Raw genomic sequence first — 209,341 nt, 5'->3', positions numbered from 1 at the left:
CAAAAAATGCCGCGGCAGACGAAAAGTAGCTGAGCACGAAAAAAAGTCGGACAAATGAATTTGTACATTCGTCTGTGTACTATCATTTTAATGTTATTTTCAAATACAGATATGTTTACTCAGAGAAACTGTTTGATGCAAACCAAGGTATTTTAGGCTATTTTGGGAATTCTTGGAAGCTTTTATCTATATTTCTGCTTTATATGACCAGACGTAAACGGTGGCGCGGCCCAAACGTGGTGCATTTTGAGTTTTTTCCTCTGGTGCCTTGTTAATGTTAGAGCAAAACCTGCTCCTCAGTTTTCACGATAAGCGAAGTTTATCAAGCTCTAATCATTTCTGTTCATAAACCAGGAGTTTATTCACCCACCACAAAGTTCCAGTGAAATTATACTCTGGCATGATTTTCCAAATTTTTGGAAACATGGCCTTGTGTTAACAAGGCCATATGAAGGTAATACCAGGCCTAGTATTGGACGAATTGGAAGTTTTTAACAAGGAAGTTTAGCAACACCGCATGAGGAAAGTCGCAAGAGACGCCGAAGTGTGTCCTTTTAGGGGACTCAACTGTAAAGTAGCAACAGTTGATGGAACAGGGTCGAAAAATGTCATGGAAAAAGGAATATTCTTTCGCGCTTTTATAAACATCCACCCAGTCAACGAACAGTCATCAAACAAACATGCACAATGTTGGTTTCTAGATGCGTCTCGATTGTTTGCTGTGTACAGCACAGTCCGCCAAGTTCAAGAAGAGGGCGCCCTTTAGAAAATAAGGACCGGGAAGTTGCCAGTGGAAAAGTGGTCGAGTTTCCGGGCGGTCTGTTCTTGACACGGGTTTCTTGTTCTCGCGCTCAAATGGCGGGAACACGACTCAAGAACATTGTTCTCGGAACAGGATCACACACCACCTCCTCGTCAGGGTTTTACAGGAAACACGGAAAAACTCGTGAGATTTTGATTTTTGGACAGCTGCAAAAGAGGAGAGGTGGCTTCCAAAGCCATAGACCATGTAGGGAATGGGAAGGTTTGCAACATTAACATTAATTATTTTCCCAAACACAGAAATGAATGTTCCTGTTTATATGGAAAAGAATTCAACCCATCCAAAACTTAACTCTTGAGTAACGTACGTGGACACCGCCATGTTGCATGTTGTTTGTTTCTTCCAGGCGTTCGAGCGGCCGACCCACAAATAACAAATCGAACTGTTCGTGAACATACGGGAACAAGCCGCCCGAACTCTTGAGTCAGCCACTAGTGAGTCCGAGTCCACAGCCTCGTCAAACAGAAATTGTGCATTGGGTCTGACGTAGACCTGACGATAACAAACTTTTTTAATTCTTGAATTCTTAAACACAAGTAGGACTAACTGTATTTGGCTTTTTAGGTGATTTTAATATCAGTTTCGAACAAACCCCGAAGCTGAGCTATATCGGTTTACAATGAATAAAAGTACCTTTCAAAGCTTTTATGTTTGAATTTAGTAATAATTAGATTGAAATGCATGAATTTAGTAATAATCAGATTGCAATTTATGCATTGCAATCTAATCATTACTAAATTCAAATGTAAAAGCTTTGAAAGGTAATTTTATTTATTGTAAACCGATACAGCTTAGCTTCGGGGTTTGTTTGAAACTGATATTAAAATAGCGGTCTATGACAAATTGAAAATTACGATTATCTTGACATTTTCTTTTTTTAATTGTTGGAAAATTTGTTTCGCTTGTGCAAAGTTGTTGATTTGTCTGTTTTCTTGGTTAGTTGGGGATGGGTGACTTGTAAAATACCCCTTGTCTCCTGTACCTTACATGACCTAATGAAGTAATACTGAGAAAAGTTAAGGGTATTTTGGGGAAGGGTGAATTGAAAAATGTCTCATGAATAACTCTCATGATATTAACAAGAAAACTAATCGCAAGAGTACAACCTTTTTTCCCAGTGAAACCCCTGAGCGAAACACGCGAGGCCAGAACGAATTAAATAGCGCCACCTGGAGACCCCCGTAAACATAAAGGCCTCTCGTGTTTCGTTGGAAATTCAACATTATTATGACTTCATGATTATGGAACCTCTTACTGCAAATACATGTACATGTAAGTCAAAAAGAAAAACCCACAACAAAAAAACAAAAAAAAAATCGTTTTTTGTTTGGTTTGAAAACGAAAACATAAACGGAACGCAAAAGTTTGTTCGTGTTTCCATTTAAAAACGCAAATAGATAAAACCTCTTTTCGTTTTTTCTTTGAAAACGAAACACAGTAAAACAGAAACATGTCCCTTTTTCATTTAAAAAAAGCGATAATCAATATTTGTTTCTCTATCTGTACGCTTGTGGAGAACGAGAAATGGTTCTGGTTCATTTTTTATTTGAAAATCGTCAAAGTTCTCTCTAAAGGCAAATGAGTGAACAAAAGTACTCTCAACTCGAAAAGAGTGAACAAAAATCTAAAACAGCGAAAATGCCTCTGAAAGACAAGCCATTCCTCTTTTACGAAGTGTCCTCCATACCGCTCCCCGGCAGGGTGGAAATTCTACTCTTTTGGAATGGGTTTCAGACGGGACTCACTCTTTTTTGAGAGTGATGAGTGTGCCTTTAGAGAGTTTTAGGCCGCCAAATTACGTGAATCAAGCATAGCTGAAAGAGAGGATCTTTCCAAATTGTTTGTTGTTAACACAGTAGCAAAAAGAGTAATCCACAAAGAAATTTCTCACAGTCAAGAAAGGAGCTTCCATCTCAAGAAGTGCGCTGGGCGTGTATAATTGCTTCTCTTTGGCGATTTCTCCGCATGCATCCCAATTCTTACACAGTCTCAATTTGGTATTATTTTGGTTTCATTTCTTTAATGCATTTTGCTTTCAACTTTTGCTAAAGTTTATTTTCGTTGACTGCATCAGAAAATAACGGACGTGGTTCGTGTTCACTGCACCTGGCAAATCAAATAGAATTTACATCGTAGACTTAAGGGGTTTTTATCTGAAGATGCCGTGGCTACTGACCAAACCTTAATTATAAATACGGTAGGGAACCTGCTTACCTCGTATTACGTGTCCTGTCAAACAAAATTCGGGTTAAGCCTAAAAGAGCCGGGTTATTTTGGCTTGTCTCACAGCCCGGGGAGCGGATTCCGCCCCCCACCCTCGGCTTTGCAATGCTCGATTTTTCTGAAACTTTGCATGCGTGTGAAGACACTTCTTATCATTACAAAGGTTTGAACTCAAACGTATGGTTTTTGTTGTTGCAGTCATGTGAAGTTACTACATACGAGCTAGCCCGCGTGAAGCTGAGCACCGTGCGCAGTGGAAAAAGTAGAAATGGGCTGATCTGCGTGTCCCGAAAAAAATGCGAGCTGGTTTCCAAACGACCGCAAAGAACTACTCCAAAACCTCCTAAAAATCCAACTCCTGAAAGAAATGCACTGCAGCGATATATCTGGAAAAATTTCGAGCGGTTGGATTCCGCCCCCCTCGCTCTTTTAGGGTTAAAAAATCACTTTCTTTTTTCGTTTTTAACATGCAAAAACGAGAAACGATTTCTTTCCCTTGGGCCACTTTTTCGCTTTCAAATAGAAAAAGAGAGAGAATATATGTACTTGTTTTCGATTTTAGTTTCCCCTTCCAATTGAAAAACAAAGAACCCTTTTTGAATTTGTATTTTTCGTTTTCTAATTCGTTCAAAAGAACGAACTAAAAGAGCACGGACCAATTAGACGTGTTAAAAGAAGGCCCCGTAAATTCGAACGTGCGCCCTCATAAACTTATCTTATCTGCCCTTTTTAAAACTTGGTTTCAATATAATCGGCTTCACCCCGAATTAGCGGGTCTCAAATGTCAAGGCTTGGTGAAAAAAGCTCTACGTATTTGGATTCCTAGTAGTACATGTACATGTATGCAGTTTGGATTTTTACAAAATTCTGAATACATTTTTCAAGTTGGCCAAAGTTGGAGTTTGAAGCCACTGTTGGAGAGTAAGCAGGAATTTGAGAAATGGTGATCCACATCAATGCATCGATCTCTTAGATCTTACGCGTTACACAGTCCAAGGCCAACTCCGTACTCGTAACTCATTGAGTATTTGTGCGTGCGGGATCGTAGCGTTGGACCGTTGACCTTATGTGCTGGTGAAGCCGATCTTGTCAGCCGTCCCTCCCTCGAAGAAGCAGACTCTCTCCTGGAAGGTCAGTTGAATCTCCTGTACTGCATGTACCAGGTAAGAAGTCCATATACGGACATCACTTATTTTCCCTTGCAGTGGTTTATTAGCCATCAGAAAGTGATGGAGTTTAAAAAGTGAAATTTAGCAGGGAAAATATTGAAATTTGAAGCATTTAGAAGGTAGCAATTGCATTCGTTCGTGATTTTCATCGTTCATCAAGCCATCTGCACTGTGCACAGAAGGATTGCCACAATTTTCTCTATTCCTAAGAACCTTCGCAGAATAGAATAAATTACCCTCTGAAATTGGTCAAGCACAAAGCACCAGTCTTTGCTTGGCCCAAGGTTAAGTCAATGCTTCAATTTCTAAATCTGGATGATATCATCGGAGCTCATTTCATGATGCATGATGTAGGCCTAGGCTAACGCCGCTCAGTCACCTTGCGCCAGACCAGTCTTGCACTAACTTGTCAGGTGTAGTTTGTGCACGGGATGTCTAGCCAGTCAAGTGATGTCTGGATATGGGGACTCTTTTTTTCTCTTGTGTTATCCCATGTGTATTTTACCACACATTTACCCATAATTATTCCATGGCATTTAAGCTGGAGAAATGTCAGTCATTACACTGATCTCTGGAGCAGCACACCTGGACCATGTCCATTTTGCGGAAAGAATTCCATATACGAAGTTCACTTTTTAGGAGAAATTTTTGCTCCAGGACAGATTTAAAAAGGGGCGACATTTATTTTTGGGGGATAGAGATGTGAAAGGGGGTTCAGTAACTTAGGGGGACAGGTTTAAAAAGAAGGGGCCCCACGCAATAAAACGGCAAAAAAGTGAGTCCTTTTGCCGTTCTTTTTTTCCCTACTATATCCTCTACCGTTTCCTCTTTCCTTCACTATCCCGTCCTATTATTTCTCCACAGTTTTCCTGTCATTAGTACAAGGATTATTACAGTTAGTATACACATTTAAGACATTTAATCCAAATTGTGTCGTAAAGGGGAAGCGAACCTGCAATGAAGAGAACTGTTAGGTATAGAAATACAGCAGTCTAACTGACCACGCCACACGAGCGCTTGTTGCCGGAGAAAGTCGATATGTTCCATATAAAGTTACGGTTGAATTAAGGAGAGGTCAAGATGAGGTCAAGATGAATATTTAAAAAAATTAAATATTTATGAAACTGAATATGTAATTATTCACGAATATTTGTATAAATTAGAATATTTAAATATTAATAAATGTGGCTATCCGTTGTTAATATAAGTAGGTTGTGCCAAAGGAAATCAACTAGGTAAGGTACATGTCTGAGCACAATTGACTGTATGACGTGAGTTATCTCCGTACGTCGTATTATGTAAACCAAGAGAGAAAGAACAAGTAGAAATGCAGTCGGCCGTACGAAAGAAGGAATTTCAGTCCAATGCTGTATAGAACTCAGGCTAGGTGGAGTGTTGCTTCATCCATTAGCAATACATGCACTATGAGCGAGAATTGGAGTCTTACGCGCAATTGGTGAGAGAGGTGACTATCCACACCATACAGTGGAAGCGACCAGTTTGGGTTCTACCTGGCCGAATACATGTGGCGCTGCCGACATGCAGGAGTAGACCACTTCAATCAAATCCTTAAGGATGTTCTTCTCCTGTACAAGCCTACCCTCACATTTTAGAGCGCAGATAGCCACACAATAATCTAAAGACAGGTTTCAGCTCCCTTTTCCCCTTCCCTCTGTATAAATATAGAAAAAAACTCCTCCAACTGACAAGTATTCTCTAAAAGACTGAAATTTGCCCCTTTTTTCCTTCTAAACAAATTGTCCAACTTACAAACTGTCTGTAAAAGAAATTGGGCCCATTTTTCCTTCTAACCAAATCCTCCAACTTAAAAATTGTCGCAAAACACGCACTATTTTCCCCCAAGTAAAAATTGTACATGTACAGTAGGGCACATTGCGCGGCACCTCGTGAACTGTGTAGATCCATCCAGACAGATGACGGCCCTCTGCACTCCTCGTGTTGCGGATTCATGCATAAAATTACCTCAATGCTTGTGGCAGCCCAACCCCTTCCGGATATGATTCGGTTCATGCGCACACGTCGTGCGCATTCGCCATGTTCTTCAGAAGCAAAGATGGCCGCCTGTCGATGTAAACCTGGTCCATGTGTAGCTCCAAAAGTGTGCCCAAAACTCCACATTTCTGTCCTATGATGTTCAGCTCTTCAATGCCTATTGGAATCGTCTTCATTCAGCGATCAAAGTAAGGATACTTTTGTAGTAATTACGCGATATTACAGTGGACTTCGTATATGGAATTCTTCCCACTTTTGCAAATGTTTGCAGATAATCGGATTAGGATCATCAGTTGTTACTTTGTTCCTCAGAATCCAAGACTTGAGTAAATAATAAAAAGACTTACCCTGCAAGAGCTACCATTTTTTTGGGTCAAAATCAATCATATTATTTTTTATTTTCTGTGTGCTTTTCAGTTTTGATTATTTTGTTTGCTTTATGTTGGAAATTGATGATGTTCATTTTTGATACCCACCAGAAAAATACTGAATAGATTCAGTTGAAATTTGAAGGAAATGAGTGGTTTGATGCCCCTTCCAGAATGCTTTCATTCATCAAGAGAAAGTTTTGTCTGACACATTCAAAGTAACAAATTGAAATCATTAATTTTAATGCAAGATTATCTGAGAACATGAAAAATTGTATAGAAATTCTTTTCTATTGTATGATTTTATAAATGTCCCTGGGGGCATTTTATCTGAAGTATTTTTTTCTGTCCCATGTTTTCCCCTAAATGATAATTGTTTTGAAAAAAAGTGTATTACAAATTTTTGCATCCATTACACAGTAACTGTGAACTTTGGATTACAAATTACACCATATGAAGGAGAAGGGTTATTAAAAACAAGCAACCACCACATACATGTGTACATACATTAACAGTGTATTACCATTCAAGAGAATGTTCCGTTTCCTCATCTACATGTACAGTGTGTACATGTACCTCCGGGAATTTATTCTTTTGTTTCCCATGGATGTACATGTACAGTTTTATCTGTAAAATGTGACCAAGTTGATTTCATGTGCCGTAGTTAGAGCGCATTCAGTTCTGTATCGCACATGTACTTTGAAATAATATTGCCACTGAAAAGGAGAGTTTATATCTGATCCTTACTTCAGAAATTATTCTAGGAGAGAAAGCCGCTTTATTTGTGGGTGTTTTAATATAGCTCCCACAGCCCAACTGACATGATGCATGTTACCATTTTTGTCGAACGGGATTGGTGGTTGAATTCATGTGTGGTGTGTTATTTGCTGGACACTGCTAATGCACTTGAGGCTTTTCCGGCGTACGTGCAGAATGTCAAAGGAAAGTTTAAAACCAATATTACCGGCGTAGTAGCACGTGTGGCTGAATTTAGGGTGAGTTGAATATTAAAATGCCAGCTCTTATCAGTGAATTGAAATACTGGAGAACAGTGCAAAGGTTGACTGTGCAAAGTCTGGTTTCGATTACAATATTGACCAACCATAAAATTATCATTGAGGAGTTTTTATCCATTTTTTGTTTCCATCATATCTGACCCCAAGTTTAAGTGTGAACTGGCGTTGTTTTCATGAATGTGCTGAAAAATTTATGTTTTGCAACTACATTTTAAATTTCACAATGATATACTTGTGCTGAGAATGTAATTAATTTACTGAGAGCAGTGTTTCTCATTAGAAATCAAAAGACTAGAAAAGACTCTTTGATTTGAATATTTATTGAAAGTTTTCATTGATTCGTTGAAATCATTCAAGTTGGTACCAGTCAGTTCTTCTATGTTACGGGACCAGTAGCTCTGAAAAAGTCTTTTCTAGGAAACTTTAACAATGAACCCTAAACCCCATTGATGCATGGTGATATTATACTGTGATCTGAAGCTTTGAAACTGTTAGAGTTGAGCATTTATGCAGTATCATCTGCATGCCAAAGAGTTTATTGGAGAAGAGGAACAGGATTTTATCATGTTGTGGTTGGGCTATGGATACGTTTTGGAACTCACAGGATATATGACGTAAAGTAATGTAACCACATTCCACAATTGTATTTTGTGCAACATTTTCAGAGGAACAGGATTTTATCATGTTGTTGTTGGGCTATGGATACGCTTTGGAACTCACAGGATATGTGACGTAAAGTAATGTAACCACATTCCACAATTGTATTTTGTGTGCAACATTTTCTTTAATCTGATTAGGCCATCGCTTGAAATTTACAAATCAGGGGTTTTGCTTTACCCCCCTTTTGGCTTCAAGCAAATTCCCCATATCGGTTCTTATAAAATAAACAGGCAGTTTCATTTATAGAGCAACCAAGTCTCAGATTTATGTTGGACAGAATGTCCACTACTGACAAATTCCCCAGCAGGATTGAATTGAACTGTCAAAACACACAGCATGCCCTCCACATCCATTCTGCCAGATAATTCATTCCAGTGAAGGACCACAGTTCATTTTTTAAATAATCTCTATGCATGAAGTCCCATTGAAATGGTACCATTTTAATTAAAAACAAGCTGTGAAAAGCTAGTATGAACTCCAAGGGGGAAAAAAGAATAAAACGAACCCCAATCCACATTGACCGGAATTACAAATTAATTTTTTTAAATTTTAATTTCTGCAGAATATATGTTGCTTGGAATTTAAACTCCTCTCTCTTGAAATACATGTTTACTGCCAAAGTAATGTACATTTGATGAACACAATTTTTCCTGTAATAAGACAGCTCCATGTGGAGGTGTGTGTGTACCGATATATTCAGTCATTAACAAAACTTTTAATTAGAAGTAATCATTATGGATTGCTACTGGTATGTACCGGACATGCCTATATGTGACCTGTCACCACACAACTCGCTGAAAGTCAGAATTTTCAAAAACTAAGAAATTGGTATTTTGGAATACAGCAGAAAGAGAGCTTTGCAGTGGTACATGGAACACTTACATGTACATGTAGGATAAAAGTATAAGGTGACAATGTCAACTTTATTCTGGCAGCTTTGCGTCTTTGTTCCTGATATTGTTTCAACATTTCAGACTAGGCAAGAATAATGCTATCATCAAAAATGCTGAAAAAATGACATTTTTTAGTTAAATATGTGATCCTGCGAAATATTTGGAATTACATGTAAATAAGAGACGAGTTACTCTTTTCCAATATTCCAAATCCCCAAATCCACTTCAATATGACTTTGAACCCTCAAAATAGAAAAAAAACGGAATGTGACTGTACTCTCATGTTGTTGTGATGGGTTACATGTATGCAAAAGTTTCAAAGCATTGCAAGAAAGCATGGGCAGGCAATGCCAGGCAGGAAATATGCAGCTACATGTACATGTACGGTACATGTACTGGTACATGTACCTTAGGTCTGCCACAGGTCTGTCCATTGTTTTGTTTGGCTTTTTAGTAGACAAGGTTGTCGATATTTATACCACCCAGGACCCCTGACCATGCACTGACTGCATGATCAGATATGAATTAGGTGGCTGTGTACTTTGTGCAGCCATGCACAGATGCTGGTCTGAGCATCCAGGCAATGGGTCAGTGGTATTGCTTATGTCATACAATTTGCATACACCTGTACTGTTCCTTTGTTTGGGGCCCTTTGTCCACAGATCACCTTGAAAGCCTACATTGTGTAATGTACATGTAGCAGTATGCATTTGTGTGGTCTCATCAATACAGAGTGGAAAACTTTCTGGCCTTCAACAATTAGCACCCTGCCATATGGCACATGTACACATGCAGTAAATTGGCTGGAATGTACATGTACATTAGATGGTATATATATGCATGAACATGTACATGCATGCATACATGTATTTGGTGCAGGTACTTGTGATGCAAAACACGCCCATTTGGTCCTTGGAGAAAATGATGATGCTGCCCAGAAGCATAGCGCAAAGAATGGCTGAACTACCCCATGATGCAGCCTGATACATGTACTTCCATCCTCGTGTGTTTCTTTATGGATGTATGCTGAAAATGTACATGTCACACTGAGGCCATGCACACTGTAACAATTCCCCTATACTGATACATGTACTTCCATCCTCGTGTGTTTCTTTATGGATGTATGCTGAAAATGTACATGTCACACTGAGGCCATGCACACTGTAACAATTCCCCTATACTGATACATGTACTTCCATCCTCACGTGTTTCTTTATGGATGTATGCTGAAAATGTACATGTCACACTGAGGCCATGCACACTGTAACAATTCCCCTATAGTATACTGATACATGTACCTGTTTGGCAGTTCAATGCATTTGTATGACATCATACAGTGCATGTACTTGTACATGTAGGCCTACATGTACATGTCCTTGTAGAATGATCTCAATGCACATGCCGTACAAGTATTACCGGTATGTTTGGAACATGTACATGTATGGTATGTACATGTATGCACATGTATGTATTCATGCACATGTATGCCAGGCCACTGTGTCAGTCTGATTGAATTACACGCATGTACAGTAGGCCTGAATTCCAATCATGATTGTTTGGGCTTGCTTCTATATAGAGGCATACATGTACTTGCACTGCATGTTTGCATTGTAACATTATGCCTGGTATGGACCTGAAGAATGAATATATTCCAAGTATGTAGTGTGCATGTCCTGATACCAACGTGCACAGTTGTACAAAATGTTCTCAAACAGTACATGAAACGTAACATGCTGTACACTTCAGAATTCATCACATTTATCGATACATGTACATGTACATGTAAGTTTTATGCTATGGTCATGCGCAGTATGTTCGCTTTCACTTGGATAAAAGTGAAATGCTGCATGCTACGGGTACATGTTTGGATACACATGTACGTTGAATAGTCTTGCAGGTACATGTACGTACAATGTACCACGTGCTTGAAATACATGTACATGTGTGGACGGGCTAAAAATGTTTACGTTACCCTAATAGTACTTACAGTGTTGGAGAAATGCGAGAAAGATGTTGGAAGATTTCTTTTCAGCCTGTTAGTAGCTGGTAGTCTAATTTCACACCTGACATGACCGTCAGTGCTTGCTTTGTTGTGTCGCCCGTAGAAAAGAATTCCAATCCAATCAAATTCATAACTTACATGGAGGGTATTAAAAATGGGTAGAGATAACGAAGTATGCCTTTTGAAATGCTCTTTTTCCAGGAAACTTCCTGGAAAAAAGACCTTACCGTAATATTTTTTTAGGGAAACTTTTTCAACCTTAACCAATTTCAACTGTAGCCAGTAACACATCATTGAGCCTGTTCCTGAAGTGAATAGTATTCCCCTGGGTCAAGTTTAGATGGCTTGTTCTTGACACAGGTTCCTTGTTGTTGCACTCAAATGGCTTGAATATGACCCAAGAACACAGTTCTGGGAACACCACCTCCCTGTTGGAGAAACTCCTGGGATTTTGATTTTTGAAGTGCTGCACAAATCCTGCGAGGTGACTGACAAAACTGGAGATGTTGGAAAAGTTTTGTAAAAGTAACATGTAACATAAATAATTTCCCATAACGCAGAAACAAATTTCCTTTTTTTAAATAGGAAATAAGGCAGCCTAGAATTCCAAACATTAACTCCTGAAACAGTACCGGTTCCTTGATGCTGCCATGTTGCATGTTGCTGGCCACTCGGACTAGCAACAGCCGATTGTACTCGTACGTTCTCAGCATTTGAGCCGCTGACCCATGAACAACAAATTACATGTGAGCTGTTCATGAAAGTATGAGAACAGCCCACCTAACTCGACCTGTTGTACATGTACATGGCTCCTTCATTCATTCACACCGGTAAATCACCCTTTTCCCTGTGGTGCCCCCAACCTCTCTCCCTCCCCCCAACTGACTGACATGTTCCTGCATTGTTTGTGTCTTTGCAGAGTCACAGTCATTGTCGACCTCCCCGGAGTTGACTGAGTGAGAAAGGTTGCCATCTGCATACACACACGCACCCCGTGTTGTGTCTCGCTGCTCCATCGATCGGCCAAATTCACAAGACCGCCCTGTCAAATTGTGGTCCTGCCCTGTTTCTTGTTTCTGCAGTGCTGGTTGCTTTACATTTAGGACAGACTGTCCTGCTTAAGAAGAGGAAAAATGAACCCTGAATATTTTGAGAAACTGCTGCAAGTCATCATCAAAATCTTGGACTAGCATTCCCTAGCTAAAGTTCCCTGACGAACTTGAAGAACATTTTGTAGACTACACTCCAGCAAAGAGCCGCCATCATAAGCCCCTCACAATTTGTCTTTGCATCTACTGTTGCAGCTCAGGTATGTACCAAATTTGTTGTCTTGAAAAGAAAATTGGAATGTATCGGCCCAGAGAACAAACCTCATTTTGTTTTAACTGACTTGTTGACAGTGGTACTGCGTTGTTTATTTCAAGTATTTGTCTCAGCGGAACCACATGAACCATAACACGTACATGTAGGTACCGAACATATGTGAACATGTGCAGTAAATTTGTGCATGGTACCATGTACATATTTGTATTGACCCAATGAGTGCAGAACAAATGTAGAGTAGGCCTCATTGCCATGCTTAAACAGAAAACAAAAACCAAAAAAAAAAAGAAAAGAAAAGAGTAGCTAGTGTTGAATTTAGTGTTTGTCTGAAAAACGTTAAATGTGCATTATTTACATGTACCATACATTTCAAGCTCATTTGAATTAGCCACCAACAGACACATGTACATGTACTTCAAAGATACCGGTAGGTGCATACACTGCTTGTATACATGTAATTCATTTTGCACATGTAGTAGTTTTAATTTATTCATACAAAATTGGAACTTCTATAACCTACATGTACACAACCTACTGGTACCGCGTCTTAAAAATTTGGTTAATATGTACATGGTATTTGTACCTGTAAGTTACTTGCACAAATTATTTGCATATTGTAGGTGCCACATACAGTAGGTACAGTCCAAGCATTTAGTTATAAATTGTCAAAAACCCGTGAAGAATGATAGTTTATCAAAACTCTTGACTAACTAAGTCTTTTTTATTTGCGATCATTTCATACCGATAGCTGTCAAAACCAAAGATCGTATAGCGCTGCATAGCTGCACAAGATGGCGAACTTCACCATGAATACACGTAAAATGTTGTAATCTCATAGGCGCCATTTGAGCCAACGATACGCCTGCGCAATGCACATTAATGCAAAGGCGCAGGCGCTGTAGCAGGCACGTGCACCTGGTGAGCAAGTGCCCAAGCATTACCGTAAACTGCGCAGGCATATCGCTTGCTCAAATGGTGCCCATGGTAATTACACCATTTGGGCAGAGTTATCCATCTTGCGCCTTCAGCGCTATACGATCTTTGGTCAAAACCAAATGATCCATTGCAATATCTGTAGCTACCGGTAGATTAACGGTACATGTAGTTTGTAGATGTAGTTTTTCTTTTATAAAAGTGCAGACAGGATCTGTAATACAATTCTTGCTAAATCTGTTGGGAAGGTCTGCTCTTCCCTATAATTTTTAAAATCTATTCGGACAGCTGTTAATAAAAGCTACATACATGTATAGGATACCGGTAGAACCTCAAGCTAGATTTAAGGGAGTAGGACACAACACAAAGTTAAAGAATGTTGGAACTTGCCCAGTTTACTGACCTCTGTCTGCTAGCCATTGTCTGCACATTTTAATGTAAGACCTGGACACAGGTACATGTAGATGTTGGTCTGGTTCGATAACACCGGTCAAATTCCATTGTTCTCTATATAAAAGACCATGAATATGTATGTGATCATGTATATATATTAATTAATAACAGAAGGAAAAACAAATTGATTGGCCTGAGTGGTCACTTTGACCAGTCAGGTGCCCCTACCGTCTGACTTGGTCAATTACAACTACATGTAGGGACCATTGGATGGAGTACCTGAGATTGCCTAGCAAGGTTGGCAGGCTCTGGAACCAAGCTGGGGGGGGGGAGTACCAGCACTACATGTAGCTTGGGACATAGCGGTACCGGTACCAGAGAACACAACAAATCTTAGAATGTCTATTATGCCATTTAGCAAGTGAAGACCATGTACATGTATACCGGTTTGCACCGGTACACATGTTTATGTAATTCTGTGTAGGATCTTGTTCTTATGAGGCCACTTTACTTTGCCTTGTGGATTCCAAGTACTGAGTGCTTTAGCAGAGAGGGTTGAAAATGCAGTCCAATTTCCTGTCATTGATGAAGCCGTATCTCGGTCAATCGATGTTAATAATATTGCGAGTGCATTCTTGGCGTTGGCATCCTTGGTGTTCGCATTAGGAAATGCGACTTCATGTACACTATACATGTACATGTATATTGGTCACTGTGCCCTTTGGGCACTCCTCCAGGGTAGTGCCTCAGGGTGTTACTCAAGATGCTATCCTGATGCCAACCAGGGCCTTGATATACCGGTAACATTTAGATCAGCTTTATGGGTAACAGGCAGAAACCTGATCGGTACAACAATAGGAACAGAACATTGGCGTGAGATCTTGTTGGTTACTGTTGAGCATTCCTGAATGGCATCTTATAAAAGGCCATGCCCACATTAGTCTTGCTCAAGGCAACATATCAGAGTGCTCTTATGAGTGCTGCAGTAGTTCATTCCCAGGCAGCGTTCTTGCACGTGATTTATTGTACATGTATGTGCTTGTCCAGTGTTGTCTTTCCGTGCTGTCTGGCTTTCTCTCTCGGTACGGTTCCATATGGTGGTGATGGTGCAGTGCCATTGCAGAGTAGCCAGAGACAGGACATAGTTTATTATGCCACACACACTCACACAACCATCAGCCTGATGTGTCACAGTTCTGACAGTCTTGTATAAAGACTATCTCTTTGTTCAATTACAAAAACAACTCCACACGTACATGTATTTGGTGAAAATGCCGTGGATGAACTGAATTGCAATTTTTTTTTTTTCTGAAGAAAAATCCCACTATCAGTGTGCCCTAGACTACCCAGGCCATGGATATTTACCCAAATGATTACTTGTAGTTAAGTGATAAGCAAGATCATTAATACAGAGCTTTGAATCACCACTGAGGAATAAAAAATCCTCCATGAGTACCATATAATGATCTTGCTTCCAACATTATTAACCTCACAATTTCTGAAGTAGTCTACATACAGTGTAAATGTATGGTAAGTGTAATCCTGAAGTTGGAGATAGCGGTACATGTACCGTACATACACAGCTAGTATTTTTTACAGGTTAAGGTCAGTTTTGTGTGATTTTTAACCTGTATTTACCAGTATGTACATGTACTTCAGTTATACAGGAACATGTATAAATTCCTGTATATTATTGACTTACATGTACAGAAAGTTTAATTTACAAAGACTATTTACAAGTAACCTGTTACCGGTATGTTGTGGGTGTTTTTTTCTTTCCAACTGGGAGTTCAAACTTGTGTGATACTTATTTCTAATGGCCTTGTCTTTGGCTTCTGGAAATTTCAGAAAGTTTTGCTTGCATACAATTCAGGCAGGATGATGAGTACCGGTGCTTACTGGTACTCTCCCCCTCTCCTATTGCCTCAAGGTCTTCATCTGTAGGTTTCCTTTTTCAGTACATGTTGAAACCTGACTTCACAATTGCATCAGTTTGGAGTTGTGTAGTCCAATTTCTCTAGTCCCCTTGGCCAGTTGATAGATGTACATGTACACATGAGTATGTATTTCCTTCAAAGTGGTGATGAAAACATTCAAGTGCTCTTGCATTGGAATAAATCATTTTGAGCCACACTTGTCTGGACTGAAGAAATTCTTCTGGACTTGAAGGCAGTCGAAAGTTGAAGGTAAGCCAGAAATGCTGATTGAAAAAGGTATGTATGGTCTGATTTACATCTACATGTATGCACTGGTTTGTGAGTAACTTCAGTTTTATGTAAAAGAAACCTTTTTTTGTTTGTTCAATCTCTATTCTAAAAAAGGAAAAGAGAGATATTTACATGTAACTTGTAATTACATGTAACTGTAGTTTGATATTTGTAGCAACTTTGCTCCTGTACTAGAAATATCGGTATACATGTAGCTGTTAATCTATTCTGACTTCAGTTTTTGTCTGTTGGTGTTTCCATGGTGATGACTGCATCTCACAGCATCGGACAAGAAAGAAAGTGGTCGCTCACCTCTCGCCGAGTGTGATTGAAGTAAATTAATAAAGGTGATGCAGAGAACATGAAATATTCATGAGTTCGTGCATTTGCAGGCAGTCTTGGTGTGGGGTCAGTCTGTCATGGTTTCATAAGAATAGGCTTCATTCACTGTGCATTCATGCTCCAGTATTTTTGTTTGTTACCAAGAAAACCATTACCACCAGCAGTGGTAGGTGACAATGGAGCATCACACATTTTCGTCTGGCTTTTGTGAGGGATTTCTGGGTGTTGCGGATTGGGGATTTTGAAGTTGGTGTTTACAAAAGGTTTTAGTTCCCATGCCGAGAATTCTAATCCCTTGTGAGATTTAGGAGAGGAAGTACTCATGTTCAAGTACATGTTCTTGTATGTGTGAAGTCATGCATCAGTTTAGCTGGATAATGAAAGTAAAAATTTGACCCCCAAATAATTGATTACTCTTCAAAAGTGAACTAAAGTGCATTTTCTCCCAGAATTGAAATTTGCAAACTCCTTTGTGAATTGAATTTGTAGAGTAAATCCTTCCAAACATACATGTAAGGTATAGATGCTATGGTGTATGACAGGTGCAGTGCTTGCTATTTTACAGTGGGTGATTTTTTTTCTCCTGCTTTTGCAATTCCCTGGTGTAAATAAATCGTGAAAGGAACATTTACACCTTGCCAATTTTCTGTTTATCCAGTTATGTCTTCACCATGATTCTGTGCATGATTCTGTTGTAATTCTAATCAACAATTTAAGGAACACGTCGGTCATTTGTTGCACCCTATAGACACATGAAGGTTTACTTAATTTCAGTTCAATGAAAGTTTGACTCGTTTGATTTTACCCTCAAATGTCTCATTGTTTCTAACTTCCCAAATCCTCCAAAGGACCCTTCCCAAATCCTCCAAAGGACCCTTCCCAAATCCTCCAAAGGACCCTTCCCAAATCCTCCAAAGGACCCTTCCCAAATCCTCCTTTCCACTGCACAGGAAACCAATGGCTTACTCTTTAGACAGTGTTTCAACTTGCAAGGAACGTTCCTACCTTCCCTGAATCCTACAAAACTAGCCAACACTGTACCTGCTGGTATATGTAGATTCTGATGGATTTGGGAAGGTAATTGTAGGTAATTGTGACATGTATGTATGACCATAATAATGATTGGTTTCTGACAAGGAATGTTTGCAGTATGGTGTGCTACATTCATGCACAATCATTTGTGATATGATACATGTACGTGTACATGTATGTGCTAATCTCTACTGTCTCTAGCTGACAGCATGGGATTTTTTTGGCCTCCTTGATAATAATATGTTCCGATATTATGTCATTTTGACTCACAGTGCACCTTATGAACTTTCCAACTCTCGTTGTGTGGATGATTTACCGGTACAACTTTGTATTGGATGTGGTCACGGATGTGAGGCCAGTTGGGAAGATATCCTTGTTTTTCTTTTTCTTTTTATGAAAAATTACTTTGGGATACTTTGTAGTGAAGCAATTTTGTAGCTCTGTACCCAGTACATGTATTTGAGCGATAAAAACTAACAGCCAGTTTCATTTTCAAATGAGAGAGAAGTTGGTTTCATTTGCAGGCTGGGACAAAGATATTCCTCATCACTGCAGGATGAAGTTAATGAAATTTCACTGCAGTATAGAAAGGAAAAAACCTTTGAAATGGAAGAGTTTTTGGTGCCTCACCCATGGAGGAAGCAGTTATGCAAGTCTGTTTGTGTTTAGTTTTTAAGGTCAGAGTTCAGAAGCTAAAGATCGAAAGGCATTGAGCCTTTGCCAGACATTACATGCCACTTCACCCACGTGAAGCTGGGAAAGAGAATTTTCCGACCTCTTAAAAATACAGGTAGGCCAAAGGCTGATGATATACAGAACATTTTTATGCTTTGGCCTTGAGAAGTGAAAGATACATGTATATGGGTTGTGTATTTTAGTTGACTGGTCACGTAGTCCGGTTTGGTACTGGAACTGACAGGTTGAAAATCCATAGTCCATCTAGAAACGTTGCGTAATGCACGTAGGCAATTTTGTGTCATGCACGTAGGCAATTTTGCTGAGGCTTGGCCATGCTGCACTGGTTCAGAATGTCACTACATGTACTTGTACATGTTTATTCTGATTTCTACATGGCAGTTTATTCTGATTGTTTCTTTTTCGATTGCAATTTTTGATGCATATATCAGGCATTTGTTTAGCCAGCTCCACATTGAGGGGACAGTTTTCTTTGTTAGGAAACTCAGGACCGAGCCACCAACTTTGTCCATTCAATGTTTGTGTGTAGTTCCCACAAGTAACAAAGGAGCAGTCGTTAAATTGGTTAATATGTCAAAGCAGTGTTGAGCACAAAAAATTGCTTGCCACATAAAGTGTTTGCTTATTCCACCGCGACATCCACACCGTATGTAAAATGCCATCCACACTGTGCTCCACAAATTCCCCTCTGTAGAGCATAGGCAGACCCTGCCCAATTATTGCGATTACTGTCAGTAGGTGCTGCATGTATCATTTCAAAAAGCCAGTCAGTGATAATGAGTAAATAAAATCATGGGGGGTCGTCATCAATGAATACCCAAAGTTTCATTATTGGCAGGGGACTGGGCAAATAGACGACACACAACCACCAATTCCATGTACTTTCAGAATATGTTTACTTTAGCAGAGGCTTTTCTGTAGCTGACTCAAATATATTCTGCATGTACACATGTTATGCACATGGATATATTTTGATTTTACCAAGTCCAGCTAGTTCTCATTATGGTGGTGGTGTTATTTTTTCATTCATTTCCGCAGCCGCTAAAGGGCTGAATTAGGCATGATCTTACAAAATAAAATAACAAAAACTGATAAAGGAAACATATTCATTGACATGAACGTGTTCGTACCATTTGGACGTACATGTACAGATAAAAACAAACTTATATGTTTCCTGTATAAGAACCCACATTTCCTGAATAAAGCCTTGATATCAACTTAATTACAAGGTACCGGTAGCTATCATTCAAAAGCATATTGAGAGATGGAGTAGGACTAGATTTATACTGGCACCTCTCTGTTCTGCATACATTTACATGTAATTTGTTTGCATGCAGGCACTGATCCAAGGTGGGTTTATGGGATGAGTTCCCCCCCCTCACTCCGAGACAAAAAATGGGGAAAAGAGGCAAAAATGGAGAAGATACTAAAATTAACTAAAGTAAGCACACCAATAGCATTGTCAACAATGTTTAGCATGTATAATAATGTTTCTGGACCATTTTGCTTGTCCACAAAAATGACTCATTAAAAAAATTGCCTGCCTAACCCCCTACCCTGGAAAACTTTCTGGATCTGCCCCCGATGTGGATTAGAAATCTCACAGATGAAAAAATCGGGGAGATTTAATGAATGATTGAGCCAATTTAAAGCAAATTCCCTTCCTTCTATCACAGAGTGTGTCAAATTGGGTAACATTTAAGGCAGCTTCATACAATTGGTATTGATATCCTAAAATTAAATCTAACAACCGTTAACTGCCGTTTCTTAATCCTCTCAGTTTGATTTATCTAAGCATGAGTGAGGGCTGAATGCCATACAGGTGCAGGGGCATCAGTATTGAAATTAAAGGAATTAAAGTAATTCCAGAAATTAGGGGTCCAGAAGTGTGACATTTTCGTGTCCCTGTTACACCTGACCTTTGTTATTTGGCATGAAAATATCACCAAAATTGATTTCAAACTATTACTATTTGTTTGGCAAGTACTTTGCATTAATTCATCACTCTTGGAAATTAGATAATGTGTTCTGAACTTACAAAATCATGTGTCAGATGTGACAGGAACACAAAATAACTGGACGCCTAATTTCTGGAATCACCCATAACCTCTCATAATATAGTTTTGGTAATTGCCTTGTAGCCGACTGTAGGTCCCTGGTTAGAACTTGAACAGTTTAAGGTATTATACGAAGTGCTCATGCCTAATTAATGGAGTCTTCCTCCAAAACAGACGTGGCAGCTGCTTTGCCCTGAGTGTTATGCCCGACCGCGTCTTCCGCTGGTTAACTGCTCTCGCTGTGTTGGGTACATGTCGGCCAATTTTTACAATAATATGGAGTGTTGTTAGTCAGTGCCTCTGAGTTTAATATAAATGTACTACCATATTTTTTAAAATAACCTAAGTCCTGTAAAATAGGCAGAGGCAATCAAAAGTCAGCTGGTTGCAAAGAGTTGGCAAACTCCAAAATGGTGTGACTGCTTGCAAACTACGGTTTGACTTTTTTAGACAAGCTCCCTGAAAAGTTGAGTCTCATTCATGGTCATTTTGTGGGATTCGGTGCAAATAACGAACATGTAGATTGATTCTTAAGGAGTTCCTGTTCTGCTTATAGTGTTAGTACTAACAGGGGGTAAGAGGTCCACATAACGATGCCACTTGACAACCTGTACTCAAACCCTAGGAGACTGGTCTAAAAACTTCTGTTATTTACAATGGAAGTGAATATGGTACCTCAATAATTTCGCTGCTGAATATGACTTTTTAGGACAGTGTATTGCTTTTAGGTGGCTAATAAGTCGCTGCAGGGGAAACTAGTGGCATCTGACTTGGGCATTTTTCCCTTATACTGTACATGTAGGTTTATGAAGCATTTCTGTAGCCAAGGATTTCAAAAGCACTGTAGGCACTGTAGGCACTGTAGCTCCTAAACCTGTGAAGAAGAAGTTATATGAAGAGTTTCAGAAGTGGTTCGGGAACCTCCTTGAAGATATTCTTGGTAAATCCCATGGAATCAGGTAGGGACTTCAACCCATTCCACATGTGGATTGGGCTAGGAATGAAATCCGAGCTGTAGAGGTGAAAGGTCAAGAAAGAAGTTGCCACTTGGCCAACGGCTTTGCAGCTCCATAATGTTGGTCCTTATTTGCATCTAAGAATAGCAGGTTTCCAGGAACTGATTTAGAGTTGTAGTGACTCATGTCAATGATTGACTGGAGTTTTGGCAACTTGACTGAAGCCCTGACTGGTAAATGACTAGACTCAGTCGCTGCAAGCTATTCGACTTGAGTCCCTCATCAGAAGACTCAATTTAAATGAAAGCAAATAAGAATCGAATCCTCAAAATAAAAGCAAACTTCTTTGTGAAACGGTAATTGCAATGACTTATTTTGCTGCTTTATCATGTTTGTAACATGTCATCCTCAAGAGTAAGTTGTGATGTGACCGCATGTAGTAACCTAGAGGTACATGTAAATTTAAAAATGCCCAAAATGACTTGTTTTATCTACTGTAGTGTTCAAATATTTGTGACTTGAATTGACTCCAATTAAATACTTGACTCATTCTTTTTTCCTAATGACTTGATTCAAGTCACTACATTACAATGATATGACTCTAGTCACAAAAATTGGTGGCTTGTTACAACTCTAAACTGAACTGTACTCACTAAACTCCTGTCCATGTCCTTCTCTGTCCCACAGGCTAGGCACCTCTTTTTTGCTCCCTGTCTCTGACCTCCGTTCTCCTCACAGTAGACTTGGACATCTCCTCCATACGTCATCATGTCGACTATACCTGGCGGTTGCTTTGTGGCTCCCGACAGCCTGCGCCGATACCAGCAGTTACAGAGACAGCATGCCCGCGAGGCCAAGATGCAGGAGGGTGGCAAGCCCCCAGCCCCAACTGCCCCAGAGTCGCCCCCCGAATCACCCCCCGTTTTGTCCTTCTCTTTGCCACCTGCAGACCACAGCAGATCAACCTCACTCACTCAATTGATCTCAAGTAAGAGCATCTTGGAATATTTACCCTAACAGCCCTATAGTTGATCCAACATACTTCCTGTACAACCTAAAACAACCGCACCAGCTCCTGGACTGTTGAGGGTGTCGCGTGGACTACGTTTGCACTCCAGTTTCACTTGAAACCTCATTGCTAATGCTTGAGATCCTTTTTCACCATGATGTGCACGAAACTGGGATGCTTATTCATATTACACAAATTCACACAACTCAGCAAAACATCAGTGCTGGTATTTTCTTCTCTTTTTTTGAGGATAATTGTAGGCAGAGACATTTTCTTTTTTGCTTTTTGAAGACAATTGTAGGCAGAGACCATGTATGAAGTATGCCAGCATTTGCAGTTGTGAACAAAAGGAGAAATATTGGAAGGGTTACCTTCTTTCAAGATTGTAATAAATAAAATAAACATTTTGTAAACTGAGAACCTTTTTCTTGGAAAGGTCCTCAGTTATACACCCTTAGTACCATCTACTAGTAGTATTTTCATCTCTGGACTACCACTTTCTTTGATGCAGCAGGAGCAAGTTTTCACGTCTTGTGTCTCTTTCCTCTTCCCCAATGTGTCCTCTTTCCTTTGCTCTTTTTAAAAACAGGACCCCCTCATTGGAAGACCAAGGACATCCAGTAAGGGGTTCAGCGGGAAAGCATCTTGTAGGACCTCTTCACTTGTGACATTGTAACTTTTTCCTGAATTGGACCTTGCTGAATTCTTCCTTTTCGTCTTTGTATTTTTTATTTGCAGCAGTTCCTATGAGACTGAGTGAAATGCTAGGCCGTACCAGGAGCATGTCCAGCCCACAGTCCAGCCCACCAGCAACCCCACCCATGTCCCCAAATATGCCACGGTCGCCCCTGCAAAGTAGCGGTCCGATGACCATCCCTAAGCTCAAAGAGGACGATTGCACCAAGAACCTGGACCAATCCCAACTGTCAGAGTCCATTTAAGTAGCATCCAGACCACTTTAATAAGATGACAAGATTGTGGCATTTCTGAAGTGATCAGCCCAAAAAGAAAGCAACATTCACGTAAAATGTGAGAGCTCAGAGATATTTCTTTTCTTCCAACTCCGCTCAAGTATTGAGGGATAATGTTGATGTTTCTTCTCAAATGAAGAAACAATAAATTTAATAAGTGAGGAAGAAAAAGGGTATTTCTGGAAATGTGCTGACAATTTGTAATTTCCAGAAATATGCTGACAATTTTCAGAAATTACCCAGTCTTCAACTGTTCATAGTGTGTATGTACCTTCCACCTAACCAACTATCTCAGCTCACCTTTGCACTTCTACATTTAAATTTTCCACTCCCTGTCCGTTTACCTGTTCTATTGGACTGCTGAAAGTTGAACAAAATAGCTCCATATTTCGACCAATTGCTGATTCTCATCTCAAGCAGTCTCCAAAATGTTCTTCAAGGCCTCATGTAAGTATTGTAGCATAAGAAATGATTATCTCCTCATTACTGTAAATAAAAGTGTACGTGTGTATAATATCCAACCTGAAATGGTTGTTTTCGTGTTTGTTTTCTTATTCAGTTATCTTAGTGTGGTGTAGCACTGTTTGATCATAGTGTCGATGCTGTAATGGCATTTCCTTGGTTCAGTCAATGACAGAGAATGAAATGAAATTCAAAGATAAGTAATTTCTGTTACGAAAAACAGTTTGATGAAGCAACTGGAATTTTATTGTACAAAATCGTGAGACGTGTTCAGTTTGCAGTGTCAGCTGAATGTTGAAAAATGATATGATTAGATCCTTTGTGCAGATGTAATTGTATGATTCAACTTTTTTTAACATGGGACATTTTAATTTTTAGGCAAAATAGATTTTGAGGTTATTCAACCTGTTGTACATTGTTGCCCAATAATGAACAGTTTTTAATGGATGGAAATATTCGGACACAGGTGCTGCAATGTGTAAATGTTTTTTAAGGATTGTGAAAAGAACCAACGATTTCAAATTGTTTTCTCTCTTAAAAGAAATTTGTGACACAAAGCAAGTAAAAAAATCATGTGTTTATGAAAAGATAATTTTTGTCTTGCTTTTTTTCATCTTGGTGAAGCTAAATCAGTAACTTCTTTGCTTAATTTAAATCCTGGGAAGTGATTGGTCAGTGCCATGGCAACTAGTAAAATGTTGATATACATGTAAGGCAATAATGTTGAAAGTTAAAGTCAAGCAATATCCCAAGGAAAAGAAGTTACACACATGGCGTTGTTAGAACTTGAAGACATTGTTTAAATTCATCAATTTGGGGAATTCTGTTACTCTTTAACAAATAAGCATTTAAAAAAAATACTTTGAGAGTTTATCTTGTTTTGGTGTTTTTAGATTAATTTTGTTCTTTTGCCTTGCAATTTGTGCAGGATCAAACCAGGTGATCTGCTCAAATGTGTGCTGTGGTTGTTTGATCGAGCGAATTTGGAGATTTGCTTTTTTTTTCAATGTTGATGTAGGAAGAAGTTGGTGTTGGCAGCATTTGCAGAGGTCCTGGTTATTTGAACAAATGTAACGGGCTGCATTTTAATTTCTGTATTGACAAGTGCATGACACTCTAGATTCCTGCACGGAAAATTTGTTTTTCAGTTTTCAGTAAAGTTCATTATGTTACCAGTTTCCTTTTTCCCTCAATCGCTGTTTACGGTCTCCACACATACCAGTCTTTTTTTATCACATGCACAGCAACAAAGCCCTAGGAATTGCTGAAACTTGCCTGGCATAAAGAAGCTTTTATAGATTTTTAAAATGTCTAGTCGGTTTTGGAGGACTGTGCGGGATTTATTGTCACCCTGTAATACATTATAAACCATCGCCAGGACTGTGGAGGCTTAAGTCTCTCCACAATGACTTCACATGGGGCTGAATGTCTAATGTATTTGGTGAAATATCAGATATGATCCATTGGTTTCTAGTACGGTGGAGGTTTTCTTAACAAATCAGGAAAGGTGTTAGCAGACATATCTGGAGAGTTACTTGTGAAGTAAATACATGACAGCCACCGTTACTGCTGTCAAAAAGAAACAGTATCCACACTCAGTGTGATGTATTCCATATGTGGTGCACCAAGCTAAGATCTTAAACATATATAATAACTGTAGAAGTCTGTAAAAGCAAACACCTGATGTCTGGCACTGCTACTTGCCCAGTACATAAATAATTCAAGGTCATTTCATTATTCTGAAGCAAAATAACACCTGTTCTTTTCCTTTCACTCTAACACCTGTTTAGCTTTTAGATGAAATGTATTTTATGTGGAAACCATTGCAGACTACATGTAATGATTCATTTTTGTAGTGCCAAAGCTAAAAAAAAGTCGAGATACAAGTAATTAAGCAATATCTGTGCACATATCAATCCATGTATGTGAAAGGTACAAGTTTATTATGCTTGGTTTGTGTTACCTGCTGTGACAGTCAAGCTGAGTGACTTAGTAAAATCTAGCTTTTTAAACTACCTAAATAAATTCTGACACATGGCATCTATACATCAGATAATCTCCAGGTAATTGTACAGTAGCACTCTCCTCCAGTCTGAGATCAAGTCGCAAGATTTTAAGATGAATTGTGATAAACGCATTCCTTTCCTTTGCCACTCTTCTCTCTGTCACTTGTGACTGGTCTCAACTACAACACTGCCATTGTTGCAGCTACGGTACAAGACAGCTGGCTTTTTAAACGCATTTACTGATGACACCGCGCTGTGTATGTGTGCTTGCCTGTGGAATCAGTGGACTGTTGGGCCCTACTGGCTCCATACAGGTTATGCACTTTGCTCGTCGCCTGAATAGGGAAGGGCTGATGGCTTTGCACTGTGATTGGCTACATTGTGCACAACCTGTGATCGCGAGGTTATCACTTCCTGTGTAGCGAAGCGTTACTTTAATTTTTTTGGTTCACCAATGGCAATGCTTTGGTTTGGGCCAAGATTCGGCTATATGATAAAAGCATGGCCTTGGAATAATCACCGCGGTAATTTATCTTCTCACTAAGTATCACTGACCACGTGTCTTTTGGGGGGTATATTTCAAATCGTTAATTATCGTGATCAATTTCAGAGAAAGGAATAAAGTGTTGAGAATGATTTCAGCAATGAGAAAGAAAAAGAAAAAAAATCCAATGGATAACTGCTGTTTGTGTAAGGCATTGAGTGAACTTGCGCGCCTGGCAGGAATTACCTACAATGTTCTGTGTGTCATTAGCTATGACCCTGTGTGACGTATTTCCTTCACTAAAACCGGAGCAACGCCATCAGCCCTTCCCAGTGCCTATTGGGGCACTGGGCGACGAGCGAAGTCATGCATGGCAGCCATCTTCCTGGTCAGTGTTCGTGCTCCATAGAGATACACATGAGTAGACTTTTTGAGCATATCCCCCCCACAAAAAAGCACTGCCTGGGAAGATGGGCATAACCTCTGTAGGAAAGTGCACACACAGTGTGATGGCCTCATTTTTGTAAAGGATCTGTCAAGAAAAACTGGTAACATTCAGTCAATATATTAAAAAAAAATATTTGATTTACCTCATTTCTAAATTTTGTTCGAGGGCAACAGCCAATGCACTCTCTGCGGTGTTTGTTTGGCTCTTTTCTGTGATGGAAAAATGCCAAGTATATTTATTGATATTTTGTCTATACAAATTCCAAATTATAGATTGCTTGAATAAAAATGACTGATATTGGAAGTTAGCAGTCTGGAGTGGTTTGGTGTTAAATTGAGTGAAACGTTCCATGCCCTGTTCAATGAAATAAGTTTACAATTGCAGGCATTATTCATGGGAGTTACATCAGTGACCACTTCTGCCAAAGATTTTTAAACTATTGGAGAATTTGTATTATATCAAGTCTATGCTTTGTCTCAAGTTCGACTCTCACACGGGAACCGGGGGTGGGTGGGTTAAAATAAATGCAACTACATGTGTATTCCATCATAGCTTGGACCTACTGGATCTAATATTCTTGCAGCCAAACATGGACACAATATGCTGCGACCTTCAAAGTCAGGTGACGGGCCATAAAAGTTGATTCTGAGGCCAAAACTAGAATGAACTTGAAGCTTGCAAAACAACTTAATGACTGAAATTAGGCTCTCTGTAATGAAGCCTCAGGCTCTTGCTTCACTGCCAAACTGTTTGATGGAGACAAACACCAAGGCAGGACATGATGAACACCCCTGGAATACCTGTCCTATGTTACTATTCATCATTCACTGTGTTGCCACGGCAGTGGCCTCATCTTGCATAGCAACCTGATGCCTCTCCTCATCATCATCAGTCAAATGCAGGTCATCGAGCATCTCTTGCAAACTGATGCGGGGAGCATCATCATCGTCGCTTGACTCCACAACCACTTCCTTTTTACGGTCTAGAGAAGCAAACCAAAAGTTTGAACAAGCGGTAAACAAACGAGATGATACCTTTTCCGTGCTAAATCACAAGGCATGCTACCTTACAACTGGCATTTTTTCAGTGTCCCTATATTTTGATTAAGTTGACATAATTTTGAAAAAAGGGCTGGGCTTTGAGAAAAACTGTTGCGATGGCAATAGTCTCGTCATACCTTTATAGATGTTGACGTTCTTCCTATAGTCTGCATCTTCTTCGAGATCCTCAAGGAAACCAATGTAATCCCTGGAGAAAATAGATTCAAGGTTACATAAAAGGTAGCTCATCAGAATAAAAAAGAAAATAATTCTTCTACCCAGAATCTATAATTGAGGCTGAGGTTGAAGACAACTAAGAGAATGAGGTTGACATCACTGCTTCTGTAAGCAATGACCAGTCAGAGAGAGAACAAACCCAGTGTCTACCCAGGGGAATGAGGTTGAAAGAGGCCCTGGGATTAACCACTTGCTACCAGGTGGTTTGAAAAATGCAGTGCACATAATTGGGACCTTTTCAAGATTTTCAGTTTTCAAATTCATCATTTCATCATGTCTGGTGGCCACTTTAAGCCACTCTAGTCTGACAGACAAAATCTATTGACGCCCGAGTATTTCAACCAGGCATGCAGCCTTGTAAAAAGAGCCCAAAATGTGCGGTGTTATGTAACTTTCTTTTGTTCCTGAACATAGCACAGTGCACTGCTGACCTCTTTCAACAGGGGCCAGATTAGCGTGCAGCGGTGCTGTGTGGCTCATCGCTGCGGAGGTGGAGCCCTTTTGTCCCCGGTGGTAATCCGCTGGCACTAAATGCCCCAAACCGTGGTATACTGTTTCAAAACAAGGCTTAATTATCTCCACTATTGAGAGTGAAAAAATGTCAGTAATGCCCAGCAGCCTGGTTTTTTGTTCTGAGTACAGTCTTTCGTTACAAGGCTCAGATCCCCTTTGTCCGATTTCGGACACCCCGGCCATGCATATAAAAACAGGAGTCCCTGGCGGCAAGTGGTTAAGGTTAAACTTTCTAAAATTGAACTTAAAAATGGAGAGATAACATTTTTTTTTTCATTTTGGGTCAAGTCAACGACAGCATTTCCCAAAGAGTGGAGCTCTGAGGACATATCTCATGATAAGTCCTCGCTTACCTGTCTGCCTTGTCGGGGTCCAATCCCTCCTCATCCTTGCGTAATGTCCTCAGTTTCCAGTTACGTTTGCGGTGGCGCTTCTGTCGGTCCCCATAGTGTTTCTTAATGAGGACGACATCAGGAAGAACATCACTCCTCACCTGAAAGTGCATGAAATCATTTGCAGTTTGAGGAATGGAATCAAGCTGAGGTTTGCTTCTGCAGAAAATCATTTAAAGTACTGCATTGTTTGACTTTCATTTCAATGACCAGAAATCCCAAATTCAATTCAACGATCCCTTTCTGTAACTTGTCTAAATATTTGTAAATGTAATGAAAAGATTCTTGTGATGAAAGCTTTATGACTGTAATACAGAAAGTGATGGGTCTACCAACCTGATCTAGGTTTGCATCATTGACGTTGGTTCTAGTAAAGTCAAAACCCATAACCAAGTCACCTGCCGTTAACAGGTGGCCTAGGTGACTACGACAGTGGTACTGGGTGTCACATACGCCTAAGTCCTGGGTCCGCATCACCCACACATCTGCCAATAAATGCTGGAAGGAAAAAAATTAATTTTTTCAACCACTGCTCATGCCAAATTACTGTATGTGCCTTTCACAAGTGGCCATGAGGTGTCTCCTTATATAAAGATCAGCATGTGCATGGCACAGTGAGAATGCAAGGTGCCAGTGGGAATTTGGGACTCTTAAAATGAGCACTCATTGGTAGTGTTGTGCAAACCTCAAGTGATGATGGTGAATATCCAATCAAGACAACGGAAAAGGGACCAGATTTCACAGCAGTCTCAATTCCATAGACAATGCAAAAGTGGTTTTATCGGCCAGATGGTGCATTTTTAAGGGAATAAATACGTGTTTGGCTTGTCTTAAACGTGCATTAAAGACTGGCTCAGCAGGAGAACGGACTCAACTAATGCCCTCGCCTGCGACTCGAGCATTATCAGTGTTCATTCATTTATCCCCATTCATAAATATCTTTTTTTAGTTAGGGAGTCACATAGGAAGTCACTATATGATAGATTTCCAACAATTTTGTTCTAGAATTTGACTTGCACTTTCCTGGACACCCTGTCCATTTTATGGTATATTCCCTGTGCAATTTGTCTAACAGAATCTCCTTATATGGACTTGGCCTGCATGGTGAGCCGTGTGCACACAGAGTCTTGACCAATTAGAATCTATTAACTGTCTCTTATCTAAGTGCCAACAGGTGATTCACACAGCAGGCACTATCAAATGTTAATACACAGCCAGGTTGCACGTTGTTGAATAGGGAGACTGTCTGAGGTATTTATGAATAACACTTTATGAGTGATCATGTGAAAGGTTCTAAACCAACTGTAATGGCGACACTATCAAAGGTATTTATGAATGTATATTATATATTATACAGCAAGCTTTTTTTGAAATATTTTGTTTCTTTTGCCTGCCATACCTTGTTTGACCTGGATCCTTCCCCAGCAACATGACGTCTTTCTTTCTCTTCGATACGTTCCACTTGTAGCACAGTGTACTCCGTTAACTGCTTGGGCTCACAAAGGCTATTGAAAGGGCTTCGCCAGTATGTAGTGGCTGGAATCTCAGCCACTAGAAAAGAGTTGAAAGAAAGTAAATTTTGATCAGCTTCAAGAAAAGCACTTATGCGCCCGACTCACCTTCTAAAAGTATATCAAAAGCCTCCCTGAATCCTCAGAATTAAAAAAGTACTTAAGGGAGTATTTTACATGTTAGCAGCATTCCCATTCCGTTAGACCACTCCCACTGAAACATAAGCGTTTTATCAGAATGTTCATGCATCGCAGGAATGGTCTACTTTATGCACCTACATGGCAGCTTCCCGACGGGAATACCATGTTCTTAGTTTAACGACCTTCCATTACAGAATAAGAGCAAGGCATATCAAAGCTTGCTCAAACTGTTCCGAATTATGAGTTACTCCTTTTTTTTGGTTTAAAAAAGAAGCAATACTCAAGGAAAGTACTCATACTCGTGGAAAACTACTCAATAAATGTAGGATAAGATTTCACACTCTTGAAAGAATACTCCAAGTAGTGGCAAAAGTACTCATAATCAGGGATGAGTACTCACACTCAAAGAAGAGTATTTAAACTTATGGAAAAAGTTTTACTACTCATGAAAATGTACTTGACTACAGTAACTGCTTGACCCAAACGACTTACCTTGCAGTGAAAGTGGATCAATGAGCTGTATGGCAGCTGTGACACGGGTGCAGACACAAATCTGGCCAATGTTGCCAAGTGAGCGAGCCAGCTTCTTCGGAAGGCAAACAACGTTGTCCTACATGTAAGAACATTGTTCAAGAGATCGATCAATGGTCGCAGTTTTCACAATTCCAAAAAAGTGTACAAAGGCCGAAGTGATTTGCTGTATTCTGGCTCAAATGAATGGCATTCAACAGCAGTCAAAAGTGCCGTATTCAACTAAGGTAACAAGAAGCCTCAGCCATACAAGAAAACTAGATCAGTTTTAGCAGGAGAAATTGCATTTCTGAAAGGTGTGGAGAATAAAAGCTGCTATCAAGTGGCCAACAGACCTTACAAATAGGCACTATCTCAACTGAGAAGGTGTACTTGTAGTTGTAGGTGTTGTTGTGTACATCATGTGAGATAAGCTGTTGAGAAGTCTTGTACCTGGAAGATAAAAGAAGTCAATCATCAATTCAGGAACACAGCCAGCAATGTTTGGTGGGGAGGTGTATCCAGGACAATTTATCGAAGCCTGTTATGAAGATTTCTAGAAGTAGTTGAGAGGTTGGACTTTTATTAAAAACTAGAAGGCGCTGCTTATATCACAATCCACTGTAGCATTTAAGCCCTCTGGTCTACGATTATACGGGGAAATGTGAACAAAAAATACTGTGATTTTTGACATGTAACCAGTTGCTTACCTGCAGGGCACCACGCCCATGAGGAAGTCCACCATCTTGCTACCATGGTCCTTTGTGGCATAGTAAAAGTCCAGTCCTCCGTCATGTTGCTTAATGTTCAGTGTGTTGACGTGCACGTTGTGCCTCAAAATCAACTGCTCCAGGTACAAGAATGTTTTCTTGTGCGATGTCTGGGAGATGAGAAAAGACAAGCGCATTGAGAGTTTTGAGATGTCAGGAACTCACACTGTGAACTGTCTTCGCTTGGAGGTAGTTACACACAAGCAGTGTTGCAGTCCAGACCATCACAAGACAAGACACAACCCAGACACATGACAAGTCACAAGTAACAGGGTGAACCATGACAAAGGAATGCTTTTGTTGCAGTTTACTTGAACAGTCTGTGACCTGAATTCAGACTGGAGGTCTTGTGATGGTCTTAAAAGGACCTAGACTTCAACATTGTACACACATTCATGAACTGCCCAATAACCTCCTGTTAAGTCATGTGTCCCATCTAAGGGAATGTTCTTTTCAGCACCACACATGGAAATATTTTTGCATGGAGCTGCCGCAAACCTATTACTTAACTTGCCACCTTCACTCGGAAAAGTTTTAAATCCCATCAGATTTTACTTCCTCTTGACAAAAATTATCGAAACTGAAAATGTAATGTTCAGAAGAATCCTCAAATTTGCTTTCAACTGTCTACACTATTTAGATATGAAGTTCACACATTGATACAAATCCTGGTAAAATCAATTCTGATTCTATCTTCAATTACAGATCTGTGGATTTTCTGATAGCCTACCTTTTGTCTGAGCTGCACCACAGCTTTCCAGAAGTCTTTGGCCTCCACACGATGGCAGTCGGGACACATCTGGGTCTGGACGACAAACTCGACGACAAAGACTTGCTCCAGGACAGCTCCACCCATCACCTCCCGCTGAATGGACAGCTTCAGCTTGATGCGACGAGAGTGCGGCTCGGTCCAGATGAACCCGGCATCAACAAGTCTGACCTAGAGATGATGGAAATAGAAAAGAACAGAAAATGACCAGTGCTTCTCTCCATTTTTGTTGACACGAAACTGCAGAGAATATTTCAATTCCCTTAAAAAGGGGCTGGTTACTCTCTGTCTATGGCGGCATCCATTTATTCTCCTCAGTGGAAAGAGGCAAATTAGGGTAAAGTGGCTTGCCTGTGGACACAACATATGGCCAGTAGCTATATTCAAATTCCTAATCCTCTAAATCATGAATTGCAAATAGTCATACCAACAGAATAATTTTGCAAAATGCTCTCCCAGTAATTCTTTTGATTGTCTTTTTTCTCACTTTTTCCTTTGCAGGATATTCCAGATAGGGTCAGTGGCCTAAAAAAGGTTTTGCCTTGGTCAGGGTTTCTTCTATCAGTACCCTAGAAGTAACTACAGATGCCCTTACCTTGCTCAGTCCTTTAAGCTTCTTCAGGCAGATTGCCAGGAGTTCCCGTGACTCTAAGGCACACTTAATCCACTGGGCAGGTGGTTGTAGGTACCTGAGCCAAATGATCAGATATCTACATGTACATGTATGCCCATTAATTAATCAATTATGCGAACTGGGATCCATTAGTAAAGCAGATCCACCAGTAGCAACAAATATGCAAAGTAAAAACATGGAGGCCGACCATAATATGCATAGTGGAGTCCTCTAACATGGTGCACTTTGGCATTTCCCCTCGATATACACATGCAGTGTTGTCAAACTTGTTTATTGAAAATAACTGATACCATAACTGATACCTGATAGAGTTCTGTAAACAGTTCCAGTGTCATGACAAACAGTGGCATCTTGGATTCAGCTGGGAGGTCCCTATCGTGGAACACTTCAATCTCAGAAATACCAAACTTTACATATTTTTTTAAAATTTAATGAATTGAATTCTGATAAATTATGATCACCTCCACTCACGGACCCCATTAATGTTTGTAATTAAATCATTTTTTTATTTTGGGGCTCAAGTCAAAAGATTTCATTGTGTACTTTGATAAAAAAAAAGGGAAAATCAAGCAACATAGAATGTACGCGCAATTCAAACTTTGTAGCGGTTTTGTTGAGCCAAGATTTTTGAATAGAATGTTGACAGCTTGATAAAAATTTCAATTAAAGTGAAATTTGAGGATGCCACATCAATAGGGGCGTGCTACAGTTGAGCATAAAGGATACACTAACGTATTAATGACTAGACTGAGCATTTCAGGAACTTTCATCAAATTGAGCTTAAGGACATACCGTTCACATGATTTACAGAAATACAGCACAGCTTGTTTGGGGATGCCTTCGGTAATGTCAACCTGTGTGCGAAGGCATGCAACGCACATGTTTGCTGGGTTTGGCTGGATGGGAGTTCCACACTGGCAACACAAACTGTGACAGGATGGACAGAAGTGAAATGGAGGTAAGATATGAGAGGTAAAAAGGTCAATGGAACATATGACATTGTGTTCATGTGTCCAGATGTACTTCACAATGCCCACTGTCGGTGTGCAGAACGATGTTGCATGTGTGTGCTGACGGCTGTTTCCTGAGTAGCACAACTTTCAGTAGTTATGACCACAGAGTTGTACATTAGACGTGGCGCTCAGCAAACAGTCATCAGCATGCATGTGTAGACAACGCACATATTCTTATTGCGAATGGTCTGCCAGCGCAGCCAGCGCATCACAATGTCGTCTCCAGGTACATGAGCATACAGTTTGAATCACTGCATGAAACAGACGGCAATTTCAAGCTCGGCCAACAATAGCATTTTTGATGTGAACAGGAAATTCCTCTTTTCTTCCCACAAGTGAGTAACCCTTTCCACCTTCACTGGTATCTCTGATTCCCGCTGAATCCTAACGTGGGTACATTAGGGAGTTCAAGGACCAACTTGGTGAATTCTGAGGATTTTGATCTGGTATATGACAATGTACCAAGCTATTTTGAGTGAAAGTTTTCTGAAATCAGTTAATGGAAGGGAATGCCTATGGAGGGTACTTGGCATGCTTAGACTCAACTGTGCCTGACCATGTCCAAACGTTAAAAGAGGAGATTTGTAGAGTCCAAGTGATTTGGACTACGGAGACAGTCACTCTGTGACTTGTAAGCTGATATGAGGAAACACCATATGCGCTGTGTACATGTAGCTGTGATGTCGTCAACTCCCACAAGTGAGAGGGCTCATTTTTTTTCTATTGCTGGCATCATTATCTGGAGGCAAAGTGTATTTTTTATTACCGGGTATGAATTGTCCTACAGGTAGGCCTATGGAATGTCCCGGGTACGAGTTGACTCGGGTACGAGTTGTCCTGAGTGTGAAATTTTGGGTATGAGTTACTTCCCGAACGGTAAGGTACTACTCCACAGACCTTACCGAAATAATCTTTTTTATAGTTCCGCACGCTATGGCATTTTGAAAGCTGCTCCGTTAGCCTACCGGATAACACATCTGTTTGTGCTTGCTTAAGCAAAATTTCCCCTGAAGACCCTATTAATAATAGCTAACATAAGGAACTTCCGTCATTAAATTTTGTAGCACTTAACCCATTATATTATTAGCCAAAAAGTGAGGTTCTTTGTACAATCCTTACCTATCCCTCAACCATCCACACACATCCATAGTGCATTCTCTGCACATGGTCGCACCTCAAGTGACAAAAACAGGCGCGACATGTTCGCATAACGAACATGTATTTTGCTTTGGACACCAGTCCCCATAATTCCGACTACTCCCGCTACGATTATGTATAGAGACGTCTGGGAAATCTGTGGTCAGGGAACCCACACAAATTACAAATCAGCTCGACCATTTTGCAATAAACAAATCCCTGAATTGCGTGGAAATCAGAAACTTTAGTAGTCTCACAACTTCACAACCAAATCTTTGCAAAATATTATCACTCCATGAAGTACATATTTCTCAAACATTTTAAATGTGTGTAAACAGCTAGCTTGACAATGCAGCGTGTATCACATCGTGCCTCCCCGCTTGCAAAATGGTTGACCCGATATGTGATTAGTGTGGTTCCCTGACCACAGATTTATGGGGACTGGTATCCAAAGCAACATAAAGGCTCATTGTGCCTGTTTTTGTCACGTGACGTACGGGCCACAGAGAATGTGCTATGGATGTGTGCGGATCGTCGAGGGATGGGAGGTAAGGATTGTAGAAAGAACCTCACTTTTTGTCGTTCGGGAAGTAGGTACAATTTGTCCCGGGTATGAGATGTCCTGATACCGGTGTTCATTACCAATAGCACCCTATTCCTATAATAAGGAAATAAAGTCTACCTTTTCGAAACAACGTACCTAAATAAGTTGGTGATGATGTCCTTTTTCATATCAGAAAGAAAAGAGGGAAGGGATTTAGTTTTTAAGGAATATTATGGGGTAAAATGGCAGCATAAATGATGCGACGGAGAGCTGTGAATGACAACGAATCAGCGCATGTAGTCTGGCTCCTTCACCTGGAACCATAAAAGTTTCTTTTATGAAACTTAGTATAGGCCAACCCACAATGGCTGGGTCGGGTAACAAGATGTGAAACAAAATGGCATGATTCAGTCGTCTTTCACTGAACTCAGGTAAAATTTCTGGCATTCTTGCTTAAATATTGTCAAAATTTACCTAAACTAGAGCTACTTTAAGGAACAGGTCCTCAAGGTCTGAATGTCAGTTAATTTGAAAAAGTGAACTTTGCTTTCCTTATTGTAGAAACAGTAATGATAATGAACACCCTGATACCAGTACGCATCGTCATCATAATCATGACCAAAGATCGTATAGCGCTGCATAATGGCGCAAGATGGAGAACTTCACCGTGAATACGCGTAAAAGTTGTGATCGCATGGGCCCATTTGAGCAAGCGATACGACTGCACAGTGCACGTTAACGCCACAACAGGCACGCAAAGCTTGAGTGCCTGCGCCAGTGTATTACCGTGAACTGTGCAGGCGTATCGCTTGCTCAAATAGCGCCCATGGTAATTACACCTTTTGGACAGAGTTACCCATCTTGTGCCTGCGGCATTATACGTTCTTTGATCATGATCATGCAAAATCGGTAATATGGATGGTGAATATTTGATCCTCAAACCCCAATCATGTGCCAATGCCCAACATGCCCCAGCAATGTTAGGTAAATATCAATCATTGCAATAATGCAAATGCATTTCAGTATTTTCACCAATTTACTGAACTTACATGATGCCTTGGGTACTCGTCTGATTTTGCTCCAAATACTCCATGTTTATTATGACACTGCGATTTTCTTAACTTTTAATGCGGGGTTTGCGTTCCGACGAGCAAAAATAAGCAACCCACGCGGCCCATGTGTTGTGCAATACATGCGCTTGTGTACTGTGTCATGATATGATATATATGTGACCGTCACTTTTCGCTGGCATCTTGGTTGCTCTTATTTCTTCCACGTCAAGTGCACATCGCATTACTGCATACGTGTACCAGCGATAATATTTCGTACGTACGTAGAGAAATGAAAGTATGCTACCCTGCTCCTATACACATTAACGTAAGGTATTACGAAACCATAGTTTGGGTACCCGATGATAGTGTAAATTTTCAACGTTGGCGGCGCTCTACGTTGCAAGAACTCTGCAAAATCTGAAAATGGCAACAGCACAGGTACGCACTATTACTACTCAGTACTCAGTTACATGCTTTTTTCATTTTGTCCAAAAACGGAGAATTCAGCTTATATTAAAATCAGAAATATGTTAAACTTATGGAATTAGAACCTACTTGACTTACATGAATGTAGGCCTTATTTAATGTGCTAAGTTAATTCCATATCCTACTTTCCTAGAACCCCACACATATACTGGCAGTGGCCCAGACATGCCAGAGAGATACAGAACTGGGACCTGGTAGTGGGGTTTGTCGTTCACTGTGCTCCCTGAGAGCTGGCCTGGCCCAGGCATCATGCCATGTCATGAACAGAATTAGGAGCCACAACGCTTGTGGACAAGTGCTACATGTGTGTCCTACATACATGCCCCTAGTCTTACATGTACATGTATGCCAAATTAAATACCCTGGTACATGCCAAATGCATGCATCGTCATGCTGAATAATAATTGTGCATGTGAGTGTAGTGCTGTTATGGCCTCAAATTACCCCCATATCTGTGGGGTTCGTCATCTGCCGCTCTTCAGTGGAGCGTGGTGGCTGATGGACCCCACAGTTCTCTGGGTTGTGTCAACACGGTCAAGTTAATTAAGTCTAGTTCTACAGGCTAAAAGTTTTACTTAGCATGCTTAGCTTTAGGATATGGATGAGCCTTGTTATCATAGTAACCTTAGTTATGTTACATTTGTTAGTTATTGTTAGGAATACCGTGCTGGAGAAGTACTAACCTTTCTCCATGCCCAAGGATGCTTGGACATACACCAAATTTATCGACTAAGGAGTAAACGAAGGACCTGTAGGTCCAACCCAAAGTCTTTGCTGCATTTTGATTCCTTGAACTTCATACAAATAAGACACTGTCATCTTTTCAACTTTTGGCTGGGTACAAAATGACAGATCCTTTTAACCATGCCTTCAGTAAAATTGGTACTAGGCCTACTCTAGATAATTACAAATGTATTCTTCCAAATGTGTTTTTTTTTTTAATAGATGAGGCAGCTATTGAAATTAGCAGCACTGCCAATGGCTGGCTGTGTTAGCCTCGCCATTGGCATTCCAGTGCTGAAAGCAGAGGCTGTTCCAAATCCAAGGGAGCTGAGACGGAAAACAGTCTTGCCAAAGGAGTTGCCTATTTACGATGAGCCTGGCAGCAAAGCGGAGTACCGGTTAGAACCATTAGACACCACTGGCTATGTGTACCAGGCAGTTTCTATTGTTCGGCAGAATGTCTGGAGGTTTTCTGGGTCAATCCAGGTAATAGGGTTAGAAGAGTTTGCCCCCCAATTAACAATAAATACTGGAGATATTGGCACTTTGTAATCTATTTCCCCTATGACTAGATCCAAGTTTTGAATGTGGAACTAGACAATGAAGATTTGAATTTATAATGCCTTTCTGTGCATTTTAAAATTAGTTTTGATAATTAGTAACTTGAGTATTATTTTTACTAAAAGTAAAGGGCATATAAAAAACAAATACAGATAAACATAAATATATAATTCAGTAATTTTGGTGGTTTTTGCTTTGAATTTTCTAATAGGGTGCTGTTAACAAAACAAAACAAGCCTACAGATATGCTGAACAGGCAGAAAAGGGTGTGTATACAAGAAATGTACAAAAAAGTTGTCTTTTTTACATGTAGATATCAACCAGTCAGGTGCTTTGTAGCTGTCATGTCCGTTACCTAGAAAATGACTGTTGTGTCTGGCAGGAACTTAGCGCTTTAAAATTTGTTTGTATGACCTGCATTATAGTTCTGTTGATGTTTTGTTCACAAGTTTGCCCTTTCGTAGATAAATGAAGTCAGAGAGAGGTTACAAACATTTGATTTGAAAGGATAAGTTATCCCAAAATAATTCAGAGCTTTCAGAATTCATGAGAGATTTGGGAGGTTTGTAGAGGATTGATAACGGTAGAATCAAGCCATTCTTACTGTTACACGGAAGTGGATGAACTGTGGAAGTTCTGGCATGAAGGATGTTCCATTGGTTTCCTGTACAGTGGTGGATTTGGAGGATTCAGGAAAGTTTCTAACTAAAAGCTGGAGGGAGTTGCTGTTAGTGGGCCTGCAGTTTCATTTTTGTGTGGTCTGTTTTCCTAGACATCATTGCATACATCAAGACAGAGGAAGGGTTCTTCCCACGAGTGACTGCTATCGCTTTGGCTGGTCTGACTGGTGTGGTTCTAGCAAGGAAAGGTATGATTCAAATTTTCATTCACTGCCATTAGCATCACTGCTGGTGAGGTCGTCATTTACATTTGTTTGGAATTGTTCCAATGACAAAGCTAAAATTTTCATTCACTGCCATTAGCATCACTGCTGAGGAGGTCGTCATTTACATTTGTTTGGAATTTTCTCACGTGAAGTTTGTAACTGGTGACTTGAAAATTCAGTACAGTTGTTCCAATGACAAAGCTTTTGGGCTTAAAAGGGAGTGGTTCAAAATTAGGAAATAGAAAGTTGTGTGGTTTAAAAGCTCACTTGTCAAAGGTACTCCTGCAGCTGATTTCATGAAGCTTCATACGCAACGTTGTAACTTCATGTACACAACGTTTTATTGCGCAAGTTTTGCAACGAAGAATGGCATATTTCAAGGAATTTACCACTGCCTAAGTTTTGACTTCTACAACATATTATGACAAATTTTGTAGTCATTTTTAGGTTGTGGAAGCTGTGTTGAAGAAGTCGAAAATGAGCAATTTGACTAAGTACTCATGTTTGCTTAAGGCTCATAAATGCTACACTTAACATGGTTTATGTGAGAAACGTACACTTCATTTTTTTGGAGGTAATGAAAATCTCATTTCGCTTTGAGAGAACTTAAAATTTTCTTTCTAGTTCTGAGGAAAAACAGACAAAAACGTTTTACCGCCATTAGGATCATTGACTGTTCAATGATTGCTTTAATTTTGAAAAGAAAGACCAGTTGTAAAAGCTGAGGTCGTCTTTATCTGATTGAAATGCTCAAAATTGCAGAGTTATGGCCTGAATTCTTTGCTTCACCACTTTACGTTGGGGTGCCCAGTACCGGAGACATTAGGTTTGTACACACAGCCGGGCTGCCCGAAATCTGACAAAGGAGCTGGGCCTTGTGACAAAAGACCGTACTCGGAACGAAAGACTGGGCTGCTGGGATTTGCAAACATTTTTTCAGTATACCACTATTTGTGGCGTTCAGTGCGAGCAGATTACAACCGGGGACAAAAGCGCTCCAGCACTCCAATGATGAGCGATACAATACCGCTGCATACTAAACTAGCCGCATTTGAAAAGATGCCAGCAGTGCACTGGGCCAGTTTGGGGAACAAAAGAAAATTACGCAACACCGCACAATCTGGACTTTCTTTAAAAGGCGGCAGGCCTGGCTGAAATACTTGGGCGTCAATAAATGTTTCTTGTCAGATTAGAGTAGCCACCATACAGTCGTTCATGTGAGTTGTAAATGTCCAGTAAATGAAGTTATGAATTTTTGAAGAATTTTGGAAACGGAAAATCTTGAAAATCCTCTGGGAACTTGTCGTGCAACTTCAATTTAGACCCGACAGCATGCGGTTGAGGCTTAAACGTAAAGCAAAGTTACATCAAGTTTCATGAAATTGGCTGATGGATTACTGGCTAGTGACAAATCTCTCTTCACCACAACAGGGAAAGTGATTCATTTAAAGCTGAAATATTTCATGGATTTTCAAAGAGTGGTTGGTCTCGTGCATGCGTGTATCCTGCATCTAGGTATTCTGTCTCTATTGGGGTTTCTCTTTAAGTCTATTCACCACATAGTGATTGTCATGAAATGAGAATTTTGTAGATTGAACCCTGTTCGAATCCTGCTTCAGCCCATTTTTTCCTCTATACAACTTTCTTTAAATTCCGTGCCAGTCGATTTGTCCTCTAATTCTAGTAAATCAGTTTTTCACATTTTTGGATGGCATCCCAGGTGGAGTATTCCGTAAAGTTCTCTACTCTGGTGCTCTGATGTCGGCCACAGCGTCCATCTGCTATCCCTACCAGGCTGTAGAGATCACCAAGGCAGAGTACCAGGCACTACGGGGTTTCTGGAATGACAGCATAGGTGGTGGAATCACCGGTCGGGTCATGGAAAAAATGAGTCAAGGAGATAGCAAGGTTAGGGCTGTCAAGATAAACGATCAATCACCAGTTGTGGCATTTGGCCTCATCGCATGAAACTAAGGCATTTTTATCAGTTAAAGACTTCTTGCAAATTTTCATATTTATTAAACTAATAAAATGTATCAAAAAGGTTTATTCTTTGGAACTTACTTCTCAAGAGACATCAAGGAAAGTTGTGAGGATGTTCTTTACCTTCCTCAGTCCCACAAAATCCTCTAAATTCTTCTGATGGATTTGAGGGTTCTGCGAAAGTTAGATTTTCCATATCAGTGTTTTCATACAACCATTGGTACGTCTCAAACATTTTGGAGGAATATTACATGTAAACATTACATTTGAATATTTCAGTACAAGTGCTTTCTATATTTCCCTTTTTAATATATAGAAGAAAGATGCTGAATCAAATGGTCCAACTTCTGTGGAAGACGAGACACCCACATCTAAGGAAAGCATCATCGAATCATCGCCCTCTGGTGATCATGGAATGTCAAACCCAGAGGACAAGGATATGTACTCAACGCGATCATCATGATGATTTCAAGAGCTGGCAAATTACATACTCTGATGATATCAAAGCTGTCTCCCAAGGACAATCAGAGCTCCCTGAGATTACAAACTCTTGAAATCTCAAAGAGTATCCAATTAATTAAATCCTCCAGACATCTGAGGTTCATCTTGTGTCTGTTTGCAGTGATAAAATTTGCTTTTATTCATAGGAATACAAAGACAGGATGCATTGCTTATATGCAAAACATTATATGTTTCCGGTTCAAAGAGACTACTTGTCAAAGACACGGAAAGAATGTCACATCCTGCCTCCACTTTTTTCATTTTGATGTCGTTTCAGTAAAGGTCAGTCATCTCAGAAATGCTGAAGTGAAAAGACGTGAATCTCAGACAGAGAAATATTTCCAATTTGTTAGGAAATACTTTGAAATTTTCCTTGACCTCCCATAGACTTCATGTACAACCGTTGAAGTGGAGTCAGGCCGGAGAAACATTCTTTCTAAAAATATTAGTCACACTTTTATAAAGGAAACACTGGATTTTATTTTCAATTGCTGGATTTTATTGAGTTTAAGAATGACTGTATTAAAATTACAAAGGTAGATGATATCCAATGTATGAGTGGTTCTTTCATTGATTGTTACTAACTGGAGGTAAATGGTTTAAGTGGGAAATTTAGGCATTGACATTTTGTTGATGTGCAACTGTTCTCTTGAGACGGGAGTTTTATGTACCGTGTTTACATTATCCGTCTTCGTAATGATACCTCAAATTTAGGGTAGAAGAAATAGCAACTTTTAAAAGTCTGAATTATCGATAATGTCCCCCATTATATAGCAAACTATTTGTTTTTATTTGTGTAAAATTACTGCATAGTGGCTTCCTTCTTAAGTTTGGTTCTTCTTGTCCTTTGGAATAACTGGTTTATACAAGATATCTGTAGAGGTTTGGTCTTTCATTTAATTAAATAAAGATAGAAATAATTACCCCTAAAGGAAAAACGTCAGTCTCGGTCTTCTCCGGCCGCTTCTTGACTCGACGAAACAGTGAAGATTTAATATGTACAGTGATTAATACTTAGGAAATGTGTCCTTCCGCGGGAACAGTCACCGTAGGGAGAAAACACTGCCTAATCAGATCCTATCCCCGCATCTGGACACAAGTTGAACTAAGAAAAAAATGGCTGCTAGATGAAGTAGTGGACCAGTGACTTGTGGAAGCTCGGCTGCACAGCGAAGGAGTGAATGTTGCATTCTGCATGCACTAAGCTTTTATACTACTTTGCTGGAATGAAGAGCCCTACCCTGTCCATTGAATTCAATTATAAAAGCCGCAGCTCTGAACAAACAGGGGGATTAACCGACCTCTAAAAAAAAACCAGGGCAGGACTGCAGCGCTAAAGCTGTTCAGGAATTCACTACATATCTCATAAAACTGGAGTCACCATTACCCAGAAAAATATTGATTTCCCAGCAGGCAATGGTTGTTTTTTCCTTATTAAAAAGACCAATGTTCTGAAAGAAGAGAACAACAATGGACTGTTGAGGGGTTATTGTTTATCTGATCAGGGGTGTTGAGTTGGTGCTGTGGTACTTTCCTTGGCTTCTGCCTTTGCGGCCTGGGTTCAAATCCTGCCCAGGTCGACATGCGTATTGGGGGTCTCAGTCCACAGAGTTTCCCTAGAGTATTCGTCTCGTTTTCCTCCCTCATCTTATTTCTTGTCTTCTTCCTCGGGTCCCCAAGGAGAGCAATTTTTAATTGATAAGGTCTTTCCCTGAATAAATAATTGCTGAGCAACGGAAACTTTTTAACCTTTGACCATTATGCAAATAAGCCAGTCAAAACATGGCCGACGCTCACTTGTTTTTCACGTCCAAAGACTTTAGTTTTAGTTTTAAACGAGTTTAAAGGGTTTTCATCCTTTTTTCGCATTATTTTTGTATATTTATGAATCATCATGGCATCAAAATTAGTATTTGTTCTCTTCTCTTTGCTACTAGTCGCTGTCAGTGTGCTTAAAACAAATGGTAAGTCAGTTTTGGAAACCTGTCGTGCGTTAAATTGTACAGTCGAGTTGCAAGTTTGTTCCTATGAAGTACTTACCAGTTAGCGTGTAATCCCGACACTGCAGTTTGGGCAATAATTTAATTGCAAAGAAGGTTGCATCCTACTTCTACTTTGTTCATTAGTTATGGATCTCAATGAAGGTCAGTCATTGCTGGAATGGTCATGATGGTGAAATAGTGTGTATCTGGGACTGAAAAATACATGTAGGCCTACTGCCTAAGTAGGCTAGGCCCTAGGCCTATTTTCGAAATAAAATTTTCCTGTCTTGGATTCTAATTAGTAATTCTACATTGTAAAGGGGATCGTATACTTTAGGACCCCCCATTTTTTGTCATTTTAATCTTTCAAAATTGGTAAGTCCCCCCAAAACAAAGGTAACACTCTGTTTCCATGGTTTATTGCGCTGATCCTATTTTTTGGAAATTTTAAATTGTAAAGCCTAAAGGCATGAAAGGGGATTATAAATTTGGGGACCCAGTTCCTTTGATAGAAGAGTGAGCTACATTTTAACTTTTGAATTCACCTTGGTAGATGACTGTGACATCTTGCTCAATAACTGTTAATGTTGTCAAAAAAGGGCAGGGTTTTTGGGTTTTGAGGGAAAATATGAGGGAAAACTGTGAGTGTTTCAACACATGCCAGGTGGTGGATTCAACTTTGAATGGTTCGTTTATCAGTAAGAAAGTAGAATTTTCTCTCAATTTACAATTTGAAATTTCTAAAAAAAAATAGGGTCAGCACAACAAAGAGAGAGTTTCCTTTGTTTTTTTTTTAGGAGCGGACTCACCAGTTTTGCAAGAAATGTAAAAAACTGGGGGGGTCCCCTTCCCCCCATAATTTCCCTCAAAACTCCAAACCCTGCCCTGTTTTCACATCATCAACCGTATTTTATAGTTATTGAGCATGATGCCACAGTCATCTACCAAGGTAAATTCACAACTTAAAATGTACTGTAGCTCTCTCTTCTATTATTAGAACAGGGTTCCCAAATTTACAATCCCCACATTTAATGCTATGGTTTGAATTCAGTTTTTCTTTTTGCAATGTTCATCTGGTTATGCAAACTCTGCTTTTTAACCAAATTTTCTGCTTTTTATTTGACCATTTTCGGAGGCAGGGGGATGGTATATTGTTTTCATGAGGTCGGGAACTGAATCACAATCTAGCAACAATGCTAGACAATGTGCCACTTGATTGTGCAATGGTGACATAATTTTTGAGGTATTTTAGGTTATCGTTTGTAGATGACATTGATTTCTTTATCGGCTGAGCCAATTTACAGGAAATGTGCTACGAGTGCAACCCCATAATTAAATGAAACTTTCCTTTTATTTGGAATCTCTAAAACCAGATCGAGGGGATTTTTCGGTCAAATCTTGCATTGGAGGTGTTGAATTTGGTGGGTAGGCGAGTTCAGTTCTGCTGAGGAAAACATTAACGCGAAAAACCAGAGTTTTGCCAAAGTGTACCTTGTACATGAAAATGTTGCCAATAAAAATCTCCATCACTTCCCGTTAAAAATGTTATGATAATCATGGCAATTTTCCAAAATAGCCATCAGAAATAGATTTACCATAAACTCCAATGGTCATGGCGGCTATGTCGTGTGTATTGGCCACTGGGTGCGCATTACAAAAAGAATTACACTGGATATCCTGTCCATGCGAATTCAGTTGATGAAGAAAAGTTAACACAAAAAAAATGGAGTTTTGCCAAAATTACTTCATGCGTGAAAATATTGCCAATAAAAATTTCCTTTGCTGTGGCAAATCTTATAATTACCACAGCAATTTCCAAAATAATCATCAGAAATAGATCTACGATAGACTCCAACAGTATGGCAACGGCGACTGTGTCTTGTGTGTTGCCTCTGCGAAAAGCACAGTTTAGCTGATGAAAAAAGTTAACGCAAAAATAATAGAGCTTTGGTGAAGCTTACTTCGTGCATGAAAACATTGTCATTACAAATCACCATTGATTTACCTTGGCAAATTTTTATAATTACTGTGACGATTTTCTTTATGACTAAATTCTGTATGAATATAAAAGATGTTTAAAGTTTGACAGGAAGAGCAAAGCATTGTGGGGAATCTCAAATAGCACAGTTTACGACTGCCATTTCCATGATTGCAAGTAACAACCCTGCATGTAGGTTTTAGCCAAGAAATTACCAGCAAAAGTGCAAGACTTTAAAACAGTAAAATACCAGTTTTTCCCTTTGTCTGCCCTTCATTAGCAAGTTTACACCATGTGCTGACATACTGGGAAACGATTCACAAAGATGATGTCAAGCATCATGTCGTTAGGAGAAGTGTGGAAGAAGGTGGAAATCATGAGAGGAAAGTGTCCTTGTCAGTGATGGGAAGGTACGTTATAGGAGTGTGACAGTGCAATTTTTGGGGTTGAGATTATTTACTCTGAATTTCAACTTTTGTACACCTGCTCTGTAAAAAATGATGGGAACTTTAGAATTTTTAGCTTTTTGCTGGCTGTTTTCAGCTTTGTTTTTCATGTTCCAAGAGTGATGAATTAATGCAAATTAGCTGCCAAACAAATACTAGTAGTGTGAGATCAATTCTGGTGATATTTTCATGACAAATAACAAAGGTCAGATGTAACAGGGACACGAAAATGTCACACTTTTGGACCCCTAATTTCTGGAATTACCTGTATATAAACAGATGTGGATTGTCATCCCTTTTCCCATAGCACCCTACCCTTGTGATCAGGTCTCTACCCAAAGGGGAATCAGTGTCTCTCAGCCTGGATAAAAAGCAGAATATACATTATTGTGGGATATTGGGCATTGTCTGACCACTTTGGTATTTGTCTGGCCAAGATTCAGACATTGTTGGGCAAACTTAATGTCCGAAGGAAACATACATTTAAAAACACCAAAAGTATGCTGTACCAAAATAAAAATTAATGACTCAGTTGGGCCTCCAACAATCAAGCACAGTAATGTAGGTTGTTGCATGCAGATTGTGGTTTTAGTCACTGCACAGTAGGCCTACTGTGTCTATCACGAATGACTGCTATTTACCACAGCTCCCTTACTTCCTCACTAAGGATGTGAGCAAGTGTGTATAAAAATAACTCAAACATCAAATGGAATACTTCCTGTTATTGAGCATGCTATGAAGCAGGTGTATATGTACAGGTGGGAAGGTGTGTCTTTAAATTCAGGCTGGATTTTCATTTCTGTTGATGTAATGTGTGGCTCAACGCAAGGTTTCAGTCAGTATTTAAGACAACTAGATGTCTACATTTGTCTTTGTCAACAAAAGCAGAGCATTCATATTATTTCAGAGTGAAGATTATGCCTCTCGTGCCTTTCCACGGCAGTGTGGATCATCAGAAATTGCTTGCAGGACTTCCCAAAATCACCATGACACTTTGTCATGATGTGACACAAGATAAATGCGTCTTGGATCAATCAAGATCTGAGTGTTTTGCCATATGTTGATGAATTTGGAAATGTATAGTTCGACAGATTTCAATGTTATTTTTATGTAAATTGTTCGAAGAATATTCCACCAAGTTACTACACAGTGATAGATTTTTGGAAATTTTAAACAGTTTTCTACTCCTACTAAGGGTTAAAAATACAAAGATAATTTGTCCTATGTCCGGTGAATTACACCGTAGTCTGTATAGACTGGTTTTGAAAGATTTGATCATACTCATTTAGCTTTAAAACATTCTTCTGTTTGGAAGGCAATTTGACATGCGTCTTGCCCCGCAGACCAACCTATTCTCTCATGACTTCAAAGCCTTTGTGGTTGACGGCCAGGGAAATAAGAGAGAATCCCCTGTTGACACCGAGAGTTTCTACACAGGATATCTGGAAGGTAAAGTCAAATGTCATAAATAAGGCACTCGTCCTCACACCTCAGATCCTTCAAAACCTTTTACATACTTAAAGTAAGTTTGTATGATACAAAACCATATTTCCAAATATAGTAAGAGAGATATGAACAGACTTGCAATGGTTTGATCTTCTTAGATGAACCAGAGACTGTAGTGAAAGCTCACGTAGATGATGGATTGCTCACCGCAAAAATCTATGCAAAGAAAGAGCACTATAATATAGAGGTAAGCAAAACCAGACTGTAAACGACTTCAATTTTACTGTTTTTCTCCCGTTCTTGTTCTCTTTCTTCTTTTTGAAATTGAAATCCACTTCTCTGTTTTATTTTCTAGATAATTTTTCACGACAAGTACATATGTGATGTTGCCCAAAGGGACTCCCTGTGCCTTGGTTGTTTGTACCATGCACAACATTAACCCCCCCCCTACTTCCATTCTCTACTTGTACAAGTCCACAATACGTCCTGTCATGGAGTGACGTAGTCATGTCTTTGCTGGGACTCCAGCCTGTCATCCGTCCCTGGTAGACAGAATCCAGCAGCGTGTTGTTAATTCGGTGGGACACGATCTGACTGCATTCCTTGAACCTCTATCACTCTGTTGTTCTGTAGCATTTCTGTCCCCTGTTCTATCACGGAAGGTGCTCCTCTGGCGTTTCTGCTTTAATTCTACCAAATCGTCCCATTGGTCGCACTGCACGTTTTTATACTTGACTCATCCATATAAAGTAAATGTTCCTAAAACCGATACTGCGAGGTACTCCCCCGGTTTCTTTCCATGCTCTGCCTCGCTTTGGAACTCCTTACCTGCATCCTGTTTCCCTGCTAGTTATAAACCTGTCTCAGTTCAAACGAAACATCAACAGTTATCTTTCTTCCTTCTAAAAGTCCTAGGCTCTCAGTTCTCTGCTTTAACTTTGCTATTTAGCCCTCATCCTGAGTGGCCTCTTGGGGCCTTGTGTTGGCCGACTTCTTTACCAAAAAAAATGAGTATTTACTTTTTTCTTGACTTTGTATTTCTTGCTAAAATGTTGTCTTGATTGGATTGTGATTCGTGACTTTTTTCTTTGACTTTTGATCATGTTTTATGGTTAAATATATATAAATTTATCTGTCTTGCACAGCCATCATGGAGACACATCAGAGAGCCGCATGACTTTCACATGATCGCCTACCGCAGCTCTGATGTGAAACGCAATGAAACGTAAGCATCACATTTAAATACAAGATCAAAATCGTGTGTTGAAACGAGGTCAAAGTCTACGGGCTTTGTGTGTATCAGGTCAAATGGAGTTTTGCACTAAAAAAAAAAACTTGGAGGAGTTCCAGTAGGTTTTATCTGATCATCATGATGGATAAATGGAGTTCCTTAGTGGGAGGACTTCTTTGATACCATATTCATCTTTGGTAGAAACATCAAATTTCGGGAAGTGATGGGACTGGGTTTAAATATTGAAGGTTCCTCAGTCATTTTCCAGCTACATACGTGCACATAGCCTGACACAAATTGAAAAGAAAAATGGGGTTTTTGTTGACTGGTCACCCGGCCTAGTTATTTAGGACAGAGAACTGCTAGGACTGGACTTCATTGCCTTGTCTATTTCCTATATGTTGGCTTTATTCATCAAGCATTATTAATAATCTCCTCTTCCAGTTCTCCTTATCTAATGGCAAAGTCTCTGAATATTTTTCTTACCGGTTCCAGGTCTTCATTTTGTCCCTACGATCACCACCTACCAAAGGGAGTGAAGTATGAAAAGACAGCTGAACAAATGCCGAGGAAAACAGGCACAAGCCAATGTAAGTTACCTTCCTTAGGACTTCTGTTTATCAAAGCTTTAGTTTGCATCATGATCACTTGTTAGCCATTCATTAACCCTAACTGCCCAAAACCTGCCATACTCCAACAGCAGGTTTTGTGAGGTTTTGGCAGGTTTGGTACCGTACCTGAGGAACTTCTTGTTGAATTTTGTGAGACTTGGGATGAAAGGCCCAGGGAGACGGTGTTGGATTCTGTGTGAGTTGGGACACACAGGGTTCATTGTGTGCAGTGTCTGGCTTGCTGTACCAATTGTTGGACTATGCTTGATTTTGTCAGGTTTGGTACTGTTCAGTGCAAGTCATCCTATACTGCATAGACCCATCTATACCATATCACTCAAACTCCAACGGGCTCATTCTGTTGGAGTTTATCAGGTTTGGTACACTACCCTGCATGTACAAGTACATAGACAAGTACATGAACCTGTTGGATTTTGTGAGGTTCAGTATGCTTTCTAGTGCAGGAGCCTAGGGGGTTAGGGTTAATAATGGCTGGTTCTCAGGCTACATGTTGTGTATGACTGCTCAGTGGTTGACGAAAAGGTGGCCGATCAAACTCAGTTATAGGTGGTCTTTGGTTTCAAACCTCATTTTCACCTTCTCAAAATTAAAACTCAAATCACATCGTAAATGTTGAGGGTTCCCTGCTTTTTTTTTTAGATACATCTAGTCGCACGAAGAGAACGCCGCCACGTTATAACACCTGTCCATTACTGCTCACTGCTGACTACCATTTCCACGAGGTGATGGGACAGAGTAACACACCTCAGACTATTAGCTACTTGGTTAGTGGCTTTTCCTTAGCTGTCTGTTTGACAACACGATCTTGGTTTACTCCATGACCTATTTGGTGTTAGAATTTGGGAATATTTCAGTCAAGATAAAGAAGAATTAATGCTTTAACCCTAACCCTCCTCAGTCCTCCAACAGATGAAGGATTGAGGAGGGTTAGGGTTAATGGCCCTGTAATCCATTTTTGGTTTTGTATCAGCTATCACCCAGTAAATACCTAATTTTGCCAGTAAATACCTAGAAGTTTGGAATGATAAACTATGAACAGTAGATTATTGAATGGCCCTCAATCCGTAATGTAAAAAATGTCATTTTGTGGGGCTAGGGGGAGTTCAGGTTTGGGTAGCACTTATCCTGTGCAGGGTATGGATAACTTGTCCAAAATACCATAAAAGGTATTGACATGATGTGATTATCATTTGTCATTTGTTTCGTCATCAGATTTTGAATGAAGTCCTTTCACAAGTGGTAGGATGAGCAGTGATGAAGGATTGCTTTTGTCACGGTTCATTTGAATACTTTATACTTGGCTTCAGATTCGATGACTTGTGATAGACATACGGTGGACTTGCAGGAATGCAATTACCAGTGTTGTAGTTGGGTCCATAACAAGCCCTCCACTAGCCCTTCCACAAGTCACTTCACACGATCAATGATGAGTAATGGCAGCGAACAACGGCAAAGGAATGCTTTTGTCACCGTTCATTTGAATGGCTTGTGAGTTGGCTACAGACTGGATGACTTGGAGGAACTTGTGATGGACCTGACAAGAGATGTAACTATCACTGCAGTGCAACCAACCCCCTCAGCTTTGTTTATTTGAGTTCTTTTTGCTTACTTCAGATTAGCCTGATAGACCGAGTGGACCCAATCTATCGGGACACCGAGTGGGAGCCAGGCTATTATGGTTTTGGATTCGAAGTCAAGGAGGTTGGTATTTCTCAGGGGATTCCTCAGCAGACACACACCCCCTCCTGAAATGTGGCTGATGTTTCCTTACTTAAAAAAGAAATGGGTCTATAGTTCAATGGAAACAGAAATAATGTTGACAGGAATTTGTTGGCGTGTGAAATGAAGGGAGGACCTTGGTTGTTTATTCAATTGTCATGAGCAATTTCAAGACTTGCCATCCTTGGATGAACAGGTGTACTTGTCTACAATTGCGTGCATTGTAGAGGCTTTTGTTAACCCAAAAAACTTACCTAGTGCTGACGAAAATGCATACCAGGAATCTATAAACCGTTTAGTTTTGATGGTAGAGAGAATTTGATCTGAGTCATGGTACTTTCTTTATCTTTCATCAGCCTGAACTCGGGTTCGAACCCCACTCAGCGCACCATATGAAATGTGTTTAGCAGTTCTTGTCCTACCAGGGATTTCCACCCAAACATTTATTTGAGTGGTTTTAACCTTCTCATCTTTCATGATTTCAGATTACAGTCCACGATGCCCCTACTCAGAACGGACCGGACCATTACAACAGCTACAGACCCCCAGGCCAAGCATGGGACGTACAGAAACTGCTGGAGGTAAGTCCAAAATGCCCAAAATGGACTTTTTGAACATTTGGTTTCATCTTGTCCAACATGAAGAATTTCAAAAACAACACTTGCTGTCATAGTTTTATTCTCTTAGGCTCATAGCTGGTAGAAACCCTCAGGCCTTCTGTAAAGACTGTTAGTAACAAACCTTTTCTAAATGGCCATATAGTGTCTAATAGCATTGGTCTTGCAGTTGTGGGGACCACGGCACCTACTGTAAAGGCTGTTGAATAACAGAATTATTGACATAGCCGTCAATTCATTGACGTCCTGTAGTAGCAGTGCAGACCATGGGGTCTTCTGTTAATTTTCCATAACCAACGTTTTATTGACATGGCCATCAATTCATAGACCTCCCGTAGTAGCAGTAGGGACCATAGGGTCTTCTGTGAGTTTTCTGTTACCAACCTTTTTATTGACATGGCCATCAATTCATAGACCTCCCGAAGTAGCAGTAGGGACCATAGGGTCTTCTGTGAGTTTCCGTTACCAACCTTTTTATTGACATAGCCATCAATTCATTGACGTCCCGTAGTAGCAGTGCAGACCATGGGGTCTTCTGTTAATTTTCCATAACCAACGTTTTATTGACATGGCCATCAATTCATAGACCTCCCGTAGTAGCAGTAGGGACCATAGGGTCTTCTGTGAGTTTTCTGTTACCAACCTTTTTATTGACATGGCCATCAATTCATAGACCTCCCGTAGTAGCAGTAGGGACCATAGGGTCTTCTGTGAGTTTCCGTTACCAACCTTTTTATTGACATAGCCATCAATTCATAGACCTCCCGTAGTAGCAGTAGGGACCATAGGGTCTTCTGTGAGTTTTCCGTTACCAACCTTTTTATTGACATGGCCATCAATTCATAGACCTCCCGTAGTAGCAGTAGGGACCATAGGGTCTTCTGTGAGTTTTCCGTTACCAACCTATTTATTGACATGGCCATCAATTCATAGACCTCCCGTAGTAGCAGTAGGGACCATAGGGTCTTCTGTGAGTTTTCCGTTACCAACCTATTTATTGACATGGCCATCAATTCATTGACCTCCAGTAGTAGCAGTAGGGACCATAGGGTCTTCTGTGAGTTTCCGTTACCAACCTTTTTATTGACATAGCCATCAATTCATAGACCTCCTGTAGTAGCAGTAGGGACCATAGGGTCTTCTGTGAGTTTCCGTTACCAACCTTTTTATTGACATAGCCACCATGATCTTGTGGATACCATTAGTCCTACAGCCGGGAAGACCATAGCGCCTACTGCTTAGCTCACCTCTTCACCTACCAGGACTTTGAAAGTGGAGTGCTTGGTCTGGCCTATATTGGTACCCCAAGGAGCAATGCTGTTGGTGGCATCTGCACCACAGGTGAGTCTGGTTCCAGCCCCTGATTTTTAGAAGAGAAATAAGATTAAGGAATATAAACAGTCCTGGTGGTCAGGGTAGTATTAGGTAGCATTAGGTTTGTTCAGAAAAAGAGACATGACTTGAATGCTGAGGTTTATTTCATTATTGCTGTCCATTCTCAAATGGGGCATTTCCCCATTTTCAACTGCGAAAAAGTTGTTACCAAGAATTTTCACGTCTGCAGTAGTTTTGGTATTCTGGAATACTAAACAGACTGCTAATGTGAGCTTGAACTGTCTCGTTTTCCTCAGTCTACCACACAGACGGTAGGCAGTACCTCAACACTGGGCTGACGACAACAGTCAACTGGGGTCGTAACGTCCTGACGGATGAGGCAGATCTTGTGACTGCCCATGGTGAGCTACTTATTACATTCTAGTATCTTTCATGTCAGTGGCTTTGTGCATAAACAATTGAGGGCGCTGTGTAATGCTCGCACAGAACACTTTAAGGCTGAGTCAAGGGAAGAATTTGAGACGCTTGGTGGCGCAGAGAGGCTGGTCCTCTTTGCCCGTTTTGGGCATGCACATGTAATTCTTGGCATGCACAGGTAGATCTTGGCATGCACATGTAATTCTTGGCATGCACATGTAATTCTTGGCATGCACATGTAATTCTTGGCATGCACAGGTAGTTGTGAGCATGCACATGTAATTCTTGGCATGCACATGTAATTCTTGGCATGCACATGTAATTCTTGGCATGCACATGTAATTCTTGGCATGCACAGGTAGTTCTTGGCATGCACATGTAATTCTTGGCATGCACATGTAATTCTTGGCATGCACATGTAATTCTTGGCATGCACATGTAATTCTTGGCATGCACATGTAATTCTTGGCATGCACATGTAATTCTTGGCATGCACATGTAATTCTTGGCATGCACATGTAATTCTTGGCATGCACAGGTAGTTCTGAGCATGCATACAACTGTAAAAAAGGACCGGTTTGTCTGCTGCCACCAAGTGTATCAAAGTCTCCCGTTCGAATATTTGATTATTTAAGTATTCTGCCTTCCATCTGATCAAAGCAGAAAACTGGCAGTCTAACTGAAGTCTATTCCTGATGGTGATTTATTCCCTCAGTCCCACCAAGATCACACAAAAAGAAAAAAATAAAATTGGAAGGAAAATAACTTTCTGGCCTGATTGTTGGGCGTATGCATTTATGCGCGCAGTACACTCATGTGAAACAAACAATGAAATTTTTCCTGGTTTATTTTTTTCCATTTTCATCTCTGAATATAAGAATATCTAAGAATTGATCAGTTGTTTTATTACCTGAATATTCGGTGCAGCCTTCAAACTCTTTTAGGCTTGTAAACTCTTGAAAAGAAATCCTAACAAGAAATGGATGAACTGTGCGTTTCTTTTTCTTGTCCCGTCACCTTGACAGAGTTGGGCCACAATTTCGGCAGTGAACATGACCCCGGCACAGAAGGGAGTGCCTGCTCACCTGGTAGCCGGCAAAGCGGTGGTAACTACCTGATGTTTCCGGCTTCTGTTAGTGGCCGGGACCCCAACAACAGGGTAAAATTACCTTTTAGTGGTCTACATGGCAAATGATTTCATGCACTGCTTCTTTTGCCCTTCAAGAATTCCCTGCTCAGGATGTTCCAATGTTTAATTTGTCTGATTTTGTTATTGACCATAATTGTTTCATTTGACCTTGGTAAGGTGACTTTTGAAGATCCCTTGTAATAACTTCAACACATCTTCCATGAAGTAGTTTGTCTGACATTGGATTGATGAGTTTGCTTAGATGGTTGGACACAGTGTTCATTCACACTTTTTGTCTTGTTCTTTCTCTAGAAATTCTCCAATTGCAGTCTACGTCTCATTGCCCCAGTGCTCCGGGCCAAGTCTCCAAGATGTTTCCAAGGTAGGAATCCTTATCATCTGCTGGGACTGCAGTATGAAAGTCAGTATGTGCCCTTACTGAGCGGCTCATGTTGAAAACCCGCTCTTGCTAGGTCCTATCCTCAATCCTTCAAAATCTGCCAAACCTGGTGGATCTAAAAAAGATCGAGGAGGGTTTAGGGTGTATCCATGTGGAATGCTGGATCATACCAAACCCTTCAAACCTGGTGAAGGTTGAAGGATTTTGGAGGGTTTGGGTTCATCCATTTAAATCAGCTGGACCAAACTACACCCTTCATAACCTTTTGATAGATTTTGAAGGATAGGAGGAGTAGGGTATGTCCATCTGGAACACTTGGTCATTTGAAATCCCGTAAAACTTCCTGGTGGCTTGTGAAGAATGAGAGTGAGGGTTTATCCATCTAGAGCACTTTTCCATTGAAATCCTTCAAAACCTTGCGGTGGGTTTTGAAAGATCTAGCAGAGTGAGGGTTTATTTAGCTGTAGTTCTGAGCTTTTTGAAATCATTCAAAACCTGAGGGATTTTGATTGGTCTAAGAGGGTAAGGGTTAATTCATGAGAAAGATCAGGCTGGTCTTGACGAAGTCTGTTGAGATGTATTATTTTGTCGTTGCAGAACCCAAAGGTGATGCAGTGTGTGGGAATTATCGTGTGGACCCCCCTGAGGAATGCGATGTGGGTCATTTGGGCAATAACAACATGGACAAATGCTGTGGGTCCAACTGCCGACTGAAGAAAGGCGCTCGCTGCAGTGACAGAAACGCAGCCTGCTGCCTTGATTGCCAGTTTGCAGGCCCCAATGTAGAGTGTCGCAAGGCGGCAAAGATTGACAAGGATTGCCGGCAGAGCGCCAACTGTACAGGCCAGAGTGCGCTCTGCCCAGCGTCGCTGCCTAAACCAGAGAAGGCTGAATGTGTGGACGGGTAAGAAAAGCATGCAGTATGGGCAGTTCACAAAATTCTGTGCCACCAAGAGGCTGCAATAGAGGGACCATTGTTCAAGTTTGCAGTCACCAAAAATGTTGCTGACTTGCTGTAATTGGCATATGAATGAATGTCAGTAGACAATTGGTAGAGCTTGGCATTTGATTCACACCTCGCAAAACCATCATCTTGAGAACTTAACACGGATAGTCAAGAAAGGTACTTATTTTCTATGCAAACAATACAAACTTGGAAACATTCCAAGTTCTCCATATGTCCCGCAGCCAGCAAACGGAATTGCAGAGATGCCGACTTGTATGATTCAGGCATATTTTGGATAATTTGTTTAATCCGATCTAAGCGAAGATTTTTACAGTTTCCAACTCCAAGATTCAAAACCGTGCAGTTGTGTACAACTCTATATAAGCTAGCCCAGAGTTGGCCTTGTATGCGCTTCAGAAATATGTCGCTGGCATGCCGCAGTTTGTGCCTACAAGGTGCGTGAGCAGCGTTAGAAATCAGCAAGGTCATACCACACCCTCCCTCGCTCCATTTAATGCTGTGATGCACTGGGGTGAATAGGCCCGAATGCACTTCATGGCTACGTGATAGTACACAGAAATTCAAGGATAAATACACCAAGAAGGGGGCCTTTATTGGAAGGTCTCATTTAAAAAAATCTGGACTCGCAATGCCCTTAATCAGCTTATAGAGATCATTGAATCATCTAGCGGCCATTTTACCGAGCTGAATACAAAGCTTGCCCGGCTTTGCCTGCCTTTGTGTCTCCCTGGTGTCAATAGAAGCGAGCCAACCTGCGTATTTGAATTCGGCTTGGTAAAATGGCCGCTGGTTGGTTTCTATTTCATACAAAGGCATTGCAAGTCCAGGTTTTTTATATACGTCCTGGCCGCAGGAGGGGACGATTTCAACCCCCCTAAGGACTCGGCTGTGCCATGCCTGATTTTTTTTTTAACTTGGCATGCATGCATGCACAGACATTTCTTGTCATTGCAAATGTGAAGCTTGAACTCAATCGGACGTATGGTTTTGTTGTACAGTCATTTGAAGTTCATTTCTTCATGCGTGCCAGCCCACAGGCATTGAGCACTGCAGTTGAAAAGTATATTTTCCAAAAATGGTGTCAAAATTACCGCACAGAGTTACTCTAGAAATTCCTAAAGGCTCAACTACTGAAAAAATTAATTAACATAATTCTAACACAAAACTAACAATAAATCGGACGCCATAATCCTGTATCTTGTGTTGATATTTTAGAGCTGTTATTGATATGTTGGTCGGACAATTTGTCCAAGCATCTTTGATTTTGTTCGGACAAACACAATAAGTGCTTGGAAAATGTCCGATGTCTGACTGTAATTTCACGCTCTGTAATCAAGTCACCAAGTGCAAAACAGTCTCCGAGCTTCCAGCTGTCAAAGTTCCACTGTGCCGCGCGTGCAATAACCAATGAGGTTTGGTACCCAGACACAAGGGTATTTTACAGTTTATTTGTGTACGCATTTCCCCTGAGTGGAGAGGTGCCGTGCTTAATACGAGTTTGTTCAGTACGTACTTGTACATAATGGTGCAAAAAATCATTTTACACCACGTAGCTGTACACTTTTTACCACTTTTGTAAGTTTTTTTTGAAGTGGAAAAAAAATCAAAGGTAAGTTTGCTGACTGCTATTCTTGGCCACAAAAAAAAAATTCAGAAAAAGTGCCTGTCCATCGGGCAATTTGGCCTTGATTTTTACTTGCCCGAAAGAAGTAATTACTTGTCCCGAGCTTGGCACAGAAGTATATTTGTATCTTGTGTCTCTCATGTTGCTTCTCTCAACAGAGGTTTTGTTTCTCTTAGACTGGCTTCGCTGTATGTTCTATAGATGCCTTACATTGTCATTGTGAATCTGAAAAAATGTCTTCTTGTATTTTGTGTGTTTTTCCTTACAGTGGTGAATGCCAGGATGGGCATTGTGTGCCGTTCTGTGAAAAGCATGATCAAATATCCTGCATATGTCCCGGCAGTAAGTAGACTTTCAAAAATAATGACCTCTTTGCGGACATCTGAAGGACTAGCATGCGTATTACTATTCCTCTCTGTACTTGTCTCCTCGGGCGTTTCTTAGAATTGTACATTTCCAAATATGACACCATCTGAAACTGTAGAAAGCATCATTGCCCTCAAAATTGATAACTTGAAGTAACAAAAAAGAAAAAATTCATGTGTCACCTTGAGAGTTTTAATCAAGAACTGCTCCTGGCTCCTGGCTGTCATAGGAAATTTGATTTCCCAAGTTGAAGTGATGTAGAATTCATGTTAACTAGAAATATTAATGCTAACAAACAAAAAACTCCATTGCTTGCATGTGGAAAACACTTCCTTGTAAAAGTAAAAACTTTTTCTCTGCCCTACTTTCAGAAAGCCACTAAACCCAGTAGATACTTGATCAACCAAAGCTGGTTACCAGCTAAATATCACTCCATGAAAACTGCTTGAGAATCAATGTGCTAAGTGATATAAATTCTCTTCAACAATTCCTGAAAAGTGAGCCCACAAGTTCGAGATTTCCCTTGACCTCTAACCGTTTGACCCCTTGACCCTGTCCTAGTCGTTGAGTCCTGCTACCGATGTTGCCAGCAGACAGCGTCAGCACCGTGTGTACCTCAAATCAACAAGACGACGCAGGCCTACATCTTCCAGGCAGATGGTAGACCCTGTGAAGAAGGGGTTTGCATAAATGTAAGGGGAACAGATGGGAATCAAGACTACTTTCCATCCTTGAATCAAAACATTATTTAGTCATCCAAGACTGCTTTATCCATGAAACAAGACTGCCATCAGTCAATCATTTGTTCAATATGATCAGCGCTGTAATCCATACTTGAATTAACACTGTGCTCTATCCTTAGTAGTACCACACTGAATCCTGGAATCAAGACTGCATTGAGTTAAGACCAAATCCCTCATTATTCTTTTGTTTTACACAAAATGGTTTCAGCATTTTTGTACTGAGGTTGCCATTTTTCCTCTGACCTTTCCCAGGGTGTTTGTGAGAGCCAGACTCAAGACTTTATTGAGCGGCTGTTTGATGTCTTTGAAGGTATCACCATCAGTGCCATAGGTGGGTACCACAGCAACAGTAGGTGTCAGGAAAAATTCTTACCATGGCAACGGCAGCAAGGGCCGTTTTTGTTTACATCTTTCTTGCTTTATTAAACAGGGCGCATCATCAAGGATAACGTTGTCGCGGCAACCATCATCATCTCCCTCTTTATTTGGATTCCATGCAGCTGCCTCGTGCATTACATTGTGAGTAATCGCCAAGCTTCTTGTTTGATGTCAAAGGTTAGAGGTCAGAGGCATGCTTTCGGTCTCAGGTTTGAATCCCACTTCACCCAATTTTCCTTCCCTTTTATCCTAGGATGGTAAGAGAGCTACCGAAGTAAAGACGGCTGATGAGTGGTTCAGCCCAACAGTAAGTCCCCTAGTCCACACTGCACAATATTCCTCATTTGTTATATTGACCTGCAGTGAGGGCAGTAGCTTTGCCTATGTGCCCTGATCTACTGTTGAAGACGTCGATATAGTTTTGTATATCCCATGCGCAATTTAAGAAAGAAAGTTTAAATTACAGAAGCAGAAGGCAAAGAAATGAGTTTAGAGATCTCTGGTGGAATTCAGGTTTTAGCAGAAAAAGAAGCAAACACTTTGCCAGTATCTGTCCAAGGAATTTCAATTAGTTGTCTGTTTGAGATATTTTGGTGGTTTTTATTTCCTCCATGATCTTGCAGAATCAGGAACGCTATCTTCCCGAGGACCGCACCCGTGTTTACAGGTCAAACAAAAGTTACTTCCTGGAGAAAGAGACGGTGCTGTAGCATGTTGGCCTCTCACCAAATGCTGTGCATGTGTGATACTAATACGTTAGGGTCTGCTTTCACAGAACTCACAGAGAGAGAAATTTGGCACTTTGCCAAGAGCTCAGCCAGATGCGTAATGGCTCTGACTAGCCTCTGAGCATGGTTAGGCCTATGTACTGATGAATGATGATGTCACACTTTAATGACATGTGCATTTCCCTATGGAACCAATAGAGGCCCACAGTCCACTGAGCACCATAGGAAAGCACATAGAACAAACTGCAGCATCATCAGTACCGTGGTCTGTTGAAGAGGGCGCTGTACAACCCTGTTATGAGAGAGACAGTGAAGGGGCACTTTGTGTTTGAATCTACTGGCTATGGCTGGTTGTGACATGTGAGTCCATGTGAAGTGGCTTCAGATGCAAGATAGTGGCTTCCATAGGTTCACGTATTGTTTCTAGCCGCAGCCACAATTTTCTGACAGGGCTTTGCATTTAGTCATGGGGCAGGTACTCCTCATTCTGCATACGGAATAGGTAAATATAGGTAACAGGTTGAGATTGACTAGTTGCCTGTCTCTTCACTGTATTCTAAACCTCAAAAAGAACAGTGGAACCAGTCTCAGATCAAAAGCACCCTCTTTGCTAGTTTGCAATACGTTTCAGTAATATTGCCGAGCTGGGAGGGAAGTCAAACATTATCCTCTACTCCCGGCACGCGTCCCAAACTCTAGCGGGATGCAGAATCTTCTGGTTTGCAGGAGCAACCTGATTGATGCAGATACAGACAGATACTGTGACAATGGTATTCCACTGAGTTGGCCGTATTGCTTTGCTCACTGTCTTCATTGGTTGTGCTTTCCCAAGTTCCCATGCATTAGCTCTGTGGAAGCGGTCTCTATTGATAAGGCATTGATAGTTTTGCCTCATTCTCTAATACAACTTCCCAAGTTCCCATGCATTAGCTCTGTGGAAGCGGTCTCTATTGATAAGGCATTGATAGTTATGCCTCATTCTCTAATACAACTTTATCGTAATCACAGAAATCAACTGGTGATGGGGGGTCTGTAGAAATTTGAACCCCACTTTTAAGATATTTATAGTATTGTTCAATTGTGCTGGATTTCTGTTTGTAGAAGAAAGGACAGTTAAAAGAATTTTACTGATATGTCTACTTTTGAAAGAAAAATCTTGCCATAAATACTGAAGAAACAGAGTATCTGGGTGCTAGAGAATAAAATCATTGATTCTTGAAATAAACGGTATAACATGTGATTTGCTGATATAGTACATATCCTAACTGCATGTAAATACGCAATGAACTAACGCTATCTTAAAGCATGTTCCAAAAAGTCATGTTTAATGCATGTTTTCATTTCCATGATCTTTCCAGCTATCTTCTCGACTTATTATTAGGAAGAGAGAAACCCTAATCCCCCAAATCCATCAAAATCCACCAGGAGATCTCCATAGGATTTTTTAGGATTTAGAAGGATTTTGATCACAAGTTGTGAAAAATTCAAATACAGGGAATATACTGCTCTGGTGGATATTGGAGGATTCTGGAAGGAGCCTAGGTAGGAATTTGTCATTCTTTAAAAAGTACAACTAAGGTTAAGTATCAGAAATGTGTGTTTGTCTAAACTTTTCAATCTGGTCTTTGAAATGACCTATGGAAGCTGTTTGTTTGCCTATAAATATGTATGAGCTGCTATAAGTGCTTTTAACCAATGAGGACAGAGCTTCTGAGGACTCAGTGTCATGATTGCTGGAGTTGTAATGCAATGTCTGACCTTTTTGTAGCCGTTTAACTTAGACCCATTTGAATGTAGATGGCTGTCCAGTTTAACGTGTACTTAAAAACAAGTCCAAACATCAAATGTTAGAAATTCAGCATATTTTATGATACTGTGTTTTTTTTCAAGCACTGTATATTTGTAAATAATTGTATTTATTTCTGAACTAGAAAGTTGATTGTATTCAAATAGAGGACGGCTGAAATTGTAATAGTAATTTTTCATTTTTAAATGAAGGATTGAACCTAAACTTATACAGTACTCATTTATTGTAATTCTACATTATATTAAGTGTCAACTTGAAAGAACACATTAAACTTTCTGATATGCACAGTTTTATTACTAAATCTTTCATTAGACAATTTTCTTACAACACAGTTCAGCTCACAAAATAAGACTTACCAGAAAGGTTCGTAACAGAAAAAAAGGCATGTTTGGTTATAAACACTTCTGACCTTTTTAAGTTTTATTGATTTGATCCTTGAACTTACCTGGACAGTTGATTTGATTGTTTTTTCACCCACCCTTTTTAAGAACCCTGCCCTGTTGGTTTTGAAAACTCTACCCTGTTGGACTGCCCAGGTTCTGACCCAAACGTGATAACAACAGTTATGGATTTTGAGTTCAGGCTTTTGAGATCATGTTCTAACACATTAAGCCACTCACAGCAGCTTTGAAGGTACACAGAGTTGCTTTAAGCGGCTTGTGGAATGACTTCATGTGCATACTAATGCTGTCTGTGCTGCCACTCACGCTGTGTTAACTGCATGATAAAAAAACGGATACAAGAAGGTAATCAAATGTGTCTTTCCCTGAACACTTAAAAGTTAATCAGGATTTATAGATGATTTAGGACATGTGGCCCTGTGCTCAAATATTTAAATTAAATGATAGATGTGTCAAACAGGAATTTAGATCAGTCAGTCACTGTTCTAAATGTCAACATTACAGATTAGGATTGTTGACATTTAAAATTCTTTATTCTCTGCTGTTGGGGTCAAAGCATGTTCGAAATTTTGCGATTATGTAGTGCTTTTTTGGTTATGTCTGTGCTTTTTTTTTGTCTATGCTACCAGATTCCAGTTTGTTACTAATTTCTCGTACTGAATTGAAGTTGGCCCTTTGATGAAAAAGTCTTGCATATTTCCTGACTCATGTCGTCTTTGTCTTTGCTTAACTTATATCTCTCAGTTTCTTCTTTTACTGTTCACTTAAAAAGCCAATCATTTCATTTCTTTTCTGCAGTGCGCTTTATGAAAATTTTGATGAAAAAGCAGACACAGAGCAGTAAGTTTGATAGTTGTAGTTCCCTTTGCAGTATTTATTTTGCAAAATATGTAGAAAACTGTGACTATATGGACTTGGTTTTAACAATGACACTCTATTTAAACTCTCAGTATTCAAGGCAATCTGTCAAGTAGACTCGAGATTCCTAGTATGAAAATTACTTCCCTTCTCGCATGTTTCTCTTACTTTTTCCCCCTTGTTTCCTCGAACAGCCTCCTTCATTGGTGGGACTCCCAAGAACCTGGAGGTGAGGAAGCAGAAGCTTCTCTTTGACGGACTGTCGCCGTGGTAACCACATCCAGCAGGCAGTACCATGGAAACGGGATTAGACTTTTACTTCTTTATCATTCATCTTGAGTGTTGGAAACGATACAGAATAAACAGTTGAAGTGGATTTGCTTTGAGAACCGCTTTAATTCTCTGTAGTTTGTGCATTATGCAGAAAATTCTGGTTTTAATTTGTGATGTAATTTGAACATCTTTGTCAACAGAAAGTTACATCTCTGCTTTATCATATTGTTTCAAGTAAAATGACAAAATGTTTTGCTTCAGTAGTTGATTTTTTAACTCTTGAACGTTAACCATTTTTTCTTGGTACTTGTCATGCACAAAATGCGTATCAGTGTTGTGAAAATGTTTGAATTTTGTCTGCACTTTGCAAGTGAGTTATGTGGATCAATCTATAGAGGGTAGGTGTGGATGCATGTCTTCTCTGAATGCTCGTATAGTAGTTGACCATGGATTAACATGCCTTTTGAATAAAATATCCAACCCTTTCTTGCAGTTGTTCGTCTTGAGCAATAATCTGTCATTGCGAACAATTGAACAGCGCCCTCACCAGACATTGCACAGTTCCAAGATGGCGGCGCACATGAGCGGTTGCTTTGAATTTTGCCCCCAAATATTTGCGCCCTATCTCTGCTTTGGTTAGCTGCAGTTTTTTGTTGATTGCTACGCTGCAGGTAGGCCAGATATCAGGAAGCGATTCAGTCCATGTAAAAGCCCAGGCTTTTAAGAGTCTGGTTCGACCCTACCTTGAGTAATTTTATTCTGAGCCTCTGTATATGGGCTCCGCTAGCCCAGGTTGGACAAGTCTACATTGCATTGTGAGAAAACGCGACTAACTTTCAGGTTATGAAAGTCCTCCTACTATGCAAAATTTTTTTTAACAGTTTTTTTACAAAATATGTTGCCCGCGGGCGTATTTAGTAATTTCAACACAGCATTTATGGAATTCAAGGCACTTGTGAAAAACATTTTGAGCTGTCTTAATCAGGTAAAAATTTGAGAAAAACTATTGAAGAAAATTTTGCATAGTAGGAGGACTTTCATACCCTGGACATTGGTTGCAATGAATGTAGACGTCCAACCTGGGCTAGGGCTCCGCTAGCTCTACTGTTTAGACCTACTAAGTCAATATGTCTTGTGCCTGACTATTTGGCCTCTCGTTAGGTTTTGTTAGAGGACCATGTTGTCATGGTTGTAGCACTCCAACTGTCACGATCAAGAAGTCTTGTGCCCAAACCATGTATAGGCCACTCATCTGCTCATGTGTGTTTCTTGGAGTACCATGTTTCACCCATAGAGTTATTACGTATTCTAAATCTTGTTACACGCATTTGAAAGGTATAGGCGGTTCAAGTGCTGTGTGTGTGTCAAGCGAAAACAGTCGGATTTTGACAGATTTTGAAGTCAGAAATATCATTGAAGCCCCAATCATTTGACGTTGGCATTTACGGAAGCCAGTAGGTGGTAATAGAGGTATTTTTGGTTAGTCTTTGGAATTTTTGAGAACCGTTTTCACCTTACTATATGTACAGGCGTGGTGGGTTAGTATGACGATCCCGTCCAAAATCGAAAAAGAGGAATATGGTACTAACGCTCCACTTAGAGCTCAGGCTCTGCATACAAAGAAACACATGGACAAGATTGAGGCTGTCCAGTCATGCCAGTCGCAGGGCGGGACTGTCACTCAAGATTATAAGTAAGAGCAGCTCTGATACAATGCTAAAAACGGGCCAAACTTCCCCTCCTACAGCAGAGAAGATGGAACTTCCCCTCCTACAGCAGAGAAGATGGAACTTCCCCTCCTACAGCAGAGAAGATGGAACTTCCCCTCCTACAGCAGAGAAGATGGAACTTCCCCTCCTACAGCAGAGAAGATGGAACTTCCCCTCCTACAGCAGAGAAGATGGAACTTCCCCTCCTACAGCAGAGAAGATGGAACTTCCCCTCCTACAGCAGAGAAGATGGAACTTCCCCTCCTACAGCAGAGAAGATGGAACTTCCCCTCCTACAGCAGAGAAGATGGAACTTCCCCTCCTACAGCAGAGAAGATGGAACTTCCCCTCCTACAGCAGAGAAGATGGAACTTCCCCTCCTACAGCAGAGAAGATGGAACTTCCCCTCCTACAGCAGAGAAGATGGAACTTCCCCTCCTACAGCAGAGAAGATGGAACTTCCCCTCCTACAGCAGAGAAGATGGAACTTCCCCTCCTACAGCAGAGAAGATGGAACTTCCCCTCCTACAGCAGAGAAGATGGAACTTCCCCTCCTACAGCAGAGAAGATGGAACTTCCCCTCCTACAGCAGAGAAGATGGTACAGCAGCTTAGTCATGTTGCACAAAATCATCCATCACGGGGTTGACATGGACATAAGAGATTTCCTTGATTTGCAGGAACCTCCATCATCTTGTTGACAAATAAACACTAAGAGCTGCAAGACAAATCAACTTTTCATCCCACAGTCTGTGTCACAATCCCATCTTCATTTATTCTTTCCTAAGATGGCAAGAGATTTGAATAAGTTGCCAAAACGCAAGTTATCTAGCTTCAAAACAGCACTGCAAAACAATCTACAGCTGAAATGAACACCCTGGACGTTAGTCGCAATGCAAGCTGGGCTACCCTAGGCCTACTTCCTGAACAGTAAGGCACTACTACCACTGGCTCCTCCTGTCCAGCAGGTATGATCAACCTTGTCAGTCATACTGTTCTCATCTAGGGATATTCATCTTGTACCCACATAACCGCTGATTTTAGGGGTGTATTTTCAAGTGGTGTTTTATATTGGAATAAATAGGCCTACTCTGTGAAATATTACAGGGGCGTAAGCCTACATGTAGTTGGCAACCTGCCATGGTGCGACTACTGTGGCAGGCAGGACTGTGGGCAAAGTTCTACATCCCATGAGTATGGCGGAGGACAGTGAGCAAGGGGGCATTGCCTCCCCTAAAGAAAAAGAAAAGTATGGATGAAAAAGCAAAGAAACAGAGAATGATGAAAGGGGATAACAGTCATCAGTTAACCCTAACCCCCTAGGCCTTTTTACTAGGAACCATCCTGAATCCTCCAAAATCCTCCGATTTTCAGCAATAAAAAAATTGCCCAAATCCTTCAAAATCCTCTGGCAATTCCTGTCATTATGTTGAGGCAGTGCGAATGGCGCTCTTGAGCTGTGCAGTTGATTCAAAAGAAATATCGGGCTACATTTGTGCTTGACTAAGCACAGACAACTTAAGGTCTAATCCACGACCTTCATGTATGGCATCCTTTGAAAGCTGAAAAAAATTAATGATGCTGACTTTCAGAACATCCAGGAAATAGCTCAGTGTCATGCTGTATCCAAGTTTAATGAAATTATGTCTGATGTACATGTATTTTTAATGCAACTTTTACTAGATGAGTAGTTTTGGTTGTATTTTTCCCTTCCACATTTCATGTTTTTTCATTTCGCCTTGTTCAAGGTCTTTGCTGTTCCCCTTCTAAATTGTTAACTTTTTTATTACCAAATGACATGTCTGTAATGTAACATAATGTAATTGAATTTAATATTTTTGAAACTGGTTTTCATGAAATGCTTTTGAATTTGATAATTTTATTTTTATAGTAAAGATTGCGGTAACACCATGTATTTATCTCTTCTTTGAGTATGTGTGGTTCTGAGAAGAACCGGGGAATAACTCGACGTTTCGAACAGTGTACTCTGTCCGTCTTCAGTACAGTACACTGTTCGAAACGTCGAGTTATTCCCCGGTTCTTCTCAGAACCACACATACTCAAAGAAGAGATAAATACATGGTGTTACCGCAATCTTTACTATAGATCTAGTTTCTTTCACCATGAAAACCTTTAAGTCTTATAAATTTTATTTTTAACATACATTCAATATTCTGTAGTTTTATCTCCTGCAACACTGGGAGAGCAAATTTCATGTGAAAATGTTTTTTACTCAAGAAGCATCTTAAATCTTGAATGACAAGGGAAAGAATTCCATATACATGTACAGATGCCACTGATTTTTTCCCTAGTTACCCATTAGCCATTTAATGTCGAATTCAGCCACTAGAACTTTTCAGACCAGTCTCATAGGGTCCCGTTGGTGGTTGGTAGTGTTGTCTGGAGAAAAGTCCATCAGTGCCTAGGTGGAAAAATCCAGCATCATACTACTAGCCAATGACATACATGTAGGGAGATGCATCATGTATGGTACATTGTATAGGATGTAGAGATCATGTGCTCAATCAATTACTTAATCTTCTCCCCCTCCTGTCAAGGTTTCAAGTTAACACCTGGGCAGTGGAGCAAGGAAATGATCTCCTTTTATGGTATACATGAAAATATAATTCCGCTGAACTGGAAAATAAGAGGTATTTTCTGGGCAACTCATGGTGTCCCAACAAAATCCCAGAAGGACCTAGCAAATAAGTACAAAAAGCACGGTGTGAAGTATGATCAAGGATCAAGCCACTGAAATCAACAACTACAATATGAAACAACTGGCTGACTCACCTTGCTGCTTAAAGCTTTTTGGCGGCCTCATTTATTTCAAACAAGAAATCACAGGTATACTTACAAACGGATTCAATATTGCAATTGCTGCAGGATTTTAAAGAAAGTTAAATCACTAAAATGGTTGCTCCCTGTTTCTAGCAGGATTCAACAGGGCTACACAACCTATATATTTCTGTACATCTTGGCCAATTTCAAATGTACGTGCATGTACATGGGCATGGATTACTTTCACTCTTAAGTCTAAGAATTCTTTTTGTAAGCTTAGCACATACATGCTTGATTTCTACTGTTCCATTAGATTGAATAGTACAGCCCAAAATTTAGTACTCGGTAGAAATGATATGGAGAGCAGTCTACATACAGTATGTACACCAAAATTCTATTAAAGTAAAATATGGGGGGCAAAATGTACAAAAAATAAATTATGATAAAAGTTTTACTGGAATGTACACTCATCAAATTTCTCAAAATTTGCAACTGGTTGTACACATACATGTACCCTTCAAACATTTTCCTGGCTCAGTGTAAGCCGTGTGAGCGTGAGCATTCATTTCAAACTGCTATTTTTGACAGAGCAAAAATCCTAGCTGCAGATCCTGCAGCTTGCAGATAGCCTGCTGGCGCTGGATATTTCCAGCTACATGTATCAATACCTATGCAACACTTAAATGTCATTTGGTCCTGAAAGATCCAAATGAAACCTTTTTTTCACTGTAAAAAGCATTTTCCACAACTAGCCGTAAACAGATTGCTACATCCAGCTTCCACTGTTTTTAATCAGTTATGATCTCAGTGGAGGTCAGTCCTTGCTAAAATGCCATAATGGCAAGACATCTGGGACCCCAAAAAATTCAATTTTCCCCCAAAAATACTTTCAAAATGCACTAAACTCTTAATAGAATTTTAACACAAATCAGTAAAGTGTTGTCAAAATACTGCAGTCTTCTCATGACGAGAGTATTAAATTGATCTTCCATAACAGAATGATTGCATGGCCAAGCCACCAAGCGGTGAAGGTACATGTACCTCCTTACATCAGGGTAACCACTCGCCTGCGTGTTAATAAAGATTAATAAATAGTTTTGTCAGATCAGAAGAGGCACTGGTATTTGTGCCCCGGGATACATGTAAATAAACTGTCCCCCTTTTAGGTTACCTTTGCTAATCTGGGCTCTGTTCCCTACCACAGCATTGGGGCCAGAGTTACAGAAGTCAACCTATAACATATGGTATGTTGGCATGTGTACTAAGTGAATGCCATTCCAACTCCAACAAAACCTTTTTTGAGTTCAAAAGAGAAAAACTGATTATGTTTTGGAGAAGTTGGAAAGGAGAGCAATTAACTCTCATGGGCTAAAATGGTGGAGTTGGGCCTTTCTTTTAACGAAGTAGTCAGTTGAATTCATTGAATTCTTTTGAGTCTGAAACTCGGACCATCTGTGCTGGAATATTATTGGAATATTATTGAACAAAAATTCAAACGAGATTCAGATAGCAACTCAAATCTTCATATTTTGCCTGAGTAACCACTTGTTACTGTTCACAACACCAAGCTCCACATTTTCTTTAAAAGACTAGCTCATGTACTGGATTTAGGATGAAAGGAGTGTACATCATGCACCTCATTGTTTTTGCTTTCTCTGTGAAAAGAAGTGTTCAGTTGTACATGTAACTTTCTGCTTGTCCTGTGAACAGGCAGAGAATTTGAATTGATCACAACAAGACATGCTCAGAGTGATGATTGACCTGCCAACCTGTTATACTCCTTCCTTAGGTCAGGCAATACTACACAATAGATTAAAAGGTATTTATATGAGCTCTCAGTTCATTTAAAATTCTAATCTATTATGTGGTGATGCCTGACCTCAGGAAGGAGTACGACAGGTTGGCAGGTACATGTATGCATGTAGTTCATTGAACTAGTCTTTGTAAAAAACAGCTTATAAAATAAATGTACGATTTTTGTAGTTTCTGTGAGTTGCAGGAGTAAATAGTCTATTTTCAAGATTAAAAAAGTCAATTTAGAGAATGATAAATAAGTAGCAAGATTTTTTTCATCATGATTACCTTGGTTAGGGTGGAACTCCTGCCTTTTGATCTTGTTTGTTCATTGCTTGAATGTGGCACTTTCAGGTGTATATTTCTACAATTTGATTTGCTTCAAGGTTGCTGCCGGCTCTAGGATGTCTTACCATGGTTAGGTTTTTGCTGCTCAATCTGCTTTACCTGATCTGTTGGCTGCTGAGGGATGTCTTGGCTTTGTTTGATTTCTTGAAGGTCACTCGCAGTCTAGTTGGTGAGGGATGCCTTGGCTGTGGTGGATTTCCACCTCTACATGTACATGGTCTGCTTGCTGTTGTGGGACTTGTTGACCATCTTGGTGGATTATTTGCAGCTCAATCTCCTCTCGTTGATGTGGGCTATTTTGTCTTCTGTGGATGTGGACGTCTTCCTGGTCTGCTGTCTCCTGTGATACATCTTGGTCTTGGTGGATAACTTGTACCTTAATCTGCTGTTGTGACAACTTCATAGTGTCTCTGCCTTGTTGAGGATCTTGTAGCATCATCTGTTCTTGTGACTGCTTTTGAGTATCTCGGTGTCTCCTGAAACAGCGGCAACAGCATCTAGGATAGAGGTGAGAGAATGCCTCCCTGAAGGCTTTCTGGTATTCTGAATTAATGCCACCATACACCAGGGGATCCACTGAGCAATTGAGTAGCTGAAAGATAGCTACAGCAAATGACGCAATTCTCATTGAAGGTAACAATTCCATTTTACTTAGGACAGAGAAGTTGGACCAACAGTAGACTAAATATATGGTCATATATGCAAAGATTGTACCATGTAGGACAAAAAACTGTGTTTACAATGAGCATGAGAACCACTTGTCGCAGTCGGTGGTTGTCATCATGCGTGGATGTAATCTGTGGTTGCTGCCTCAGTTTCTTGACAACACAAGCATAGAGGAAGGTAACAGCAAACAGACAAACTGTATTTGTTAACATTAATGTTACACCAGCTACATACAGTCCTGCATCATTTCCCCATTTTTCTGTTGAATAGCGTGCAGACCCTATGATGGTAGCGATGATCCATATTTTGGCTAGTCGTTTGGCAGCCTGAGCTTTGCTGGATTCTGCTCTGTGCTTCAGTGGATGGCAGATAGCGTGAAACCTCTCATATGCTAATGCAGTCACGATTGAATATGAAGCCATTTCACTTGAATTTGAAATATATGCCACAATGCATGCAGCCAACCAGCTCTGTGAGAAAAAAATGTTACCTGTGAATTGACACATGAGGAATATGCTGTCAGCCACTGCTAAATTGCCTAAATAGACATTGACAACAGTACGCATGGATGGAACACGTACAACAACGTACAGGAATGTCACATTCAGCAAGAGACCAATTGGTACCGCACACAGGATAACGTAATAAATAATGTCCTTCAAGATGTCGTCAAGCCTGCCGAATTCTTCCCAGGCCTCAGTTATCTTTTCATTCTCATCCATTGCATTTAGCTTGCCAACAAACACAAACAGATGATAAACAACAAAGTTTGAGGGATTGAGTGTTGTAGTTGGATGTGATCTATGTCTCTGCTGGTAAACAGGTGGAAGTGTGTGACTGATTCGATCTTCAACTTGTACATAATTATGAAGATAAAAATTCCTGAAACTTTGAACGTTGAAACTGAAACTTTGAGTTCATGTTGCAGAAGCAAGACAAACACGTGTATGTAGATGAGGTGAGATGATCTTTCTGAAGAGGTCTTTACTTTGAAGAAATGATGTTCCTTTGATTACTTGTCTTTTTAAGAACTTTCTGTGGAGGTGTTGCACAGGAACGGGGCAAACACGTGTACATGTATGTTAAGGCGGTGAGATGGCAGACTTCTGAAGAGGTCTTCACTTTGAAGAGTAGACGTTCCTTTGATTACTTTGTCTTTTAACTTTCTGTGTAGATGTTGCACAGAAATGGGGCAAATGAAATCATTTTTGTAATTTTATGAAGTGATGCATAAAAGTAAAGAATTTATTCAAAGGATTCAATTGGCTCACAAAACCTGTGATTTATTTGCATAGAGCTTCAACTCTTCATTAGCAAACATTTATCGGTATCTTTAAAACAAATCAGCATGCTTGTACAGTGTAGTTAAACCAAGAGACTGTGATGCTGCTGTCACTTATAACATACTAAGCTCTTGAAGCCACTGATGGGCTCCTATGATTGGCTGATTTCCTTCATCAGTGTACCTCATTTGCATACTTTAAGATCACCATGTTTGGAGTTGAAACTCTATAGGTACCGCAGACCAGCTATCTGCTCACAAATATCAGTCAAGACATTCAAATCAGTGTCAGATTCATTGCGTAATTGGTAAGTGATCTTTTGTTATGATAAAGAAGTTGACTAAACTGAAACAAGGAAAATGTCTGTTTCATCCAGCCATGAAGGTGTCATGAGGAGACTTTTTTAGTTTTTCATTTTCAGTTTTGATATTTAGTCATTTTCATTACGTTATCTCAGACAGCATTGTTTCACCAATGTTCTGTTCTTTATCTCCTGTCAGGGTTTTTCTCAGGAGTTTTCACGACAAAGCTTTTGCATCAATGACCTTGTCAATGATCGTACAGACTTTGGATTCTGTCAACCTGAAGCAGTCTTCCTGAAAGTGAAATCCAATCACAGGAATACCAAACTGCATTGATTTACTTTACTTCTTTTGTTTACACGGATGAAAATGAAATCACATGACTGAGACTGAGTGTACTGTTTCAGTCCATCATGGAAATTGTCAAGCACTCTGTACAGATTTCCTTTTTGTGCAGACTAAATATTGTTTTAATGTAATACACTTTTTATAAAGTAACTTAGGAAAAAAAGATGAGTCATAAATTTTTTTGAAAATCTTAATTTTTAAAATGTCACTAAAACTTTTAGAGAACTTGGTCACTCACATGTACAATGTAGAGTACATGTTGAAATACACCTGCATTTGGATCACACTTCACCCACCTCCCTTGTTTGTAAATGCTGGATGTGCTGCTATGGTGTTTTTCTTCTATCATCGCAAGGTGCAGTCTGCATCATCTCTAAAGGTTTTTATCACCAAGCCATCCAAATGGCCTCCTGGATCAAACCCACCCTGTTTGCATGGTTAAACTCAACTGCCTGAGCAAGGAGTGGGCCGAGCTGCCTCAGTGTCATCATGAACACATGGGATCTGACAGCTAACCTCCATGTGTCTGTGGGATGACTGATCAAACAGCAGACCATTTCATAGGGCACTGCTCCCTCTGCTGTCCCCAAATGGCATGTGAGGATTGGTGCATTCTTTAGTTCAGTCTCTTTTCTGTATAATTCACATGGGTACTCCAGTCTAACACCTGTCATTAAACATAGCCCCAAGATACTGATGTTCAGCAACGCGTTAAATTTCACATCCTTCAATAAGTACGGGAACGTACCACCTTGTGAGCTTTATGGAAGCCAGCCATTTCTTTTATCTTTGACAAATTCGTAGGTGTTTTCACAAAGTGACAAAAACCCTGAAAATCGGTAATTTTTTGGTCTAGAGTTTTTCATACCATTTTACTTCCTTTGATCCAAAGAACAAATTAGCGGAGTTTCAAAGCAAAATGTTGCTTACTTATCTTGTTACCATAAACCATAAACAAACAACGAACAAAAAGCTTGGTCTCTGTTTTTCTCCGTTTTCATGAAGTGACAAGAAGTTACATCGTTAGTAGGGCAAAAGTAGAGACAGTATACACAATTCCTGCAAGAGTCAGTGTGTGTGTGCACATATGCCTGTGAACAATGTTGAACATGAACACCTGCGCTCGTGTAATGGAACAATTTTCTTAGCGCACATTTTTTCACGAAGTGACAAAAGTGTGTAATGCAATAGGAAAAAATAAAGACCTTTGGGTTTTTCTGTTCTCATGAAGTGAAAAAAAAATTATTAGTTTTTATTATGAATTATTTTTTAACTAAAACAATATGTCAGCAACTACAGTAAGTGTGGATTTGGACTTTCCAAGTCTTAAAATTCATGACTTTGAAAAAAATTCCTCAGTCAGTAACATAAAAGTGATCTAAAATGTGTATTGAAAGAGGCTGGTATTTCAAACACGTTTATCTTGGATTGTCCAGTTGGCAAGATTTTGAGGTTTTGTCACTTCGTAAAAACTGAAAACACCAATGAATTCAATTCCGAAAAAATTAGTCAACAGTTTGCTACAGGCTAGCTTATTTGATCCAGGTAGGCAGATTTGTCATTGTGTGTAAGACCAACGAGAGCACTATCATCTGATTTTTCTCTTTCTATGTTTTATTGATCATACAAATGCAAAACATACATTAGAAAGAAAAAGCACAAATTATACGCAATTAAGGAGACTGAGAAAACAGGAGAGATAAATGGAAAGTATAAAAGAAAAAAATTCAGAAAAAAAGTGGGGGCCATGAAGAGATGTAGAAAGATGGTCACTGTACATCTCCATTTGAAATAATTGCATAGGGTTTACAGAATTAGAATCGAAATTTCCATTTTTTATAATGAAGACTAAGGGTTTGATTTTTAATAGCAATCTTATATTCTATATGATATTGATTTTGTAAAAATAATCTTAACCCCAAAAAGGAAGGCATTTGAATGTGGAATTTGCACCTATATAAATAAAACTTAGTACAAAGAAAAACATACGTCAAAAATTTGTTATGGGGAACTCCAAAAAGAATTCAAATTTCCCAAACTGAAATGGGGGCTTTGAGATTTTAGTTGATAAAAGACGTGAGGTCTGACAAGATGGGTGAAACATGATCACACTCATAAAAAATATGAATCAAAGTTTCAGAACATCTATCACAAAGAGTACAGTTTGGAGAAACCTTTCTTCCAATTTTAAAAACAGTATCATCTGATTTGATGGGCAGAGATTCTGACACAGAAATCATCCAGATATGAACCTTCTGAGGCCACTGATGGGCTCCTCTGCATGGCTGATTTCATTCCTTTAGGCCCATTATGCATAAATCACTGCTTCATTTGCATCCCAAGCAGCAATTCAAGACATTCTCATCAGTGCCAGATTCATTATGTAATTGGAAATTGATCTCATAACATGATAAAAAGTTGACAAAACTAAGGGAATTGGACACAAACCAAGGAAATGGACCGTTTATGCAGCTGTGAATGTGTCAGAAATGTTTTTTCATTCCCTTTTCCTTTTTTTAAATTTCCCAAATTTATGACTTTCAGACAGCATTGTTTCACCACTGTTTTCTATCATTCCTAACTTCATCTCCTGTCAGGGCTGTCTCAGTAACTTTTCAGCATGAACTATGGTGTGAACATGTGCACGTACCTGTACTTGCAAATGGTTGTACAGACTTTGGACTCTGTCAATATGAATTAATTACTCTGAAACTGAAATCAAATTTAATACCTACACAGCTGAAACTAAAGACTCTTAAACAACTGAGACTGGCAGGCAATGTACAGCATGTGGTTTTCTTGTGTGGACTGTGTCAGAGTAAAACCTGTCATACACTCCACAGTTTTTGTACAGACTGTAGGAAAAAAAGGGCGTGAGAAAATATAATATAAAATGTAAATTTCCAAGATTTAGAACTCTACTTGTTTTACGTTTGTATCCTGAATGAAAAGCAGAATGAACTTCAATACTTGTACTTTCTCGTAGTTTCCATATTTTAAATTTCAAACCAGTTTTCTTTTTTATTTGAGGCCTCTGCTGACCATACATGTATGTACTACCTGACATTGTCCACATTACGAGGTACATCTTGGCCGGTACAGTGACATATGCAACGAAATCCCTTTACTTAGGACTCTGCCAGTAGTGGGAACACACACACAAATCAACTAAACAGAAAAGAATTAGTTTTAAATTCGCCACTGGCCAACTGGCCTCTGGCATTTAATTAATGAACAAAATTAATTGCATCATTTCAAATATTTACAATTTGACAGTATGGATTCAAATCATTGAATCAGCCCAACAAGTTTCTCGGCGGTAATTCACAATCTAATTAGCTCGTGGCTCTAGCCAGCAAGTAATCGAATCAAGTGCCATCTTTAAACAGTTGGATCAGTACTCCTTACTGCATCTACAATTATACAGCAAAAGCAGTAATTTATACAAAAATAACAGAACTACAGGAACTACAGGAATGGCTGAGATGGGGCACAGGGCACAAATGCATGAAGATAGAAAATAAACTTACAGAATTTGTCAGGATATCAATGTGTTTCAGAAGTGGCATTCATACATGTACATGCAACAGAAACAAATCAAAACAGCATGTTGCCTTTGCCAACACCCAGTCGCAAATCCTCGACAGGCAATAGTGGGCTCTAGTTTTTATACAGAGTGCCCAACCCAGTTTTCAAAAGAAGGAATGTACATGTAAGGGAGTGGCCCTCCATTCTCTGGTGATACAAAATAATTCAAATGTAAAGGACTGATCTACAGACTGCACACTGAGCTCTGCTCAAGCTTATCCAACTTAACAAAAGAGTCCTGGTTAAGAAAAGAACAAGCCAAATTTTCAGCATGCACTGAGCCATGAGCAAACACAAAAAAGGTATTCTAATTGGACGTCAAAAGGCTTTTTGTTACAATATCCAGAGAAGAACCTTCCCAGTGAGGGTATTCCTCAATATTTTTTTTATTCCTGTTCTTAATTTTGGTTGATGGTAACTTTTCCCTGCGTTCTATTTCCTTAGAGCTGATATTTAATTCTGGCACACATACATGTACATACAGACAGAGATGTACATGTAGTTCTGAACAATGAGTCACTCGTACAAGTTTTTCTCCAAAGATTTCTTACCACTCAGTCTGTTCATCTGGTACATGGTACCGTAGGACTGGGGTTTCTTTGTCCTGGTGGATGTGAACCTTTATACCTGGTCTGAAGGCTGTAGTATCTCAGCTTTGTTTGATTTCTTGAAGTTCACACTGCTTGTCTGGTTGTTGAGGGATGTCTTGGCTGTTGTGGATTTCCACCTCTACATCGTCTGCTTGCTGTTGTGGGACTTGTTGATCTTGGTGGATTACTTGCAGCTCAAACTCCTCTTGTTGATGTCGATTATCTTGGCTTCTCTGGATGTGGCTTTCTATCTGTACCTGTTCTGTTGGCTCCTGTGGGACATCTTGGTCTTGGTGGATTACTTGCAGCTCAAACTCCTCTTGTTGATGTCGATTATCTTGGCTTCTCTGGATGTGGCTTTCTATCTGTACCTGTTCTGTTGGCTCCTGTGGGACATCTTGGTCTTGGTGGAGCGCTTGCAGCTCAAACTCCTCTAGTTGAAGTGAAGTATCATGGCCTCTGCTCAGGTGGACTTGTACCTGGTCCATTGGCTCCTTTGTGACGTTGTGGTCTTGTTGAATTAGTTGCAGCTCAATCTGTTCATTTTTCTTCTTTGGAGTGTCTTGGCCCCTTTGGGTTTCTTCTAGTCTCATTTGTTCAGATGGCTGTTGGGTAGTATATTGGTTTCTCCTGAAACAGCAGCAACAGTGTCTAGGATGGAAGCAAGAGAATGCCTCCATGAAGGCTTCTCGATATTCTGAATTACTACCACTGTACACCAGAGGGTCCACCGTAGAATTGATCACTTCACAGATAGCAGCAACAAAGGCTACAGTGTTTGCTGAATATGTCTCTTCAATTCTGCTCAGGGTAGACAGATTGGACCATTTCTGGGCTAATTCCATTATCTCATGTGCAATATTGGTGCTATTAAGGGCAAAAAAGACAGCAGTATTTATAATGAGCATGGTAACCACTCGTCGCAGTCGGTGGTTGCCATCCCTTGTGGATGTAATCTGTAGTTGCTGCCTTAATTTCTTGACAATGCCAACATAAAGGAAGATAACAGTGAACAGACAACCAGCATTTATTAACAAGAACAGCAAATGAGTTACTGGTACAACCCTTGTTATTTTTCCTCCCCATTGGACTATTGAATAATATGTAGACCCTGTGACAGCTGCAATGATCCATATTTTGGCCAGTCTTTTGGCAGCCTGAGCTTTGCTGAATTCTGCTTTGTGCTCCAGTGGATGGTAGGCAGCATGGAACCTTTCAAAACCCAGTGCAGTCACTGTGAAATATGAAGCCAGTCGGCTTGGTATGGAAATAAATCCTATAATGTATACAAACACCAAGCTTTTGTTGTCAGGCCACACTAACCAAATGAACACACATGCGAGGTGGATGCTGTCAACTACTGCTAGATTGACCAAATAGATGTTGACGACAGTGTGCATGGATCGGACACGTGCCACAACAAAGAGAAATGTCATATTTAACAGGAGACCGATCGGTGTCATGCAAAAGTTAACTACATAACTGATGGCATCGAACAAGTCATTTTGCCTTTGGATTTCCTTCAAGGCCTCAGCTATCTCTGCATCCTTATCCATAGCTGTAACAGAAACTTGTCACCACAGATGGCAAATGGCACAGTTTCCAAGATTGAGAGTGTGGTCTTATTCTCTGCCAGTAAACAGGTATCCTTGAGTGTCTGATTGGATATTGAAGCCGTCTGACAACTACATGTACATTTCACTAAATGCCTGATATAAATATTTATCATTCCTCATAAAACTGAAACCTGCACAATTTCAATAAACACACAAGTACATGTATCAGATGATGTCAGATGGCCTTTTCGAAGAGGTCTGCAAATAAAAGAGTAAACGTTCCCCAATCCCTTTGTCTCCCAACATTCCATTGAAGTGGTGCTTAGGAATTGGGACAGATGAAATGATTTCATATTTTATGCTTTTGAATGAATTTGTACTTCTAAAAATGTACCAACTGTGTTGAATCTGCCCATAAATCCTTGGATTGAGTTTGCACCTCCTTATTTGCATTTCTTATGAAAGAATTTTGTAGCGTAAATGAAACCGAGACTACATGTACCATATACATGTACTGTTGTTGTCACTGATAACAACCTCCTGAGGTTGGACTTCATTGATTGGCTAGTTTCCTTTACTAATGCATGGTACATGTACACAAACAAATGCCTCATTTGCATAGTTTTAATCAGTAATGAGAGTCTAAAGGTACCCCAGTCTAGCTTTCTATTTTCAAGCATTGATCAAAGCATTTGAATTAATGCCAGATTCATTGCATAATTGGGAAGTGATCTCTTGTTACGATGTTGACAAAATAAAACTAACACAGGAATTTTGTTTATTCAGCCACGATGGTGTCATGGAGACTTCTTATTCGTCCGTTTTGTTTTTTGAAATTGTCCAATTGAATGACAGAATTGTTTCACCGGTGTTTTCTCTTTGTTCTGTCTTCATGTACTGGTACATGTACATGTACACCCGCTGTCAGAATTGAGCTTTCTGGTGAACATAAAGTATTCTTTCTCAATAAAATTCAATGAGAGAAGACCAAACCACGTTGAACTATTTTCTTTCTGATGTTGAATATCTGTATGTGCAGTATATTGTATCCCCAAAGTAAAAATGTTGAGCCATAGGTACGTGCACATCTGTACACATGTAGTACATCGTGTATTTTCTTATGTGGCGTGAAAAGTGTTTGAAATACAGTTTTTGTGTGGTGTAGAAAAAACATGAAACAAAGAATATTTGGCCATGAAGATACACTACTTCTTAACCTTTGTTTTCATTTTTTTAGTTCAATGAATGATATTCTCTCAGGAACAATTGTTCTGTTAGGTGCAGGGAGATTTTTTTAAACTTTTTGTTTGGGACATTTACCACACTGAACTATTTTCTTGCTTTTGCCTACACGTACATGTATGAGACTGAATCTAAAACCACATGACTGAGAGTGAATCTGTTATTGTATTTCTAAGCATCTGAGAACCAAACTGTCAAGTACATGTAGTTACAAAATAAACACGCCAACAACACTCTGAGTCCGGATCTCTACCAGTGGTATCATTACAGCCACTGTGAATTGGTGTGAAACAAGCCAACAGCGTAGTTATAACCCTGCAAGATTACGGACAGAGGGATACTTCCACCCCCACGTCAAAACCACACAGACACTCTAGAGTTGCTACCCAACACAGCCCCCCTGAATGTCTGTAAAGAATTGCTGAGATTCACAATGACTAACACAGGGGTTCTCGCCGTCCCATTTCTTGCTTCAAATTTGAGATGTCACCAGAAATAAAAGAAGAAAAAGCAAAAATATAAGTCAATTGTTCCCTGTAGATAAATAGGCAAGATTTACACCTGTACCCAGTACATGTACTATCTGAAGGTAACCATGGAAACTATCTCAAGCAAAATAATGACAAATATGGAAGTGTCAGGAACATTTATTCACCTGGTCAATCATCCTACTGGATTCATTTCAAGGAAACTAATTTACCCCATAGACTTTCTGTTGATTGAAATTGCAAAGAGTTCACCCTGTTATTACCTTCCAGTCTTAATGTGTACATTGGAATGAAGACTCTGAATTGATACGACGATATTCCCCGAGTACCTAATAGATCAATCTCTAATTACTGCGGTACCAGGAATAATGGAAAAGCACATAGGAACTTAATTGTAGTTAGGTGCTTATTAAGAAATGTAGTTATTTTTATTATCATTATTTACCTTAGAGATTAAATCTAATTCATTTAAAGTCCAACCACTCCAAACAATTGCACTAATAAATCAATAAAACATCTGTAAGTGGCAGGAGATCTGTTTACATGAAATAAGTTGGCCTACATGTGCATTCACCTCATGCACATGTGACAAGAACAATAGAAAAACTTCTTTTAGTAAAAACAGAATAAAACCTGATAGTCAATTCACTAGAGACCCTAAGATTACAACAGCTCTTAAACAATTATAACAACAAGAGATTTTGGTCGTTGCACCATGAATTTTAACCTGACATACAGAATAGTCTGAGTACACCGCAAGAGGGTCTCCATGGTTTTACCGATCAAAAAGTAACAAAACTATGTAATGTAATTTACCCTTTAAACTTTAAGCAGCTGTACGGTTACATGTGAAATCCCTTACACTGCACTGCACTAGTTTATTGTTAATTAGATGCCACATTCAATCAAAGCATTAATTATCTTTGGGTATTCAGGTCTGACTAGGATGTGTTTTGTTTGTTTTCGATATGCAGGTAGTTGCTGAGCCCTGCTTGTTCCTGGCGGATTACATCATGTCCATATTGCCTGGCACACCTCAGCTGGTAAGATGCTTTTCTTCTGTCATCACAGTGACTCAATGAGGGGGAATGAATCTATATCTGTCAGCTACTGCACAAATGCCTAAGGTGGCGCTATCACCCATGGTGGCGCTATCACTTGCAATGTTTTTACAGTTCCAAAATTCATGAAACAAATTATATAGGGAAATTGACTAGATGTTTATAAATGATTATAAAGATGAACAAAGAAATTGACTGGAGTGGGATTTGAACCTGCGACCTCCGGAATACCGTACCAACTGAGCTATCACTGTGCACAGTACCTAGTGACGCAGTTTGCCTGTTTTAACAGTTTTTGCTTAGTCCTGAGGCCTTCAAATGTATCTCAGTCAAATGGATGTTTTATAGTATAAAGACAAAGACTAGATAGTTGTGAAGGCACCGTGACAGTTCATTCCGCGTTGCTTAGGTTGATTTTCTGTATAAAATGCACAGAAAATCCATGTACTTTGCATTACTTTTTTCTAGATTGTGGCCACCCATTCAGTGACTAATATGCCATAATACAGGCTCCCATCTTATGGCTTTAGAGGGAAGGAAATGACCACCTGTTCCAATTGTTTAATGGCAATTACAAAACAATGCAATAATGATATTTTAATTACATGTACCTAGTCCTTAGCCTTTTTATTGCCAATGACTGTGAAGGGTTAAATTGAGCAGTTTTTCTCTACCGACAAGAAATGCTTCCGACAGCAAGTAATACATGTTGTTGTATTGGGATTGCTACACTATTTGTAGCACGAGTAGGTTTGTGTTTGGCACGGCTATTAAAGTTTGAGGTAAAAGAGCCAATTATTGCATTTTTGATGGAAAATCATTAAATGCAAACTGATAAACAATTGTACAAATCATGCCTGTATTTGTAAAGTTTGTTCGATGTACTACTTAAAATTAACAAAAGGATATTAATGAGGAAAAACCTGCAACTATAGCCATCTTCACAAAGTACATACTGTATATGTATATGTCTGATAAATGCATCTAAATAAATCTATCTATTCAATTTAGAACAGTTCTAAGTTTCTGTTGTCATTTTTCCTCCATCATGAAGGTCCTTTGAACCTCAAGGTCATGAAGATGGAATTGATGATGACAAACCTTTTCTAGCCTCAGTAGTTCTGAGCCACCTCATTCACCTGGAGTGTGAGTAGAATAAAAGACTTTCCAGCCACCCAAATAAAGGAATATAACCCAATACAGTACAATCAAAACATATTCAGTAGTTGCATGGTAATGTGAAGTCAACTGACATACTATCAAGAACTCACAAAGAGTGTTTAAAAAATTCTTGTGTTCAATGCCTGCATTTACTCCTTGATATTTCAAGCTTCCTTTAATTTGATGAGAGAAACCTTAACCCTGCGATATTGTGTACATGTACATTGTAGATCCAACAGAATCCCGCACCCAGAGGAGATTTCCATAGGATTTTGTAGGATTTAGCAGCGTTCATGCTCGCAAGCTGCAGAAAGTTCAGTTGTAAGGAATGTACATTGTAGCTTGCTGGTACGGTGGATTTGCAAGGACTCTAGAAGGGACTAGCTACTGGTATATAGGACTTTGTTGTACTTTAAAGTACATCATTTAAGTATCGGTCTGGTCTTTGAAATAGCCTGTAGAACTTTTAAAAGTGAGAGCTTCTAAGAAATAGCATTATCATGGCTTTTTCTAGAGTTCTAGTGCAATTTTTGGTTGTGTCATAGTTGCCTGAAAATGCACCATGTTTGCAAGTTTCTTTAACCTGCTAATGTTGAGTTTCTTGTGCCCGATACAGCCGCTGGGGGTGAGGTTCTTTTCACACGTTCTTCAACCTTGCAATTTCTTACTAGCCCCCATACAGTACTGGTGTGTTGGGAGGCACAACTCTTGACGTTAGGCATCAGCATATTTATTTCCCCTAAATTCGTCTGTTCAGCCATTAATAAAAACATTTGTGGCACAGGTGCAGACGTCAACCTGTTTACATACAAATTTAGCATCTATTGCATATACAGATATCACCTGTGGCCCATACATGTGTTTTTCCCAATTGTTTTGATACTAAGGAACTACTCTCATCTCTTTTGGAAGTGTGGTTTCATTAGCTAGCAAACCAGTTTACCCCAACAAGGGAGGTCTTTAATCCCCTTAGCTCTTTTGGAAGTGTGGTTTCATTAGCTAGCAAACCAGTTTACCCCAACAAGGGAGGTCTTTAATCCCCTTAGCTCTTTTGGAAGTGTGGCTTCACTAGCTAGCAAACCAGTTTACCCCAACAAGGGAGGTCTTTTCTCCCCTTAGCTCTTTTGTGTATGAGTGTAGGCTCCCCAATTCCAATTAGTCAAAAAAAAGGCATTTCCAGATCTGCAGTGTCTCACACTGATGTAGAATCATGTTTCGCACTTTGACCCAACCACATTCATTCCTCTTCACACCACTTGAAGCAAGATATGGGACGGAGAGCACCCCCCCACATACACACACCTTTGTGTTAGTCATTGTTTGATCTGAATCTCAGGAATTCTTTTCAGACATCTAGGGGGGATGTGTCAGGTAACGATAGTCTAGAGAATGTGCCTGTATAGGGATTGGACCTGTAGGGGGTACCCCTCCATCCCATATCTTTGCTGGGTATCATGCCAAAAAGGATTGTTACAAATACTCATTTATTCAACGTACTGTTAGAGTCCTTGAATGAAACCAACTCCCTCACTTTATTCTACCATCGACACTTTAAACTCAGTCCGGCTTGTTGACCCTGGATATTAAGGCCCTTTAAACCTTGCCCATCTTCTTGACTTAATTATTCGTTGCCTTCTGCCTGCACTACGCCTGCGCGTTTATTACCCTAGTATGAAAATCGCTTCTTACTCCTCACTCTTTCCCTTTTCCCTCCCTCCTTTCCTTCAATAGTCTTCCTCATTGGTGGGACTTCCAACAACCTGGAGGATGAGGAGGCAGAAGCTGTTCGTCAACAGCCTGTCGCCATGGCAACAACATCCAGCAGGCATCACTGTGAAAATGGGATTAGACTTTGCTTCACTGTCATCCATTTTAAATGTATGAAAAAGCAGCAGCTGAGGCAAATATTCTTCAGTTCTGTGGTTTGCACATTGTTCTAGAGCATTTGGTTTCATTGTGATGTAATTTTAACATCTTTTCATTACAAAAGCAGCTCTGCTTTGGTATAAGTGTGCAAGTGAACAAAGATAACAGAATGTTCTTGCTGCAGAAGATAATATTGTAATATTAGAATTCATATTTTGGTACTCATCAAGCACAAAATGTGTATTGGTGTTGTTAAGCACAGACGTATAAAAAAAACTTGGACTTGTAACGCCTTTGTATGAAATAGAAGCCAACCATTGGCCATTTTAATGAGCCAAATACAAATGCGTGGGTTGGCTCACTTCTATTGATGCCAGAAAGAAGAAAGGCGGGCATTGTTGGGAAAGCTTTGTATTCTCAGTAAAATGGCCGCTAGTGGATTCAATGATCTCTATAAGCTGATTAAGAGCATTACAAGTCCAGATTTTTTTATACATGTCCGTGTTGTTAAGCACAAAATGTGAATCATTGTCGTTAAAATGTGTGAGTTTTATCTTCAATTTGCAAGTGAGTTTCTTTTATCAATGAAAAGAGGGTAAGTGTGAATGCATGTGAGAAATAATTATGAAATATCTTATCTGAATGCTGGGGTAGTTCTTTTTGAAGGAATAAAATTGTCCAATTTATGAATTATTTCCCTCTTGCAATTGTAGCCCTGTGTTAATGTTTAAAAGTTCTTTCTTTTTTTTGGGGGGGGAGTCTTTTGTGTTCTGATGTTATTGTTTCAGTCTCTGTCATATCAAGCCTTTAGCTAAGGTGTGCATGGCACTGGTGCATCATGAATATTTGGCTGGTAACACAATATCAAATAAGAAGCACATGTGACTTAAAATAGTCTAAGCAGATGTGAGTAATTCTATGTTCTTATTGGTCGATACCCACAACACATAATGCCCTATGCATTACAGTTTCTCTACCAAATTGGTAGATAAATGCAAAGAAAAACATAAGTGCTTTCTACAAAATGGTAAAAGCAGCAGCTGAGTTGTATGTCGTGTGTCCAGGTAGCCATGTGTGCCTTGAGTGAAGGCTATGCCATAGTATGAAGGGTGCAGTCTGAGAGCAGAATGCCTGAGAAGCTTGAGGGTTGCCACTTGAAAAATGGTCTATAAGTAGACCAGTAAAAATGTAATTGTTTAACCGACAAAAAATTGTGAAAGAAATTGAAAGGTTAGGGACCAGACAAATTTCATTTTTGTTTAAGGAACCCCAGGGATGTTGGTATGCATGTTATTGGGCCCTGAACAGTGCCAATTTTACACTGATATAAATGGGGCTTGATTTAGTGGAGCAGTACCCTGAAGGGTGCAGACCACTAATTCAAGGGAGAATTTCTGGCAAGCTCATTATCATTAGAAGTGCCCTCCACTGTATCTTTTGAAAAAGGAGATTGTTTGGCACCCCAAAGGGTGATATTGTGTAAATTCTTGCCAGGATCAATTTCATGGGGGTTTGGGCTTCCATCTTAGAGCAGAATGGCTGAAAGACACGGTTGGAAATTGTCCTAGGTGCCCGAGAAAGTTGAGGATTGCCACTTGAAAAATGGCTAAATGTAGATTTCGCAACTTCTCCTTTTGGGGGTTGTTTTTTTGTGTGTGAATAATTAAAAATTTCATCGGTTAACCCCCCCAAAAATTGAAAAGAAATTGAAAGTTTAAGGACCAAAGGATAATTCCATTTTTGTTTAACAAACCTCGGAAATGTTGGCTTGCATGTTACTGAGCCCTGAAGAATGTTGATTTTTCACTTTTTAATGGGCTTGGAGTACACCCTGAAAAGATAAATGGACAACAGCGCCCTCAGTCGTGACAGTTCAAGATGGCGGCGTGCACAAGCGGCGTCTGCGTCGAGGTTTTGCGCCTTACAACTGCTGTTGTCAGCTGCGGTTTCTTGTTAATTGTTACGCTGCAAGTAGTCCAGATATCGGGCAGCGATTCAGATAGCGACGAATGGGAAGGTCAGTAATGTTAGGCCTCGTATCTGATCTTGCTGATGACTCCACGCTTGCCTTGGTCACTGTCTCAGTGCGCCCCGCTCCCACGTGCGGACGTCGGACCCTAGTAGTGCTGAGGGTATGTCTGAGGCACACCCCCCTGACCGTCATTGAAAACAGGCCGCGCCAAGGGAGGGCCTACATGCGTGACATGATTTAGTAACACGATGAAGTAGCTGTAGCTAAGAAAGCTTATGCAGAGTTTTACTTTAATAGTCATAAAAGTGCTACTGATTCTTTATATTTGTATTCTACCTGGGTGACACGGCTACCCACCTTTATAGTGATTTAATACTAATAGTGGGCGTAGTCAGCAACTTGCCACACTAGGTACATGTAGGTTGTGTGCAAGTTTCTCATCTTCACAGCTGCTGATTGCTTTGTCTCCCCCCACACTGTGAACTTGCAGAACTCAAACTCCAAGCACCATGGTCACTATGCCGTGTGACTTGGACGGCTTTGAGTTTGATTTCCCATGGGTTTGTAACGATATGGTATTTTATGCAGCCCTGTATGTCAAATCAGTGTAATTTTCATTTTAACAATTCACTTCTTCAATCAAATCTTCCCTGTTAAAACTGATGCATATGACCTATGGGTTTGGGACAATGCCACCAATTTTTTCTTGAAAAAACCACTCACCACTTGCTCATTCTGTTAACGAGAACATGCAGACACATCACACATTTACCCCATAAAAAGTCGAAGTCTTCCAAGTCACATGGAAAAAAATCTTTCAACACTTGAGATGTTATTTTACCAGCTCATCACATGGGGAAATTCGTCATATAGTGCTGGAGATCGTGCTCCATCAAAAATGACAGTTTACCCTTTTGGGGCATTTCACCAGCCTGTGCCATATGTACATCATTCATTCATTCATTGCTGGTTTATTAATGAAATCTCAATTGCAGCCAAAGGCTAAATTGCTGAGAGTTTTACAAATAAACATTTTAAAAATACAAGAATTACAATATTAATACAGGATTAAACCAGACAGACAAAGTATTTGAAGAAATAAACCTAAAACTATATGCATGTATGCTAAAAAAGAAATAAATAAGTAAATAGGATATTGATGGACAGATAAGATGTTAAGAATATTACAGGATATTCATCATCTGAGTTAGTAGGAAAAAAGTAGAGCACATAATTAAAAGTCATTCTGATAACAGAGGTGGGCACATGCACAATTGATCTGGGATTCATGTCGAAAAATGGTTAGTCTACAGACAGTAAAAACCCATTGAAAACATTGCAAAGTGGGTTAGATGAAGGCAAGAGCATAAAATGGAGTTACATGTTATTACAATTATTTAAAAGTTGAGTTAAATAAGGTATGAGGCTTTTCTTAAAACATTTTGCAAACGACTTTCACAGTTTTAGCCTGCGTTCCTACAATGTATCTAGTTCAAGTGTTTGGAAAGCATTTCTATAAGAGTCATATTCCAAGACAAGAATGATCCTGCATGCCCGTTTCTGTACCCGTTCTATGTCCTCAGAATGTTTACTAGTGATTCCACTTGTCCAAACCGGCACTGCGTATTCTACAACTGGGCGCACAAATGAAATGAAAACGGTAACCAAAGCTTTAGTGGTAAGGTGAAAATGCTTCAATTTACGCAGCATGAAGAGGCGTGAATTACCGCGTCTGTTCATTGAGTTAACTTGTGTATCCCATTTGAGATCTGATTGGATGAATACGCCTAAGAATTTAACTATGTTGCTGTGTTTAATAGTAACATTATTGAGGCATAATAAACTTGGAGCTGGTCTGACTCGTGAAAAACAGACGTCCAAAATCTGACACTTAGATGGGTTTAAATGCATCTTATTTCTGATAGACCAGTCATGTAAGTCAGCAAGGACCTCGGGGAGGTTAGATCTTACATACATGGCCAGTGTTTCTACCAAGGTCAGATCATCTACATATTAGAAATGTTGAACTCTGGTCCCGATATTGGTCTTATAAAGCTGATATTAACTGTGGCTAAAAAGACTATAGGTCCCAATTTGGTGCCCTGTAGAACACCAGCACAAACAGGTGACCACTCTGAAGAAGAATGACCACACCTCACACGATACACACAATCAGACAGAAAATCAACCACCCAAGCTACAACAGAGGAGGAAACCCCATATATTCAAAAGCTTGGTAAGGGCTGTGGTGTGATCAACTCGATCAAATGCCTTAGAATTCATGTAATTCAGCTGAACCAGAAAAAAGTCATTTTCTGTGCAGCTCATGGTATTGTAACAAAATCACAGAAGGGCCACGCCAGTACAAAAATTAGGATCTAGAGGACAATAAAGCTTAAGATGAGCCACTTAAATCAACAACTAAAATGTGAAACAACTGGCTGACTTGCCTTGCTGCTTGAGAATTTTGGCAGCCTCATTTATTTAAGAAAACAGATTTCATATAAATTGTCAAAAAAATTAAATACAGCAATTACATGTAAATTTTGTAGGATCACAGTATATTACTGAGATAGTGTAAGTTGCTACCTGTTTTGAACAGGATTCAACAAAGCTACACGACTTCTACATTTCTGCACATCATGGCCAATTTCAAATACATATGTGTACATGTACAGCATGCAGATTTTGAAATTGCCTAAACTCAGTCAATTTGGGCAACACCCCCCTCCTCCTAGAAATGGACCTAAAAGAACAACAGCCCAACTACTTTGACCTCATGCACAGAAAGAGAATCAAGAGCAAAAGGAATGGCTGGAACGGAGGGACCCAACTTGTAAAGAAAAATATTTACAAAGTTATATTCAAACCCAAAAGATGGACTAGAATGTCCCATTCCTGTGGGTGTCCTCTGGTGTGTCCCAGTCAGAACATTTCCTGCACTCTCTGGTTTTTACTGTAAGGGCTGCCAGATAATTTGTTGGAATGAAGCTACTGAGCACAGTAACACGCAAAACCCTAACACAGCCAGTTTATTTTTGTCCATCTCATGGGGGGGGATTCCCCCAAGAACTTAGCCGTGCCTTGCTTTATTTTTTTTTCAAACTTGGCACGCAAGTAAAGACACTCTTTATCTTTACAAAAGTAAAATTTGAACTCAATCAGACATACAATTTTGTTGATAAAGTCATTTAAATTTCAAGGCTACGTGCTTGCCAGCCCGCATGCATTGAGCACAGTGGAAAAAGTGCACATTGAAAAAATGCATGCTGCACAGGAATGGTAGAATGGTACTGTACATGTATGTCTGGTTTTCACAAACTTGGTGTCAAAATGACCACAAGGAGATACTCTCAAACCTCCTGAAGGCTCAACTCCTGAAAAAAATGTACTGCGGCAATATCAGGAAAAATGTTGAAGGGGCGTATCCTCCCCTCGACTCTTTTAAGGTTGATTCAGTAACAAAAGACCATTCAACATCAGTCTCATCAGTCTAAAGGATAAGAATTCTTTCAACAGTTGTGAGCTTAGCATAATGGATGCTTGATTTCTCTATGCCCAGTTGGACTGTTCTATTTTTATGGAACCAGAAAAACAATACTACAGCCCAAAAGTTTAGAACCAGGTCAAGTGGTATGGAGAGCAATCTACATGTATCTACATGTATACACACCCACATTCTGTGAAAGTGAAATAAAATATGGGGCACAAAATGCATAAAATATTGATAGAATTCAATTTTTGTTAAAGTAGGCACAGGTGTCCATTTTCTCAATACTAACCTGATGAACCTCTACCTTTCAAGCTTGCTACACCACAGCTGTTTCATGACTCAATGTGAGTCATGTGAGTGTGAGTGTAAGCATTTGTACAGTGTTTGTGCAAATCACCATTTTTGATAAAGCACGATGTCTTGTTCTAGATGACAATTCTCTCCATATAACTGGATACTTCCAGTTACATGTACATCAATGCCCATGCTTGTACCTCAATGTCATTTGGCCCTGAAAGATCCAAAAGAAACCTTTTTATTTTCACTTGAAAAAAGCATTGCCACAATTTTAATTAATTTATTAGATTTCTTGTGCGCCATCTCCATCTAGGAATGTTCAAAGGCAAAATTACAAAGTTACATAAAAATTATAATGAGAATTCATTAAAATTATGGTTAAATACAAATTCATAAGTCTCAAAAATATGAGAAAAATAAGACTTGCCAAATAAGTAAGTTCACACAATACACATGGAAGCTTAAAATCACAGCAAATCAAATTACGGACAAGAGCTAATTCCAACAAAGAGAACCCTACAACGGGACACCAAAGATACTAAATAAACTCAAAATACACACCAGCAAAATACTTTATTAAAAATACAAAGGGGGTAAGGCTGAGTATTTTAAGACCTAAATGCCTTTTTGAACAAGTGGGTCTTCAGTTGTTTTTTGAAAGTACCTGACAATTCAACCTCCCCTACTGCTGGCGGTACTGCATTCTACAACTTTGGGACAGCTGAAGCAAAGGCATGATCACTAAAAGAGTGTAGCCTTCTTTCCTGGGATACTCTAGTAGTATTTCACCTGTTGACTTCAGACTATAACGATGGTGGCTTCTAACAGTAAAAAGGTCACACAGATAATCAGGTGCTGAGGAGTGAGTGTAAACAAGGACATGAGATTTAACCGGCAACCAGTGCAATTCTCTAAGTATAGAGGTAATGCTACAACATCTGTTTACATTCGCAACCGGTCTAGCCACAGCATTTGGAACTTTTTGTAATTTGGCAACCATGGACAGATTGCTACATCCTGCCTGCACTGTTTTCCTCGGTCATAAATGATTTCAGTGAAAGTCCTTGCTAAAATGTTGAAATGACATGGAATCTGGGACAAAATATTTCCATTTTTTTTTAGAAATACTTTAAAACTGCACGAAACTCTTAATAGACTTTTAACGCAAATCAGTAAAGTGTTGTCAACAGACTGCAGTATTTTCGTGACAAGTATTAAATTGACCTTCCATAACAGAATGATTGCATGGCCAAGCCACCAAGCGGTGAAGGTACATGTACCTCCTTACATCAGGGTAACCACTCGCCTGTGAGTAAGGCTAATAAATGATTTTGTGGGATCATAATAGGCACTGGCAAGACTTGCCTCCTTCCCCTTTCAGGTTGCCTCTGTCCAGACTATACCACCCCCCACCACAGCATTAGGACTGACTGAGCTACACATAACATACATGGAGGTATTTAGCACTTTCCAAGTGATGTAAAAACATGTACAGTACATAAATGTTCAACAGATACTTTGCTTTGCAATAATCTGTCAGCCTGGTGGAAGAATATTCCACAAGCATAATTTTACCAGCTACATTTTGTGCTTTAACGGTCCGAAAATGTTCTAGACACTGGTATACGTGTCAATCAGTGGTTATACTTATCAGTGGTTATTAAGGGTCTTTAAAAATTAAATTCACTGAATTCTGTGAATTTTTAACTTGGACTTGAAACAATTTAAAATGTTAAATTGTCTATATATTTTGCTGCAGTGGTGCATACTCTCAGCATTTACTAATAAATTCAAATTTAGTTTTGTCCTAAAAAGTTGTCTACATTTCTCATAAAGTGCTGTTTTTATTAATTGTGATTTGTAATCATTTATATCCATATATAGCATTCTTTCTGTGCCGTCAGTGTGGTCATGAGGTTGCCAAGGCAACTGACTTTATCAGACAAACAAGTACTTTATCGCTGCATCAGCGGAATGATACCATTCTGGGAGTGGACAACGTTTTACTTCAACGCTTCAAAAACCCACAAGGTAAATTAACAAATATACATGTAGCATTGCAAATGTTTTGTCTATAAATTTCTACGTATGCCTACATGTACACATTTGAACATCTAAAGTTAAGATTAATGTAAGAAGATTGTTTTGCATAATAGAAGATGAATATTGTTTAATCAGTGAAGAAAAAAGTGCAATTAAGGCCCGGTATTTTTTTATAAAAGTACATACATGTGGTTTCTCATTCACATTTTTAAAATTTAGATGATGGTGGTGGTTTGTTTCTTATTCCTTTTGACATACGCAATTTTGATCCCAGATCAAGGATAGATCTCTCAAATCTTTCATTGATCTTTTTGTGTCTAAAGTGACAGAGTCAAATCTTGTTTTAAACAAGTCACAACTCGGGTATAGCTATTTTTTTTCAAGGAGATGAGGTGGTAAGGAAAAGAGTACTTAGGCAGAGAACACGACCCTACTAAAATTATTTTACTCAGCTTAATATGCAAAGTTGTTAGCACTATTGAAGCCACTATTTGACAACACACCTGAAAACTTTCCCTTATGAAATAGGCATGGACTGTCGGTACGAGAACAGCCAGATGGAACATTGTCAGCATATTTTTGAGCAAAGATTCCAACGAGATTCAGATAGCAAGGGAAATCTTCATGTTTCTCTATATAGTGACCACTTGTGACTGTTACTACAACAGTAAGCTGCACATCCGTAAAAGACTAGTTCACGTACTAGATTTAGAATTGGAGGTTTTTTTTATTATTTCAGTGAAAAGAATTGTTCAGTTATAATTGTAACTTTCTGCTTGTTCTGTGAACAGGTAGAGAATTTGAACTGATCACAACCAGACATGCTGATGTTAATAAAGCTGAACAGGTAAGTTGTTTGGAGTGATACTCACAGTTCATGGTAAGTGTAGAAAACAGCTGATATCTAGACTTTTGTGGATGTGGACTTCTACCGTGCATTCACAGTGCCACAGCACCGTATGGTACATTGTCTTCTCTGTTGCGTTTTATGGCTTCAGAGAATAATAATGTCATGTCCTCTTACAAGTGACAGGGCTGAGTACTACATTTTACTACTAAGTAGTACTTTGTAGCATTCGGGACTATTAGGGTTAACATGGTAATGTATCAGTGTACATGTACATCAACCGTGTACATGTCTACAAGTATATCTGTATTTTACTGAGATTAGAAATGTTAGTCATTATAGTGTTACAACTAATGCCACTAAATTCATGCCCGTGACAAAGCGATTTTTAATTCAAGCCTAAATCATTGCTCTGTGGAGCTGGATCACAAACAAAATGAGACTGCTTTTTGCACTTGGAGCAAGGTAAACTACCAGCATTTTGTACCTACATATAGCATGTAAAATAAATTCATGCACCTGTTGTTCATGGCATGTTTCTCACTCATTAGTCATTTGATGCATGTGTAAGTACCGTATTAACAAATTCTTGTGAACTCTACGTTTGTCAAAACTGAGAGTTTGGTTTATTACCTGGTATACATGTACTTTATCCTCAGTATATGTGTACGTATTTGTCTCTGAAGGAGGTGTCTTCTCTGAGGGTACATGTACATGTATGTAGGTTGCATTTCACCAAGGCTAAGACATGGTGGTTTGTGAATTTAATCATATTACTTATTTTAAGTCCAAATTTGTTTAATTTTGTCACAAAACAAACAGATAAAGGAAAACTTTTACACATGCAGCTACAGTAATTCGCTTGCTTTTGAATAGACATTTGAGCCACACAGAAGGGTGCTTGTTGTGCACTGTAAGGTTTCTTTGCCTCAAAGGATTTCTTGCTGTTCAGTCTGCTCATCTAGTTGGCCTGAGGTGTCTAGGCTCTGATGGATGTGGATTTCTACCTGGTCTGTGTCCTGACAACAGGCATCTTGGCCTTGTTTGATTTCTTGAAGTTCACTCTGGTCTTCTGGTTGGTGAGGTTTTTCTTGACGGTGATGGATGTGTACCTCTACTTGGTAAGTTTGTTGTGGTGGTATTTGTTGGCCATGATGGATTCCTTGCTGTTCAGTCTCTTCCTCTAGTTGCCAGGGAGCATCTTGACTTTGGTGGATGTGGACTTCTACTTGGTCTGTGGGCTCCTGTGGAACATGTTGATCTTGGTTGATAACTTCCTCTTCCTCTAGTTGATGTGGAGTGTCTTGGCTTCCATTGCTGGTGTCTTCTACCTGGTCTGTTGGCTGCAGGCAGACATCTTGATCTTGGTGGTTTAGCCGCAGCTTGATTTGCTCTTCTGGCAGCTCCCTTGTGTCTTGACTCCTTTGGGTTTCTTGTACATGTAGTCTCATTTGTTCAGGTGGTTGCTCTGGAGTATCTTGGTATCTTCTGAAACAGTGGCAACAGCGTCTTGGATGGAAGCAAGGGAATGCCTCCATGAAAGCTTCTCGATATTCTGAATTAATGCCACTGTACACCAGAGGATCCACTGAAGAACTGATTAATTGAAGGATAACTCCAACTACTCTAATAACATTTGATGAATGAAGCTGTTGAATTTTGCTCAGGGTAGACAGATTGGACCATCTGATGACTAATGTCATGATAACATGTGCAATTTGTGCAGTATTAAAAGTGAAAAAGAGAGCAGTGTTTACAATGAGCATGACAACCACTCGTCGTAGTCGATAGTTGTCATCATGTGTCGATGTAAGTTGTGGTTGCTGCCTTAGTTTCTTGATAACACAAGCATAAAGGAAGGCAATGATCAGCAGACAAGCTGTACTTACTGACAAAATCATAGCGCAACCAATGTTCAGTCCAATATCTCCTCCCCAGTGGACGACTGACCGATATGCAGATCCTGTGATGGCTGCAAGGGTCCATAGTTTTGCCAGTCTTTTGGCAGCCTGAGCTTTGCTGGATTCTGCTCTGTGTCTCAGTGGATGGCAGACAGCACAGAACCTCTCAAAAGCCAATGCCGTTATAATGAAAAATGAAGCCATGGTGCTCGAAATAGAAATGCTCTCCAGAACGAATTTACACACCGAGCTGTCGATGGGCCCCGTCGACCAAATGAAATTAACTGTGATGTATATGCTGTCAGCCACTACTAGATTGCCCAGATAGACATTGATGACAGTTCGCATGGATCGAACACGTACAACAACGTAGAGGAATGTTACATTTAACAAGAGACCAATTGGTGTCATGCACCAGTTAGCTTTATTGATGATGCCATTAATGATGTAATCTTTCTCTTTATATTCCTTCCAGGCCTCAGCTATCTCTGTATTCCCATCCATTGCTCCCACATTGAACTTGCCAATTCAAATAGATGGCAAATGACGAAATGTCCATGATCGAGTACTGAACTAATGGTACATGCATGTGGTCTAATTCTCTGCCAATAAACAGGCTTAAGTGTGTCTTCCATCTTGAAATGATCTGACGAAAACTTGTGCCAGTGTGTTGCCGTACATGTAAGTGCCCAACGTGAGCGTAATCATTTTGGCAAAACTGAAACTGTAAATTTCTGAGATCATATTGCACTTTGTAGTCACGTTAATGAGGTCAAATAGCCTTTCCAAAAAGGTCTGCACATTGAAAAGCAACCATTTCCTCAATCTGTTTGTCTTCTGACTTTCTGTTGAGGTTGTACTGTAGGAACTGGGCATGATGATTTCAGTGATATTTTGAATGATTTAATTGCAGGAAGCAGACTTTTCATGGGATAAAATAAGTTCTGCAAAATCTGTGAATAATTTGCGATGGACTTCCATTCCTGATTTTCATTTATCTTAAAGATTCATCATGCAAATAATTGAAACTGGAGACAATTTATTTGCTGCTGTCTGATTGGCTGTTTTCCTTCATTAATACGCATAAAGAACCACCTCATTTGAATACTTTTTCAGATCACTATATTTTGTGTGAAGCTTCTGAAGATATCCCAGCTCATCTGTCTGCTCACAAGTTTCAAGTCAAAGCATTCAAATTGCTCAGAGGCTTTTTGTAATGACGTTAACTAAAGAAATTTAAACATACAGAAAATTGTCCATTTATTCAGCCATGAAAGTGCCATGGGGACTATTGAAATCTTCCTTTAAGTTTGGTACTAAATTGGTAGCTTGCATTTATTGCCATTATTTCAGAGAGATTTGCTTCATATATGATTTCTATCACTTCAATCTTTGCTTTCTGTCAGGGTTTTCTTAGTAGTTTCAAGACAAAGCTTTGAGAATTGTACCTACCGGTACTTGGAATTTTGTCAGCGTGAATTAATCTTTTTGAAACTGAAACAGTGACAAGAAAACCAAGTCACATTGAACTTTTTTGATTGGAGAGGTTTTCATAACCAAAACTAAAAGCTCATGACTGAAACTAAGTGTGCCAGGGTACGGTATTCCTTTGTGCAAAGAAGCACTTTTATGGTGCTGTGCGCTTTCTTTATGGAGATGTGCGCTTTCTTTTCATCAGAACTAAAACAACATGTGCGTTGCTAACTTGCCAGATGTAGTAACATGTACATGTGCTGGAATGAATGCATGACATGTACATGTACCGGGTATGACCAAAAAATGGTCCCATATGTGACATCACGGACATGTTGCCAGATACTGATATTGTAACGGGACACCAGTACATAAATAATCACAAGCAAAATTGCCTTCTGGTTTCACATTTTTATTTACAGAAAATATTCCAACGGAAATGGCCCAGGCAAAGAAAAGGGACATGCAGGGTGCGAAACCAAATTAAGGGATAAACTAGACAGCTTCCAACAAACTTGTACAAAAATAACTCACAAATTATACATGATTGGTAGCAAGCCGTCCAGCAGGGTGTGTCTGCAGTCACAGTTGGCACAGAAAGGCCCTACTCATTCCTGGAGACACCAACTTAAGTAAGGAAACTGAAACAAAGAACATTCTTTTGCAATAGCTGGAGGCACTCCCAGACCCAAACCCAGTTAAACTACAAAAGCAACAAAGAGACTATATAAAGAAAGAATGGGTCTGGCCAGAGTGGCCAAGACCACTCTGGCACTCCCAGACCCACACATAGTTAAAGTACATTCAGACAATAGAAAAAGCAACCCTGGATGAGAGTTATTTCCATTACAACATTCCTGTCATTGCTTATTAACCCTGCTGTACATGGTGTTGGAAGAATGTGAAGTGTAAAACATAACGCTATAAATAACAAAGGCTTTAAGAGATTCATTCAATATCTAGCTATTTTCTAACATACCTTAGATGTGGAATGTATGCCAACAGAGATATGAACATTCTACATAGTAGCTTATTAAAATTTGCAGTGTCTTGATGGAGAAATTAAAGATTAAAAACACCTTCTTTTGTGAGATAAATGTAGGTGACTTGTGATCAACAGTATTCTTGCATTATTCAGAGCAATTACTATAAACCACTGGCAGCACTGATTTCCTCTAGCTTAGGGCGCTGTTTGTAGCTGCTACTTATTAAATTTTTGCTTTGTTTAATTCTGCGTGACTCCAACTGAAGTGTTATTCTTTGTCACCTCTATTCATCCGAATATCAGAGGCATTAGTTGTGTAAGATGACATGTACATGTACATTTGGGAATATTCCATGCACCCTTTGCAGTTCACTCAGGGCTTGAAGAAGCTGTCCCGAGCGGGACTTAATCCATCTAAGATGGCATTAGTTAAATGGTCCAAATATGGGTAAACTAGTCTGGTTACGTACCTGGTCATGACCCTCTGCAGGACATTACCATACATGTATTTATGGACGTTCCTCTCAATCCAGGCCGAACAGGTAGGCTGTGCACAAACAACAGTCATGACAGTTGTAGTTCTGTTAAGAATTGCTTGCTCTCAAATCATGAAAGTAAAACCTATACCTGCAGTCAGTTGTTCAGAATTCGAATGACTTGTAATGTCTCTGTTCCAACTGAATTGTTTCAGACCCTGAAGCAAATGGGATTCTTTGGTTCAGGGGGAGGCAATCAGGTCAGTGCGGGCACACATGTAAAAGTCCTGTTCCTTTTAGTTATGGACCAAATCATGTTTATGACCATGATCATGAAAAACCATGCCTCTGTCTTTACTCCAATTACAGTACAACCGATGGAGGTTTCTGAGAATCCTTTAAAACTTTGTGTCTTGAATGCCAGATCTCTGAAAAATAAATCGGCAGATTTTGTGGCCTTTGCAATAGCAAAGCCGATCTGTTTGCTGTCACTGAGACGTGGCTTACAGACGTGGATGTTGCCCATAAGGTTGAAGTTACTCCTGGTTTTAGATTATTGGATCATCCTCGGAAAAGACACGAGTTTGGGGAGGAACTGCTTTAGTTTTTAGAGAAGATCTTCATATTAAGAAAATGGAGGGGTAGTGGACACATTCAAGTATTCAGAATGGTCTGTTGCGATTAATTCCAACAAACCGTGATTGGTGATTATCTATAGACCACCTTACTCTGTAAATCATCCTTTTACAATCAACCAGTTTGTCAGTGAGTTTGCCAACTACATGTATTTGGAATTGATTGTTTTATCACCTGAACCAGTAGTAATATCCAGCGATTTCAATATTTAAGTGGACATTCCTGACGACCCCAACACCAATCAGTTTTTAGTGCTTCTCGAATCTATGGGTCTTCAGCAACATGTAAACAAGCCTACATACGAGATTGTTCGCATATTAGATCTTTTTATTACTGGATGCTGCATGATACGCTAATGATCAATGACGCTAAAGTGTGAATTCCTGATTATTGGAACTAGGCAACAGTTGCAGAAAATAAACATTTCCAATGTCACAGTGGGCGATTCTGTAATCCATCCATCCACGTGCGTCAGGAATTTGGGATCATGGTTTGATTTAGAAATGACAGTGAACACCCACATCACTAAGGCTTGTTGTGCAGCGTTTGTCCACCTTCACAATCTTAGTGCATCAGTAAATTCCTCTCTCCCGATTCGCTTTCAGTGTAAATTCATGCATTTGTGACGAGCCGTCTGGACTATTGTGATAGTCTTTTGTATGGTTTGTCAGCAGAACAGATAATGAGATTACAGCGAGTCTAGAATGCAGCTAGACTTCTTATGAATACACCCAAGTTTCAACACACAACACCATTACTTTGTCATTTTCACTGGTTACCTGTTTTGTACAGGATCAACTTCAAAATCATCCTGTTAACATACAAAGCCATCCACAGTCTTGCACCTTTATGTACATGTAGATACTTGGTGAATCTTGTCATCGTTATGAAGGAGTCTAGATATCGTCTCAGGTCAGCAAGCAAGGGTCCTTTGTTAAGTTACCCTAACGGTAAAATGCTACCCACGCTTAGTGACAGGGCATTTGCAATGGCTGCTCCTAATTTATGGAATGCCTTGCCAGGGCATATACATGTATGGTGCCAGCAGTGCCTTGCCATTTTCAAATGTAAAGTAAATACCTACCTTTTTAATATTGCATTTGCACGGTGATATTGCACTGCAAGATTCTTGATTTCATTAGTTTTATCTATAGGGTTATTATTATTTTTAATTTTAATGTAGGTTTAGTTGTGATTTGTAATATTAGTGTCACCGTGTCTGGTATAATTACTTTTCTTTTAGCTTACCGGTAGGTAGGGTTAGAGACATCTGTCCTAATGGTGTTTTTAAAGAGACATGCACTTTGAAGAGTAACCATTCTTTCAATGTAGTTTCTTCCAACTTCCTTATAGAATGAAAGCATTGACTTTATGATTTTGAATGTTTTGATTCTAAGAAGTGCCCTTTGATAATGTTGAGGGGTTCACAAGCCCTGTGATTAATTTGCATACTGCCTGACTTCCTCGTTTGCATTCCTCAAAAGAACAACTGTGTTTAACAGCAAGAGACTATCAAACTGCTATTACTAATATGAACCTCCTGAGACCACTGATTGGCTGGTATCCTTCCTTAATTTGCATGAATCACTGCCCCAGTTGTGTTTGTATCCTCTATCAAGCAGAAGTCAAGACATTGTAATAAGTCTTCAATTTAACGTGAATTGAAAAGCAATCCCATGCTATGATAAAGATGTCGACAACACAAAACAAACTGAAACCAGGAAATTGGCTGTTTATTCATCTGTGAAGATGTCTTGAGGAACTCATTAATCCTTTTTTTTAAGTTTGTTATTGCCCATGTTAATCACATTTTGTTTTTCCAACAGAATTGTTTCACTGACGTTTTCTATCACCTGTCAGCATTTTCTTAATAGTTTTCAGAAGTTCAGACCTAAGGTTTTTGGGGATACTTTTGAAATGGCATTATTTTCTTTTCTAATATCATAAATTTATCTTTCTGAAACTGAAATCCAATTACAGGAATACTGAGTCATTCTGGGCTTTTTTGAAATTTTGCAAAAAAAGCATTTTTTGTTCTGTTTTTTTGGGCTTCTTCTTCTCCTTTGTCTGCTCAAAAGCCTGTTTGTTTTGAACACGTTTTTTGCCGCCACTTTAGTGCTTTTACAAGTTTTGATCATCAAACTTATACCAATGAAGAACCCTTATGCATAGATGATCCTAGAAACATGACGTCATGATGACATCATCAGGTGATTTATTACTGATTTTTAACTATTTATTTTAGCCCAATGACTTTGTACAAGTTTACAAGGCACAGTTTGGGTTACTTCGCAATGCTCAATCGTCATCAAAGTTACAGCCGGCAAAGACCATAATTCAAAATCAATGCTTAATTTATTACGTCGTGATGACATCATCGCCTTATTTTATATTGATTTTTGAATATTTTAATTTTCCCCATACATGTATGTTTTGTACACGTTTTTCTAATTAACATGGGTGAATAAGTAGTCCTTAAGTTCGGCTCAAGATTACTATAAAAACGAAAGAGAAATCGGGTACTTTACGCTCTGTTATTTGACTTAAAATATGCCTAAGAGTCCGAATATGAAGTAATATTTCATAAAAATTGTTCAGGTTAAGCACAAATCACGTGACATGAACTTAAAAGGAGCAGTGTTTGTGTAGACGAGTTTATGGACCATTGAATTTGTACACGTTTTTTGGAGACAGTATAGTATTTTGGTAAGTTAGCAATATTCGATCGTCATCAAAGTTACACCAAGCCTTTCCCATAAAGTGAAGATAATATGTATATATTTACGTCATGATGACATCATCAAGTGATTTATTATTAAATTTTGAATATTAAAATATTCGATTGAATTCGATGGGGTACGGTATTCTTGAAATCATCTACTGATGTATTCACCGTTGACATCGTATTTTGTCCAATACTGTACCAATATATCATTTTTTTGACAACAGACATTATCAAAATGTGAAATGTTATTAATTTTGCCTGGATTCTACTCTTTCCTTGATTTAAACAGGGGCGTGACACCTGATCTGCGTGGGGATGTATTAAGTCCTGAACCCCAAACAGGACGGGTGATGAAGTCAATGACAACATCAGACCCTTAACTTGCAGATCACACGTGAAAAAAACACACACCTTCAAAGTTTGTACAATTGCAAGGGTTGGATTACTCAATTTTCCTATTTTTGGGTTACACACTTGATAAGATTGGCCTTCCAAGTAGGACAGCTCTTTGAAGAGTAAAAATTGCCTCAATCCTCTTTCTTCCAACTTGTCGTCAAGATGCTGCTTGATTTAATTTGATTCTAAAAAGTGCTCCTTGATAGTTTCAAATGAGTCCACAAACCTTGCAATTAATTTACATACAGCCTTGCCTCCTCACTTGAATATCCCAGAAGAGCCAATATATTTGAAAGTTAAAGACTATGACACTAATGTTACTAATACGACCCTCCTGAGGCCACTGATTGGCTTCACTGATTGGCTGATGATAAGTGCCCGAATCACTGTCTCATTTGCATAATTCAAGATCACCATATTTGGGATTTTCCAGCCATCTGCTCTTAAGCAGAAATCAAGACATTTCAATCAGTGCCAGATTTACATGTATTATGTAATTGAAAATCAATCTCTTTTGCTTAATTGATTTTTTGTTCTAAAGAAGTTAACAAAAGTAAGCAAACTTTTGCTGTGTCCGAATCACTTGGCTATGGCCTGAAATTATGCACAAGATGTGTGTAATTTCTAGCCATAGCCAAGTATCGGTAATTTGGACTTGACCTGACACAGGAAATAGTCCATTCATTCAGCCATTAAGGTGTCATGGGGAACATTTTTATAATCATTTTAAGTTTTATCTTGTTGAATTCAATGACATTGTTGCAAACAGAATTGTTTCACCGATGTTTTTTATCAGTTCTGTCCTCACCTACCGGGTACTGTGAGCTTTTCCCCTTAGTTTTCAGGACTAAGCTGAATCATACCCACTTAGATCTCTTTCAACATACATGTAAATCATTTCTAAAACTGAAATCCAATTACAATTCTTTTTCTTTCATGGCTTTATCTAAACACTCCACTTTGACTAAGCTATTGTATTCCTACATGTAGGGGTGTGCAAGTGAAAATTGTCAAGCGGTATGTACAATGGGAAACTGGGTGTGCGACCCTCCGTTAGTTTCAACTTTGGGGGGAGTGGAGGTCGAAGTTAAGTTTCCTTGTGGGAGTTTCGATTTTGCTCTAGAAATAACTTGTTATTGAATTGATACATTTTAAAGATGGCAATTATTATTTGAAAATGTGTATTAATTGTGGGATGCACATTATCTGCTGTTGTGGTAATCATAAGTGTCCTTTGTTTGTGGGACTTGTGAATCTTGTTGCATTACTTGCAGCTCAATCTCCTCTTGTTGATATGAAGGATCTTGGCTGCTGTTGATGCTGACTTCTAACTGGTCTGTTGGCTGCTGTGGGACTTGTTGATCTTGGTGGGTTACTTGTAGCTTCATCTCCTCTAGTTGATGTAGAGTATCTTGGCTTTTGTGGATGTACTCTTCTGCCTGGCCTGTTTGCTGCTGGGAGACGATTTCATCTTGGTAGATTAGTTTCAGCTGAATCTGCTGTTGTGGCAGCTTCAGAGTGTCTTGGCTTCTGTGGGTTTCTTGCAGTCCCGTATGTTCTTGCGGCTCCTCTAAAGTGTCTTGGTGTCTCCAGAAACAGCAGCAACAGTGTCTAGGATGGAGGCAAGACAATGCCTCCGTGAAGGCTTGCCGGTATTCTGAGTTAATGCCGCTGTACACCAGAGGATCCACTGAACAATTAAGCACTAGAAAAATATATCGAACGAACTCCAAAATATATACTGAACGTCTGTTCACGAGAGACGGGTGGCACCGACCGATGACTAACACCAAGATTAGTTGTGCAATGTGTGTGGTATTGAAAGCAGTAAAGACAGCAGTGTTTGTGATGAGCATGACAACCACTCGTCGTAGTCGATGGTTGTCATCAGTTGTGGATGTAATCTGTGGTTGCTGCCTTAGTTTCTTGACAACACAAGCGTAGAGGAAGGTAATAGCAAACAGACAAGCTGTACATAGTAACAAGTTCAGTGCACAACCTATCCTCAGTCCTACATCCCCTCCCCATTGAAGTGATGAAAAATATGCAGGCCCCATAATGGCTGCAGAGATCCATAGTTTGACCAATCTTTTGGCAGCCTGAGCTTTGCTGGATTCTGCTCTGTGCTTCAGTGGATGGCAAACAGCACGGAATCTCTCAAAAGCCAATGCAGTCACGATGAAATATGCAGCCATTTCACTTACAGTTGTAATGCATCGCAAAATAAGTCTAGATTCCAAGCTGGTTAAATGAGTGGTATTCATAATTCGCCAAATGACTTGACACAACAGAAGTATGCTGTCAGCCACTGCTAGATTGCCCAAATAGACATTGACAACAGTACGCATGGATCGGACACGTGCCACAACATACAGGAATGTTGCATTCAACAAGAGGCCGATTGGTGCTATGCACCAGAAAGCATCTTTAGTGATGACATTCAAGGTGTCCTGTAGCCTATCGTACTCTTCCTGGGCCTCAGCTACATGTATCTTTGCGTCCTCATCCATAGCACTGAGCTTGCCAACAAACAGATGACAGATGGCAAAGTTTGAAGGATTGAGTGTTGTAGTTGGATGTGGTCTATCTTTGCCAGTAAGCAGATGTGTGAGCCTGATTGGAACTTCAACTTGTCTGACAACTAAAATGCACTAAGTGTCCAACGTGAAGATAATCATTCCTGTGAAAACTGAAACTTTGAGTTCACATTTTATAAACTAAACCAACATACATATACATGTACTTGTATGTCATGTAAATTACGTTTGTAAATGATGTATGTAAATTAGGCCTTTCTCAAAAGTTTTTTCACTTTGAAGAAAAGGCATTTCCTTGATCACTTTGTCTTGTAACGTTCTGTAGATAATGTTGCCTTAACAAGATCATTTGAGTGATTTCATTTGTTCAAATGATCTGATGCGAAAAATTACAGAATTTATTGAAAGTATTGAATTGGCCGACAGAATCTGAGATATATTTGCATTGAGCTTTGACTCATTCATCTTCAATTCAGCTTCAAACAGGTATTATTTTCTAACAAATAGAAGTGCTACTAGTAGGAACATTCAGTCTTTTTAAAATCCACAGAGTCTTTTAATCAGAAATTATATTTTTTAAAAATCTGCTTTTGAGAGATGTCATTCATGTGATCTCCAGTATCCATTTATGTCTAATCATTACGAAGTATTAGAACAAAGTAAAAAAAATTCAATTTGATAAAAAGAGAAAAAAACACACCTTCAAAGTTTGTACAATTGCAAGGGTTGGATTACTCAATTTTCCCATTACACTTGATAAGATTGGCCTTCCAAGTAGGACAGCTCTTTGAAGAGTAAAAATTGCCTCAATCCTCTTTCTTCCAACTTGTCGTCAAGATCCTGCTTGATTTAATTTGACTCTAAACAGTGCCCCTTGATAGTGTCAAATGAGTCCACAAACCCTGCAATTAATTTACATACAGCCTTGCCTCCTCACTTGAATATCCCAGAAGAGCCAATACATTTAAAAGTTAAAGACTATGACACTAATATTACTAATACAACCCTCCTGAGGCCACTGATTGGCTGATGATAAGTGCCCGAATCACTGTCTCATTTGCATAATTCAAGATCACCATATTTGGGATTTTCCAGCCATCTGCTCTTAAGCAAAAATCAAGACATTTCAATCAGTGCCAGAGTTACATGTATTATGTAATTGAAAATCAATCTCTTTTGCTTAATTGATTTTTTGTAATAAAGAAGTTAACAAAAGTAAGCAAACTTTCACTCTGTCCGAATTACTTGGCTATGGCCTGAAATTATGCATGAGATGTGTGTAATTTCTAGCCATAGCCAAGTATCAGTAATTTGGACTTGGCCTGACACAGGAAATAGTCCATTCATTCAGCCATTAAGGTGTCATGGGGAACATTTTTATATTCATTTTAAGTTTTATCTTGTTGAATTCAATGACATTGTTGCAAACAGAATTGTTTCACCGATGTTTTCTATCAGTTCTGTCCTCACCTACTGTCAGCTTTTCCCCCTAGTTTTCAGGACTAAGCTGAATCATACCGACTTAAAACTCGTTCAACATATGCGTAAATCATTTCTGAAACTGAAATCCAATTACAAGAATTCCAAGCCACATAAACAACTCCTTCTTTTTCTTTCATGGCGTTATCTAAACACTCCACTTTGACAAAGCTATTGTATTCCTACATGTAGGGGTGTGCAAGTGAAAATTGTCAAGCAGTATGTACAATGGGAAACTGGGTGTGCGACCCTCCGTTAGTTTCAACTTTCGGGGGAGTGGAGGTCGAAGTTAAGTTTCCTGTGGAAGTTTTGATTTTGCTCTAGAAATAACTTGTTATTGAATTGATACATTTTAAAGATGGCAATTATTATTTGAAAATATGTATTAATTGTGGGATGCACATTATCTGCTGCTGTGGTCATTATAAGTGTCCTTTGTTTATATTGTCTTCTTGTTCTTCCTCAAAAATTTCTTACTGTTCATTCTGCTCATCTGATGTGGACTTCTATCAATTTTACTGTTGGCTGCTGGGAGACGTCTCGTCTTGGTTTGATTTCTTGAGGTTCACTCTGGTCTCCTGGTTGTTGAGAAGTGTCTTGACTGTGGACTTGCACCTTGACATGGTCTACTTGTGGAACTTGCAGCTCAATCTCCTCTTGTTGATATGAAGGATCTTGGCTCCTGTTGATGCTGACTTCTAACTGGTCTGTTGGCTGCTGTGGGACTTGTTGATCTTGGTGGGTTACTTGTAGCTTCATCTCCTCTAGTTGATGTAGAGTATCTTGGCTTCTGTGGATGTACTCTTCTGCCTGGCCTGTTTGCTGCTGGGAGACGATTTCATCTTGGTAGATTAGTTTCAGCTGAATCTGCTGTTGTGGCAGCTTCAGAGTGTCTTGGCTTCTGTGGGTTTCTTGCAGTCCCGTATGTTCTTGCGGCTCCTCTAAAGTGTCTTGGTGTCTCCAGAAACAGCAGCAACAGTGTCTAGGATGGAGGCAAGACAATGCCTCCGTGAAGGCTTGCCGGTATTCTGAGTTAATGCCGCTGTACACCAGAGGATCCACTGAACAATTAAGCAGTAGAAAAATATACCGAACTAACTCCAAAATATTCATTGAACGTACCAATTCAATTCTGCTCAAGAAAGTCAGGTTGGACCAACGTAAATGTATGACTAATGTCAAGACCAATTGTGCAATGTGTGTGGTATTGAAAGCAGTAAAGACAGCAGTGTTTGTGATGAGCATGAGAACCACTCGTCGCAGTCGATGGTTGTCATCAGTTGTTGATGTAATCTGCGGTTGCTGCCTTAGTTTCTTGACAACACAAGCGTAGAGGAAGGTAATAGCAAGCAGACAAGCTGTACATAGTAACAAGTTCAGTGCACAACCTATCTTCAGTCCTATATCCCCTCCCCATCGAAGTGATGAACAATATGCAGGCCCTGTAATGGCTGCAGAGATCCATAGTTTGGCCAGTCTTTTGGCAGCCTGAGCTTTGCTGGATTCTGCTCTGTGCTTCAGTGGATGGCAAACAGCACGGAATCTCTCAAAAGCCAATGCAGTCACGATGAAATATGCAGCCATTTCACTTAAGGTTGAAATAAATCGCAGAATGTATGTGGACACCAAGCTGTGGAGATGAATGGTAATTACCCTATCAATGCATTGACACAACAGGAGTATGCTGTCGGCCACTGCCAGATTGCCCAAATAGACATTGATAACAGTGCGCATGGATCGGACACGTGCCACAACATACAGGAATGTAACATTCAACAAGATGCCGATTGGTGCTATGCACCAGACAGCACCATTAGTGATGACACTCAAGATGTCCTGTAGCCTATCAAAGTCTTCCGTGGCCTCAGCTATCTTTGTATTCTCATCCATGGCATTGAGCTTGCCAACAAAGATTACAATGCAAAGTCTGAGGGATGAGTATTGTACGTAATTGGATGTGGTTAAAGTCTTTGCCGGTAAACAGCTGTACTGGTAAATGTGGCTGAGTGAAGCGTCAATCTGCCTGACACTTTGCACTAAGCGCCCAGTATGAAATCATCATGCCTTGGATAACCAAAACTTTGAGTTCATATTTCATTAGCTAAACCAACACACATGGGAGTGAGATCAGATAGCCTTTCTCTAGAGGTCTCACTTTGGAGGGAAGACATTTCCTCAATCACTTTGTCTTTTAACTTCCTGTGGAGATGTTACTTAGGAACTGAAATGAAAATAATTAATCCTGAGAAAACTGAAAGTTTGAGTTCATATTTCATAAGCAAAACCAACACACATATGCATGAGGTCAGATAGCGCTTTAAAAGAGATCTTCACTTTGGAGAGTAGGCATTTCGTCAATCTCTTTGTCTTTTAACTTCCTGTAGAAATGTTGCTACGGAATGTGGCAAATGAAATCCTTTGAGTGATTTCATGATTTCAAATGATTTGATGCATGAAACCACAGAATTTATTGAAAGTATTGAATTGGCCCACAAAATTTGTGATATATTTGCATTTAGCTTGAACTCGTAATTCTTCAGAAGGAATTTGAAATTACAGACAAAAAGTTTGAATTTCAAAACTTGAAATATTTAATATTTACATGTATGTGCTAAATATAAAGTAGCCTTATCCACTTGCCACCAGGGACTCCGGTTTTGGGCACAGTGTGTTTACACCTCATATCTAGGCACTCTCCTTTCCCTCGCCTTTAGTTGATTGTTGGACTCAGTTTGTAACTTTACCTCTTATCAGTTGATTTCTCATTTATTTACCTGTCGTGTTTGCCATTAAAAATTGAAAATACTAGTGGAAAGCTTGTGCAGTTTGTAATCTCATTATTTGCTTCATTCTCTTTTTTTTTGCTGGTGGATATTCTTCCGTTGTAGCCATCTTTTCTTTCAATCATCATTTGCTGCGTGTGGCTGTAACGTTTCTTTACCTCAAAGGATTTCTTACTGTTCAGTCTGCTCATCTAGTTAGGATGGATTTCCTTGGTTCTGGTGCATGTAGACTTCTACTCGGACTGCTGACTGCAGAGGGCATCTTTGACTATAAAGAATGGTGCCTAAAGTTAAATGAACATTGGTTTAAATCAATTGAATGACTCATACATACACATTTGCACACAGTTTAATGTGGATCTTTTAGTGGTAGATGATGGTTGGATTCTACTTGAGTTAGTTTGTTGATACTTTAGTCAGTCCTTCATTTTAAAGGAGCGTGATTGCACAGGCTCTCCTACTGCGCTCTTCAACACTCCTAACGGAGCATAAAAAGTCGCACCCCTAAAGAAATTTAAGAGCACTTTACAAATAACGAACGATATGACAAACACAGTGGATATCATCACCAAAAAAGGACTGTGATTCGTTTGTAACTTACGATTTCACATTTATCCCGCCCCGACTTTCATATGTAATATGTAGACCTATAATTATTGTGGGAAAATATTACGATCATTGCATCGCAAGCGCGGCCTGCTTCCAACTGCCAGCTGGCCCCGTAGGCCCTGGCATGTACATGTAGCATGCATACTGTACACTGTACATATGCTAGCATGTGCATGTGTGTCGCGCGTAGTTTCGCTGTACATGGTACAATCTGTTATGTGTTTTCGGAGAATGTTCTTTTTTTATGCCATGAGCTATGGAGCTTTAATGCATGCTGTTGTCAACAAATATCAAGTTGCTAGATTCTCTGATTAACTACATGCAGCTGCTTTGGCTAGCAGCTGGAACAGCTATTGCTTTCCTTATTTTTTTTTGCTTTTTGGCTTTTCGCAAGTTGCGGAAAAGGCATTCTTTTTGTAAAGAGTTTTTTTGAGGGGGGATTTTTTGCATTTTGCGAAAAGGAATTCTAATCATTCTGGTTTTTTTTAGCTGTTTCAGACATTGGCCAAAACAGCTTTTGTTTTAAAAAAAAAATGTTTTCCTTTGTTTTCGTTCTTTTTTCGCTTTTTGCCTATAGAAATAACACAGGGTCATTCCACACATGACTTTTGCCTCCTCCTTAGGGCTGATCCCTTTCAAACCTTGCACATAGTCTACCATCTGAAGACGTGTGCCGAATCATGACATTAACATGACGTCATCACCTGATTTATTATGGGATTTTGAATATTTAATTGTTCCCTCTTTGTTTTGTACACATTTTGAAAGCTCTTTTAGGCCACTTAGCAATCTTGCAACTTCAACCTACTTTCAACGGTGTTAGTTTTCAACACAATAGTATTCCTCTAAACATGCACCTGTGACGTCATACAACACTCGAGCACCCTCTGCCGATTGGTTGAAAAATTTGAAAAATCTCTCAAAGAGATGTCTGGGGTGAAGCTTGTCATAATTGCTTGAAAATTGATAAATACAATTACCCTAACGCCTGCAACCTTTTTGCAAAAAAATCGGGCTGATGATGTTATTGGACCGGAAGTTATAACGAAAAGACCTGAAAATCATTAAAAATTGTTTAAAAATCTATCAATACAGGGTGCACCCATGCAAATAGTCCAGAAATATGTCCGCCAAGCTCATTAATTAAAGTTCTACACTCAAAATATTCTATATCAGAGAGTCCTGAGAGCCATGGAATTGGGGAATTGAAGAAATATTGCACTGAACCCCTGGCCTGGACTCAGGGCTTCCAATTCTTCTGAGCAATTTGGATGCAGTCGGGTCAGACAGTGGCACTACCTGTATTTAGCCGTTTGCAGTGGGATGCATTTTCAAAATGGCTACTTTTCGGGGCAGTGAAATATCCTTCATTTTAGGGTTGGTCTGTTTTGGGTGAGAATTTCTCAAAAATTCACCGATCAACCCACTAAAAATTGAAAGGAAAATGAAAGAGGACATGTCAAACATTTTTTCTGTCCAGTTGGACACCTGTGAGAGTTGTTAGTATTTTTTAAAAAAATTTAAAATATAAGGATTTATTGATATTTTTGGTTTTTATAGGAATTTACTTAAAGGGGTGCACCCTACAGGCTGCTTGCTGATGATGTCAAGTACATTAGGATTTCTTGCTTTTCAGTTTGCTTATCTAGTTGAGATGGGTGTTTTGGTTCTACTGGATGTGAATTTCGACTTGGTCTGTGGGCTACTGGCAGACATCTTGGCTTTGTTTCATTTCTTGTTGTTCACTCTGCTTTTCTGGTTGATGAGGGTGTCTTGGCTGTGGTGAATTTGCACAATGACATCTTCTGCTTGCTGTTGTGGGACTTGATCTTGGTGGATTACTTGCAGTTCAAACTCCTCTTGTTGATGTCGATTATCTTGGCTTCTCTGGATGTGGCTTTCTATCTGTACCTGTTCTGTTGGCTCCTGTGGGACATCTTGGTCTTGGTGGAGTACTTGCAGCTCAAACTCCTCTCGTTGATATGAAATATCTTGTCTTCTGTGGACGTGGACCTCAAGCTGGTCTGTTGGCTGTTGTTGGATGTCTGGTTCTTGAGGGATTTCTTGATTAAGTTCATTCTGCTCTTCTGGGGGTTTTGGAGTGTCATGGCTTTTGTTGGTTTCTCGCAGTTCCATCTTTTCTTGTGTTTGCTGTGGAGTATTTTGCTGTTTCCGTAAATATTGACAAAGGCATTTAGGATGGAGGCAAGACAATGCCTCCGTGAAGGCTTGCCGGTATTCTGAATTAATTCCGCTGTACACCAGAGGGTCCACTGAACAATTAAGCAGTTGAAAAATATATTGCACCAAATTCAAAATAGTTGCTGAATGTACTTGTTCAATAAGGCTGAGGTCAGACAGGTTGGACCAACTGATGACTAACACCAAGATCAATTCTGCAATGTTTATGGCATTAAGAGCAGTGAAGACAACAGTGTTTACAATGAGCATGACAACCACTCGTCTCAGTCGACGGTTGTCATTATTTGTGGATGTAATCTGTGGTTGCTGCCTTAGTTTCTTGACAACACAAGCGTAGAGGAAGGTAACAGTGAACAGACAAGCTGTATGCATTACCAAGATCAGAACAGCAATAGTGACTGTTCCTGTATCCTTGCCCCATTTGGACACTGAAGAAAATGCAGATCCTATAATGGATACGATTATCCATAGTTTGACCAATCTTTTGGCAGCCTTAGCTTTGCTGGATTCTGCTCTGTGCTTCAGTGGATGGCAGACAGCACGGAATCTCTCAAAAGCCAATGCAGTCACTATGAAATATGAAGCCAGTTGGCTTATGTAGCTAATACATTGCAGAATGGATTCAGGCACTAAGCCTTTGATGGGCCAAATTGTTACAACTAACGTACACATGAGGAACATACTGTCAGCCACTGCTAGATTGCCCAAATAGACATTGATGACAGTTTGCATGGATCGGACGTGTGCCACTACGTAGAGGAATGTGACATTCAACAAGAGACCGATTGGTGTAATGCACAAAGCAACGTTGTCACCAATGGCTGTGAAGATGTCTCTCTGCCTTTTACACTGCGCCCAGGCCTCAGCTATCTCTGTATCCTCATCCATAGCTGTAACATTGGACATGTTGTAAACATAAATAATAAATGGCAATGAGTGTTGAACTACGTGTAGCTGGCATGTGATCAAATTCTATGCCAGTAACAAGCCTACCCATAGGCTGTACATCATGTATGTCTGATTGAACCTTCAAGCTGTCTGACAACTGCTATTGTATCAAGTTCACACTATGAACACAATTTGTCTCTACAAAACTGAAACTGTAATCTTTTGAGATCAGATTGCAAAAGCGTCAGGAAATGTATGTAAATGAGGTCAAATGGGCTTTCAAAAGAGGTGCACTTTGAAGATTAAACATTTCCCTCAGTGCCCTTGTCTTGCAGCTTGACATCTGCTTTCAAGAACCAGTTAAGACATTCAAATCAATTAATGTCATTCCTTGTACAATTGTGAGATAGACATGTTAAACCAAGAAAACTGGAGCATACTGAAAATTGGCTGTTTGTTTGTCCATGAAGGTGTCATGAATAACTTTTTCACACTCCTTTTCAAGTTTGTCATTGTCCATTTTAATTACATTACTTCCATCAGAGTTGTTTTAATTTATGTTTTTTATGATCTCCCGTTAGGGTTTTCTAGTTCTCAGGACTAAACTTTTGGGAGTACATACACGTATATCAGTTCTTTCAAATTGTTGTACTGACCGAGCAACATCTAAATATGCTCTTCCTTTGGACTTCACGTCCAACATGTCCAACTTCGATAGTGTTAGGCCTTTTTAATCCGTTATACATTCACCTTGGCCTACTGTATTTCCAACCTCATTTGATGGAGTGTCGTCTTGAGGCATGTGAGATAAGGGACTGCTTTGGTCGGTGAGTACAGCAAACTTGCGATCTTTTAATATTTGAAGTTAAATAGATTACCACGTTTGACGTATCATACAGACATGGCACTGAGTTAGCATTTGGGCAATTCCGTACGAGAAATGTAAACATTTGCAGTATTTGAAGTTTGCTCAGTCTTCTTGAAATACTACTTTTGCGGGGATATTCTGCAAGGCAACATCCACACAAGGTCATAGATATCAATCTTTTTCTGAAATACTTGTCAGACTTTTTTACATACTTTATCACCCAAGTTTGGGAATGATCACACTTAGCATACATGTACTTACAGTGTGTTAACCCTCCTTTGGTTTTACAGCACAAATATGCACAAGTGCCCAAGGTCACTCTCTTGCATGTAGGTGCAGTGCACAACACAACACAGCTGTGCTTCTTTGAGGTGTTTTCCAAGTGACCCAAAGAGTGACTTCAGCATAGGAGGGTTTTAACATCTTATTATAATGCTCGACATTTACTTGAGTTATGCATATTTTGAATAACGTGACCTTCGTATTGACCAGGTGTTTAGGTCTCATTCAATCCGGAGGTACATTAACACCCTGTAATGCTGAGTATATCGTCTGAACTTACGTACATATAGGGGTTGTACGTTGTTGGTGTCTTAGAAGGCTGTCTGTTGTCATTTTAATTTTGTTACAATGATTGCACAAAATTGGTTTACTCAAGCTTACCTTAGTGGAATAAGGAAATGCCCTCGAATGTAACGTCATGCGCATAAGGTCTATACATCAATCGGATAATTTATCTCTTGATTAGAGCTATTCTTGGTTAAATTGCAGATGGAAATATGACCCACTCTGCAAAAATTGGTAATAAGTTGCCAGAGCCACTCTTGAGTTACAGGCCTTTTAAAGAACCCTGCACTGTGGAAATTAATAGAAATCTTCAACACTCTTACTTGTACAATTTTTATTAAAATGGCTAAATAAACTCTTTGCATTGATGTATCATTTGAGTTACTCTTTCTAATTGAAGGTAAAATGAGATTACTGAAAAAATTACATTATACACCTTTTTTAACAGAGCCGGTTATAAATATAATTGGCCATGTATTGAGTATGATCAGTGTAACCCATTTAATACATGTACAAATATGTGCACTGACAGCTTAGTATTTATGAACTGTATGTATGCCAAGTTGTTAATCATGTACATTGTACATGAAGAGATACAGCTGAGAAACTAAAGTAGATTTTCAATCTTTTTATCTCTCACCGAGGTATATAACTAATAAGGCTGTCATTTATTTTTGATATACACATAGTCGCATCCAATTGTACAAAATGTGAACCTACATTAACCCTTGCGACAGGGAGAGAATAAATGTTTTATCTTTCGTAAGAAAGATTTGGGTCATTGACTCAATTTCTTTTGTAGCCTTCCCACTCTGGTTACAACTCTACAGTTTTTGAACAACATAATGTAGAAAACTTAGGAAATATATGTGTGACCGGCTCCACAAAAATGGGTGTTATGGGACTTTTTTTTTCAAAATGAGTTACATACATATACACATTTGAATTCGGTACATTAGATAGGTTTGAACCCTGTGGCATTTTGCAATCTGGAGATATACTGATTTTTGCGTAATCATATCGTACACATCAACAGAAGTACTTTCAGAGATAAAGCCCTTTAAACACAGGAAGTGGAATAAGAAATCAGCCAAGAAAGTCTCTTGAATGTCCATAGCAACAGTTTAGTTTCTTGTATGAATTATGAAAGTATTGAGATAATAGAAACCAATAAACCAAGAAGTAAAAAATCACCCTCTCCGCATAGAAAAGCCCTTTGCATGAAATAGCGCAGCATCCCTTAATACCCTTTTTGCAGAGCAGGTCACATATGTACACAAATATTTGGATATTTTAGACAACAGTGTCTATTTAGATTGGAACTCCACTTGTTCAGTTTGTGTACACGTATGCTAACTTTTAAAAACAGCATGAATTTGTCTGGCTTCATTGATCATACTCTTTGGGTTTTTAATTTTAAGGCCTTTGCTGAGGGTTGCTTGTTCCCTACCGAGACACCTTCACACTGAGAGAATCTGGAAGGTTGAATCCGGGTTGACCCAGGGTTTGAAACATCTTGGGTTTGATCCAGTTCACTGCCACAAATAAGATGTTCAATTCCTGAAATATCGTGGTTGTTTTCCCGGCCCTAACCTAAGTTTGAGGATCAAGTCTGAAACTGGTTGGGGTCTCGACTCTAGCCTCAACTCGGGTTCCTCCTCGGTCCAGAGATCACTCAAAGTGACCTAAAGGCCAAGGGAGCAGATCCGTTTTGGTGGAAATATACCACCGATTATGATGACTGTGATGCTCTCTGCTAATAAACAATACACAACAAGGACACCTGACAATTAGATTGCCGGTAACCTCAACAACAATGTGATTTATTCAGACATTCAACGAATAATTAATTGATATAGTGATTAGGGATAATTCGTATTGGGTATGCTTTATTACCTCTATTGCTTTGCGTGGTCTTGAGGAGAGGCTATTAGCAATACACAGCTAATATCGTACTGCGTCGCGCCAATCAGCAACGCACTGACTACTGTCGCCTCGCACAATTCCTACATGCAATGCACAAAACAATGTCGCACCACATGAACGCTATCAGCAATGCATGTCCAACGTTGCCAACACGAGACCAATTACCAACGCTGGACCCAGGTAGCACTGCACATCTCAATGTCGCACTGCCTAAACATCGCATTGCATGCACTGATCACCCCGGCACCATGGGCCCAGCCCAAATCTACTATAATTCACCCACAAGCGAACGGCTGGATCGTACAACCTGTGTAATGCTACACGGAGACAGTCTGCCCACGCCTAGCATATAGCAGCATTCGCAACGCCCTATAGCAGCACACGCCACAGCGAGAGCACCAAGAACTCACATCTATACAGCTTCGCTGAACTAGCAGAAAAGCAACAAAGAGCAAGCTCTGCCCACTTACGCGCAAACCACAGAGCTTACTACCTACGCATACACAAAGCGCCACGTTCCACCCATCCTGTTTACGTCACAGGACATGTACACACTACTACACTTGTCTAGTCCTTATCATTATGCACAACAAAAATTACCAAAGTTCGTACACTTTCTGCGACAATATCAAAGCCATGGGGTAAGTGTGATTAAGGACCGTAGTTAACAAGGTTGGATGCGTCGTTGGTTGCCATAAACCATTGCACAGTAAAGAGAGGACCAGTTATCAGGAAAATGACAGAAAAATAGTATGCCACTACTAAACGACAATTTTCACCATCATTTTTGCTATTTTGGCCTTTTCTCCTCTCCTTTTCTCCCCTTCAACCTAGAGACTTGGTTGACTAGATACAATGGTTGACTGTGGTCATTTGCACTTTCAACTTTACTGTTAACTTCACCATTCAACTAATGATCATTGATTGAACTTGACCATAGCTATTGTAATGAGCTGCCTTTATGTGTATCTCCATTATTAAATTACTTTTTGGGACGTTAGTGTCCAGTATTTCTATCTCAACCTCCAAGAAGGATTTCTCACTAGTTTTTGGAGTTGAGCTTTTGTGGGTTGAGCAAATTGTTATTTAGAAAGCACCTCTTTTGTATGATTCACCTTTAGGCCACTCTGCCCTTCTGTTTTTGTTTGATCATGGATGATCCACTTCTGTGGTAAGCATATTTGATTCTCTCATCATAGGCTGCTTGTGGCTCTAAGTTATCTTGAAGGGTTTTTTGCCTCTCAGTCTGCTTGTCTGGTTCTGATGGGAAGTCTTGGTTCTGGTGAATGTGAACTTCTGACTGGTCTGTTAGCTCCTGTGGGACATCTTGGACAGGGTGGATTACTGCACTTGCAGCTCAATCTCCTCTTGTTGATGTGGAGTATCTTGGCTTCTGTGGATGTGGACTTCTACATGGTCTGTTGGCTCTTGTGGGACATCTTGGACGGAATGGATTACTTTTAGTTCAATCTGCTCTTCTTGCAGTTTCTGAGTGTCTTGGCTCTGTTGGATTTCTTCTAGTCTTATTTGTTGAGGTGTTTGCTCTGGAGAATCTTGCTCTCTCCTGAAACAGGGGCAAGAGCATCGAGGATGAAGGCAAGGGAATGCCTCCATGAAAGCTTCCCGATATTCTGAATTAATGCCACTATACACCAGAGGATCCACTGAAGAACTGATTAATTGAAGGATAACTCCAACTGCTCTAATAACATTTGATGAATGAAGCTGTTGAATTTTGCTCAGAGTAGACAGATTGGACCATCTGATGACTAATATCAGGATGACGTAAGCAATTTGTGTGGTATTAGACACAAAAAACACAGCAGTGTTTACAATGAGCATGACAACCACTCGTCGTAGTCGATGGTTGTCATCATATGTCGATGTAATTTGTGGTTGCTGCCTTAGTTTCTTGATAACACAAGCATAAAGGAAGGCAACGGTCAGCAGACAAGCTGTACTTACTGACAAAATTATAGCGCCACCAATGTTCAGTCCAATATCTCCCCCCCATTGGATGACTGAATAATGTGCAGATCCTGTGATGGCTGCAAGGGTCCATAGTTTGGCCAGTCTTTTGGCAGCCTGAGCTTTGCTGGATTCTGCTCTGTGCTTCAGTGGATGGCAGACAGCACAGAACCTCTCAAAAGCCAATGCCGTTATTATGAAAAATGAAACCATGTTGCTTGAAATAGAAATGCTCTCCAGAAGGAATTTATACACCAAGCTGTTGATGGGCTGCACAGACCAAATTAATGGAACTGTGATAAATATACTGTCGGCCACTGCTAGATTGCCCAGATAGACATTGATGACAGTTCGCATGGATCGAACACGTACAACAACGTAGAGGAATGTTACATTTAACAAGAGACCAATTGGTGTCATGCACCAGTTAGCTTTGTCACTGATGTCGTTGATAATGTCATCTTTCTCGTTATATTCCTCCCAGGCCTCAGCTATCTTTGTATCCTCATCCATGGCTACTACATGTACATTGAAGTTGTCAACACAAATAGATGACGAATGGCAAACGTTCCGTGATTAAGTAGGCCTACTGAACTAATGGTACATGCATGTGGTCTAATTATCTGCCAATAAACAGGCTTAAGTGTGTCTTGATCTGACGAAAACTTGTGCCAGTGTGTTGCCGTACATGTAAGTGCCCAACGTGAGCATAATCATTTTGGCAAAACTGAAACTGTAAATTTCTGAGATCATATTGCACTTTGTAGTCACGTTAATGAGGTCAAATAGTGTACTCTGTCAGTCTCCTGAAGACTGACAGAGTACACTGTTCGAAACGTCGAGTTATTCCCCGGTTCTTCTCAGAACCACACATACTCAAAGAAGAGATAAATACATGGTGTTACCGCAATCTTTACTATAAATGAATTAATCTTTTTGAAACTGAAATCCAGTGACAAGAAAAGCATATCACATTAAATTTTTTGAGGAGAGAGGTTTACATAACCAAAACCAAAATGCACATGAGTGAAACTGAGTGTGCCAGGGTATTCCCTTGTGCAAAGAAGCATTTTTATGGTGATGTGCGCTTTCTTTATGGTGATGTGCACTATCTTTTCATCAGAGCTAAAACAACATGTACATCTTTTCAAACAAGATGTACATTGTTAGAAGTGGGTAGTTACGTGCACATATACAGAATGAATGCATGATGACTTGGAAGTGCCAAAGTTGTGCAAAAACTGATATGAGTGCCAAGTAACGTGTGTTCCTTTATCCTGTGAACAAGGTGGCACAAATTGCAGTTTCTTGCTCTTCAGATCTGGTTGGCTGGGGTGTCTTGGTTCTACACATACCAGTGGACATCTACATGTACATGTAGCTTGCCTCTTGTTGGCAGATGAGGGCATCAGATGCAGGCATCTGCATGTAGCTTGCCTCTTGTTGGCAGATGAGGGCATCAGATGCAGGCATCTACATGTAGCTTGCCTCTTGTTGGCAGATGAGGGCATCAGATGCAGGCATCTACATGTAGCTTGCCTCTTGTTGGCAGATGAGGGCATCAGATGCAGGCATCTACATGTAGCTTGCCTCCTCTTGGCAGATGAGGGCATCGGATGCAGGCATCTACATGTAGCTTTAAAGAATGTTGTCGAAAGTTAAAATGCGCATTTTTATCAATTTAATGACTCAGACCTGTACATGCTCATTTGCATATATTTTCATGTGGATCTTTTTGAAAAGAAGAAAGCTATTTACCTTATGCTAGACAATCATTGGATTCTACTGAAGTGTATTTTGTTAATACTTTGGTGCTCAGTGCTATAACATTCAACTAGCAAAATTTGTATTCATTTATATTGAACAAGATAGCAAGGAAAAAAAATTAATGGAGTTTAAACTTCACACTTGACCCAAACAATGAAAGTTCATTGCATGTAAACCACAGTTCTGGGAAATTTGTTATCCCACATGCTACACGTACCCAGTATATACATGTACATGTAGCTTTCATGCATCCTACTTGCTACAAAATTACGAGTTACTGAAGTTGTTTGATTAATTGTTGTTAAAATTATCAAGATGTCACATCCATTACCTACATAAGTGGTCACATGTATGACCAAAAGTGGTCCCACATGTGGGACATGTAGCCAGATACTAATATTCCTGCCATCGCTTATTAACCCTGCTGTAAATGGTGTTTGAAGAATGTGAAGTGTAAAACAAAACGCTATAAAGAACAAAGGCTTTCAGAGATTTATTCAATATCTAGCTACTGATATTTTCTAACAAATAGATATGAACATTCTCGCTTGTTTAAATTTTGCAGAGTCTTGAAGGAGAAATTAAAGACTAAAAACATCTACTTTCGTGAGATAGGTCACTCATGATCAACAGTATTCTTTCATGAACCAGAGCAACCACTATAAACACACGGGTTGCACTAGCAATTCCATTGGAGAAACTAAGAGTATACATTTAATTGTCTTGTAGTGGAAGAGAAAACGATTCACCTTTAAAGTTTACAGAATGACATGGGACAATTCAATTAATTTTCCAATTTTTTTGTCACGTAAAAAGAATGGCACATATCCATATGATATTGTAACGTGTCCTACAGATTGGGCTCTGATGCTAATATAGACAGACACACAGCTACAGATCGCTGTTCTGGTCAAGAAATCTCTGTTTTATTTCTCTTACATCAACAACACTGTGTTCTATCCCAAGCTCTAGACATGATGCGTCTCGGCGGGAAAACCGCGGGCCGTTCGCATACCAGCGGGGGCAGCCAGCCAACTCCATGCGGGTCCGAGCTGGCGCCCCCACCGGCCGGACCCGCCGGCGCTACAATATTACAGTAGACAGTCTTTCTAAGAGACATGCACTTTGAAGAGTAACCATTCATTCAATGTAGTTTCTTCCAACTTCCTTGAAGAATGAAAGCATTGACTTTATGATTTTGAATGTTTTGATTCTAAGAAGTGCCCTTTGATAATGTTGAGGGGTTCACAAGCCCTGTGATTAATTTGCATACTGCCTGACTTCCTCGTTTGCATTCCTCAAAAGAACAACTGTGTTTAACAGCAAGAGACTATCAAACTGCTATTACTAATATGAACCTCCTGAGACCACTGATTGGCTGGTATCCTTCCTTAATTTGCATGAATCACTGCCCCAGTTGTGTTTGTATCCTCTATCAAGCAGAAGTCAAGACATTGTAATGAGTCTTCAATTTAACGTGAATTCAAAAGCAACCCCCTGCTATGATAAAGATACCATAAAGATATAAAGATAAACATTAAACAAACTGAAACCAGGAAATTGGCCGTTCATTCATCTGTGAAGATGTCTTGAGGAACTTATTAATCCTTCTTTTTAAGTTTGTTATTGTCCATGTTAATCACTTTTTGTTTTTCAAACAGAATTGTTTCTCTGAAGTTTTCTATCACCTGTCAGCATTTTCTCAATAGTTTTCAGAAGTTTAGACCTAAGGTTTTGGGGATACTTTTGAAATGGCTTTATTTTCTTTGGTGTGTAACATCATAAATTTATCTTTCTGAAACTGGAATCAAATTACAGGAATACCGAGCCATTTTGTTTTGTTTTTGTTACACAGTTAAACCTGAGAACACACTACTGAGACTGAATTCTATTGTATTCCTAAATACGAATTGTTAAGCAACATGTACTTATACAGCCGGTATGTCTACCTTCTCTGGAGTAAAATTGTTCAAAGGTACAATTTTCCAAGATTTACCTGGTCTGTTGGCTCCTTTTGGACATTTAGGGCAGGATGGATTACTTTTAGTTCAATATGCTCTTCTTGCAGTTTCCGTGTGTCTTGGCCCCATCAGGTTTCTTCTAGTCTCATTTGATGAGGTGATTGCTTTGGTGAATCTTGCTTTCTCCAGAAACAGGGGCAACAGCATCTAGGATGGAAGCAAGAGAATGCCTCCAAGAAGGCTTCCCGGTATTCTGAGTTAATGCCGCTGTACACCAGAGGGTCCACTGAAGAATTGAGTAGTTGAAAGATAACGGCAACCAAGGCTATAACATTTACTGCATGTTTCTGTTTAGTAGTCCTCATGGTACATAAGTTGTGCCAATCCATGACTAACAACATAATCATATATGCAATGTTTGTGGAATTAAGGGCAAAGAAAACAGCAGTGGTTATTATGAGCATGACAACCACTCTGAGCGTGACAAGTTTGTCATGAAGGTTGTCGTCATTTGTTGATGTTATCTGTGGTCACTGCCAGAGTTTCTTGACAATACAGGCATAGAGGAAGGCAACAGTTAACGGACAAGCTGTATTTATTAACAACAACAGAGCACAAACAATGTCCAATCCTACACCCCCTCCCCATCTTACTAAAGAATGAAATGCAGGCCCCATAATGGCTGCAAAAATCCATATTTTGGCCAGTCTTTTGGCAGCCTGAGCTTTGCTGGATTCTGCTCTGTGTCTCAGTGGATGGGCTAGATGTTGCGAAGAATTCCAAAATTAATTCAGGTGCCAAGCTGTAGATGGGCACAACTTTCCCCATCAATACACACATGGGGAATACGCTGTCAGCTACTGCTAGGTTGCCCAGATAGACATTGATGACAGTTCGCATGGATCGAACACGTACAACAACGTAGAGGAATGTTGCATTCAACACGAGACTAATTGGTGCCATGCACCAGACAACCTGATCAGTGATGGTAGAAGCAGAGTCAATTTGCCTCTTCAACTTTGCACAAGCTCTAGCCTCATCCATGGTTACTATATTGAACTTGTCAGTACAATTGTTTGAATTGTTTGACAAATGGTAAGGTTCCTTGATTGAGTGATGAACTTACTGCTATGTGCCAGTAAACATATGTACATGTGTGTCTGATTGGATTTTGACGCTGCCTGATGACTACATGTACATTGCGTTGATACCAATAGCTTAGAGGCACTGCTGAATAAACATTACTCCTTGCAAAATTGAAACTAGTCCTTTAAGATTACATCACACAAGCTAGATGCACATATGTGCACACGTACATGTACCTGAGGTCAAATTGCCTTTCCAAAGAGGTCTTCACTTTGAAGTGTAAATGTTCCCAGGATCCTATGTCATCCAACTTTCTGTCAGGAGAGGGGGCAGATGAAATGATTTTATTTATGTGAATTTTATTGATTTGTTTTTAAGTGCTCATTCAGAGTCTTGAATCCCCTGAGGAAACCTGTGATTAGTTTGGACTGAGCTCCACTTCTGATTTCCATATATTAAGAAAGGATCAGCATATTGAAAGCTGTGAGACCACGACGCTGTTGTGACTTTCAACAATCCCTTTTATGCTACTGATGGGCTCCTTTGATTGGCTGATTTCCAATATTATGCACGTACAACACTACCTAATTTGCATGCCTTTAGTCCACCATGTTTGGAATGAAAGAGTCGAAAGGTACCGCACATGTAGTCCAGCTACTTGCTTACAAATATCAGTCAAGACATTCAAATCAGTGCCAGATTCATTATTATCCCTTAGATGAATCGACCCTGGCTAGTGAGGGTTATTATCCCGTGGATGAATCGACCCTGGCTAGTGAGGGTTATTATCCCGTGGATGAATCGCCCCTGGCTAGTGAGGGTTATTATCCCGTGGATGAATCGCCCCTGGGCAGTGAGGGTTATTATCCCGTGGATGAATCGCCCCTGGGCAGTGAGGGTTATTATCCCGTGGATGAATCGCCCCTGGGCAGTGAGGGTTATTATCCCTTGGATGAATCGCCCCTGGGTAGTGAGGGTTATTATCCCTTGGATGAATCGCCCCTGGGTAGTGAGGGTTATTATCCCGTGGATGAATCGCCCCTGGGTAGTGAGGGTTATTATCCCGTGGATGAATCGCCCCTGGCTAGTGAGGGTTGTTATCCCGTGGATGAATCGCCCCTGGCTAGTGAGGGTTGTTATCCCGTGGATGAATCGCCCCTGGCTAGTGAGGGTTGTTATCCCTAGCATTAATCGCCCCTGGCTAGTGAGGGTTATTGTCCCTTGCATTAATCGCCCCTGGGTAGTGAGGGTTATTGTCCCTTGCATTAATCGCCCCTGGGTAGTGAGGGTTATTGTCCCTTGCATTAATCGCCCCTGGGTAGTGAGGGTTATTGTCCCTTGCATTAATTGCCCCTGGGTAGTGAGGGTTATTGTCCCTTGCATTAATCGCCCCTGGGTAGTGAGGGTTATTGTCCCTTGCATTAATCGCCCCTGGGTAGTGAGGGTTATTGTCCCTTGCATTAATCGCCCCTGGGTAGTGAGGGTTATTGTCCCTTGCATTAATCGCCCCTGGGTAGTGAGGGTTATTGTCCCTTGCATTAATCGCCCCTGGGTAGTGAGGGTTATTGTCCCTTGCATTAATCGCCCCTGGGTAGTGAGGGTTATTGTCCCTTGCATTAATCGCCCCTGGGTAGTGAGGGTTATTGTCCCTTGCATTAATCGCCCCTGGGTAGTGAGGGTTATTGTCCCTTGCATTAATCACCACTGGGTAGTGAGGGTTATTGTCCCTTGCATTAATCACCACTGGGTAGTGAGGGTTATTGTCCCTTGGATTAATCACCCCTGGGTAGTGAGGATTATTATTCCTTGATTTGATAAACACTCCACGTAGATTATCACTGCTTGCAAGTAGTAATAGTCCAGCTCGTGTTAGAGTTTGCCAGGTGATTAGGTTTACCATGTGAGGCATATTGAGTTGCCTTGTGAGGTGGGCTGTACACATGTATAAATAAACCTTGTGTTTTGATATGCCTCGTTGATTTATATTTGTAATAAACCAATTACCTGATTATTGTCCTTGGAAATCCTGTGTCACTGTGAGGTTTATTAAAGGTTCCCCTGTATGTCCTTTCTCTGATACCAGTATTGATTTGTCTTTCCTAAGTGGTGGTACATTTCCACCCAACGAACTGCTCCTAGGCTTAGTCCGTTGTTTGTTAGCTGATATCCCCCCTTGTGTCAGGGTAGCCGCTCATCCTTGCGTAAGGTTAAATAAATATATTTGTGGGGTCAGACCAGGTCAATTCTATCTCCGATCAGGCCAGTCTGCTGAGTCCACCACAAAAAGGTGTCAGTTGTCGCGCCACACCCTCATCATTCACCTCATGGTGCCTCATTCCTCATGGTTTTCCTCACTTTCAGTGCGTCCTTGCCAATCCTCCACCAGCGTACATTGCTACTCTGCATATATAGTGACTGTTGGATAGGTTGAGCGTGGAGGACTCCTATTTGAAAAAACTCTACAATTTTCCATATTTTGTGTGATATTATATTTGTGCAATTAAAATATTTTGAAATTGCAGCCAATAAAGTGGGATTTTATTTTTATTAGTGCTGAATTAGAAGCAACATAAGTTTATTTAAATGCAAGGTTTTTTAAGTTGGCCTTTTTTCCTTTAAATTAAACTATTTGCATCTATTGGTTCGTTCTTTCTTTTTGAAACTTTTTTTTAAAATATGTTTGAGGATTTAATTTAAAGACTTTTTGGTAAAACAATTTTTCCACCAAGTACACTATTTTTGTATCAGTTCTGTCTTAACCTCCAGAAAGGCTATTTTAATATTTTCATGATTTGCACTTTCGGGGGACATGCAGATGTCTTGTGACCTTTGAACTCTGTAATCATAAATCAGATTCCTTGCAGTTAAAATCTAATGAAGGGAGATTCTTGCTGTTTTTTTAATGAAAACTATCATGGAGTGTTTTCATTTCCCTACAGGACAGAAACCAAAACACATGAAAGTGTAAGACACTTACATGTAAAATGTCATTGTACAATTCCAAGAGTCCAATTGTTAAGCAAAACAACTTGTATTTCATTGGGTTTCTCTTTGTAAGAAGGTAAAGAAAATAATGTGAAATTGTGCATTGTTTAAAACTTGGTTTATGGAATATGGGCACTGTTATGGAGGTGTTGAAGAATTTTCAGAGTGTTGGAAAAATAAAGAGTCTGGAGAAGTATTCAGAAATTGAAGACAACACTTGAAAAATCTAAAGGACTTGTTTGTTTGATGCTGCATTCAATCAAAGCATTGTTACTTATGCATATTCAAGTCCAAGTCTGACTTCAGTTTTTTGTTTGTTTTTTTCTATGTACATGTAGGCCTTTACTGAGCATAGCTGGTTCCCTGCCTACTCCTGGCGGATAGCAACATGTCCACATTGCAAGGCACACCTCGGCTGGTAAGCCACTTTTCTTTTTGTGTCATCATGAGAGGGAATGAAAAATTCTGACAGTCCACAATTTTGATGAACCCAAATGACAGGTACATGTACCAAACTGGTAATCTTAGCTTTATAAGCACACTTGGGTGTAGAATATACATGTAAGTCCACATCACACCACAACATCAGCTGTAATGAGATCCTGTGTGGAAGCATCTATGAACCTCAAAATTCCACAACTGAATTCTTGTGAAGTATTCACTGTCGTACCATTAATGCTTTTAATTGTGACTGGTCGATGCTTTCTACACCAATAGGTTTAATCATGCAGATATCAAGATTTGGGGATCTTATTTTGAGCCAGTATACATTGGTCATGATTATCAGGATAATTTGGGGGTTGGGATATGTCTGATGTTTGCCTGGCAACCTTGACTTGCTACCTTACTATTAATATTATTGAGTCTTTTTGGTATGAAACCAAATGATTCTTCAAAAGTGCTTGCAAGGTACTGTAGCTGGTAAGCCTGAAGAAACCTGAAGGGAGACAGTGAGAAAAAGTTACAGTTTTAGAGTATTCTGGGTGAAACCTATGGAATCAGGAAGGACATGTGGACTGAGCTGGGTATCTAACCTGGACCGTTGAGTTGGAAGGCAAGGATAGAACCACTACGCTAACCTGACTCCCCCCCCCAGTGCTGAAACAGGCAAGTTGAGGACTACATGTATATGCATGATATTAGGCATGCTAAAGAAGTCTAAAAACAAGGAATAAGTGTGCTGCAGTTTTCATGATTTTGTTGCTTTGCTGTGTAATTCCATCCCCAAAATCACAGCCAGATCGATGTCAATTTTGGGGGGGATTGTCTGTCCACCTTGAGGGCCTCTCAGGGGTAGCCTTTGTTACTTCTTCCAGTTTTGAGTGGTTCATTGCCAGAGACCAGTGCCACAAAAATGAGACAGCATTCTGGCCATGCTGCACTCCTTGGAAGAGAACACATTCCTTTGGAACCTATTCTGGCCATCAGTCCAAGTTGGATTGACTGGGAGGCCCTGGGTTGGATTGACTGGGATGCCCTGGGTTGGATTGACTGGGATGCCCTGGGTTGGATTGACTGGGATGGCCTGGGTTGGATTGACTGGGATGCCCTGGGTTGGATTGACTGGGATGCCCTGGGTTGGATTGACTGGGATGCCCTGGGTTGGATTGACTGGGATGCCCTGGGTTGGATTGACTGGAATGCCCTGGGTTGGATTGACTGGGATGCCCTGGGTTGGATTGACTGGGATGGCCTGGGTTGGATTGACTGGGATGCCCTGGGTTGGATTGACTGGGATGGCCTGGGTTGGATTGACTGGAATGCCCTGGGTTGGATTGACTGGGATGCCCTGGGTTGGATTGACTGGGATGGCCTGGGTTGGATTGACTGGGATGCCCTGGGTTGGATTGACTGGGATGCCCTGGGTTGGATTGACTGGGATGCCCTGGGTTGGATTGACTGGGATGCCCAGGGTTGGATTGACTGGGATGCCCTGGGGTGGATTGACTGAGATGGCCTGGGTTGAATTGACTGGGAGGCCCTGGGTTGGATTGACTGGGATGCCCTGGGTTGGATTGACTGGGATGCCCTGGGTTGGATTGACTGGGATGCCCTGGGTTGGATTGACTGGGATGCCCTGGGTTGGATTGACTGGGATGCCCAGGGTTGGATTGACTGGGATGCCCTGGGTTGGATTGACTGGGATGCCCTGGGTTGGATTGACTGGGATGTCCTGGGTTGGATTGACTGGGATGCCCTGACCATTAAGGATAGTTGGGAGTGCATGGATTCTGAAATCAGCCCAGTGGAGGTAAAGAGGATTGAATGGCCTTACTTGGCAAAAGGGATGGCACGATTTAACTGCACATATGTGTTCCCACAACCTGTAGGTAGCTTGTCGCTGTAAACTGCCACAGGGTTTCCAGTTTAATTTCAGGGGCAGCACCTAATGGGCCACTCTGGCTGAACAGGCATATTTTGCATTTGTAAGGTTAAGGGATCTTCCAGTAGAGCATCTAAGCCAGAAGCAAGCATCGCATCTGACTTCAGTGGATTACAATACATTTTTTGAAACTGTCATTTATGACTTGAATATACAGAGTAATTGCAACATTATCTGTTGGCAGGTCCTGTGAGCTTTCATGGTGGACACAAGATCAAGAACAGTCCTTTTTCCTTACAGGTTAATGAAGACATTTTTAAAAATCAGTTGTTTTTCCTTATTATTTCTTTAGTAATTAACTTTCCCACTGTTTTCTAAGTGTAGTTTTTTCCTCCAAATTCGTTCATGCTTTGTATGAAAAAGAAAAACGTTCTTACAATTATATTGAGTTTACAACTGTTGACTGCAGCATCCTTATGCCGACAGTGAAATCTGAGGACACTTCAGACCCAATTAGCTTCCACTCTGGTGAACACTCTAATTAAATCCAGCAATCAATATTTCTGTCCATCCATCTTTTGTTACAGGTCCTAGTTCACACACCACAAATGGTCATCTTGTCTCAGGTGTGTAGCGTCACTTAGCAATGCAAAGAAACGAGCTAACTTACCAATACACGTGATGCGTTACTAACCAATTTCTTGATCAAAACGTTTGCCCTTTTGTTCCAAGCCATCTTTCATTCATAGTCAACAAGTGAACTTGACTTGTCATTTTTTGAGTTAGCCGTACATGTATGGATTGGCTGTAACTGCTGTTACTTGTAGGTACCATTTTTAATTTACACGCATCTGGGGAGAGACACAAGTGAGATACATGTACCTTGCTGTCAACACCACTGTCTCGATAAGAAGCAACATGCATTCGTCACTTGTTACCGTTGCTATTTTGGCTAGTTGTTTTGTCCCCCAAGTCAAAGCCGGATGTCGACCATTGGGATCCCACTGTCCAGCAGGGTGGCATCTTTGGGGTGGCTCTTGCTACTTGTTGACAGAGTCCACCTTTGAGTGGTCCAGAGCTCGAGATGAGTGCAATAAGTTGGGTGGTATTCTGGTTGTCCCACGCTCTTTAGAAGAGAGTAATTTCGTCCAGGCATTGCTGCCAGGAGCTGGTGGGATTTGGATCGACTGCAGTGACCTGGCCAACGAGGGAATTTGGGAGTGTAATGAAGGAGGAGTGGAGGTCAGCTACAGGAATTGGAAGCCAGACCAGCCTAATGGAGTCACTGAGGGGTCTGATTGTGGTGCTATTCGTAACTACGTTTGGCATGATTTTGAATGCACATACATTTTCAATGCAGTCTGCAAGTACCCACCTCCTGCATAATCCAGAATCGATACTTGAGTCATGTGACTATACAGATAACTGACTCAGTCACCGAGAGCAAATGACTCAATCCCTCAGAACTTTCAACCCAACTCTCAACTCAACTCAGACTCTTGAGATTCTAGTTCTTAAGCTGTGAAATACGATGACTTTATGAAAGACAGTTAAAAACCAACCTGCGTTCTCCAAGTTGGGGCCACTTTATGCCATTTTTTATCTTGTGGTTTCAAAATAAAGGGCATGGCTACATGTAACTGATCCATTTTCAATTACAGTTTCAAATTCTGATGTGTGTAGTATCCAATTGTTCATTTCATAGACTGCATTAATGAAAAATCAACATTTTTTGGAACTCAGCTAACTTTTTTTCAGGATTGGCTTTAAAAGATAGATATTGCTGTATTTGTGTGTAAACAACTACAGGTTTGAATGTTCTACCATAATTAAGTGAATTGTCTTTGTCAAAAATATTTTGGTAGAATTTTTAGGTGATATATCGCAAGTTTTATTGTCACTGAATGTTATAGGTTAAAGTGAGCAGTTACATGTTTTCTTTACTGAAATGAAATTTTTCTGAAAGCACCTTAGACACGTTGGAGTATTTTTGATTTGTGCATTGTTTGTAGCACAGGTGTATGTGTGTGTTTGGCACCACTATTGAAGTTTGATGTAAGCGAGCCAATTATTGCATTTTAACAAATTGAAATTCATTGACTGCACAATGATAAATAGATTTTACAAATGCACACCTTTGTGAGATAATAGTTGCTTGATGTAGAATAAAATGAACTTCTACACAGTTTTGTTAAATCATTTCTGCTTGTATGCAGTGCTGGGCATATTTCACATCAAACCCAATTTGATGGCAGGAAATATTTTGAAATGAGGCCAGCAACATTTTTCTGTTGTCATATTAGTTCCCTTCTACATAATAACATTGGAGAAATAGTGATGAGTTGTGCTGGAAATGCATCAAACAGAAGTAGGAAGCAGGGTTATCATGACTGGGATCTTGAAATGAACCTGCACAACTCCACCCACCAAACCTAGGCTCCAACCCATCCTACCCTGCCTTACAAGTTGTCACAATATCCAAACCCCAACTCACCCAGTCCCCAACTCACCCCATCCAACCAAGAATCCCAACTCTTCTCAATCACCAACCTGATCAACTCCACCCACCAAACCTAGGCTCCAACCCATCCTACCCTGCCTTACAAGTTGTCACAATATCCAAACCCCAACTCACCCAGTCCCCAACTCACCCCATCCAACCAAGAATCCCAACTCTTCTCAATCACCAACCTGATCAACTCCACCCACCAAACCTAGGCTCCAACCCATCCTACCCTGCCTTACAAGTTGTCACAATATCCAAACCCCAACTCACCCAGTCCCCAACTCACTCCATCCAACCAAGAATCCCAACTCTTCTCAATCACCAACCTGATCAACTCCACCCACCAAACCTAGGCTCCAATCCATCTTACCCTGCCTTACAAGTTGTCCCAATATCCAAACCCCAACCCACCCAGTCCCCAACTCACTCCATCCAACCAAGTATCCCAACTCTTCTCCATCACCAACCTGATCAACTCCAACCACCTCAACTCACCCCATCCAACCCCAATTTATCTCACCCAAACCCAATTCACCTCGCCCAGCCCCTCAACTCACCCCACCCAATCCAATTGTACCTAATAAACCCTCAACGCATTACTCCCCTCCCAAGTCACCCCATGCATCCACCCGCCTGACTCCATCTCACCCACACATTACCCCTATACTATCCAACCTGAAGCTAACCCAACCCCCACAAATCTCACCCTGTTTCATCCTTCCTCACCCATCATCTACCTGTGTCCTCAGTCCTGCCCTGTCCCGCCCACTGCAACACTCTATCCCCTCCCCCAGCACCATGAGGATAGAACCATCTTTACAGAGTTTGATTACAACACTCATATGCCAAGATGCATTCTTGACAAATTTGTCTTATCGGTCTTGTCATGTGTCTGTGTACTGGGGTAAATCGTATGGAGATCAAATGGAAGGAATGTTTGACTGTTGGTGACTGCTGCAGCAGTTGATGCATCTTCTCTACATCTTCATCAACCGAACATTTAAATACGTTACCCCCCCCTGAAAAAAACAGAAGGGTTCAACATTTCTACTGTCATTTTTCCCCTCCTGAAGGTCCTTTGAACCTCAAGGTCACAAAGATGGTATTGAAGATGATGAAGAGATATTTTACGGCCTTATTCTGGCCCACTTGATTCACCAAGAGTGTGAGTAGATCAGTAAACTTTCATTGATTCTGTCTCCAACATAAAGGCATGTAAAGATTAGGGCAAACAAGAAATTCAAATTCCTTAGCGCTTTTGAAATGTTGAGAAATTGCTTTCGCTTTGAGATGCAAATTAATTCAGCGTTGTTTAAGTTGTAGGTTTTACGCTCGGTTGGGAGTGACAAAAATACCAAAATTAGGAGGGAAATCATATCTCACTGAAGGACTTCGTCAAAAATATAATGCATTTATTGGCATCTTATACCAAATATGGAACTGAATGCATTCAGAATATTCATACACAGTTTTTTTTGGTTTCAAGAGTATGTTGTGTTAGTTGAAATATTCCAAAAATGTAGTATCTATAAAGCTTGGTTGCTGCTTTTCAACTACATGTATTTTCGAAAGTCAGGTAAAACTTGTCAGCCTGCTAGGCCACCTGTATAATTTGGAGAACACTGTTTCTCTGAATGCTGAATGCCCCATTTTCAGTTGGAGGTTGAATGAGCAGATGCAATTTAATTGTGAAAAGCATCTACCATGAATGATATGTAACTTAGCTTTCCTGTAATGCAGTAATGATCATCAGGAAGTAGGTAGAGCTCCATCCTGTTTATCATCAAGAGATGAACTCCGGCTCTGCATTACTTTTTATGAGTTACCCAGACAGCTGTTACATTTTCTGAAATCAACTGCAGCTTTTCAAAACAAAAGTATCGGGGCAAGCGTGGCTCTGTGATGTGTACAAATTACTGAGAATGCTTTCCATGAGACCAGCCCTGTGAAGTAAATGATTGTTCCTGAGCTTTGTCTGCCCTTCCCCTGCCTATGAACATGCGTATCTCAAATTGTAGATCCGATCAAGATTTGTATATAGAGTATGTGTCTTTCTGTACCCCGGCTAGAACACCCAAATTAGTAGATAATCAGTGATATTTAGATTTCTACAAGTGGCAGATTTTTTCACAAATTTTTTAATATGCGGACTATGATGAATTTATTTTTGCCTAATCACTCGAGATTTCAGACGGGCAACTGGAAGTCAAATCATGTGACATGGTCCTGCCCGAGTTTTTCCTTTGGGATTTTTAAGACGTAAACAAACAGTCATGTTGTTTTACCCCCTCCCACCCAAAAACAAATTACAGATGCTGACTCTCTGCTCATGATGCCCAAAATGTACGGAAGGTGACTAAGTGGCAACCAAGGAAGCACAGAAGGTAAAAGTTGATCACACCTTTGAGATAGATTGTCTCCAAGATACATCACAGGCTCAGTGAGCAGGGGTAATACAGATGTAGTGCCTTGGGTACCAGTATGACTGGTAATGTATTATTGTCAGGGTTGGCCGATTTCAATCTCGTGTGTAAATCAATCATTTTTAAAGGGCAGGAAATGTTTCTATTTTTTCAGTAACTGTTGATTTGCTACTTTTTCCACATTCTACAACTGGTTTGCTTATTACAAATGGTAAAACTCCTATACTTCAGCAGTATTGATGAGATCTATGGGCTCTCGTACGTCAGCAGGAATTTTTGTTCAATTTGTACCATTTTCTTTGAAGGAAGTCAGCATGTTAAATTTCAGTGCATGATTCAGATAAGTTACCGGGTATAATTATGATTTAATTGAACTTGATTGAAAGTGTTAACATGGTGAATTATATTAGTGTAGATGTACATGCACATCTTTTCTCTTTTTTCATTGGAATTAGAAATGTTGGTCATTCGGCGGGGACAGTGACACAATTCTGTGAACTCTAGTTTTGACATAACCTATTACCCAGTTTAAAACTTGCCTCCACTTTTAATAAAAGCAAAAACTAAAATCTGATTATATTTTCAAAAAATTGAATTCAATAGTTAAAACTCCAGGTATTTTTTGTTGTTAAAATTGAAGTTCTGTGTACTTCAAATTTTTGTTTCTTCTGTGTATCATGTTTTGATTTGGCTGCCTTGTTTGGAATGTAATTTATGGTAAAGATTCTTTGTCAACTGTTCAAATTGGCATAAATCTTTGAACAAATGGCACAATTTGAAGGGATTCTGTGTATTTTGCTCCAGAATAACTTCAAAGGGGTTAATCTTGCATTGTTACATTTTCAGCTTAAAATAACTTCCAGTGGGGATAGTCTCGCTGTATTCATATTTCCCCTCAAATCTTGCATTTGTAATGCTTTTGGCCACAAAATAACTTTCCCTCAATTTACCACTTCAGTTTTCCTAATTTGGACCCCGAATGATTTCAAATTCATTGTTTTTCACAAAACCTTACTGAAAACAAAGTTTTGAAATGATTAAAAGATTGCGTCTTAAAAAAGGCAATTCAAGGGGGCTTGGAGTGTAAGAAACATTTAATAGGGAACAAACACCAAAATAATTCCACTTGCACAATCTTTGTGTTGCAAAACACTACAAAAATAGCTTTGTTAATTCTTACAAAAAAGGCTTTTACTCATGCTGAACAAAATATTTATAATAATGCTAGAAACAATGGAAGAGCGCTTATTGCAGGGAGAAATTTAAAGACATGATCTGTATCAACACACTCCAGTTAAACAGCAAGTTAATTACACATACACATGTACTTGTTCTGGTGTGCTACCAGACTCAACCTCTGTATGCATGATTTCATGCACAGAACAGGGACAACCTATGTGGCTGGAGGTCGACATGAAGATAGAAGACTTCTGGAGAGACTAAACAAGTGCTTTAGATATTCAATTTGACAGCTTGTTTGCAAGGCTAAGCCAGTTTATCTGAAAGTATTTCTGATCTGAAATGGCCCATTCAGTCAAATGGAATACATTGAAGTACTTCAGAATAAATTCCTGAATATTGAATTTTGAAATGAGGGACTTGTCCAACTCTCTGGTGGCGAGTTTTTGAAAGGTCAAAACGTAGTAATTTCAATTTCTCATTTTCAGAAGTTAAAATTGTACTCTCTAAAAGTGGACTGAAGGAGGATAGAATTTGAACAAATGAACACTGCTTTAAGCCTGAACACCAGTTTCATGTTGGTGAAAAGTAAGCATTTGCAGACTAACATTTTTAAGAAGTGACTTGTAATCACTCTCATTAAATCCACACGGTGATAGCCCCATTAAATAGGGACACTTTGTGACATGCCTTGTTTAACGGGAGTGTGTCCATTTCTGCACAGCATATTTCTTTGTGCAGGCTGTTAACAAAGACTACACCTACTGGCCAAACTTGCCGCAATTAATTACAGTCATTTTTTAACTTTCCATTTTCACCCACAGAAGACCTTTCCAAATTCGCGGCAAAAGTAAGCCCAAATATTTATTCACATTTGTACTCAGCAAGTACACGTATTCAAGACTCAAAACTTGCAAACAGTTTACTGCATTTGAAATTCCACCAATTATGCCGTGAACCTTTCTACAGGTCTTAATTTGCTCTGCTTCAGAATCAATTTTGTACAGGCCATTCACACAAGCAGACCTAAGCCTTTACAAAGGGCCCTGTAGCAGTCACCAAAAAACATTCATGTGACTGTACTGGTAAATACATGTACATGTCTAACATGGAGACACTGAGAATGTTTCAGAAATGCACAACTTGCCTACACCTTCAGGCATCCATGCCAGATTTAAACTTGCTTTCAACACCTGTATAACTGTCCAACTGGCAAAAAAAGGAAAATAGCAAAAATAGAGATAGACACTAACAATTCCACAGCATCTCATGGAAATTACCCATGATGCACTGGTTTCTAACAATGCGTAAAACAACTGCGTCTTCTAAAGCACTGGCTGATTCCTAGACAATGAAACATGAGAAATTGACATTTAACAATACATTATTTTCTTGATGAAAACAAAACTACATTTAATTTGTAAGCGATGAATGCAGTTTCTAAACACAAGTATTGATAATCTGCTAAGTTATCAAAACAAAAAAATACAAAAATTAATGTTAAGCTGTTTTCAGTAGATCAAGGAACAAAAAGAATCTAATGATATAAGCCATTAGAGTGATATATATTAGTTACTGCAGAAATGCAGTCAAACCTTGTTAAGAAGAGGTCCTTTGGATGTTCAGATTACATTGTTTTAACAGGAACTTTGTATTACAGGCATGCAACTTTTCCTCAGATCCCCAGATTTCCTTGTTTTCCACTTTGCTCTGTGCCACTGTAAATTTAAAAACACTGTACAAAGTTTTGTAAAGATTAGAATTTCCTCGTTTTTGTCAAAGTCCATACTCGGGAATGAAACAATGAAAAACAAAGGATTGGGACCTCGACATTTCCTTGTAATAAGCAGAATTCTGTATCGACAGTGCTCTTAATGAGGTTCGACCATATTCCATATCCCTTCATAGAAAGTTGATCCTTGGAGAAATTGTCTGGCTCAAGGATTTGTCACATTGGGTGTAAAAACAACATTGTTACTGTCCCCCTCAACATCCCACGCTCGCCCCAACAAAAACAAACGATTTCAGTCCTTACTTGAAAAGAAGACAAGATTTGATGTTGTATACTACTAATGAATGAGTGATAGTTCCTCTTTGGTTTTCTCCTTCCTATTGTTGGAAGAAATCTTTGGTGCAAATCATTTCAACTGCTACAAAAGATGCATATACATGTTCCTTTCTCAAAAGTCAACAATGCCACAGTTTCCCAGTTTTGTCATGCTATCCCTAAAGAACAGTAATTTCTATTTATTTTAAATATATTGAACACTGAAGGTAATTTTCAATATATGCTTTTGTGGATTTATGCACCATGTTACTGAATCCAAGCATCAAATAAGAAAAATACAGTTGACATGGCAACCAGTAGCCACAGCAACACGTTGAACCACAATATACATAAGCCACATCCAAATAACTTGGCTACAGTACAGCGGCTGATAACACTCACATTAATATAATTCACAGCTTAGTGTGGCTAAGTCTGATTCCCATATATACGTGTGCTGTAGGCAGTTGTAGCCAAGTTGCTTAGACACAGCATATACACTTTACAAACATTATTCATTAGGTCTTATCATACCCTGTTAATTATTTATTTCTCAGTAATTTTCCTTGGAAGCTAGCTTTGTTTTTGAGCACTTTTTTTGCTAAATATTTCCACTTCTTTTAACAAAAAGCTTAAAGTTTCGTGAAGCTACCTTGACACAGTCTGAACCAATCATGGTGTGGGATGTATAGAAAGTGTGCATGTAACTTGTTAATATACGAGACATTCTGTGCTCGCACTATAACATGATTGTCACCTAGGGAAAATTAATTAATTGCTCTATTAAACCTACAAATTGACAAAAACACACACCAAAAAAAATCCCCTTCATGTTGTATTCATCGTGTTTGTGCTATACTTTGAAAAAGGCAAATGCCACATTCCTTCCACAACTAAACGTAAATAAAATTGAAGGTTAAGTAGGAATTCAACTGCTAACTGGGAAATGTGATTTTTATAGAATCAAGAATATTACATTACAATGTAGGCTTGAACATAAATAATAAAACACCTTTACCTCTACACTATGCCCTAATTGTCATAATTTAGGTTTTTCCCCTATAATCCATGATTGGCTAAATAAACACAGAATAATCAAACAAGTAAAACACCCAACCATCAACAATTCGAGAAATTTCAAATTCAAGGCAAGAAACGTGTGCAGTTAGTGGCTTTATAGAAGGAACAATCCATTTTTGAAGAACATTTTGAAATTGGACAAGTTGCCTTTTCATCTTTGCTTTTGCCTGATACATCCAGTACCTGGGATGGATGCTTACTATGATCATGCACTGCTCTTCTTGAAACACTTCAAATACAGCAATAAGCAGTTTGTCTCTTTTTCCCCCCAGAAAAAAAAATAGAAAAGCATCCAAAAACCACTCTATTGGCCAAAGTAGCGAGAAACTGATTTGTCCTCACATTGTTAGACTTTCTTTAAAATTTACAGGGAAAGGGATAAAGTGTGAAAAATGCTTAAATTATGCAAATCTATTTATGATTACATCACTGAAACAGGGGAATGATGCACCTACACAGAATAAAGCTGACTAGCATGCTATAGAGCGCCCTCTGTGGAATGTGAGCAAATCCCAGTAAGAATTCACTATAGCATGGGTTGATCCTAGTCCTACATACTAAATGGCATAAGAAAAACACGTAGAGATGGTGTACTTTAAAATTTCATTTCACGGACCAAAAAAAAAAAAAGGAAACCAAAACGAGTGGTTCCATATTTCATACCATTTGCAGCATTGCAGACAATTTTTTTTTCTTTTTCATTCTTGAGCAGTGCTTTGTGGTTATGCATACTGGTAAGTCTTGACACTTAACCTTTGACACCCAAAACTTATTCGCAACTTAAGTACTTCCAAAGTGTTTGAAACACTCGGGAGGAGGTACATGCATTAACTACAACCACTGCCATTAACTAAGATAATTGATTACCTACTTTCACATACAAATTGTAAGTAGCAAAAACATGGTTGGTGTTCTTTGGTAAAACTATGCTAAAAATTTACAAAGACAAAAACAGAATGAAATCACTCCTACAATTCATTTAAAGAATTCAATGTAAGAAAACTGATTACGGAACAACATAAATCACAAATCCTTATGCATAAAACATTATGAAAGCTATGATTCGTGCTCTGCATATCAACAGCAAGCCTGAACTTTATGGAAATGTCAAGGGATGATATACTCCCTAACTTTGGCCGAATGACCACTAGTGATTGAAATACTTTATTTTATTTTATTTTGGAAGGGGGGCGATAAGGATATAATTGCATCAATAATCAATTCTCATCTAAAATCTTGAATCAATAATCAATTCTCATCTAAAATCTTGAATCAATCAATTCTCATCTAAAATCTTGAATCAATGATCAATTCTCATCTAAAATCTTGAATCAATGATCAATTCTCATCTAAAATCTCCACAAGCTTTGCATTCGGATTGTGACCAGGTGTGAACCCGACCATTTCATTGCCCTTGAAGTCCAAAGGATGAAACACAGCAGGCTCCTCCAAGACTTCGACATCCGATAACGGCTGATGCTTGGGCCAAGATGCACCCTGATCAGCTGTTGATGCTGAAGTGGCTTGGGCAACATCTGCAGCGCCCTCCCTTGACTTATCAGACACCCGAGTTCCTCTAGGGACCGATTCCAGGACGCTTCCACCGCCATCATGAAGTGTTGCCTGCACCCTTGAACCTTCACTTGCTGTTGACGTTGACACACTGGCTGCCGTCACTACTGAGATGAAATCTACGTCTGTCTCATCATGTGACTCTCCAGACCCCTCTGATGATGAGGTTGTATCAGGAGACACGGTGATTGCAGAGGGTTGAGTAGGATGCATCTTGTCTTGTTGGAGCTGATTATCAGTCGGTGTTTGTGTTGACAATGGGGACAAACCACTGATGTAATCTGGTGATGATATACCATCAGGTTCTCTGGTTCCCAGATCAGTTCCTTCTACAGTTTTAGAACTTATTGTTGAGATTCCAGGGTCCATTTTCAAACTGGTCACAGTCTCCATTTGGGATGCCGAGGAAACCAGCCAGGATACAGTGGTGAATGGAAATTGGGGGTTGTATTCCAAGTCCACTTGGCTGCCAGATGCTTCCAGCAGGTGGTTGGAATCAATCGACTCAGATGACTGTTCACTGGGTTCATTAGATTTATGTGCAGGTTCCGATGACGAAGCCAATTCTGGAGTTGAGGTCATCCACTGTGGTCTGTTGCCTTTCCTGCTCTGGTCTTTTTGATTGTGAGTTGTGCCAATGTCCTCTGTGGTCAGATTCTCATGTCCTCCTGCGGGATCATCTGACTGATGGACCTTTGAAGAGACGAGATTCGATGAGGGAATGCTGCTGCCACGGTGACTGGTAATCCCTAAAGTGAACACTGCCTCATCAACAGAATGCTGTGGTTTGTCTTGCTGGATTTCCTTGCTGAATGCTGTTGTAGTCCACTGCGATTTTGAAATACCTGAATCCTTTTGGCGATCAGACTTGTTCAGCGTGAACACGGCACCATCCGGGTTTTGAGGAGGTTCAGTGAACTCCTCATCTACAACAGGAATGCGAGTGGTTGTGACAAATGTGACACTTGCTGCTGAAACTTCTGAATGGCCACCAGTTGGTTCACTGAGCAATTCAAGAGCTGTTGGAATCTCATTTCCAGATCCTTCTGTGTCAAGACTAAGATCCTTCCCAGGAGAGGCTGTTATGGATGGAGTCACAGCAGATGGATCATTTGTTTCCAAAGATGTACGTCTTGTAGGTGTGGGCATGTATGTCTCACTAGTTTCCAGAACTTCAGGACTCACTAATGTTTCTTTGGTTGATGGATTCCTGCTTGTGGGGATTTCAGTCCCAGATCCTTCCAATTCTTCTTTCATGTTTTGCCCCTCTGAAGTTGGTAGACTTGTGGATGTTGTGTACAAGAAATTGTCAGGTGTTGATATGATTGCAGGTGTATTTGTTATAGCTGTCAAACCTTCACTTAAAGGTGTGCTAATTGAAGAAATTTCATTCCCAGATCCTTCAAATTCTTTGAGTTTCTCCAAGTTTGGAGTTGTAGATACGACAGAAGCCGCATGGGTTCTCAGAGGGGTGCTGGTGTGCGAGATGCTAGTTGTTTGTCTTTCAGAACTTGTGGACTTTCTTGCTGTTACAGGTAAGTTAAGTGTAGGAGCGGAAGTTTCAAACTGTTCCATTTCACTGGTTGGGTCAAAGGTTGACTGAACAGTGGGGTCAGAGGTCAAGGCAGGGAGCACCCACATAGGGGGGACAGTGGTGTGTAGGGTTTGGCTAGTGGGTGCTGCTTTAGTTGTCAGGTCAGAAGTTGCCGCGGTTGAAGTGGCGACCGACATAATTGGAGTGTCGCCGGGGCGATTTTCTTCGCTTGTTGAATTTCTTCCAGAGGTGGCTTGAGAGAAAAATGAGAGAGGTGAAAGGTTAAATGGATATATGCCTCAATGGTGGAGCAGATTGGAAAATGAGTGACAACAATCAAAAATGGGGGAACAAGCAGCCAGAAGTGAGTTCATGACGTTCATTTTATCCAACAGACACCTCTTTCCACTTCCCAAAAAGTTTACGTCGACAGGCCTTAAAAACCATACCCAAGATAACTGGCTTTCATTTTACTTGTGTGACACAAAACAGAAATAGTAGACTTCGCAAATTCAATTTTAACCTCATTTCTGGCTACCAGTAAACAAAGGTTGTGCTTCAGCTATTTGAATAATTAATATCTGGGTTGATCAATGGCAATGTCAGTTATCTGCTCTGTTCTGAGCGATTGCAATTGGATTTTTGTCTGTTACCACTTTTGACCCCTCCCCCCCAAAAAACCCAGAATCTTGAGGAAATTGGAATAAACAGTACATACATGTTCTTTCGTTTTGGTTCAAAAATGTTGCTGAATTTCTCTGGGCACATCAGATAAAAATGTGCATGGTGATGTCACCAAGTTTCTTTAATTTTTGGCATGAGAAATATCAAAATGGAAATAACTACATAAAGAGCTAAACGTAGCTCAGATGGTGAGTGAAGACAACTTACGTGAAAATTACCACGAAACTTCCCAGAAGCAACAAGCAATCAATGTGAAAGCCTTATCAAGCTTGTTAAAAACATTTGAAATTCTAAAATTTGGCAAAACGACTACAAAACTTGAAGCAAATTTCATGCAAACAGGGAAAAAACTGTGAGCAACTGCAAGATGCAAGCAGAGAAAACTCAAATCATAATTGCAACACAGAAGCTGTTAGCTAATTCTATGTGACTACATTTCTAATGCATTCTTAAAAAGCACAGTAACAAGCCAGCACACTTTCTAAATAATAGCAATTAAAATAGAGCGAATCAGTCTACGTTGTTTGTGAAATGCATCTGGTGTAGGAGGGAGGAAAGGTGAAGCAGTGAGCCTTATAAGAAAGGAGACCATATAAATACATGTACTCTACGTGGAGTAATACAATCTACAGTGGAAGGGCTAAAAGGTCAAAGATGCTGGTACTCAGAAAGCTGCTCAGCATATAAGCCAGATTACCAGCTAAAATGTTGTGCAGTGTGATACTGACAAACTGGCTCCCAGCTGATTTATGCTAAGCTTTATGTCTGCTGCTACCTGATGGTCAGTGGGTGTACATGGCAGGCAAAAAGTACCATAGGAAGGTGGGAAAAAAATGAAAAACTTTGTCATTGAATGAAGATTACAGAAAATGTGACCAAAAATACAAGATGACTGGAGGAAGTGGGCAGAAATGAAGATGGTATAAGAAAACCAAAGGCAGAAAGCAGAAAAGAACATTAGAGCTGGCAAAACATCGAAACATTTCTTCCTAGGAAAAACTGCAAAAGGTTTCAGCATTCACAGCAACCGCATCAGTCATACTGCAAAACCACGAAAACCTTAGCAACAAGCAGAAAAGAAACAAGATTTTTTCTTTTAAGCAATCAGCATGACAGTCGTTATTTGAATAAAATTGTACCTTTCAGATTTTGGGATTTTATCTTGTCTTCCTGCCGAGCCTAAAGAAACAAGGAGTGGGATAGGGGCAGGAAAAGGAATGAGAGAAACAGACAAACAAAACGTGGAACAAAATGATAGGTTTGGTAGTCGGGGTGAATTTGAAAAAGGAGGAATTTTGAGAAGAAAATAGCCAAACAGTGAGGTGACGGAAGGTGTTGAAGATTATTTTACAACATGCCCACAACATTCAGACACACAAACGAGTCGAGAAATCAAAACAATGGCCCCGAGTCAAACAACACAGGTTGCAGAATGTATTGTTTGGAAAAACAGAAAGGAAAGACAAATATGAGTAATCGCCATGGTGATGCAGAAAAGGTCAAAGCCAAATATGGGAAAAGTTAGAAAATTGGAGATCAATATTCATCAGAAATTGGATGAGGAAGACCATGTTGGAGGGTGTTGGAAGAAATGTGAAGAGAGCACAAGGCAGAAAGTGGAACGGAACATGTCAAAAGCATCAAGAAGAAAAAGGTAGGAAGAGAAGTTAAGAAAACAGCAAAAGGCGAGGAGAAAAAAAGGACAAAGAAAAACTGGTAACTAACTCAACAAACCACGGTGTATTAATATGCATGCAAATGTCCAGGCCACAAAAATAGCTTGTTAATATATTTTCTGTGCTTTTATGAAGGGATTTTTTTATAGTGAGGACATTAATCTAAAAATTAATTGGATGCATTTACACTTTAAGAAAGACTCCCCTTCACTAGGGAGTACATTAGTACATTAAGGCACATACAGAATATAGAAACAAGCTCAATTTCTGGAGCCTAGAAGTACTCAAACCCAGGGATGGGCAACTGCGATTAATTTTTATCTTTGCTTGGTTGTGCGGATATTTATTGTGGTTACTGCTGTGCAGTAGAAGCATCTTCAATAACACAATACTATGCATACATACATGTATGTGTACTGTCGACAATCAGGATGTACGAGGAATGTGAATACCGTTGTACGTATTGCACTATCAAATGTGCTCCCAATTTCAAAGAGAATTGAACGAAGCAGTCAATGGTAGTTTTTATCAGAATATTGGCCAATAAAAATTCTTGTCACTTTGATATATGCTGACCAGCACTTTCTGAGTAAGCACAGCTCTGATTGGTCAGGTTAACACCAGAGACTAACTGCTTTCTAGCCACCTGACAGAGAGAGATCCCTTCATTGTTAAAGACTCAAATCCATTTTTAAATACAGCAGCTGCAATGAAGAAAACCAACATTTTTCTGGGAAAAGTCTTGAATTTTGCCAACACGAATGAGATTTTATAGTACTTTCTTTCAGCTTCCAAAAGCAACAAATCCTGATCATTTTGTTTCTTTACAGTTCCGGCCAATCCCTGAGCTTGGTATGGTCACATGATGGTAACAACTTACGATGCAATTCTTTTATTGTGTGACATCAAAATGGCCTAAAATCATGTGCGAGTGAATGCTGTCAAGAAAAATGAGAAACAGAAAAATCATTCTTGGCTTGAGTCAGATAATCATGCAAACAAATGCACACAATCAACAGAAGTATTAGACACAACACACGCAAGGCAATGAAGTACCAGAACAAAACCAAGTTACAGACACCCTGTTCTTTGACATTCTTTACTTGATTTCTGTAGAATTTAGTTGCTTTTTTTTAACATGTTTATGCAAGCCACTCCCTGATGCTGCACTGAAGAGCTTCAAAGTTAAGGTTTATTCCCATTAAAACTACATGTAATCCTGTGACGCCACTACTTTGTTCAAAGGGTAGATTATATTTACAAACCTACGGCAAACTGTAGATTCGTAAGTTAAGTATCTACAGTTATTGTTACAAACCAATTACTGTAGATTCATTATGAATCTACAGCTGTAGTAGATTTGTATCCACAAGGAGGGTAGCCTTAAGTCCACCCCTCCCCTTGTTTCGATCATCAAAGTGTGACCAAAGGACCGGGTTGGGTAAGTAACTAACGCAGTGCTGCCATGACGCTGATTTTAATTGGGCCTCGTAATAGCCACAGTTAACAAATTTAAGAGATACCGGGAACGCCCACACTCTGGCCTGATTGTGTAAATTTGCCTTTCTCCGTAGAAAATCACATAGGTTGTTATCCCTCATGTTTTCAAGATCAATGCTTTGTAAAGCCAAATTTTCAACAAGGATTTGAAGTTTCTCTTCACCTTTCAATAAGGAATTAATTTGATGTGTTTGGGCTGCTTGTCTAGGTTTTGCCCATTCTTTTATCATAATGCTGGATTATAGCGTAATTGAAATGACACAAACTTGGGTACATCTTCTAGTTGTTCCAAGATCATAGCAGTCCTGAGGTGACAGATCTGTCAATATTGCTGCTCCCCGAGCACATATATATAATCTTGCTTGAAGAGTAAGCCCGTAAATTTTCTTATATCACTAATATTTGTAGTGCTATGAACAATTTTAGGTGGAAATGTGCACTTTGTAGAAATTCTTAAATGTTATTATTAACTCCAAAATTCACATCATAATTGGAATCCAAAGTTGCTCATTCTCCAAGTGAAATAATAACCTGTAGTGAGGGGATATTTCGGAATGATTCATATATAAGAACATGTATTAGTATCAGTGAAGCTCATTTTGAGTGGTTCGTAAAGTGGTTCTAAAAGCGCTAGCCATACTTTCACGAGGTTGATATACATGTAGCATTCCTCAATTTTTCATACAGTCCTGTGGTAGTTTTAGTCCGGAAGGTTTGGCTGCAATGACACCCGTATAATAATGAATCCAAGGCGCAAGGTGAAGAGAATACAGGTATATATCCAGCACTGAGTGTCGACTGCACAAATACTCTCAGGAAGTTGATATAGCAGTCCTCAATTTCATAGAGTCCTGTGGTGGTTAGACCGATAGGTTTGGCTGCAATGGCACACGTGTAATAATGACTCCAAGACGCAAGAGGAAGAGATGCGAGTATGTATCCAGCACTGACGGTGTTGACCACACAAATACTGTCGATGTTTCACGCGTGCATGTTAATGAATGGAACAAAGGTTCACTCAGGCGTACGGTAGCAGCAAGAGCGTCATAGACTCAGGACTCTATGTTCGTGTAACAATGGGAAATAGTTTAAGTCAGAGAACAGACTCGGAACTGTAGATTCGTGCAACAATGGGCTAAGCTTTGCTTCGTCCATTCTTAGCACAAATCTACAGTTCCTCGTCCATTCTCCTTGACAGAAAACTGGAGGAAATCTTCATCTCAAAATCAAAAATAATACATGTTCATGAGGCTACTCTTTTAAACTGAATGGTCAAAAGTTAAAGGGGATGTACAATTTCACTTCGACTTGTGCAACAAAACTTAATTGGAAAACTTATATTTTGCAAATGTCACCATCACAAACAATGCTTTTCAACAAAAAAGGTATTATCTCTTCATTTCCACAAAGGAAAAAACATTCATTATCACATCTCTTTCACTGTGCAAAAGAGCAGAGATATATGTTGACATTTCAACAAAGTCCGTTCTTCCTGACATTTTCTTTTTGCCTACTGCTCGACCTTGCCAAAGGTATTCAGTCAATACATGACAAGCCATCAAGGTGTGGGGGGGGGGATTTCTATACTGGCAACTTTGACATCTTTTCTCAGTCACTCGTGACCTTGGAGGTAGCAACGCGATGGCTGGGCTTTTTTCTGGAAGCATAGACAGTGTACTAGGTAGCCATGAAGGCTGAGTACTTGACCAACAAAGGGCACTCTGTTGCCTAGCAACAGCATAACTTGGAGCCCAATTTGTCAACCACTGGCTGCTTTTTCGTGGTACCCAGAAAATCTTTTATGCATGGGGCTACCTAGCAAAAGTCAACCTGTGGCTACAAATCGTCGTGACTTTACGGGGTACCCACAACATCTTTTATCCCTAGGTTACCAGGCAAATAGTGGCCAGAGCTTATTTCACACACTGCCGAATCGTCTCTCCTCAAAGGGCTCATTACTGGCACTACAAGAGTTTATTCAGGAGGGTATAAGTCACCAACAATACCTGTTTTCCCATGATGGTTTGGTGTCGGGTACAGTGCTGTACAATTGCTAGCCCCACTGCAATGTCTGTAATTTTCAAGCTCGTCTCTCATAAACCTTCGGTAGTTGTCTGTGATGTCATTGATGGCATTAACTTTCTGTTGTTGAGGCAAAAGATAAGAAAACACATTCATGTATTCATACTTTTGTCTCAGGTAATTTGGAAGAAATCAGTGTCTCTGACAAAATACTCCACAAACATCAAAATTTAAAATTTGTTGCTGCACTGTTGTTTAAAAGCTCAGAAATCTCACAACCTTTGGTTTCTTACAACATTCCACAGAATCAAAACTGAATAAAGCTAGGGACAACAACAAAGTCGGATCTATTGAAAACTGAATATTTAGAAAACCAAAATTGTAATTTTTTATGAGTTTCCACATATTAGGACCATATAGGATGTAACTTTGTGACCACAGTACATAAAAGCAAATTGCGTAAATTACATTTTTCTTAACACATACCTGGTATGGATCATGGCCAGGCCTCATGTCAAAGTATTCCAGGAAATTGGTGACATATTCACAATAAAGGAAGTTATGAGTTTCATTGAGATAGCGTAGACACTGATACGTGTTGTTGACTGCGTTCAAACACAGGCACATGTGACCCACTGTGGAGAGAAAGGGAAGACAGATGAAAAGTTTCTTGAACTGATCCTCAAAAGGGAAAAAAAAAACAGGTTTTAGGATAGGGTAAGGCTTTGCAGGTTTTACTGGATCAGGTCTACCAGTAACAGATGACCACGGAATTATTGAGCTGAAGCCAGATTTTCAAGTTTCTGATTTGAGGCCCTGCCTCGGCGTGACTCACATGTCCAATATGGCGGCACCCGCCAGTGATCGTTGTCGTGCGAGGTACACTTCATGCCCTGAACACTGCACATCTGCTTGGATTGGATCTTCCGCTGTCGCCGAGATAAGCCGTCGGTGTTCATGTCCAGGACGCTGTTCTGTTCTGTCGTCCTTTCAGTGGCCGAGGTACTCCTTGTGTAACGGGATGCAGTGGGACCTTCACTGATTTCATAGTCCCTGGTAAGAACATAAATGCAATCCCACATGGAAGCAGCTGTGTCAGTGAGTTCAAAGCTGCTGGCTGTTATATTTGGATGTTTAGAAGACGAGTAATTGTTTCTAAGAGTGTGGAACTATTCAACTGTTTCAGAATCCAAATATCTTCTACAAATTCCCCCAAAACAAGCATAGCATTTCTGCCATGAAATGTTGAAATTTCCTACTCATGGCCTTACTTTACTTTATCACAAGAAAATACCACAAAATCCAACCTCATCACAGGAATTTGTCAGCAACTAGACTCAAAGCAAAGTGTTACTTTGTGTTACTTTGATACAACCTTTTTCAAGGTAATCTTTGTCTAAAACTGCTCCATTAGAAGGTTTTAGGAACAAAGTTGTGTTAAAATATGAGTAAAGTTAAGAGTAATAAGACCATGAAATGGAACCTGAAATCCACCATTTTCAATCAGGAAGCAGACAGCTAGGTACTCATATCAACCCTAACCTGGTGCTGACATTTTTACATACCCTCTGTTCTCAACATAGACATCCCCTAGTCTCTCCAGCTCTCTGGCGGCTTTCTCTGACAGCTCCCCTTCGATGTTGTCACACCGGCAGACCTTTGCCGGCTTCTCCCGTCTGCTGTCCAGCCTTGCCGGGAGGGGCAATTCGACCCTGGGCTTCTCTGGGTAATATGGGTTGGTGTCCTTCAGGAATTCCTTGATCTCAATCAAGTCGTTGAGGTGCTTGCGGAGGAGACGGACACGGGCTGCGATCAGCTTGCGGTGGTTAACCCAGGCCTTGCGGGATTCAAAAATCTGAAGAAAGAAAAGCAAGACAACATCTCCTTCGGGTAACCAAATCTGAACAGGAAATCTATAAAGGAAACACTACCTTAGCATAATAGGGCTATTGCTCCATAGGACAAGCTGTAAGATGGTGCCTCATTGGGAAAAGACCATACCTCAACAGGACAAGACCATACCTCATAAAGGAAACAACCATATCTTAGCATAACAAATGTGTTACTCCATAGGACAAACTGTAAGATGGTGCCTTATTGGGAAAAGACCATACCTCAACTGGATAACACCATAAACTCAACAGGTTAAGATCATACCATATTAAGATAAGACCATAACATGTAAAACCATATCCCAACAGACCAGGGCCATACCTATGACCACGACTGGTAGGTTAAACCCATACATAACATGACTGGGAAAGGATAAGACCTATCTCATTAGATTATGACCACTTCCTTAGACTAAGCAGAAGACAAGACATACCTCATTATCACACATGACTGTGTCATTCTTGTACACTTCACACTTCGGATCAATCAAGATATTCTCCTCGTCTGGCTCGTCCAGATTGTCCAAAGTAAACACGGCTGGATCTTCCTTGGGTGTATGGTCACGTCTGTTCCGAATGAACCGGAATGGAGGGTTGGCTGCCCAAAAAATAATATAGTCATCATAAACTTAAATGAGTCTTGCAGCCACAATATCATCTGGGGAAGTCAGGTTGGCGAAGTGGTTCTTTCCTCGCCTTCCACATCTGCGATGCGGGTTCGATTCCTGGCCTGGTCCACATATGGATTGGGTTTTCAGTCCCTACCTGATTCTGTGGATTTTACCCAGAATATTCCTCTTGAGTTTCTCTCCCACCTCTAAAACTGTAACTGCTTCTCATTGTCTCCTCTCTACAGGTTTCTTCAGGCTTACGAGCTACAGTGCCTAGGGTGCTTTTGAGGAATCCTTAGTGTTATTGCCAGAAATGATTAATACTAATAATCTGAGTCTATGTGTTACCCCACAAACTCGTTGTGAGTTTCATAAAAAACTCAAGGTATACCTTAAGTTATCTCATCTGTCATTTTGCATTCTTCCGCAAGTGGACTACGACCCTCATCTGAAATTTCCAAATCACCAGCACTGTGACACACTTTTACCTTCCTTGACGTGTTCCTGGATGAAGTCCCTCTGTTGTCTCTTTTCCTCTCTGGTCAGCGCCGCGTCACTGACTGGGGGCCTATCCCTAAGTCGGAACCGTCTGCCGTTGGCGAGGCCTTCCTCGTTGGGGCTACTTGGAATCACCCGCATGCAACGACAGCGAATCTTAGGCGGACGCCGACACTTACGGATCTTGACCTCACCGGTGACTTCATCCAGTACGCATTCTTTATCCTACATGCCCATATGAAAAAGAACTTACGGATGATATTAACACTCTAGTAAAGCTACGGACCTGATTTTGGTTATGCAGGGTCTTATTGATATCATAGAGACTGTGATTTGGGCAAAACTTTCCCCAAATGAACTATGCTCTTTTTTGTAAGGTAAGAATGTAAAATGAAACCCCTGTGAAGCCCTGAGGTAAACCTCAAGTTACCTGCTGTTTGCTTTTCATTCTTTTCCAACCCTCTCAAGTTTTTGCAGAGGGGTGTATAAGAAATTTGATTGGTTGGTACCATGGCAACCTCACCTGGAATGGTTTGCATGGTGACTGGAACTCTGGTTCCTTGCACTGTTGCCGAAGTCGGTCCCCCTTCCTCCCACGTGCCTGAAACTGCCTTTTCTGCAAACGTGCCAAGTCTTCCGGGGAACGTCTGTGTGACAAAGATAAAAAACAATTTTAGGGAAAACGACCTAAGGTGTTACATAGCCTGGCATGTGAGTGTATGGCACTTGTACCTTTTCTCAAGTTTGGCTTTGGTGTAAATTCAGTCTCCTGAGTTAGTTCACCGATTTGAAAACCTCTAACTGAATGCAGAACTTTTTCTGCTTTATATTCCAACTGTCTGATGTTCAGCTTAACTCTGCACTGTTATCCTTTCATTCCCATAAGTGGTTTACAACTGACTTTGAAACCAACGACAGAGCAATACCAGGGACAAAGTCAGGATTTTGTGAAATATACTGGTACTTGGTAACCTGATTAAAAGGCTACAGAAGGTTATGATTATGTTGACATGTAAGAAATCATTACTCAATGGCAAAAAGCCCTAACTAACAGTTGAAGTCAGTCCAAGAAAGCACAGACCAAAACACAGACCAAGGCAGTCTGCCAAAAGATCAAAGGGTTGGACTTACGTTTTCTCAACTAGGAAACTGGTTCGCCAGGGGTCAACTCCAACGTAGCGCAATCTCCGGTTTCTGCTTCTGCCTTTTATCCGGTAGCTGTGTTGTTTTGCAGGAGAGAGAAATTCAGGTATCGCATCACAAGGAAAGGGAATTCTCTGGTTAGCTAAGAAAAGTCATGATTGGATCCAACAAAAACATCTTCAAATTCTGCATTAATGACAACGGATTTGAATAATTGATGGAGAAACAGACACAAACTTAAATTAGGCACAACCTGAGAATAGTTCTTAACAACTGCCGTGAATGGACATTGATAATTGAGAACTATAAATGCTTCAACTTACTCAGCCGGATTAAAAAGCTTCAGCAGTGACACCCCATCCATGTTTGGAGGGATGTTCAACCCCGCCATGTCCAGCATGGTTGGTGCTAGGTCAATGTTCAACACGATGTTCGGAACTCTACATTCGCCAAAGCAGGGAGAAATAAGCAAAACCTGGGGGGGTCAAGGCACAATTTATACGCATTGAAGAATGCAAGTGCTGTTTATAGAACACACGCTGGAAAATATCGGTTTTTAAGAATTATCCGAAAAAAAATCTGAGCCATCTCTTTAAATGATCTTCTGAAGTTTTCAACATCCAACAGCTGGAGTATGCTTAAAATGAACTGAGGTATCAGTCAACATATAAGAAGGTGGCTGGGTTCTTTAGTCTTGAACTAAACAAAATCCTACCAGAGCCAGAACTGAATTTCACAGAGCCACTCAGCTGAAAATCTTGCCCAGGAAACTTACTTCGTAAGCAAAAACTAGCAGGGCACCTTTTACTCACTGCGACTTTTGACTGGTAAACTTTTCTTCTAAGCCAATATTCTTCTATGCCTAGCACACTTTTACGCTTAGCAACTCTGCTCAATTGACCCCTCAAGCACTGGAGGTTAGGGGTTTTTAAAAGTGTTTTTGAGTATCAAGGGTCTTACTCGACACCGCGAGGGATCCTTGGACCCCTTATGTAGAAGGGAACACGGAGATCAAAGTCGTAGGGTAGTGATTTGCCCTTGGGAAGGGCATACTGGCCCAGGTGGTAGCCGTGATCCGAGGTGAAGATGATGTACGTGTTGTCCAATTCACCCATCTCGCTTAGCTCTGTGCAAAGCTGGACAAAGAGAGAGAAAGAAGATAAACGTGTCTGAAGCTACACGTAGCCCTGAAAGCCTGTTTCAAATAGGGCCTTAGCATGTACTGCCACCTCATGGAGTGGCTATACTTAAAACAGGCAACCAGATCTACATGTAATGTATCAAGGAAAGTTTTCTGCCTGACAAATTTAAGAACCCCCACATACCAAGAGTTTCACTCTTACGTTCACCATTAGCCTAATAGATAGGTGTGATTCCCAATTACTAATTAGAATAAACTGGCTTCAATCTTCTCTTACTTGTCAACCAGGTTAACCTGAGCTGACCTCTCACCGGGGGTCAAAGGAATACCAGTATGCTGACTGCTGTGTGACCCTATTAAGTCTGATTGAAATATTCAGGCAGTGTTTAGGACTATGAAAAGTGCTGCATAACAAACCTTTGCAATGGCATCATCCACGGACACCAATGTGATGAGTCGCTTGCGTTGAAGAAGATCCGTGAATGCCATCTCCTGTTCCGTCAGGGGATCAGGGTAACGCAGGAGCCAGTGTTTGTCATTATTGTTGCTATAATTCCATGTCTCTGTCCTACACATCAGAAAAAAATGGAGGCAGACAACTAATGAAGCGATTTGGGAGTAGGCATTTGGGAGATATTAGAAGGAGAGAGCACAAAGACACTAAAAACACAAATTATGCTGATAAATCTATGCTAAAAGCAACAGATTAAAGTGTTATGAAGATGATCCAGTGGCATAACAAGGCCACTGTTCCTCTGATATCATATAAGCTATTAAAAAGGCAGTTCAGTAAATATAATTTGGAGCAGTGAAGCTGGCATCAAAATATACATGTAGTGTCAGAAATGGGATTAAAAAAGGAAGTGCTTGTATAAATCCCTCATTTCAATTCCTCAATAAAACAGGACTGAAAATGATGCACCCTTGAAATGTACCGTACCTAGCCTAAACTACCAGTGTACAAGTACATGTGTACAAGTTGGACCCATTTCAATGTATGAAATGATATTCAGCTGCAATACGGTTGTGTATAAATGGAGTTCCAACTCCTCCCTGTAAAGCTCAAATAGTCATTAAAAAGTTGTTTTCACGTACCCGGTAAGTGTATCTGCAAAGCATGAACTAGAAATGTTCACTAAAAGTGCTCCACATAATCAGAGGCCTTAATAATAAAGGCAAGTGCATTGCATATGCAGAGGGAGGAAACATAACTCTACAGGTACATGTAGGTTTGCTATGTAAATTCTTGTCAGGAACCAACTTCAGCTTACTCTGTGGTTTCACCTTAAGCTTGATTACCTTGAGAGGGTCTGCACGATGCACTTTTAGGACTGAAGCCTCCTGTTTTTAGCATAAAATGATATTTTTAGGATATTTCCTCCTTAAGAAATGTTTAGCATCTAGAGTAAGCAATACATCTGTACTTTTATTCAAAAACAGTTTGAGTTTTCAATGGCTAATATTTTTAGATCAATTTGGTTTGGTTCTTATTCTGCTTGGTGGTTTATGTGAGTGTTTTATCTTCACTAATTATTTACATAGCCAGCCTGCTGAGACAAGCAAGACAGACATCTTGGCCCTTTTTTTCACTGGTCTGCTGCAATTTGCATACCACAAGAACTGACTGGTGCCCAGCTCTGCCAAAAATTTTCACTTACTGTGACCGATATTTTTAGAGGCTGAGAGACAAAAAACCTCAGAACAGCAGGGAGCTGTCTGTTGGAAAGTTGATCTCACTGAGAGTCAGAAAAAAAAAATAAAAATAATATTGAGTCATAATTATGGCAGAAACAGGCCAGGCTGATGACAGACCACACCGAATATGAAATCTTGCCCGGCCCAGAGGTAACTGAAATTTGAATCCATTTCAGGGGAAACCCAAACTCCAAGTTTCGCTGGAAACAGGAGCCAGCGTGACTCACAGACTGTCCTCTGCTACATCTCTCTCATCAGTACATATTCACAATACCCGATAGTATTAGAAAAAAAGGGGCGAAATCTGGGTCAATTTCTCAGCATATTTCTGCTACAGCACAAACAATAAGCCCTGCTCAGTGGGCAATGGACAGGGAGTTGTTTACCTTAGAGGGTGTTGCAGCAGCATTGTGGTACAAGGATGAGTCACTGAGTGTAAATACCAAAGGATTGAAGTGGTAGACAAAATGCTAAAAACCAGCCCTTGAAGATCTTGAATATGATGCTGGGGCAGGGTAGTTTGGAAGCCTTTATCCCCTTGGGCAAAGCTCTTTGCCATGCTATCCCTTTACAAATCCTAGGAGAATTGTGGTTGCTTCTGATGAAGCTTACAGTGATTGGCTTGGTGTAGCACATAGCGGGATCAGCTAACTTTCAACCCATGGAATCTTACTGTTTGAGAGACATTAAACTCTGTAAGATTCTCAAACCCAATGATTTTTTAAGAAATAGTCAAATATAACCCAGTTGTAAAAGGCTAATATCTAATATGCTCTATGCCGTAAGCACACAAACAAATTGGCCCCAAGTAATAAGCCTTTTGCGAGTTAACTTTGACCCAAATCTGGTACACTGAGTTCTTTAAATTCACGTGAACATAACAACTTGAATTCTCCTTACTAAAACCATAGTTGCTATGGTATACATCGTGATTCGGAGCAAGCTTTTGCTTAGTTACATAAGAGATGCCTTGGAAACAGTACACTGTTCTCAATGGATAAGGTGGGCACAAAGGAACCAGTCCATTCCAGAGATGGTGGTCGCTATGCAAAAGTTTGCCCTGAATCACAAGGTATAGCAACAGTGTCTTTAGTCTTCAATTTAACTAGCAAATGGCTTATTGGTGGTTACCAGGTGATGAAGCATACTCTTTCATTCACGCACACAGCCAACAGTCTGGCAACTTGAGTTACATGTACATGTACATGTATAATTCCAACTCTGTTCTTGTGGTTGCCAGACTGGTCTATACTGCATGCATTTTGAGGTACCAGTAGCACACAGACATACATGAACATCTCAATTGCAAACCTAACTAATGTTTGACATTCCAAGCCCTTTTTTTCTCCTCCAGGGAATCTACCCACACCCTGAAAGCCTTACTTCCCAATGGAGCTTGACAATGTGAAATGTTCTGAATGTCATTAAGACCAGTCTGGATTACAGACTCTTGGCAGGGTTTGAATGTGACCATGGCCAAGCGCTCTCATTCACCTGTCTAGCCTGGATTCCATTACATCTCTACACTTTCCAATCCCTGTAACCAGTCCCTGTAATAAATTACATGTGCATGTTTCTTGGGGAAAGAGTATCACTCAGCTCATTAACGGTCTGCACAAATTAACAGCAACATTAAAAACACTTGGCAATCAGTTGTACTTTAAGTATAAGCGATTCCAATCTTTTACAAAGCTGTGGCCTACATTATTTTTCAATTTATAAAGACTAGAACATACCGTACATGTATTTTTTTGCCATGGCAATATATACTTTGAGAAGATGGCAACACTTTTTTTGGCGGGACAATCAAGCATTACTGAACAAGCACCATCTTGACCCCATACTATTTTTTTCCAAAGAAAATGGTAACCCTCCATGCAGCAGGTACTCTAGACTGTCCGGTAGAAAATTTATGGGGGTCTAACAATGAAATTGTACTCCATCTGAGAGTGAAACAAAAGATAAATCTCTGGAGAACCTAATCTGAAGTCTTCACAGGTGACATGTACAGCATAGTTAAACGGGATCTTCCAAAACCTTTCAATAGCAACATCAATCAAAAAACTCAAGAATGTCAACAATTTTGTTTTCACCACCACAGAGTAAAAATAAGGAGAGACAAAGACTAGACTTCCACAGCCTGTCAAACAAATTTAATTGCAAAGGTGGAATGTCATCAAGAGGTGAAAAGTGTCTGGCAAGGCAGCCCCGATAAATCTATCCACACCTCGTGAGGTCTCCACTAACATTTACAAGGAAGTCATTTTGTCAAGGAACAAGCCTGACATAAATGGTTGCTACCGATATCAATCACAATACATCATGGACAAGCAAACGGTAATCCTCAGTGAGCTATGGAGCTTGAATGCTGGTATATATATACATGTACGTGACTGCTAAATCAAACGCACACAAGAAGAAGTCATCTTTAAAGTAAGGTACTGGTATGACTATTTTGGACACCTTTTCCTCATTTAGAGATTACACAAATCATTGTCAAGAGATTCAAGGTTACTTTATCTGATCTGAAGTTTTCAGGAAATATTTGCACATTGTTTCTTAAATTCTGGCCGGTCCAGTTTGGTTACAACATCACTCAATTGGGACCAATGATGGGTCACACAGAAAAATAAGTCCACAAGCCAAGGGTGCACCTGTGTGGTTGCCTGGGTCAGATCAGAGGTCATAAGTCTACACAACACTCATGGGATGGGCATCAGACAAAAATCCACTGGTTGATGGTCAGCGGACAGACCAGTGTTTACCTGTGAAGACGGTTCCCCTCAAACAGCCCCTGATACTGTGGTGCTCCATCCTCTGGCCCATGGGGTGATGGGAAGGACAATACCATGGCGATAGGGTTGTCTGGATATGTCCTCTTGGACATCTTAAAGAATGCCAGGCTGTCATTGGCTATCAGGTCAGGCAGATAGTCCCTGATAAAGAAAGACAGCAAACAGAATGAATACAAATACAATTTTACAATTCTGAGGTTCTGGGCTCAAGTCAAGCCCTTAGTCTTATTGGATTCAGGTTCTTCTGTTTAAGGCTACGGCTTATGGCAGTGGCCTTGCAATGACACAAAGCCCAAGCCACACACAAACTTGCCCTAGCAGGGTAAAACCCAATTCTACATTCATCAAGAAATAGCATCTTGGTCTTGTACCTGAAAGCACCACTTTTAGACAGTACAGTCTCCAATCACTCATCCAAGCAGTCAAAACCCATCAAAACCCAACTGCAAGAAATTCATGTGCTACTCTTAGAGGCTACAAAAACTGAAGTGTTGATTATGTTGGATACTCAGTGTTACTTCGACACTACACCGACCTGTAATAATTGAATCCATGATCATACAGCTGTCCATTGCGACTTAGGGTGTAGTTGTAGTACTTGGAATTCTGCAACAGTCCAACCCACTCTGTCCAGCCAGGTGGCACGTAAGTACCGTTGTAATTGTTTAAGTATTTACCAAAATACCCTGAGAAAAAAGAAGTAGTACATGTACTTGTAAATAAGTAATAGTCATGCACTGTAACGGCTCCTTGTTGAATGAACTACTTTGTACGGTACGTGTTGAAACTTTGTAGAGGTTATTCCTCAATGTATGTCTTATGTCAGATCAACAGCAATAGCGATGTGCATGTATCTGAGGCATCTTTGACCAGAGGACTACTTCTAGACAACATAATCGATGATAACGACATGTGCAAGTTTGGATCAATCTTCATAAAGGATTTGTGGTCATTACTAATATACTATTTACACTAGGGTCCATGAATGAATCCTAAGTTCCTGAGAACGGCCTACATGAACAATTTTCAATTTTACAACATGAGACAAAAGGTACATGTACAAATACCGGTGTGTCCAAGTGTCATGGAACTAGCATAGAAATGTGCCCAACTTTATCTTCAACATACTACAAAATACTACGTATTTGACAAATGTTCGGCACCAACGACAAAAACAGCTGAGCATTCCCTCATAACTCCAATGTTTGAGGGACTTTTAAAGCCCTGATTCTAATTTTGTCCAACATTTTCTTCCTTCGTTACAATGTCCCCCCCCCATCCCCTCTACCTCCAGTGCCTCCATACACACCCACGCAACCACCCAGCAACACATCACAGCGCAAGCACACCCATCCATGCAGGCAATCCAGGCAGTATTTACAAAGCCCCGATCAAGCAGACCTGAACAGTCTAAGGAAAACAATCAGCCAAGTCCTCAATCCTCACCTCCGACAGATCTGGGGCTGGCAAGATGGAAGCAAAACAACCCCCTCTAACCCCCATCTACCCTGATCGCCCAGTCCTGGAGTGCGACAAGACAACCCGTGCACTACCAAGGTTCTGCAAATAAACACAGCCTCTCCTGCAAGGGGGCAGTGCTCCGAGAAAGACGCCAACTTCTTAATTTTGGTGAGAAAGAAGATCAGCACAAGTCTGAGAAAACTAATCCAGCTTGGCTGGGATTTTTATGAAGCTCAGATTTCAGAGGCCTTTCTTCATTCACAGGAGCAAAAAAGGACAACAAAGGCACCGACTACAGTTTGATAAACAGCTGTTGGAAATTGACTGCAAAACTGAAATGAGTTTCCAGCACCTCTCCTGTCTTCACAAACAGGTGAAATTGGGCAAACCATTACAATTCATAAGCCACCACCTTCGGGTATCAATTTCAGACAGGTGTACAATTTCTGTTGCTTCATAATAATGGCTCCTGGAGCTGAATTGAGCATTCAACGTTGGGAGTAGAACATGTTTTGGGGGAAAAAAGCAACACTGAACATTCCTAAATACTGGTACCCATCCAAAGATTGCTTTGATTTTATTGTACGACAGAAAAAAAAGCAGGGTTTACATCTTGCTCTACAATTTCACAAAGCAAAAACTTCTTCTGTGAGCCAAGCTACAGCAGCCCCTCTTCAAAACTGCAAACTGAGCTTCTGGACTATCGCCCAGGGTGATTCCCAGGGCTACCCTTTGACAGACTCAAGCCCTTTCACGTGATGCAAAAAAAAACCCTTGTGGGGCTACAGAAATGTTCTCATGCTTAAAAAGAAAAGAGAAATCCTACGAAAAAGCTGCCAGGTGAAAGAACACTTCATACGTTTGAAAGTGTCCAACCAACAGGACAATAACAAGGAACTGAACAATGCTGCAACTCTCAAAACATGGACATATTCAATTACATACCAGCACACATAAATAAAGTCTTCTGGAGAATAATGTTAGATGCCTCACACTAGCAGCAAAACTTGCTGTGATTCTTAACACGGTTTTTGTGGATTTTGTTGCTCAATATCCAGATATTAATCACCCTTCTTCCTCCTTTTTTGAGGGAGGTAGTAATAAGTATAGCTGATCTTTATCTTGGATAAACAATGCCTGCTTCCACAGATCATCAAATACGGCCAGGCAGTAGCCACAACGTGTAATAAAACTCCACTGGAAGGTATTTTGATGGCAATATATTTGGGCTTCTTCATCATACTTGAGGTGTCACTGTCAGAAGGTCGGGAGCTTGGGGGAAATGGAGGCTGAGACCAGCTGAGAATCCCAATTAACGGGATAAATGACGAGAGGCAATTGCCACCAGCACGCAATTCCCCTCGGTAGCCTGCTCTTGGTAATAACGAGGCAGGCTTGAGGCTGGAAACCGACAAGGCAGACTTTGTTTGCCCCTCCAAGCAATGTACGTGTCCCCTTAACTGCTCAGCAAATGTCTAACCTTCAGGTGAACTCTTGCAATGCACGCACAGTAATCCATCAAAGATTTCTCTGAATTAAAACAGTTCCAAACCCACTTTTTATAGCAACACTGAAGAAGTCATTCATTGTACTTTATTTTTCAATCTATCTCCCCACACTTCACTGCTTGCCGGAAGCCTGACAAATTGAAATCTGCTATTTCACACAATGCACTTTAATCATCATTTAAGGCCAGAGACTTTAAAAGAGCCAAAATATTATGCCCTAGGGAAATTTGCTCTGCCCAAGGGAACAAAACAACACACATTTTGGACAATTTCAAGTAAAAAAAAAAAAATTGCTGACAGCTTTAACTGACAAATTGACACAAAAGATTTTCAAGTTGCAACAGCGAGTAGGAATGCAGTGCAAAAAGCGTGCCCTCACCCGTGTGAGTTGTAAAATGTACAGTAACTTGTTTTGGTGTGTGTTTTGCTGTAACCAACAGGTTTTCTTAAGCATCTTACATGCAAGCCTGAATTTTGAACGTAAGAAAATTGGATTTCCAAATTTGAAGTGTAAGAGTAAAAGCTTAATGCACAGATGTGCTGTGCACGTACCAGTACATCTGAAAAAAAAAAGCAAACTTTTAGTTGACCTGAAAGTTTTTCATGCTACATTACTGCTGTGGAGGTATCAACCAGCAGTTGTAAACCCCACAAGATAGTTTTCAAAATTAGACATGCAAAATTTTGGAGAGGTTCGATGAACCCAGCTGAAGATCCAACCAGTTTGTGTATCTCTACGGTAAACAATGTCGTTTCTCCTAATCCTCCCTTCACGGAAATGTTTTTTAACACTTGTTCAAATCACATTTGCCCTCTCTGATCTGCAGTCAATCAGAAAGTGCTGAACTTCTAAACCTCCAAGGAAATTGGATGCTATTTGTTTGACGTTGGTGCCAGCTGGCTCATCCGGTAAAAACAACATCATCTGTCTGGGTCTGGAAAGAAATGTTTCTGAAACCGCCAGCCCCAGGAACACCCAGGAAACATCACGTTCTGCAATTTGGTCCCCTACTGTTGATGGCCACCAAGAATATATCAGGTGCTCTTGACTTGCCAGTAAAATGTATCGACTTGTGACGTGATCAGACGCACTATATGCACAGTGACATTTTGTCTCAAGTTACTCCACTTCTCTGCAAATAATTGGCTTGATTGTAACCCTGTCGTGTTTCATCGTTCGACAAAAAACAACTGGCAAGAACATGCATCATCAAAGGTACTTGAATCTTTTTTTTTACTGTCACTATGTCTGGTTTCTCAGATGTCCTTTAAAAGATGTGCTGTTTTAGTTTTTTTTCTATCAGTTTTCCAGTGCACTCTCTGCAAGGGCAAACATTAATATTGTACATGTATGTAGTTATTTTTGGATTTTTTTTCCTGGGTAGTGTTTTGATCCTATGGACTTTATTCAGAGTACAAAAATTTTCTAGGTCTAGATTTTCCCTTGTTTCCTGTTCTTCAGGAAATAAATGAATGAATGAAAGAAAAAATGAGCTATTGTTGTCATTCAAAAGCATGTTCGGGGAAATCACTGTGGTGGTTTATTACCACACACCACATCCTTTTAACAGTATAAAGCATTCCTGAGATCACTGAACTCAAACTTCAACAGCAGGTTTTATCAAATGACAATAATCAGCCAAATCCATTCCTCCCAAATCCTTCCAATTCCAGCAGAAGTTCTGGAGGATTTGGTAGATTGAGGAAGGTAGAACCAAGTCACAATAATGCAAGTGGTAACTTGATACCCCTTGAAGGTTAATGCACTGGTACAAAGAATCTGCAATTAGTTTGTATACTGCTTTCATAATAACAGTTTATAATTTCCCAATTTTATTCAAAGAGAAAAGTCCATTTTTATTGAAGTTGTGAATCAAATAATGTAACAGTATACAATCAATTAATTGCCATTGTGAAACCTTAACTCAGCCCTCACCTGTTCTGTAGTCAACGCTCCTCAGATACGCAGCAAAGGTACGCCTCTCAGGTCCTCCTTGCCAGGCCAAGGAGCCGCAGTGCTCCGTGTTGGAGTAAACGTGGTGGTTGTGAACGTACTGGCCAGTCAAGATGCTACTGCGCGACGGACAGCAGATGGGTGTGGTCACAAAGGCATTGATGAAGTTAGCCCCACTGTCACCTAACACCATCTGGGTTTTGTTCATTGCACTCATAGAACCTATGAGGAACAGTTGGGGGGAAAAAAAGTAGTTTGAGGTTTGAGTAAACCTACACCCACTCATGTATCAACCAATCACAAGTTACAATACAATGCACAATGATGACACAAGGATGTGAGCCTCATGTATCAACCAATCACAAGTTACAATACAATGCACAATGATGACACAAGGATGTGAGCCTCGCACTACTGAAATGGAACTCTTGCTTTCTTCAAACTTAATGTACATGTAACTTTATCCTACCACATTAAACTAATGTGGGAGCTTAGGTTGGCTCATTATTCCACATATTCCTCTCATTCATGTGGATACATTTTTGCCAAGAACTGTCAAATATCCTCCAATGTGCAGTGAATCAAGGACAAACTTTGCAATCAACCTTTTAGGAACTTTCAAGCTCCATGTTAAGTAATCATGGCTGGGCGTTTATTACTTCATTCTTTCAAAAATCGTTCCGACTATCAACCAGATTTTGAAGGATCAAGGGGAGATCTCGGCGATTACCGGTAGTTTATTTCTCTGCTTTCCCAAACCACATATCATTCAGAATTGTCACTAACTATTGTAAGTTCTTCCTCAATGTTATGATGACTGTTTGTCCTTGTTTACTTTACATCTGATCCCTTCAGCTGCAATGTTTCCCATCCATAAACACCTTTTTAAGTTGTATACTCACCTAAAAGTAAATCTTGGTCATCTGTTATGACAAGTACTATGTTTGGTTTTCTGTTTCTCAAGTATCTGGGGCGGGATTGAGGTTGTGACCTCAGTGACCCTTGACCCCTGCGTCCAGTCCTTCCAGCACTGACCCAGGTACAGTTTGTGAGCCATAGTAACATCAGATATAGGAGCACGCACAGTGCGTGTCTGTGTTGGTGAAGCATGATTGCGGAGTGGGTTGGTTCTGGTCCCCACCTTGCCTAGAGCAGAAGCAGTAGGGTGTCCTTTTTTTCGTTTTGAGATGGGCAGAGTGCCATTAAGTTGAAGGCTGTTCACGGCAGCGTGCCTGTGGACGGCAGTGACGTCATCTACTCAACACCAACAAAACCCCTCAGGATGCAAGCATATGAAGGTTGAGTCAAACTACAACTCTGATTTCCCACAGCGCAAATATTCACCGCTGTCTACAGCTCAACTAAAAGTCGATCTCAGATTTCTTCGAGTCTGTGTAGAAATAAAAGGAAAAGTTTGGAGATTTTGGTTGAAGAGAAATGGCTTGGAGGAAAACTTGTCACCAGTTTGTTTTGCATATAGGAGCCAAGGAGAGTACTCCACTTGTGGGATTGGTGAAAACTTGGACTTCCCTGTTACAGCTGCATTGGCTTTGCACTGAACTCCATGCAAGAAACAGCCAAACTTTAAAAGTACATGTACCCTTGTGAGGCTACCAAACCCCTGTTTGTTCTGTCCTGGGGGGCAAAGGGCTTGCCAAGAAAACATTCAAATTGCCCAATCAAAGCTGAGCAAAATTTGTATGAGATTAACAGAAGGTTGAATTCACTGACACTAGCACAAACACATGTATTTACACCAGCTGAATAGAACGATCATGCTATTTAGCGTCATCAAGCCTCAACACATACAACTGGCATCAACAAAGCATCAACAACTTGAAAATACCCTCTAAGGATTTAAAAGTAGCTTTATCTTAATTTAGAGACTCTAAGACCTGCCACTGTGTAAAAGAAACACCGAATTCGCTTCCAGATTCATGCAGAAAAAGAAAATTTTTCGTGACGTACAGAGTCGCCATCTTTCTGTACTTTACCATCCAAACGAAAACAAGATGACGGCCGGTCAGGCTGCACAAGCAGGCCCAAATTTGTCACTCAAATTTCCACCTTCAAATACCATTTTGGATAATATGATATGTAGGAGCCGTACTAATATTGTAAATATAAAATATTTGTATAAAATGCTTGAATATTTAGTTGACACTTTGTTGACGCTAAATAGCATAACCCGAATAGACTGATTATGTCAGACAGAAAAATCCAAGAACCTAAATATAAAACTCTGACAAATCATCCAGCAGGCTGATAAAATAATTCAGACTGGGGCAATCTGCAATATACCAGCTAAAGGGAATGTTGAAGGAAACAATTCTATTGCAAGGCTTTTTTGGTATCCCTTGTAAAAACAGGCTTGAGGCCAGCTGGTCTTGACAACCTCAGCACAGGCACACTCACTTTACACATGGTAGACAGATGTATCACACACACAATATGCAGCAAGTTTAAAGTTAGTTCCTGCTCAGAGCAAGGGTTCATGGGCATGGTTTGATTAATAATAAATTACAACTGTTGAGCAACAACTCCGCACGTACAAAACACACATTGTACAATCATTAAAGTAGCTAATGTTACAAATTACATGTCCCTTCGTAAGCAAAAGTGCCCACCATTAATCTTTACATTGATAAAGCGCATACAATATGGCAGATCATATGCCAGTACAGTTTGTTTACACTGAATCTGTTAGGACACGCCAGACAGGACTACAAGATCTTATCAAAAGGTGAACATCACAAAATAAACTGGTACAATTATCCAAGGAATAAAAATCTATAATGTAAATCTCACCTACCGAATTTCTGTCTAGACGCTAACTCACAGAAAATAAAGGTGTGTCTGCAATGAACGGCAAGCAATCATGTTACTGGACTTGTGACCAATGGACCAGATCTGTGAACAGGTGATCTACATGTACCTGTGTCATCACCTTGACAGAATGTGGGAACAGGTAAGTCTAGGAATGTGGCCGATGCTGTGGTGTGAAGCAGTCTATGTAGTATGGTACAGTTGTGAGGCTGGCTATGCGGCTATCCCCATACAATACAACCACAGCTGCTTATGTCTATTATCTGCACCCCATGGGTGTAGATCAAATAAACAAACACTGAGAGGGCTTAGCAAAGGTGTGTGTGTGCTATTAGAATAGAAGAAAAAAAGCTGAACCGCAAGTATAAAATAGGAGGGTCCACCAAACAATGGGCAGGGGCCATTTCCTGTCTACACCACAATTCATGAATATTTATGATTAATCTCCAGAATGAGCAGACAATCTCATGAATGAGCAGATCAAAGACTGGGCCATTTTCAAGTTGAAATTATGTGTCTAATGATTATCTACAATTGAAGGGAACATTTATCAGCTTAGACTCTTTACAAGTTTTAACGTTTATTGAATAAACCGTTAAACTTTTTAAATTAGAGTTTAGAATGCTTCGAGGATGTTTCAAGGGAAGATATGGGAGCTAATCTCAACACCCATTCCTCCCAGATTTTCCCCCAATTAATAAATCATTCACTGAAGAGATTCTACGAACATTTTCACCCAATCCCCTCCCTGGATATTCATGTGTGCAGAAATATTTTGAAATTGGAGGATTGAGGACTGTTAGGGTTAATCTGAAGCAATGACTTCCCAAAGACACTTCCTCACTGCTCACACACATTCACTTAGAAAACTAATCCTAAAGATAAGTGCCACTGCTTGCTTAACAATTTCATGCAAATGTGCACACCACAAGGATAATTAACTTGAATATTTCTTGTTTGTTGTTTCAATTCTACCATCACAGTAAACAATACTTGTTACTTCCTGGTCTTTTACCGCACTATTTATACCATACAGTATCATTTACACAGGTGATGATACAGAGGACAATTTCTATGATTAATCATCCAAGAAGTTCTCGTCACTGCTACTCACATTGGAAGAAAATGATGGAAACATCTGTCAAATTATAAATTACATGTACCGGTATGTTGATTACAAGCGCTTGCACACCAGTACATGTAGGGCTCAGTCAGTTCCTTGTAAACACATCAATACAACTTCTGACTTTTCTCTAAACCATCAGCTGACACACATCAAAAAGTGAAAAGGACATGACTTTGGTTCAAAACACCAGCTACGCACAGACTGTCAAAAAATTGTAAAAACTGTCAAGTATTGAGTAATCATCCATCTAATTCCAGTACAGAAAATATGCATGCTTCAATGTGTGGATGGGAAAAGGTCCTTTTAACTTCAGTCAATTTTTTTGTTGATACACAGATTTTAATCCAAACCAAAATAAACACAAGATATTAACTCATGCAAAATAAATACACAAGCTTTAATCCTTGCAGCTTAAACACACCTGCAGAAAAAAACTGGAATTTTTATCCCCCCACTGAAAATTAATCTGAATTTTCCCCCTTAAAAAAAAATCTAAAAATTTGCCTGAGGCTGTTTCCGTTAGCAGCCAGTGGAACCTTAGATAGGAACCCAGGTGGCATTGTGGTTTTCGCTAGCAATTATGATCAGATTTAGTTCAACTCTGACAAGCAGAACCCGCTAGGCTGGTATATTTCTTGGCTCAGAGTGCAAGCACACCTGGTCCGACTTGTAAAGTCGACTGCTGGTGTATCATTTCCATGCCAACCTGCAGGAAGACAGTGGCCAAAAGAAGTCGCCCTGGAGAAACTCAACCACATAAGGGACAAAGACAAGAGGATAAAAACTGGCTAGCCCTTCAAAACATTCTCTTTTGTTCTTGCATCAAAAGTTGTCTGTGTGTAATAACCAAATTTTAAATCCTTTAATTTCATTTGAGCTTCAAGCGCCTTCAAAAAACAAATAACGAGTTTGCAAGAATCCATTGGTTTTTAAACCTCAAACTTTTCAAATCTCAGCTGTACTCTGGAAATCATTTAAACCACAATGTAAATTAACTAAAACTGGACAATGGCTCTCAATTTCCTTAATTCAATTTGCAAAGTTACTGCCAATTTTCCAATTTCCAGAGGCGCCGGTAACCGGAAATCGTTCCAATTGAGCTGTTGCCGCTACCTTATCTTGCCAGCGATCAAAAAGGATCACATTTTAGGAAGGTTTATTTTATTTTAATCTGGGCATGTGGTTTAAAGTGCATTTGCCCTTTTGTGGTTCGACCAAGAATGGGTTTTATTTGTCAATTTTTGATGCTTCAAACTACTGGTATATCAATCTCCTGAACCGTTTGAGCAAACTCACACATCTAGCATGCAAACAAAAAGTAGGTTTACATCAACGTGTAATGAAAGGAACAATACCTGTAAACTTAGCCAAGTTCTGGAAACACCGAATAAAACGGTGACATTTCACTAATTCAAAGAAAAGCGGGCATCTAGTGACAAAATATGACTCATTTTTTAGGAGAAAAGAGAACCGTCCTTTTTCAGTTGCAAAAAAGCTGAGTGATCACACATGTACTTTGACAAATTACTTTATGGCTCTCCACCAGCATGCTGCCTGAGACTATACATGTATCTTCTTGAATGGAGTCCAATGATCTGGTCTTGTAAAATTAAATTGAAATGTGATCCAAGCATGGTGTAAAAGGTGTTTCGAACTGTATTTCAAAGATACAGGACTCCAGACCTGAGGTGACCATGCTGGAATTTTAAGGCGCAGCTTTCAACAGTTGGATAAAGTTGTGAAGCGGAAATTCCTGAAATACAACCGTCTAAAATCGTCTGACTGGAGATAAGAACTGCTTAACAAACTATCAAATCATCAAATTGTAATTTACACTGAAGATTGTTTACGCGTATCACTGTTGACACATTTATGACCAGTGAAAGATTATATCACTATCTGGTGTTCTCATGGGGGAGAAAAAATGATTTATATATTGCCAGGCTGTTTTTGTGGAACTCTGCCACTCTAAACATATTCTTCAGTCACAGCTGTGTTGGTACCGGTAGTAAGCCATGCAGTACATGATTATTTGATGTTATTCCCAAAGGATGAGGGTCTTGTGTTAGCATGATGGATTTACCAGGGCTCTGTCTTGAACCCGCACTTCAATTAACTCTAATTGGTTGCTGATTAAGGCAAGGGGCACCGATACCTGATTTGAGTACCATTCTAGTCACGGAATATCAATACAGGCCATTTCTCAAAACTAGGTTTCCTCTTTGTGGCTTTGCCTCTTCAATATTCTCGTCTTTAGTTGCATAGTCCAAACTTTGCAATCTAACCAATTCTGGAATAGACAGTTGGTAATATTAATTCTGAGATTCTGAAGACTGAACCATTGGGCAGCCAAAGTGTGAAAAATGGCCAGAATTTACAATTACTGCACATGGGATGTGACATTCCAATGACACCCTTCACATAGGCACCATCGCTTCATCGTGTAACACTGAATCTTACTTGCAAAATGGTCAGTGAACATACATGTACATTTATCTGAAGGAAAAAATTTGAGGACTTCATGTTCCTATCAAGAATTTAGATGTCAAACTTTTCTTTAAAAGTACTCACTTGGATTTAATAAATATTCAATATGTTAACCTTCTCTACAAAGCTCTAACCACCACTATAACATGTTCCAAGTTTGGTAACATGACAGCTTATCTTTGTGCCTCACTAGAACAAGCAGGTGAATGTTGACTTGCAAAATGGTCATGCACTTAACATTCTCCAAGTAATGACACATGGACAGGGCTCCTGTTTTATAGATCCTAGTCAAGAGAATTGCTTTTTACACCTGATATGGCCTTCAATAGGCCTACTGGTAATGGATTGATAGGGCGCTGAGAGGGATTAGTGGAGGGCAGGGAGGGAATCTTTAATTACTCAAGGATGGATGAGTCATTGATTACAAAGTCAAACAATCATGCCTACAGATGGACATGCTCTCCACATCCTGTTGATAGCCTGTGCCAAGCAGAGTTCCTCCCACTACTGCATCAGTGACCCACAGTACCTATACCTGTTTGTGCCTGACAGGAAGAGGGGGCACGACAGAATATGACGGCATTTTATTTCAAACACCGCTAATAGGCTAAAACCTCAAACTTCAACCAAAATATACCAACATTTAAGCACCCTCCCCCCCTTCAGAAAAATTGTGTCTCTGCTCCTCTCCAGTCCAGGCGCCATAAACAAGGCTCCACCACTTCTCCAACACCAGGAGCATAGTATAATAAAGCTCAAGCATGGAGTGACTGGTAGTAATGCACATTGTAAACGTATTAGTTGACATTTGCCCTTTGACCTTTAACCTCAGCACGCCATTATACAGCCTTTGCGTATTTTATTCGCCGAGGTCATTCAACTCTTATGTAGTTTTAGATCAATAAAACATTCAATCGCATACTTTGATTAATATCTGGACACAATAGGTCACACAATGTACAGAAATTGACGGAGTAACTATATTTCAATTTCTTTAAATTTATTGATCCGGTTCACAAATGTCTCTCCGAAGCTGATAAATCTCTTACCACTTCAAGTGTCCAGCTGTACATGCATGTTCTCTGGACTGGATTTATATGGAAATTTGGGGCAGTAAATCTAGCAAATGGTGGGTTTATATAAACACAGACGGGCAGTTTCTTTTTTAGGATTTTTATGTTGCTTTGGCATCTCCAATGAAAACTGCACCAAAGCTGATGCAATCATTTGACTGGCGGATATTTTGGACAGCAGCATTCTTTGTTGACGGCTTTTTAAACAGGCATCTTTGTCCACCATTGGAAAGAAAGGAAAACCCTGCAATTTTGAAAAAGAAAAATAGACTGGCACTTGAAACCAACAGTCTGCTACTTCACTGAGAGCATGGTTTTTTGAGGGTGTACGGTAGTTTCAAATTCAACTTCAATCAATTTCAGCTTCATTAATCCATCAATTTTTTTCCCAGCAAATTCCAGTTCAACTTTTTCCCCGTACACTTTCTCATCACTCCTAAAACAAGCAAAATTGGGCACCATTCAGCAGATATCCTGTGAGAAAATAAGCATTTCGCATGAGAAAACTAATTTTTGGAGAGACTACCATATCACTAAGTCTTACGTAAAACTTCGACACATACATGTACTATCAGATGAGCCCTTGTGACTTTTCCAAGGATCATAAACTGTCTGAACAGCGTAAAGCCTGCACAGAAAACTCTGTGCCTGACTGAGTCAGGCGGGCACAAGGCTTTCACTTAATAAGATAAGCACATAGAGATTTCTTCCCCACTTTCAGCTTCCTTCTTACTTTCTACAAGAGCCCTTTTCTACAGTATCAGATTCTCATTCAACACTCAGTCCATTGATTCAGACTTGGACAACTCCCATTCAGAAATGTGTCTGTCTACTCAACAATAGCCACAAGACGCTGGTGAGGACTTCTTTTGATGGAGTGGTTTTAAGGGCCTGTCTTTTCTGATCAAAGAAGACAGGGGAGGCTTGAAGAGCCTGTGGAGATTATCCCTGAGCATTTAATGGATTAGGATTAAGCCATGATACTAAGTGTTTGCTTTGTGCTCAATAGGAGTTAGGGATCATCTTGGGAATAAAGCCGCTGAGCAAAAAAAAAAAAAATTGGTTGACCTGCTGTCATGGTCAGTAACCTTGTCTGTAGTGCATCATTTGAAGGTCTGTGTTACAATAATGGTTGCACTTATTCTTTTGTCTTTTTAAAAGTAAAGGACCAAAAACAGTATTTGTCTGAATGAAAACATACCAGTAGGCTTCTTGTCTGAAGAACTGCTCTCTATAAAAGTATGGGCAGTGCAGTTCTTGTTTCTAAAAGTCATTGATTTTTTTCAAATTAGAATCCAGTTTTGTGCACTAGCTATGTTGATTGTATGCACAAAAGGCTTGTGCTACATGTCTGTGAGTGTTGTAGAAATGACCCTGGATTAGGCCAATTACTATGGAGTGTGAGTCAATGTAAATTTGATGTCACTACATGCATGAACTCATCTACATTGAAATGTGCTGGATCTACCCAGTGGATATTTGCAGAGCCCGATATCGCAAATATGTCTTTGGGTTCCCTTTCATTGGGCCAAACATGAATTCAAATGTAAAGCTCTCTATTGGATACAGTAAATCAGGAACAGGTGTTGACAAAATGTCACCCCACGAACTTCCCACTCCCAGGAAACAACCAACTGATCTGGAACTCTCCCACAATGCATTGCTGCTAATCTTCTCACTGCTGTCTCCAAGAAAAGCCATCATCACCCAGAAAAAAAATCTGAAGGTCTGGAAGATAAGGGGTAAAACTCTTTGTCATCAGTGGGGATTATGGGTCCCTGCCAGACCCACACACAATACTCATCAGTACTGGTAGTTCACACTGCCAGTAAATGTCACAATCCGGGGTGGAGGATATCCACTGTGCCTGTCATTTCACAGATTTTGACACAACAAGACAAAGAAACACAAAGAAAAGAAAAGGAAAAATACTGGTCTTTTATCGATGTGTATTTTAGCTCAGGCTCTTTTACCCCCAATTGAAAACCTTTTCTTGTGTCAGTGTCAAGCTTAGAGAATTATTTTGTTCAATTGTACAAATTCTTGGCTGTTATTTCTGTCAGACTTTCTTCCTCTTGGAGAACTTTTCCTTCAGGCAACACAGTATTCAAAACCTCTGAATTAAAATTCAAATCAGTTTTCTTTTTTCCATTCAACAACCCCTCAGCGGTTTTTGATGGGAATTCCCTTCACTCCGAAAAAAAAAACACAAACATGTACATGCACATGTCTGTTAGTATCCATTGTGTCCAACTTTCCACAGCTGTCATTTGCACAGGAACATTTAAAGAAATTCTGGTATGAAGTTTCGAAAGGGAAAAACTGTAACTAGCTACATTTCATCACTTAACATTTGGTACTTTCGTGCACCTGCTGAACTGGGTACCTGCGAAGACTAACGACCAATGCAATAACAGGAAGAAATGTATTAACAACATGAGCCAACTGTGATTCAGGGTTTCTGTCAGCATTCATTGATAGATTGTACCTACTTTATACCTCACCCTGGGAATGTAAGCATGAGGACACTAACAATGCCCGTTGGACTTTTTTGGGGTCAGAGCAAGAGAAGTTGGCATCCAGCATAGTGTGGTGCACTTGTTTGGGGTTTTTGGACAAACCTCGTGGGAGCTGCAGGGTTCATGCTGAGCTTGTCTCGAGGTCGCTACAAACTTGTTCCTCCCACTGGTCTTGAGAAAATACCAGGTAGGCCTGCTGTGAGTCTTGATCTGGGTATTTGACTTTCCCAGTGTAAGGGTTGGTGTGATATGTCATAATTGGCTCATGAATAGTAGGTGCTCTGAAGTTAGAATCAGTACCACAGCATACTGATTTGATCCACACTGCTTGAGAATAACCAGTGACACAGTCCCAGGAGACAACTTGTGATGACTGTACCATCAACAGAGATGAAGAAATTAAAGCAGGAGGATGTAAATAATCATGGATATCAGTGGATGTGGGAATCTGGAAGTATCTTCGCTCTCAGGAGAATTAAGATCTGAGGACACTTCTAATATTAGATCAGGCCCCAAAAGTAAACCGATACAGGAGATTCATCCAAAACCACTTAAAGGAACATGTACATACACATATCAGTATCAGCCTTGTAATAATTTTTGACAGTCAAATTTATGACTCGTCAAATGACATGAGTATAGGAAACACATAGAAGTTTGATGTGGCAATAGTGTGGGTACATACAGTACATGTGCATATAATGTATGTTTAATTCACCCACTTGTACATGTATATTTGGAGTTCACTACCAATGCGTCATCACTTTGTCACTTATCTGTCAGTGCAGGCTATATACAGGTACTGTACATCACACAGACATGCTACTATGACATCAAACTGATCAGATCCAAGAGTTGGTGCCATATGAAGCAGAGAGGGAAGGCTATCTTGGAGGCACATGTACATGTAATCGGATTACTCACAAATCAGTCATTTTTAATAGTGCTGAAAACGGCATGCATCTTTCAAATGTTTACTGAAGTTTAATAGCCTTTACAATTCATCTGAAGACGTACACGCAAACATAGAAAGGTCTCAAAGATTTCAGTAACTACCACTGGAGACATTTAGGAACAGTAACTTTTTAAAATCTTAAAAACTGTACATGTATGCAGTGGTACCGTAGCAGGTACGGTATCTTCCAATTTCAAACTTTGTTTACATTAGTTTGGTGAGTCTCTACGCCACATGTGCATTGTACTAGTACTGGTACTGTACTTCTGTACCAGGTAGCAGGAATGGAAAGGTTTTCTAGGAGACAGGGGGAGATCTAGAACCAAATATTGGGGAGGCCAAACCCTTTCTTCAGAAGTTTGGAAATATTTTCACGTACATGTACAGTACATGTAACCCCTTTCTGAGGAGTGAGGCTCCAGTTTTAGGCTTTTTACAGGCTTTTGAAAGGAGGGAAATGAAACAGACCCAAAAAACTCACCTCTTGTTGTTTTTCAAAATTAGTTTGGCTTCTCTTTTTTTGGGGGGGCATGGCCCCTTGCCAAGAGAGACGCATTCATAGAGATTTCAGTAACAGGCATTTGGAGACATTAATGGATAAGCCCCTGGCCTTCATGATCTAGCAGAACCTAGAACCTTGGAAAAAGGACAGTAAAGCCTCCACAACTGTGCCACAACTTAGCTTGTAATTCAACTTTCCTTGAAAGTGCATATTCAGGAGATGAGCCACTGAGTTCCTCTTGGAAGGATTAAGGAGCGTACATCATAAAAAATGTCCGGGCTCAGCTACTCAAAAAATATTTCAAATGTGGAACACCAAATTCTTGCTTACAGCAAGGGCCAGGAAATTGAGCCAAAAGTGCAGCGTCGATATTCTTATCGGCTAATTCCAATTTCCAGGGATGGTTTACTCTGGAAGCATGTCTTATCAGAGCGGGTCATTAGTGCTGCTTCCTACTGATGTGAAGTGTAACATTAATGAGCGCACACGCATGCAAATGTTGAACACAATCTTGGCAAATGCGAGTAACGTAATCCACAGAGTCAAATGTTTGTCAGCACTTTTGCATGTAAGATTGTACCTCTAAGGGAACATGGGAAGGGGATTTTGTGATATTTGATACAGGATATTTTTACAGAAGCTCAAACCGTGGGAATGCATGTACATGTACCTTCCAACACCAACCTACATTGTACATGTAGCAAATCACTGACAAGCAAATATGCCGTGAATTTAAAACACGGCATTCTTCAACTGAACATATTTTGCAAACTTTGAGATTGCTACTGTAAGTTCAGAGCAAGGAACAGACAACTGTACGTGTACATGTGCCAAAAAGTTGTTTGTTCCTATTGATTAATTTGAAAACAGTTTGATAAAACTAATACAAGGGAACTGAAGCCTTAGGGGGAATGACATGTATATGTACTGGTGTTGATGCAGTCACAACCAGTCACAAGTGCATGCTTTTTTGTTATACATGTAAAAAATATGAAAACAGATAAATATCTTCAGATTTCTTTGGTTTTGAGACAAGCATTGAAGCACTTCTTGTTCCTATATTCTTGACAGTGCACTCCATAATCCATTTGTGTACTGAGCTTTATTTTAGGAAAAGTATGTGCACATGAAGAATGTAGCCACAAATATGCCGTGTACGTACGAGCACAGCCACAAAAAATAAGTATGCTTACAGGCAACAGACCGTTCATGCTACACAACAGGTGACATAGAGCATAGAGGTACATGTACACATGTGTATTGTAGAATACATGTACATAATGGTACCCTTTATGACCTCTTATTAATCCAACCTCACATCAACCATCCCCTCCCGCCTTAATTTGAACAATTTGAACAATGCTGGAAAGACGTTTTACAACTCAATAGAACCCAAAGGTTCAACTTCCTGAATTTATGACACAAAATCTAGACTCATTCCATCAATCATAAATGCACAGCCAGGTCTCCAAAAATCGTAGGTTTACAACCATGGAAAATTGATGGTAAAAAACCAAACTACTACTGTGCCAGACACAGGGCTATCAATATCACACACTGTGTAGACTATTGATAGACAATTGTCCTTGCAGGATTTCTGGTGACTCCCCTTGGTCACATTTCAGCAACAACTACTTCAAGATCTTTCCAGGAAATTCCTCCAGAGGATTTCTGCCAAGCTCTTGGGGTATTATATGTAAATGTTGTCAGCCTGGGTGTTTAATCTGGGCAAGACTGCTTCACTGTGGTTTAATTTTAAGGTACATGTAATGACCTTGCCGTATGATGAATGATGCAGTCAGGCAGAGTGAAGAGAGAACTCTGCTACACACTCAGGCAGGAAATGTTGGAAAAATGACAAGGGACTAGTTTCTGCTATCTAGAGCAAAATACGGGGTACCGGGAATGGTGCAATGTCTTGTTGAAGTACATGTACATGTGAGACTAGTTAATCAGCAACACATGTGAGGTGCATAGTTTGTCACTGTCTTTTCTATGAAAAATAAAAAACCTGCAGACAATTGGACAACTCACATGTATGGTATACACATGTATACAGTAACCATGCACATATACACGTGTAACCATGTACATGTACACGTGTAACCATGTACATGTACACGTGTAACCATGTACATGTACACGTGTAACCATGTACATGTACGCGTGTATAGTAAACATGTACAATACCAGCAGCGGTACATTGTGTGCCAATTTTGAACCTTAAGTTCCCAACAACATCATTTTTTTTATTCTTGTGGTTTTCAAAGGAACAAAAATACCCACTTTTTTCCCACTTCGTATTTACTTTCATCTGAATGGAAGGTTGATCCACGGAACGACGGAAGAAAGAGCCTGTTTTTCTACCGCAAGTGTAACTCTATCTTTGGGTAACCAACAAAGTCAACACTACTCATAGGTGGGTTTTTTTTTTTCATCCAACCGATTTTTTTAGATTGACATTTCAGTGTGTTTTCTTAGCCCAGATACCAACAAATGTGTTGATGCTTGAGTATTTTCAGCGGCAGAAAAGAGCAAAGGATCACAGTTTGTTTGTGTATTCCAAAGCTGATGTCTGGCAGCTTTCATGTTCTAAATCTATTGAAAATATGACAGGAATCTAGAATATTAGGGGAAGGAATTGGCACCAAATAATTTGTTGATGATACACTCACATTCTCCATTCTCAGTTCTAATATGTACATTTATAACCTAATATTAAGATCAAAATAATCACACCGAAACAAAATCACAGACCTACATGTACCAAGTTTCAGAAATTCCTGAAATTTGAGAGAAATCAGAGATTGTTTGTCCGATTGAAACCCACGTCTATTATAATGCATAATAATATCATAACATCATACATGCAATTTGAATAAAATATTCATGGTGACGTCATCAAAACCAAATGAAAGTTAATGCATGAAATGCTTGGGGCCTCTTCGGGGCTCGTTACAATTCTTTTTAAAAATCGCAAAACTAAATCACATCGATATGTTTTCAACTGTGTCGTGAAAATGATGTTTTTCAAGTTAACATTTATACAAAATATCAATGGAAACATTTGGAAAAAGTTTTGAGTGCATGGCCCATGTACTACATTCTACACCGCCCGTCCACGACAGAACGGAAAATTTAAAGCGCGGCAGTACAGCATGCGTTGCCTATCTATTTATGCTGCATCCGGATCTGTTGTTTAGCCCTAGGTCTAAGTCTTCGATCTACGTGGAGATGCTGAGAAAATAGACCTAGCCGAAGCTCTAGAAGCCGGTTTCGGAGACGGCTTATACGTGGCGTAAGTCATCAGTAGTGTATAGTCGTTAGTCAAGGCGCATGGTGACTAGCTCCACACGTGTACTCAGGACACACACAATTCACGAGCTTTGCCATGTGCGCCATGTGTCCAGATGAGCCTTGACTGAAGGCTAATACTGTAATACAGAGCAGTGCGTGTGTGCAGTGCATTATATAGAAAGCAAATTGATGCATGTGACCGACCTTGTTGTCCAATGTGTGATTTTGGTGAATTATCATCATTTGCAGAATGCGTGAGATTTTGAGCTTGATGTGTGTGAGGGTGAGATTTCGTCAAAATGCATGTGTCACACGCCTAATGTGTGAGACTTGGCAGGTATGAAATCATATGAATCTGAACATCCTCTCCTCTTTTTTCTCATTTGGAAAATAATTTGCTTTTACCTTAGAGCAGCACTGGGTCTCCACAACTGAGAACTCGGCAGCACACAAATTCTTTAAAGACCTCTTAATACACCCATAACCTCCACCCCCAAAGGACACAGACTTACAATCAGCCAACAGAAATGCAAGTTGTCAGAATTAATTACTGTCATCACAATGTTGGCTCAAACTCTCCCAACTGATTTTTAGCCAATTCGACATAACATGCTCCCCTTCAGCACCCTGCCAAGCACTGTGTGCCACATTCTTGACCCTAAAAATACCCTTCACATTTTGCCCAAATGAAACAGATTATGCTGTCAAGGTCGTACTCGTAGCATTTGGCATCCCTGTCTGGTCTCGTTTCTTGTTGGAAAAAAAAAAGGTCCACAAGCACTTTTAAAGTGTATTACAAATACTTGGTTGTGAATCGATCAGTGCTGCTTGAGCATACATGTACCGGTATATGTTGGAGGGCAAAAGCAGTTTACTGTGTGCAATGTTCCACTGAATATTTTAAGGAATTGTAATGTCACTGATGTCAGCAGCAACCCCACATGAATGGATAATGTGTGCTGTCCTTTTTTGGAGAATGTAATGGGCAAGCTTTTATGCAAGTAGTTGGTAATTCAGCAAAAAGCAAGAATACATGTTAATTTCAATTAAGTAACTAATTCTGGGACAAATTTCAGATATAATTTGAAACTCAAGACACAAGCAACAAACTCAGTTCCAGATTCAAAATTTTAGACTAGGCTTATATAAATTATTTGGTATTACACAATTCTTCAGCAACTGAGTTTGAAAAATTAAATCCAGTAACTTTTTTTTATTTCCAGGATTCCTAAAGAAATTTTGAACACATTTTCAGGAAATAATCAAAGCTTGACATTAGAACTACATATACCGGTACATGTACATGTCAATTTTAAAGTACATGTTCAGTAGAGACGGGTATCAGTGAATATGAGAGCAGTTTTAGGCGAGTGTTTCCACTCGCCCCTGAAGCAAGAAACAAAAGGTAAAACCTCACCTCCCTGAAAGCGCGTATCCCTTCCAAACAAGACCTACTGGAAAACCAGCAGCTGGAGACAACCAATGTGACAGTAAGAACATTAATGAAGAAGCATGCTCAGCTCCCCTCTCGCCTGGCTAGGTGTCAATGAACCGGCAAACTGGACCCAATTAATGCATGGGGGTGATTGACAGTGTCCCTGTCTAGTCACTTCTCATTTCCATAATTGATTTTCTTTCCTCCTTAGAAGATGCTACACAGTCACTCAGGTTTACTTACTGTAAGATAATCGATGCCAGTATCTCAGATTCTCAATTCCACCTATGAGATTTGTTGTTTGGCTCCTTGGTTCAAGGTGATGTCTAGTGTCCGTCTCCTCTGGAGAGAAGAACAAAATCAGTCCAGGATTGAGAACTCTACATTAGTCAAAGAAATTCCTGATTGGTTTGTACATGAAGTTCCTTGTATCAGCTGCTGGAAAATCTCACACTACCTTGAGGAAAAAAAATGCACAACGGCCAAAAAACTGATTAATACCAGTACCCGTACATGAGTAACCCAAATCCACCAGATTGTGTCATTCTTCAGCGGGAAGTTTAGAAGGATTTTGCAGGATTGAGGACGGTTGAACATGAACACTATTAGTTTAAATGGAGCTTGTGCCCATTGAAACAAAGACCAGAAACATACTGTACATGTACATTAACAAGTATTTACATTAACTGTGAGCCTACGTGTATCGGTATATTAACTGTACATGTACATTAACAAGTATTTACATTAACTGTGGGCCTACGTGTATCGGTATATTATCTGTACATGAACTTTATCCTTTTCCTTTATTCCTGTATCTTGCTCACTAGTTTCACAAATGTAAAGACTGATACATGCATGCACTTCAACATTATGGGGTAATCTTTAAAAAAATACAAAACTGCTCAATTATGATTTTAAAAAATGACCAAACACAGGAAAACATACAATTATCCTCCCTAAACAGACTCATTAGTAATAGAAAAGAGGCTAGAGGAGAAATAAAAACACATGCTCAACGGATACCGTTACTTTAGTTGCAGACATTATATGGGCAGTATGCAAGAGTGGCCACTGAGCACAGAATAGGCCCTAGTAGGTGACAGAATGCTACCGATATAATGTACTGCAGTAGAAGACTGATGCAATCCAATTAACAAGATGAAGAAACAAGCAAGCTATTCAAGACGCGACCATCTGGAAATCTCATAAACAGAAGTCTTTGCCCAAAGAACGTTCTAATTGTGCTTAGCATGAATCAGCTGGGAGCCAGCTGTAAGCAGCACACAAAGCAAGACATTTCCACTGGTAACCTGCAAGAACTAAAGAAATTCATATATACTTAGTGCCTCAGTGAAACAAGTCCTCCTGGTAAGAAAACAGTCCCATGAAAATCAGACAGTGGAGAATGTGTTCAGATCTGAAGCACAAAGCTTATCCAGTATCAACACAGTGGCTCTCTCATTTCCCACTTGTGAACACATCAAGGAGACATCTGAAAGATAACTTGAACCTTTTAATTCCACTAACCTGGGTTAGGGCAAGCACTTCACTCAGTACCTCACCCAGTGCGTGACTGGGTTGGATTCCACTTGGCAGGCACTGGAGGACTACAATGTACAATGTACGCTGTACTTTTCTAATGTATCAAAGAAGCTCGCTGCAAATGACTGTGCATTTGGCCAAATGTCTGAGAGAGGCAATAAATGGTCTGTGTGGTCTGAGTCTCCTGCAACATTCACCATGTTGTCATAGTGGGACGGTTCTTCAAGTGCCACCCTGGTGCAGTGATCAGTGACACCACTGGCTTCTGACTGGTCAGGAATTAAGACATCACGAACAGGGCTGTTCCTGATTGGGTAGGCCAAGTACAGTAGCGGCAGCCATGTGATCCATGATATTTTGGAATAGTTGGCAATGGCACGCCTTTTTGGAGTTCCAGACCCTTATGAGTAATTTCAAATTTGGCAAAGGAATTTCAAAAACAGACACACCATGCTTGAATTTATCATGGAAAGAACTATGAGTAGATGCACATGTACGTAGGCTAATTTAAATTTGAAAGAAAAGAAACAACTTGATCTTTTCCAGATACCATACATTTTATAATTACCATTTCGTCATTTTAATTAGAAATAAGAGCATGTCTCTTTTCAAATGAGGTACCGCATACATATACATGTACATGTAGTTAATTTTCTACATTATTGTCAAACAAAGATTGCACTACAATTGGATTTTAACACACTGTGTTAAAGATTGATGGTAGATTTTTGAACAAATTCCATCATGTACCATACGTGCAGAAGGTTTCATAGATAACATCATTATACATTTCTAAGGGACTGAGATAATTTCAGCAGAGGGGGACACGGTGGCTTGGAGGGTTGTAACCACACAATGGCATGATCAATGCATCCACACGTATTAACCTCAAGCATAGTGTGAATCACGCCAGTCATGAACCAAACGTCAAGTCACGTAATGCACTACTTCACGAGCTGGCATCAATCAACCTACATTGTCTTGTTATGGCTGTATCTTTAGATCCAGGGGCTCTTTTTAAACACTCGACTAAAAAGTTCCTGCTCAGTGGTTAAGTTTCACTTTTAAAGTGGTGCAGTCACACCCTACATGAAGGTGTGACGGTTAGGGAAGATGTGGTCAGGCAACTTTTGACCGGAGTCTGGACCCTGATTACCCAAAGTGATCTTGGGACAGAGTAACCAGGAGAAATTTGATGGGTTTTACTGCATTCATACATGCACCGGTACCAGTAGCATAGTATACATGTAGGTTATTTGATTTTGAAAAATTTCACACCTCCGGGTACCGTCTGCAAGAATAATAGCAAACTTAGCAGAAATATTAGTGACTTGTAATTACAGTATACATGTTGAGGTTATACACTTTTCTGCCCTTGACACTTCCAAAATTAGAAATGGGGAAGGACATTAAATAAGACAGAAATGTCAGGAACTAGGAATCCAAAACATCACAAGACTGAGAGAGTCTAAATTTGTTGAAAACGGATCCCCAAATGTCTGAACTTCTCACTTGTCCACATTTACTTCCATTCTTGATTGGAATCAGCATCCAAATTCACAACAGCCTTTTCAAAAGGTTGCCAGACGTGTTTCTGGCAAAATATCGTAACCACACCTAGGCTCACCCTACAGGTGTATACTCTATCCTTGTCTTGTCAGGAGAGCGTTCCAGGTGCTTTGGGTTAGCCCCACCCTCTCCCTTGGCCCTTCTCCCGAGGCAATTCCTCTCTAAGTAGCCAAACGGGAGACAGAGCTCAATCAAGTTGGAAAAAGACTTCTGGAAGTCCCTTGGCAACATTTCGTTTCTCGGGGCAGTCTAAATTACTATCATATTGTCTTGCTGAGACCAATGATTTTCCAATTCAAACTAATCTGAGTGTATTTCAGAAGAGATGGATTTCTTTGATTTTGCGACATTTAGATGCACAATGTACATGTCTAATGAAAGAGCACGATGAGTAGCATTGATCTGCCGACAGAGGGAACCAGCAACCTCCGACTCAGAGCTGCTGAATCTCCTGCCTTCTATTGATTTGTCAAGGAATAAAATGGAGGAAATCCATACCCAATGCACAAGGAGTTTCCTCCACCAAATACTTGTAGCAAAATACTAAGTAAGTAAAATGACACAAGCTTCATAGATGCTACTTCTTGGAGGACTTATTTTGAGAACCAACGAATCAGGCTTGTGGTTATTTTGAGAAATGAGACACCACTCTTTAAGAACTTCTTTGTGTTGTAAATGTACAATGTACATGTATGCAATTTCACAGTGGTATCTTTAGTTCTCTATACTGAGCAACAGAGACTTCTTGCAATTGAGTATAAGAGACAATCGTCTGAATCAGGATGCCATCAGTATAGCAGTGCTTTAAAGAAGGTGATGCAAAAATAAAACAGGCCAAAAATTCCAGGACAGACAAGCTTGCCAGAAATTACAACCAGGACGACAACAATTGGAGCAGGGCAGCCATCCTTTATTTCTCTTCAGGAATTATGGAATTTGGACAGGGAAAAAAGGGGTATTGGATAATCCAATAGACAGCTGTCTGTATACATGTTCATGTTTTACATGCACATCACAGTCTTATAACCCTCTTTTTCCTCTCCAAACAAACGGCAACCTTGGCATGCTCAGTCTTCTACAATTAAGATCAAAATTTGCCGAGCCATTGCTGAGGCATTGTCCAGTATCTGAATCCTTATACAGCCAAACTTCCTGTAACAAATCACGACAGATTTGTATCGCTTTAACACTTCATAATCTCACTCACTCAAAAAAAAACCCGCAAAGCAATCGAAGACAGCCATGTCATTGTTGTGCTAATTTAATACATCCCAAGCGCTACAGATGTTGAAAGCTCTCCCAAGATCAAAATAAATTTCCCAACTGGAAAAGAAAATGAATTGCCACAGGAAAGTGAGAACAAGGCACTGAAGATTAACGGATTCAGACTAGGGGGAGGAAAAAAAAGATCCCTAGAGGAAGATGCAATCAGTGGACGACCCAGCTTTGTTTGGCAATCCCAGCATGGGCGGCGAGATTGCCCGGCTCGAGTCAGTCAGCCTAAGACCCCCCTCCCAACAACGGGTAGAGGCAGGCGCAATTCTAATTCAGCCAATATTTTGCCACTTCGAATCCACCCTTCTTCGAATCCACAGGCTTCTATGGAGAACACAGAGAGACTGTCTCCAAGAAGGAACCAGGCAACAATAAGATCACGATACTTCACACCTTCAGTGAACTCACACCGAGCTGTGTTTCATTAAATCAAACCAAAATGCTCATATGCACACCAAGAACTTCATTGGAATTATAATTACTGTGTTAACCAAATATGACTTCTGACGGTAACCGTACAATGTACATGTACATGTATGTCCCATATGTAGGTACACCGTACATACGTGTACATGTATATACAAGTGCATTATTGTGCATACAGGTTTTTTTTACTCAAAGCAAAAATATAGCACATGAATGAAATTCACAATATGTACCAAGTCATTTGCCCACAAAGTACATGTACCTTACAACTATTAATATGTGCTTGTTTGTCAGAACCGGCACTACAGCATCATACATGTACATGTATGTATACGCATATGGGTGATTCTATAAATTAGGGGTCCAACTTGGGGACATTTTGGTGTCCTGTTACACGTGAAGCCAGTCAACTTTTCTTCATGAAAAATTGTAACCACATTATCAAACATTGTGCAGATTGAACTGTATATTGTACAGGTCATAAACAATGTAATCCTGTTTGATCTACAGAGTGTGAACAGTACTAATATTAGTTCCATCCAGAAAAGCTGAATGGTTTCACCCATAACAGAACATCAAAATGTCCCCAAGTTGGACCTCTAATTTATAGAATCACCCATGTAAATGTACTAAGCACTAATCTGATTAGCCAATACAATGCATAAATTTTCCGCATGCGCGAGTGTTTCAGATGTGAAGAGCACTCAGCGGAGTACTCAGACTACGGTATGTTACGTATTGTACCAATACTACGATACTGCCGAGCAAACTTGCATGTTTGTGCAAACAAACCAAAATTAGTCCATGTCAAGTTAGTGTTCTAGAGTTCTCATTTGATTTTGTCTGTGGAAGCGAGGCATGAGCTCCATGACAACCTGAAATCCCTCTACTTTTATATTAAAGCCTGTCACCTGTGCCAGGAAGCAGGCCAAGGGGGAAGGAGGGGTTGTTTCCCCAAAACTTCAGACCACCAACCACCTGTAAACTTCCACTACACTAAAGCCCCTGTCACTGACAGATCAGATTTCCACTGACTAAAGCCTGCAAAGCATGACTTGATCAAAAGACCATCTATGTCAGGGTCCTAAAATGTATTTACTGGATGCAACTTTGAAGCTCAGCAGCAATACCCAATGATTTTTTGCAAGTGATAATTGGAAGATTGGACTAACAAAACATGTTGTGACGGGGGGGGGCAAGGATTCAAATCCAGCTGCCCGACCTACACTGATGTGTCCTCAGGCAAGCCACTTTACCAGCACAGTGGGTATGGTTTGGCTCCCTCCACCCAGGAGTCTGAATGGTGGTGTAAAAGAAAAAAATCATACGAGAATTTCTGACTGGGAGTAAACAAGGAGGATATTGTAGCCTAGAGGTCCAGCCTTGATCCTGAAAATGTTGAGAGATTTGGGATGTTTCTTGTCTGCCTCCAAGGCTATCTTGGGGAAGTAATGCTTCCTATCACTTAAGAGCTGAGTGGTGACAGCTCTGTTCTCCTTCCCTTAGAGGAAATTTTGCCATGTTGATTATCATCTGCAATCCTTCCCACTCAAACAAACGGGAGGAAACTGCAAGTGGGCCTGTTGGCAAGCTGTGCCGGTCGTGACTCACTCCGCCCGACAATAGGGAGGCAGATTTCCAGGATTATCACATCACTCCTGGTGTCTCTCTGTCAATGTCTCATTGTTTAGATGCAAATAAACCATCCCTCATCCTTTAAGCAAAGTACATGTACCATAGAGTTAACCTTACCCCTCTGCCTTTTCTAGACGAGGAAAGAGCTTGCAGTATACATGTACACCATATTTACTGAAATATTCTGCAAGTTTGTCTCATGTGTCGATACATGTACAAACATGTACATGTATCAGCTTTTTCCAAATTAATGCCAAAAACTTGAATGTTTTCAGAAATGTTGCAAAGAACATCCAAAATAACCCTAATATCCAAAATTAACTGATGTGGCCCCCAAGTAAATGTACATTTGGAAGTGTTCAATTTTTGACAATGAGTCAATGCGGTATTTCAAAAAGCAAGGTCTTTCGGGAACAAAGCACACGCGTGAGTAGGCGTATGGCTGCACTGATATCCCAGAAAATCGCATGCCCATGCTGCTGTTCCTGAACGACCTCGGACACGCTTCAGTTTGGGCATGCTCTGTTGGAATACATGCACTGATCTGGCTCCTTCACAACTTAGGCCGTGTCCGAAACAGGCTTCCAGGGCTACAGCTAGGTCTATTGTTTACGCATTTCCATACATTTCCAATGGAGCGAAGACCTAGACGAAGCCCTCGACAACAGATTCGGATGCAGCCCTAGGCTCCAAATCTACATGTACTAATGGGTTTGATTTCATTACACTGGAAATTTCCTGGACTAGTTTCAGCACCAAAAGACTAAAAAATAACAGGCCTAAAACTGAGAGATTAGGAAAAGGACTTTGACTAAACCTGAGAATGAAAACACTGAGTAAGAAACTGGAACTGGTTGACAAGAAAATAGTCCCCATGTGTGTGAGTCTCTTCTCTCAGCAAGTCCACTGTTTACACAGCCCAGGCTTGGCATGATACAGTCGCCAAAATCCTCCACAAAACATTTCCCGACTTTTTTTTTTGGATTTCTCCCCAGCCAGAAAGGGCAGGAAGGTGTTACAGACGAGGTCCAGGGTAAACACACATTCTTCTGGTTGTTTGGCTGCAAACTCGCACCAGAAACCCCCAGCAAGAAAAAAAAACATATTCCCCATGATTGATATTTCTTCTCAAGTAGGCAATGATACGCTTCATTAAGTTCAGAGTCGGTTGGCTGCACTTTGCTGTTGCAAGGGGGTTGAACCAACCTGCTGAAAATAAAACCTAGATCTGTGTAAGTGCACAGACTATTAAGTACCTGTACTTTATTTATTTGGCAAGGTATGAGTTTGTTGACAAAGAGCCCCACGGCATGGATATTTCCTTCTCACCTTCTTTTACAAAACGGTTATCAAAGGCACATGTACCAGTAAAGTACCAGAACCTGTGCAAAAGGCAACAGGGGTTTAATTTTCCAGCTTAACTACACGTCCATGTACATGTCCATGTCCACGTGTGTTTGTCTAGACACAAGTTGAGTTGGTTACTGCTTGTTTATTGTGCTAGTTTCAACACACTTTTTGAATGCATTGATGTCTGTTGTACTGTACTTGTATATGTGGTCCTGTGCTGGGTTGTTGGGGTATGTATTGCAAGCCGGTGACTACTGCTTAAATTAGGGTTCCAAACATGTATGGAATAAGGGGTTGTGATCGAGTCCAACACAAAGACTTTCACAAGTCCAGTCACAAGTGGCAGGATGACCACTGACAGTCACCTGTTCATTTGTACATGTATGTATGACTTGGCTTCAAACTGGATGACAAGTGATGGACTTGTTGTAGGGACTTGAGACAGATTCGGCTACATGCTAATGGAATCATCATCCTAGTTAGTAGGCCAATCACAACTGTTGACATCTCCACAGAGAAAGAGTGAACCATGAGAAGGCTCTCCTATGAGGCAAGGTTTTCAACCAAAAGGAAATATCATGCAACAGCGTCACTGTTATACCCAGAAACTGGAACAGATGTGTCACTCAGCAATACGGCCAAATCATTGTAGATAAGTTTGGCTTCAAAATCTGCCATAAAACTATGTTTTGATAATACAACAAAAGATCCAAGGAATGAGATTTTCCAGAAAAAGCTTCAGAAGTAATGGACAGTCCCAGTGCGTTGCCTGTTTACTCAGCTTGTCTGATGCATGAGTTACTTTTTGTATACCATATGTGCTTAATCCCTTGCTGGAAACTTGCATTTGAATACTTACATATACATGTACAAGTTCATGTATAAAAACAAATCATGGAAAAGAAGATATATTTCCAATTTCAAATCAAAATGGAGCTGACAATCAGGCACATTTGTATTCTGACTTTTCCTATCACAATGATCAGAAAGACGATATTGTTTTCCTCTTTCATAATTACATGTAACTTAGCTTACAATCTCTCTTTGAAATTGGAACCCAGTCTCAGACTCATTGCATCCAATTCCTGGTCAGTTGTGTAAACAGTGCAGAGACCGTGCAAGGACTGATGCTGGTCTACAACCAGCCACATCAAGCTCAAAACCACTTTCAGCCCATCCTCTACCAGTAAACTGCTGCACTCGACCCATACAGCCCACAGTTCGGCACAAGTCTCCCAAAATTATTGACAAGCGGGCAATAGGGCACAGAGGTAGCCAGACACAAAGGGCCACGGTAACCGGGGATTCCAAGGTGTCAAACATCCCTCCAGCAATGGAGAGAAAAATCAGCAGACACAAAACAGCAAGGGGGGGGGAGGTTGCAGACTGCAAAACATGGGCCCTAAGCCCTTCACTGATTGCTCAGAAGCTTGGGGCAAGAGCAGGGGTACTGTGAATCCAGGAGAGAAAAGGTGAAGCAACAAGGGAGGAAAGTGCATGCTGGGGACTTGAGGGATAACTCCCGTGGAGGTTGTTAATTTGGCATTATGGAGATCCAAGTTCAAGATCTCGGGCTAATTTCACAGCGACACTATTTAATCATCGTTGAGCCAAATATGACTGAGGTACATTGAACAGTCACAAGTGAGAGCCCTGTGGCTATCGGCGACAGTCAGAGATGTTTCTTAAAATATTAAGAAAGATCTACCGGTACTCGCAAAATTTTTGCATGACTCATCTGTAAAGACATAAATCAGGACTATATGTATTCATAACCCAGTCTGTTTCTACACACTTCGAAATGTGCCACTCAAGTTAATTTGACATTTCCATCTTATCTGAAGGCAGTCTTAAACTCATCAGGGTAAAAAAAGAAACCTAGATTTCGCTTTCAGACCAACACACAGAACACACTTGTAGTCATCCAAAGGAATCATCTTGACAGATCAATCAATCCACTTGTCGGTTAACCGATTCTATTGATTTGGGACTGGTAGACCTCCTGCCAAGAAACAAGGCTTCATCTCTTCTTGGCTGAGAGCCGTGAAATGGAGCATGCAATCAATAGAGAAAAACCAGAACTCTGATTGTATGGCTAATGACAACTTCCAGTCATGTAAGTGTCACTCGTTTATGCAAACAAAAAACTGAATACTGGTGAAATACGATCCCTTTTTATACATGTACATTGTACGGTAGTTATTTCTGCCAAGTACATACATACAGTGCTGACAACATGGAATTCACTTGAGCATGCCCTTCTACAGGTCTTGAATTTTCAGGGGAAAAAATCTGCAAGAAAATGGTGTTCAAGAATTGTACCAGACAAAAATTATTCCCTATGATCACTGCACGATAAATCAGATAACAAACGTGAAAATTGGAAACAAAACCAACTTTATTTCACTGGTCCCCCTACATGTATCCGTATGTTCATATCAGCAACTTGTCCAAATTCTCTGCATGATTGACAAGCTGATGCCAATGAAATCTGTCCTGTCTGGGGGCCAATCCAATCCCTTATGTTTACCTTCCTTGTTTAATTATTCATGTGCCACTGTACACATCTTTCAAGGGCTCAACTATCAAAGTACCTGTACATGAGTACTTGAGGATGATGGACAGTTCCCTGGACAAAAGGGAGATCACAGAATGACAGGGACAATTGAAAAAAAAAGTAAACTTCTGTCACAAATGTTTCCACCTGAGTTATAAGTACACGTGTCTCAGTTTTATTGGCAAGGGACTATTCTGTACCTTGTAAAACTGAAAAATGACTGATTTCTGACAACCCAGAGTAATAGACCTGTCTGTGATATGGACAATCTTAGCTTAACTTAAGGGCAACCTAGATTTCAACATTTTTAATGTGGAGTAAAATAAGTTGTTGTTCCTTATAAATGTTCACTGTACAAAAACATTTCTCTGTTGTGGTACACCAGCTGAACCAAGTAAAGAGCAGCAATGGATTGCGGTACACCAGCCGAAACTGGTAAAGAGGCAGCAATGGATTGCGGTACACCAGCTGAACCTAGTAAAGAGGCAGCAATGGATTGCGGTACACCAGCTGAACCTAGTAAAGAGGCAGCAATGGATTTTTTTTTTAATACACTTGTGTTGCAAACCTGATTTTTAAATATTTGTTGATCGTAAAATGTTTCCATAGCCTTCGCAATTTTCAAGACGGGGAAAAATGGGCAGTTGAAAGATTTTCAACAGCCTTAGGATAAACTGGCTCCAAAAAGACAAAGAGTTCTGTTTTTTGTAGGGCAATTCATTGGTAACCCTGTCCCCAAACACAGGGGTGAATGTCAGTCAAAATTGTTATCTCCATGGCATCGCATAACATTGCATAAATATTTCACCATGCTTATCAACCGAAAACAAATTCCAGTCTTAACTCCCCTTTTCTTGTGAAGTTCAACCCTCTTTGTCCCTCTTTGTTTTCTGCGTAATCCAGCCAATGATAACTGTTGCTGGGGCCAGCCTGAATTTTGGAGTTGAAGAGGGTGCACTTCAGTCCCACAAAGGCAGTAAAGCACACCTGTTGTTTGTCTTTTTTTTGGGGGGGGGGGACGTGCCTACGCAGGCAACTTCAACAGGGCAATAATGTGAAAAGAATGCAGGTTGGGCCAGTGTTATCTATCGGGTAGAATGATAACTACAGGACTTAGGAATTTGATTGTCAGTATTCCTGACCAGGAAGATTTAGCCACTGAACCTGAAACTACAATTGAAGTGGAAGAAGGTTTTTGAGGAATGTACATGTACATATTACTGTACATCACATGAACACAACAGCAGACTGGATGGGGTGTTGGAGGGGTGCAGGTATGGGGACCAGGGGTGTCCTTTCACATCATGCATTAAGTGCCTTAACTCTTTTGGGTGATTTCTGTACTAGTACATCTTATGAAAAGGGAACAGTTATCGCAAAGTGCAAGTTCATGTACAGTGAGCTTCACAGAGTTTGACTGCAGGACCAACCACCAACATCAGCAAAATCGAAAAAAAAAACAGCAAAGGGAAAAGTAATCTACGTATTCTTAGCTTCACAGGCATGAGAACAAATCAGCAATAAAACATACCCATTGTCAGATTTATTGCCACAAAACTCATTCATTTAACGGAACTCTGTTCACATTTTATCTCCAACTTTGGTGGTGATCACACATACACCAATGATAATGACTGTTTACCTTCTCAGTGAGAGCAAATCACGATATCAACTGTCACTAAACATCACAGATATACTGTGGTGTGATTAGGCGGGGCTGGTTTGTAATCTTTGTCAAATTATCTCATGTAATGACTGTACAAATGTCAAATTATATTTACACAGATCCTACTTCTTATCAGCTCCTTTTCTGCAAACCAAGACTTTAAACAAACGGGGAATGTTTTATTCTTAAACTGTTGATGAACCCGAACACTGAACACAAATGCAGTACAAGTCAGTTTTATAAATGAATCCACACAGAAAAGAATTTACGAAAAAACATATTTATAAATCCTGTGAATATAATAAAATGCAGCTAATATGTGGCACATGTAATGTACATGTGTGTGTGTAATACAAAGTAGTTGCAAATGAAACATTACTGAAACTGGCTAATAAACCGTATAAATCCATGTCATTCAGACTGCAGTACTGTTGACAAGACACAGGTACATCTACATTCGTACATGTACATCATGCCGGTATTCTGGTAGGTACATGTACCTATATTGAGCATGTAGGGTATATCCACAGGTTCTGTGGTCAATATTATACTGGTAGGTACCTATATTGAGCATGTAGGTATATCCACAGGTTCTGTGGTCAATATAACGGACCATGATAACCTGCTATTGCTATCTTTCTCACAATTGAACAGAATTCACTGGTTTACTCTGTGCACAGTTCAAATTGGAGTATAAATGTGTACTTAGGCAGACAAAAGCTGCTTTTGACGAGTATTTTTCCTCCTGAATAAACACCAAGGTCCCCTAGCATTTGTTCCGTGTGAATACCTGATCCCAACAAATAAGGTGCTATTACTAGTCTCGTCCACCAAGAGCAAAAAAATAACACTGAAAAAAAAGCAGTCTTTTGTCACATTTAGTTTGCTATTGCCACTGCCCGTTGCTATAAAGTCAAAGGACTTCTCAAAGTGAACCCTAATTTTTTTCTTTTCCCTAGGACCTTACGGACAGAAAAACTCCAGCCACTTAAATGAGAGGTTCGTACAGGTAAATGGCAGATCTCCATATCACAAATCTGTCGGGAGCTTGAGTCAGGCCCAACCTTTGGATTGAAATAACAAGGCTGAGACAACAAGCCCCAAAAGGTCCACACTGAGCAAACTCTGGGGAGGAAAGCAAAACAAATGAGGGCGATCACATAAAGAATGCAACACTTCTGAGACTAAGAATTCCAGCTTAATGGAGCAGAGCCAAGAGATGAGAAAACTGGGTTGCTCCCTGGGTTGGTGTGCACTGAGGACTGAGCCTCCCCCCCATTCCCAGATGCAAGACTGTAACAATTTTCACACCTACTCAGTGCATTCTGATGGAAAGCAGATTTAACTGGAGACCAAACCATCTGACCCACTAACCCCCCCCCCAAAGTACTACTGAAAATTTGTGGCCTGATCTAAAACAATGAGTCATAAGTCAACAGAGTTGCTTGTACATGTACAGGTATTTAGTACCCAGCATTTTGTATGACAATTGAAAATGTGTGAAAACAGATGTATTTACGCTAAGCCTCATTTGGTGAGATTCAGTCTTGCCCACAAAGCATGTCACTCAGTCAACCTCGTACTGGCAAGCCTATTCCCCAAACAGCAAAAATTACAGAAATCCTCCAGATCCATCCTCCCCAAGTAAAATGACTCAGATCCATTATGGTGATCCACTGCTGTCAGACGTGTATATAAAAACCGGGAGCAATTTACAAAGGGGGAGGGGTGCGAGAGAGAGAAAGACATGTAGAGCGTCAAGAGACTACCAGTGGCCAAAGGTCCACACTTTGGAATGTTCTTAGATGCCTCAACCTCCATCCCTGGGGAGCAATCGGTTTAATATTGACAAATTCAACACCAATTTTTCTCTTTCTTTTTCCTGTTTTCCCCTCCCATTTGGAATCAAAATGCTTCCTGTACAGTGGCACTGGACTGGTCAACCTCTCTCACAGGAAAGTAATTGCTTCTCAGGAGGGCAACATGGCCTGAAGAACACATCAGTACATACCTGTGCCAGTGCTTGAGTTCAAGGTTTTGGGGCTAGTGGTGCAGGTACACGTATTAAGTAGGCCCTACGCAAACTTGGAGTGTGTTTGTTTTGAACAAATAACATTTCAGGTAATCCATTGCAGACCGTGGGACGGATATGCAAAATTCACAAAAGCAGTGTTTGTTACACAGTCGAACACTGCCGTCTTTTGTCACATCAAACTGCTTTTTAATTCCCAGACAGACAGATGAAAGTTCATGGCTTTACCATTTTATTTCCACTCAGTGCCTCCTTCATTTTCTTTCTCCAAATTCCAATGGCAGCATTTCAGCAAGCCATACACACAAAAAAACTTGATAACAGCCTGGGACACAAGACTTTTTTTCATATTCACCTTACAAATTATCTGTATTCAGCGTGGTCATCAACAGACCCGACAAGGAAAACTTGGCTGTAGGGGTTTACATTACTGCACCTCGCAAATCACAAAAGCAGAGGAACAAGAGACAGAGGGGGGTTGGTTGGTTGGTTGAATGTTGCACTCGTAAACAAGTTGGGGACAGTGAACTTGGCTGTAAGTCGGGGTCTGGTAGGTGCTTCGTACGAGTGCAGTCAGTAATCTCTGAAAAAAATACAAAGTTCAGCTAAGGTTGGTTAGCTCTGATTGCATTCAATGTGGACTAAAAATTCAGTGATCTGATTTTCCATTCCTGTGGGGCTAAGGTTGTACAATACACTAAGGTGAACATCAACAATGTTATGTTTTTAATGTCAAATGCAAGCTTCATAACACGTAACCCAGACAAAAATGACATTCAAAACTGTTTACACTCATTCACATGTAGGCCTACTTTTTTCTCAGCTCCTTTGCACAATTTCTTACCATTATCTCCCTACTCTTTCCCAAGTAAAATTGGGAATTAGGATTTTCAAAATGTTTACCAGGTATGGACAAAAGGGGCAAAGTGTTCCAAATTTTGCCCCAGTCTAGAATTTCCCAAAGCCCAAGATTAAAGAGATCCCCCGCAGGAATGTCCAATACATTTTTGGCTGGACACTGTCTGAGATACTGTATAGGGGTTCTGAACAATTACCCCAAGGACTTGAGGGGTACAGCAAAGGTGCTTGTGCTGGCTGGGCCCAGAATATACTGGACAATGATGCAGTGGCTTGGGATATTGTGTCAGAGTTTATAAAGGAGCCCTAAGACAACTATTTGGGGGGGCAAAAGGTTGATTTAGACCAATAGTTTAGCATGTGTTCAACACTGGCTCCAGACGGAATTTATAAGTCAATTCTTTACATCAGCACAGACCATGATTTCAATCCTAAATGGATTGTTTATTTTCCAAGATTCACAACAATGTCCTAACATCTTGTCCTAAAAGTGAAGACTGCAGAACTTTTATGTTAATAGGGTGGAGAGTTACTCAATACATGTACAGTGTATATACCGGTACATGTGCTGTACCATACATGTACGTGTACAAAACATTAACAATACTGCAAACCATGTACCAGTATAAACACATGTAGACACTGTATGTACATACATGTACATTGTACAAGTTGTAAAGTTCATTGAATATTTTGGGTAATTTCCTTTACAGAGTTTACAACAACCTAGATACACTGAAAAATATGATGAATTGTGTTGACCCTAAATACATAAATTTTCCCCCGACATTTTTCTGGAGACCTTGTATTTTTAGGGTACGATGTCTTCTACATTTACACAGACGGTGAAACATTCAAAGAATTCCAGTTATAGTAGCTGCCATCATTTCTTGACTTTTTTTTAACGTACCCGGCAGGGGCAATTACTGGCATCAGTCAGAGTGTTGCATGGGTACCATACTATGTGGATGGAAGCAATTATAGGCTGAAGCCCACTGTAAAACCTCAACTTGACCTTAAACTGGCCTCATCCCCAGCTTCAGGCATAGAGGCAGGGGACAGCCACAGTACCTGCTGAAGGTACATCATAAGAACAGCTTATGGTTTAGGGGGAGCCAGGTGCTCGGCAGGAGGACCCTTTCCCTGCCTCCCCGCCCCAAGTCTGCCTCCAACTTTGACTTTGCTGCCAGCTCAATATTAATGAGGAAGCGCTTATCATCAAACTTAAATTGAATGAATTCAAACTTTGTGCTGAGGTTAAGAATTTCGTGTTCTTGAAGCAGGACACAGACCAGTATATTGAAACAAAGTTTCTACATCAGAGACTTTTATGTCCTGAAAAATTAGCCAGGGACACCAACCAAGTATGGAAAGTGCAGTCCTATCACCAGCTTTGGGTGGGGGGGGTTCATTCCTGCTAAAGGAGTACTCGTACATCATAAGGAAAAAACACAAATCTTTTTAATTTTGATGCTGATTGTTTTTGCTGCATTTTTTGGGAGGGGGGTTGGGACAACTGCTGGCAAACGAGGGGACCAGCCCCTCTGTCACCCCTGCCTCTTCCCCCTTAGCGACTTCCTGGAGAAATGGCTTCTGCCTTCTTGAATGCACATTTAGATTTCCACCCACTCAGCGAGACTTGATGAATACGGTACTGCACAGACTGCTCAGTTCCTGTGGTCAGACGGAATACCAAGATAGGGGTGGAAGGATAGGGGAACAAAGCCTACCAGTCGATTGGACCTCATTTCATCAACTTTGTGGTAACATTAACTTTAATAGCTTTTGAGGTTTGTAACAACACACATTCTTTTCATTCCTTCTTTAATATGTACCATGGTAGGGTTCAGATTTACCCATTTTGGGGGTTGCATACAAACTACATATACACGTAGGTCTGGAGCAAATAGCATTGTAAGGGTCTTACTAATCACCGTCAACACATCCAAAGTGCAGTATACATGTACATGTAATTCCGGTAAAGAGACACAGAACCGTAATATTTAGGTTAAACGAGAATGTTCAATGATTTGAAGTTACATTGCAATTTTGAAAACAGAGTATTTTCACACGAAAAAATTCATCTCTAACTAGCGTCACCGTTGACCACCATTTTGCCTTCTTATTTTTTACTTGGACTGTACCACGCCTTTTAGAGGTATTGACGATGTGTTGATGGTAATTAGTAAGACCGCATTTTAGTACAGTGGCTATCTTAACAGTTGACAGATCATCAGATGGCTGATTCTAAACATTATCTGGCATCACATGAAATTTATACTCACTATGAAATCTGGTCCTTTTTTCTTTTTATCAGTTGAATATTCACAATTTTCACTTATATTTGTGCAATTACTGCAATACTATCGATGAGCCTGCATTTTCAAGTCCCATTTCATGCTACACTGGCTCATCCCTATTTGTGCTACCACACACGGCACGTGCCACATGTTCACCAATCTCCACTTTGTTAAAACTACTGCCAAGAGGCACACCAGACCACAACATGAAGGAACAATGAAGTAGCAATATCGTTGGGAATTTATAATTTTGTTCAACCTGTTTTGACTTTGTGACTCCAAAGGTATGCCTACTTATGAATGGGAGTAATTTGCATACTTAGATGCAAATTATCAGTCCGTCAGCACCGCTTTCAGATTGTGCCACTGGGTTGTGGTGTCAGTAATTTCTGCGCAAGAATGTTTATGATATTTCTGACCTGATTGCCACAAACTACTGACAACTTTCCATGCTTCTGGGAACCCAAACGCATACAGAGGTGCCTTCTGTTTTCCAGAACCAATCACTTCCCAGAATTTTTTTAAATAGTGGAAAGAAACCCAAATGCATACAGAGGAGCCTTCTGGTTTCCAGAACTAATCACTTACCAGATTTTTTTTAAATAATGGAAAGAGTTCCATATAGGAAGGGCTACTCTATTATCGCAGTAGTGATCACATTTGAAACAAAGATTGCTTAGGCTTGTTCACCTTCCTGAATTATCCTCTCCTTGCTGTTGTTCAACTCTTCCTTTTAACTTAATTCATAACAGTTTGTTTTTGGTTCAATTTATTTTCCTCTACAATAGCTCAGAAAATCTGTGTGGGCAGCGTAGGCAAGTGGAGGTTGAGTCTCTATTATCGCAGTATCAAGAAATGGTTTCTGTCACAAACCGGGTCCAAAATATGTACATGAAGATTGATCACTTTTCTATCTCCACTCACTGACAACAAAGCCACAAAAAAAGAAACTTTCAGGAACTGGTAGCAATCTATACAACAAAAAAGTAAAAAGAAATTTATTATTATTACAATCTTCACAAAATCCTTGATAGAGCTTGTGAGTTTTTCAAGAGTTTACCCCAAACTAAAACTACATTTATCACATCATTACAAATTCATTATATTACTATCCCCCACATGGGTACTCATGCATGTCCTCCAGCGTGTCGTCGCTCCACCGGGTGAACGCTCTGGGGATCTCCGTCAATTTGATAAGGTAGTGTGGTCGCAAGTCCCCCTTTCTAGGTCCTCCGTTCCCGCGATGCTATGGTTCTCTTTGGGGTAATGGGGCAGCCTCTCCCTCAAAGAAGAAGATTCTACAACTAAAACTCCACTAAAGGGAGTCAGTTTTAAGATGAGCGAACAGTCTCAAAGTCTGACTCCCTGGCTTGAAACAATGATCGGTTTCCGTAGATTAACTTTTCTCAACCGTGGATTTAGCTTTCCAAGAATTTGTGGATTTCACTTTGTAAGCACTTACATTACGCTAACGCTTTCTAATGAAGAAAATATACGATTTGGGCTATTGCCACAAACTGTCTCTGTTTCTCAAATTCTCATGGAGCTCAATCAACGAAATCAAAATGTGCTATCGCACGATGACGGATCAGGAGTCTCCCTATGTCAAGATCTGTCTCCTGCCTCTCCAATGCTTCACTATGATTTTAACCACGCAGAGATCATGCTAATTAATCTTAATGTCATGCAAATTTTGAAATTCCACACGTTTTCACATTTTTCCCGCGTCAACAGTATTTGGTCATATTAGTCAAAAAATTTACATACTCCCCGTGTTACTATACGTAAGAAGGTGGGTCCTGAAATATGCTGAATATTCATGATACATGTACCGAGGTTTTACACCCTCTTGTGACAGTTTCTATAACGGCCTTTAAAGCACTTTGCTTAATGTAAAGATAAAAAGAATGATTTTGTTTTCAAAGGAAACAACATAGCCATGTTTTGTGACATTTCATTTTACGTGGAATGGACTCCATTTTTTCCAGTCTTCTCCTGAATAAATGCCATCCGCCCAGAGAATGAGATAGGGAAACTTGCATTGCGTCGCCTTACGCTCGTTACGCTCGTTACTCTGGAAAGGAAGGACTTCATTTATTTCACCAAAAGTTTTTTACCAACAACTTTGACATTCATCTTATTACTGAAATTGGTATTTTGCCGAAGAAATAAATATGTGGGTATCGCAAAATTTCTTTTTTTTTTGGTGGGCTCATTCTTTTATCAATGTCTGAAACAATTGTTAAAAATGTCTTCTTTCTGAGTTCTAATTCTCTGATAGCTATAATCATCGCATTAGACCTGAACTATTTTATTCAAAATTAATGTTAGAAATTCTAAATATCCGTTGCAAATTCTTCAAATTGTATGTAAAACATAAAACCGCGTCTGTAATGCCAATGTAATTATTCACTACTAACATGAGTAACTGCCCCGGAGGAGAAAATTACGATTGATACAAGTTTATTGTAATGGAGCGTGGGGAAACGCTTTATGCACGCAAAAAGTTTTTCAGCGCAGCAAGTTCTAATTTTTATTCTGAAAAAAATGTGCCTTTAGACACCTAGCAATGGATATCCAAGGGCAGGGCAGCATTAGAAATAACAGGGTAATGACAGACACGATTATTATCAAAACTTTGAAAAACTTACAAAATTTTTTACAAAATTTTTTCACTGTTTTAATAGAACTAATCCTCAGGGCATAAGTTATTGATTATCTAGTAATGGCAATGCAAAACTAAACATTTCCGATACCCCGATAACAGAGTTAATGCAAAATACATATAGAACTGAGTATACACGTAGGCCTACAGACAACAATTTTCCCAGAGAAAAAGAAAACTTGTCTTAAAAAGTGAAATTTAGCTAAGAAAATTTCAGAGCATTTAATCAGAAAACACTCAGACAGGTCTCATAGCCATAGGTTTGTACACAGGGGTATCAGGAGTTGTATGTACAGTAGGCCGTTTTTATTCCTCTATGCCATGACATGGAACTCTTTCCAAAGTAATTTTATAGAAAACTACATGTATCACTCCAAAATGGTTACGCACAAACAATCAGAAAACTTGGACTTGTACCATGCACGTTTTCATGATGTAGGCCTAGGCCCTGAATACATGGCAAACATTAACATGAAGGGACAGAACGAATTTACACATGAACTCGTACATAGGCCTACATGTACATGTATCAACTTGTTGCTTTCTCTTGTCTTAGAAGTTGGAGAAGTAAGTGCGGGACAAGTTATAAATATTATTGATAGATTTTGCGGTTTCTTCCTCCATGGAGCGTACATGACGTAGTGGTGTGGCAAAAGTGACAATTTTAAGAGGGAATGGACAATAACGAGAGCTCTTACCTCCTGAAATTGGACAACAAACTTGGTAGAAATTAGAACACTTCTCAGCCGACACGATTCAATGATGAAGCCAAGTAGACGAGTTCGTAGCACTTGTGTGATGACGAATACGAACAAAATACAAACAGAACGCCTACACGTGCAACGCAGCGTCATGATGCTGCATTTGGTGCATGGCAAGATTGTAACACATGGTGGCGCTATGATGGTTTTTGTCCCAGAACTCCAGCCACAGACATTTTTTATAAACGCACACTTCAGGGGGTCCATGCAGTGAACTAATTCAAGTCCCATCGAAAACAGTGTAAACTCAAGAAGGTTCAGAGCTCAATAATATACAAGTCGACAATACCGGAGTTTCTCAACAAAATCAAATTATTGCTCTGACCCTAGTCTTTCCATTTCTTTTCAATTCTCGGTGTGTTAGGGAATTGCATTTTAACTATTCGCGCAAAACAAACTCACCCCTTGAAAAGTGATAGTTCCCAAGTTTCGCTCGTCTCCCAGCGCCCGAACGCGTCACTGCTCAAACAGGGCGTTGGGTGACGAGCGTTGTCCCGAGTCTCGCATCCATTATTCAAATGGCTTTCTACTACTTTCTTGGGCACTGAGGATCGTTTTTTGGTAATTTTATCAACTCTGCCCTCGGATGGAAGCTCCCAAACCCAGGGAATCGATCCCAGCCCATTTCCCACAATCCTTCCATTTTCCCCGCCAAATAATCTCCTTTTCCAAAAGAAACCGGGGGGCCCTTTTCATACCAACGAGCTCAGCCCAAATTTTCAATTGAATTAGTTCACTGCACCCTTTAACACACTCCCATAGAAAAAAAAAAGAAGAGCAAAATCGGACAGAAAGGGCGCCGCCTGGTAACTCTCAGGAACAAGTTGGCCTCGCATTTCATTTTTCTTTTTAATTTAGAAGAGTTAGCCATGCGATTTTTTTATTCGCCCTTCCCCGAAAACATCCCAAAATAGCAGTAAAACTATGCACTCGGTTCTGAATGTAGCTGCCCGCCTCTATTCAAAACAGGCCAACAGGTTGAAAGTTTTTGTGTACACTATACCCCGAGTCCCAAATTTGTGATGTATGGACATGTCTCTATGATTGTTCCTAATTATGACCCCTCTTATAGTAAATACCCGTGCGGGAATCACAAAATATCAATGAGCTCGCGCGTAGAAATCTACCGATTTAGACCGATTTAGTAGAATGCACCCAGCGCCAACTTCAAAGTTTGGAACCAAAATGGCTGTTCATTGTGGGCGCAGTACTGCACGGGTGCTATAATTGTCCCTGTGCACTGAAGCATAATCCGCCTTTGGTTTCAACAATTAAGACACTCGTGTCGCAACTATACAGTTCTGTTTTATTCTGTGTTAAAGTTTCACGTAATGGTCCGGTGAAACTGTACCTTTATTACACAACATCCTGGGGAAACTCGACTTGACGGTAACTGTTTGCAAACGAAATACACAAAGAGTGACGAAATACATGTACTTTAACAACGGGCCCTTTCCTTTTCATTTGTTTCAAAGACATTGAGCACAAGTGTACGCCAGGGCCACGATTTGCATAAATTTCATTTAATCTTGGCCCATTTAATTTAGGATAATCAGAGTTAGGTTAAAATATTTTAGTGCTTGTAAGTTTTACAACCTTTTTTAGACGTGCCGTAGACGGCTTGAACTACGACTGTACGAAGCACAACACGCCTCAAGTTTGAAGAACGTACGACTTGGTTAATTTACCCGTACCAAATCAATGTTACCATATATGTACAAAAAATTCCCACAATAATGACTCTTTTTCTCATTAGGTAGTCCGCACTCAAGGAGAAACATGAGATTTTCAAATGAACTGTGCCATTAACTGAGATACGCGTATCTTACAGCCTGCACTGTTGGCCTTCAAAAACTAATGAAGGCATAACAACCCCCCCCCAAAAAAAAAAACAAGGATCCGGTTTAACAAGGATTCCTTTTGGACTAATGAGGAAGCCGGGTATGACGGAGGATTCTCTTAATATGACCATGACGTATGACGGGCTTTCGTCGTTAACGATGTAGGCTGTCATGGCTACCCTTGCCATAAATAAGACGACCGGGGTTTCAGGTTGTTTGATGCAAGTTCCTATAAGGCAGTCCCGCAGATTCGGAAGTACAAAGCCATGCAGACTAAAGGAAGAGCAAGTCGTTGACATCAGAAACCCGCTGTTGGTCGGTCTTTGAAATTCGTCGAAAATGGCGTTTTAGTACGCAGTGTCGCGAAATCAAGTTCCTAACCTAAGCCGATAGGTGTACAACTGACTCAGCCCAAGCTATTACTGCATCTTGGAGCGAATCTTTCTTCCGGAAGAGGTAGTCCTTGTGGTTCTTGTCGATGAACGGATGCCACATCTGCAACCCGATTATGGAAATCTATCATTCTCACTTTCCAGTCTTACGTTAATGTGTCTCTATCACGGTCCTTCATGCGTGGTAAACAGCGCAGACATAAAGGGACCATTCAATACACAGTTTTAAGACTGGACTTGAGGGCGTACCTCTTCGATTCCCTTTGTCGTTTTCCGCAATTGCTCCAACCGACTAGGCTTCAAAATCAATTGACAGAGAGCCAGCCACGTCTTTCATATTGAAAAGTTAACCTGTTCTTGGCCAGTTCTTTACCCGTAGGTGTTCGCTGGAGTAGCCACTTCAAGCATCCTACTTCACTGGGATTTTCCTCCAAGAAATTAAACCAACCGAAATTGAGTGATACTGCACCAAGTGTCGATTGAATAAAAATTCTAAGTATTCCGTTTGAAAACAATCTCTGTGCGTTATTTTTCCAGTGGGATTTCATCGATTAAAAGGAAATTTATCATTGGACGCAGATGTACCATTGGTGTAAGGAACCAGTGCCCCAACAGCCTCGAATTCAAAGTTGTACTGTAGTATTTTGTTTCTTTCTTTTGGAATGAGCACTATGCACATCATGTCTTTTGAACTTACGCTGAAATCCATTGCTCTTGGGATGATGATAGTGCTGTCAATAGTTGGCAACATGGGTGTTTGTTGGGTCACCTACAACACGCGCAACACTGAGCCCGTAACAGGTGAGTTCACTATTAGAGAGGGACAATAGTGTGAAACAAATACAATACCAAAGGATGTATCATATCACAGTAGGTGTTTTAAATGATTTTGATTCGCGTTCCCCGCAGAGAGATTAAGCGCTGCAGTTAAATACACTGATTAAAATGTGAGATAAATACATTGATTAATTTTTGACGGGTTTATTAATCCCTGAGGTGTGAATAATGACGCATTAAAGACAGAAGAGTGTTTTTAGAAGTAGGCAGCCAATCCCAGAACGATTTGCTCAAATTCAGAAATAACCAGTTTAAGTTGCAAGTATAACTTTGGTGAGATTCGGTCCTTCATTTTATGTTGACTGAGAAATACAACGATTAAACCTCCCAGGAGCAGTGTTTGCTCCATTCTGGTCGTTTTATGTCGTGGTGTTGATTCCTGACTGCGTTCTGCTGTTTGCTCTTTTTGAAATTGTCAAAAACTTTTCAAATTGTCTTTTTTCTCTGTGTGATCTTTACTGAAACGTCACAACTTAAGTTAATACAATTAAGGGTTGATGCTTTTATTTGTTGGATATTTTCATTTTGATTGGAATACAATAGCACCAACTGGAGACATTCCAATCTCTTCTCTCCCCTGCGTCGCCCACTACCCGTTTGTCATGACTGTATAGTAGTAATGTTAATATAGAGATCACTATATTGTCTCCTTTTGTCTCGAAGCTTAAGTCTTTCTCCATCCTTTGTTTCAGCAATGCTCATGATGAATATGGCAGCCACAGACTTCCTTAGGGGCGTCCTGGACATGCCCTTTGCATTCATCACCATGGTGTCCAGGGACACGGACCACTGGCTATTAGGGGACACCGTATGCCAACTGACTGCATTTGTCAGTCAGACGCTCTGTTTAGCCTCTACGCTGTCCGTCGCTTGTGTCTCAATAGATAGGTGAGTTAGTCTTGACTTCAGACGTCATGCAAAATCTCAAACTTTGACTGACATACAGGTTATGTAACATTGCAAACTGGTGGTGCAAGTAACGATGGTTTGCCGTTCGCTTTGAAAGTACGGATAGGCTTTTGAACGGCTTTAACACTGATTAGGGCCTACTGATTATTGGGTGATATCACTCGTTTGGGACTGACTCACAGACACCCACGGATTGGAAGCCAATTAACCAAAAGTCGGTTGATGGTCGGCCAGCGCATGCAGTTACTCCATCACGGTTTTCACAAAAGAGCAGCTAAGCAGATAATTCCTAGGTCTGGTACCGTGCAAATGCCAGAGTCGACCGAATTTAGTCCAGAAACGCTCGTTGTAGACTCGATCACAACATTACTGTGCAGTTCCCGGTGAACCTTTCGGGACTGGTTTAGGGGTTTCGGGTGACAAGCCGAAGGCGACCAGCCCACCATTTAGAACCACACTTCTCGAAAGAGGTTTTTCTATGACTATCTACACATCCTATCAAATTGTATCTTAATCCTGCAAAAATTTCAAAAGTTTACTGATTTTAGTTCCCTTATCAAGTAGTATTTTTTTCTTTTTCAACAGGTACTGTACGATAGTCTATCCATTAGACTACCAAGTGATAATGACGCAGCGCCGGGCAAAGGTGATGCTGGTATTGACGTGGCTTGCAGCAGGTATGGATAATTTACTTTCTACATAGTCTGACCAGTGTGGTTCTAATCAACAAATGAAATGAAATTACTTTATTAGTTAACATGGAATAAACATGTCAAGCTGTCAGTGTTGCAAGTTGATATGATGGTAAAGTTGAGCAGGAATTTGAGCAACAGACAAACATAAGGCCAGGTAAAGGTAGACTCTACCAAATATGTAAGTTGGAATGAAAAAGTGTCTTGCCTTAAATGGTAAAACCTCCCGAGGAATTATAATTCCTGTGGTTCTGGTAAATGAAGAACTGGACAAAACAACACTTTTGTCGACGTCATTTTGTGTTTAATACAACTCAACTTCTCTTTGTTTTAGCTGTCATCTCACTGTTCCCGGTATGGGGCGTGGGGCTGTATCGCTTCCTACCAGCCACCCACCACTGCACCTCAGACTGGACATTCTCCCCTGCGTACTCTGTCTCCGTCCTTGCCGCGGGATTTCTGATACCTCTGGCCATCACCTCTGTCTGCAACTTCCGCATCTTCCGTGCAGCCAGGTCGCAGTCCCGCCGGGTGCGGGAGCTGTCTTCCCGCGGGGGAGACAGTACATCGGGATCCAGCGAGCGGAGCCGGCCGCGTGGCCATCAGCAGCAGCGTCAGGCATGGCGCCCGCCGCGCCACCGTGCGCACGCTGCCAAGATAATCCTTGTCATCTTTGGCACCTTCTTCTGCTGCTGGGCTGCCTACGTCGCCACCCACATCTGGAACGTCATCCGTGCTTTAGAAACTCAAGTCAGCTGGTCCAAGAACGGGGATCCCTCTGGAGACCCTTACAACATGACCTGCTGGTGGATCACATTGGTCACCTTTGTGGCTTATACCAACGCTGTCATTAGCCCTTATGTCTATACGCTGCTGAATCGAAGATTGCGCAAGACGCTGCGCAAACTCCTGATCCGGCTGTGCTGCCCTACCGGGAGGGTGGACTATCGTCGGTCAACCATCGTCTTCGCCACCAACGTCAGCAACAGGTGTCGTTCCACTAGAAAAGGGGGTCTTTTCGGCCATCGCTGGCGGGAGAATGAGGAGTTCCACACCAGCGAAATGACACAGCAAAGTTCTTTCTACAGGTCCAATCGAGAGGCATTGCCGTCTTTCTCCAGCACGCACCTCCACGTGACCAACCCAACAGACTCCAGTTACTATGCATCGTGCTCGGCTACCTCGTCCTCAACACCTCCGGCCCGAAGAAGAGGTCCTGTGCCTCAGCTGACCTATGACCTGGATGAAAGTCTCCCTGGGGGACCTCCAGATACCCTGCAGCACGAAGAAGGAGGACTCGTTCTGCCGCCTCTTTGGTGCCTCGCTAAAAACACGAACAAAGAAAGAAAGACAGATGGCACTGTATCGACAAACCAAATTTGTACTTCCCACAAGGGAAGATGTTTACCACTGTCGATATCGTCAGAGAAGCATGGTGACAATTCGATCTCACCCAAGTCGTTAAATATTCCAGCGTCCAGTGATGGTGCATGCATACCAGTGCGTAAACTACCCAAAGGAGGCGGCCGTCTGTCGCCTCTCTTTGTTGTCTCTGATTCTTCGGTCGAACCTCCGTTCAGATTGCCCGACTTCAATCTACTGGGAGCCGATCTAACTCGCACCCACAAAAAATCTCTCCGCTGGAACACTGTGAAAAAGAAGGACTTCTCGACAAGGGCTTTCCAAACCCATCCACATCCCAAACACTGGACAGATAAAATGTCCAAGAGAACGAAATGCGATTTGGCGAAAGGAATAGGGGCTGCCTATGCCGACAAAGAGGACGACGAAAATAAGGAAAGGTTAACGACTCCCGCTAAAAACCTAAACCACGCTCATGCCTTTCCAAGCGGGGGCCTGGAGCAGGCGGGGAAGTTGAGGAAGAACCAACGCCGGCGACCCGGCTCTATTCCCAGTCAGTGCAACACATCCAGACAAGGGTCTACTTCATCTCAAGAAATACCGATGTCATCACTTAAAAACACCAAGCCCTCTAAAACGCCGACTCCGCAGGAGCAGGCAAATGAGCTACCGCCAGTCACTCTGCAAAAGATCGCTTGGTGTAGACGTCTGTCTGGGACCTTGTCAAAACGTAGACGTCAGCGAAGCGAAACGGCAAAAAAGAAGAAGGCTCCTGTTCCCAGAATGGCTCAGTCAAAGTTGTGAACTCTTGTGATTGTAGACCTATCATCAGATTTTGTTTAGTGTATAGCTTTAGATTCAGTTTGCATGTCCACATACTGCCACAATTGTTCTGTTCATAATTTGTCAACTGGACGTGAAGAAAAAATAACTAATTGTATGCACGTTAAAACATGCACTTGTGTACAACATATGGAAAACTTAAAATTCTTTTAAACCTGGAGTATGCGCTCCGTATTCTACGTAATGTAGTATTTCAAGATGTATTTTTGCGTTGGGGAGATGTTAAATGTATATAACGGGTTTTGCCCTTACCCAGCGTATATATTGATAAACACTGTATGTTGAGTGCTTGCCATAGCTTGCGAAAAAAATTGCAAGCTTACTCGGTTGGGACTCGAACCCAAGACCTCCTGCTTACTAGTGCAGACGTCTTAACCACTCGACCACCGAGCTTGTCGAAGTTGGCTGGCTGGTCCAAGTCGCGTGAAGCAGGGGCTACCGCGAACCATTTCAAGATTTATTTTTTTGAAATTGGTCTCTGTTATAGACTGGATAGGACATCGCGTCCAAAACGCGTCCCACGTGTGCATATTTTCAGGAGGGTAAATAACAAGCGTTGCGAATTTCGTTGAGTGAACTTTCAAATGGAGTTTTTCAAACACACACACACTTTACTTTACTTTATTTCCACACAAAGGTGGAGGGACCACTAAGAAGCACAGCTTGTCGAGTAGGGGCCCTATACAGACATAACTGGACATGTAGGACAAAAACTTTACGTAAATCATCTACATATATGTAACAATTAACAAAGAAAAAGTGTATAATAAGTACGTGTACATGAATTCATAGACAAAATAATACAACCTGTAATCTGTAACCTGTAAGGCTCAGTTATTTCCCTTGTAATTATTCAGTAAGCACTTCTTATGTTTCTGTTTAAATAGCGACAAGGTGGGTAAATCTTTTAACAAACCTAATGAGTTCCACAGCTTGGGACCCTCATGCTTCACTGTTTTGGTTGCAAGATTCGTGCGTACAAGAGAGATGAAACTCACTACACTGCCTTGTTAAATGGTAATGGATTTCATCATTTTTTATAAACATTGAGCTGATGTAGTTGGGTACATTAGTATTATTTACTTGATGCACGAGGATCCCTAGCTGGAAAGAATAAATATCACAGACCTTTACATTGGTAAAATAAAGGATTATTGTGTTCTTAAAAAGATGTAGAACTGATAATGCGCAGTGTCTTTTTTTGAAGTTTAAGTATTCTATCTATTAGGCTAATTCCACAATTGCCCCATGCAAGTATGCCATATGATAAATATCGGCGTGTCCTGCCTATTGCGCTCTGACGCTGACAAGAACCACTCAGTCAGGGTAAAACTACTCTCTTTAATGTCACGAAGTCAAAAAGCTGTCTCACACACACAAGCTCCAGACACAAGGGCTGAGTTCGGGCGGCTTGTTCCCATGTATTCACGAACAGCTCGATTTGTTGTTCGTGGGTCGGCCGCTCGAACGCCGGTAACAAACAACCGGTTGTCACATGCAACATGGCGGTGTACGTGATTCGAGACTTAAGGTTTGGATGGGCTGAATTCTTTTCTATATAAACAGGAACATTCATTTGTGTGTTCCGGGAAATAGTTAATGTTAATTTGGCAAAACTTCCCATTGTCTACATAGTCTATGGCTTTTTGCAGCTGTTCAAAATCTCACGAGTTTTTCCATGTGTTCCTGTACTAGTAAAACCCTGACGAGGACGTGGCGCGTGATCCTGTTCCGAGAATAGTGTTCTTGAGTCGTGTTCCGGCCTTTCGTGCGCGAGAACAAGAAACCCGTGTCAAGAACAGGCCGCCCGAACTCGACCAAGGAGTCTGCGGGGACTGCGCAGGCGCGAGGCGGGAAAACCGTTCGCATACCAGCAGGGGCAGCCAGCCATGCGGGTCCGAGCTGGCGCCCCCATCGACCGAACCCGCCGGCGCCACAATATGGTAGAAATAGAGTATTATATAGAGTCCGTAAAATATGTTGTGGGAAAAATGCTTTTAACGTACATAGTATACCTATATTCCTTGATTCACCGGTTGAGGTTTTGTGCTTCAATAGTCAGATTTGGAAGAAAAACTGAATTCTGCACTTGGAATGGATAAATTTGGAAAGAATAATGGTTGAGGTGTACGCAGCAGTGAATTACCGGAGACCAACGTCAAGTTTGGAAGAAGGAACAGAAGGAAAAGTGAGTCGCACATTTTTAGTTTCAGAAAGTTTTTCAAGTTGTACTTTATAATGCTTAACTTTAAGCCTATTTAGGCCTAGTGAGAAACTTATGACAGTCTATCTAGCCTATTAGGTTTTGTATATGAAACTTCACTATCTCGAAGTTGGGACCGTCTGAAATGTTACTCATTGGCAAAAGTGGTTTCAAAGCTGAAGTGAACGACTAATTTGTCCGGTTTATTTTCCCTAGATTTCACGGGGAAAATCTCCAAGAAAGCCATGATTTGTGTTCGTCAGATATGCAGACAAACTGAACCCAAATCGTGTGAGTGACAGAATTCTTCTTCTGGGCAGAGATGAAACCAAAGTGAGAAGCAGAGTGTTGATGTTTCTGTTGAATAAATTTACAAACAAGGGAATTCAAAGTCAACACAATGAAAGAAATTTTGCCTACATAACAAAATTATTCGTTCTCAGTTAGAACTGAATTTTTTATGCCGGAAAGTAGTTGTTTCATGTAAATCCTTAAGTCAGCTTATGAAGTCAACTTTTTAAGCTGATTAAGTGTCTGTTTTAAAAACGGCAGTAAGTTAGTTTGGTCGTTCATTTAAAGCTGCCCTCACTTTGTGCTCACAGCGGTGTGCCGCATGTCGGTTTTCAATAAAATTTACTTAAGTTATGAATGAATTTTATTTAGTGCAATTTTTCCTGAGAGTGTAAAATTATAATTTTTTTTTTTTGGATGATTTTTTTTAGTGTTGGCTCATCGAAAGCAAACGGAAAAATACAAGGACAGTTTGGACATCATATTTACTGACAAAACCTATCCTCCTCGAGTTGAAGTGCACCCCCCATTTGGCGAAAAGAAAGACAGGTGGTTACAATTGGTTTCTTGCATGCGTTCTGCGTGTACGCAAAGGCCATACATACTGGAGTAAATTAAAAGCTGTGTCCGAAACGGGCTTCGAGCTGAGAGGTACGGCTAGATCTATTGCCTACGCATCTCCACACATTTCCAATAGAGCGAAGACCTAGACCTAGACACGTGCTTCCAACAGTCAAAATGAAAATTTCCCTATCCCCAGAGCCAAATTTCTTTATTTTCCTCCCGATTTCCTTATTTTTTGTTAACCACCAAAAAGCCTACTGTACTACTAAAAGCCACTATGCTTATTTGCTAGATGATAAGCAGAGGTCAGTACAATTCTCGAACTCATGGTCTTGAAAAAAAAATCTGGCTGTGTGCATCATGTGTGGTGATATTGATTCTACTAGTCTTGTTTCAAGTCATCTTGAATCTGACAGAATATTATTGTGGAGTTTGAAATGTAGATTTTGCTGCTAATTTTGAGAATATTTGTAGAATTCGCTCAGAATTTAATAATTTCCTTAGAATTTCTTTAGACTCGGGGGATTTCCTCAAAATTTCCTTAGAATTTTTCATTTCCTTAAAATTTCATTCGAAAGCAAAAATTTCCTTAAAATAAGTAAATTTCCTTGAAAGTGGAAGCGCTGTCAAGACAACAGATTCGGATGCAGCCTGAGTTACTCGTACTCGGCATGCTCCGCGTCAAAAACACGCCCTCTTTTTTCCCACTTGGAGCGAATTGCATGTCCCGGTGGAATTCTCAAAGTTTTACACACTGAACAAATCACGAATGAACCGACGGAAGTGAAAATATTGCTAAAGCAAAACCGTAGACAATAAGTGTAAAAAATGAATTAAAACAAACACACACAAAAACAGGTTAACATTATCGCTTTCGAGTGGGTTAGTTGATAAGAAAATGGCCAGTTATTTCCGGAAATGATATCCTTGCATTTTCTGTTTGTTTTTGGCTTGTTTTCGGGAGGGAGGCCGAGGCATGGATTAGCCATCACCCCATGAGAAAAAGGTTATGTTGCGCATGACATTACCCTCCTGAAGCGCCGCCATTGTTTGGCCGCGCATTTTGTGCCCAAACAATCCGCGTCTATAAGATTAAGATCCGACTCAGAGTACAGCGCCATCACGCGATACGTGTACAAAATGAATAGGCAGTGCATTATCATTAGAAAATGTAAACATCAGTGGAAGTCGATTATTGGTTTTTTTTGGTCAAGAACTTAAGTACAGTGTGTCTGCAGAGATCAACAAAGGGCGACAGACTGTCAAGCTGTTTGTGTGTACCAGATGTGCGTTCCCACATTAAGAAGAAGCAAGAACCTTCTCTCAGATCAGACTGATCTCGTCAGGTCAGTACGAGACGACGACGAGCTACGTCCTAGTTTGAAAAGGTAGGTAGAAACAAACAACAGGGCCCTACAGGGGCACAGGGCCCTGTGATGTAGGCTACTCCATCGTCGGGTCTAGGATGTACACTGTACCTTGGAATAGATGGGGATTGCTTAGACCGATTTGGATAGCCACATTTTTTTGTGATTTCAATCTTTTGGAACTGATCAGCACCCCCCAAACAAAACCAAAGGCAATGGCCAACGCTGCCTTTATTGCACTGCTCCCATTTTTTGGACATTTCAAATTGTAACTTGTCAGAAAATGTGACTTCCTTACTGATAAACCAGTTGTGCAAATTTGAATCCACCATGTGTTATGTGACTCACAGTTTGCCCTTACACCTATGGTGTAATTTCCCATACAACTCCAAACCCTGCCCTCTTTCAAAACATCAACCCTACAGTTATCGAGCGTGATGTCATAATCATCTACCAAGGTGAATTCAAAACTTAAAATGTAGTTGTCCCTTCTATTATAGGAACAAAGTCTCCAAAGATACGATCCCTGAACAAATATGCACATATTGCTAATTTTGCCAGTACACAGTAGTTTTGTTAAGCGCAAACTTAAACTTTGTGCTAATTGATTCTCTATCCTGAGTTGATTTGCCTTTGATTTGCAGGAGGGAGTACAATAAATTGTACGATGAATTTGCACAAGGTTCAAGATTGGCTTAACACTCAGTGCTAGTTTTACCGCCAACCATGCCAACAGCATGCATGCATCGTCCATGGTCATGACAGCTGCTCATGTATAAATGAGAGTTTTGAGACCACTCTCAATGAGAGATTGGATGAAAGACAAAATAGGCACTATGGGCAGGACTTGGCATAACTGTCCCCCCCTACCGAATACCGGTGCCCCAGTACCCCCCCTCCTCCCATTTGAAATCAATGCAGC

General features: G+C 40.2%; 9 protein-coding genes across 26 annotated transcripts in view; 7 read left to right on the top strand and 2 right to left on the bottom strand.

Annotated features, from left to right (window-relative positions):
* The first annotated feature begins 3,989 nt into the window (after positions 1–3,989).
* On the top strand, positions 3,990–26,789 carry LOC110985047 (uncharacterized). Of its 3 annotated transcripts, none has more exons than XM_087132465.1 (4): positions 3,990–4,177; positions 12,087–12,476; positions 21,794–22,094; positions 22,854–26,789. In XM_087132465.1, exons 3-4 carry the CDS (start codon positions 21,875–21,877, stop codon positions 23,054–23,056), a joined length of 423 nt encoding a protein of 140 aa, XP_086988591.1. In that variant the 5' UTR covers positions 3,990–4,177; positions 12,087–12,476; positions 21,794–21,874; the 3' UTR covers positions 23,057–26,789. The 3 variants fall into 3 exon arrangements, with proteins under 3 accessions (XP_086988591.1, XP_086988590.1, XP_086988592.1); XM_087132464.1 differs by having other exon boundaries at positions 3,990–4,209; XM_087132466.1 differs by lacking the exons at positions 3,990–4,177; positions 12,087–12,476 and adding an exon at positions 15,648–16,002.
* On the bottom strand, positions 25,465–36,947 carry nmd3 (NMD3 ribosome export adaptor). Its single transcript, XM_022245759.2, has 12 exons — positions 36,747–36,947; positions 33,796–33,930; positions 32,965–33,058; positions 32,331–32,540; positions 31,541–31,710; positions 31,187–31,283; positions 30,813–30,930; positions 30,068–30,219; positions 29,005–29,166; positions 28,630–28,769; positions 27,664–27,734; positions 25,465–27,468 (listed from the first exon to the last, which is right to left on the bottom strand). The coding sequence occupies exons 1-12, from the start codon at positions 36,788–36,790 to the stop codon at positions 27,311–27,313; spliced, it is 1,551 nt and encodes a 516-aa protein (XP_022101451.2). The 5' UTR covers positions 36,791–36,947; the 3' UTR covers positions 25,465–27,310.
* Positions 36,948–37,089: 142 nt separating this feature from the next.
* Positions 37,090–42,435, top strand: LOC110985081 (MICOS complex subunit MIC27-like). The gene is made up of 6 exons (XM_022245827.2): positions 37,090–37,187; positions 38,181–38,444; positions 38,731–38,785; positions 39,292–39,387; positions 41,126–41,313; positions 41,705–42,435. The coding sequence occupies exons 1-6, from the start codon at positions 37,173–37,175 to the stop codon at positions 41,849–41,851; spliced, it is 765 nt and encodes a 254-aa protein (XP_022101519.2). The 5' UTR covers positions 37,090–37,172; the 3' UTR covers positions 41,852–42,435.
* A 1,206-nt stretch (positions 42,436–43,641) lies between these two features.
* adam17 (ADAM metallopeptidase domain 17) lies at positions 43,642–63,858 on the top strand. 2 transcript variants are annotated; one of them, XM_022245748.2, is made up of 22 exons: positions 43,642–43,853; positions 46,130–46,259; positions 47,611–47,744; positions 47,900–47,988; positions 48,887–48,966; positions 49,468–49,562; positions 50,244–50,368; positions 51,219–51,305; positions 51,809–51,904; positions 53,146–53,281; positions 53,572–53,676; positions 54,718–54,851; positions 55,134–55,203; positions 55,819–56,125; positions 58,081–58,154; positions 58,740–58,870; positions 59,174–59,252; positions 59,352–59,440; positions 59,553–59,606; positions 59,923–59,966; positions 63,034–63,075; positions 63,288–63,858. In XM_022245748.2, exons 1-22 carry the CDS (start codon positions 43,784–43,786, stop codon positions 63,346–63,348), a joined length of 2,232 nt encoding a protein of 743 aa, XP_022101440.2. In that variant the 5' UTR covers positions 43,642–43,783; the 3' UTR covers positions 63,349–63,858. The 2 variants fall into 2 exon arrangements, with proteins under 2 accessions (XP_022101440.2, XP_022101441.2); XM_022245749.2 differs by lacking the exon at positions 63,034–63,075.
* Positions 63,859–65,017: 1,159 nt separating this feature from the next.
* On the top strand, positions 65,018–68,315 carry LOC147799787 (uncharacterized). Its single transcript, XM_087132463.1, has 2 exons — positions 65,018–65,675; positions 65,863–68,315. Exons 1-2 carry the CDS (start codon positions 65,151–65,153, stop codon positions 65,944–65,946), a joined length of 609 nt encoding a protein of 202 aa, XP_086988589.1. The 5' UTR covers positions 65,018–65,150; the 3' UTR covers positions 65,947–68,315.
* A 17,681-nt stretch (positions 68,316–85,996) lies between these two features.
* Positions 85,997–160,250, top strand: LOC110985042 (protein cereblon-like). Of its 4 annotated transcripts, XM_022245751.2 has the most exons (7): positions 85,997–86,165; positions 91,795–91,941; positions 92,745–92,800; positions 125,357–125,436; positions 130,921–131,012; positions 132,160–132,231; positions 159,136–160,250. In XM_022245751.2, the coding sequence occupies exons 1-6, from the start codon at positions 86,027–86,029 to the stop codon at positions 132,201–132,203; spliced, it is 558 nt and encodes a 185-aa protein (XP_022101443.1). In that variant the 5' UTR covers positions 85,997–86,026; the 3' UTR covers positions 132,204–132,231; positions 159,136–160,250. The 4 variants fall into 4 exon arrangements, 2 of the variants coding, with proteins under 2 accessions (XP_022101443.1, XP_022101442.1); XM_022245750.2 differs by lacking the exon at positions 159,136–160,250 and having other exon boundaries at positions 132,160–133,861; XR_015424208.1 differs by lacking the exons at positions 85,997–86,165; positions 91,795–91,941; positions 92,745–92,800; positions 125,357–125,436; positions 159,136–160,250 and adding exons at positions 125,444–127,641; positions 127,929–127,967 and having other exon boundaries at positions 132,160–132,173.
* LOC110985039 (extracellular sulfatase Sulf-2-like) lies at positions 133,407–197,207 on the bottom strand. Of its 12 annotated transcripts, XR_015424206.1 has the most exons (20): positions 178,010–178,229; positions 176,726–176,824; positions 161,165–161,652; positions 160,245–160,484; positions 155,875–156,025; positions 155,310–155,480; positions 151,267–151,417; positions 150,669–150,844; positions 150,032–150,148; positions 149,697–149,783; positions 149,089–149,212; positions 148,556–148,790; positions 147,891–148,054; positions 147,130–147,419; positions 146,400–146,617; positions 146,051–146,199; positions 145,549–145,684; positions 142,923–142,980; positions 141,506–141,545; positions 139,835–139,935 (listed from the first exon to the last, which is right to left on the bottom strand). XR_015424206.1 is itself a non-coding variant. In XM_087132459.1 (19 exons), the coding sequence occupies exons 3-19, from the start codon at positions 161,370–161,372 to the stop codon at positions 139,845–139,847; spliced, it is 2,739 nt and encodes a 912-aa protein (XP_086988585.1). In that variant the 5' UTR covers positions 161,373–161,652; positions 176,726–176,824; positions 178,010–178,230; the 3' UTR covers positions 139,706–139,844. The 12 variants fall into 12 exon arrangements, 11 of the variants coding, with proteins under 11 accessions (XP_022101429.2, XP_086988583.1, XP_022101430.2 ...); XM_087132459.1 differs by lacking the exon at positions 142,923–142,980 and having other exon boundaries at positions 139,706–139,935; positions 141,506–141,536; positions 178,010–178,230; XM_087132458.1 differs by lacking the exon at positions 142,923–142,980 and having other exon boundaries at positions 139,706–139,935.
* Positions 197,208–199,955: 2,748 nt separating this feature from the next.
* On the top strand, positions 199,956–205,165 carry LOC147799786 (uncharacterized). The gene is made up of 4 exons (XM_087133843.1): positions 199,956–200,152; positions 200,881–201,076; positions 201,683–201,774; positions 202,124–205,165. The coding sequence occupies exons 1-4, from the start codon at positions 200,014–200,016 to the stop codon at positions 203,953–203,955; spliced, it is 2,259 nt and encodes a 752-aa protein (XP_086989969.1). The 5' UTR covers positions 199,956–200,013; the 3' UTR covers positions 203,956–205,165.
* Positions 205,166–208,174: 3,009 nt separating this feature from the next.
* The window catches only part of LOC147799785 (uncharacterized), a 33,261-nt gene continuing 32,094 nt past the window's right edge, over positions 208,175–209,341 (top strand). The window contains exon 1 of the mRNA XM_087133619.1: positions 208,175–208,440. The gene's annotated coding sequence lies outside the window, so the exon portion shown is untranslated. The remainder of the gene's footprint in view (positions 208,441–209,341) is intronic.

This window comes from Acanthaster planci, linkage group LG02 (assembly GCF_054643075.1).
Source record: "Acanthaster planci isolate LZ-2023a linkage group LG02, COTS_SCS, whole genome shotgun sequence".
Lineage (NCBI taxonomy): Eukaryota > Metazoa > Echinodermata > Asteroidea > Valvatida > Acanthasteridae > Acanthaster > Acanthaster planci.
The sequence above is the reverse complement of the archived record's forward strand: the minus strand, read 5'-3'. Positions and strand labels throughout refer to the sequence as shown.

What these genes read in the sequence shown, in the direction of transcription:
- LOC110985047 (XM_087132465.1), top strand. Translation starts at nt 21,875, where the DNA reads ATGTCGACTATACCTGGCGGTTGCTTTGTGGCTCCCGACAGCCTGCGC. An exon ending in ACTCACTCAATTGATCTCAA is followed by an intron (nt 22,095 to 22,853) that starts GTAAGAGCATCT and finishes TTTTATTTGCAG; the next exon opens with CAGTTCCTATGAGACTGAGT.
- nmd3 (XM_022245759.2), bottom strand. Translation starts at nt 36,790, where the DNA reads ATGGAGTATTTGGAGCAAAATCAGACGAGTACCCAAGGCATCAT. An exon ending in TTCTGTAAATCATGTGAACG is followed by an intron (nt 33,059 to 33,795) that starts GTATGTCCTTAA and finishes CATTTGGCTCAG; the next exon opens with GTACCTACAACCACCTGCCC. An exon ending in ATGGGCGTGGTGCCCTGCAG is followed by an intron (nt 31,284 to 31,540) that starts GTAAGCAACTGG and finishes TTTATCTTCCAG; the next exon opens with GTACAAGACTTCTCAACAGC.
- LOC110985081 (XM_022245827.2), top strand. An exon ending in TGTGGTTCTAGCAAGGAAAG is followed by an intron (nt 39,388 to 41,125) that starts GTATGATTCAAA and finishes ATGGCATCCCAG; the next exon opens with GTGGAGTATTCCGTAAAGTT. An exon ending in TGAGTCAAGGAGATAGCAAG is followed by an intron (nt 41,314 to 41,704) that starts GTTAGGGCTGTC and finishes TTTAATATATAG; the next exon opens with AAGAAAGATGCTGAATCAAA.
- adam17 (XM_022245748.2), top strand. Translation starts at nt 43,784, where the DNA reads ATGGCATCAAAATTAGTATTTGTTCTCTTCTCTTTGCTACTAGTCGCT. An exon ending in GCCGGGACCCCAACAACAGG is followed by an intron (nt 54,852 to 55,133) that starts GTAAAATTACCT and finishes TTCTTTCTCTAG; the next exon opens with AAATTCTCCAATTGCAGTCT. An exon ending in TATCACCATCAGTGCCATAG is followed by an intron (nt 59,253 to 59,351) that starts GTGGGTACCACA and finishes TTTATTAAACAG; the next exon opens with GGCGCATCATCAAGGATAAC.
- LOC147799787 (XM_087132463.1), top strand. Translation starts at nt 65,151, where the DNA reads ATGGAACTTCCCCTCCTACAGCAGAGAAGATGGAACTTCCCCTCCTAC. An exon ending in CTCCTACAGCAGAGAAGATG is followed by an intron (nt 65,676 to 65,862) that starts GTACAGCAGCTT and finishes TTCTTTCCTAAG; the next exon opens with ATGGCAAGAGATTTGAATAA.
- LOC110985042 (XM_022245751.2), top strand. Translation starts at nt 86,027, where the DNA reads ATGGCGGCGTGCACAAGCGGCGTCTGCGTCGAGGTTTTGCGCCTTACA. An exon ending in ACGCTTCAAAAACCCACAAG is followed by an intron (nt 91,942 to 92,744) that starts GTAAATTAACAA and finishes TTCTGTGAACAG; the next exon opens with GTAGAGAATTTGAACTGATC. An exon ending in CCACTTGATTCACCAAGAGT is followed by an intron (nt 131,013 to 132,159) that starts GTGAGTAGATCA and finishes AACAAATTACAG; the next exon opens with ATGCTGACTCTCTGCTCATG.
- LOC110985039 (XM_022245737.2), bottom strand. Translation starts at nt 161,372, where the DNA reads ATGCTTCACCAACACAGACACGCACTGTGCGTGCTCCTATATCTGATG. An exon ending in AAGCTTTTTAATCCGGCTGA is followed by an intron (nt 149,784 to 150,031) that starts GTAAGTTGAAGC and finishes AAAACAACACAG; the next exon opens with CTACCGGATAAAAGGCAGAA. An exon ending in CAGTCATGTGTGATAATGAG is followed by an intron (nt 147,420 to 147,890) that starts GTATGTCTTGTC and finishes TTCTTTCTTCAG; the next exon opens with ATTTTTGAATCCCGCAAGGC.
- LOC147799786 (XM_087133843.1), top strand. Translation starts at nt 200,014, where the DNA reads ATGAGCACTATGCACATCATGTCTTTTGAACTTACGCTGAAATCCATT. An exon ending in GCTTGTGTCTCAATAGATAG is followed by an intron (nt 201,077 to 201,682) that starts GTGAGTTAGTCT and finishes CTTTTTCAACAG; the next exon opens with GTACTGTACGATAGTCTATC. An exon ending in ATTGACGTGGCTTGCAGCAG is followed by an intron (nt 201,775 to 202,123) that starts GTATGGATAATT and finishes TCTTTGTTTTAG; the next exon opens with CTGTCATCTCACTGTTCCCG.